The sequence below is a fragment of the Mus musculus genome, chromosome 7 (genome assembly GCF_000001635.26).
Source record: "Mus musculus strain C57BL/6J chromosome 7, GRCm38.p6 C57BL/6J".
NCBI classification, from domain to species: domain Eukaryota; kingdom Metazoa; phylum Chordata; class Mammalia; order Rodentia; family Muridae; genus Mus; species Mus musculus.
In genome coordinates, this window is record NC_000073.6 from 19,629,660 (window position 1) to 19,846,554 (window position 216,895).

Genomic DNA, 216,895 nt, shown 5'->3' on the forward strand with positions numbered 1-216,895 from the left:
TTGCGCCCTACCCACAGAACAAGCTGAGAAATGGGCATTCCATTTCCCCTACGAGGGCTTGAACCTGCTATCTTTCAGGCTGGCAAATGAAGCCAGGAGTGGGAAGTTAGCAGCCATTGATAATTTGTTTGAAGTAAAATTTACATAGGGTCTCATCTTGCCCAGACCGATGACCTTGAACTGCAGATCCTTTTGCCCCCATGGATCCTTCAGATTCGTCCCTCCACAGTGCTGGGACGACAGGCATGAACCACCACCTAGTCTATGCAGCACTGAGTGTTGAACCCAGGGCTTCATGAATACTGAGCTACAGTCCCAGCCCGTTGGTGATATATGGCACCTATAACCTATAGAAACCTATAGAAACTTGTATGTTCCATTCCCCTTCTATCATAGCATGTGTGATCAATGATTCAAGCAACCTACGCATAATTAAGCACTTGCCATATGCTGCAGCCTGTAATGAAAACTAGGGTACAGCATTACTAAAACCAGGCCCACTTCTTGCTCCAGAGGCAGAAAACTGCAGCAGTGAATGATGTGGCACCGGTATCTACTGTTGCACACCAAAGCAAAGAGCATTGTTTTGGTTTTGCTATGTAGCTCTGGTTGACATTGAATTCATGATAATCCATCTGCTTCAGCCTGAGTCCTGGGGATCCCAGGCACCTACCATCACGTCCAGCTTAGAGCAAACCTTTTCTTGCAATGAAAGACATTAGGCTCAGGCTTTGAGAACCAAATGGTCTTAATTTTCAAATGTGCCATCTTACATAAACAGCCAAGGACCAGAAACAGGGATGTGGCTATGTTCTATTAGAACATAATTTGATAAATATAGAAATGGGAATATCATGTAACTTTCACACTGAATCATATTCTTTTTCACTTTGTACCAGAGGGAAATGTTCCAGTGTCATAAGCAAGCCCAGGAGTGGACATCTCCCATAGAATAAGCTTGCCAGTCACACACACACACACACCAATCACTGCTTTCCTTGAGGTTTTCCAACTGTAGTGCTGAGGATGTGGCTTGTGATAGAATGCTTGTCTAGCATGTATGAGATTCTAGGCTGTGTTCTCAGCAGCACACAGAAAGATATTGTAGCCACAATATGCCCATTCTGGACAGACAGAGGCAGGAGATCCACTGACAAGTAGTGAGTTCCACTGCATAGCAGGCCCTTGTCTCAACGCAAACCAACAAAATAAAACAAAAAAGAAGGGGGAGAAGAGGGGGAAAATTGGGCTGGTGGTGTGGCTTAGTGGTAGAGCACCTGCCTAGCATGTTGGAGGACCTGTGTTGATTGCCTGGATCTGAGACACGACTGTGAATTCAAAAGCAAAACTGAGAGCCAGGTATGACAGCTCACACGAGTAACTTAAAACACTTGAAAGTCTGAGGCAGGAAATCACCACGAGTTCTAGGCCAGTCTGGACTACTTATAGCAAGACCCTGAATGAAAAGACAAGCAATCTCTCTCAAGAGAGTTGTAATTGGAAGGTCCTGAATCAAATATCCTGTGTTCAAATACTAGGTTTCCTGGACAATTATGCAATTCCAGGCAACTGATTTCACCACTCTGGACTTGAGTTTCTTAACAGGATGGCTTTAAAGACTTAAGGAGGTAGTCTAGTTGACTCTTGACACAGGTCTTCCATGCACCTGCACTATTCAAACTACTAAATACTTGTTAGGGTACATACACCAGGCTGGCCTCTGACTCCTGAGTACCATGATTAAATGTGTGTGATCCCATGGCCAGCTGGGAAAAAAAAAAACAACTGAGTTTCTCATCTGGAGGTACAGAATATCACAAACTTCAAAGAGCTGTTGTGAACACACACACACACACACACACACACACACAGCAACAATGCTGGACACTGTTCTCAAAGTTGGGGACAGTACATGGTGCATCCATGGTGTTTTCCATTTTTTATTCTTTCAAACAAGGTGTTAAATAGCCCAGGCTGGCCTCAGACCCAGCTTCTATTTCTGGTTGTGAGCCTAGCCTGTAACAGAGGAGCCATCTCTCCAGCCCCTCAGACCCAACTCAAAGCAGTGAGGATGACTTTGATGTCCTGACCCTTCTGCCTCCACCTCCCAAGTGCCAGGATTACAAGTGTGTGCCACTATGCCAAGTCTTGTTTTGTAGCCCAGGCTAGCTGAAAGTTTTTAAATCTGGATTGACCTCTCAAAATCAAGGATGGGGAATAACCACTGTGCCCAACACTACCTAGAATTCTGCTAAGTTGTGAGCTCCTCAGAACTGCCATGGAATGCTGGTCCTACTGTGTACACAGAACTGTTTTGTGCTGTTTGCCCAGACAGACTTGCGAAGGGTTAATAGAGACCCATCCACCAGTACCCCAATAAGGGCACTGGATATGTCCAGATGTCCGTGAAAGCAAATGGCACCAGAGTGGCTAGGATACAGTCATGTTTTCACAGGTCTTGGTCCAGTGAAGGAAGTCTCCTTGCCATGATGTACCAGTGGGCAGAGCCTCAGGACTAGGCGGTAAGGGGTGCCTGGGAACACCACCAATTGTATCCTGAAGGTACTTGTGTCCCAGAAAGGACTTGAGAGACTGGGGCTAGAGGTGAGGCTGTGGCAGAGCATGAGACAAAGGCTGGGGACATGCAGCAGCCCCCTGGGGATCACATTAGCTGTCTTCTGAGAGCACTGGGTCAGCAGGTGGAAGGGGAGCCCAGCAAGGAGAGTGGGTATGATACCTACCTGTGAGGCACCATCCCTGCTTGACTCAGCAGGGAGAAGTAGGTGGAGCCTGAAGCAACCTGGGGTTGGGCCAGTGCCTCCTTGCAGCACTGCTGATCCTACAGTCTGGGAAGGTGTAGTGAGTACCCCCAATGGCTGTCATTCTCCTAGAGAGGGTAAGCAGGCCCTGCTCCTGGTATGGACAGTTAGGCTCTTGAGGGACACTGCAATGACACCCAAGGACTCACTCTGCTGTGGCCCAGATAAGTGCATACAGGCCCCATTCTGTTTTCTCCATTGAGGAGTGTTAAATAGGGCTTGTCCTTCTTGGGGGTAGCCTCTTGATTCACAGGCAGACTTGGTGGTGTTTAGTGTTTCAGGTCCTGCCTGGTGGCACACAGCTAGCCACAAATACCAGATGCTTTTAGCCAGCAGCCTTGTAGGAGTCTAAGATGGAACTGTTTTGGGAGACCTCTTGCAGGGCAGTTATCCTGTTTGGGTATGTGTGCTACAGTGTGTGTGTGGAGGTCAGATAACACTATAGTTGCTTCCCTCCTGCCTCTGTGTGGTTTGGTGATCAACTTAGGTTGTGTGGCCTTGTAGCACAATGGAAGTGCAAAGCCAGGTTATCAGGGTTGCATGGCAAGTACCTTCACCCACTGAGCCACCTTGCAAGCCTCTGCCATCTAAGTTAGCTCTGACTTACAGGCATACAACACCACTGTTTTATGCAGCACAGGGTTAACCCAGGGTGTTAAATGCTGAACAACCCCAGATTCCACTCCGTCATCACCTCCAGGTCTCTTGAAGACCTGAGCCAGCTGCATGGTCCGGACAAGGAAGGCAGAGGAGGTGCGGTGGTTGAGCTTAAGTTAAACACCCATATGAATTTATTAAATCCAGACTGTGTTAAAGGGTGGCGGTCTGGGAGCAGGGTGGTCGGGGGATGAGGGACAAGATGATGGAGGACCACAGGCGTCCCACAGAGGAGCCCTGGCCCCTTCCCCGCCTGGCCCACCCTCGGCGCCATATTGGCTTCACCATGATTCCCGATGGTGTTGGGCTGGCAGGGCGAGATGTCTGCAAACACATAGGAACAGACGGATAGACAAGACGATGGACGGTGCCTCCACATACACACAGCCAGCCCCAACCTGCCCGGCCCCATCTCACACACCGGGCCCTGGCCCTGGGGGCCTCCTGCCGCCCCGGCCTGATCTGTCCAGGAAGAGGGCGACAGAGAGGGTAAGGGAGGGGCCCGGGAGGTGGTGGTGGTCAGTCACCAGGAGCAGATAAGGAGGACTGCAGTGGCTAATCCTTTTTCTTGTCCTCTGCTGGCTTTGGAGGGGCTTCCTGGGGCTGGCTGGCAGTGCAGGCCCCAGAAGTGGCCTTTGGGACTGTGGAGGCATCCTCTCCGCTGACAGCTGTGCTGGGTGCAGGTGTGAGAGCCCCTGCTGCAGTGGATGCCTGGGCCCTGGATGCCGCTGCTGAGACATCCTCTCCACTCATACCGAACTCGTTCACACGGGTGGGGTCGACGCGGTAGATCCACCGTTGGTAGAGGTAGATGAAGAAAACCACATCTGGGGGAAGGGACTGTGTGAGGGAGATGGCCCACCGCAGTGGAGATGAGGCTCCTCCCCGCCCACTGTATCCCTGTGTCCGCTGGGCCTTACCATCCCGCAGGCAGCCGATCCGGTACATGACAGGCATCTTGATGACAAAGGCAAATAAGTCATCAATGAAAGTGTTGAGGGCCTTGTAGGTGAGCATCCGCCAGGGCAAATGGGCCACAGACTTGAGCTTATAGTTGATGAAGAGCTGTGGTGTCATAGTGATGAAGCCTTCAGGAAGACAAAGGAACCATGACCAGCTACCCAGGCTCACTTTGCTCCTCTAGCACAGCCTACCCCAGATCGTTGCATTCTCTTTCCAACATTTTTTTTTCCTTTGGAGACAGGGTGTTGGGCTATAGCTTGGGATGGCCTTGACCTCAGATATCCAACCCCAGCTTCCCAATTTCAAGCATTTCCTGATCTTTATATTATCTCTCCTGGTCAGTTCTGGGGACTGTTAAGCATCTTTCCTCAGTGGGGTTCCTAAACTCCACCTACGTACACATTTACTGCTCTGCCCTCGTCTGTACTCAGTACTCATTGTGAGTGCCTGCCTTCTCTCTGCACTTTGGGATTCCCCCAGCACATGGATTCCTCTCTGTAGACCTGGCCAGAGGAATCCTTATAGCTCCCTATTCCCAAGGCTGCCCACACTGGGTGGGCACTGTCTGGAGGCCAGTGAGTGCCAGGACAGGGCTTGGCTGCTGTGCTTACAGAAAGAAGCATGAGAACATGAGCCTCAGATGGTCTGCAGGCACAGGTCCTAGATGTGGGGTCAAGGCCAGGCCTGGCAGCCAGCCCCAAGGCTGTGGCCTACAAGAATGATGGGCCTGGAACTGTGTGGACATGCCTTCCAGGCAGGGTAGAGCTGGGCCTGCTCACCAAAGGTCAGCAGGAAACCGTAGAGCATGCTGAGCACCCAGGAGTACCAGCCCTTGTGCTCCAGGTACAGAAGGCTGTAGACGGCATAGCAGCCCAGCAAGGGAAAGAGGATCCATGACAGGTACCGGAACGCCATCTGTGGGGTGATGGTGGGGTGGGGGTCACAGAACAGGCCAGCTCTGCGGGCCCTGCTCAGTGCTTCCACTCCTTGTCCTCATCCACCCACACCTGGTCCAGCAGGCTAGGCCAGGGGAATTTCCAGGTGGCTCTGGGAACTCTGGACTTGGCCAGGAAGTAGCTGTGGCAGGCGGGGAACACAGGGTGTGATATGGGCCTGGCAGTGATACTGGCAGGCAAGACCAAGGGCCCAGCCTGCCCCTGATGAGTGTAGGTGCTTGGAGACCACCCCAGGGCCATGGGAGTCACTCACATCATCATATACTTTGGTTGAAGATTCAATATAGGTGGACTTGTCTTTGAAGGTTGGGCAAGGGAAGATTCCTGCCACTCTATGCTCCCGGTCCAGCTGTAAAGGGAAAGTCAAGGTCAGCTGGGACCTGGCTCCTGCCACTCCCCAGCCAGAACCGCCCCCTGCCCTTCCTCACTCTTCCCAGTTCCCCTGCCCTAATGTGACCCCAAAAAATCCCCTACTGTGAAAATCCCCTAGGTCCTGAGAGCTAGGCAGGCATTGGGAAACCCCCCAGAGACCAAGGCAGGTCCTGGCTAAGCAGGCGACCCCCTTCCCACCCTGCAAGCCCCACAGCAACATAGAGCCTGACTCACCCGGACGTCCATGACTTTGGTAATCTTCCAGAGGTCGATGAGGACCCCAATGAAGACGCTGACCTGTACCACAAAGTTGGTCTCATTGTCCAGGATGTAAAGGAGAACCACAAAGGACTGGAAAACGCCAAAGAAGACGGAGCGCACTGACAGCCCCTCCAAGGACTGACGACTGTTCCAGAACTGAATGTCTGCAGAGGATGTGGGCACAGGTGGTCAGCAGCTTCTCCTGGGCTGCACTTTCTCCCACAAAAGCAGAGGGCACACAGGACCTTTCCCAAGGTCATATGGGATAGGAACACATGTTCCCTTAGCTGGTCACCTGAGGGTCATCAGGTGTTAAAGGAAGCAGGTTAGCTGGGACCATACATGGGGCTGTACACCCTTGCATGGCAGAACCTGGGCAGACACCAGATCCAAATCACACAATGCCATCCTACCTTCCCTGCACAGGAAGATCCAGGGTGTGTGCCTAGGGACCTTCTCTTCTGGCCTCCCACTCAAACTGTGAGCTATCCTTGGGGCACAGACAAACCCTGGATTTTGGTCTCCATGTAGACACCTGGAGGACCTAAGCTGACAACACCCTGCTATTTCTGGTCTCATCAAGCTGGATCACAAGCATTCAGGGATCCTGGCATCCATGACTCAGGAGCATGGACCCTGGCCCACATGTCCAAACCTGGGGCTTAGCACATCCCACTCATAAGGTCATCCATCCCTCAAAACAGTGGGGACCTGGCACAGGGGGGCAAAGTCTAGCTCACACTTGCTGCTTCCCAAGTGTGGCCAAACTTGCTCCTCACTAATCTCTGGCTGGGAACAGAGCCAGCACCTCAGAGCATGGTGGAGCTCCCTGTGTAAGGCCTTCCAGGAGAGGTCACACTGAATACCCCTCAAGTTTGCCCACTATATTCTTCTGGGATGCCAGCTTCCGCTGCAATGTCAGTGTGACAGAAGTGTCCATCACTCCTGTCAATTCCAGAAGCTTCAGGGGACCCCCCCCACCCCACACCCCCACTATGGTCCACCCGCCTAGAGCAGCTGGAATGAGTGCTGTAGCAGAGCTGCGCAGTTGCAGGCCTGCCTCTGCCTCAGCACCTGGAGCTGGACATAACAATGGGTTGTTCCAGAACTGGGTAGCTGCATGTTGGGGCCTCCCTGTCAGGCAGAGTGCTGGGAGCAGCCCCAGGGCTTCCCTTTCTTTTGGCTTTGGAGTTCCCCACCCTGCTTCCTGGTGATACCACCCTGGCCTTGGCCCAGGCAGCAGGCCCAGCGTAGTTCTGTGCCTCGTGGGGTCACTGTCCCTCTTCAGGGCTCCAGCCCTCTAGAGTACAGAGACCCCAGGCACAGAAGAAGCAGGGAGCAGATTACTTCATCTGCCCGTTGCCTCAATGTCCCGGGCCCCCATGCCTACCATTTTTGAAAGCCAGGAACTCAAAGACACTGTGGACAATGGAGACGATGATGGTGAGTGCCAGAAGATACGGGCTGGTTTCCAGCAGAGCAACCTGGGGAGAGAGCCTGTGAGCACTGCTCTGTCCCTGCTGTGGCACCTCATTTCCAAGAGCCATTCCCTACATGTTCCTTGGAATCCCAAGTAGGACCTCTCTAGAGCTGCTCCAGTGACCATTAGAGAGAGTGTCACGGGCAAGAAGAAAACAGGAGAAAGTAAATGAGTCGAGTCGGGAGCCGGGGCCCCAGGGTGAGCTAGGGTTGGGGGGTAGGGCCGCTAGGCAGTCGTGAAACAGTCTGGGCAGCCTTGGGTAAGATTCCCCACTTCCCCTGGCCTGTGGCGCCCCACACACCTTCACTGAATCCTGCTCCTCATCCGATTGCTCATACAGCTCGTCACCTAAGAAGTTCCAGGGTGACTTGGTACTCTGTGCAGCATAGAGTTGCCAGCGCCATAGTGACAGCGGGCAGAAAGAGACACGCAGTGGTAGGCTGGCCAGACTCTCATTAATGGGGTAGTAATCCTTCTGCAGGTTCCAGTAGTCATTGAAATAGATGATGGGGTAGTAGTCACCACTCACGGCATCAAACTTCACATCTGTGGGCACATGGAGCGGGCACTGCTCAGCCTGGCCAAGACACCACACAGCATTTCTTGACTGTACCATGAGGAGCAGAAGGATCCCAGGACCTCAAGGAAAGGATGCAGTGGCAAAGGGAGTGGCCCTGAATGAAGGCCAATGAAGCTTGTTTCCAGTACAGCTTATACTGGTGGTCATATACCCCCAACTCTATAGAAAACAGTGAGAAACCAGGTGTGACCTGACACCCAGAAACAGCAGCCATTCCCACCCACACTGGCCAGGACTTGGCTAAAGAAGAGTGTGGGAAGAGAGAGGACAGGCATAGAGTGGTTAGGAGAGTGTGGAACTAAAAGGGTCTCTCACAGATGGGGCTGGGGGAAGACAAGGTCACAGGCCTGAGCTTCTGGCTCAGCTTACATTGGTCCAGTGGGGGTGGCACACTGCCCTTCACCCATGGTGTGTGGTCATCCACGATGTTGATGGTGATGTTGGGGTGCCAGTGCGAGATTACTTCTACAGGGCCATAGTCCTCAGCCCTCTGTGGGGAGATGGGAAAGGAGCAGTAGGCCTCGGACAGGCAGAGGCCCCCTAAATACTACTGCTTATGCCCTCCCATGACAACTGGGGCAGAAGAACGGCCACTGCAGCTATGGCTGGTAGGTGCAGGCTGATACCCATCACCTACATGAGACTCAGATTCAACCATCCTCCACCTCCTCATCTGAAACAAGGAGAGGCTTGTGGAGGCAGAGGCAGGCTACTCATGCACAGGACCAAAAGCCCAGCCCAGAGAAAGCACCTTGGCATCCCCTCTCAGAGTGGCCCTACTTCACTCTGAGACCATGCCTCCTGCCCAAAGCCAGAGAGAAAGGTAAGCTTCTATGCCTTTAGAGAAGTGCCCTGGTTTGCTCAGCCCACCAGGAGCCACAGAGCTGATCAAGTCTACAACTGCTCCAAGCTACGGCTCCTGCTCTGCGCCATCCAGCTACATGGTGTCAAGCCAGCCTCTCTACTTGTATAACTTGGAGCAAGGGTCCCAGGTGAAAAGGGCTCAGAGCCAGATCTACCCCAAGGGCTGCCTGGGCTGACCTGTCTGCAGACTTCCTGCTGCAGGATTCTGATCTCTGAACTCCTCCCAGGGAAGTGCTCAGAAGTGGCAGTCACTTGGCCTGACCAAAACTTGTGCGCAACTAGGTAACACCATGATCCCCAATAACTCCACTTCTATTTACCTTGATCATTTCTGGGTCAGCTTCTGTCTCTCCTGTCAGTAGGTTCTTGGTTTTCTGAAATCGCCTACGCTTGTATTTGTTGATCACTGTGGGCAGAGGGAGGTGGGTGAGGCCCGTGATCCCATGGCTGCTGTGCCCCGGCTTCCCACTAATGATTATATCACTTGGGAAGCCTCAACCACCCCCCAAATTTCAAGGAACCACCATTCCACCTTTATAGAGAAGCACCACTTATAGATTTACCCAGGCAGAAAGCAGAGCCTCCCATCTCTAAAACCTGCTTGGCCACTCCCTAAACCAGCAAAGGACACACATCTGCCTGGAGCCCACACCACGCCATTGCTCCCTTCCTCAAGACCTCCTTCTTACATGGCTGTGGCCACTGTTTTTCTGCAACTGCACCTCACTGTATATCTTAGGCTGGCCCTCAGCTTGAGGACTACAGGCATGAGCCACTTCACTGGCGTTCACCTCCCCAAGGAGGTGATACGGTCCCTCTCCTGGACAGGTCATTTCCATCACAACACATACCCACCTGCCTCCTAGTTCACCCATATGGTCTGTACCCTGGGCTCAGGGACAGCCCACTGAATACATGGCCATACATGGGGGAGTTAGAGAACGGTTCTAGAGAAGGTCTGGCACCAGCAACGTGAGAAGCCAACATGAGAACTCCAACACTGTGAATCCCCAGCCACAAGTGGACTTACTTCCCCTTGCTAAGGTCAGGCTAGCCAGGGTTCTCACCACCTTGCCTGAGACAAGAGCAAAGGGTTGACCACACCCTCCCAACTTAGAAGTCACTAGCTCTTATTCATGTTGAGAAGGAAAACTGCCTCCCTTGCTGAACCTAGTGGTGCAAGCCAGTAATCCCAAGTAGTTAATGGCTGAGGCAAGAGGATCAAGGCCAGCCTAAGCAACCTAGTGAAAGCCTCTCAAAATAAAACCAGAAGCCACTGGAGAGATGGCTTTTGGACAACAGCATTAGGGTGCAAGTACTTATATACAGGCAAACACTCAAATACATAAAATCAAATACTCTTAACAAAATGGATGTGGCTGGGCAACATGGCACAAGCCTTTAATCCTAGTACTCAAGAGGTGAGTTCAAGGCCAGCGTGGTGAGTTACAGGCCAGCCAGGAAAGTACAGAGACCCTGTCTCAAAAAAACAAAAAAAAATTTAAATAATGATAAAATGGACTTAGGATTGTCAGTGAGAGAGCTCCTGCATAGAATTCTCCCACCAAGGAGCTTGGAGGTATGGCCTATAATCATCTCCCCAGGTGCTAGGGATGTGGCTCAGTGGTAGAACCCCTGCCTAGAATCCCCCAGTGAGGGGCTGGGGGCGTGGCTCAGTGGTAGAGCCCATGCCTAGAATCCCCCAGTGAGGGGCTGGGGGCGTGGCTCAGTGGTGTAGCCCCTGCCTAGAATCCCCCAGTGAGGGGCTAGGGGCGTGGCTCAGTGGTAGAGCCCCTGCCTAGAATCCCTCAGTGAGGAGCTGAGGGTGTGGCTCAGTGGTAGAACCCCTGCCTAGAATCCCCCAGTGAGGGGCTGGGGGTGTGGCTCAGTGGTAGGACACCTGTCTGGAATGTCCCTGTAAGAGGCTTGAGGGCATAGATGACAGCACAGTCTACAGTGTGAAAAGCCCTAGGTTCCACCAAGAGGCAAACAAAAACCAGAAGGCCTGTGCTGCTGAGCTGCCCCATTCCATCCCCACAAGGGAGCAGGGAGCATAGAGCTCTGGGCTAGGATCACATAGCTCTTGTCTCCCACAAGCTAAGGGATGTTGGTGTATTAATGCCACTTCCTGGCACCTCAGTAACTATCATGGAGAATGAGGCTAAAGCCTACACTTCTTCATGGGTCAAAGCCTACAGTTCCTACAACATTAACATCATTCCATTTTTTCTTGATGAACTATTTGGAAACTAGTCCCGCTTGTCCAGCTGGAGTAACAAGCACCTGAAGTTGGGTATCTCAGAGAATAAACTCCTGGGACATCCTCCAAGAAGGGAAGAGGCTGTCAACAAGCAACAGACAGGGCTGATGAAAACGGGATACAGACATGGACACACATATTCACACCACCCACACAGTAGCTTACAACCATTCATAGCTCCAGTTTCAGAGAATCTGATGACCCCTGCCATCACCAGAAATGTACATAGTACACATACATATATGCAGGTATAATATCACACACATAAAATTTAGTAGATAGATTGACTGATTCATTCTAATACGAAACTGCTCTAGTCCTATGGGAGCAGAGAAGCCCTGTTCTGGAAGACCAAGCTTCTAAAGCTGCTGCACCCGTCTAACGGAGTTGCAGATGCTGGTACCACTGGGCATAAGCTATGGGTGTGATACAGAATCCACTGACACTTGTCTCCCCACACAATGTAAAACACCATACTTGTCCACCAACTCCATGCTGAGATAATGAATTCAGCACTATTCCTTTGCTTTGCCTGTCTCTTGCTGTGAAGTTCGTGCTGCCTGTGTGGGAGCATTTGAGTGTGGGCATGTGGAGGCCTGAGAAAGACATCAGTTGCGTTTTTGTATATACCAAGGAACTAGGGCTCACTGGGCTACCTTGGCACTTGACAAGGATGCTGGGGACAGAGACTCTGGTCCTCAGGTTAACCACTGAACCATCTACCTACCTAGCTACTGTTTTGTCTGAGATGTGGTCTGGCTATATGACCTGGAATTTACTGTGTGTGTCCTAGGGTGGCCTTGAGCTCACCATCCTCTCACCTCAGCCTTACAAGTGCTGGGTCAGGGTTACTACCAGACGCTGCTCAGTACACTTCTCACCATTACCGTAATTAACCAAGTGGTTTGTTTACTTCCGCACTAAGACTCTGTGCAGCAGGAAACTAGAGGCACCACCCCCATGGACAATGCTGCCCCCGCCCTTAATCACTGGCTTTTAGAAAAAAGAAGGTGCCGGGCGTGGTGGCACAGGCAGGTGGATCTCTGAGTTCAAGGCCAGCCTGGTCTACAAAGTGAGTTCCAGGACGGCCAGGGCTAAACAGAGAAACCCTGTCTCGAAAAAACAAAAAACAACAAAACAAAACCCCACAAAAAAACGAAAAAGGAAGGCTCCTTTTCTTTTCTTTATTTCTCTCTCTTCTTTTTTTTTTTTTCTTTTTTGGTGATGGTATCACACAGTCCAGCTGGCCCTGAATTCCCTAATCAGGGATGAAGAATGACCTTGAACATCAGGTCCTCCCCTACCCCGCCAATGTTGGAATCACAGGTTTATACCACCACAGCTGGTTTGCTGCTTAAGGGACCCAACCCAGGGCTTCCTGCAGGACAAGCAAGCACTCTGCCAACTGAGTTTTGTTTTGTTTTTGTTTTTTTTAAAGATTTATTTATTGATTATATATAAGTACACGGTAGCTGTCTTCAGACACTCCAGAAGACGGAGTCAGATCTCGTTATGGATGGTTGTGAGCCACCATGTGGTTGCTGGGATTTGAACTCCTGACCTTGGGAAGAGCAGTCGAGTGCTCTTACCCACTGAGCCATCTCACCAGCCCTGTTTTTGTTTTTTTTTGAGACAGGGTTTCTCTGTGTAGCCCTGGCTGTCCTGGAACTCACTCTGTAGACCAGGCTGACCTCGAGCTCAGAAATCCGACTGCCTCTGCCGAGGTCTGGGATTAAAGGCGTGCACCACGCCCGGCTCCAGCTGCTCTTTCAACCTCAGTGTTCAGTGCTCCATATCAAACTCTGATGAGCTGCTTCTCTCCATTGCAGCCAATCTTTGTGATTACCACCCTCCTTCCGCTCAGCAGTTCTCTAAGCTCCACCTGCTCTTTCTTAACTGTTTGCTTTTTCTAAGCCTAGGCTGGCTTCAAACTCATGACTCTGCCTCAGCTTTAACCCCTCAGCTCCACAGCTAGGATCCCGGCTTGCATGACACCCAGATTCTCCTGCTCTCGTTAGCAGGTTCCTGGGTGTCCCAGAGCTAGTAACATGAGTGGGGCCAGTGCCTGTCTCATCAATCCTGAGTCCAGAGCACAGAGCTCCTGCCTGCTCCACAAGACCTGAAATGGCATACAACACTCTAGTCAGGGTTCACCAGGACCAGAAGGGAAGTTAACTTACTCCGGGACATGTGGACAGTGGCAAGCCGGCGGTACAGGGCCTTCTGCCGGGGGTCTGGATGGAAGCCACTCTTAGTGAAGTAGACATGGATATAGATGGAGCCATTCTGCTGTACACTCTGCAAGAGAAGGTGCCTGGTGAGTGAGGTTTAGAAAAGGCCAAGGCCACATGTCACCTGCCTACAGTAGCTTGCACTTACTTCCAACTCTCCAACAGCTTACTGAGGACTCAAGGCACAGAGGTCAGCTGACTGGTTCTGTCCCAAATGCTGGAGTAAAACAGACTGAAGAGTGGGTGCCAGATGAACCGGACACTCAGTAAACCAACTGTAGGATGTAGGCCATCCAACACTGCAGCAAGGACTGGCCAGCCCTGTTCTAACAGGCCACGAAGCACATGTTTACACTAATGAGCCCACAGGAACAGAGCACTTCAGCCCTGCATTGCCACAGGTCAAAATACGACCCTGTTGGGCCGATGAGGCTCAAAGCTAATTCACACCCAGGGCTAGAGACAGGCTGCAAGGGAGTCAGAACTCAGGTTTCTGAAAGCCAGTTGTGGCAATGCATGCCTCTAACTCCAGCTGAAGCAGGAGGATTGAGAGTCTGAGGCAAGCTTAGGCACAAGGAAGACCAGATTAGGATAAAACAAAAGAAAACAGAGAATCATCAGTGTGTGGACTTGTCCACCTCCACACCCTGTGACATCCCACTGCCTCTCCAAAGCCTTCCTTATTCCCAACTGCCTAGGACGGGGAAGGAAAGGAGCATCTGAGCTGAGCCTGATGTGTGACTGTCACGCAGAGCCTGGCCCACACAGGGCCCTCCAAGCCCACCAGCTGCTTTTTGGGGGTGAAACCTGAGTCCCCAAGACCAGCTCACCGGTCCCCCATCTTTTCCTGAACTTCCAGAAAGGGCCTGAGTTTGACAGTATGGCCATAGCATGACTGGAATCACAGACTGTGTCTGTCCATGTAGATCCAACCACTCAGAGATGGGGCATCCTCCCCCCTTCCCAAAGCCTACTGGGTACAAAGACAAGAGTTCCACGTCACTCAGGAGACTAAGGTTTACAGGGCTTGGACGCTCAGTGTCCCTGTCTAAAAACGGGGGGCTGAGGTCAGATGTGACAGCACATTCTTATAATCCCAGCAGCCAGTTCTAAACCAGTTCCTGCTGCACAGCAAGACTAGCCTGCGCTACATGAGACTATGAGACTGTCTCAAAAAATAAAATCCTTGGGCTGCAGAGACGGCTCAGCAGTTAAGAGCACCAACTGCTCTTCCAGAGGTCCTGAGTTCAATTCCCAGTAACCACATGGTAGCTCACAACCACCTGTAATGGGATTTGATGCCCTCTTCTGATGTGTCTAAAGACAGGGACAGTGTACTCATATACATAAAATAAAAATAAATCTTTAAAAAAAATAAGGGCTGGACAGATGGCTCAGTGGCTAAGAGCACTGACTGGGGCTGGTGAGATGGCTCAGTGGGTAAGAGCACTCGAATGCTCTTCCCAAGGTCCAGAGTTCAACTCCCAGCAACCACATGGTGGCTCACAACCATCTGTAACGAGATCTGACGCCCTCTTCTGGTGTGTCTGAAGACAGCTACAGTGTATTTACATGTAATAAATAAATAAATCTTTAAAAAAAAAAAAAGAGCACTGACTGTTCTTCCAGAGATTCTGAGTTCAATTCCCAGCAACGATATTGTGGCCTACAACCGTCTGTAATGGGATCAGATACCCTCTATACTCATATATACACTAAATAAATAAATCTTTAAATAAATAAATAAATAAATAATCCACCAGGAGGTGGTGGCACACGCCATTAGTCTCAGCACTTGAGAGGCAGAAGCACATGAATATCTGAGTTTGAGGCCATGCTGGTCTACAGCGTGAGTTCCAGGACAACAAGAGCTACACAGAGACTCTATCTAGAAACAAACAAAACAAAAAGATTCAAAAAATAAAATCCAAGGACAGGGGCTACAGTTCGTACAGTATTTATGTAGCACACAAAATAGATGCTTTATATTCAATTGCCAACAATGGAAGAAAAAAAAGAAAAACAAACAAAAAACAACAAAACCTGCTGAGTGCTTGTATGTGTCCAGTCTGCTGCAGAGTGATGGGGATAGACTGCAAAGCCCAGTCTTACCCTCCTAAGCTCAAGGATTGTGAGGAAGAGCTGAGCTTATGCAGAGCACCCAGCATGCCTCAGAACTCACAGACTACAGAAGCCCAAGTGGCTGTGAGCATGGAAAACATACTTAAACAAGCTGAGGAGGCCTTCCTGGGAGGCAGAGCCCGAGAGCAAAAGCTCTCTCACTTGCTGTTGACCTGGAGAACGTCCCCACGCTGCTGCTAACCCCAGTTTCATCTCTCACACACACAGCACAAGCAGCAGTTACGTGAGACAGTAACAGTTACACGGGGCAGTAAAGCTTTTTGTTTTAAGACACATCCTCCTATAATTCACAGCTTGCCTTTGAACGCATGGTAATCCTGCCTCAGCTGTCTGAGTGCTACCACACTCAGCTGTAACACTTCTCAAGTTTATGGGGTATAGACGTTTCCACATACCAACCTGGCTTGGGCTCTGAACAGAAAATGCACTGTCACTGTTTATTCAAATAACCTGGAAACTATGCCTTTGGCATCACTGTGCTGAGTGGACCCCTCTTGGACAGCTACTGATGGCTGACCGGCTAAAGTTGGGAACCACACCACACTAGATGGTTTGGAGGACACAGGCCGAGATGGGCGAATTGTGGGCAGGACCTACCTGTGGGATGTCAAGCTCTGCAAAGTGCTCGTAGCAGCCATCAGAGTTCTCTCCACTGGTCCAGTCACCATACACCAGGTCATGCTGCTCCCAGAAGAGCGCCGAGGTGGCGTTGAAGTCTGTGAAGTGCTCGTGCTCTGAGATGTACACGTGCAGGTTCTGTGGAATGCAGAGGGTGTTGGGACCATGGTCAGATGCTGGCATAGAAACTGCTCAACTCAACTTTGGCTTTTGCTGTACGCCGGCTCTGCCCTGAACTGTGACACCAAGGAGCCCAGACTACCAGTGATGAACTTAAGGACAAGGGGAAGCAGGACCACCACGGATGACCTCCCAGTTGGAACTGGACAGATCTGGGGCAAAGAAGTCAAGCATCTGTGCCTCAGAAGGGGAGGCAAGCTTGGGGAGCCTCCTCCTATTGGCCAAGGCTCCTGCCAACCATCCCTATCCCTAGGATCCGTTACTTGACAGTGGCCTGCTGACAGGCACCAGAGCTAAGCAGAGAACAGAAAGGACTTGGAAGAGCTTGGGGGGGGGGGGGGGGAGTCTGGTGGCTGTGCTGTTAGCTCAGGAACCTGAACTGATCCCAGTCACCCTGTCACCCACATCCACGAGAGCCAAACATGTTTCTGAAAGAAAGCACCCGGGGACCCTGTTGCAATAGGTGCACAACAACCGGGAAGTCTACTGTACAAGCTCCCCAGAGACCTGTTTCCTCAGTGTCTCTCGGGTAGCACAAGTCACCTGCCCTGATCGGCTAGAGCATCTGGGACCATGCGTCTACAGAGCTGATGCAGCCGGGAACTGTCCCATCCTGCCTGTCCTCACCATATCACTGCCCCCAGCCCTCTACTTGCCTTCCACCCAGCATTACCATTAGAGTGTCTTTGGGGAATAGGTTTCGGCTGGCGACACGTGGGGCCCCTCCAGGGCCTGACTGGTCCTGAGGGGACGGCCCTCGGCGGAACCAGCTGCTGATGGCCCAGATGATGAAGATCCTGAGGAAGGAAGCAGGGGCAAGTAAGTCCTCCGCCCTGTGCTGGAGCCCTTGTGTCAGCCTCCATCCCGGACACCCTTACGCTCTGAGGTCTGAGGTGTCTGAGAAGGCGGTGGGGAGCCAGTGAAGACACAGTGCCCTTGCAGGACAGAGGCTCAAGGAGCCCCGTACAAGCACAGGGTCACCTTGTTCCCTCCAGGATCTCATGTCATGCATGGGCCACAGGGCTTAGCCACTCAAACTCAAGAGTTGGGAGATCTAAGGCAGTCAAGGTGCCCCAGGCTTTGGTAGCCTAATGATTATCCAAAGGATCTAGAATCTTCCTACTGTACTGTAAGAAACCTTAGTATAATTACTTTCCCGTTTCAATCGAAGACTAAAGAAGCTGGAGGTAGTGGGTTAGCCTTTCAGCCACAGAAAAGCCAGGTTTTGGTGGTGGTGACTACGGTTTTTCATGTTAGCCAACTGTTCTATCTACCACAGACCCATACCCACAGCCCATCACTGGGGGTGGGGGTGGGGGTGGGGGTTCTAGACTTTAGCACTTAAAAGTATCCCCAGATATTTTATTTTTTTCCTTTGCAGCAAGGGTCCCCCCCCACCTTTTTTTTTCCCGAGAAAGGGTTTCTCTGTGTAGCCCTGACTGTCCTGGAACTCACTCTAGACCAGGCTGACCTCGAACTCAGAAATCTGCCTGCCTCTGCCTCCCGAGTGCTGGGATTAAAGGCGTGCACCACCACGCCCAGCTTGTTTTGTTTTTTAAGACAGGGTTTTTCCAGGGCTGGCGAGATGGCTTAGTGGGTAAGAGCACTGATTGCTCTTCCAAAGGTCCTGAGTTCAAATCCCAGCAACCACATGGTGGTTCACAACCATCCGTAATGAGATCTGATGCCCTCTTCTGGTGCATCTGAAGACAGCTACAGTGTACTCACATATAAATAAATCTTAAAAAAAAAATAAAGACAGGGTTTTTCTGTGTAACTGCCCTGGAACTTGCTTTGTAGACCAGACTGGCCTCAAACTCACAGAGATCTGCCTGTCTTTGCCTCCCAAGTGCTGGGAATCACTGGCCAATTTTAATTTTTCCAATTAAGATGAAACAAAGAAAAAACTACAGTCAATAAAGCTTTTTTTTTTTTTTTTTTTTTAACAAAATCCATTACTACAGTAAAAGAGCCATGGGAACAGCATGCAGTTCAGTCGTCACAAGCTTCCCTAGCACATGCAAGGCTCAAGGTTCTACTCTAGTAACAAACACACACTATATCAATATATTCTGTATTTGCAATACTGTCATAGCAAGACTACTGTCTCTATCTCCATTAGAAGAGACAACCAACAAGAAGAAAATCTGTAACTGGACTTGGTAACATGCCTGTAATTCAGGAGACTAGAACAGAAGGCTCCTTAAGCCCAGAGAGGCAAGACCAGCTTGGGTAATACTATCACACCATCTTCTGAAAAAGAACGGCTTGGACATTAGGTTGGGCAGCAAGCCCCAGCAATCCTCCTGACTCTGCCTCCTACCACCAGGGTGGAGGTTTCAGACTCCTTCAGGCACACATGGGTGCTAGAGACTGCACTAAGGGTCTTATGCTGCGCACTGGGCCATCTACCAAGCCCTGGGTTGGCTTTTTGAGGCAGTCTCAGTTTGTAGCAGGGCTTAGCCTGGAATGTAAAATCCTTTTGCTTCAGGCTCCCTACTGTGGGGCCTGTGCGTATACTGCCAACATTCACCCCCAGGTAAGACTGTTTCCTTTCCAGACAGGGCTTCTCCGTGTAGTCCTGGCTGTAGAACTCCCTCTGTAGACCAGGCTGGCCTGAAACTCAAGATCACCTTGCTCTGCCTCCCTGTGCTGAGACTAAAGGCGTGCACCACCACCACCCAGCTTCAGGCAAGACTGCTAAGGTTTTGTGGCCTCTGAAGTGGGGTGTGAAGAACATACAGCTGGCTGCACTGAGTTGTGATGGCATTACCAGCACAGGAGCAGGGCGCCCACCCCATGCCTGCTTTCCCTGCTCCTGCTATTTCATTGGGGGAAATAGGCATGTGCAGCTCTCAGCTCAGCGTGGAGCTCAAATGCAGCACTGTCCTGGCATGCACAAGGCCCTGGGTTTCAAACCTGGCACTGCAAAAAAAAAAGAAAAAACAAAAACAAAAACACTTAAGTGGAAAAGTACTGAGAGTGATAGCTCAGTGGGTTGGTACCTCCCGGCTGAGCCCTATTAGGGCAGGACTGGGCACAAGGACTTGCCTCTGCCTGTTGAAACCAAGGAGCCCTGGGGTCTGGGGTCTCAGGGGCTGCAACCCAGCTGAGCCATCTGCTCCCCAATGCACATAGCTGACAAAGGTCTGGAACCAGTGCTCCCTGGGGACCCCTGCTGCTTTCATGGGAAGCTCCCACTTTGGTAAATACTCCAAGGAGAGTGTGGGAGCAGCATCACCCCGCTCAGAGGGGGCCCATTGGATCCTCAGCCCTCTAGCCTTCTGTCCCCATGCGTGAAACAAGGCAAGCTAGAACATATACTTTCTAGGGTTTGGGTCCTAGACATCTGGAGTGCATGTGAGGACAGGTGTACATCATCTCAGAAGCCCTCTCAGAGGGCTGGTGGGACGAAGAAAGTCCTTCTTCTGGGCACCCACGCCTACAGGGAAGAGACTGTCAAATGATGAGAGTAAAGGTAGCATGTCAGCTCATGCCGGTGATTCCAACACTCGATAGATAAGAGGGCTACTCAAGTTTCAGGCCAGACACAACAAAAGAAAAACTTAAGAATTAAATTCTCTACCCCATTCCAAATAGCCTTTGTTGCAGGAATGGGGGGTTGAGTTGGAGACAGGTTTTTCTCTATGTAGCCCTGGTTGTCCTGGAACTAGCTCTAGTACACCAGCTCAAACTGAGAAATCTGTCTGCCTCTGTCTCCTCCTGAGTGCTGGGATTAAAGGTGTGCACCACCACCACCCAGACAGTCCAAATAAATGTTTTTACAGATAGAACAAAGTTCAAAAAGCTTATAAACAAATGTAGATAATGATAGCTCAGAATTGTTAATTCCAGTACCAGGAGGCAGAGACAGGAGGATCCCTGAAAGCTTAAAACTAGCTTAGATGACAGTGAGTTTAATGCAGTCAGGGATATAAATTGGTATCTCAAAAAACACACATCGGGCCGTGGTAGCGCACGCCTTTTTAATCCCAGCACTTGGGAGGCAGAGGCAGGCGGATTTCTGAGTTCGAGGCCAGCCTGGTCTACAGAGTTCCAGGACAGCCACAGCTACCTTGGCTGGGTATAGTGGCACACACCTTTAAACCCAGCACTAGGGAGGCAAAGGCGGGCAGATCTCTATGAGTTTGAGGCCAGCCTGGTCTACAGAACAATTTGCAGGACAGCCAGGGCTACACTGAGACTCTATTTGGCACTACTGTGTTATTTCTAGCTATCCTAGAACTTACTATATTATAGAGCAGGCTGGCTTCCAACTCAGAGATTGGTTTGCCCCTGCTTCCCAAATGCTGGAACTAAAGGCGTGCACTACCATACCCAACCTTGGGGCTGAAGAGATGGATCAGTGGTTAGCAGCACTTGTTCTCCTCCTTAACTACTGCGGCTCAGTTCCTGATACCCACACAAGGACTCACAGCCATCAGTTACTCCAGCTCTAGGGGATCTGACGCCCTTTCTGACTTCTGAAGTCCCCAGGTACTTAGGAACAAAGATACACACACACACAGGCAAAATAAATACTTATACACATAAAGCCATGTTAGAATGAAATAAAGGAAGGGAGGGAGGGAGGGAGGGACGCAAACAAACAAGCAAGCAAGCAAGCAAGCAAGCAAGCAAGCAAGCAAGCAAGCTCGCTCCAACCAACCAGACATACACTCTGACAATCACAGCCCTGGAGAGACAAGGTAGGAGGATCACAGCAAATTCATGGTCAGCCTGAACTACAGACTGCGGACATTGCCTCAGAAAAGCAAAAAGGTGCCTTGAATTCCAGCACCCAGCAGAGGCAAGGGGATTTCTGTGAGTTCCAGACCAGGGAGTTACATGATGAGGCCCTGTCTCAATACGTAAATAAATAAAAAAATTTCAAAGCTAGCACTTGTGCTATGGATGGCTCGTCATAAAGTGTCTCACTATGCGGGCCTGGTGACCATGTGTCTTAGAGTTTTATTTCTGTAACAGACACCATGACCAAGACAAAGCTTATAAGGACAACATTTAATTGGGGCTGGCTTACAGGTTCAGAGGTTCAGTCCATTATCATCAAGGTGGGAGCATGGCAGCATGCAGGTAGGCATGGTGCTGGAGGAGCTGAGAGTTCTATATCTATATCTTCATCTGAAGGTTGCTAGAAGACTGGCTTCCAGGCAGCTAGGATGCGGGTCTTATAGTCCACACCCAGTGACACACCTACTCCAACAGGACCACACCTTCGAATGCCACTCCCTGGGCTGAGCACATACAAACCATCATACCAGGTATAATGTAGGAGAAAACAAATGCCACAAAGCTGTCCTCTGGCAGTTGTCCATAGCAGCATGTGCCCGACCCCCAATCTCACATACAAACAATAAATATAATAACTAGAAAAGAAGCTCTGTGCCTAGTATATTTGGGGCCTTTTGTTCCACTCATTGTAGCACACACGCAGAGGACTTCAGAAGAGATAGTCTGTGAGCAGGCACCCACACCCACCTGATGTCTGCTGCCACTAGTGCTAAGGAAGGAAGTGAGCCTGCAGAGGCTGGATCAGAGCCCCTGGGAAGGAAGCAGCCCTCAGCACCAACATGCAGATGTCCAGATATGCAGTTAATGAAAAGCACTGGGAGGTGCTGCTGGCTGTGAGGAAATGAAGGCGAGGACCTGAGAGCTGACTGCCCTGTCCTGTCGCTTGGAGCATGAAAACAAAAAGTGAGCCAGACATGATGGTACAAGTCTGTGATCTAGCATTCAGGGAGTGTAGGCAGTCCCAAGTTACAGGACAACCTAAGCTACAAACGGAGACACTATCTCAGCTAAAAGGGGTCAGGGATGATGGACAAGACCACCTAAGGAACTAGGCATGAGGCACACACAAACCTCTGGATTTGCTCCACAGCAAAACTGTATAACCAAGAGAGTAGTAGGGCCTAAATAGGATCAAAATACATTATACCCGTGTATGCAAATGTTACAGAGAAACTACTATTGTATATAAATAATATATGCTAATAAAAACTTTAACCCCAATACCTAGGAAGCAGAGGCAGGGAGAATCTCTTGGAGTTGAGGTCTGGAACTCACTCTGTAGACCAGGCTGGCCTCAAACTCAAGAGATCTGCCTGCCTCTGCCTCCCAAGTGCTGGGATTAAAGGCGTGCGCCACCATGCCTGGCAACATTTTTAAAACCTAAAGAATAGGCCCATGGATGGCTCTGCCAACTGGGCCCTTACCACCAAGGCTAAGGACCTGAGCTCCATACCCAGACGCTACATGGCAGAGAGCGGAACACACTCACACAGTTGTTCTCCTACCTCTACACGCGTGCCGTGCCATTTACATGTGCATCAACAACACGCACCCCCCACCCTTCCACCCCCGAAATAAAAGAAAACTTGAAAGCACAGGTCAGGGCAGGCAGACAGGGTAAGGAACAGGGCTCCATGGCTGAGAGGCCTGGGCACAAACGGCAGGACACCTAGGTCTGGGGCTGAACAGTACCTGGGAGCCACAGGCAGGGAGTTCTGTCCCCCACCAGAATGTGCCTAGAGACAGAAATGGAGATCATGAAATCTTTTTTCTTTTCTTTTCAGTGCTGGGAAGATACCCCAAAGTTCAAACATGCTGGAGGAGTGCTTTAGTGCTGAGCCATACCCACTGCAGACTAGACTCTTCTAAAACAGCAGTCATGACTGTATGACTCTTTTTGTCACACACACCTCCTTCTGCTGACAGGTTTTCATGGAATCCCTAGGATAAGCTCAGCATAGGACTTCCACTTGAAGTGGGAGCTGAAGCACGAGAACTAGAACGAGAGGCTGGGAATGGAGTGTGGTTGGCAGGGCACCTGCTTTGGCACACCTGATGCTCTGAAGGGCATTCCCAGTACAACACATGACATACTGAATGGTAGCACATGCCTATAATTGCCATGTAAGAAAACTGTAAGAAGTGGAGGCAGGGGGATAGAAAATGGGGGCCATCCTCTGCTATAAATCTGAGGCTAGCTTGAATTACCTGAGACTATACATTTAAAAAAAGAAAAGGGGCGTGGTGGCGCACGCCTTTAGTCCCAGGACTCAGGAGGCAGAGGCAGGTGGATTTCTGAGTTCGAGGCCAGCCTGGTCTACAAAGTGAGTTCCAGGACAGCCTGGGCTACACAGAGAAACCCTGTCTCGAAAAACAAACAAACAAACAAACAAACGAAGGAAGGAAGGAAGGAAGCAAGCAAGCAAGCTAGCTAGCTAGCTAGCTAATAAAGGTGGATGTAGTAGCAAAGGTCTGGAACACCAGCATTCAAGATGCTCAGGCAGGAAAACTGTCCCAAGTTCAAGACCAGCCTGGGTAACGCCTGTCAAAAACAAAACAAACAAAATAAAACAACAACAACAAAAAGGGCCAGCAAGATGGCTCAATGAGTAAAGACACTTGCTGCCAAGCCTGACCCTGAGTCTGATCTCTAGGTCTTAGATGGAGAAAACTGAGTTCTGAAAACTGTCCTCTGACCTCTGAATGCACATACTTACACACGCTAACACCCCCACCTGCACCACCACCACCCACCTGCCCATATATATACACACTCACTCACTCACACACACACACACACACTCACATACACAAAATACGTTTTAAAATACAATCAAGTGGTGGTGGCGCACACGTTTAATCCTAGCACTTGAGAGGCAGAGGTAGAAGGATCTCTTGAATTGGAAGCCAGCCTCGTCTACAGAGTGAGTTTCAGGACAGCCAAGGTTAAACAAAAAAACCCTGTCTCAAACCTTCCTACAAAAAAAAAAAAAAAAAAAAAAAGACAAAACCAAACACAGCCAGGAGCGGTGGTGTGTGCTTTAATGAGATGCTAGTGAATAATGTTTCTACGTCTTAGCTGCACTCCCTGACTCCCTCAACATTGTCAGTCAAGCCTTTATTTTAGACAAAATGTTGGTTGTTCCTAATGTCTGTAAATATTAATACATCTGCTAGACCTGGTAGCTCACACCTGTAAACCCGGCACCCAAGAAGTTGGAACATGAGGGCTGTCATGTTTAAAAACTGCACTAGAGAGTGAGACCTTTTTTCAAACCAACAATAAATTCCTGCATCTCCACTGAATAAATATAAACTTTTATTATGATTAGTCTCGTATGAGCCAAGAGGACCACTGCAAGAGTCACAGGCCAGCAGGGGCTACACACTGAGTCTGTTTCTAATCAACAGGACACTAAACTTACTTTTATCGTTAGCCTAAGGCCACCGCTAACAGAGCACACAAATGTGTCCCACATACTTAGGATGTCATTTTATCAGTGACTTGAGCATTTGCTCAGCAGCTACTTAGTACACACTAAAGGGCACAGATGTAAGATTCCTAAATTTAAGGGGAAAATCTACTAAGGCAGATTCTCTCTCTCTCTCTCTCTCTCTCTCTCTCTCTCTCTTTTTTTTTTTTTTTTTTTTTTTGGTTTTCCGAGACAGGGTTTCTCTGTGTAGCCCAGGCTGTCCTGGAACTCACTCTGTAGACCAGGCTGGCCTCGAACTCAGAAATCCGCCTGCCTCTGCCTCCCGAGGTCTGGGATTAAAGGCGTGCGCCACCATGCCCGGCAAGGCAGACTCTCTTAATTGCCTGTATAAAAATCTTCTCCCCTTCCAGTGCCTGGTGAGACTCCATTTCTCACCATACAAACTGAGTTTTCAGCCAGACTCCTTGGGCCTCTGTCCTTTCAGTATTTGAGAAGCCGAAGCAGGAGGATCAAGGTTTGAGGACTTGGGCCAGTGAACTGGCTCAGAGAGTAAAGGTGTGTGCTATGAAGCCTGACCCTCGAGCAAAGTTTCACTCCCACGACCACATGGTCGAAGAAGAACTGACTCCTCAAGGTATCCTCTGATGTCCGTCCACACGTGCACCTTGTCATGTACATACTTTCTCACGCCCATAAAGTTAACAACTCAATGTAATGTAAGAGCTCAAAGCCTGGGCTGGAGAGATGACTCAGCAGTTAGGAGCACTGGCTGTTCTTCCGAAGGTCCTGAGTTCAAATCCCAGCAACTACATAGTGGCTCACAACCATCTGTAATGGGATCTGATGCCCTCTTCTGGTGTGTCTGAAGACAGCTACAGTATACTTACATATAATAAATAAACAAATCTTTAAAAAGAAAAAATGCTCAAGGCCTCCGTGGACTACACAGTGAGTTCAATCCAGCCTGGCAGCGGAGTGAGACCCTGTCTTGAAGTTAGGGCTTGATGTATGGCTCAGAAAGGATGTCTTTCATCCCAGCACTTAGGAGACAGAGGCAAACAGAGCTCTGAGTTCAAGGCCAGCCTGATCTACAGAGTAAGTTCCAGAAGAGCCAGGGCTACATAATAGAAAAACACTGCCTCAGACAAAGCAAAACAAAAATAGATAAGTAAAACAAAACCATTTTAGTCTGAATGTTGTCCAGGAGGGCTCTTAGGGGTTCAGCAACCCCCATTAAAGAAGGTGGCTGCTGGGGTGAGATGATGAGAGGCTATGGCTTATCCACAAGGTCCTTCTCTGGCACACAGGTCCTGAGGCCCCTGTGTACGCAGCCCCCCGCCCCAATGTAGAGATGTGCTATCCCTGGCCACTGTCCCCTCTCCCCAGCATTGCTTTGTGCAGAGTGGGAACCCTAAGCCTTCATGCTCACCTGAACAGAACGCCTTTGATGACCTGCCAGGCGTTGGGGGCTGGCTGGGGTGGAGGGTTCTGAGGCTGGGTCTCGGCTGGCGTGTCCCTCCCAATGCTGCCATTGCTGGTCACCTGTGGGGGGAATAGAGTAGGGTAAGGGGGGCTGATTAGGGTACCCTGAGTTCAGAGGCCAAGACTTTGTCAATCTTCAGAGAAGGCACAACAGTAGTTTCCAGCTAGAAAGGGCTCCAAAGGAAACTGCTCCCCAAGGATACCGATGCTGGGGACAGTCCTGAGCTATGGGGACCTGTCTATGAGCACCAACCCAAAGGGGGCAGCATTGGAAAGCAGGTGCTAATAGGGAGCTGTGGCCAGGCCTGAAACTCAGGTACTAAGAATTAAATCACAGTTGTGAACTGGAGCAGGGAGCAAGCACAGATGCAGCCAGCAGCTGAGGGACAGTCTGACACTGTGAGCTGAGCACTGTTCATGGAGGGCTGTCCTAGGGCCCTGCAGCTGGCTACCACGGAAAGCTAGGACTGATCCACAAGATCCTTCCCTAGGCATGAGGGCTCTGAGCCCCTGCTCTCCAGCTCTCCAGCAGCGGCCGTCTAACAGTGAGACAGACAGACTGGCGCAGAACCTCAGCACCGTGAGCTGGTATACAAGCATCCATCCTGTACACCCTGCCGAGCACCAAGCTCTGAATATAGCTGCACTCTCCAACTGAGCAAACAAAGGCTCAGAGAGATTAAGATACTTGTCTGGGTTACTCAGGAGCAAGACACCAAAGAGAAAGAATCAGGTGGGGATAAAATGGAAAGAAATTATCTCTCGCCAGGCAGAGTGACACATGCCTAGAATCTCAGCACTTCAGTCTTTGTAAAACCAGGAGGTGCAAGAGTTCAAAGTATGTCTCAAAACACAAGACAGCATAGGCAGTCTCAAAATACAACAAGAATTCTCTCAGAAGCAGAGACTCACTCTGACAGCCAGGAAGGAGAGAGTCCAGAGCAGGGCCATTTGGAAGCCTCTCTCTGGACACTGCTGGCTCCAGTCCTGTGTTAGTCTCTCCCAATGGCTGTCCAATCCTGTCAGTCTTCAAAAGGTAGGACCTGAGGACTACAGAGATGGCTCAGTAGCTCACAGCACAGGCCGCTCTTTCTGAACACTAAGGTCTGGTTCCCAGCACACACATAGTGGCTCACAGACATCTGTAACTCCAGCTCCAGGGGATTTAATATCCTTTTCTGACCTCCATAGGCACTGGGCGCACACATATACACATATATACATGCATATGATCTTTTTAAAAAGGGGTCGAGGGGAGGCAGGTTTCACACCACCATGGGCATAGCAAAGACTCAGCACCTGATCCACACTTGTAAAGTCAGCACATACAGTGCCACCCATACCCACTGTCCCCAGGCTCCACTGCCCAGCCATCTCGCCCAGGACCCTGACCCCAATCCTGCCCATCTTTCCTTATTGTCCCACAGCAGGAAACAGAACAGCCATGGAGCAGGGCAGGTGTTGATTGCTAACTCTCATCCCCATTCAACAAGAGCTCCTCCTTGTTATGTGCAAGACAGCACTGTCGAGGTGACAGGGAGGGGATGACGCTTGGGTCCAGTAGATCTCAGCTGTAGTTCTCCCCACTGTTCTTGCCTGAGACACCTTAGCATGACATTAGGTCGGTCACCCCTTCTGCCTGAGAACAGACTTGTGAAAACCATGGTACAGAATAAAGAGAAATGCTCTCCTCATGGGTTCCCAGGCCTGTTCTGCATACCTACTGTGTGCCAAGCATACCTACTGTACACATACCCTGAGTTAGGTGGTAACTATTAAGCTCAGGAGCTTGGTGGCCCAGGCTACCTGCAGAACAGCAGATAGTAAATCATGGGCTGGAGAGATGGCTCAGTGGTGAAGAGCACTGACTGCTCTTCCAAACGTCCGGAGTTCAAATCCCAGCAGCCACATGGTGGCTCACAACCATCTGTAATAAGATCTGACGCCCTCTTCTGGTGTGTCTGAAGACAGCCACAGTGTATTTACATATAATAATAAATATATCTTTTTTAAAAAAGCCGCCATGTACAGGGCAGACGCCTAAAACCCCAGCCCTTGGTAGGCAGAGGTGAGAGAATAAAAAGACAAAACAAAACTACTGTCTGTTTACCTACCTACCAATCAACTATTTACCTATCTAGTCCTCTATCATCTACCTATTTACGCACCAACCATCAACCTATCTTCTATCTGCCTGATTTTGCTTACTTTTTGTTTTTACAAGACAGGGTCTCTCTGTGTAGCCTTGGCTATTCTAGAACTCACTCCAGACTGGCCTCAAACTCAGAGATCCACCTGCCTCTGCCTCCCAAGTGCTGGTATTAAAGGTGTGTGCCACCACTGGCCGGCTCTATTTGTTTTATTGTTGTTGGTGGTGGTGGCGGTGGTGGTTTGGGGAGCGGTTGTTTTTGTTTTTTCAGGACAGGTTATTTCTCTGTGTAATAGCCAGTAAAAGTCTAGGTGTCCTGGACTTGCTCTGTAAACCAAGCTGGCCTCAAACTCACAGAGATCTACCTGCCTCTAGCTGGGATGTGCCACCACGCCTGGCCTTATCTATCTGTCTGCCTGTGTGTCTATCTGTTTTAAGGTTAATATACAGGCAGTATTCCAGTGACTGCTCAGCCATTCATATGGTATACTCAATGTTCTTCCTGAAATATGTTCTGGAGAAATAAGCAGAAGGTGACAGCCACCAGGACAAAAGTAGGAACCCACAAAGACTGGAATGACATCTCAATGAGTCTCTCAGGCTGAAACAGTCACATGGGGAAGCCAGGAAAAGGTGTTTTAACAATGGGAAAAGTATGAGGGCCAGCAGACATGTCCAGCTATAAGGTCCTTACCCTGAGGATGCTGAGTTTGGTCAGGTTTCTAGCAAGTCTGGATAGATTCAGAGTCAGGAAGAGAAGTGGGGACCAGGCCAGGATTTGAAGTCACACCTGACTGCTTCCAGGTCTCGTCCCCTACAGTGATGGACAATCTAGCTGGGAAGACTCCCACAGGCAAGCAGACCAAATCCATGAGGTACACTCCTAGTACCCAGGAGCACGGCCACAGTCAGAAAGCCCCTCAAAGTGCTGCTGGCATGTGAGGAGACAGGGGTGGCTCTCAGCTATTGCCCACCTAGACTTATGGCTCAGTACTCCCCGAATTCCGGATACACCAGACCCTGGGCCCCATCCCCAGTACTGAGAAGGCAAGGAAGACCCCTGAGTCAAGAGACGGGAAACTCACACAGTAGCTCGTGACTATCTGTAATCCCAGTTCCAGGGATCTGATACCCTCTTTCTTTCGGCCTCCGTGTGTACCAGGTATGCATGTGATACATGTGGGCAAATACTCATATACGAGAAGTGAAGTAAATACAAGCATTTCTCTTTTTCTTCTTAATGTTTCTTTTATTTTATGGGGAGGTGGGGACACATGCCACAGTACATGTGTGGAGGTCAGAGGACAGTTTGTGAGAGCTGGCTCTGTACTTTTGCCATGTGGGTTCCAGGAATCAAATCCAGGCTGACAGGCTTGGCAATGCGCACCTTTGCCCACTGCTCCATCTCATCGGTCCCTAAACCACTTTAGAGTGTGAATGGACAAGAACACGTGCCCTTTAAAAAATATTTATGGGGGCTGGAGAGATAGCTGAACGGTTAAGAGCACTAACTGCTCTTCCGAAGGTCGTGAGTTCAAATCCCAGCAACCACATGGTGGCTCACAACCATCCATAAAGAAATCTGATGCCCTCTTCTGGTGTGTCTGAAGACAGCTACAGTGTACTTAGATATAATAATCAATAAATCTTTTTAAAAAATATTTTTGGATATGAGTGTTGTGCCTACACGTATGTCTGTGCATCATGTACATACCCAGTGCCTGAAGAGGCCAGATGAGGTCATGGGATTCCATGGAACGGAGTTACAGAGGGTTATGAACCACCATGTGGGTGTTGGGAATCAAATCTTGGTCCTCTGGAAGAACAGTCAATGCTCCTAACTGTTGAGCCACCCAAAGATTTTATCTGTCTATCTATCTATGTATCTATCTATGGCTAAATGCTTTGTTTTTTGAGTTAGGGTCTATATAGCCCTGGCTGTCCTGGAACTCTCTATGCAGACCAGGCTAGTCTCCAACTCAAAGATCTTCCTGCCTCTGCCTACCAAGTGCTAGAACTAAAGGCGTACATCACCATTGTCCAGAATTTCTTTTGAATTGTGTGCAGGCACATGGTGTATACATTTGAATGCAGGTGCCCCGGATGGCAGAAGAGGTGGCTGAGCCCGAGCTGGAGTTACAGGCCGTGACTGTGAACTGTCCAATGTGGGCAGTGGGATTGAACTGCAAGAGCAGTCCGCCCTCTTTTAATGTCTGAGCCAGCTCTCCAGGCTCTGAAAAAAATGTTTAGCTGGTATGATGGCCTACTCCTGCAATCCAAGCATCCGGGAGACAAACTCCAAAGATCTCTGTGGGTCTGAAGCCAACCTGGACTGCATATGGAGTTCTGGGTCAGTTAAGGCTCCATACTGAAACTCTGTCTCAAATAAGTAAATACATAAATACTTACTATTATTGTACATGTATGGTGCATATGTGTGAACGTGTGTGCTCCTTCATGTGTGCGAAGTTCAGAGACATAAAGTTCTCCCTCAACCTTTAAGTAGACTCCAGGGATCAAACACGGGCTACCAGGCTCATCTGGTCTCCGTTTTATTCTACTCATCTATCTCAACAGCCTTCGCAACCCCAGTGTTTTCAACTGCGCACACCTGTAATGCCAACTTGGAAAGGAATGGCTGAAGGACTGACTGCCTTAAGTCTAAGGCCATCCTAGCTTACATATGTGATCCTCTCTCTACGACACAGTAAAACTGGTTGGTGTGCACGCCTTTAATCCCAGCACTCGGGAGGCAGAGGCAGAAGGTAACAGAGCTCAAGGCCAACCTGGTCTACATAGTCCAGAACACTGAGAGCTATAAGAGAGACTGTCTCAAACAAACAAACACACACCAGTAAACAGGCTGGAGAGATGGCTCAGTGGTTATAAGCACTTGCTGCTCTTACAGAGGACCAGTCTGGTTTATTAACATCTATAATCTATTCCAAGAGATCTGACCTTTTGCACGCACCAGGTAAACATGTAGTGCACATACATACATACATGTAGGCAAAACACTTAAACACATAAATCAATCTTAAAACAAACAAACAAAAGGACAAAACCAAACTGCTTCTGTCCTGCATTTACAGACTTTTTACTGTCACATCCTCCTAACCAACACAACCTAGCAGTGACTTCCACAGCATTTCCACCCCTCTGGGCATGGGAAAGGGGGCATGCAGGTTACATGTAAACATATTCTACAAGAGGGACTTGGGCATCTGAGATTTTGATACTGACAGAAGGGAACCCTGGAACCAGCCCCCAGAGACGACTTTACCCATACCAAACCGATGCAGTCACTGCAGAGTGTATCAAAAGCCACCACACTGTACACTGTCATCCGACAAATGTAAAGGTATCTAAGTTAAACCTGGACAGAGAGGTGACCCTTCTAGGGCTCCCCTTGCCTTCAACGTCAAAGCCCACTCCTCACAGAGCCTGGCATACAGTTGCCTCCCTGCTCCTCTGGCCACATGCTTAGCCCATCTAGTGCCCTTCCTAACACCAGGCACCTTCTACCTCAGGGCCTCTGCACAGTCGACTTCCATGACATCAATGACCTTTCCTTTACAGGGTTGTGATTCCCCCTGTCCCTTCTTCAGATCTTTATAGAGTACCACCTTCTCTGGGATGTCTTTCCCCAAGACCTTTTTGAGACGGGCAGTGGTGGCACACGTCTTTAATCCCAGCACTTGGGAGGCAGAGGCAGGCAGATTTCTAAGTTTGAGGCCAGCCTGGTCTACAGAGTGAGTTCCAGGACAGCCAGGGCTACACAGAGAAACCCTGTCTTGAACCCCCCCACCCCCTAAAAAAAGATCCTATTTGAATGGCAGCTTTCCCACATACCCACTGCTCACTCCCTACACACTCCAGCTATATATCTAAGTTTCTACCATCTGTGGCCAGGTATGTTTTTGTTATTGTGTCTCTATCTATGCTTCCCCACCTCTTACTGGAGACATGCGGTCCAAGAAAGCAGAGCCTGTTCTATCCACTGCCTGTATCAGCTGAGGGAATGAGTGCGGGGCTAGCCTGAAGAGAAGCAGGCTGCTGGGACACAGGCTCCATGCTAAGCCAGCAGGCTGGAGAGGGTGGCAGAGAATGCGAAGGCAGTAGGGAGGAAAGCACAGCTCCTGCTTGCTCTTGCCTCTGTATCTTGAACTCAAAGACCCTCCTCCAGGAACACCCACCAGTCTGGTAAATAATTACGACCACTTACAGGACCATGTCCTCAAGGACTGCTCAGATTCACCATGACCACCTCAGACTCTATCTCAGCACGGCCTCTGGTTCAGCAACCATTCACTGCTGCAGAGATGCGTCAGGGTAGAGCACCTGTCAGTGATGGGCTAGGGCTGTAGCTCAGTGCGGGACTTGATAGGCATGCAGGAATCCTGGGAATTCACTGCCTAGACCACTAATAAAACAGAACAAAACAAAACTTCTTCCAACTTACCATCTCTGCCCAGCCTAAGCTGGGGGGGGGGGGGGGGGCGCTAGAGATACAGTACTGACCAAAAGTCCAGTGGAGGAGACAGACACAACACACAGTGGGCAGGCTGGCAGGCTGGGCCATCAGATAGGATGTGAGGATGACCCAGTCTGGGAGGATTTCTTTCTTAAGGAAACTTGAGGCCTGAGACCTAAGAATCATGTCAGGAAGCTGAGGCAGGAGGATTCTCAGTCTGAGGCTGGATTCACTCCATGGTGAGACTCTTGTCTTCAAACAAAACCAAAACCTGCCCATCCTCACGTGATCCTGCACGTGCAGTGTGTTTACAGCTGCCCCGGGGTGAGGACTGTGTGAACGAGCAGAAAAGAAGACCCGAGAGAGAGGGAAGAAGAGGGAAGACAGGCCAAGACTCCAAGGAAGAAGACTGGAAGCACTCACTCTAGTGGGTGAGGTTCACAGTCGAGGCCATTCTTCCAGTCAGCTGGCTCTCCAGCGCAGGTGATTCTGTCTCCATCACCCCTGCCCCCACCCCGAGAACATTTAGAAACTTCTAGAGACATTCTTGATTGTCAGGCCAGGAAAGGGTACACATGCTACTGACATAAGTATGCAAATACCATACTTATCACTGCACAGGGCAGCCCCACAGTGAGGAATTTGCCAACTCAAAGTGTCAATACCAAGGTGTTTTTAAGCTGGACAGTGGTGGCTCACAGCGGTATTCCCAGCACTTGGGAGGCAAAAGCAGGTGGATCTCAGAGTTCCAGGCCAGTCTGGGCTACAGAGTGAGTTCCAGAACTATAAAAACAAACAAGCCAGGGTATAATGGGCACACCTTTAATTCCAGCACTTGGGAGACAGAGGCAGGCAGAACTCTCTGAGTTCTAGACCAGCCAGGGCTACAAAAACGTGAGATGGCTACAAAGACAGTCTCAAAAAATTAATAAAAACGAAAAGGGGGGAGAGAAAAAGAAAAAGAACAAAGAAAGCCTAGTCTAGTCTAAAGAAAATAGTTCATGCCAGATCTTGATCTGCTTTAAAAAAAGAGAAAAAAGAAAAAGAAAAAAAAAATGTGTACTTTATCCTGAAGGCCAAAGTATGAGCATTAAAACTTTTCAAGCATAAGCTAGGATTAGAAGTAGACTGTCATCCCAGCACTTGGGAGGCTGAAGCAGAAGGGCCACCATCGGCCCTAGCTTCATAGGAAGACCCTGACCAAAGTCACAAAGCAAAGATTTAGAGCAGAGATGGGAACCAGAGAGGCTCCACATGTGACTGGAAGCTCAACAGTCTCTCACGCCACTGCCACCCAATAATCAACAGAAACTTACAGGAGCCAGTCCCAAGGACCAGAGGCTAGGACGTCCCTGCAGACCCCGCTGGTGTATTCACCACAGCAGGGATAAACCAGCAATTTCCTGAGCTGTGTGCACCCAAGGTCTGGTTGGAAATGCCAGAAAGACTCAGTCAGAAAAGGTGGGTTCTACCTCATCACTTGAGTGTATCTGTCCCCCTCCTTTGAGACCCTACAGCCCCTCATCCCGACTTCTGTCACTTCCCGAGTCTGTTTACGCTACCATCTCCTCTCCCACTCCCCTCACTGCAGGGACATGACTGGAGACATCTTTATAGCCATAAGGCTGGCCCTCTCGCCCAAGTCCTCCATTAACCACTGGGGAAATAAAGACCCAAAGGAAGAAAACTTGTCCAAGGTCACATCCAGTCAGCTACATGCACCCCTCCCAGTCGGTACTCCTCACCCCTGAGCTGCCTCCTACACGGCAGTGACATCCCAGTGGGTGGGTCGACAGCACCTTGCTTCCACTCCATCAATTCCAGCAGAAGCCTGCACGGTGCCTGAGTGAACTGCTATGCTCTGAGGTCTCAGTTTATTTGAGGTGGTAATGGGTTGGGAGGCAAACGCGCCTGGATCAATTATTTCTCTATTTATTTGATCAGCTTGGGCTAAAACAGCGCCCATCTCAGCCCAGACCACCCACAGTCAGCTTTTTCCTAGAACGGACACCAAAACTAACCTGGGTGACCTTCTACAAGCGCCTTCGTCTTGTCGTCCCTCGGATCCTTGTCTGTGAAATGGGTCGGTCGGCCTCCGCAGCCCATGCCCTCTACCCACCACAATTACCGTATTTGCCCTGAGCTTGAAAACTCTCAATTAACCAACCACTGCCCCCGATCTCGGGCACTGCGGAGCGGACCAGGAACACCAGCCCTCTCTAGAAACAGTGCTGGAGGCTGGAACCACACAGTCGAGGACCGAGTCTGCGCCCCTCCGCGCCACCCTCTCCTCCGCTCGAGCAAGGAGTCCGCTGGACGCCCGGCGCGAGCCTGCAGGAGACCCGGCGCGCAACAGGGCCGGGTTCCCGCCACCGTCCGGCCTCCTGGGCGGCCGGGCGCCGCCAGGGCCCAATATTCAAGGTCCCTCTGGGGCATGGAGCCCCCGGTGCACCGGGTTCCTCCAAAAAGGACAAGACACTCCCTGCAGGGGTGCCCCCCGCTGGGGAAGAGCCCCCTCAGGCACCTCTCGGCCTCCGTACCTGACCAGAGCTGCCTCCCCCGGCCGCCACCACGGCGCTGCCGGCCCCGTCCGCCTCCTGCGCCGCCGCCATCTTCCTGCTCCGGGTCCCCGCCCCCGCCGCCAGCCCCGCCCCGTCCCCGACGGCGCCAGCGCGATCGCGCGAGATTTTACGCTTAACCCGTCCCCACCAGGCTTCCGTATCAGAATGGAGCGCCTCAAGCCACGCCCTCTTGAAGGACCAACTAGGCCACCGTACTCGACGTCCGCCCCTTTCACCGCAATTTGGTTGTTTTGGTCTAGCAGGGAGTGACTTCTCCGAGTGCTTGAACTTTCTATAGCAGGAAATGCTCTTTTCATGGGTTCTACTTGTTACACTCGGCCAAGGTGGATGGTTATTTTTTTGATTGTATGGTCTTCCCAAGCAATTCCACCGCAGTTCGGATGGCCGTTTCTTCTCGGGTTTTACAAAGTCGATGGTTTCGGAGCTTTTCCGGCCACCGTAGCGATTCGCTAGAGCCACGCCCCTCTTGAAGAGAAAACCCCTCTCTGGCTGCGGATTTTCGACCTAAGGGGTGGTCATTACTTTGTTCTTTTCGCTTCTGATGCGATTTCCTTGTCTTAAGCTTTCGTCATCAACCCTCGGAGACTGTAGTTCATCCTTAGGCCGTATCTGCTTTCTTACGGACACCACACCTGGAAATGGGACCCTAGTCACTTTTTTCAAATAAAGACTCGTTTATTTGTTTTATGTACACGAGCACTGTATCTTTATGTCAGCAGAGGGCATCAGATCACCTTATAGATGGTTGTGAGCCACCGTGTGGTTGCTCGGAAGTAAACTCGGGACCTCTGGAAGAGCAGATATGCTCTTAGCCGCTGAGCCACCTTCATCCCGGACCTTAGCCGCTTTTAGGCCGCTTAGTTTAGCACTCGTCTTCCATTAGGGGTCTGTGCTTTCTTGCAAACCTCGAATCTTTAAACACAAAGACAGGATCTCATTCTGTAGCCCAGGCCGGCCTCAACTCCTGATCCTCCTGCCTCAGCCTCCAGAATACTGGGATTAAAACATAACATACATGAGAGTAATAATCCTATTTTCTCCTTTTGTTTGTTCGTTTTGATGGGTAAAGGGAAAGGTCTTGAAATGAAGCCCTGGCTGTGGCAAGCATAGAACTTGCGGCATCTTCTAGCCTCATCCTCAGGAGTGCTAGGAGTGCTATCGGGGATTACAGGTTATGTCTCAGCACATTAAACAAGTGAGAGACCAATTCCTTTGGGTTCAGACTCCATCTCAGAGAATCTGACTTAAGATTGAACTCAAGTAAACTAACAGGCCGGTACCTAGCACTAGTTCTAGGCTACACCGCAACAAGAGCTTGAATAAAAAGATCCTAATGCAATTGCTTTGGATTTGGCTCCTTGGTGGTCTTTTTGGGGTTCACGAACGTTTGTTTCATGGCACAGCACAAGAACACCATGATTTTACATTAGATACAAAATCTCTCAAATTGTTAGCTACAAAGTTAGTGAATTATATCAGTTACAAAAAGTTCTCAAATTTTATAGTAACTAAAAAGTCAAAGATTGTTAGACCACAATCAAGGACTGGGAGTGTTGGTGCTCGACTTTAGTCTCAGCACTGAGAAGGCAGAAGCCAGTGAATCTCTAACTTCACCTGTTTCAATAAGCAATTATAAGATACCCAACAGGAAGACTGAGAACTGAACACTGATCCTCTGGAAACAAGCCCCCTTAATTGGTGAGAGTGTCTATATCCCTACTAAAACACTCTTTAAAAAAAAATAGCCGGGTGTGCTGGCTCACACCTTTAATCCCAGCACTTGAGAGGCAGAGGCAGGCAGATTTCTGAGTTCGAGGCCAGCCTGGTCTACAAAGTGAGTTCCAGGACAGCCAGGGCTATACAGAGAAACCCTGACTCAAAAAAAAAAAAAAATTCATTATTTTATGTCTTCATGTATGGATGTGCACCATATATGTGCCTAGTGTCCTTGAAAGCCAGAAGAGGGCGCCAGGTCCCTGGAGCTGGAGTTACAGACTATTGTGAGTGGCCATGTAGTCCTGGAAATGGAACTCGGGTGCTCCAGAACAGCTAAGCCATCTCAGCTCCAACTAAAAATCTCCTTAACATAAGGGCCTGGAAAGATGTCTCAGCAGTTAAAAGCACTGGCTACTCTTTCAGAAGACACAGGTCCCTGACACCCTCACACATGCAGGCAAAACACCAATGCTCATAAAATAAGGATAAATAAGTTAGCAGGGTGGTGGTGCACACCTTTAATCCCAGCACTTATGAGGCAGAGCCAGGCAGATCTCTGAGTTCGAGGCCAGCCTGATTTACATAGTTCCCAATGAAGTCTGTATTAGTTACTTTCCTGTTGCTGTGATGACCAACAGCAAGTTTTGGAAGAGTTTATTTTAGCCTATAGCTCCCAAGAGTACAGTGTGGTGGGGGTGGAGGGACATAGGAGCAAGCAGCAGGCATGCTGGTTGGAACAAGAAACAGAGAACGTGTCCCCAAATGAATGTATTAAGCACAGAGAGGGAGAGGGAGGGAGACTGGCATATTTCCTCCAGTAAGGCCTCAGCTTCTAAGTGGCCCCAAACAGTACCACCAACTGAAGACCAGGAGTCCACACCTCTGATCGTATGGGGTACAGCCACATTCAAACCATCACACTGTAGGAGAAATGAACCCTCTCTGTAGGCAGTTTTCACTTCCTCATTGAGTTCTCACATTTCCTGGACCTGAACAGGAAGAGCAAAACAGGCCCCCAGACAGAGGCCTTTTCTTCTTCCCATTTTCCTTCATGCACCCTCTTCATTTTTCATTGTTCTATTCTGCCTCAGTTTCCCCCCAGGGAATACCAGCAGAGTTTCTACCTGTGTAGAAGGGCCTGGGCTTCCAAGCCAGACAGGTGTGATAGGGGACACCTGTAAAGATCACAAGTTCAAGGCCACCGACAAGTTCTAGGTCAGCCTGAGTTACATGCTGCTGAGTCTAGAAGAAGAAAAGAAATATATGAAGATATGTCTGAGCTGGTTGGTGGCACACACCTTAAATCCCAGCACTCGGGAAGCAGAGGCAGGCGGATCTCTGTGAGTCTGATGCCAGCCTAGTCTACACAGTGAGTTCCAGGAAAGCCAGGACTAGAGAAACCCTGTTTTTTTTTTTTTTTTTTGTTTTTTTTTTTTTTTTTTTAAAGATTTATTTATTGATTATATGTAAGTACACTGTAGCTGTCTTCAGATACACCAGAAGAGGGAGTCAGATCTTGTTACGGATGGTTGTGAGCCACCATGTGGTTGCTGGGATTTGAACTCAGGACCTTTGGAAGAGCAGTCGGGTGCTCTTACTCTGCTGAGCCATCTCACCAGCCCAGAGAAACCCTGTTTTAAAAGAATGAGGAGGAAGAAGAAAAGGAGGAAGAGGAGGAGGAGGAGGAGGAGGAGAAGAAGAAGAAGAAGAAGAAGAAGAAGAAGAAGAAGAAGAAGAAGAAGAAAGGTAGAAGGTGGAGCATTGGCTCAGTGGTGTGGTTTGGAGCCTGGATGCTCTTCCAGAGATCCCCACAGGGTTCAGGTTCAATTCTGAGCACCCAAATGTCAGTCCACAAACATCTGTAACTCCAGTTCTAAGAGACTGAGACTGGATTCCCTCTTTTGACCTCCTTGCTGCCAGGCACTCTCATATATGCAGGCAAAACACTCATACACATAAAATTAAGCTAAAACTTTGGATTATACAGATGGGGACTAGAAATGTAGAGACTAGAGTACTTGTCTAGTATGCATGGTGCCTGGGGTATTTGGACACCGTTCATCCCAGTACTTGAGAGGCAGAAGGAGGCAGATCTGAAGGTGTTCAAGGCCAGCCTGGACTACAGAGTGAGTTCCAGGACAGCCAGTGTTGTTACACAGAGAACCCCTGTCTCAAAAAACCCAAAACAAACAAAACAAAACATCGAAAAAAGACAAAACAAGAACAACCAGGTGATTGTTGCTCAAACAAGTTCTCGCTACGTACTGGAAGCTGGCCAGTCATCCTCACACTCGAGACTACAAGTCTGCCTGTGCCTTCACTCAGTGCCAGCTCGTAATATTAAGTGGGTCACAGAACAGACTCACTCTGCTCACCACTAGGGGGCACCCAACACCATCAAGAGCTGTGTTCTCAGCCTCTATAGGAGAAGTGGGCTGGCACAGTCATCTTCTAAGTCTTCGAGAGACTCAAGGTACAGAGTCCTCAGTCTGAGAGAGGAGAAATCCAGGGTTCAGATCACTCGGTCTTAGGCAGAATCGGGGCACCTGGACTGTGGGGTCCTACACAGAGGTGATGAGGAGCTGAGGGGGCAAAAAGTATTTGGGGGTGGCCCTGGGATTGGCTGGGAGCAGAACTTGCCTGGGCAGTAGTTCCCTTTGGCTTGAGTCTGTGGGAAACACTGGACAGAGGGGGAATTGTTCCCCATGTGTCTCCCCCCTCCCAGGCACCCCTAGAGCTTGGCAGCCTCAGTTCTTCCCAGGCCCTGGGGACTTGGGAGCCTTCCCGCCGCCCCTCCTTCCCAGTCCCTGTTTTCTACTGGACTCACAGCTGCCCAGCCTCAGGACCTGGGAAAATTGCCCCAGGAGTATTGAAAGACTGGCTGGCTGTAGGTTATTGCCAAACAGATTAGAAAAAAATCCAGGCCATGGGTCCTCTGCGGGACCAATAGTGCCACCTATGGGACACAGGAGTGAGGAGCAGTCTTGTCCTCAATCCTTATGATGAGACAGGAGAGCCTGGGTGAGCTGCACTTAAGACCCCATCTTGGATAAGCAAAAAAGAACAGCCAAATGAAACATACCGCAAAGCTATAATCATCAAAAGGATGCTATTGTCTTTCTTTGGCTCGGGGGTCTTTCTTTTCTGCCCCACCTATCCTGGAATTTGCTCTGTAGACCAATCAGACTTCCAACTCACTGAGATCTGCTTATCTTTCCCTCCCAGGTAATGGGATTATAAACGCATGCCACCATGCCCAACTCTGTTGGTTAGCTCTTTGTCAGAGGCTACGTGGAAGCATGGCTGTCTTTTTCTCTGCTGTGTTCTGTCCCCCTATCTAGCAAGATTTTTGGTAAAATACATATGAAATTAATATGTTGGAATTGTCCAAGAGCCCAGGTTTCAGTGTGTGTCCTCCTGGGCCCCTAGCAACCTTAGCATCAACATCTTAACTTTAGCAGTGCCTTGTGAGCTCCAACAAGCCTTTCCTCTGTGCCAGGCATCTGTCTGGACAACTCATTCCCCTGCTTTGTCTGGTTTGAACTGAGGACACACACATGGGCTAAGCAAGATTCCCCAGTCCTGAGTTTTTTGCTTTTTGTTTTTTCGAGACAGGGTTTCTCTGTATAGCCCTGGCTGTCCTGGAACTCACTTTGTAGACCAGGCTGGCCTCAAACTCAGAAATCCACCTGCCTCTGCCTCCCAAGTGCTGGGATTAAAGGTGTGAGCCACTACTGCCTGGTCAGCCCTGAGTTATTATTGTGTGTATATGCTGGTGAGTGTATGTGCCTGTGCCACACACAGCATAAATGTAGAGGCTGAGGACCTATGTGGAGTGGGTCTCCCCTACCATCTTTATGTGGGTTCTGGGGACAAATGACCTGTACTCACTGAGCCACCTCTCCACCCTGGTTTGTTTGTTTGTTTGGTTGGTTGGTTGGTTTTGAGAGAGGGTCTCATGTAGCCCAGGCTGGTTTTTAACTCGCTACACAATTGAGAATGATCTTGAACTCCTGATTTTTCTGCCTCTATCCGTCCCAGGACTTTGGAAGTGTTGTAACTACAGGTACCGCTTGCCACATCCGGGTATTTTGGAAAGGTTAAAAATTGTTTATCACCAGGTGTGGTGGTGCCCGCCTTTAATCCCAGCACTTGGGAGGCAGAGGCAGGCAGATTTCTAAGTTCGAGGCCAGCCTGGTCTACAAAAGTGAGTTCCAGGACAGCCAGGGCTACACAGAGAAACCCTGTCTTGAAAAAACAAAACAAAACAAAACAAAACAAAACAAAACAAAACAAAACAAAGAATTATAGGGCTGGAGAGATGGCTCAGCGGTTAAGAGCACTGGCTGCTCTTCTGAAGGTCCTGAGTTCAAATCCCAGCAACCACATGGTGGCTCACAACCATCTGTAATGAGATCTGATGCCCTCTTCTGGTATGTCTGAAGACAGATACAGTGTACTTAGATATAATAATAAATAAATCTGTAAAAAAAAAAAAAAACAACCCTGTTGTGTAAAAGAAAAAGAGAAAGAAAGAAAGAAAGAAAGAAAGAAAGAAAGAAAGAAAGAAAGAAAGAAAGAGAGAAAGAGCAGGGTGGTGGTGCATGCCTTTAATTCCAGCAATCATGAGATAGAGGCAGGTGAATCTCTGAGTTCGAGGCCAGTCTAATCTATGAATGAGTTCCAGAACAGCCAAGGCTACATAGAGATAGCCTGTCTCAAATAAATAAATAATTAAATAGTAATTTTAAAACTGGGGTTTTAAGTGAAAGCTACAGAATGCAGGGTGCTACCACCTTGTCACAAAACCACACTGATCAAATGGGGACGAGATTCCAAAGACCCTCCATCTTGGCCCTGGGAACCTCTGAAAAGAAGCCACACGACGCCAGTGAACCTGGACTCATTTATTCTTTCACTGAAAGACTCTGGGCTCTAGTTGGGAGCAGGAAGGCGGGAGCAGCTGGGACAGGGTGGTGTAGGACCATCCTGGTCTGGTGATGCGAGCAAAGAGGCGCGGTGTCTGTCATCAGGTTTTCCTTTCCCCTAACTTGGGGCTTGCCTGGCAGCTACTCTCCCCTCAGGAGAGTAAGGAGCTGGTCTGTAAAAATGCCTGCGTAAGTGCTCATGGCCGCCGAGCTTTTGCTGTACATGTCCCTGGAGAGAAGAAAGCACAGGGAGGGGTTGGAAGGAAGCACCTAGAGGTTGGAGCCCTGAGTCTGAGGGAGGAGGGCTGGGGTCTGGAGCCCTGAGTCTGAGGGAGGAGGGCTGGGGTCTGGAGCCCTGAGTCTGAGGGAGGAGGGCTGGGGTCTGGACCCCTGGGTCTGAGGGAGGAGGGCTGGGGTCTGGACCCCTGTGTCTGAGGGAGGAGGGCTGGGGTCTGGACCCCTGGGTCTGAGGGAGGAGGGCTGGGGTCTGGACCCCTGGGTCTGAGGGAGGAGGGCTGGGGTCTGGACCCCTGGGTCTGAGGGAGGAGGGCTGGGGTCTGGACCCCTGGGTCTGAGGGAGGAGGGCTGGGGTCTGGACCCCTGTGTCTGAGGGAGGAGGGCTGGGGTCTGGACCCCTGTGTCTGAGGGAGGAGGGCTGGGGTCTGGACCCCTGTGTCTGAGGGAGGAGGGCTGGGGTCTGGAGCCCTGGGTCTGAGGGAGGAGGGCTGGGGCCTGGAGCCCTGGGTCTGAGGGAGGAGGGCTGGGGTCTGGACCCCTGTGTCTGAGGGAGGAGGGCTGGGGTCTGGACCCCTGTGTCTGAGGGAGGAGGGCTGGGGTCTGGACCCCTGTGTCTGAGGGAGGAGGGCTGGGGTCTGGACCCCTGTGTCTGAGGGAGGAGGGCTGGGGTCTGGACCCCTGTGTCTGAGGGAGGAGGGCTGGGGTCTGGAGCCCTGAGTCTGAGAGTGGAGGAGGGCTGGGGTCTGGAGCCCTGAGTCTGAGGGAGGAGGGCTGGGGTCTGGACCCCTGTGTCTGAGGGAGGAGGGCTGGGGTCTGGACCCCTGTGTCTGAGGGAGGAGGGCTGGGGTCTGGAGCCCTGAGTCTGAGAGTGGAGGAGGGCTGGGGTCTGGACCCCTGTGTCTGAGGGAGGAGGGCTGGGGTCTGGACCCCTGGGTCTGAGGGAGGAGGGCTGGGGTCTGGACCCCTGTGTCTGAGGGAGGAGGGCTGGGGTCTGGACCCCTGTGTCTGAGGGAGGAGGGCTGGGGTCTGGACCCCTGGGTCTGAGGGAGGAGGGCTGGGGTCTGGAGCCCTGGGTCTGAGGGAGGAGGGCTGGGGTCTGGACCCCTGGGTCTGAGGGAGGAGGGCTGGGGTCTGGACCCCTGGGTCTGAGGGAGGAGGGGAGAGCTGGGTCTGGACCCCTGTGTCTGAGGGAGGAGGGCTGGGGTCTGGACCCCTGGGTCTGAGGGAGGAGGGCTGGGGTCTGGACCCCTGGGTCTGAGGGAGGAGGGCTGGGGTCTGGACCCCTGGGTCTGAGGGAGGAGGGATAGGGCCTGGACCCCTGGGTCCGAGGGTGTGCATATGCCGGGATCTGTCCCCACTGGGAGGGACACACCTGAGTTTCTCATCCATGCTGATCGGGTATGTCTTCTGGTACAGGTCTTTGGCAACCTCCTTGGCAGAGGTCCAGTAACTTAAGAGGGAGCCCTGCACCGTGCCCAGCAGAGCCAGGCTGCCCGAGTCATCTTCCTGGTTCCCCTGGACCTCTGAGGGAAGCGAGATAATTAGATTAGAGGTGCTAAGGGGACTTTGGGTGAGTCGAGGCAGGTGAGGAAGACGAAGGAATGGTTGAAGAATGTAGGGAGGTGCTTGAGGGTCACCCCACCCCTTCCTTACTCACTCCTCCCGCCATCTTGCCACCCGACCCACTTACCATTTCCCAACATCAGGATGACCAGGAATAGAGCCAGGAAGAACCGAGACCCCATGCTGTCTGGGACCTGGAGCATTAAGGACAGGGTTGTGTTAGACAGAGGGATCACTGGGAACTGCGTTCCTGTTCGCCAGGCGTGGGTGGGACCCTATTCTGTCCCTATTCCTGCCCAACCAAGATTTGAAACCTGTTAATTCAGATGAGGTCTCTCCTGGAATTCTACTCTAGAGGGTTGCTTTTTTAGGAGGGAGGGGTGGCAAAGGGGGGCAGGATAACACAAGGTCTCACTGTGTAGCACTGATTGGCCTGGAGCTCACTCTGTAAAACAGACTGGCTTCAAACTCAGAGAGTCACCTATCTTGAGCTCTCAAGCAGTAGTGTTGATTGTGTGTGCCATTACACCTGGGCGCGCACGCGTGCGTGCGTGCGTGCGTGCGTGCGTGCGTGCGTGCGTGTGTGTGTAGCCAGGCATAGTAGTACATGCATTTAATCCTAGAACTTAGGAGGCAGAGGCAGATGGCTCTCTATGTGTTCAAGTTGAAGTTCAGTCCAGTCTACAATGTGAATTCTAGGACAGCCTGAGCTATACAGAGTGATACCCTGTCTGGAAAAAAAAACATAACAAAATGATAATAATAAAATCAATGTATGTGGCTATTTTGCCTTCGTGTATATAGATGCACGTAGTGCAGGTCTAGTCCCTGTAGAGGCCAGAAAACAGCTTGGATTCCAAGAAACTGGAATTAGAGATGTAGTGAAGCGTTTGTTTGTTTGTTTGTTGTTGTTTTGTTTTTGACAGGGTTTCTCTGTAGCCTTGGCTGTTCTGGAACTCGCTCTGTAGACCAGACTGTCCTCGAACAGTGCTAGGATTAAAAGTGAGTGCCGGGCTGGTGTGATGGCTCAGCGGCTAAGAGCACTGATGGCTCTTCTGAAGGTCCTGAGTTCAAATCCCAGCAACCACATGGTGGCTCACAACCACCCGTAATGAGATCTGACGCCCTCTTCTGGCGCGTCTGAAGACAGCTACAGTGTACTTATGTATAATAATAAATAAATCTTAAAAAAAAAAAAAAAAAGTGAGCGCCACCAAAGCTCAGCCAAACCCCAAGTCTTCTGTAAGAGACTCTTAACCCCTGAGCCATGTCTCAAGGCCCCACTTAAAAACAAAGGAGGCAAAAACCAAAGTCCACAATGTCTCATATAGCCTCAACTTGACTGAGTAGACTCGGCTGATCTTGAACTCCTGATCGTCCTGCCTCCACCCCTGGAATGCTGGGATCACGTGTGTGTGCCACCATATCTAGCTTCATGTGGTACTGAGACTCAAACCTAGAACCCTGAGCACCCCAGGCAAGCACTCTACCCTCTGAGCTACAACTCCAGTTCTGCTCTTCAGATTTTGACACTCCCTGCCTTTCTTTTCTAATAAATAAGTGAGCAAGCAAACCATCAAAAAACAAAAAACTAGTAAATCAGGCTGGAGTTAAACTCACAGCAGTCCCCTGCCTTTGTCTAGGGTGCCCAGATGTCAGTCATGTGACACAATGGCCGGGGACATTTTTTTTAAGTGGTAGAGATGCCACTCAGGTCTCCTACATGCTAGTGAAAGGCAGACAGGAAACTGAGACTCATCTTTTCATTCATTCATTCATTCATTCATTCATTCATTCTTCCATTCATGAAAGCTGTCATGAGGCCTAAAAGCCCTGGACTAGTAGGAAATATAATCAAACCTTTTTGAAAGAAATAAATAAATTCTTTGTTAAAACCCTTCAGGGTGATGCTGGGCACACTGTGTGAGATGGTTCAGCCGGTAAGTGTATCTGCCACCAAGCCAGGGGACTTGAGTTCAAATCCTGGGAACCAAGTGCTGGAAGGAGAGACCCTACTCCTGCAAGCTACCCTCTGACTTCTACATGTGTGCATGGCACATGCAAACACATACATACATACATACATACATACATAAAATGTCAGAGGTGGAGGCAGGAGGATCAGAAGTCCAAGGTCATCAGGCAGGGTGGGGCATGCCTTAAACCCAGCATTCCGGCCGGGCATGGTGGCGCACGTCTTTAATCCCAGCACTTGGGAGGCAGAGGCAGGTGGATTTCTGAGTTCGAGGCCAGCCTGGTCTACAGAGTGAGTTCCAGGACAGCCAGGGCTACACAGAGAAACCCTGTCTCGAAAAAAAACAAAACAAAAAAACAAAACAAAACAAAAAAACAAACAAAACAGCATTCCGGAGGTAGAGGCAGGCAGATTTCTGTGAATTCAAGGCCAGCCTGGTCTATAAATTGAGTCCAGACAGGCAGGGCTCTGTTACACAGAGAAACCCTGTCTGTCTCAGGTAGAGAGAGAGACAGAGACAGAGAGAGACAGAGCAAGAGAGAGACAGACAGACAGCCGGAGAGGCACCCTGGGACACCCGTCACAACACGTGCTTCTGAGTGTCTTCAGAGTCCTCAGCTTGTTCTGCTTTGCTCGCCTGACCTCTCCCGTACCCAGAGGTTGGGTAATCAGAGATCAGAACATTCATGTTTGGGGATGAGAAACTGAGGGACTGAGATCGAGGCCGGAAAGCGACGTGGGGAGGGGGGTTTCAGTAGCAGAGACAACACTAACTGTCCTTCCAGAGGACCTGGGTTCGATTCCCACTGCCTACAAGGCAGTTCACAACCAGCTGTTAAGTGTAGTCCCAGGGCGTCCAGTGTCCTCTAAAGACTTCTCTAGGGAGTCAGGCACACATGTGCAAAACATCCATTCACACAAAATGAATGAATGAATGAATGAATGAATGAATAAAAGATGTCTTAGAAAGAGGTAGAGTTGAAACGTGGGAGAAGGGCCAAGTAAAACAAATAGAGCGACTCTAAAGTCCACGGTTTTAGTCAGGCACACTAAGGCTGGGCAGGCTGAGACAGGAAGAATGGAAGTTCAAGACTAACCTGGGCTGGGCTACAGGTGAGACCCTGTCCCCAAAAAGAAAGGAAGGAAGGAAGGGGGTGGAAGGGGGACAGGAAGGAAGGAAGGAAGGGAGGGAGGGAGAGAGAGAGAGAGAGCTTTCAATCCCATCATTGTTAAGACAGACATCTAAGGCGATTATTCCTGTAATTTTCTGCCTTAGGAATCCTTGCCCCCCTTATATTCTGCCCCAACCCCCTGGTCCACCTCTTACCTGAATGTAGTGGCAGGAAGGGACTATCCTGGCTCACTCCAGTACTCCAGTGGGTTGGCAGGCTTTATAGCTCTGGAGGGCCCCCTCCTTCCATATCAGGCAGCTGCTCTGTCCTAGGCCAAAGTCCTGGCCAACAAAGCCACAGGGGGGTGGGGTGGCAGGCCTGGAAGGGTAATGGCCAGTGACATTTCCTGTCAGGTCAAACCACAGGGGAGCCCCACTTTGAGAAATCACCCATAAACTGGGCAGAGCTGTAACCTCAAGCTCTTTCAGAAGGCTGAGGCAGGAGGATCAAGAATTCAGAGTGAGATGGGCAGTGGTGGCACACGCCTTTAATCCCAGCATTTGGGAGGCAGAGGCAGGCAGATTTCTGAGTTTGAGGCCAGCCTGGTCTACAGAGTGAGTTCCAGGACAGCCAGGGCTACACAGAGAAACCCTGTCTTGAAAAAAAAAAAAATCAGAGTGAGTCCAGGAACCAGGAACCACTGGGCAACTTAGCAAACTTTTATCTGAAAATGAAAAGGCTTTTTATGGTTTTATTCAAAGACAGGGTTTCATGTAGTTCAGGCTACCCCCAGAATGCTCTGTGTAGCTGAGGGTGTCCTGATTTTCCAAGGGCTGGGATTGCAGGTTTATACCACCATGGCCAGCCTAGTCTACAGAGCAGGTTCCAGGACAGGTGGCCCATCCTGTAACAGAGCTTGCTACCAAGACTGATGACCTGCGTTCAGTCCCCCCTGTAAAGGGAGAGAACAAATGCTTGAAGGTTGTCTTCTAATGCCCTACGCATGGCTGGTGGCTGGGGCGCGCACACACACACAGAGGTGTAATAATTGGCAGTCTGTCACATTAACCACTCAGCTTCCTTGTCATCCCCTCAATAAATGTAGTTTTAAAGAGAAGGCTGGGGCTCGGTGATGGGGAGTTACCTGGCATGTGTTGGGCCCTGGGTTCAATCCCTAGAGTCTCCCCCTACTGTCTCCCACAAAAGAGAGACAATCCCCCAATTCCTGAGAGAGATAGGTGAGGTTGGGTATTGTGGAGGGCTTTCTGGATTTGGGGAACCCTCTTGGAATACTGTATAAGGTCTGCATGCCCTTGGAAGAGAGGGACATTGTGAGGATGTGGGTCATCTGACTCGTACCGGCCTCTAAGACTTTGCCTCCTGCATCTGACCTGGTGCCTGGAAGTCTCCTGTTCTCATCAAGCCGGAACCTGTGGGCAGGGGGAGGTTTATCACTTTGGTCCCTTCCTTTAAAGCTTTCCTTGTGTCCTCCCCAGCCAGGCGACAACTTTTCCACTTATTAACTCCTAGATATGACGGAAGGTTGACCTCTGGCCTCAAGAGAAGCTATGCGTCCGGTGACACAGATCAAGAACAAACACCTTTATTGTGGGTGCCAGGGGAGGGAGGTACGTGGCACTTTAACCCTGAGTCCGGTCTTTGCAGAGCAGTCTGGGACACAGGCTGTGGGTCTTGTTTAGGAGGTGGTCTCTGGAGCTCTGCAGCCAGGCCTGAGTTCGGGGACCCAGGTCTTTCAGGTGATCTTCATAGTAGGTCTGCATAAAGCCCTGGACAGCTCCAGGGCCCCTGTATAAAGGGGACATCTCAGGTGACAAACCAGATACTACAGGGGTTCAATCCCGTTCACTTATGACCTTCTTCAGACTCAAGATTCCAGAGTCTTTGTACTCCTCCTTTAGGCCCAGGGGTCCAGGCCCCAGCTCTCCTCCCTCAGACCCAAGAGTTCAGGCCCCAGCCATCCTCCTTCAGACTCAGGGCTCCAGGCCCCAGCCCTCCTCCCTCAGACCCAGGATCTAGCCACAGGCTCTCTTTCCCCCTCTAACTCTGGTGTTCCCTCCCAGCCAAGCACTAGGATTGTCTCACCAGAACCACTGCCATCTGTCCCTGGTTCTGGTCACCAGTGGCTCCACCATCTCCAACACCCTGGCCCTTACCAGGCTCCAGCGGCTGCTCTCAGGGCCAGGCGTGGGGCTCAGGCTTTCTGTAGACATGGATGCTGGGGAAACCACAGAGGGGCTTGAGATCTCAGGACCCCATTCCTCTCTTGGGGACAGGTGGGCTCATCCTTGTACCTAGACACCCACATCACCCCTTATTCCAGGCCACACCTGATTTCACCTGGCCTAGATTCAGTTTCCCATCCTGTAGAGAGGGCACCATGATGTCCTTTTTGAAGGGTATTATACAACACAGGGGCATAGTTAAGAAGAAAGTACCCAGTCTCTTGCACTACTTTGCTCATCCTGGCCTATTAGGCCCTCTGACACCACAACCGTCTCTCCACCATTTGATCTCGTCTCTTCCTCACTGCTGGTCCCTCCCTTGTTTCTCTGTCTACTGGGATTTTCTTGCTCAGTGTGCAACTCCACTTCCCACCTGGTGCCTCTCTCCTCTAACCACCTAACCCTCTTGCCCTCTGGGACACACACACACACACACACACACACACACACACACACACACACACATTCCTCCTGCTCCAGCACCCACACAACTAGGTAGAGACTCACGCCCAGATACTACCTGGCACACAAGTATACATGAGCATGCTTGTGTTGTTTGTTTTTTTTTTTTAAACATTTTTTTGAATTTATTTACTTATTTACTTATTTCATGTATGTGAGTACACTGTAGCTATCTTCAGACACACCAGAAGAGGGCATCAGATCCCATTACAGATGGTTGTGAGGCACCATGTGGTTGCTGGGAATTGAACTCAGGACCTCTGGAAGAGCAGCCAGTGCTCTTAACCACTGAGCCATCTCTCCAGCACTATTTTATTTTTTATCCTGTGTGTATGGTCCTGTCTGCGGGCACATAAACAAGTGTACTGCCTGTGCCTGTGAAGAGCAAAGGTGTCAGAGTCCCTGCAGCTGGAGTTACAGGCAGCTGTGAGGCTGGGAACTGAACTCTGGTCCTCTGTAAGAGCAGTGCATGCCCTTAACTATGGGGCTACCACTGAGTCATCCCTCTAGCCTATTGTTATTGTTATTATTGTTGTTGTTGTTATTTTGAGACATGGCCTCTTATAGTTCCAGATGGCCTCGAGTGTCCAAGGATGACCTCTGCCATTAAACTGCTGATCCTCTAGACTCCACCTCCAAAATGTCAGGCTGATGGGTGTCTAACCCCATGTCTGTTTTATGACAGGATAGGGCTAGAACCCGGGTTTGGGCATGCCACCTAAGCTCCACCGAGCCACATTCTCTGCTTGTCTAGAAACTTCCTACATAGCTGAGATTAGCCTTGAACTCCTGATCCTCCTGCCTCCACCTCCCAAGCACTGGGGTTCCAGGAAACACACCCAGACCACACATGAACTCTAGTTCCAAGACCCTTCTGAAGTCCCATCAGTGACTTCACTATTTCCTGTTCTGTGAAAGGGGCACTGAGCTAAGCCAATGAGGAGTACACGGGAGTTGCCGGCTGGGCATCCCCTCAGCACTGTCTTGGGAGATACATGGGGAATTTTTTTGGGGGGGGGGGTTCCGAGACAGAGTTTCTCTGTGTAGTACTGGCTGTCCTGGAACTCACTCTGTAGACCAGGCTGGCCTCGAACTCAGAAATCCACCTGCCTCTGCCTCCCAAGTGCTGGGATTAAAGGCGTGCACCACCACTGCCCGGCAATTGTATTTTAATTAATTTATTTATTTTAATGGTACTGGATGTTGAACCAAAGGCCTCATGCATGCTAAGCTATAACTCCAGGCCATTCTGTCTGAAAATTAAAAGAAAAAAGGGCTAGAGAGATAGCTCAGCTGTTAAGGGCACTGGCTGCTCATTAAGAGGACTCAGTGCTCTTCCAGAGGACCCAGTTCTTCAGTTCTCAGCACCCACATGGCAGCTCACAACTGTCTGTAACCCTAGTTCTAGGGGGTCTGACACACTCAAACAGTCTAACGTGTAGGCAAGACACCAACACACATAAAATAAAGTAGAATAAAATAAAATAAGAAGAAAAAGTTTTAACTCATTTATGTGTGTATATGTGTATGTGTAATATGTGTTTCTGTGTGTGAGGTCCTCTGTGTCTCATGATCCTCCTGTGGAGGTCAGAGGACAACCTTTTGAAGCCTGTTTTCCCTTCCACCACATGAGTTCCAGGGACTAACCTCCGGTCCCAGGCTTTTGTGGCATGCACCTTGACCCACTGAGTCATCTCATGGGTCCCAGTTTTCTGTACTTTTAAAAACTGAGTGTCGGGGTGGGGCTAGAGAGATGGCTCAGAGGTTAAGAGCATTGAGATACAATGAGTTCAATTCTTAGCAACCACATGTAGGCTCACAACCATCTATCTGTAATGGCATCCTTCTGGTGTGTGTGAAGATAGCTACAGTGTACTCATGTACACTCTAAAAAAAACCCACACAGCCGGGCGGTGGTGGCGCACGCCTTTAAGCCCAGCACTTGGGAGGCAGAGGCAGGCATGACTGTGTGTGCATGTGTGTGTACGCATGTGTGTGTCACGTTCCTCTTACATGGCTACTGACCCACTGATGAAGCCACAGTCGTGCCCCACTCAGAGAACCCCACCTCCAGCAGCCCCCCAACTCCTTACCTACAAAGCTGACCAAGAACAGCACAGAAAGGGAGACTGATGGCAGGTCCCGTGGCCTGCACCTCAGCAGGGACATTTCTGGGGACTTGGTCCCTCTCTATCTCTGTCCCTCCTGCTGTACTCCACTCTTTCACCGGGGAAGGGACAGGCAGCACTGGAAAGAGCCCTCCCCTTGTGACCTCCCCACACTCCTTGGCAGGACTTCAAAGCGATGGGGCCAGTGACAGTGACAGTCAGAGGCCATGTCTGCCCTTGCCTGCCTCCTTTCCTAAACAGTGTGCCGCCCTGGCCTTGTACAAGACACGAAGCCCCAACACTGACTCCACACACCCCCCCAGAGTTTTCCTGGATACAGTTTCTTCCTTTGAGAATTGAGTCCGTAATCTATACTTGAGAGATTGGTGGTGTATGTGAGGGGTTCCTTCTATTATATTTTGAGACAGGGTCTCAAGTAGCCCAGGCTGGCCTGGAATTCACTATGTAGCCATGAGTTCTTTTAGCTAACATGTAAAAACTGTATTTGTACTTATGTGTATGTGTGACTGTCTGTGTCAGAGAGGTGCACATGAGTGCAGGGGCTCACGGTGGCTAGAGTGCATGTATCAGATCCCGTGGAGCTGGGTGTGACCCTCCTGATGTGGGAACTAGGAGTCTAACTCAGGTCCCCTGGAAGAGTAGGAAGGACTCCTAACCACTGAGCCCTTCCTTTAATGCTTTTTTTTCCCCTTCGAGACAGGGTTTCTCTATGTAGCCCTAGCTATCTTGGAACTCAGTCTGTAGACCAGGTGGGCCTCGAACTCAGAAATCCACCTGCCTCTGCCTCCCAAGTGCTGGGATTAAGGAGTGGGTCACCACTGCCTGGCTCCTTTAATGTTTTTTAAACTATGTTTATTTATTTTTTGTATCTGTACTTATCTCTTCTGTCTCTCTGTGTGTGGTTATCTCTATGTGTGTGTCTGTGCGTCTTTTTGTCTGTGTGTGTCACTGTGTGTATGTGTGTCTTTTTGTCTGTGTGTCTGTGTGCATCACTATGTGTCTGTGTGTGTGTTGTGTCTGTGTGCCTTTTTGTCTGTGTGTCTGTGTGCGTCACTGTGTGCCACGCACTCCGGTCAAGTCTGCTTGACAGGCTGAGAGGCCTGAAAGCACTCACTCACGAGGAAAAGAGTTTCACGGAAACTCACCTCCTGGAGCTAGGTATAGGAAGCTTCACATTAGAAGCAAGTTGGTATATTCTTCTGTAGACCCAGGAAATAGGGTGTTGGGGTATTGCAGTATTCATGATAAGGTCTGCTAGTGCAGAAGCCCTGGTGGTGGGTTTAACAATAGACTAGTTTACACCTGGCTCCCTTCTTTGGGGCAGCAGCCTGGTCCCCGCCTTCTTTTGATGTATTCATTCCTTTTGTATTGCGTCACTGTAGTTTGGTGGATTGTATTTTGCCTGGTTTCTTGTTATTTCTTTGATATAAAAAGTTTGATGCTCGACCTGACAAAATACATTCAGATTCTACACAATCTCGCGTGTTGGTCTGTCTGTCACCCGCTGACACCTTGCCCACCTGCCCCAGAGACACAGTCCACGCAGACAAAGGGACCCAGGGGGTCTGCGGCAACTGTGTGTATGTGTGTGTGTTGTCTGTGTGCCTTTTTGTCTGTGTATATGTGTCTGTGTTTGTATGTGTATGTATGTGTGTGTCTCTGGGTGTGTCCATACCATGGAACATGTTAGAGGACAACTTCAACTTTCAGGAGTTGGTTCTCTTCTACTGTGGATCCCAGGGGTCAAACTCTGGCAGTCAGGCATCCCCCCAGGAAGGTCTTTTTATGGCTCAGGAGAGCTGTGAGCTCCTTTTGCCTCAGGCTCTTGAGATCTGGAATTTCAAGTGTAACCACATCAATGGCAAACATTATTTTAAATACGTCCCACGCAAGATTTAGGGGTTTTGCCAAATAAATATTAAACAGTACCTGCTCCTCTGAAGTTGAAATGTAACTGGGTACCCCGTGGCTTCCTGTTGGTTTGCTTGTCATCTACTGAGACATAAACTCAGGGCAACCTTGACTGGCCTTGAATTTCTGATGTTCCTGCCTCTGCCTTCCCAGTGCTGGGATGACCCCCGTGCCCACATGGCTGGCTGACTTTGCTTCCATGCAGCAAATCCCTGATGGGGGCATTGGAGAGATGGCTCAGGGGTCAAGAACACCGGCTCCTTCTCCAGAGGACCTGGGTTCAATTCCCAGTACCTTGTGGCAGCTTAAAACTACCTGTAGCTCCAGTTTCAGAGGATCTGACACCTTCACACAAACATACATGCAGGTAAAAACCAATGCACATGAAATACAAATGCATTGTGTGTGTGTATATATATATATATATATATATATATACATATATATATATATATATATATATATATTTCCTGATGGTCTTTTAGCTGCAGCTGAAGCAACTGTACAGAGTGACCCTGCCCCCAGCTCCTGAGGCGGGCTGAGCCTCACACTGATATGGTATGGCTCCTCACATGTCAGACTCTTGCTGACAGACAAAAAAAAAAAAAATCACACAGAGTTGCTGCTTGCCATGATGCAAACATTTTAGGAATAGATTTTGGGTTCTGTTGCACAACCATGTAAATGTCTCAACACTGCTGACCTAGACACCCGAAACTGGCTGAAATGGTAAATGTTATGTTCTGTGGTTTTGTTGTTTTGTTTTTCCACATCAGAAAAAGGAAAACAGAAGCACAAACCAATGAACCATAGATCCCCATGTCTGGTTATGATAAAAGACCTCTTGCTGGACACGGTCACGGTGGCGGGGGCGCATGTCTGGGACTGCAGAACTTGAGAAGCTGAAGCAGGGGGATTATTGAGTTTAAGCTTGGGTGACTTAGGAAGACCCTACTCCCCAGAAACTCAGGAGGGAGTGAAGTTTATAGCCAATCACCATCTCTTTTCAGCATTGAGGCTATGTGCAGGTTGCTGGTTGCTGAGTCTCTGCGGGCTGATTAGCTCACACTAAAATGTGACTTGCTGTCTTACCATTACCTGGCTTGTAGGCTGGCCTGAGACAGGACAGAGCATCAGAAGAGGTGCAGCCATACTATAACGCTCAGGTGCTATTTATCTATTTATTCTTTTTTTGAAAAAAAAAAAAAGATTTTATACCAAGTGTGGTGGCACATGCCTTTAATCCCAGCGCTCTGGAGGGATCACTGTAAGGTCGAGACTAGCCTGCTCTACAGAGCTCCAGGCCTCTGAGGCCATGGAGAAGCCCTGTCTCAAAGACACTCCATATATATATATATATTCCCACTCTCTCTTTCTCCCTCTCTCTCTCTACACACACACACACACACACACACACACACATTAAATTAGGGTTCTCGTTTCCTGATGAAGCCCTGCAAGCCTGGAACTCTGAAGGCCTTTGTGTTTGCCTTCCCAGTGCTGGGATCATCAGCATTCCCTACTACACCGAATTTAATGCACAGTTGGGGATTGAATGCAGGGCCAAGTGCAAGTTAGCAAGTACTCCATCAACTGAGTCCCAGTATGATGTTTTTAATTTGGTGTACTGTGCTCGAGGCCCAGAGGGGGTTGCTTTGGTGTTTTCCACAGCTTAGGAATGTTTTCCCACTGATGGGAATTGAACAGAGGGCTTTGTGTCTAGGCAGGGGCTCTACCACTGAGCCACGCCCCCCAGCCCCTCATTGCCCTGGCTGTCCTGGAACTCACTCTATAGACCAGGCTGGCCTCGAACTCAGAAATCCACCTGCCTCTGCCTCCCAAGTGCTGGGATTAAAAGCGTGTCCTACCACTGCCCAGCCCTACCTAGCATTCTTTTTTCACATAAGAGACAATTGAGGGATGGAAGATAGCTCAGTGGTTAAGAGCACTGACTGCTCTTCCAAAGGTACTGAGTTCAATTCCCAGCAACCACATGGTGGTTCTCAACCATCCATAGGGGATCCAATGCCCTCACCTGGTGTGTCTGAAGACAGCTACAGTGTACTTACATACATACATAAAAAAAATCTTTACAAAAGGAGGAAACCAAGACAGTAGTTGGTGATGGGGTCGGGGTCTGAATCTAGTTGTCTTTCATCATTTCACCATGCTGATGCAAAGCCTACAGCCCAAGAGGTAGGCTAAGGTAGGGAGCTGGGGCTGGGGGTAGGGCTGAGGAAGGTCTCTGTCCTTTGCCCTTCAGCCAAAGTCAGCATACAAGGTGGCTGTGGGCTGTTTGCTATTTGCTGCCTGCAATGTTTGCTCATCCTGGGGGCAGGGGCAGGCTGAAGGTCGGTCAGGGTGGACACCAGGGGCAACTGAAAAACAAGTGTGCCAGTGAGGGAGCTGGGGAGAAAGAAGAGGGATCTGCAAGGAGAATGGGACGGGCTGGTGATCCTGCCACCCTAGTGTGGCAGCAGAGAGAGTCACATCCCCGAGACCTGAACTGTCTTCAAGTTGGAGAGTGCCAGCAAAATTAGCACTAACTCTCCTTTGACCTCCCTTTGTTTTTGAGACCATTACACTGTAGCCAGGATGGTCTCCAGCTCCTGGTGATCCTCTGACCTCAATCTCCCAGGTGTCTACTCTCCTCCCTCCTCTTGGTCCCCATCTTGTCATGGTTGAGAATCCCTACTCACGCTGAGCCCTCACGCCTCCCCGCCCCCGCGCCCCCGCTCCTCTTGTCTTCCACGGGTCTCTAACTGCTCACTTCTTCAGATGGATGCTTGAGGTCTCTGGCAAGGGAATTTGGAGTGAAAGAGAGGCTGAGGATGCGGCTCCATTGGTGGAACCTTTTACCATGCACACACGAAGTCCCGTTCTGTCTCTAGCGTTGCATAAAACTAGGCACGGAGGCAGAAGTCTGTAACCCAGGATTTGGGAGGTGGAGGCAGTAAGATGCATGGTTTATCATCATCCAAGTTTGAGGCTGGCCTAGACTGCATGAAATTGTATCAAATAAAAAAATATTTTTAAAAGTCTTTCATAAATTAATTATGCAGCAAGTGGTGGTGGCACACACCTTTAATCCCGGCACTCAGGAGGCAAAGGCAAGCAAATCTCTAAGTCTGAGGCCAGCCTTGTTTCAGGACAGTTTCAGGACAGCCAGGGCTACACAGAGAAACCCTATCTCAAAAAACTAATCCTCAAAATAAAAAATAAATGGAATTAATTATGTATATGTTGTGAGGGTGTTGTACACAGGTGTTCCCGTGGAAACTGGAGTTATAGAGAGTTGGGAACTGCCCGTTATGGACGCTTGGAACTGAAGTCAGTATGTGCTCTTAACCATTGAGCAATCTCCCCAGCCCATCTCATAAAGGTGTTTGTCACCAACACCCATGGCCTGAGTTCAAGCCCCAGGACCTAGAGAAGCAACTCAGGCAAGTTGTCCTTGGACCTACACACTCACCGGGGACACGTACAGGCACACACATAATACAATAAGTTACCTGGGTCGCCCCACCCCCTGTGAATTGTGATGCAATGCACAAGGGCAAAGGAAGTAGAGATGTGAGTGGGCTGGGGGTGGGGTGGGGTTCAAAACCCCTGTGAGTTGTAAGGTGAAAGACCACACCAGACCTGCTGTCAGTGGGCAGAATAACTTTCCTTAGGGTGACTGAAGGCTTAAAAGTTTTGGGGGACTGAGGGCAGGGACATCCAGGATGGGCAGAGATCACTGGCTTGGGGCTTAGGATTCTAAAATGCCTCATTAGCATGGGGAAGCATTTCAGGAATCTCAGTGCAGTCTGAACAGGTTTGGTCCGGAAAAAGGAAATTGATCCTGTAATCTAATTGGGGCCATGTGACATTCTTCAGGTGGAGGAGACTATGGGGGCTTAGAATTCCCCAGGCAAGGGGCAGGCCCATTGTTACATGTCCTGACTGGCCTAGTGCCTCCCTATCTCCAGCCCTTCTGACAGTCTGTTGATGTTTAAATGGACCAATCATGTGAAACCGCGCCAATTCCTCCCCCAGCCCCACCCCTTTTCTATAAAAACCCTTAGCTTCCAAGCCTCGTGGTCGAAACCACTGTCTCCTGTGTGAGATAAGATTTGAACGGGAGCTCCGCCATTATGGCTCCACCATGTGGTCAACACCTCTGTCTCCTGCGGGAGATATGTGTAGGCCTGGAGCTCTTCATTAAACTACCTCATGCTTTTACATAAAAAAAAAAAAAAAAAAAAAAATTCCCCAGGCAAGGTCAGAGAAGGAGATTGGCTAAGGAAGAGGGTCTCCCATACTGTGTCCAAGCCCACAGGCTAGGCTATCCTGTTATGGTGGACTTCAGCCTTAATTAGCAGTTTCCCTACAATTTTTTTGTTGTTGTTTTGTTTTTTGAGACAGGGTTTCTCTATCCTGGCTGTCCTGGAACTCACTCTGTAGACCAGGCTGGTCTGGAATTCAGAAATCCACCTGCCTCTGCCTCCCAAGTGGTGGGATTAAAGGCGTGTGCCACCACTGCCCAGCTCCCACAAAGTTTTTTATAAAAAGCAATGAAAAAAAAAAAAGGTTTTTTTGAAAGTATTTCCAAAGAGTTAGAGGTGGTGGCACACACCTTTAATCCCAGCACTTGGAATGGAAGAGTCGGGGATCTTTGTGAGTTCCAGGCCAGCCCGGTTTATGTAGAAAAGTACAGAGTAAGACCCAGCCTTGAAAATGAGAAAAGAAATGAGATAGGAAAGAATCGCCCAGTGAGGGGCTGGGGGCGTGGCTCAGTGGTAGAGCCCCTGCCTAGAATCCCCCAGTGAGGGGCTGGGGGCGTGGCTCAGTGGTAGAGCCCCTGCCTAGAATCCCCCAGTGAGGGGCTGGGGGCGTGGCTCAGTGGTAGAGTATTTGCCTAGCATGTGCCAGGCCCTGGTTTCTATGCGAACACAGTGCGTTAAGGCAGGCCTAGCGTTAGGTGGTGGCGGGGGCATACTCCTTTAATCCTAGTACTCCGGAGGCGGCAGAGGCATATGGTGTAGGCCAGCCTGGCTTATTGGGGAGTTCTGGGACATCCAGGGCTACCCTGAGAAACCCTGTCTTAATAACTAAACAATAACGAAGAGAAAAGACGACTAGGCCCAGCATGGTGGCACATACCTAGTCACAACCCTTTGGAAACTGAGAAGGCCGCAGCAGGAAGCTCTGGTGTGAGACTTGCCTGGCCTACAAAGCTATTCAGAGCCAATTATTGAAACCCCTTCTCAAAAAAAAAAACAAAAAAACAAAAAAACAAAAAAACCAAAACCAACCAAACAAACAAACAAAAAAACCAAAAAAAAAAAAAAAAACCAAAGCAAACAAATTAAGCAGTTATTGGTTTGAGCAAATATTATTCAACACTGGCACTGTGGTCAGCTGAAACTGGGCAATGGGTATAGACCCACTGGTGACACCAATCTTGGCCCCGTCATCTGGGGGCTCATGGTAACAGCTTCAAGAAGTTAAGTAGTGAGAGCTGGCAAAGCTGCAATGGAGAAGCCAGACTGGAAGGGCATTCTGGAGAAGGGGACATGGTGATCTGTAGGTGACTGGAAGGGCATTCTGGAGAAGGGGACATGGTGATCTGTAGATGAGTACCTCCTTTCTGGTTCCCTCCTATGCCCGTCCTGTCCACCCTGCTTCCTAGTCCTCTGCATCATCCACTTGCAGTTTAATGAGTGTCTACTCTCTGCACTGGAAAGTCCAATCCAGCCTCATCTGGATCACACTAAACAGGAGAGTGCAAGCTATGCATCACTGCAGGCTATGCATTCAACCCTACTCCCTGCCGGCTGACTGGGTGCCTTGCACCAAGAGCTTTCCTGCTTTGAGCCTCAATGTTTGACGTGAATAGGGTTCTCAAGGTTCTTTGGGGAACCGTAACGTGAAAAGTATGCAGACAGGGGTGGGGGGGCCGGAGAGATGTCAAAGCGCTTAAGAGCCCTGGCTGTTGTTCTTCCAGTGGACCCAGGTTCCATTCCCAACACCCACATGGCAGCTCAGGACCTTCTCCAGTTTCAGGAGAAGTAAGGCCTTCTTCTGGCTTCTGTGGGTACTGTACACACGAGGTGCACATAAATGCACATGCAGGCAAAACACCCTCACACATAAAAATACATAAACCAACAACAAGCGAAGGGACACACCCAGTCTCTGCATCATCCCTCAGCCCCCACCCCAGTCCAAAGCACTTCAGGGAGCGTTTGCCTTCTACACGTTTTTTATTGGTCTGTGATGAAGAGGGACCTGGCACATTACGTGGATGTCCTTGATGCTTCGAGGTGGCCCGCCAGGTGCTCAGGAGAACGTGGTCTTCAACTTCTCCTTCACTTTGCCAAATGCCTCTGAGAACCAGGCCCTTTGGAGAGAGACGGGGCCGAGTCAGTGCTTACTGGACCCTCCGAGGGACCTAGAGCTCTGCATCCCATTCCCCTCCGGTTCCTTTCCTTATCTCTCCTCATCCTGTCTGTGGGATGAAAACCCTGGGGTGGGGGTGGGGGTGTCATTGTTTCTGCCTCAGTTCCCTCACACAGACCAGAGAATTTGTGTGGGTGTTTTGGGACAGGGTCTCATGTAGCCCAGGCTAGCCTCAATCTTGATATGTAGCTAAGAATGAAGACCTTGAACTTCCAATCTTACTGCCTGCACCTCCCAAATCAATGGGGTACCGTGGGCTTTGTGCACACAAGGCAAGTACTGAGCCACATCCCCAGCCCAGATCAGAGCATCGTGAAACCAAAACTCAAAGAACTTCATCTTGACCTGGCTTTCAAAGCCAGCCACTGTGTGAGAGGTGGCTAGCAGGTAACTACAGAGAACAAAGGGCAACCTCCTAGCCTAGCCAACTGGCTGCCAGGGTTCCATATGTCTCTCTTTCCCATCACCTGACCCAGGGTCCCATCTGTCTGTCCTTCCCATGGTAGGGTGAAATGTCTGCACTCTAACTAGCTCTGTATCCTGGAACTCAGAGACCTGCCTGCCTCTGCCTCTGGAGTGCTGGGGTTAAAGGCGAGTGCCACCACTGTCTGGCATTTATACATTCCCTTAAAGCTTTATTTTGTTCATGTATTTGTGCTCCAGTGCCTGCAGTTCCAGTAGAGGGGATTGGATCCCTTGGAGCTGGAGTTACAGGGCTGCTGTGAGCTGTGCTGACATAGGTGTGTGTGTGTGTGTGTGTGTGTGTGTGTGTGTGTGTGGTGGGGTAGGGGCACAGGCTGCTGGTCCTCTGCAGGAGCAGCAAGTGCTCTTAACTGAACCCTATGACTGATTTTTAAAAATGTGAGTTCTGCTGGGCAGTGGTGGCGCACGCCTTTGATCCCAGCACTTGGGAGGCAGAGGCGGGTGGATTTCTGAGTTCGAGGCCAGCCTGGTCTACAGAGTGAGTTCCAGGACAGCCAGGGCTATACAGAGAAACCCTGTCTCGAAACAAACAAACAAAAAGATGTGGATTCTGGGATCAACCAGATCCGCACTGGCATTTCCCCTGGTCTTCCCCTGGTTTCCTTCCATCTTCTTATCTTTTTTTTTTTTTTTTTAATCTTGTTTGTTTTTATTTTTCGCTGGGATTAAAAACATGTGCAGCTACACCCCACAAGGCTTGCCATCTCTTGCTTCCCGCCCACCCCTTCTTTAGCCTGTGCTTGCCCAAGCTGTTGCCGCTCACTCTGGCCTGTGTCCTTGGCCCAAGTTCTCCCCCGAGTCTAGAAGGCCATTCTCTCTTATCTACAGATCTTCCCACCCCAGGGCCTTTGCACTTTCCCTCCAAAGGAAACTTCCTTTGCCAAGTTTAGGCCTGGCTGGATATTTGTAATCAAACTCAGACCTCACTTTAAATGAACGATTTGTCTACTTGCCAAACTGGCTAGCCAACCTGTTTACAGCATACCAGGTGTCTCTCAGGTGTCTTCACCTCCTGCTTTTTGTTGTTGTTTTCAATTTGAGGCAGAACCTTGCCTATAGCCCAGGCTGGTCTCAAACTCCTATTTCTGTTCTTTGCTGGGCCCTTTTTTTTGGGGGGTGGTGGTGGTGTTGAGACAGGGTTTCTCTGTGTAGCCCTGGCTTTCCTAGAACTAGCTCCAATCAGGCTGGCCTCAAAGAGATCTGCCTGCCTCTGCCTCATGAATACTGGGATCAAAGGTGTGCGCCACCACTGCCTGGCTAGTTCTTAACCCAGCATGCCCTAATCTCTCTTTGGCCAGTGTAAACTGCAGAGCCCAGGCCTGTACAGCTTCTGCTGTGCCCCTGCCCCAACTCTCCTACATTCTTTCTCTGTCTCGGAGACTCAAGTCATGACCTGTCTCAAGAGTACACAGGGAGGGGTCAGGGTCTGTCCTAACCAGTCAGCCGCCTAGCTTGGCCCTTCACTAGGACTTGGAAACATCTCTAACAGTTGGCTGGGAGTTACACCGCCTGTCTCCACACTACGAGCACTTTGACATCCAGTTCAATGACTTCAGATACAGTTCTATGACTTCAGGGAAAGTGTCAAACACTCTGGTGCAGTTTCCCCATTGTGTCAGTGTGGAACTGTCTGCTAGGGCTTTTACACACGGGCGCGCGCGCACGCACACACACACACACCACCCGCCCGTGCCCTGAAAGGTCCTAACCGGGTCTTGGTCAAAATTTCCTTCTGTTTGATATGTTCAATGGCTGCCCGGGCCTTGTCTTCCAAAGTGTTCCCAAACTCCTTCAGTTTATCCGGTATGCTCTCCAATGTTCCGGACAAATCCGGGGCCGCCTGGGCGGGGGCTGGGCCTGCCGCGAGAGGGTTGCGAGCAAACTCATTAGCATGGGGGAGGGTATTGGACACTTGATTTTACTGCACCTCTCACCTCCTTGTTTTTACGCTCCGCCCCTTCTAGGAAGATTAGCCAATTCCAAAGGGTGGTATCCTAGGTCATTGGTTACTGCGTCTTTTCTGGACAGAGTTGCCTCCTTCAGCACCCACTTTGACACAAAAATAAGGCACCTGGCAGGTGGGATGGGGGACGATGGGAGGGCGGTAGTGGAATGATGACACAGAAAGGGACCTCAGAGCCCTCCTCGAGGGTCTTCTAAGCCTGGGCCGCAGGCACAAGGCCAACTTCACACTTCCAAGCCTCTTTCTTACCTTCCAAGGCTCTTTCTTACCTTCCAAGGTCATGGCTACGACCACAATCAGGACAGGAAGAGCGATGAAGAGCCTCATCCTGGTTGGAGGGGCACCCTGGAGGCAGACGCACGGGTAGCGGGGGACATCGCTAGTATTCACCACCGCCCTCCACCATGATCCCACCACCCCAATCCCTTAGCTGTAGGTAGTGGGGGGACACTTTCCTATGCACTAACCTGGATCTAAGGATCTCTCAGGAGGCCCATGGCGGTGGGAGGATCCTGCACAGAGGTTTAACCGGTTGGGGAGGGGGCGGAGCAAGCTGGTCGCCCTCCCCCTGAGCCTCCCCCTTGTCTCTGTGTCCACCTACTTTTTCTTTTTTCTTTTTTCTCTTTTTTTTTTTTTTACATAGGCTTTTTGGCTGGCCTGGAATTTGTGATGCTCCTGCCTCTGCCTCTCTAGTGAGTTGCTGGGATTACAGGCATGCACCAACACCAACACAACCAGCCCACTCTCTTCTGTCATTCTGGTCGATACTGGGAGGCAGATCCCACATCCAGGCTTTTTATTTAGGCCCAAGGCTCGTCACTGGTCAGCATCCTCACTTCCAAATCTCATTGATCTCCACCCAGCCTTGGCTGCTCTGCCTACTCACTCTCTCTCTGAGGCTGTCCCACCTTAAGGGGGGGGGTCTTACAAACAACTCCCCTCACCCCCATCTCACCCCTAGCTCACACTGCATCCTCAGGTTAGCTCTTCTCTACCTTCTCCTTGACCAGGAGCCTCAGCTCACATTCTGTCCCGGATGCTGCACCCTGGCTCCCTTCACCTCCAATGCCTTTGCATCTGCACACCCTCAGACCTCCTCGGATGCTCTCTGGGATCTTGGCATCCCCTCATCTCCCTTCCTTAGAAGTTGCCTCTTCAGCTAGTCAAAACTGCAAAGAAGCTAAGAGCCTCTTAGCTTGCAGAGCTCCATAGTGTCCCCTAACTGGCACAACCCCCCTTCCCCCGTTTTTAGGTCTTGTGGGGCCTCCTAGGCCCCTGCAGGCCCTAAACTTGCCTCCCTGCCCCCTCCTTCCACAACATCCTTTCTCTCAGGCTAGAGTCCAAGGCCCTTCTCCCCCCCTCCCCCAGAGCTGTCATTGACCGACAGTGACCCCCTGGCAGCTGGTGGCTAAGGGGCCCAGACTCTAGGTTGGCTGGCCTGGTGCCCCTGCAACCCACGTGTCAGTTGGGGCGGGGGTGGGGGTGGGGACGACGACAACAGGGGGATGGTTGTGAAAGGGGTGGAACAGATTCTCGACCCTGGCTGGGTTGCGACATCTCTGGGGCCAACTCGGCGCTAGCTAGCTTCCAGTCCCTGTGGGCACCAGGCCTGACCCTTTTGCTTCTTGAAAGGAGTCCTGCTCAGTCCTCAAGCGCCCATCTGAATAATGTAACAGATTTCCCCCTTACTCTGCCCAGTGCTTGGTGCTTCCAGTGTCATCCTACTCTTAGCAACAAGGGCTTCCTGTGCCACAGGTAGGGTACGGGAAGCACACAGCTAAGGTTCTAAAACTGCTAGTCATTCAGTTCTTTTTTTTTTTTTTTTTTTCCTTCTTGTTTTCCTCTGTGTAGCCCTGGCTGTCCTGGAACTCACTCTGTACAACAGGCTGGCCTCCATGACTTCCTTCACGATCCTAGTTCTGTAATGTCTTTCTGTGGTCCTTGCCCCACCTCCAGGTCTGCCCACAGGGAGGTGGGGTTCCTTCTTCGTTTAGAAGTAAGGCTCTGCTCCTGGTTGTACATCCCTGCATCCCACCATCATTTGTTAGGTAGAGACAGGAAGACCAGGCACAGTCTTGGTTATATAGATTGAGGCCAGCTTGGGCTCCATGAGCTCTGGATTGAAAACCAACAACAAAGTGATGATGATGAGGAGGATGTGGCTCGGTTGGTTGATGACCTGTCCAGCATGCAGGAAACCCTGGATGCCATCTGTATAGCACCACATAAAACTGGGGGTTAGGATCACACATTGTCTACCCAGTACCGAGGACTCGGAGCCAGGAAGACCAGAGTTCAAGGTCATCCTTGGCTCTACAGTGAGTTGGCAAAAGAGTAGCTCTGGGTACACGAGGCCTCGTTTCAAACCAGTGAAAACAAACTCTCTTCTGTAGAATTAACTAAGTTCTCAGATAGGCCTAGTGGCGCGAACCTGTAATTCCAGCCTTTGAAGATGAGGCAGGAGGGTTCAGAGTTCAAGGCCAGCGTGGCTCAAATAACATCACAATAATTCAGGTCTTCAGAGGGAGACATTCCCTCTATACTCTCCCCTCATCTTGATATTTGAGAGTAGTGAGGCTCTGGGGGTGTGCTCCTAGCCCCTGGGCATGAAGTGTGGCTGTCTAGGGCCCTGTCACTAGCCCACCGACCCATCTTCTCATTGGGCCTAATGAGTCATGTGTGGGAGTGGTGCCTGCCTCCAGATAATGCTGAGTTTGATGCCAGGAAAAGCTGCAGGCTCGGGGTGTGCCAGAGGCAGTTGAGTTCTGAAGCCTTGGCCCGACCCAAGACACAGCTCAAGCCCTAGCCTGCCCCTGTTAGTGGGAGCCCTGCTGAGTCCCTGAGAACTGAGGGGGTGGGAGGAGAAGCCAGCCAGGGGCTCTCCAGCTTCCACCATGACCCCTTTGAGTACCAGGACATGGGGAGAATGGTTTTGTGTCCCCAGCCTGAACTCACTCTCCATACACTTGCTGGGAAAGTCAAAAGGCATGCAGCACAGGCAGGGGAGAAAGAATGGGGCTAAGGCCCCATGACCCAGAGGGAGCAAAGATCCAGCTAACTTCAGAGCAAGGGAGAAAGGCTGAGGTTCCAAAAGCCACGTAGAAACCGTAGAAACCGCCAACCAAAGGCCCAGAGCAAAAGAAACCGCGGGAGGGTGAGATAACAGAGGATCAGGAAAACAGGAAGCCAGAAAAGGAAGCCTAGAAGGGAAAAAGAGGAGAGACAAGGCAAGGAGAGGGTGTCAGATAAGACTAGAGCGGAGGAGGAGAGATAAGACAACCAGAAAAGTAAACACCGCCTGGCGACCCTGGTCTCTTACATGTTGATTGATTCAAGGCATAGCTGTGCAGTGGGTGCTTGGGAAGTTGGGAAAAGTAGCCCAACTGACCCACATGAAGTGGTACATGCCTTTCTCAGTTCCTGTAGAGATTGATTTGAAAACAAAGATTCAAATATTCAAGACCAAACTAGGCTAGAGGGAGTGCAAGGAAAATCAGTTGAGATCCTATTTCAGACTAAAAAGAAGGGTGGATATAGCTAAATAGAAGAGCCTGTACTGGGTGCTGGAGAGATGGCTCAGCAGTTAAGAGCACTGACTACTCTTCTATAAGTCCTGAGTTCAATTCCCAGCAACCACATGGTGGCTCACAACCATCTGTAATGGGACCTGACGCCTGAAGACAGCTGCAGTGTACCTTATACATAAGATAAACAAATCTTAAATAAATAAATAAATAAAATGAGCCCATGCCTAGAATCCAGGGGTAGGGGGCGGTGAAGAGCCCCAGAGGCTGTGGGTGTGGCTCAGTGGTAGAGCTACTGACTAGAATTCCCGTAGTGAGGGGCTGGAGGGGCGTGACTCAGTGGTAGATATGATTCCCCAGTGAGGGGCTGCGGGTGGCTCAGTGGTAGAGCCCCTGCCTAGAATCCCCCAGTGAGGGGCTGTGGGCGTGGCTCAGTGGTAGATCACTTGTTCTTTTATGTTGCTAGGTCCTAGGCTTCATTTCTATTGCTGCAAAACCACCTCCCTCTACAGATAGTGACAGGGCCATGGAATGTGTGCTAGGTAAGGCAAAAAACAATAAACTGAGGCTGAAGCTGATTGGAATCACTCACAGAGACTCAGAATGTGCTCGGAGAATCTTTATTAAGCAAGGGCCACCAGAGGGCCAGAGAGGTGCTTGAGACAGGGCCACCTGGCTGGATATGGATGTTGTTGCAGGACAGGAGAAGGATACTCATTGATTCTCCTGGGCCACTGGGGTGATGATGGGGTTGGTAGCCACAGAGGCCTGTATCTTCTCCATCAGGTTTGCCCACTGGCGATGCATGTCTTCCACTATTGGCTCGAACCAGCCCTTGAGGCGGGCCTGGAAGATCTCCGCCTGCAGGCGTATTTGCTGGGTCTGTTCCTCCATCTTGGAGCGCACCTCCTCCATGTGCTCACGCACCTCCTCTAGGCGGTCACGGGCCTGGTTGCCCACTTCCTCCAGCCGCCCTCGGATGCGGTCACCAAAAGCCTGGGCGCGATCGCGCAGAGGCTGGGCGGCCCCAGCGCCTAGGTTGGCAGTGCGCTGGCGACCTTGCTCCACCAGAGGCCCCAGGCGCTCACGGATGGCACTCACACCGCGCTCGGCGCCCTCGCGTGCCCCTGCCTTGTACACAGCTAGGCGCTTCTGCAGATCCTCGGCATCCCGCATCAAGCGCTTGCGCATCTTGCGCAGGTGTGTGGAGAGCCGCGCCCGTATCTCCTCTGTGCTCTGGCCCAGCATGGTGTGCACCTCGTTGCGGTACTGCCCGAGTCGGTTGCGTAGATCCTCCATGTCGGCTCCGAGTCGGGCCTGTGCCGCCTGCACCTCTTTGCCCAGCCTGGCCCGTGTCTCCTCCGCCACTGGACCCAGCTGTTCCTCCAGCTCCTTTTTGTAAGCCTTTACTTCCGTCATAGTGTCCTCCATCAGTGCCCTGCAGGCCCAGAGGAAACACAGGAAGGAGATGAAGGCAGGACAGAAGGGCCAGAAACCACAGAGCAAGAGGTGATGGTACTCGCTTGTGTTCCCAGAAGTTGAGAAGCTGCGGCATAAGAATTGCAGAGCCTTCGAAGCCAGCTTGAGTTACAGAATGGGATCCTGTCTCAAGAAGCCAAAAGCCAATCGACCAAGCAAGTAATAAATGTCTGTTCCTCCCAGCATCCAGAAGGCTAAAGAAGGCAGGAGGATTCAAGGCCAACCTGGGCTACACACTAATTGAGAAAGGAAACAAGAAGGGGCTGGGGACCCAGATAGGAGGCAACCCTGGATCAGCTGGTGCCTGCCGAGGGTGAAAGAGCTGGACACTCACGTCAGTTCTTGTGTGACTTGGGAGCTCTGCAGCTCTTCCTGGACCTGGTCAGACAGCGTCTGCACCCAGCGCAGGTAATCCCAGAAGCGGTTCAGGGCCTGCTCCCAGGGTTGGTTGCTTTGCCACTCGAGCTGATCTGTCACCTCCGGCTCTCCCTCGGCTAGGCATCCTGTGTAGAGTAAGTTTAAGGCTGGGTCAGGACCTACAGTCTTTTTGGGTCTCTTTGAAGTGGGTCTGGAGGCTGTGGAGTCTGTTTAGATACTACAAGCATGCACTGTCTTGTATCCTATGTAGTTCAGAGCCGAGACTAGGCAGGTGTGGAATTAGAAAATGTATACCCCACTTTTAAGAGCAACTAAGAAATCAACTTTTTATTGTGTGTGTGTGTGTGTGTGTGTGTGTGTGTGTGTGTACCCTTGGAGGTCAGAGTTCTAGAGGGAATTGGCTCTCTCCTTCCACTATGTTGGTCTCAGAGTTAAGTCTTCAAGCTTTATGATAAGCACCTTTACCCACTAAGCCATCAATCCTCTTATAGTTAGGGGAAATCAAGGCCTAAAGAGTATATAAAACAGCTGCTCAGGGCTATTGAATCTCAGAGAGGTCTCAGAACCGCCTCAGCCTCAACCCACCAGCAGAAGAGATCTAGGGCTAGAATAGAGTCCACAGAGGAGCAGAAAAAGCGGCACCACAGCAAGTCCTTGCTCCATACCTGTCAGCAATGTGACCAACAGCACGGCCCACAGAGCCTTCATCTTCGCAATTGTGATTGGCCAGTCTGCGGAGGGAAAAATTGTCTTTGAACACCAGGGGGCGGGGGTGGAGGGACTCCGGCCACCCAGAGAACCCCATCTTCCCTTCTCAGATCTGTGAGCCATCACAAACATCTCCAAAACAGAGCACCCGCTCTTCCCAAAGGTCTGTTTACCTCCCCTTGCCGAGTTCGCTATCTCGGCACCCCGGGGTGGATCCGCTGCCAAAAATTCCAGCTCCCTCTCCTAGGGTTCAAATTCCACTTCACAGAGGGCCAGCGGGTGGTCCAGCTTACATTCCTCTTTCTTCCCGGCTAAGTCCTGCTTTCCATTTTGTGTTAATTTAACACGATTTTTAATCGTCCTCCATCCCTGCGAAGTGGTACCCTCCCACAACTACAGAACTTAGGGAGCTCAGCCATGAGGAGCCACAGTTTGAAACCAGTCCGGGTTACTTGGGGACTGTGATGGAAATCAGTAGGTATTTATATAAAAGCAGCCTAAGGCTCATCCCGAGTTTTTTCGCCATAGGATGGTTCCTAGTTGAGCCGGTACGCCGTGCACCGACAGTCCCGTACTCCTTCCTGGAGGTAACCCCTCCACCTGCTCTGACTCTGGCAAAGGCTAGTTACCTCGAGTCCTTAGTTTGTCCCCCAAGACTTCTATCGTGCTGCCTGCTTTTCCAATTCTTGTGCCTGTTTCCTGGACTCCGGGGGATCTCAAGGTTCCCAGCCCACATCCTACCAAGGTCCCTGGGTGAATCCCCAGCCCAGCTTGTCTTACCAGCTCCTTCCGAAACAAGTCCTTAGCCTCCAGGGTCTGAGCAGGGGATCGGATCCCAGACCGGTCCAATTATAGGACTCCCCCTGTCCCGCCCCCTCCTCAGGGCTAGGGCGGGCTGTGCCAGCCCCCTGTCACGAGGCGGGTTGTTCTCTCCCCCTTCACAGCAGGGCAGAGGAAAGAGGTGGAGTTTGGATGCCTTGTGACCCCCCGCTCCCCTCCCCCGCCAACAAAGGGAGCGGACACCTCATTGAATAATCCAGGCCTTGGTACTGGGGCACTGAGAACCGCTCCTTCCCTTTCCCCGCGGGGTCTGGTGCATTGTAAAGAAAAGAGCTGGCAGCCTAAATGGAAATGGGTGGGTGGGGGCTAAGAGGCTCAGCTTCTGGGGTGAAGATCGTTGTTCTGGGATCCCTCGTTGTTGATTCCTCCACCACAGGTGAACTCTTTCCATTCCAAGGCTGGGACGTGCTCCAGTTCCTTCAGGAGCTGTTCAGTGGTGGCTCCCGATGGGTTTGAAGCCATACATTAAGCCAAGCCCTGGGAAACCAAGCGTTGATGCTCCTGATCTGTTTCTGGCGATTGCCAGATGTGTCACCTTGGGAGGGAAGAGCTACCCCTACAGAGCACATTTTAAAAAGTTGTTTTGAGATAAGATTCTCAGGCTGCCCTCTAACCCACAAAGGTCCTTCTGCCTCTGCTGTAGCATGCTGGGACTGCAGGTGTGCACCCCTGCATGTGCATTTTCCACTCTCAAGCCACTTCTCTTTTCTTTTTCCTCATAAAAGCAGAAGAGCAGGAGCTGGAGAGATGACTCAGAGGTTAGGAGCACTGACTGCATTTCACAGGACCTAGGTTCAAAATCGCAGCACCCACACAGCAGCTCACAACTGTAACACCAAGATCTGCTACCCTCACGAAGGCATACATGCAGGCAAAACACTAATGCACATAAAAAAAAAAAAAAAAAAAAAAAAAGACAAGCCATAAGTCATTCACTGGAACATGGGTCTATAGTGCTAGCCATATGCAAAGCTGAGGCAGGAAGATCCCGAGCTCAGGTAATAGAATGAAGTCCTGGCTAAAAAGTGGAAAAGCCAGCTGGGCGTGGTGGCACATGCCTTTAATCCCATAATCCCAGCACTTGGAGGCAGAGGCAGGTGAATTTCTGAGTTGGAGGCCAGCCTGGTCTACAAAGTGAGTTCCAGGACCGACAGGACTACACAGAGAAACCCTGTCTTGAAAAACAAAAAAAAACCCAACAACAACAAAACCCCCAAAAAGTGGGAAAGCCATTGTACCTGGGAAGTCAGGTAGGACAAGGGGCTCAGAGACCACAGCAAGCTTGCTAGAAGCACTGCCTGCACAAGGTTCCCTGTTCCCAGCTGTTGATGGCAGGAGAGAAGCCACATAGCAGTGTTTGGCACCAGACACGGCAAAACATGATTCTGCAGGATGGGCAGAGGCGGAACACCTGGCTCCAAGGGTACGTACAGGGTGCCTGGCCAGGCCCAGGCCTGTTAGCTTTGGCTTCAGAAAACACTGGCAAGGACTGGGTGTGGTGAGATGATTTTCATGGGTTGCTAAGGGCCAGCTCCCATCTCCAGCCCAGGCAGTAGAGAGGGTCTTAGTGCTGCGGTCTAGGACACTGACCAGTTCATCGTGAGTCTTTGCTTCCCTTGGGATGCCATGAGGTGCAGCAGTGAGATGCAGAGCCCAATCTGAGGCCCTTATCGCACACCCCAGAGCAGGCCTCACGGAAAAGCACTATAGGGAACCCAGCAGCACCTGCCTGACACGTGAGGCCCAGAGCTACATCTTCAACAAAATTTAAAAAACAAAACAACTTGACATTTCCTGTTTCAGCCTGGGAAGGTGCTAGGGCCCGTTCCTCCCAGAGTAACTTTCCTTATTGTGCTGAACTTCCAGGAACTCCGTTTCTTCCTGAAGTTTCTGAGACCTCTGACCTTCCCACTGGGAGAAAGTCAGCACAAGCTACCACCTCAGCCCGTTTTGGGACAGGGAGGCTCCTGAGCCCCGTCTCCCTGCCCCCACCCTGTTTACAGAGACAAAGTCCTCTGCCAGCTCTCGGGGCCAGACTGCACAGAGGCGAGTGACCTGGAGCCACCCTCCTGGTGAGGCCAGGCCTCTGATGTTCCGGCAGTGTAAGTCCCCAAGAGCAGAGGGTGTGACCATGCCTGGCCAAGCTTTCTCTAAACTGCTTGGTGCTGCTGTGCTTTCTGAACCCTCGGCGCCGCCTGCTGGCAACCATGTCAACAACTGGAGAAAACCGAGGCCTCCCAGATCCTATTTTTTTTTCCACGTATATTTTTTGTTTTTTAAGTTTTTTTTTTTCTGTAAAATGTCCCGGTTTTCCATAACTTATAAACATGATTTCTATGGAGGGGTGGAGGGGGAAGTGACAGGCGGCTCGGCGCTCCTCTGCTGCCCTCAGGAGGACATCAAGTCTTTCCTTTCTGAGCCTGTGTACAGCCGCCTCTGCGCCTCTGCCTGGGCGCTCACAATCGAATGCCCTTCAGATCCCAGGACTCCCTCCGGGACCCCAGGCCCCCTGGGCACTGTCCCCTGGCGCTGGGGATCCTTGGGCATGGGAGGTCCCCTCCTTCCCACTGCCCCAACCCCAAGAGAGAGGGAGAGGAGGGGAGGGCAGCCGGCCCAGCGATGGTCTGCAGAGGAAGGACAGGAGGGCTCAGCCGATGGTGAGGCCGAAGCCACACAGGAACTTATTCTTGCGGTGGTTCAGGAAGGCGCAGAGGGACAGTGTCAGGGGCAAGGGCGGAAGCTTCTTCTCCAGCGTGGCGCCCACGATCCAGTTACTGTTCACAGAGCCTGTGGGCCGAGAGCGGGGCAGAGACTGGGTGGCTTGATGTGCCTGGCCACCCATCTCTATGGTAGCCACAACGGACCCGTATGTCCTAAGTCACAACCAAGGCCACTCCAGACCATCACAGCAACCCTTTAAGTGGCTCAACACCGCCCAGGCTTGACAAACCCATGTCACTGCGCAGAATGAGGTTCTGAACCTGGCTGTCACTATTCACACAGCTTCCCTGCTGTGCTGGCTAGTTTTATACAAGCTAGTCACCCCACCCCCACCTTTTTCTTTTTTTTCTTTTCTGAGACAGGGTTTCTCTGGGTAGCCCTGGCTGTCCCAGAACTTGCTCTGTAGACCAGGCTGGTCTTGAACTCAAGAGATCCAGCTGAGGGAACCTCAATACATATGTCTCCATTAGCTAGGGCAGCAGGCAAGCCTGTAGGGCACTTTCTAAGTGATTGATGTGGGAGTACCCAGATTATTTTCAGTGGGGCACCCTGGGCTAATGGTCCGGAGGCTATAAGAGCAGGCTGAGGAAGCCATAAGGAGCAAGCCAACAAGCAGCACTCCCACAAGGCCTTCTGCATCAGCTTGCCTTCAGCTTTCTGCTGAGTCCTGCCCCATCTTCTCCTCAGTGGTAGGCATGCCACCTGAGAGTTGTAACCCAACATAACCTCTTTGCTCCCTAAGCTGTTTACCATCATAGTGTTTCATCACACAATAGAAGAACTCCAAGTAAGGTAAGAGTGAGTGGGGAGGGCCAGAGAGCTTGCTAGATGGGAATGGGAAGAGAGGGCTTAAAGCGAGGCCCCCAACATGTACTAAACATGCCAGGGTAGGAGCCCCACTGTTTGACAAGCCACCCAGAGTAATTTGGAGCTGCACAGAGTCCCCGCCCACTCCACCAGCACATGTTCAACCTCCCTATTTCCCATGGACTCTACCACAGACAGCTGAGTCTTATCTGGCCTGTTCCCCAGGAGGGAAGCTGAGGCCTTCCTTACCTTTAAAAAGGAAGTTGGCCTTGGGCAGGTCCAGCTGATACCCAAAGGAGGCACTGGTGTCCTGCATCCTGGTGCTGGCCTCAAACTCCACACCCACCTGCAGCTGGGGGAGAGAGGGCCCGGCACACATGTGAGTGGCCCATTAGGACTCCTGGGCATACCAACTGCACCAGCAAACCCAGCCTGGGACCCACAGCTAGGCGCTCCCTCCGGCTCACCTGGTCACTGGCTTTGTGGTAATACGTCGCATGCATGCCTGCCTGGCCCAGCGTTACTGTAGCCAACCAGTTGTTCACTAGGAGAGCAGAGTTGGGTGAGGACTAGGTATCAAGGGATGTGGGCATCTGGAAACCCCACTCTCTTCCCTCTCAACCCTGAGATACAGGCCACAGCCTCCTCCCTAAGTGCGCCCCAGGCTCACGTGTGTATTTCCCAGCTAGAGACATGACAGTGCCCTCCTCTCCTGGCCGCCGGTGGTAGACGAGCTCTCCACCCAGGGCCAGACACGGTGTGATGCTCTGGAGGTAGTGGGCCACGAGGATTCCTGCAGGAGGAGAGGGTGGTCAGACTCACCAGTTCCGACCAGGCCTGGCCTCACCTCCCCAGCGGCTCTTGTCTGCTAAACCTCACAACAGTTTATGCAGTTCTCCCTTGCCCTGCGACTCCTGGGCTATGGCCCCCAAAGCAGTAGCACATACTTGCCACCACTTAGGGAGAAGAGAAGCAAGTCACCCTTCAACAGAACATGGAGAAGCAGGCCCCTCTACATCACCAGCCCAAAGCTCTGAGGCACTCTGGCTTAAAGGCAGGGCAGGGAGCTGGGAGGCAGGGACTGGAGGCATGGGTCGACAGCAGAGCTGCCTGGCCTGTAGAAGCCTCTGAATTCTACCCCTAGAATGGGGAGAGGGGAGAAGAAAGAAATGTAAAAACCAAAAGACTGGAACAGATGGGAAGCAAAGAGCAGAGTGTTCAGGGAAGCCAAGGCTGGGTGGGCAGACAGGCTTGCCAAGGTGGCAGAGAGGGTGATCTCCCACAGAGCGAGGATGAGTAAAGCACACCAGTGACCCCATGACTTGGGAGAGAGTGCCGGGCCAGCCTGGGATACAGTGAAACCATGTCTGGAAACTTTCCTAAGGCCCATTTGGCAGAACAGTGAGCAGGACTCTATGTGGACGAGCTTGTGCAAGGAACTAAGTCAGTCCTCCATGCCCCTACAATGCGTGAACACGGCAGGGCCTGGGTGGGTGTATTCCCAGAAGTCTATGGCTGGACAGGAAGGTGCCATGGGTTCATAGGCCAGTGTGAATGGTCCCTCAGTGAGAAGGGGACCATTAGCTTCAGAAGAGGATCAAGCCAACCCCAGGTGGGCTGTGGTGGTTCTTGTAACCTGGCTATATGTTGGGCTAGGGCAGGGCCATGTACCAAGGCAGGCCTGGGCCACATAGTAGGATGCTGACTCAGAAAAGCCCCCACAAACTACTAAGAAGAACCATTGTGATTCAGAGCCTTCAAATTCAACCCACTTAGGAGAGGGCTAGATGGGGCATGTTGGCCAGGTGTCTCAAGGTGGCTGGCTCTGTTTTTATGCTGGGGCCAACCCTTAGGGTACCACAATCTATTGTGAGGAGCCTGGATGTTCATTAAGCACTGGCAAACTATGGGAGTCCTCGGCTTACTCTTCTGTGAGATACCCTATACGGCTGTGAGGTCTGTGGGAGAGGTTTCACCTGTGTGGCAGGTGTGGAGGCTGTAGGTAAAGATGGCTTTCTCAGATTAGTGGTGGCCCCTACAGCTGTGAGTGGGGGAAGGGACTCCTGCCTTGCAGTTGCTATCTGTAGGTGGCCACTCAAAGGATTGTGCCTCTCAGCTTCCTCTTAATTAGATGAGTTGATACTGGTGATCAGAGGTTTGCTGGGGTTGGTTTGATCCTGGTCTACGGAGTGACCAGGCTGGCCTCTGCCTCCCAAGTGCTGGGATTAAAGGCGCCCCACCACTGCCTGGTGGCCTAAAGATTTCTTTCTCTGGAATTATGTGTAATGGGTGCTTTGCCTGCACCTATGTTTCTGTGACACCTGGTGTCCACAGCGTCCAGAGGAGGGTATCAAATTGTCTGAACTGGACTTACAGGCAGTTCTGAGCGGACATACAGGCACTTGAAATTAAACAAGAGTCCTCTGGAAAACCAGCTAGTGCTTCCAGCCACCTCTCTAGGGCCCCTGACCTATTTATAGTCTTCAAAATTAAATTCTTGCTGGGCATGGTGGCGTATGCCTTTAATCCCAGCACTTGGGAGGCAGAGGCAGGCAGATTTCTGAGTTCGAGGCCAGTCTTGTCTACAGAGTGAGTTCCAAGACAGCCAAGGCTACAAAGAGAAACCCTGCCTCGTAAAACCAAGAGAACCCCTTTCAATAAACAACAAAGGGTCTTGCTCTGAAGCTCAGGCTAGCCTTAAATCGGGTGATCCTTCTTCCTTGGCCTCCCACGCGGTTCTGATTATTAAAGTGTGCCACACTGTCTTCTATTCAAGACGGCATACCCACTCCCATCAGTAATTGTGCAAGCATACAGGTGTGTATAGGTCAGAGGACAACTTGAGTTGGTTCCCTTCAGGCTTGGCAGCAAGTGCCCAACCTGCTCAGCCCTGTTGTCCGCCCACCCTGTTCTGTTGCTCTTATTGCTGTTTTTCACTCTGCGCAATCGGGGACAGCTCAGAACTTGTGAGGATTCTTCTGCCCATGTGAGCCACCAAGCTCTCTAATCAAAGCTGATGTGGAATTTGCTCACTCATTAGTCCAGGATGACCCTGGAGGTGAGTGCTGGGCTCACCTTGAGTGCTGGGCTACTTTAGTTAGTTAGTTGCTAGGGTCTTTTTTTTTTTTTAAAAAGATTTATTTATTGTATATGAGTACACTGTAGCTGTCTTCAGACACACCAGAAGAGGGCATCAGATCGCATTACAGATGCTATGAGCCACCATGTGGTTGCTGGCATTTGAACTCAGAACCTTTGGAAGAACAATCAGTGCTCTTAACCACTGAGCCATCTCCCCAGCCCTGGTTGCTAGGGTCTTTTTTTTTTTTCTTCCCCGAGACAGGGTTTCTCTGTGTAGCCCTGGCTGTCCTGGAACTCACTGTATAGACCAGGCTGGCCTTGAACTCAGAAATCCGCCTGCCTCTGCCTCACGAGTGCTGGGATTAAAGGCGTGCACCACCATTGCTAGGGTCTTTTTTTTTTTTTTTTTAAAGATTTATTTATTATTATATCTAATTACACTGTAGCTGTCTTCAGACACACCAGAAGAGGGCATCAGATCTCATTACGGGTGGTTGTGAGCCACCATGTGGTTGCTGGGATTTGAACTCAAGACCTTCGGAAGAACAGTCAGTGCTCTTAACCGCTGAGCCATCTCGCCTTCCCCGTTGCTAAGGTCTTAATGGAGGGCTCTGTACTTGCTAGCCAAGTACTCAGGTCAGCAGGTAGGGCTTTATCACTGAGCCTCACCACAGCCCTCCATGTGCACTGCTTACAGGGTGATTCTGCTCTGCATGCCCAGCCTTTTCTCCCATGCTTTTATCTCCACGGGTCTCCACTGGAGTTGACTATAGCACCAGTTCCCAAATGAAGTCTTCTTGCAATGTATGAAAATGTTTCAGTTGGGTAAAACTTGGAAGGCCTTGTCTACATATGGCTACACACCACCTATCCAAGAACAGTCTCGACAAAGTCATGTCCTAAGGCTGGAAGCCCAGAAACATTTGAATTAATTTGTAGTGGAGAGGCAGCCCATCACTAGAAGAAACCCTGTCGAAAATCCCCCAGCAACAGGCTGTGGATGGGGGCTCAGTGATAGGACCCGTGCCTAGAATCCCCCAGTGAGAGGCTGGGGCACAGTGGAGAGATTGCATACTAAGGCCTTGGTTGCCATCTTTAACACTGCCAATAGATAAACAAATAACATGAAGCCTGGCACTTCAGAAGTGATCAACAAAATCATGTTCTTCAAGCAAATGGACAAACCTAAGAGGCTCAAAGGGACTAGAAATCACTGAAACTGAAAATGGAAGATTAGTAACAGCCAAGGTATAGCAGGCCTCAGACAGGCTGGGTCACGGTGGAAGAAGGCGGGCTGTAAGGTCCCAGCAAACCCCAGACTGTTCAAGGCTGATAGTCCCCCTCCCCACTCCCCCCCCTCCCCCAGGGTTTCTCTGTGTAGCCCTGGTTGTCCTGGAACTCACTCTATAAACCAGGCTGGCCTCAAACTCAGAAATCCACCCACCTCTGCCTCCCAAGTGCTGGGACTAAAGGCGTGCAACACCACTGCCCAGTTTTTTGTTTTTTGTTTTTTTTTGTTTTTTTGAGACAGGGTTTCTCTGTGTAGCCCTGTCGATCCTGGAACTCACTTTGTAGACCAGGCTGGCCTCGAACTCAGAAATCCACCTGCCTCTGCCTCCCAAGTGCTGGGATTAAAGGCGTGCGCCACCAACACGTGGCTCAAAGATTTATTTATTTTATATATGTGAATACACTGTTTCTGTCTTCAGACACCAGAAGAGGGCATCAGAATCCATTACAGATGGTTGTGATCCACCATGTGGTTGCTGGGAATTGAACTCAGGACGTCTGGAAGAACAGTCAGTGCTCTTAACCATTGAGCCATCTCTCCAGGCCCTTCTGCCCAGCTTTATTAAGGCTGACAGTTTTAATTCTTTTTTCTGAGACAGGGTTTCTCTGTGTAGCCATGGCTGTCCTAAAGGGGTGTGCAAGTACACCTGTTTAGCTGATAGCATCTTGAATGATTACCAGTCACTATGCAGATGTGCAGTTCAGCCCCTTGGAGGACAGGCAGTTGTGTTCCCATCCCAGACATGCCAGGAATACCTTTTTGTTATTGTTTTGATTTTTTTTGTTTTTTTTTCAAGACAGGGTTTCTGTGTAGCCCTGGCTGGCCTTGAACTCAGAAATCCGCCTGCCTTTGCCTCCCAAGTGCTGGGATTAAAGGTGTGCGCCACCACTGTCCAGCAGGAATACCTTTTTAAAAAACAAACAACCAAAACCAAGGCCACCCTTCTTCTCGCTTCTTGGGTGAGGCACTGGCATTTTGGAGAAACTATCTGGCTTATTCCAGTAAAGATGTGGCTCCTTGTTAGAGACCATCATAGAGATTAATTAGAGCCTGCTGGGTAAGCTGCAGAGCTGATTTCCATCCCTGGTACCCACAGTGCAATGAGCATCAGCTCCTAAAAGTTGTCCTCTGACCTCCACATACAGTGACACACTGTGATAAACAAAAGAATACAGTAGCAATCAGCTGCTGGGCAGTGGTGGTGCACACCTTTAATTCTGGCATTTGGGACGCAGGGGGAGGGGGCATCACTGAATTTGAGGCCAGCCTGGTCTACAGAGTGAGTTCCAGGACAGCCAGGGCTACACAGAGAAACTCTGGATGAAAAATCCTCCACCTAGAAAGTATTTGATCATTTGAACTTGCTTCATGTATGACTTATCCTAACAGTAACACATGCATTGTACGAATATTTGTTTTGGGGGTTAAAATACATATTTGCCAGGTAGATTTGCATATTCTTTTTTTTTTTGGAAAGATTTATTTACTTATTATATGTAACTACACTGTACTGTCTTCAGACACTCCAGAAGAGGGAGTCAGATCTCATTACGAATGGTTGTGAGCCACCATGTGGTTGCTGGGATTTGAACTCAGGACCTTCGGAAGAGCAGTCGGTGCTCTTAACCGCTGAGCCATCTCACCAACTCCAGGGATTTGTATTCTCTTGATCTTACCACTCAGGAGAAAGGTAGGCAAGAGCTTAGTTGAGTTCTGGGCCAGCCCTCAAGAACAAAAACAATTGCCAGGTATGGTGGCACACACCTTTAATCCTAGCACTCTGGTGGTAGAGGTTGGCAGATATTTTTGGGTTTGAGGCCAGTCTGGTCTACTGAGCAAGCTCCAGGATAGCCAGGGCTACACAGTGAAATTCTGTCTTGCAACACAGAACAAAACAATATTTTTAAAGGGACTATAACCCAACCACTCCATGAGCACCTCACTGGTGGATCTAGGCAGGTGGCAAGCCTCACCCCAGTATACCGCTAAAATCTGTATGTGCTTTTTATGTGGAGGTCCATCCTGGGACGGACACTCCCCAGAGGTGACTCAGGTTTCTTATCCACTAATCCATTATCAACGCTTAAGTACACCCTACGGGGTAGGCTCGGTACACTTCCACTCAGTGGACAGACAGGCGATCAGGAACTCCTGCACACCATGAAGAAGGAAGAGAGAAGTGCAGGGGGGCAGACGTCGGTACCCATCTTGGCCCGTCCTACCTGTCTGTCTGCACGTGGGAACACTGTGCCCTGTTCATGACCAAAAGCCAAGTCTAAGTACTACAGGCAGGTAGACTAAGGACAGTTCCATCACCTGGGACTTAGGCCACGCCTGACCCCACAGGGCGCGCGCTCACCAAGCTTCACCAGTGTCACTAGGGTGCACATGGCTGGGCAGACAGCAGCAGCCCAGGGCTGAACCACGCCCCGCAATCATGGTTCCTGCCTGATGGATGGCACTGCAGGGTTTTGCTCCACGAGGATGGAACCTAGGAAGTTAACCATGGTGCCTGCCACACGCCTTCTCTATTTAACCTCCATTTTATCCCTTTCCTTTCCCTACCTACCCTACCTAGGTAGACCAGGTGGTGGTCTGAATGAGAAATGAATGCCCTGTAGTCTCAGGCATCAGAACACTTGCACCCCAGTTGGAGAGGCCCGGGCATGGCCTGCTTGAGGAAATACGTTACTGGGGGCAGACTGAAGTGTCAAAGCTAATGTCATTTTTAATGGTCTCTCTTGCTTTGCTTCTGCCACTTGCTGTCATGTCCCATTGTCAGGACAGGGTCTTATCTTTCTGGATCTATACACCTAAACAAATCCAACCCTTTCCAGTGTGGCACTGGGCATGGTGTTTGACCACACCAACTGAACACTCACAGGGCAGGCTGGCTCTCCTTGCACAAGTCTTCCTGAGCGTTGAAATGAGAGGTTTGCATCATCACGCTCAGATTTCTTTGTTTTAGAGACAGTCTCACTATGCAGACCAGGCTGGCCTTCAACTCAGGCAATCTAGTGTCTCTGCCTCCCTAGGGCTGGGGCTAAAGGCTTGTTTCACCAGGCCAGAACAGTGGTCCAGCGGTTAGGAGCACTGTCATCTCTTTCAGAAGATCTAGATATCACCAGCACCCAGAAGGTGACTGGCAGTAGTCTCTAATTCCAGTCTCTAAGGACTGGACACACTCTGCTGGTGCTTGAGGGCAATAAGCAGGCTCCATGCATGTGCACACTCACACACATGCTGCACACAAACACACCAAATAATGTGAAGAAAAAAAAAAAAAAGCCGAGCAGTGGTGGTGCACACCTTTAATCCCAGCACTTGGGAGGCAGAGGCAGGCGGATTTCTGAGTTCAAGGCCAGCCTGGTCTACAGAGTGAGTTCCAGGACAGCCAGGGCTACATAGAGAAACCCTGTCTCGAAAAACCAAAACCAAACCAAAACAAACAAAAAAAAAGGTACCCAACCTGGAAAGGGATCCAACATCTCTCTTTGACCCTCCCCAGTCCTGAGATTACAGGTGTGGCCATACCTGGCTTTGTGGTTTGCCTTTCATTTGCTCCTGTGAATCAGCTCATGCTGCCAGAACTCACAACTGCCCTGACTTTTTGAGTGTTGGGACCACAAGCTTGTGGCAGCACCCAAGATCTCAAGTCACTCCTCCCCTGCCGCCTCTCAGAGGCAAGGCCATGTCAGGTGCCTTGTGGGAAAGGGGATCTGGATCACGGCTTCGTGAGCACCACTGAGCCCCACCTCTTACCTGAACCCACCAAGACATCTGGGTTGCCCAGGGTGACAGCAGCTGTGAAGTCAGAACCACGGTACTCGCCATCCACCTGCCAGTTCACGAACTTGGACTGCTGGGTCTGTGGGGGAGGGGCAGTGTGAGGACCACGGGGGAGGGAGCACCTGTGGGGGTGACAGGCCACGTCCATCCAGACTCACCTGGATGGCCATTTTGGACCTGAGGCCTGGGCTCAGCTGGTGGATGACCTGTGCATTGAGGCTGCCACTATTGTCCATGTCACCCACCAGCACGGGGAACGCCTGCGGGACAGAGGGAAGGTTAGAGGTTAAGCATCAGTCCCATTGGCATGGTCTCCACCATGAAGCCCCCTCGGTGCTCACACCGCACCCACTTGGGTCGTCATTTCAGTGACACACCTGCCCCTGGAGCAAGTGTGAACCCTGCAGCTAGGCAGACAGTCCAGGTACATTAAGTGATTTTTTTTAAAGATTTATTTATTTATTATATGTAAGTACACTGTAGCTATCTTCAGACACTCCAGAAGAGGGCGTCAGACCTTGTTACGGATGGTTGTGAGCCATCATGTGGTTGCTGGGATTTGAACTCCGGACCTTCAGAAGAGCAGTCGGGTGCTCTTACCCACTGAGCCATCTCACCAGCCCAAGTGATTTTTTTATTTTTATTTTTATTTTTGGAGACAGCATTTCCTGTTGCTCTGGGTAGCCTCAAAGTATCTTAACTAAGGTTTCTATTGCTGGGATAAACACCAGGACCAAAGCTAACTGGGGAAGCATAGACTTCCTCCAGTTTGTAATTCCTCACTATAGTCCATTACTGAGGGAAGTCAGGGCAGGAACTCAATGCAAGGATGTGGAGGCAGGTGCTGAGGCCATGAAAGGGTGCAACTCACCGGCTTGCTCAGCCTTTCTCATTGCACTCGTGATCAGCCCAGGGGCAGCACTGCCCAGTGAGCCTGGCCTTCCCACATCTGTCGTCATTCTAGAAAGTGACCCTAAGCTGGAGGTGGCTCCTTTCCCCAAGTGACTGCACTCTGTATCACCCGACTAGCTGCACCAGCTAGTCCCCACAGCAGCTCTGTCATGGCAGGTGCCCGTGACTCCTGAGTCTGGGTTACAGGTCTGCACCACCAGCCTGCACTTTGGTTTGCATGTTTATTTATTCATGGAAGTCGGTCTTGCTATGTGGGTTGAATGCCTCATCCTCTGGCACAGCTTTCCCCAGGGCTAGGATGATAGGCATGTGTGAGGACAGTCAGCTGGGTTTGGGCAGGCTCTGCTTCCTGGTTGACAACATAACCTCCATGGTGCCTGTTCCTGCCGCTGTCTTCCCTGCCACAACAGCATCCTTTCTGTGGCCGTTTGCTTCCCACACTTCATCTCCACGCTGTGTAACAGCCTAGCTTCGACTCTTAGATACCAACCTGCTCCACTCTTCAGAACACGCCTCAAGGGGCCAACGAGATGGCGCAGTAGGAAGGGTAAAGGCACTTGTCTCCAAGCCTGAACAGCAGTTCAAGCCCCAGTGCACACAAGGTGGAAGGAAAGTTGTCCTTTGTCCTCCACAGGCCTCCTCACCACACAAACAAATGCAATTCCAAGTGCAGCTCAGGCCTTCCCTACCTCGAAACACTAGAGCCCTAAGACACACAGACGGGCAATGCCAAGTAGGCCCCCTGCCACTCTAGTGCAGTGCCCGGGGAGGCTTTCATTCCTTGATCTGCTTGCTAGTGGAGGTGGAAGACTGTAGAGAGGGGGCTGGAGAGATGGCTCAGTGGCTAAGAGCACTGACTGCTCTTCCGAAGGTCCTGAGTTTAAATCCCAAGCAACCACATGGTGGCTCACAACCATCCGTAATGAGATCTGATGCCCCCTTCTGGTGAGTCTGAAGACAGCTACAGTGTACTTACTATAAGACTGTAGAGAGATTTAAAAACAAAAAAGTAGTAGGCATGGTGGCACACATTTTAATCCCTATACTTGGGAGACAGACGGGAGGGCAAGACCTGAGTTGGATTCCAGCCTGGTTTACACAGAGTCCAGGAAGGGCTTGAGTTGGTATAAACTAGGTAAGAGCACTCCTACATGCAAGCATGAGAACCCATGTTCAAACCCCTGCCACATGTATTGCATGGTCTAAGTATCATGCCTGTCACTCTACCCCTGTAGAGATGGTGGGTCCTGTAAGCTTGCTTGGCAGCCTGTCTAAGCCTAAACAGTGAGCTTTTGGATCAGATGTCCCACTCTGGCTTTTGCAAGACACCCGCACACATGCTACTACACAGGAATGCACACATGCTTACTCCACACAAAAAAACCTGCTAAGGACGTATCAGTCAGTGAGAATGCTTGTCTAGTATGTCCAGGTTTGAGTTCCAGCACCAGATAAAACCAAGAATGAGGACTTAGGCCTGCAATGGCAGCACTTAGGGGAGGCAAAGGCAGGAGAACTGACAGGTTAAGATCATCCTCTGCCACAGGTCAGTATCTCCAAACACAAACAAAACCCCACAGGGAGCACGAGGAGAGCTGTAGCTCAGACCTCTACCTCCCGCTCCCACCAGCTCCACACCCCTTCTCTCCATCCCGAGGAACATACCTGAAGCACCCATCTGACCCATCTCCCTCGCCAAATTTCTGTGGCTCTCTAGCACCCCCTAGAGAACACCCAAGAAAAAATCTTGACATTCCAGGTGCTCTATCTGGTTCAAGCATCCAGGTCATCACTAAGTTGTCCCCAAACCCAGCCCCTCACCCCCAGGATGAGATAAAGAACAGTATGTTAGGGATATTACTGCAGGAAGGAATCACCCATGTCCCAACACCTTGGCTGCTCACTTGCTCACCTCCTTCCCTTCATAGCCCCCTTGAGTCTGTCACCTGGCCACTGGATTTCCTTAACAGATGTTAGAATGACTGAAGAAATCTTACCTCTGTGGGACTCAGCTGCTTCGTCCCCACGTATGTGACCCCAAAGTGGTAGTTGGACTCCCCAATTGTGCCGAGGGCTACTGTGTGGGTCACCTGGGAGAAAAGAGTAGGTGGTGGGGGTCTTGGCGATAGCTGGGGGATGCAAACTAGAGATGTGGAGATGGGGAGTGAACACCGGGTGTCAGGCCACGACTAGCAGCATCAATGCCCAGGGATCCAACAAAACACCAGGCCTGACCTGACGAGATTAAAGGTTTCTAGTGAGAAAGTGGTGCTGGGGTGGGCGCCACACTCACCGTTTCCACTCCTACTTGACTTTGTAGGGTAAGAATTATGGATTCCTAAACCCTAACTCCCCCAGGCCCCAAGTAGTCACCCTGGAATTCTTGAGTCTTCCTGTTAGTTTGTCTTTTATGTTTTGATATAGGGTCTTTTGATGCATGCTGGTCTGGTCTTGGGAGTACGATCTTCCCACCTCTGCCCTGGCCAGTGGTGCCATTGGAGTGCTATCTGAATCTTGCTACCTACCAAAAACCCCAAGCCTTTAAGAGTGAGGGGATCTGTATGCATGGAGGAGTATCGCTGTTGTGACCTCTGGAGGGTCAAGGCACCAGAAAGGCTCACCTGGAAACGGTTGCTCAACCCTTTGTTGACTGTAAGTTTGACACCTTCCATCTGAACTGGAAACAGCTCTGCAGAAGAGAGATGCTGTCATACCCCAGATTCTTCTCCCATCCCAAGCTCTCTTCACAAACTCTTATCTCACTAATTCCACCACTAGAGGAACCTTGGCCCTTTGCACATTTTAAACCCAGTGCAGTCACCTCAACTTAGGAAATTCACTCTCCTGCCTAACTTCTCATGCTTACAGTTCTCACCACACAGAACTGTCCTCAGTATTTAGTAAGTTAACACACTTAACTATCGAGAGTAAGAATGTCCTCCCTCTTATGATCAAATTGTCAAAAGATCCTAGGCTAGGATCCTTGGGTCGAACCCCTCACAGGAACATTGGGGAAAACCTCTTGACACCGTGACCTTGGACTATAATTCCCTTCCTGATCACACTCCTGAATCTTGGTGGGGTTGGTCCCCTGGCTCTCAGTACCCTAAGACTTCTCCCTCCTGCTGTGGCATTCTTCCCCAACGAGTTCATCATCTGATCGCAGTTTCGAGCCCCAAGTTCAAGGTCCCACCCTTCCAATCCATCATCAGCTTCCAACGTTCTGTTTAATGATTGCAACGATGTGCGCCAATCCTCCGGGGGGTCCCTTCCCTTTCCCTGGGGCTACTCGGGCCTGGCGCCCCTCACCCTTGCACTTCCGGTGGCACTCCTCGAACGTCCCCGGGTTGGGCAGGCATCCGCAGCTCCCATCTTCCGAGGCCGCCGCAGCGCCGCTGGCCGCAGCCCCGGGAGTCCGTTCCGAACCACGGCCAGTGCTTGACCCAGTGCCCAGGCCGCCGCCGAGCGGCGGCAGAGTGAAGCCTGGCGGCGAAGGAGGCGGCGGCGGGAGCCCCACGAGGGACGGCGTAGGAGGCGGCGGTGGCCCTGCGGGCGGAGAGCTGGCAGCCAACACGTTCCCCATGGTATCTGCGAGGGGAAAGGTCAGAGGGCAGGGATCGGGGCGACACGCACACCCCCGGATGCAACCCCAGGCCCTTCCCACCCAAAGCGGACTCGGCTCTCACTGGCGGCCGCGGCGGCTCCTCTTCCCGGCCTGGGCTCCGCTCCTACCCCGTGCGCTAAGCGCAACCGAACCCGCTGCCGCCGCCGCCACCGCTGTTTTCCCGCCCCATGGATTCTATTGGTTCGGTGTCCTCCGAGATCCGCCCACCGCCCTAGAAGAAAGACATTCTATTGGAGAATTAGCAGGAAGTTCCACCCTTCTGTTGAAGCCCTACTCCTATTGGTTCCTAGTCGAAATCAGTCAGTGCAGCTTCCTCTACCTTCCTATTGGCTCGTGTATCCCAAGTTCATTGGTTCGCGACGCCGCGGGGCTGGAGCTAGTTCGCTATTTGTCGATAGCACACGCATTGACACGCCTACCTGCTCATTGCCCCGCCCTCCTTTTGGAGGCGCGGAGACCCGCCCCAGAAAATGCCTTGACTATTGGTGGACCTTGGCTCAACTCACATTCTAATTGGCTACAGTATGTCTAATGGGCCGGCCATGGTGACGTGCGTGCTAGGTCTCTCATTGGCCAATGCGCCAGGGTCAGGGGACATCAGTAGAGGTGCGTTGCGCTGCAGACGCTGCTAGGCAGCAAGGTCAGGTCTCGCGTCCCGACAGGCACCGCGGTGGAGAGGCAGGGTCCCCGACGGTAAAGCCGGAAGTGCTGCCCCTTCCCACAGTGCCTCGGGAAGGTTTCAAACCAGTTCTGGGATAACCTGCCGGCCTCTGCCTACCCACAATGCCGCTTTCTCCCTTAACGCCGCAGCTGCCTTGACCCCCCCACCCCCTTTTATTTTTTTACCCATCATGCCGTCTGCTCCTTGCGTCACTGTAGCTTCTATCTTTGGCCCATTCATTCCTTTCCCATTACCCAGCATTCATTCCCCCATTCATTGAGCTTCAATCCCTTGGCTCGGTTTAGCTCGTGTCTGCCTGTTCACGTTTCCCATCCTTCCGGCCTTTCTCTAATGAACTATCTTGGAATCTTTTACCTTCTGGCGACTACCCACTACGCCTACAGCCCTCGTTTCTTACTTTGCTTCTGGCTCATTCGTTTAGCTCCATTACCCATCACGCCTTGGGGGCTTCATTGAAAATAGTATTTGCCTCATGATCTTAGACACTTCTTGCATGCCTACCGTTTTTTCTTTTGGTTGATGCGGTTTTGCTTATGACTCATTAATTTCTGGGGCATTTTTTTTTGACTTTTTGGGGAGGGAGGGGAGTCCATTCTCTGTTGACTTACAGATCACGGATGCCTTTCAAGCTTCAGGCCTCATTGTACCCCACTCACTTCACATCTCACAGAAAACACAAGACTTTATCAAAGTAGAAACTCATATTATGTAGGAAATGCTTACAAAATAAAATTCCCAACCCAGATGCCCAGATTCTCCATCACACACACATACACACACCATCCCCTAAAGAGGGATATGTAGTTCTCATCTCACTGGGTAGGGGTTAAAAGAATTCAGTAGTCCTCAGGATAAGAGCAGAGTCTCCCAAACTTGGGGTGGCAAGGCACACTTGCATTAGGTTCTCCCCTCTAGCATTGGACCTGGAATTCATGCTCTGGAGACAGGAACCTGGGTGCTGAGGAGAGGGTGTGAGAAACCTGAGATTCCTGCCTGCAGGAGTAGGTGGAGATGGGGAGGTCCTACCTTACATTGGGGAATCCTCTCCTTTTCACCTTTGGGGAGCAGGGTGGGGAGGGATCAGGTGAGCTTCTGCTGCCTGGAGGGCTCAGGTCTGAGCAACAGGGAGCCCCTGATCCCGTTCTTGCATATCTGTTGGACTCTATTGCCTGAGGACAAGTGCAAGGTCCGATTCCTTTGGGACTTTAAGGGTTCTTGAGATACTGAGTGGCATGGTCAAAGGGTCGTAGTCTTAGGAGTCCTTGGGGGGGGGGGGGGGGTCACAGGTGGTGCAGAAGGATATGGTGAGCTCCCTGCCAAGGGAGATAAAAATCTCCAGGTTTCCAGTTGTGCAGGTTTGCCTGCCTCAGACATCATAGATTGGACGTCATGGTGGAGTCACTAAGAAGTCACAGGTGGATTGCAATGGGTGATAGTTGTCCCTGGTCTGCCTGGAAGTCAGAGTGTCCTAGATTACTGGTGGAAAGCTCATGGGTCAAGGGTGAAAGGTGAGACGTCAGAGCCCCTGTGCCTCCCTCACACATACATGGCCCGTGACACAAAAAAGTCTTTGCTCTGGTAGGAGTCAGAGGGGCTGGGGTAGGACAGGGCATCATAAATAGGGTTGATTTTATCCAGGAAGTCTTCCTCCTCATCATCTTCCTCCTCATCTTCGAGACTCAGGGAAACCCCCTCCACAACATTGGGTCCTGGAGGCACCAGAAGAGAAGGTCCCAGGCCTGTAGCCCCCAACAGCAGGGGCCCTGACCGCTCTTCCAGAGTGGGCAGCTCGTGATACCGAGGCATCTCCTAGAAGTGGGGAGGGAGCAAAAGCAAGATGTCAAAGTCACCTCAGTCTCAGGATGGCATCCTAGATCTGCCCCCTGCCAATCAGATCCAACTACACCACTGCCATCCTTTCTCCCTCGACCAAACTTCTCTGTACAGTCACTTCTAACCCAAGCCCAGCACGGACCTCCTTACCCTGTCTCAGTCTTCCTCTTTGATCTCTGAAACCCAATCCTTACCCAAGAAAATTTGACCTCTGGGTTCTCTGTCTGTCTGTCTCTCTCTCTCTCTCTCTCTCTCTCTCTCTCTCTCTCTCTCTCTCTGTCTCTCTCCTCTCTCTTTTCTTTTCTTTTCTTTTTATGTAGCTCTGGCTGTTCTGGTGGGCCAGATCTGCCCGTCTCAGTCTCCGAGTTTTCTGCCTCAACCACCTGAGTGTTAGAATCAGGTCTGGGCTGCTGTAGTTACAAAATGCTGAGCACTGAATCCAGGGCTTTGTGCATGTTGGGCAAGCAACCGGAACCAACTGCCTTATAACCCCAGCCTAACATAAATCTTTTTGTGTGTTTGGAGAAGAGGTCTTATGTAACTCAAGGTGTTCTCTGTAGCCAAGGATGACCTTGAACTCCTGACCCTCCTGCCTCCATCTCTGTGTTGGGATGAGAAGCATGCACTGTTACGATCTGACTGACTTTTTTGTTTTCTTTTACACAAGGTCTCATTAGGTAGCATAGGTTGGATCCAAACATAGCAATCCTGCCTCAGTTCCCAAATACTGAGATTACAGGTGTGTACCCCATACCAGGCTTGGCTTTGGTTTTGTTTTTCTAGATATTTGGAAATGTATGCGTGTGTGTACTAATATTTGTGCAGAAGCCAGAGGAGGGTATCTGATCCCTTAAAGCTGGAGTCACAGGCACTGGGGGGTGCCTGGTATGTGAATCAGACACAACTCTGGTCCGCATGACACAGCACGCTCTAAACTGCTGAGTCAACGATCTTGTTGCTTTTCTTGGTTATTTTGAAACAAAATCTCACTCTTGAGCTCATGCTAGCCTTGTAGCTCTGATTGGTTGAATCTCCTGTAATTCTCTTCTCTCAAGTGCTGGGATCACAAGGTAGAGTTATGGTGCACAGCTCTGACCTCAATATTTATTTTATTTAACCTTGAGTGCTAATCAGATCTCTCAGTCTGCTTCGGTCTCCTTATCTGACTCTTGACCACCAAGAAGATGGTCTCTGATGTGTCTCTGATGTGGGGGCCCCCTGGGGAATGGCTCCATGGTGGTGTCTCCGCTGTAGGCACAGCCCTGAGCAACTCATATGAGTGCTCTCTCTACCCAACTCATAAGTCACTCCACTCTACCCAACCTTGACCTTCAACCCTTAAGCCACCCCCTAAGCCCACCCTGGTTTCCCCGGAAGCTCCCACCTGATCAGCACAAGAGACACCAGCATCAAAGTATGGCGTCTTCACTGGGCTGTGCTCTGAGGCCCCCAAGGTGAAGAGTTGAGAGGGCTGTGGAAGGACACAAGAGTAAACCAGGACCCTCATGTCTGCTGCTCCCAGCCAGCCCCGTCCCAGGCCAACAGCCCCCTCCCAGCTTGACCCCAGGGAGGAAGGCAGGGTATGGAGGCAGGGGAGCTCGGGTTCTAGGGGACAGCTCACCATCTCTGGTTCCTCCAGCTTGGCCTTCGGGGTGGGTGGTTTATAGGAGGGAGGTCCTTCCAGTCTGCAGGGGTCAGGGGTAGGAGGCAGATCAGTGGGAGGTTAGCCCCCTTCCCAGTTCCTCCTCTTACAGGAGGTGCCTCTGGTTCTCTCTACCAGAGGAACAAAGGACTGGTCACACTGGCCCTGCCTGCCAGCCTGGCCACTTGATGGTAGGTAGGAGATGCTGGTTTTTACAGGGTTTTCAGCACCATCCCTGCCCCTGCCCCAGTGCCATGTGGGAGTCAGACTGAGCAAGTCACAGTCCCAGAACCCTCCAGAAAGAATTCAGAAAATCCTCTTTCAAGCAAGTGAGCCAGGTGTGTGGCCCACACCTGCATTCCTAATACTAAGGAAGGTTTCTGACTTCAGTGCCAGCCCCGGCTATGTGAGGAGCTCTAGGCCATCCAGGGCTGCATGGTGGGGTCCTGTTTCAAAAACAAATCAAGGCACAGGGAACTTGGGCTAAATGTTTAAAAGGGGGCTGGAGAGATGGCTCAGAGGTTCAGAGCACTGACTGACCTTCCGAAGGGCCCAGGTTCAGTTCCCAGCACTCACATTAGGGGGTTTACAATAGCCTATAACTCAAACTCCCAGATTCAAGATCTTCTGCTCTCAGAAGGCACACATACAGAGACAGTCATACACACAGTTGTATGTGGGACGCACACACACACTCACACACAAAGAGAAACAAACACAAATACCAATAATATATTTTCCTGAGACAGGGTTTCTCTGTGTAGCCTTGGCTGTCCTGGGACTTCCTCTGTAGACCAGGCTGGCCTCAGACTCACAGAAATCCACCTGCCTCTGCCTCCCGAGTGCTTGGATTAAAGGTGTGCACCACCACTGCCAGGAAACATAAATCTTTTAAAAAGAAAAACAGCAACAAAAACCAACCAACCAACCAACAAACCAGGCAAGCAAGTTGGCTCAGCAGGTAAAAGTCTTGAAAACTTGGGGGTAGGCTTTATCCCCAGAATACACGCAAAAAAAAAAAAAAAAAAGAAAGAGGAAAAGGAGGTACCCTGTGACTTCACGAGTCCCCTGGCCTCCACATCCATGCCAAGGCCTGTGTGCACACATGCACAAACACATAATAATTCTAATTTTACAAAACGTAAGCAACAAGCCAGGTGGGGGCGGTGCACACCTTTAGTCCCAGCACTTGGGAGGCAGAGGCAGGCGGATCTCTGAATTCTAGGACAGCCTGGTTTAGAGTGGAGTCCTATCACAAAGATTAATAAAGGGCAGGAGAGATGCCTTTAAGCACACTTGTTGCTCTTTCAAAGCACCCTAGTTCAATTCCTACAATCTACACGGCAACTCATGAGCTCCCTGGGTACCATGCATGCATGTAATATACAGACATATATGCATGTAGTATACAGACATACATGTAAGCAAACACACCAGAAAATACAGAGATGAATCCCCCCTCCCCCTGCCCCCAAGGACTCTAGGGATGCAAGTCGGGTTCTTACAAACTGACTAATCTCCCTGGCTACTGTACAACTTTTTATTTATTTATTTTTTCATTGCTGTTTTTTTTGAGCCTCATGTAACAGAGGTAGCATGACCTTGAACTTCTAATTCTCCTAATTCTACCTCCCACATTTATCGGTCCTTAAGATCTGAAGCTCTAGGGAACAAGCCCTAGGGAGCAACAAGATGGTGGGAACCTGGGCTCTGACAGTGTCTCAGAGATAGACTCTAACACCCACGCTTCATGCAGAAGAGAAAAATCTTTCCTCAGCACCCATTTGACATCTCAGTTACTTATGGCAGCATCTTTGTCTTAAACTGCCTTAATGATCTCCTTTGGTTCCCACTCCATGCTCCCAGCTCTGCTGTCCCTCCTCCCAGCCCATCACTCACTCTTCTTCCTCATCCGCAGCTTGAAGCCTCTGCTCCTTCCGCTGTTGTCGGCAGATGAGGATGCCTGTGCCAGCCACTGCGGTGGCGATGATGGCAGCGATAATACCTCCAATGATGCCACCAGTGGCCCCTGCTCCTGCTGTGCTGGGTGACTCTGTCAGGACAAAGACAGCATGGGGTCACTATGGAAAACTCACAGCCGCTTCTGCCAGCCCTGTCCTTCAGATACTACCTATGCCAGACTTTTCAAAATGATTGTTTTATGTATTTGTTGAGACAGGGTCTCACATTGTAGGCCAGGCTGGCTGGGACTCTCTGTAAACCAGAATAAACCCATGCCTCTGCCTTCCAAGTGTAGGCATTATGGGCATGTGCCATCATACCAGCAGTGCTGTGTGTTTCCTTTTGGCTGCATTGGGAACTCAACCCAGGGCCTCAAGCATGCTAGGCAAGTGCTCTATGTATGTCTAACGACATCCCCTGCCTGTCAACCCTGTCATGGCCAGGAGCTTGGCTTTATCAAATCACCCTGTGCACCTGATTTCAGGAACATTGATCTGCATAGAGGTGTACTCAAAACAGGAACTTTCCACCCTCATGGAGCTGAAGTTTCCTGTAGCTCAGGCTTGCCTTGGCCAACAGCAAACAAGCAGATTTGATGCTATCCAATGTCAAGATGGAACTGGCCACATGTACAGAGTAGGAGGGGGACAAGAAGTCATAGAATGCTGCACCCACTAAGCCAGCCAGCCAGGGTGAATCTGTGAAGGGGCATTTGAGTCCTCTGGGTATTGCAGACAGGGACACACGGTACTTTTAAGGAAGAAGAGCTAGTTGTGAGTTTAGAGGCACCTACAATTCCAGTACTCAAGAGGCTGGAGCAGGAGAATCACAGAGTATAAAACCAGCCTGGGCTACATAGTGAGTTCCAGGCCAGTTACAGCTACATAGCCAAGACTGTCTCAAAGACCAAAACAAACAAAACGACCTCCCCCAGCCCCCATATTAGGCGGAAGCAGCAGGAAGAGGTTCAAGTTCAACCTCGGCTGCAGCATTTGAGGACCGTTGTAAAAAAAAAAAAGTTAAAAGAACAAAACAGGAGCAGCAGTGGTTCTGGGTTGGACTGAAGAGAAGAGAGAGGGATGGGGGGGCCGAGGGAGGAGGACCACCCCTTATGATCAGAATGCGATGTTTTCGGGCCCATCAGGTGACCGGGCAGAGAGCTCCAGACATCCTAATCCCAACTGTTCTGTGCCTCCCCTAATGGCAGAGTTCCTGCAGCAAGTACCTCATTCCTCACCAGACCCATTGCCCTGGGTCAGACACACCGCAGGCGTGGAAGCGGGGATCTGTGTGCAAATCAAGTCAACTGCTCGCCCTGCCCTCCATGGCTGAGAACATGGCGGGTTCACAAGGAACCCTCAGAGGAGACAAGGATTCAAAACCTTACAGGTGTCATCTGTGAAGTTAATGTGCTTCCCACACACGGAGCGGAAGCTGCCCAAGGGGGACTGTCAGCATCCGCTCTCCAGCTGGCTGTCCCCTAGAAGGTTCCAGTGTGCGTATGTTGGTTAACTGGTGTGCATTACCCATGGCCATATCAAACACTCAGCATTTCCTGCCATTGTTGCTGGCTGGCTACATTCCCACAGGTCAAGGCTCTGTGACCCGGGCCACTTTTTTGTCCCCAGCATGGCAGACACAGGCTTGGTAATCTGAGATCTATGACTACTGGTTGAGGAAGTGCCTGTGACCTGGCCTCCTGGCAGCTCCACCCACCCAGAAGGTGGCATCAGATCCTAGCTAGTGTCCCAAGAGGCCACAGGTATGTGGGGAAGATAAGAGTTCAACTTCTCTCAGGAGCAAATGCTCTGGGGGCCCAAGTCAAAAGGCTGCTAGCTTGAGGAGAAACATGTATGTGCATGTTGTACCTGTGGTATCTATGCATGTTGCGTTTGAGTATATGTGTGTCAGTGTGCATAGGTGAGAGATGTGTGTGTGTGGTGTATGCCTGTGTAAGTATATGATGTGTGTATGTGTGCATGTTGTATATGTAGTGTTGTCTCTGTGTGTGTTGTGAGTATATGTGTCTACATCTGTGTGGTGTGTCTGCATATGCTGTACATGTGGTGTATCTGTGTATGTACACTGTGTTTGAGTACATATGTGTCTGTGTATGTATGTATAGATACACATACACAGACACATATGTATATGTTTGTGTGTGTGGTGTGGGGGCTCAGAGACGCATCAGAATTGCCGATAATTTCCACAGAACCAAGCCCTGCTAGGAGGGTGGAAGACAGGTATCCAAAGACAGGCTGCTTTGAGGACATCAAGGTGGGGCCATCTGGGTATTGCCACACCTGACGCCAACCTCTATAGCCTTGCGGTTCTCAAATAGAGAAGCCACCCTCCATTCTTAGGACCCTCTACACCAGTGAAAGGAGATCTGTGTGGCACCCCCCCCCCGCACCCCCCAACCCCCTACCATTAGGACCCAGGACCAAGGCAGCTAGCTTTGCTCTTCCTAAGGAAGCGCAGCTCTGAAGCCAGTCTGGTCACCCACCCGGCCTCTTATCTAAGAGTTCAAGCCCCTTTCCCCACACTCATGGCTCAGAGCCTCAAGGTCAGAGACCACATTCTAAGTCCCTGCAGCTTCAGGAAGGGGTGAGTACAAGTGGCCTAAGAGCTCCCAACCTGGGCCCCAGCTGTTTTTTTTCCTTCATACTGAGTGGTCCCTGTCCCACCCAGTCGTTCCCCAGGATATAAAGAGAGGGGTCTGATGGATTACAAAACACCCCGAGGTTTTCCGACAAGGCATTTATTAGCTCCTGAGTGTTTCGGGGCCAGGGCTAGGCTGGGGCCGAAAGCAAGCTCTGAGGAGTCCTGAGTGTGCACCATGGCGCTCCTGGGGTCCCCTACTCCATGAGGCCCTAAAGATAGGAGTCTGTGTGGTTCCACTTGTCCTCTATCCTGAAAGCAGGGGCGGTGCCCTTCCAACTCCAGTGTGCCCCAGAAGAACCAGTCCAACCGGTCCCTAGCCATCGTTGCTGGCTGGCATTGGTGTGGTTGGCAGTGAGGGTGGAACTTGGTGTTTCCATGTGTCCAGTGTCTATATCGTAGGGTCACACGTAAACTGCCCGCCGAGAGATGAGGGAGCCATCCAGATGGGACTCCATGTCGTCCTTAGGTGACTCGTGTGGAGGTAGCATGAGACCTTCCTCTGCCTTCATTTCTTCCTCCTCCTCCTCATCTTCCTCCCTGCCATCTGGCCTCATGGGCTCAGGGGATGCTGACCTCCAGAAGACAGGACCCCCGTTCCCAAACACCTGAGTCTTTGGATCGTAGGATCCTCTGTCGCCATCATTTCCTCCTCCTCCAGGGCTCTTCCGCCTCCTCCTCCCCCTCAGCAGGATCAAGGCCAGGAACCCCCCAGCCAGGAGTAGCACCAGCAATGTTCCCCCCACGGCCCCCCACACCAGCGGACCCACATCTCGGGAGGCCTGGGGGGTGTCTGAGGAGAAAGGAAGGAGAGAGAAAAAGAGGAGAGGGAGTCAAGAGGACACATCTGGGCGTGAGGGCATGGGGGAGACCCAGGACATGGGTTAGTGACCAGACCAGAACTTAGGAGGTGACTAGCTGGGAGAAGGGAGGAGGAAGGCGAGGAGGAAGAGAAAAGGGGTATCTGTGACCCTTCAGGATGGGCACTGTACAAGGAGAGGCTGCCAGCTGATGCTGCCCAGATAGCTATCTATACCCATAATGTCCCCCCAAAATGAAGATTATAGCAAGGTGTGGTAGCACAAGACTGCCTTCCTAGCATCGGGAGAATGAGGAAAAGGGATCATGCTATCAAGATTAGCCTGGGCCACGTAGTCAGACTCCAGACTCTCAAAATCTCAACAAAGGGTGTTGGTGGGCTGCAGATGATCTGCAATAGAACTCCTGCCTAGAATCCCCCAGTGAGGGGCTGGGGGCGTGGCTCAGTGGTAGAGCCCCTGCCCAGGATCCCCCAGTGAGGGGCTGGGGCGTGGCTCAGTGGTAGAGCATTTGCTTGCTTAGAGGCCCTGTATTCCATCTCCAGCATTAACTAACACTAAGAATTAAAGCCATTTTTGTGACCTGTAGTCACACCTATTGAGGAAGTTAAGAAAGATTCCATGTCTGAGGTCAGGTGGTCTCCATCTCTCCCTCAACACAACAAAAGACAATAGAGACAGTGATAGATGCTGTAGGGCACGGGGTGCTGGCCCCTTGTGTGTTCAGAAGTGCAGGATGGGAGGCCACTGTAAGTAGAGGCCCTCTGTTCTCTCCCACTAGGATCCAGAATGTGAATATGGGAGGAAGTAGTGGGAGGCACTAGTCCTATCAGTGTATCTCCTTGGTTTGGGAGGTCTTGAATCATCTCCCCTACCTCACGCTGCTGTTCCTACTGTTCCCTGCTTCCTGCAGGCCTCATGTTCACCTCACCCCCACAGCTCGCTCCCCACCTACTCCACCATGGCATGGGAATATAAAGGAAATCAACAGTACAGGGATTTGAAGCCTTGCCCATTATGGTGACTTTTTTGTAACACGAGAGTCTCGTTGGGCTGTGATGATGTCCTCAGCCCATAAGGGGAACAGGAATAGATGCCTGAAAGGTCCTGACCAGTGAGCCTGTTGGTGGCCGGGAGTACAGGTTGTTCAGCCCCATGCAACCTACTTCTCAAGTGCTGAAATTGCAGGGCTGGGCTATCACACCCAGGTTTTGAGTAGTGTTTTCAAGTAGAGTACTGTGCTGGGCTCAGATATTGCTCAGTTTTAATCCCAACACATAGGAGGAGGCGGAGGCAGGCAGATCTCTGACTTTAAGGCCAGCCTGGTCTACAGCATGAGTTCCCCACCAACTGGAGCTACACAGTGAGATCCTGCCTCAAAACAACACATAAAAACCAAAATCCAAGGGACAAAATAATAAAAACATACAAATAAAGTCATAGTTTGGGGGAGTTGTGTGCAAGTTCTATGCAAACAGCATATTCTATATATATGGACCTACATCTAGCATGTGGGGGTGGGCTCTGAAAGGACACTTTGACAGTATGTCTGTTTCTAAGTACTGCACAGAGGCAGGAATGAGGTCTGAGTGCTGGTCAGTGAGTCCCTGCTGGCTGCTTCATTGGAAATGTGGGTGCACCCATGAAGTGAGGGAGGGGCTGGGGATCTTGAGCTGCCTATTCCTGGGTCAGTGAGTTGAGTCAAGGATTGTGAGTTGGCTGCAGAGAGGCCTACCATGTAGCACAGCGTGTCCTCTCATGTTTTTCATTGTTGAAAATTTAAAGCCATGCTCATGCAAGATGGTGAATGCGTGGGAACTAAGGCTGTGTGTCTGAGAGTGGGTGTGGGGTCAGTACCTTGGAGAGCGGCAGGACCCATGTTTCCCTGGTGTGAGACTCCAACTTCTGCCAATTGGATTTATATCCTCTCTCTCTCTCTCTCTCTCTCTCTCTCTCTCTCTCTCTCTCTCTCTCTCTCTCTCTCTCTCTGGAGGCAGAGGCAGGTGGATTTCTGAGTTCGAGGCCAGCCTGGTCTACAGAGTGAGTTCCAGGACAGCCAGCAGCCAGGGCTACACAGGGAAACCCTGTCTCGAAAAACCAAAAAAAAAAAAAACACCCCAAACACCAAACCAAAACAAAAGCTGGTTTGGCACCTGCTATATAGACAAGATTGCCCTCCAACTCAAGGAAACTCCCCTGCCTCTGTCTCACGGGTGTTATGATTACAGGGCGGCACCACCATGCCCAGCTTGTTTGGTTTTCTGAGACAGGTCCTCAGGCTGCACAGACCACCTCCAGACTCACTAAGTAGCCAGTGCTGGCCTCCTGCCTCCGTCCGCCTTCCTGAATGCTGGTCTTAGGTGTGTGCCGCAGGCCTGGCCCAGCCGCTGGTTTCTGGGGTGCTCAGCGTGCCCTTTTCTGCTGGTGTGAAATGTTGGGCTTGTCTTTGCAATGATGTCCTCAAGTACGCTGGTGTTAGCTGGCACTAATTTCCCCTGAAATTAAAACCTCCATCTTGGTCTTAGAGGAAACCTTAAGGGAAAGGATGCCAAAAGGGAGATAAAACATTCCATCCCCAGGGAATCACCTTAAGCTTAGAAAATAAAAGGCTTAAAAGGTTACAGGAAGTCCCAGGTGTGAGGCTGGCTCCTCCCCCTCTAAGCATATATGAGAGGCAATGAAAGCTGAGCCTTGTAGACGAGACAGAGAGAGACACCAAGCTGCTTGGGAAGCGCAGTCTCTACCCCGGGAGCTGCCCACTGGCTGTGCAGGGAGCACCCGCACTGGGGCAGGCGTTGGTGATGCAGCTGTCCCTGTGTCATTTCTGCTTCTGTAAGGAACCTCAGCACAACTTACTGGTGCTATCTACACATTGATCTGTCCTTGATTCCCTGTTTGGGACAAGTAACCGTTTGTCCTTGTCTCCCCAGGAATAGTGTCCCACGACAGGTGGTCTGTGGCTTCCTTTCTGGGAGTCCAGTGCCCGCTCCCCCATGTGTGTGTGTGCCTGTAGATGAAGTGCTTCTGTAGTTGGGGTTAATAGGCAGTTGTTAACTGTCCAACATGGGGGCCATGAAACAAACAGGGGGGAGGGAGGAGTCTCTGGAAGAGCAAGCCACACACTTAACCACTGAGCCATCTCTCCAGCCCACCAAGTTTTCTCTCTGCATGTAGCACACAGGAGCACCCGACTGTAGAGTGGACTATCACTAAGTAAAGCTGAGACCAAGTAAGCTTGGTATAGCAGTACATACCATCACCTCAGCCCTTGGAGGTGGAGGCTGAGCCAGAGATAGCCTGGGCTACATACCCAAACACCCCGTCTGAGAAGATGAGCGGAACAAATGTATCTACTCGTTCCCTGTCTCTGCCTTGTATGTCCTGTGCTGTCTCTGGAGGCACCAGCGAGGAGGCTGTGACTAGGTGAGGCCTGCACCCGCCGGGTCCCTGAGCTGAGAGTGACCTCTCTTCCTTCATAGAGGAAACCTCAATACGTATCGCTTAGCAGTTGACCTAGTGACCCAAGCATCTCCCTAATGGAGTTTCTGGATGCAGAGGTATCTTCTGGAACGCTCCTCAGATGTGTGAGGAAGCACGTTTCTGTATGTGAACTATGGCCCCGTTTGAAATTGCTTTGCTATGAATACATGTCCCAAGGGTTCAGAGCTGACCAGCAACGTGAGTTTGTGTTCCTACAGGCATGTCAGCTGGCTTGGTGTCTGAACAAGACTTGTTGTGTTTCAGCAAGGGTGTGTTTTCAAGAAAGGCTGTGTCCAGCACATCACAGGGCCAGGCTCTATCTTACACCTTCCTTCTAAGCCATTTGTTGTGTTTCTGAGGGGCTCAGGTCCTGCCTGGTAGGGCCACTACTTCAGATTCATGTATTTGCATAGGCAAACTGTGTGGTACCTACACCAGTGCTGCTAAGTCTTCTGTTTTGTATAGAAACTGAGGATTGAACTTAAGGTTTCCAACATGCTAGGCAGGGGCTCTACCACTGAGCCACGCCCCCAGCCCCCCACTGGGGGATTCTAGGCAGGGGCTCTACCACTGAGCCACACCCCCAGCCCCCCACTGGGGGATTCTAGGCAGGGGCTTTACCACTGAGCCACGCCCCCAGCCCCTCCCTGGGGGATTCTAGGCAGGGCTCTACCACTGAGCCACACCCCCAGCCCCCCACTGGGGGATTCTAGGCAGGGACTTTACCACTGAGCCATGCCCTCAGCCCCTCACTGGGGGATTCTAGGCAGGGGCTCCACCACTGCCATTTCTCTAGGCCTCTTCTTATATTTTATTTTGTGAGATTATAGTTTTGTTCAGTAGCCCAGTCTAGATCAGAACGAATTCTGTACACCCTGTATGCTCTGAACTTGTTATTCTTCTGCCATACCTTCTACTTAAATCTGGCTAAGTGTATTTCTAAGAATCATTCTTTCCTGGCTCCTATGGCATGACATAGGTCCTGGCCAGGGTCACTCTTTCTTAGGGTGTGTCTCGGTGACAATTGTTCCAACTATATAGGGTTACATCTGGGTGACTGGATACCCTGGGTCTCCAGCTGAGGATCTTGGCGATAGTTCTCATGGCTGAGCAAGCTGCTTCTCGCTTTGTGTGGGTCTGTTCATTAGTAGTTATAAGAATAAAGAGCATCAAGAGAGTCCCATCTCCTCCCAGGGACAAAGCTCCACAGCTGCCATTAGTCCTTGCCTCCACCATAGACCCAAGCCAACTTCTTGATTTTCTTCTCAATGAACTTGGGGCATTTTTTTTTTTAAAAAACAGGAGTCTTACTATGTAGCACAGGCTAGCCTCACATTAATCTTCCTGTCTCAGATTCTTGAACAAGTACTGGGTCTATAGACCTACATCATTCCCAGCTTAAGCCCTGACTTAAGTATAGGCCCCCAGTTTGAAAGTCCCCCACCAATGCTCCTCTCTGGTCACCCCCAGTTACAGCCTATGGTCACAGACTACACCTGCAAGCCAAAATGGACAAGCTGAACTATATGCTCACCTGTGCAGAGGTAGGTCAGACTCTTTCTCTCTCATCCTAGGGCAGCATCAGTGACACCCCAAAGTGGACCCAAGCCCCAAAGGGAGAAACCACTGGGCTTTAAACTCAAACACCACAAGGCTTCCTTACCTCGCACCAGGATGACCTGCTCAGCACGGCCTGTCCCCACAGCGTTGGTGGCTGTACAGATGAAGGTAGTGTTGACCATTCGATCCACAGAGTGGACAAGCAGCTGAGAGCCCTGGGCCACTGCAGAGGCTGGGAAGACGCCCGAGGTCCTAAGGGTGTGGGGTGAGGTGAGCAACAGAGCAGGCGTCTGGGAGAGCAGTCTCCCCTGAAGACTCCAACAGTCAGCCCTCCCTCTGCAGACCTGGGAGGTCAGGTGCTCTCCTCCCTCAGTCCCAGGGGTACACACCCCAGCCCTCCATCCTCAGACCCAGAGATGCACACCCTAGCTCTCCTCCCTCAGTCCCAGGGGTACACACCCCAGCCCTCCATCCTCAGACCCAGAGATGCACACCCCAGCTCTCCTCCCTCAGACCCAGAGATGACACCCCAGCTCTCCTCCCTCAGACCCAGAGATGACACCTAATCCCTTTTCCTTTAGATCTAGAGATGCAGACCCCAACCCTCCTCCCTCAGAGCTAGGTGTCCAGGCCCCAGTCTCCTTCCTCAGACCCAATTCTAGGTTCACATCACTCACGTGCTCCAGTCATAGTCTGTGGGCTCTGGGTTGCTTCGTACATCACAGGTCAGTATGGCCTCACTGCGGCCAAGGTACCAGTTGTCATCATAGCCGGAGATGGATACTTCTGGAGGGTCTGGGAGAAAAAGATGACTGACTCAGAGACAGGTGGAATCCAGAACTGGGAACAAGTTAGCAGCATTGGTGGTGAGAGATCCATCAGTCAAAACAAACTGGGGTTAGCAGGCCACACTGTGTATGCTCTGACCAGTGTAGACCCAACCCAGGAAGTCACTTGGATATTAGCTCAGGCAAGGCCAAGAAAGCAACTACCCTGTTTATGGTGTGTGTATGGTGTGTGTGTGTGTGCGCGCACACACACACACACACACAAAACGCAACATGTATAGAGTATATCCAGATAGTTTGGGGTGGCCAGTGTAGACAGGCAGGAAGTCAGGGTAGCCAGGCTCACATTGATGGTCTCAGGATGAACATGGCTGGAAAGAGCTACTGCAGATGAGGTGGGGGGACTCTATTACACAGCCAAGGGCACACTGAGCATCCTGAGGCACTGGCATCCTGAGGCAGCTACCACAGTGAGTTGACAGGATGGTACTGCAAATACCAGGTCTGAGTGGCGTGGTTCATGCTTGTAACCCTAGCCCTGAAGACGAAGAAGCAGGAAGATGAATTCAGATCATCTTTAGCTACAGAGAGCTCAAGGAGAGCTCAGGTACACCAGAGACCCTTCCTCAGAAAACCAAGGCTGGAGAGATGGCTCACTGCTTAAGAGCATGTACTTACGAGAGTTTGGCCTCCAGCACCCACATCAGGAGACTCACATCTTGCCTCTGCCCTACACTCTCGTGCATAGAAAGTTCAAGGCCAGCCAGGGCTACATAGTGAGACCCTGACTCAAAACAAAACACAAAATTGAAGCTGGGAGTGTGTGCACGCGGGCGAGCGCGCAGGAGTTGGGGTAAGGAGGAATTCCAGCCTGTGTGCAGAGAGTACTGGGAGATGTCCCTAGACAAAACTGAGGGCTGTCACTGTAGGCAGTTTCTGCAGAAGCCTAGGACACTTTGGGAAGGCTTGGGGAACCCCAAGGCCTCCAAGGGCCAAAGTCAACAACATGGGAGAGTAGGGCTCAGATAAAGGCAGTTTAAACAGCACCAGGAGGGACGGCTGGGCTAGAGAGCTTGCTTAGCATGCACGAGATGCTCAGTTCCACTATCAGCTCCTCATAAAACCTGGTGTAGTGGTCCATGCCTGTAATCCCTGCATATAGATATGTTATATATGTATATATATATAATTTATTATTAATTATATGAATACATTGTAGCTGTCTTCAGACACACCAGAAGAGGGCATTGGATAGTATTACAGATGGTTGTGAGCCACCATGTGGTTGCTGGGATTTGAACTCAGGACCTTCCGAAGTGCTCTTAACCTCTGAGCCATCTCTCCAGCTGTATTCCTGGACTCTTAAAGTGGCATCTGGTGGATCAACAGCTTCAGAGCAGTGGCTATCCTTAGCTATATGAGGGCAACCCGGACTACCTTGTTCGGAAACAAAAGAATTGGAACCCCTTGGAAGGCTGCCCAGGGATGAAATCCAGGGGATTCAGGCAGCAGAGAGCCCTGTGCAGAGACTACAGGTTACAGGACAGGTTACGGGTCTGCGTATGAATGGATCTTCCTCAGCTGTCTGGGGTGTTTGAGGCTAGACCAGGCTACATGACCCTGCCTCCAACAGTGAATCAGACTAAATAGTGTAGCAACAGAGCCGGGGACCAGCGTGGACCATGGCCTAGGATAGTTGAGGATTTTCAGGAAACCTGTTGTCCCTGGAAGCCAGAGAAGACGATACAGAGGACAGCTGTTTGCAGGTAAACCCAGAGTTTTCTCTTCTTCAAGACAGGGTTTCTCTGTCTATCAACTCTGGCTGTCCTGGACTTGCTTTGCTGAGCACTCTGGCCTCGAATTTACAGAGATCTCCTACCTCTGCCTTCCGAGTGCTGGGCTTAAAGGCCTGAGCCGCTACCACTGCCCGGCATATTTTTCTGTTTTCTAGAAACCCGGAAGTAGGTGAACCTTTGGGCTCTCACCCCCCTCTCAGCTTATCTCTGATTCCGGGAGGCGGGAACCCACAGAAGCCAGCGTACCTCTCAGTACCTGGGAGACTCAGGCTAGGGTGGATCTCTAGTACAGACAGACCATAGGCAAGGCAAGGTTTGGCTGGTGGAGCCTGAGGCAGACAGAACTGAGCCAGCACGGACAGCATGTGAGGGAAAGCCACCTCCCGGCACACTCACAGCGCACAGAGAGGGTCACTGGCAGCAGGATCGGCTCTTCGAAGCTCTCGTGTTCCACTCTACACGTGACCTTGACGCCATCCGCTCGGCCCACGGGCACCAAGGAGTATCGGCTGATGATAGTGACGGTGCCAGCCTGTATCCCTGGCTCCTGAGTATCTTTGGCCTCTCCACCCAGAGATGAGATCCAGGTGATTCGGGCAGGGGGGCGGCCCCCAGTGGAGACACAGCGGGCTACAGCCACCGACTGGGGGCCAATTGTGACCTCCTGGGCTTCAGCGTGGTTCTCAGGCTGGGCTAGGGAGATGACCAAAGAAAGCTTGTGATTCACAACTTGCAGTCACTTTACAAACGTCTCAACAGGGGCGGGGGCGGGGGGTGGGGTGAGGAGAGGTGGGAGAGACACGGAAACCGGACCATTCGGAACCAGGCAGGATGGACTACGGACAGACAACATGGAACCACACAGTCACGGATCTGCTCCCTGGGTTCAGAACCCAGCTCACTAGCCTAGCATACGCATAGCTCTGGGCAGCCAGTTAAACTATTTTCTCTGATGTCACATGGGACTGATGCATGGATCAAAGAAATTGACATACCCAGTGCTTAGGATCTGTTTGGCATACATTATCCTAGTCTGAGTAATTACTATATGCATATATGTATATTATATAATATATAATTTATGTATTATATATTTTGCATTTATAATATATTGTGTTATATAGCAATATATTATATTGCTATATTGTTATTTATATGTAATTTAAAATATATAACATATAATATAAATTATATACCTATGTATATATAACTTTTTTGAGACTAGGTCTCACAATGTGGTCTTGGCTGACCTTGAACTCACAGAGATCCAACTGCCTTTGCCTGAGTGCTGAGATTAAAGGTGTGCAACACCAAGCCAGGCCTGGGTAGGACATTTTACAATAGCCACTGTGCCCTGTTAGAAAGATGTACAGGCCAAGGCTGGTAGCACAAACCTGTGATCTGACCACTGGGAGAGGCTGAGGCAGGAGGATGTTGAGTTTGAGGTTGGCTTGCTCTATATACTCAGACTTTTGTCTCAGTAATCAAAAGAATAAATGGGGTGTGGTGGGTGGTGCATGCCAGCACTGGGGAGGTGCTGGGGAGGGAGGAAAATCAGAAGTTCAAGGTCAGCCTCAGCCACACACATTCCAGTCCAGCCTGAAACACTTGAGGTTTTTATCAAAATAAAAAACAAAACAAAACAAAACAAAAAGCAAACCTAAGGGTCTGTGTGTGGGCTCAGTGGAAGAGCTCCTGTCTGTGATGCTGAGGCACTGGTTCCGTCCCTCAGCACAAGAAGGGAAAAAACAAAGTGTCCGGTGTGCTTTCCTGTGACAGCCATTGTACTGTGCTTCCAGAAGGGAATAAAAGCAGCAGGAATTCCCCAGGTGGTCATTTTTACCCTTTCACCTCATCCTTCCGGAAAACATGGAAAAACCTCCAACGGAGATAGCAAGGCCCACTCCCTCCTGTCTCTTATCCAGTATTGTCTCTGGAGCCAGGACTCACGGCTCTCCAGTGTCCTGCTGGATCCGCCCACCGGGGCAGGTATCCCCTGGGCTGTCAGTCTGCTGTCCCCTTCTGCTATCCGCACCAGTTCCTCCTGACCACCATTCGTCAGGTGGGTCTGCCCATCAGCGCCCCTGGGATATTCCAGATCCTTCCCTTGGGAAGCCCCTCTTGCCTGTGGAGCCTGGCTAGGGTGTTGGGGGCTCTCCACTCTTCAGATCCCATCCCCAGTTCAAGGCTGGATTCCTCAAGGAATCTCTGACATCACCATGCTCTCCTGAGGCAGATGTTGCTGTATCCACCGTACCGATGGCCTAATCGATATTCTAAAAGTAGGCCTGCCCCTCTTCCATACTTCTCTCTTTCAATACTACAGATACAACTGAGGACTTTGTAAATGATAGGCAAGGCTCTGCCCCTGAGCCACCCCCAAGGCTTCCTGTTGCTCTCCCGTTTTCTCCCTTTCACAGCACAGCTTAGGCGTGTACACCGAGGACCGTGTGCTCACCGGCCGGGGAAACACTTGCTACTGAGCAGCAACCCCAGCTCTCCTTTGATTTATTTATTTTTCCCTATCAAAGTAGGATTCTTTTTTGAGGCAGAGATTCTGTGTAGCTCTGTCTGGCCTCGAACTCATAAAGATCTATCTGCCTCTGCCTCCCAAGTGCTGGGCTTAAAGGCGTGTGCCACCATTCCCAGCTTGAAGTATGTCTTGACTGTACTCTTGTTCAAGCTATTACATAAGGGTAGAGAGTTTTATGAGGCTTGGGAGAAGGGCTTTGCAGTGTGTGTGTGTTGATTTTGAGACAGTATCTCATATAGTCCAGGCTGGTCTCAACTCACTTTATATACCTGAAGATGACCTTCAACCTCTGATTATCCTAATTCTATCTTTCAAGTGTTGGGATTGCAGGCACGTGTCATCATCCCTAGTTTCATGTGGTGCAAGGGATCAAAAGCAGGGCTTTGTGCATTACAGGAAAGCATCCTAACAACTAAGCCACACTTCCAGCCCTGCTTCTGTTTGCAAGGGAGATTGAATGTAGAATACATTCAGGGCATGTGTTCTATTGCTGAGCTACATCCCAAGCCTGTCAGTAGGGGATTCTAGGCAGGGGCTCTACCACTGAGCCACACCCCCAGCCCCTCACTGGGGGATTCTAGGCAGGGGCTCTACCACTGAGCCACGCCCCCAGCCCCCTCCCTGGGGGATTCTAGGCGGGGCTCTACCACTGAGCCACACCCCCAGCCCCTCCCTGGGGGATTCTAGGCAGGGGGCTCTACCACTGAGCCACACCCCCAGCCCCTCACTGGGGGATTCTAGGCAGGGGCTCTACCACTGAGCCACACCCCCAGCCCCTCCCTGGGGGATTCTAGGCGGGGCTCTACCACTGAGCCACACCCCCAGCCCCTCACTGGGGGATTCTAGGCAGGGGCTCTACCACTGAGCCACACCCCCAGCCCCTCCCTGGGGGATTCTAGGCAAGGGCTCTACCACTGAGCCACACCCCCAGCCCCTCCCTGGGGGATTCTAGGCAAGGGCTCTACCACTGAGCCACACCCCCAGCCCCTCACTGGGGGATTCTAGGCAAACACTTGGAAGAATTTCATCCCTAGCCAGTCCTTTTTAAAATTTGACTTTGAAGTCAGGCAGTTAGTGGTGGTGCACGCCTTTGATCCCAAGATTTGGGAGGCAGAGGCAGGTTGGATCTCTGAGTTTGAGGCCAGCCTGGTCTACAGAGTGAGTTCCAGGACAGCCAGGGATACACAGAGAAACCCTGTCTCGAAAAACCAAAAAGACATAAAAAATGAAGAGATGGAAAAATTTGATTTTGACACAGAGTCCAAGTTGCCCAGGCTGGCCTTCAACTCACTCTGAAGCTTGCCTCCTGAGTTGCTGGCATGACAGACCTGCTCCGAAGGAACTGGCAAGAGCTGTGCTCTGGGCTCTGGGCACAGCCCTCTTGGCATCCCTCAGAAAGGAAGCTCCAGCTCTGAAGCCAGAAAGAGGGAAAGACTCTGGGTGTTGCGGTGTCTGGAGGGCTGGATTGCTGTGTCCTGCAGGGCATTTTTCAGCATTAGTGAGAAGTCTCTGCCCTTGGGCCACGCCTGTTGAAGCAAGCTGGGAGTCCTTTATTGCTGTCTGTGTATGGGTGTTGTGCCTGCATGGGTCTGTGCACACGCACGCACGTATGTGTGTGTGTGTGTGTGTGTGTGTGTGCATGCGTATGTGTGTGTGTGTGTGTGTGTGTGCATGCGTGCGTGCGTAGATGCCTGTGTGTGTGCATGCGTGTGTGCGTAGATGCCTCTCTCTCTCTCTCTCTCTCTCTCTGTGTGTGTGTGTGTGTGTGTAGTGAAAACTGGAGTTGTAGATGGCTGGCCGGGTCTCTTCCACTGAGTTATCTCTTGGCCCCATGGGTGGGTGTGTCCCTTGTGGTTCTTGGTTTCCTTCAATCCAGGGACAGCGGTTGTAAAACTGCTTAAAACTTCTATTGTACTGCCTCATCCTGCGGTCAGCCACGGCGACCCTATGCCTACAGCTCACCCCCTGCTTCCTTGAGCCTTTCCTGCCTCTCCAATCCTCCACCCAGCTACATTATTATTTTTTATTTATTTATTTTTTTTAAAACAAGTTTGCCTGGCCTCTCTGTGACACCCAGGAGGACACCTCACCAAGTCACAGTCCTGCTTGCCTAGAACCCCCACGGCTCTTGTTCTCAGGATGAAACCAGAGTAGAGTGTAATGGCCCATGTCTACAGACCCAGCTCTGGGGCAGCTGCGTTGTTTTGAATTTGAGGCCAGTGTCTTAGCTAGCTATATATTGAGCCCCTGACTCAAAGAAAAAAAAAATACCTTGTTGTCTGTCATATCCTTGGCAGACAGAGTGAGCAACTAGACTCGGTAGGCACTCAGTGTAAGCATTTGTCAAAGCTAGGTGCACTGGCACACTCCTCGAATCCTAGCACTTGAGATGGAGGCAGGAGGATGCAGTATTCAAGGTCAGCCCTCTGTACAGAGTAAGTTCAAGGCCAGCCTGGGCTCCAGGAGAGCCTATTTAAAAGAAAGGGAGGAAGCGAGGGAGCGAGGGAAGTTCAGAAAACTGGGGCTGAAGATGAAGCTCAATTGGCGCAGAGTGCTTGCGCTACTACACACCCAAGTGCTGTTTCTGTCCCCAGGACCCAAGAAACTGGGTGTGATGGCTCATGCTCTTAATCCCAGCACTCTGAGGTAGAGGCAGAGGCTGGAAATGACAAAGTGGCTCTGCAGGTAAAGGCAATTGCTGCCAAGCCTGACACTTGACAACCTGAGTTTGATCTTCAGGACTCCGTGATATAAGGAGAGAACTGATTCCCAAGAGTTGTCTTCTGATCTCTAAACATTGCAGGGGATGGACACGCGCACACAGACACGGGGACCCCCCTCCCATCTCAATAAAACAAACATACAAACTTCTACAAAACAAAAGACATTTGCCAACACATTAAAGATGGTCAACCTGAAAGCTAGGACACGGAGAAATAGCCAGGGTTCCCTCCACTCACCTATGACTCTGAGCCAGGTCACCCCCCTGCGGGTACCGTTGGGAAACGTGGCAAACTCGCAGGTGTAATTGCCCTCGTCCTCTACCCTCAGTCCCCGGAAGGCCAGTGTGGCATCCCGCAGGTCTGCGTTTGTTTCTGGTCTCGCTCTGACAAAGGACAGACGGTCCTTGCTGAACTGAGAGTTGGGGAAATCCACTCCGAAGGATGGGTGGAAAGCAGCCACAACTGTGCCATCCAGGCGCTGCCAGGTCACCTGAGAGACGCGCTCCGTCGTGGGTGGGAGCAGGTGGCACGGTAACTCCACGGTGCCTCCCAAGCGGCCCCGGACCTCGGGAAGCACTCGTACCCGCACATCTTGGGCTCCTGGGGAGAGAGAAAAGAGGTCAGTCCTGTCGGGGAGGGAACAAGCCAGAGATCTCCAGGTCAGGCATCTCTACCAAGGAAGAGATGATATTCCTACTCACTCGACTGACCTACGTTATACAGGGTCTCACTATGTAGCCCAGAGTGGCCTTGTACTCACAAGGTCTGTCTCCCAGTGGTGTGATTAAAACCGTGAGTCGGGCTGGTGAGATGGCTCAGCAGGTAAGAGCACCCGACTGCTCTTCCGAAGGTCCTGAGTTCAAATCCCAGCAACCACATGATGGCTTACAACCATCCCTAATGAGATCTGACTCCCTCTTCTGGTGTGTCTGAGACAGCTACAGTGACTTACACATAATAAATAAATAAATCTTAAAAAAACAAAAACAAAAAAACCGTGAGTCACCACACCTGACCCACCTTGTCATTTTTTTTTAAATTAGGTATTTTCTTATTTTATATTTCAAATGCTATCCCAAAAGTCTCACCTTGTCATTTTAGTCTTTTTTTTTTTTAGATTTATTTTTAGTTTATGAGATGGGTGTTTTGCTTGTAAGTCTGTGTGCCGTGTGCATGCAGTACCAGAGGAGGCCAGAAAGGGGTGTCAGAGTCCCAGACACAGGAGTTACAGGTGGATCCTATGGAAGAATAGGCAGTGTGCTCTTTTTGCGGGGAGTGAGGGGGCAGGGTTTCTCTGTATAACAGACCCCTGGCTATCCTGGACTTGCTTTGTAGACCAGGCTGGCCCCAAACTCCACTTTTCTCTGTCTCCCTAGTGCTGGGATTAAAGGTGTGTGCCACCACACCAGGAGGGAGGCAGAGTGCCCTTAACTGCTGAGCCATCTCTCAGCACCCCACATTATTTGAGAAAGGTTGCTTGTGGCCGGAAGCTCAGTTTCAGCTAGGCTGGCCAGCAAATCCCAGGGATTCCTCTGTTTCAGCCTCCTCAGTGTTGGGGATCGAACTCGGTCCTCATACTGACATAGAAAGTTTTTGGTCCATCGTTCCGTCTCCCCATCTCTGTCCCCTGCCGATTCTTACACTGATGGTGATTTGATTCACAAATTACACAAGCTAGGTGAGTTTTTCCCTCGTTTTTCCCTGAGGGTTCTTACATGTATATGATATAGTCTGGTCACTGTCACTGCCCCCACCCCGTCACCCCCACATGGCTCTTGTTGAGCCCCTTTCTTCCCAAGAAGTCTGTCTCTGACTTTGACGTCTTCTGTCCTGGTGCTTTGTATTGGCATGGCCGTGGGGTTATCTACTGGAACATGGGCAACAAGCCTGACGCTACCCCACTCTTCGCCACTCCCCCTCCTTCAGCGACCTTCCTGACAACCAACTGCCAATGTCCCCTCCAGGAGGGTGGGGTCTCACGAGCCCCTTCTATTTTCCCACTTTATTTATTTTGTTCTTTTGGAGACAGGCTCTCTCCACATAGCCCTAGCTGTTTTAGAACTCACTATGTAGACCAGGTTGGCCTTGAACTCAGAGATCCTCCTGCTTCTGCCTCCAGAAATGCTGAGATAAATGGTGTGCACCCTTGTGCCTGGCTGAATTTTTACTTAAAAAAAATTATTTGATGTATATGGATGTTTTGTCTATGTATGTCTCTGTACCACATGTGTGCCTGGTGCCTATGGAGGCCAGAAGAGGGCACAGGGTTCTCTGGAGCTGGAGTTACAGATGGTTGTATGTTGCCATGTGGATGCTGAGAATTGAACTCAGAACCTCTGCAAGAGCATCTGTGCTTTTAACCACCAAGCCAACTCTCCAGCCCCCAATTCCTCACTTTAAAAAAATAGTATGGGCTGGAGAGATGGCTCAGTGGTTAAGAGTACTGACTGCTCTTCCGAAGGTCCTGAGTTCAAATCCCAGCAACCACATGGTGGCTCACAACCATCTGTAATGAGATCTAATGCCTTCTTCTGGTGTGTCTGAAGACAGCTACAGTGTACATACATATGATAAATAAATCTTTAAAAATATAGTAATTTTTTTTTTATTTAATGTGTATGTGCGCGCGCGCACATCTATGTACGGCGAACAGGTACCTGTACAGGCCAGAAGGGGGCGCCAAAAGCCCTTGGAATCAGAACTTCAGGCAGCTGTGCAGGACGCTGAGCAAGTCCTCTGCCTGAGCTATCTCTTCAACCCCACCGTCTCCCCACTGTGAACAAATATAGAAACGAGGAAGCCTGTGTCTCAGCTTTGGAGGAAGTACTCCACGATGACCCAGGGGACAATAATGTGTGGGTTTAAATCCAGGGCTCAACATCTCTGTGCCTCAGTTTCCCAGCTGCATAATGAGGACATAATGACAGTGTCGCACACCCCAGGGGTGTTATGAGGACCAAGGAATGCTTGAAGAGCACTCAGCCTAGGTCCACAGGAAACTTGAACTTTGTAAACAAACAGAGGCCAGATAATTACAAGTGGCCATTGACAGTGAGCCCTGAGGTGAGGGACACATGACTTGTCTCTATGAGGAACTGCTTACAACCATCTAGAGAACGAGAGAGAATAAGGGAGTGAGAGAGCGAGAGAGAATAAGAGAGAGAGAGAGAGAGAGAGAGTGAGAGCAAGCACCCTAGGCAGAGCTGCCCACTCAGCGAACAGTGGTGAGTGTACCGTCCTGGCCTCCTCACACACAAGAACCCAGGGAAGCTGGGGTGTGGTAGCAAAAGCTTTTAATCCCACCACACAGGAGGTGGAGGCACGCAGATCTCTTGTGTGTCTGAAGAAAGCCTGGGCTACATAGTGAGTTCCAGGCCAGTCAAGAAGACGTAGCTAAACTCTGCCTAAATAAATAAATAGATAAATAAATAAACAAATGCAAGCAGGCCAGTGGCTGGAGAGATGACTCAGAAGTTAAGAGCACCCATTGTTCTTGCAGAGGGCCTGGGTTGGGTTCCCTGAGATGGTGGCTCACAAACATCCCAAACTCAGCTCTTTCTTGGACACAGCACACATATGGTGTGCAGACATGTATGTAGGCAAAACACCAATTCACTTAAAGCAATCTTTAAAAAAGAAGAACCTGGGTGGTCCTGGTGAGGGAATCTGACAGAACACAATACTGGGGTCAGACAGTGCTAGGGAGGATGGGACAAGTGGCCACCAGTTAAGAGAGTCGTACCATATGCCTCACCACTCAAACCCACCACACACCTAGACAAAAAGGGCTTCATCTCTGCCGCAGAGCGGATCCATATGGACTAGGAAAAGGACAGCTCAGCAGTAGAGCCTCTTCCTAGAATCCCCCAGGGAGGGGCTGGGGGCGTGGCTCAGTGGCAGAGCCCCTGCCTAGAATCCCCCAGGGAGGGGCTGGGGGCGTGGCTCAGTGGCAGAGCGCTTGTGTACCACGTGGAGAGCTTTGGGTCCCAGCCCTACCACAGAGGAGCAGGAGAACTTTTTCAAATTGAAACACAGAGAGATGAGAGCTTCCTGCTGCTTGCTGCTTCTGGGCTGGGTGACCTTTTCAAGCCCAAGTTCTTTCATGTGTAAAATGGAGACATTTAAGTCACCCTGCAGGTTCCCCTGGAACAATTCAAGTAAAAGATCTGACACTCTTTGCAGGCCAGGTCACAGGGTCAGTGCCTGTCCCCACAGGCCACATCTGGCAGGGCTTGCCTTTGCTTCCGCCTGGGTTTTATTTTGTTTATTTAGACAGGGTCTCAATGTTTGGCTTCAGTTGGCCTTGAATTCACATCAATCCTCCTGTCTCACCATCCAGAAGAGCTGGGATTACACAGCTTTGCAAATGTGAATTAGAACAGGTCTTGGAGCTAGGCAAAAGGACATCAAGGACAGAAAAATGGGCTTGAAAAGGTGTCGGGGAGGGGTTGGTGAGATGGCGCAGCGGGTAAAGGTGATTGCAGCCAAGAATGATAACCGGATTTTAATCTCTGAGATCCGAGTAGTGGATAGGGAGAACAGACTCCTGAACATTGTCCTCTTGTATTAACACACACACACACACACACACACACACACACACACACACACACAGGAGGTATCAGTGAACCAGGCTCAGCAGCCTTCAGTCATAATTCCAAAACTAAGGAGACAGAGGCATAAGGATGTTTGGGGCCAGAGAATTCCAGGTTAACCTTCGTTATCCAGGGACGCCCTTCATAAATGAAAACATACAAATGACAAGAATCTCACAGCCCCAAGACCTCCAGACTAAGTCTCTAATTCTGAATACAAGAATGGATGTTCAGAGTGAGATGAACTGTGGCTTATGTTTGTTTGTTTTATTTAATTACTGCATTTACATATGTGTGGGGCAGGGGTGGGGGTGCCAATGCACAGGTGTGGGGTTGGCTCTTTTCTTTCCACTGTGTGGGTCTTGGAGACAGAACTCAGGCTGTCAAGTTTGGCAGCAAGCACCTTCACCCGCTGGGCCGTCTCCCTGGCTGCTGTTTTATTTGTTTTTCTAAGATGGGGTCTGACTACATAGTCTCAGCTAACCGTGGAACCCAAGATACTCAAGATACTGGGGTCACATAGTTGTACCAACACCCCCTCCCCGCCAACACCAAGAGTAGTGCTTTTTTTTTTTTTTTTTTATTGGTTTTTTGAGACAGGGTTTCTCTGTGTAGCTCTGGCTGTCCTGGAACTCACTTCGTAGACCAGGCTGGCCTCGAACTCAGAAATCCACCTGCCTCTGCCTCCCGAGTGCTGGGATTAAAGGAGTGCGCCACCATGCCCGGCTGAGTAGTGCTTTTTTTTGTTTGTTTTGGTTTTTCAAGACAAGAGTTTTTCTGTGTAGCCCTGACTGTCCTGGAACTCACTCTGTAAACCAGGCTGGCCTCGAACTCACAGGCTGCCTCTGCCTCCTGAGTACTAGTCCATTTTAAAGGCCCTTCTAAACCCTTAGTAGCAGGTCAGCACGGAAGTCTGATGTGTTCTCTCCCACCTCCTGGAGTAGAAGCCTCAGGAAGCCCATCCTTTAGGCTCTATCGCTAAGATTTATCTCCAGTCAGACTATGTGTGCTCCCTCAGGGTCCCGACTCTGGCTTAAGTCACCAGCCTTTCCTGCTTGGGTCACCTCCTAGGTACCTACTTCTCCGGCTTTGTCTCCACACACAGCCAGAAACTTTGGTAGCTGGTAGCCCTCTTCTCTGCTTGGGGCCTTCAGTAGCTCTCTTCTCACTCAGACCCTTCATGTCCATGCCCAGCTGCTCAGTATCCTAACCTCTCTTCTCTGATCTTCTGGCCTCCGGGGCCTTTGCATGGGTTGTAGCAGGTCAGCCTGGCTTCCTCCTTATCTAGTGATGGCAGGATCTGGTCACCATAATGATAACAAGGATTCTTAACTTGCTCCCTCCAGCACAGAACCAACCAACCATCCACCTATCTCCCCAGCAGAGCCACAGGGAAAGAGAGCTCTGATTCATTCATTGCTGTATTCCGGAGCCTAGAACAGTGTCTGGTATTCTGAAGGTGCTCTGTAAATGTACTGAATGAATGAGTGAGTGAATGAATGAATGAATGAATGATGGGCAACCAAAAAGTGCTGCGCTTCCAAGTATGGGGTGGGGGGGGTACATACCTTTGTAACCCCAGCATGGGGAGGCTGGTGCAGGAAGAGTCTGGCCTATGCCAGCCTATGAATACCGTCTTCCCACAGCACAAGCAGCAGCTGAAGTGGAGTGTGTAGGCTTTTCTGTGAGGGTACTGGGAGCCACGGGGAGTTGTAAACAAGGGGAAGGAACAGGTTAAAGTTTGGAAAGGTCAGTGAGAGCCAAGAAAAGTCCTCTGGTGCCAGGTCTTTAATCTCAGCACTTGGGAGGTAGAGGCGGGCGAAACTGAGTTCAAGGCCAGCCTGGTCTACACAGAGAAACATTATCTTGAAAAACCAAAACGATAAGTAAGTAAGTAAGTAAGTAAATAAATAAATAAAGCCTCTAAACCAGGGTAAGGGCTATACTGATGGAGAGATATCTGGTCAGATGTTCCAGCCCTGTGCGTCATGACAATGAAAAACACGTATTTCTAATGGCCTTACGATCATGAAGTAGCAATGAAATAAACTTGCGGTTGGGGCTTCCTAAGATCACCGGAAAGCGGTTGAGAACCTGCTGATCTAGTTGGAAGTTTTCTCCCAAGTGGGAATGGGAGCAGGACATTGGGCTTGGGGAGGAAGACAGATGCATAATGACTTGTGGCGTTTGAAGTCTATGTGGTGAGGGGAGCCAGGGGTTCTGGGTGTCGGATGGGGAAGCAGGGGAGATGGAGTCGTGAAGCCGGGGAAGATGCGTGGCCTTGTGCAAGAAACACATTTCCTGCAGGCTTCTCAGCAAGTGGCGGTGGTGACCTTGCAGGGACAGACACGGACAGCCAACACCACGCCCAGAGACAGTGGCCAGTGGGAACACTTGCTTCTCTGCCTCTGACTGGTGACAGCTCTATAGAGATGTCAGCTGGGTCTTCAAACACACTTCCTCCTCCCCTGGGGAATGGACTAGCAGGCTTCCTGCAGGCCAGAGTAGAGACTGCCTCTGGCGTAGGTAAAGCCCAGACTGAGGAAAGACACGGGAGGGTTAGACCTGGGGGGATAATAGTCTGAGGGAGGAGGCTGGAGGAGGGTCTGGAAGCCTAGTTTCTTAGATTTCCGGCCTGGCTGGCTCCTCCAGTCCCAGCTGGCCCCTGCACACCTATAAAACAAGCTGTGTCCTAGCCCCCACCATATCAGGGTGGGGCAGGGCTGGAGCAAACCCTTCAAGGCCAGAGGGCTTTGAGGACCAGCATCAGCTGCTGCCTCAGCCACCTGGGTAATTAATTAATTACATTAATCATAGTTTCCACCCCCACAGTGGACATCCGGAGCCTGTCTGAGGGGTGAGAACTCAGCCAGAGCTGCCAGGGTACGTGGCTTGGGCTGTGTCTGGATTTCTATGTGAGCCTCCCGAGGCCCCTCTGGACCCTTGGATGCGCAGCCTCCTGCTGCTGCTGGGGCTCAGCTCCCAGAGGACCTCTCCTATGGAAGGACAGGCTCATGGGGTGAAGCTCTCAAAGGCTCTCCTGGCTGGGGCCTGGGATAGACCACTCTTGGTCTGCCGAGAGAGCGGACACCTCAGTGTGAATCCCCATTCCAGGAGATTCTGGCCTCTGCTGGTGTACAGATCCTACTTCTAGGGTCTGTTTCTCTCCCCCTGACCCCTTGCCTCTCATTCCCTAGAGTGCGAGAGAGAGAGAGAGAGAGAGAGAGAGAGAGAGAGAGAGAGAGAGAGAGAGAGGGACAGACGGACAGACAGACACTGACTTACTATCCTGAACTCTCTAATTAGCCCAGACTGGCTTTGAACTCAGAGATCTGCCTGCCTCTGCCTTCTGAGTGCTGGGATTAAAGGCTAACTCCCCACAATAACATACATTTTGTGTGAATCAGGGTCTTAAGTAGTCCAGGCTGTCCTGATCTTAATTATGGAGCCAAATATGATTTTGAACTTCTGAAGCTCTGGTCTCTATCTTCCATTTGCAGGATTACAGGTGCACACTACCACTGGTGATTTTTGGGTGCGAGGGATTGAACCCTAGGCCTCATGCATGCTAGGCAAGCACTCTGCCGACTGCTTTGCTCCTCTTGTTTTCTTCCGAGAGAAGGACTCAGATAACCCTGCCTGGCCTCAATCTCACTACATAGCCATGCAATCCGGAATTCTCGCTTGGATTCCAGTCCTGTGCCACCATGCCTGCCGTTGGAGGTGCTGAGTTTGGAACCCAGGGTGTCGTGCATGCTAGGTGAACACTCTATCCACTGGCCCAGCCCATTTCTTTTTTCCCCCCAGTCTTTCCGCTCTCCAGCCAAGGCGGCCCTGGGGGTGGACAGTGTGCTGCCTCAGCCTCCCCCACGCTGGCACTGAGATTACAGGCCTGACTCCACCATTCTGTCTTGAGACAAGGTCTTCCTATGTAACTCAGCCTGGCCTTGAACTCCCTGCAATCCCCCCGCCCCCCCCCCCCCCCCCCCGCCCTCCTCAGCTTTCTTTGAGTGCTGGAGTCACAGGTGTTCATCCCTGTCTTAGGTTTCTGTTTCTGTGACCCTGGGGTCTCCATGTCTCTAGGCATCCAGCACTCACACCTCTCCAAGGCTCCTGACATACTTTCTTACTGCCGGGCCATCTCTCCTGGTCCATCTCCTCCTCCCTTCCTGCTCTGTTTCTCAGCATTGCTGGGGCATTAAAAATGTATCAGCATCCCAGCGGGGGCAGGGGAGCTGGCCCTTGTGCAAGACTCCCTGTGCCTCCCGTGTCTTTAACTCCCTGTGGCCCCTACATGCTGGCTGGCCTTGAGACTGGCCTGTGCTCTGACCTCTCCAAGTCACAGGATCTCCACAGCCCTCTGGCTGGGGTCTTCTGATCTCCTTTCCTGTCACCAAACCTCTCTGCCCTTCCAGTGTCCCTGCCTATACCCCTCCCAGCACCCCAGCACCCCTGCCCCTTTCTGGTATCTTTCTGCCCTCCCTTGCAATCTTCCTTCATTCTTTGTGCATGACTCCATCCTTGCATTACTCCATCCTTGCATAGGTCTGATCCCCGTCCCCTCCCTCTCTTGGCTCCTCTTCCTATATCCCTGCTCTCCATCCTGTCTCTTGCCCCCCCCTCCCCCTCCCCCATTTCTTCTCTGCTCAGTTCCCCTTCCCTAACGAGAAGAGACAGCCAGGCCTGCCATCCCCTCTTCTCCCCTCCCCCGCCACTGTGTGGGGCTGCCTGGATGACATAGATGAGCAGAGAGAGATAGGGAAGAGTGGGGAGGGAGGCTCAGGCTCCAGCAGGAGGTCCAGGTGGTGTAAGCCCCATTCCCAGAGGAGGCCAGGAAGCAGGGAGGCTGAGCAGCTAGAGCCAGGGGAAAGAGATGTAGGGAAAGCAAGGGAGAGATGGAGAGAGCAAAGGAAGGACAAACAGAACAGAAAGGAGAAAGAGCCCGGAAAGAGAGAGAAGGGAGAGATGGAAAGGGAAATGAAAAAAGAAAAAGGAGAGGGAGAGAGAAGGAATGAGGAAGTGGAGATAGGAGTAGGATGGGTTAGGAAAGGCCAAGGTCCTCTCCCCAACGTTCGAAGGGAAGGCCCAGCCCCAGGAAATCCCCCCAGGGATTCAACAGAGAAGGGACAGTCACCACAGGTCTAGGAAATAGGAAGCACTTTGGGGAGCTTGCCCAGCCTGGCTATTGGGTTGCTGGCTTTCAAAGGCTTTCAAGGGACGGGAGTGGAACCTTGGGAGAGTGTCCTTTTCGGTTTCCCCGTTCGCAGGCTGGGAAGGGGAACAAGGTTTGCTCTGGGGTTCTGTGGAATCTGCTATGAGGTACCACACGGGTGGATTCTAAGAATTCACTCAGAGGGACAGGTACAGATCTCATCTATCTGGGAGGTCAAGGCCAATGACCTCAAAGGAGGTGACGAAAGAAAAAACGAGGCCAAAAGTGACAGGCATTCTCCCTACGATCCTTCTGATCCCCGTTCTGAGCAAACTCTCCAGAAACTCCCCGCTCCCCATCCCAGAGTGTGTAGTTAGGAAGAAACAGCCAGGTCACCTGCTAGGGGCGGGGCGAGGTCAGCACACCTGTTTACACCTCACCCCATCCCCCACCCCCACCCCCTGGCCTCGCAGAGCCCCAAGTCCCCTCCAGGGCTGGGGGGTGGGGAAAGGGGAGCGAGTCTTAGAGAGGAGGCTCCTCCCATTTACCTCTCCAAGTGCTTCGAGGACAAAGGCGTGACCAAAGGAGAGATAAGGTCCCGAAACCAGGAGTTGGGACTCTTAGCGCTCCAGCCCCGCCCCGCCCCTCCCAAACTAGGTGAAAGCGATACCGGAAAACTTCCCCAGGGACGTTGCCACTCACAAGGAAAGGGGGAAGGGGAGGAAAACTGCAAACCTCCCGGGCTCTGACTCTACCTGGGACACAGCCGACTAAGTTCCCAATTTCAGGCTACGTCTTTAAGCCTTTGATTATATTTGGGGGCAGAGGGGTAAAGGTCAGAGTCCCTTGATCATTAAATTCCATTGCCTACAGCTAAATCCGAACCTGCCAAGATAGTGCCTCTGGACCCTAACTGCACCTGGACCCCAGCGAGCAGAGCTCTTTGCCCACAGTTAAACCCAAGACCCACAAGTTTGAACCCCTTTTCTCCAATTCTATCTAGACCCGGGTTAGGCTCGCCTTCTGAGATCCTGGAGGCAGAACCTCTTAATTTTCCCAGAACCCAGGGGTCAGTGTCTGTAAACTCCCTGAGGCTTGCACTCCAGACTCACACCCTTCCTGCCCCTGAGTGCCCCCAACTCTCATCATTGGTTTGCCAAGGGCTCCCAAAGACCGAACTCATCCCCCCCCCAACACACACTCGTCTTGGGAACCTCGACTGTGGGTCCCCTCGCGCCCAATTCTCCCCGGGCCTCGGATGCCCAACCCAACAAGAAGGAAAAGAAAAAAAAGGGGGGGGGGTGTCGTCCCTCCTCACCATCACGACCCTCCAGCTAGTGTGAGTGGGGGGAACATTCTCCACATTCCTGAGGGGGGAGAGCAGAGACGGAAATCCAGATTCCGGATAAGTGATCAGCACAGGATGGGGAGGATTTAACCCTTTCCACGCCGAGGGAGGTGGAGGGGGTCAGAAACCCGGGTTAGAATGGACACTTGTGATTACGCGAGGTGCAGAGAGGGAGGTTAGGAGACTCGGAGAGAGAGCCCGGTGTGTTGCGAGAATCTCGATCAGTAGGGCCAACCTAGAAGGGGGCACGAGGGAAAGGGGCCTCGGGGAGCTGGGAGTGAGGTGGGGGACGATGCCCCGTTCCCTCCCTTCTGAGGACTGACGAAGGCATCCGCGCGTTTTCACCTGTTTCCTGAAGCAGGAGCAGTAGCAGCGGCAACAACGGCAGCGTCGGTGACAATCTGGACGGCGGGAGGACTGCGGCCCGGGCCATGGGGGGCCCGGGGAGGGACTGGGCCCGGGCAGGGGGTGCCTAGGGACCACTCTTCGTGTACCGATCGGCTGGGAGGGCAGTCAGGGGTCTGAAGTGTCCGGCTCCAGGCCGGCTTCCGCCGCTCACGGCTCCCCGGATCAGTTCGTTCGGCCCAGCTTTCCCTCGCCTGGCTCTCAGGATCCGCGCCCCCCGGCCCCTCGCTTAGCTCCAGCGGGCCGGACTCATGACGTCACAGGCCCCGCCCCTCTTCGCCAAGCCGATCCTAGGGCTCAGGCTCCGCCCCTCTCAGGGCTAAGACCCCGCCCATCCCGCGTCCCACACCTGTCTGGCCCCACGATTCTATCTCCGCCTTCTCCTGGAATTAACTATTTGACCACGCCCACTCGACATGGAGCCACGCCCACACACAACCCGGGAAGACCCACTGCGCCCCCTACTGGTCACTCTAATGAGACGCGGTCACACCCCCTTCTAAACTTCCGGTCGCCTCCCACCAGGAGAAGCCATGCCTTCTCGCCCAGACCACGCCCCACTGCCCTCTGGTTAGCCTGAGTATGTGGGCTCTCATAGGGCCTCCCTTCCTGAGGCACCGCCCCTTGGTGAGGCCACACCCCTGTCCCAGCCTTTCTCCTAGTCCTGCTGCTGTGGTAGGTCGGGGTCACTTCTTAGTGGACCCCATTTCTTTCTGATCTCTGCCCTGGGTTCTCGTGTCGCCGCATCATTTCTTTCCAGATTTCTCCTCTTTCTCTACCTCTGAGTCTCCCTCCGCATCCCCATGTTTCTCTGTGGCTCTGCTCTGGTGTTTCTTTGTCTGTCCATGTGCCTATGTCACTTAGTCCCCGTGTCTCGTTGCATTCCTTTGACTGTGTGCGTCTCTCTTTGCGTCCCTGTCACTTTCTGTTTCTTGTCTCATAGTTTTTTTCTGTGTCACTCTTAATATTCCTGTCCCTGCATCTGGCCTCTGCGTCCCTCCCACCCAGTATCCTTTTTTTATATCGCAGCCTTCCGCGAGGGGGCAGCATAAACCAACCCAGCAGGCCGAACCCCGCTGGGTGGGGCTGGACCAGTCAGTCTGTCCTCTGGCCCTACCAGTCCCTTCCGGTTGTCCTTGTCCCACTTTCTCTATCTCACCAGAATCCTGTGGTCTTTGTGGCTGGTTTTGAGGCGGCCCTTTTGTCTCTTCGTAGACGCTCCACCCTCCCCACCCCCACCCGCCTTTTCACATTCCCAGGGCCGCCGAGTGGAGCTAATGAGAAGGTCCACTTGTTGGGGATGGGGGAGGGGAACAGGTACTCCGCTGCTGAAGTACCTGACAGCCAAATCCTCCCCAAGGGCCAGGCATTTGGGGGTTTCTTGTGAGAGAGCCACCTGGGCTGGGGTAGGGCCCCTTCTCCACCGGCCACATACATGAAGCCCCTCTCCCATGTGGCAAGGCCCAAGGAGTGGACCCTGGCTCTGACCAACTTGCTTTCCACTCTTGTTAATGCTCCTATTTGTTTGCTTGCTGATTATTTTGTGTGTGTGCAGGCCGTGCTGACTTCTGAAGGGCAAATAACAACTTGCTTTGAGTTGGAAGCAGCAAGTGGGTGCCGGGGCCCCAACTCACGTAGCCAAGTTTGGTGGCACAACCTTTGAAGCCATTCCACCCACCTTGGTTTTGTTTTATGAGATGGCATCTCCTGTCGTCCTGGCTAACCAGCCAGGGATTGTAGGCATGCACTGACTCCAAGTTGAGCTAGCTCTCTCCTTTCTGAGCTGTTGCCACACCCCTTTAACAACATTGTTGATAAAGGGTTTTAGCTTTGTCTGCCCACCAGGCCCTCGTGTAAGTCTTCTCCCAAGCAGTCCCCGATCAAGCCGTGGAGAAGGAAGGGGAACTGAGTCATGGGAAGGGAAAGTGGCTTGGTGCCAAAGGTCAGGGTTATGAAAAGAGGCAGGTCCACAATGGACACTATTCAAAATTCTTTTGTTGCTCACAAGAATCTTAGGAAGGGGGTCGGGTTGGTGCTGCACAACTGTAATCCCAGTACTTAGGTGGCAGAAACAGAAAGATCTCACAGAATTCCAAGCCACTGTGGTCTACAGACCCAGTTCTAATCAGCGACGATCACCACGTGAGGGTCACCGTGTGTGAAAAGTAAACTAAGGCACAGGTTCTTTCCAAACCACCGCCAGAGAAGGAGCAGTGTGAGGTTTGTTGGTGTTTATAGTAGCTATGCAACATGACATCCAGATAATATCTCAGGTTTGCAAGGAACGTGGCATGAGGCTAGTGGTATAAATGACAGACACTGAGTAAATGCTCTGTAGCTTCCAACTTTTTTTTTTTTTTTCCCAAGACAGAGTGTCTTACTCAGGCTTTCCATAACTGCAATGAAACACTGTGACAAGAAAAGCAACTTGGGGAGGAAAGGATTATTGTAGCGACAAGTTTGAGATTTTGGTTCCTTTAAAAAGCACAGAAGTATTATGACAATGTTTCATTTTAATCCTTCAGATTGTCTGCAGCAGCTGGTTATGATTTGCCTCGTGCTCCAGCAGAGGTGTGATTTTTGTCAGCCACGTATAGTTTCTGCGACTGTGTGGCGTTTGGAATTCTGGAAACTGTACAGAGGGTAAATAAGTGCTAGAGGACCAATAGGTACGCTGCGTGGTCGTTGGTCATGGTTTGTCATAGTTGTCCTCAAAGAAGACACTAAAGGAAAGAAATTAGATTCAGGGATCTGGATCTCTCTCCCCCTCTCTCCCTGTCTCTCTCCTGTCTAGTGATAGTAGGTGAAACGGGGCATAGTGTGGAACAAAGGGTGGGAAAAAGAGAAACCCACAAAGTAGCAAAGACCAACTACAGGGTTATTTGCCTTACACATCCACATTCCTGTCCATCACTGGACGAAGTCAGGACATGAATTCAGCAGGGCAAAAACCTGGAGGCAGGAGCAGAGGCCATGGAGGAGTGCTGCTTACTGACTTCCTCCTGGTGGCTTGCCCAGATTGCTTTCTTATAGAACCCAGGACCAGCAGCCCAGGAATGGTACCACTCACAATGGGCTGGACCCTCTCTCATTGATCACGAATTGAAATACGTTTTATAGCCAGATTTTATGGAAGCATTTTCTCAGGCTCCTTCCTCTCTGATGATTCTAACTTGTGTCAAGTTGACACATAAAATCAGCCAGTATACAGAGTCTTACTATGTAGCTCTGTAGCCCTGGCTGGCCTGGAATTTCCTATGTAGATCAGGATGGCCTTGAACTCATAGAGATCTGCCTACCTCTGCCTCTCTGTAGTGCTAAGATTACCACCATGCTGAGAGCCTTGATGACTTTTTGTTTGTTTTGGTTTTGGTTTTTCGAGACAGGGTTTCTCTGTGTAGCCCTGGCTGTCCTAGAACTCACTCTGTAGACCAGGCTGGCCTCGAACTTAGAAATCCGCCTGCCTCTGCCTCCCAAGAGCTGGGATCAAAGGCGTGCGCCACCACACCCGGTGACTTTTTTGTTTTTGAGGTTTACTTTTATATATATGAGCATTTTGCCTGGATGGATGTGCACCGTATGAATTCCTGGTGCCCGTGGAGGCCAGAAGAGGGCAGCAGATTCCCTGGAGTTATGGATTGTTGTGAACTGCAATATGGGTGTTGGGAAACAAGCCTGGGTCCTCTACAGGAAAGAACAATGAATGCTTACCACCTCTTGAATCTGTATATGTATATACTTATTTTTTTAATTTGTGGTTGGGAGGGGCCTATGTGAATAGGTTGTGGGGGTCAGTTCTCTCCTTCAATTTTGTGGGTCTCCAGAGATTGATCTCAGGTTTCAGCTTGGTAGCGAGCAACATTTACCTGCTGAGCCATCTTAAGTCCTGGATTATAACCTCCCCTTCCTCTTCCTTCTCCCCATTTTCTTCTGGGGGGGGGGCAGAGCATGCATAGAGGTCAGAGGTCAAATTTAGGGAGTTGATTCTCTCCTTCTATCATGGTTCCAGAAAACAAACGAAGTTGCTCAGACTGGTATAGCTTTTATCCGAACAGCTGCCTGGCAGACCCATCACTGTCTTTCCAAAGCTCTTTTATTCTGACCCAGCTAAAGATGGAGGAGGTCTGGGGACTGGAGAGATGGCTTAGTGGTTAAGAGCATTGACTGTTCTTATAGAGGTCCTGAGTTCAATTCCCAGCAACTGCATGTTGTCTCACAACCATCTGTAATGGGATCCTATGCCCTCTTCTGGTGTGTCTGAAGACAGCTACAGTGTATTCATATAAATAAAATAATCTTTAAAACAAAAAACAAAAAAAAGCCCAGAAGAGTCGGCATGTCCGGCCGTCTTTTTCCCCTGTGCACCTGCTCTTCTGGACTGCCACCAAGTGGGCTAGGCTCCCTCTAGGCGGGTCTTTGTGGGTAGGGCAGGCTCAGGAAGGAAGCCAGGGGAGTGTGGCGCTACCAGATTTCATGCCTATGAGGCATGCTTCAGCCCAAGAGCAGCTTGCTTTGTTGACAGAGAACTGGGTGGGTCTCATACTTGTGAAGTCAACCTCCAGGGTCAAGGAGCCCCAGAGGTAGCGCTTCACTCAGGAGGGAGCCAGAGCTTGCTAGGCACAGAGCCAACGGCTTCCTGTTCTGAGTAACTTACTTGCTCTGCAACCCTGCTCTTGTGGGCAGCAGGACTTGAGGCCCCTTCCCCTAATCAGTGATATTGTCTCAGAGATAGACGTGGATTCCAGCTCCTAAGTCCACTGGAGCCTGAAGGTAGTTTACCTTTGAACGTTCCAGTTATACATCTAACTTTTACATTTTGTTTAGTATGTGTGTGTAAGGATAGGATTTACACACACACACACACACACACACACACCCCTCAGATAGTATTTCTCTATTTCTAGAGTAGGCTGCCCTTGAACTCACAGAGCTTCCTCTGCCACTGTCTCCCCAGTGCTGGGGGGTGGGGCTTACTACTTGTGCCTCTCAAATGCTTGAATTCCCAGTATGCATCACTGTACTTTGTCTCTCCCTGCAACCCCAGGGTCTCCTTCCACCATACCCTTGGCTGGATTTGATCTTGCAGCAATCCTGCTTTGCCTCAGTGCTCTACTAAGAATACAGATGTGAACAACCGTGCCTAGCTGGACTTAAATCAAAATTTCACTCCCCCATCCCCCACATTTATTTAGTCTTGTGTGTGCCAGCTTGTGTGAGGTGGCTCTCATTCCATTAGGTGGACTTGGGGGATGACTCAGGTCATCTGGCTTGGGGACTTGAACCCTCACCTCCTGAGCCATCTCATCTTCTTTTGTTTGTCCCAGCATTCTAGGGTATGGGGCAGGAGGATGGAGACTTTGAGGCCAGCTTGGGCTCCATGAAACCCTGTCACAAACAAGCGAGCTAATTCACAAGCCCACCATCTTCAACTCTGCCACGAGTACAAGGACAAGAGAGCTCTGCTGACAGGGACAGAGAGGTAGGAGGATTTGAACAAAGCCTGGGGTCTGGCCACTGGAAGTGGCCTCCCTAATCCAATTTGCCTTCCCCTCTTCTCGTGGTTTCTGTAACCCACAGTCAGCCTCCGTCCAAAAATGTTCAATGGAACATTCCAGATATAAATAATTCACAAGTTTAAAATAACTTTCGTTTTAAACAACAATTTTTAACAATGGCATACTTTGTGTCCTTGTAATTATTCAATTTAATTTGTGTGAATGTGCATGTGTGTGTGATTATGTATATGTGTGTATGTGCATGTCGAGGCCAGAAGATAGCCTTGGATGTTCCTTAGGCACTATGAACCTTAGAAAAATTATTTTAACTTTTAATTATGTCTGTGCATGGGTATGTGCAAGTGACTGCTGGTGGCTGCAGAGGCCAGAAGAGGGAGCCAGACAGCCTGGAGCTGAAGTTACAGGGGTTGTGAGCTGCCTGACACCCGTGCAGAATAGGACTCCAGTTCTTTGCAAGGGCAGCAAGCACCCTTAACCACTGAGCCACCTCTTCAGCCCCAGCCATTTGGGTGCTTGGAAACAGGGTCTCTTACTGGTCTGGAAACTTGCCAACCAGGCTGGACTAGCAAGCCCCAGGGGACCTGCCTGTCTTGCATCCCAAGCAAGGGGATTATTTCCAGCTTTATATGTGGGGCTCTAGGTGGGTGAGCTCACATTTCCATGCTTGCAAAGTGTAATTTGTTGACTGAGCCATCCCCCCCAGCCCTCTATTTTACTAATGTCTGTTTGCTTTTCTTCCTGTTCCTTCTTTCCTTATTTCACTTATTGAGATGGGCTCTCACACTGTAGCCCAGGCTGGCCTCGAACTTACTATCCAATTGCATCTGCATCTCAATTGCTCAGATGACAGGCATGTCACCATGCAGGCCTTCATCCTTCTCTCCAGTCCTTGTTTGGACCTCAGAAAGTCCGTCGATTTCTTCGTTCTGCCCCAAGTTCCTTTTGTATTGCCTTTATCACCCCTACTTCCCCAGGGAGTCCCTGGCTTCTCCAAGAAGGGAAGAAAATTTTTCTAGACTTAGCTTCAGCCCCTAGGGACTCTGGGAATTTTTCCTTAAGGGGACAGGACCTGGCTCCTAAGCAGACACTGGGCCCTGGTTCACAGTGAGCAAGCTGCTGCTCGGACCCGGGCGTCTCTTTTCCAGGATCAGCCAGCTGAGTCTTGTTCCATGCTAGCTCTCTAACCCCCTCCAGCCTGTCTCCTACTGTTCTGTTTGACATCAGACTGTTCCTGAGGGTGTGTGAGGAGGCAGCCAGCCAGCAGTAGTAGAACGGGGAAAATGGCCTGCACCCTCCCTTCCCCCTTTATCTTCCTCCCTGAGAAGAGAACCTGGCGGTAGGAAAGTGTCCACGTGACAGGCAGCATTTATTTCAGAGTCCAGTGTTCACAAATGATGGGCTGAGGATGAGGGCAGGAATGGGGTGGGTTGGGGACTCCAGTGTCAGACTACACAGCAGGGTATCAGGTGGGGGGGTAGTGCCCAGCAAGGGAGTCAGGAGGTAAAAATAGCCCCAGCCTGCCGACCCTCAGCGCCGTGTCCCAGGCCGGGCCCCGGGCTTGGATCCAGGAGCTATTCTGGGGCCTGGGAGAGTTACATTCCCTGGAGGAAGGCCCCCTCCCAGCCCCCACCTCCCTCTTTCCCTCCCCAAGGCCGCTGGCCACTGTGGGTCCCTGCCCAGCAGGCAGAGGAAGGAAGGGAGGGCCGAGGCTGGAGAAGGAAGGAGGCAGAGGCGTGCGCTGAGGCGGAGGCGTGCTCAGAGCCGGTCCTCCGATGATGCCCAAAGTTCCAGATCCAGAGATTGCCTCTGGGAGGTCGTCAGCCTCAACACTGGGGACAGAACGGACAGCTAAGCCTGAGCCCCCAAGGCTGGCCATGCACTTAGCTGGTTCCATTGGACACCCAGACCATCACTCACCTCATCTCCAAAGCCTCCACTGCCACCTCTGCCTCCTCCGGAGGGCCCACCCATGAGAAGGCCCGTGTGTTCTGGCCGCTCTGACCCAGAGTGGCTCAACTCCGGTTCCCTGGCTGGCCTGTGGGAGGAGAGTGACGTGGTGAAATGGTCACTGCTAGAGAAGGAGGTGGGAGGGAGTGGGGGTGCTGATGGCATTGGATTTGGTGTAGGAGGTGAGGCTGTTTGCTGACATTGAGGTTGGGTTTGAAGCATCCGAGACTAGTCCGGGACACTTATGGACAGACATCGTTGATGCTATGGGAGGTTGGAGATGAGATGAGAGGCAGATAGATTTGGTTGGTCTCAGGTGACAACTGTAGAAAGACTGGGTATAGGCAGTTTGGGGCTAGCCACAGACTGGGATTTTTGGGCTGTGGCTATGATGATTGCTACTGGAAGTGTAGCTTTAAGGAGCAGGTCAGGGTATGGCTAGCATTTGGATGCAATCAGTACTTCGGATAAGACAAAGTCTAGTCTGAAGATGAAGTTGGGCTTCATGACTAATCCTAGCCCTTGGGAGGGTAAAGAGAACTGAAAGTTCAAGAGCAACCTGGACGAACCTGGACAACACAATGAGACCTTGTCTCAAAATACTCAAAAAGGGGCTTAGGATGCATGGAAAGCCCCTGCCTAGAATCCCCCAGTGAGGGGCTGGGGGCGTGGCTCAGTGGTAGAGCCCCTGCCTAGAATCCCCCAGTGAGGGGCTGGGGGCGTGGCTCAGTGGTGTAGCCCCTGCCTAGAATCCCCCAGTGAGGGGCTGGGGGCGTGGCTCAGTGGTAGAGCCCCTGACTAGAATCCCCCCAGTGAGGGGCTGGGGGCGTGGCTCAGTGGTAGAGCCCCTGCCTAGAATCCCCCAGTGAGGGGCTGGGGGCGTGGCTCAGTGGTAGAGCCCCTGCCTAGAATCCCCCAGTGAGGGGCTGGGGGCGTGGCTCAGTGGTAGAGCCCCTGCCTAGAATCCCCCAGTGAGGGGCTGGGGGCGTGGCTCAGTGGTAGAGCCCCTGCCTAGAATCTCCCAGTGAGGGGCTGGGGGCGTGGCTCAGTGGTAGAGCCCCTGCCTAGAATCCCCCAGGGTTCTGGCTGGTTTGATATCAATTTAACATAGGCTAGAGTTATTTTGGAGGAGAGATGGTAAACTGAGAAGTTGACTCCATAAAATCGGGCCTGTAGGACATTTCTTTTTCTTCTTTTTTCCTTTCTTTCCTTCTTCTCCGTCTCCCCCACCCCCTTTTCAGTTTTGTTTTGTTTTGTTTTGGAGACAAGAGTTTTTCTGTGTAGCCCTGGCTGTCCTGGAACTCACTTTATAGGCAAGGCTAGCCTCGAACTCAGAGAACCATCTGCCCCTGCCTCACGAGCGCTGGGAGCCACAATCCTATAGGGGCGTGGCTCAGGAGTAAGGACTTTGTCTAGTACTAAAGTCTGTGTTCCAGCCACAATACTTCAGACAAAACTAGAGACTAGAGCTAAAGTTAGGTAGAGCCCTGCAATGGAGAATGGTAGGAAGGAGATGGAGTTAGGTCTTGCTGGAGGAGATTAAAGGTGGCTTGGGTGAGATTCTGGCTTAGAGATGGGTGAAGATAGCCAGAAGAAGCCAGGTAGCTGATGGCTTTGGGGCTCCTTTAACCACAGAGTTGTTTTTGGTTGAGGTTGCAAAAGGACTTGAAGCTTGCAAGCACTTACGGCGCCCCTTTCTCTGCTCGCCGGCAGCAGCCAGGGCGCCCTTTGCGTCTCATGCAATAGAAAGCAGCGACCACGAGTAGCAAAAGACCGACGCTGACAGCTACAGCCATGACAGCCACTCCAGCCTGGGCAGTCTGAGGGGCCACTGTAATGAGAAAAAAAAATGACGATGTACTCAGAACTAGATCAGGGCCGCCTGCGTGTCTACTCCGCTGCTCCCTTCTTGGGTACCCACCAGAGCCAAAGTGGAAGACATGGCCTTTCTTGCCATGGATGTTAGACGCTTCACAGGACACGCCCTCTCGGCTCAGGGCGCTGGTCACTTTCACCATCAGCGAGCTGCTCTTCCAGCCTCTACCCTCAAAGGGCGGCTCTGCTGGCTGTGGAGGCTTGGATCAGGCCCAGCCCCTTGGGATCAAGGGCTGGGGGGTGAAGGCTGAGGTGGAGTGTTGGGGGACATGAAGCTTGGATCGTTGAGGGTCAGGGTTCCCTGTGGAACTTGGGGTGGGCTCAGGGTGGCAAGGAAAGCCCCTTACAGTATCGCCTCGCTGACTCCAGGTGAGTTTGGGCTCTGGGAAGCCCCGGGCGGAGCAGGTCAGCATGACTTCATCGCCTTCTGTCCAGCTATTCCCTGATTTGGGCATTATCTCATTCGGTTTTAACTCTGGTGCTCCTGTGGGTGACAGGGAAGCGCAGCACAGTGAGTGGGAGACACGGGAGGAGGGCAAAGAGGAGAAAACAGAGAGGAGGGACCGGGGAGAGGTTCGGCGGATAAAGTGTTTGCTATACAAGAGTGAGGACCTGAGTTCGATCCTCAGCACCCACATGGCAGATGGCTGTAGGAGTGAGCATTTCTAACCCCGGCACTGGGGTGGTGGAGGGGGAGACAGGAGGATTCCTGGACTTCTCTGAACAGCCATAAACCTAATCACTGAGCTCCGGGTCTCAAACAAGGTGGAGGGGCCTGGCAAGATGGCTCAGCAGGTAAAAGAGCACACCGCCACGCCAGACAGCCTGAGTTCCGTCCTTGTAACTGATGTATTGGAGGAAGAGAACTGACTCCCGCAGGTTGTTCTCTGACCACCAAACTGCCCCCCAAAATGAATAAACATTAAAAAAAAATACAGCTGTGCACAGCAGCATACACCTTGAATCCCAGCCCTCGTGAAGCAGAGGCAACTGCATCTCTGTGGGCTTAAGTCCAGTCTGATCTACATAGTGAATTCCAGACCAGATGGGGCTACACAGTGAAATCCCTGTCTCAGAACACCTATTCCTCCCCAGTAAAAAAAAATGGAGAGGAATAGAGAAAGACACCCAGAGTCAACTTCTGGCCTCAGGCATGTATACACAATGCATATACACTTATACCGCACATGCACACACAAACAAGAAAAATATTTAGAGCTGGGCAGTGGTGGCACATGCCTTTAATCCCAGCACTTGGGAGGCAGAGGCAGAGGCAGAGGCAGAGCCAGGTAGATTTCTGATTTTGAGGCCAGCATGGTCTACAGAGTGAATTCCAGGACAGCCAGGGCTACACAGAAAAAACCCTGTCTCGAAAAACCAAACCAACCAACCAAACAAGAAAAATATTCACATAAACTACTCAACCATCCAAACCTTGGACGATGAGCTGGAAACTCTGTGTGCGGCTCAGGAGGGGGACTGTGGGTGTGGACGCCTCACAGGTATAGGTGCCAGCTGAGTCAAAGGTCACAGACTGGAGAGAGAGCATGGGGCCGTCTGCAAGGGTCACAGAATCCTAGGGAAGGAAGAGGTAGAAAGGCAGGCGGGGCCATGAGAGGATGGGAGACAGAGGCGGGGACCGGGCAGTGCTCAAGGTCGGACAACTCTTTCCTCCAGTCACCTTGGTCCATCGCACAGTAGGAGTAGGCAGGCCTCTAGCGGAGCAGTTCACCACCGTGCTGCTGCTGTTCAGGAATACGAAGAGCTCCTCAGGCACGCTCAGCTCCAATGGATCCAGGTCTGCAGTGGGGAAAACGTGGTCACTCCAAGGCTTACCAGGGACAGATGATGCCATGTTGTTCTATTTGAGTACAATGATATCTGTACTTTCCACTCAGGCCCATCAGCAGATACCAGAAGAGCCGCTCTAAAGAATGCATTACCTGACCTTCAGAGGCTTTACAGTGCTCAGGGTAGGACCCAGGGCCTCCCACCTGCCAGGCAAGTAAATGCACTAGCCCCGAGCCACACCCTCAGCCCTTCACTGAGGGATCCTGGGCAGGGGCTCTACCACTGAGCCACGCCCCCAGCCCCTCACTGGGGGATTCTAGGCAGGGGCTCTACCACTGAGCCACACCCCCAGCCCCTCACTGGGGGATTCTAGGCAGGGGCTCTACCACTGAGCCACACCCCCAGCCCCTCACTGGGGGATTCTAGGCAGTTCTGCTTCAGCGCTGTGCCTCTATCTCTCCACCTCAAGTTTTGTTTGAGCTCAATTTTTTTCTCTTTCTGTGCCAACACATCCCATCTCCATAAAAGCTTGACGGGCTTGGACCAGCAAGATGGCGTAGACATTTATCAAGATGAATAGACACTTATCACTAAGCCAGACAACCTGACTTCACGCCTCTAGACCCACAGGGTGGGAGGAGATAACACTTCTGCCAATTACATGCATACATGTATTGTGCACAATGGATTAAAATGTAATGATAATTTTTAACTCATCAGACAACCTTGGTGGGCTCATGGCTAGGTATAAACACAAGGGATAGAGCATTTGTCTAGCATGGAAAAGACCCTGTGTTCAATTGTTAGCGTCTCACAAGACAACTAAATTCTGGCTGGTTGGGCTGGAGAGATGGCTCGGCGATTAAGAGCACTGACTGCTTTTCCAGAGGTCCTGAGTTTAAATCCCAGCAACCACATAATGGCTCACAACCATCTGTAACAAGATCTGACTCCTTCCTCAGAAGTGTCTGAAGACAGCTACAATGTACTTATATATAATAATAAATAAATACTAAAAAAAAAAAATTCTGGCTGATTAGGCAAAGTGTGCCTATGACTCCAGCACCTGTGAAGCTGAGGCTAGAAGATTTGAGTTTCAGGCTAGCCCAGGTTACACAGTAAGACACTGTTAACAGAAAAAAAGATTTTCTTTACGGGACCCCACCCTCCCCTGTCCTCATCTTCTCTGCACGATTCCTCACTTGTTTTATTTATTTATTCAATTTTTTATTAGATATTTTCTTCATTTACATTTCAAATGCTATCCCGAAAGTCCCCTATACCCTCCCTTGGATGTCCTGGAACTCGCTCTATAGACCAGGGTGGCCTCGAAGTCATAAAGATCCACCTGCCTCTTCCTCCCCAGTGCTGGGGCTAAAGGTGTGTGGCACCTCCACCTACTTATCCTTCGCTTTTTAAAAGTTGTATTTTTATTGTTTATTGTGTGTGCATGCACGAGTGCCACGAATCACATATGAAGGTCAGTGTGTGCATGCATGAGTGCCACGGATCACGTATGAAGGTCAGAGGGTACTTGCTGGAGACGCTTCTCTCCGTCCTTCATGTGAGACCCAAGAATCAAACTCCAGGTCATTCATTGGGCTTGCCTGCCCATGTCCTCACTTGTCTTGATCTGTCATCCTCCACTGAGCAGCCCAAGGGATCTTTTTAAAGGACATGCTGGTCCATCTTCACCTTTCCTTAAAATCCTGCCATGGCTCCCCAGTACCCTTGGCATCATGGCCAAAGTGCCGCAGCCTACGAGAGCCTGCCTAGTCTATGAACACTGCGGTTCTTCCTACCTGCTTACTCAGAGACCCCGTGTGTAGGTTTTCTCGAGAACGCCAAGTTTATCGCAAGGGCCTCTGCACTGGCTCTGTCTGCATGCCCAGAAGCTTCCCGCGCTGTGGGTTTCGTGTGCCATCTCTCATCTTTGTGTCCCCTTCTCTCAGAGGCTCCCCTGCCCCGTTGCTGTGGACACCCTGATCTCGGGATCTCTTTTCCAACACTGACAACTGAGTGCTCCAGCTGCTGCGAGGGCCAGCAGCTGTCAACCGTCAGCTGTCAGCCCGCTGTGGGAATGCCCTCAACTGTAAGGAACCCCTCACCCAAGGTCATGCCCCTTCCCTGCACAACACACAGTCAGGCCCAGCTCCTTCATCCTCAGGGAGGATCACTGTGGATTCTGCCCCCACCCTCGCCCCAAGACCTTTGGTAAAGTACGGTCAAACTTCGGCTCTGCTCATCCTTGCTGATTCTGAGACCTAGAGACTTTCCATAAACGCTCTACCCGGGGGTGGGGGTGGGGTGGGGGTGGGGTGGGGGTGGGGTGAGAACACTTCTGTGAACTCAGACTGTGACAATTTTGTGTCACCTGACACCTCTGTCTTATCAAGGCTATTGCTATAACACACACTAATGTGACTAAAAGGGTTTGGACTAGCACTTGCCTCTGTCTCTGCTACTGTAGTAGAGCTACATAGTAAGTTCAAGGCCGGCCTAGTTTCAGGAGACTCTGTCTCGACTAAAACAACCAAACATAGGCTTGGAGTGCTGGGGGCGTGGCTCAGTGGTGGAGCCCCTGCCTAGAATCTCCCAGTGAGGGGCTGGGGGCGTGGCTCAGGGGTAGAGCCCCTGCCTAGAATCCCCCAGGGAGGGGCTGGGGGCGTGGCTCAGTGGTAGAGCCCCGCCTAGAATCCCCCAGTGAGGGGCTGGGGGCGTGGCTCAGTGGTAGAGCCCCTGCCTAGAATCCCCCAGTGAGGGGCTGGGGGCGTGGCTCAGTGGTAGAGCCCCTGCCTAGAATCCCCCAGTGAGGGGCTGGGGGCGTGGCTCAGTGGTAGAGCCCCTGTCTAGAATCTCCCAGTGAGGGGCTGGGGTTGTGGTTCAGTGGTAGAGCCCCTGCCTAGAATCCCCCAGTGAGGGATGTGGCTTAACAGTCATCCACCTGCCTAGAAGCCCCGAATTCTACATAAAAGAAGGTTAGATATAGCTGTGCAAGTTTAACCTTTGTGCTAAGGAGGCAGAGAGGTAAAAAGATCTCTGGGACATGTTGGCTGGCCAGCTAGTTTAGGCTAGTTAGAGAGCACTAGGTCAATGAAGAGATCCTTCTCAAAAAACTGTGTCAATCCTGAGGAAAGACAGCTAAGGTTGACCTCTATCCTTGGCACACACATGCACAGGATGTGTGCACATGTGTACACACACACACACACACACACACACACACACACACACACACACACAGAGCAGAGCTTTCTTTCTAGCGAAGTGAACTGCAAAAACTTTTTTAAAACCCAGGATCTAGTCAAGTCAGAAATCAATGGATTTAAAATTGAGGAGTTAGCAAGGAAGAGAGGCGCTTGCTGGAGTAGCCGCCTCTAAGGAGACGGGGTCCAGATGGGAGAGTCAGTTGATGGTAAAGCTGCCTGGGTGAATACAGATGGTTCTAGACCTAATCTCTGTCTAGAAAACACTGGGGAGCACGTTCTAAGCAGAGGAGAGAGCCAAGGGTGTGCTCTGGGTATGGCACTCTGGAAAATCTGTGAGGCAGTTGGAGGGGGCAGGGTTGGGACCCAGAGGGAGAGGAGCGGATGGAACCTGACCCCACCCTATCCTCCCTCCTCCCAAAGCTCTCACAGGCCACGTGCAGCTTTAGCTTCTTGACAAGTTGCACTTCCTCGTCGGCATCGTAATCCTCCACTCTGCAGCCGTAGATCCCGCTCTGGTTCCGATGCACCCGTTCTAGGGTCAAGTTTCCCTTGAGGTTGACATTCAGCTGTTCCTCCTGGGTACCCTGAGCGGGAGGATGGGACACCAGATTCAGTAGCTGTTCTTAGGAATTGGGGGTGGAGTCAGGGGTCATACTTGGTTAGAGTCTGCTCAAGCCAAGGGTCAGGAGGTCACACAAATTGAGTGTATCCTCCAAACCATCTCAAGTCAGGGTCAAAAGTCCTCACCAAGCCAAACACCCCCTACTCTGTCAAAATTAGCCTCTGGGGCTGGGGGCGTGGCTCAGTGGTAGAGCCCCTGCCTAGAATCCCCCAGTGAGGAGTTAGGGGCGTGGCTGAGTGGGAGAGCCCCTGCCTAGAATTCCCCAATAAGGAGTTAGGGGCGTGGCTGAGTGGGAGAGCACTTGGGTAGCATGCAACAGGCCCTGGGTTCTATCCTCCTCACCACTGAAGATACACAAGAGGCTAAGGTCAGTATTGACAGTTTAGGTGGTATCCAAAGGGAACACAGAGTGAGTTACCTGCTGGCGGAAAAAAGAATACTCTGGGCTGGGGCTGCCATCGCCCTGGCAGAGCAGCTGGACAGCATCACCCTCACGGACCCAGCCCTCCGTGGTGGACGGGCTCCCCACCCAGAATTCTACATGTTCCGTGGGATCTGTAGGAGGAGAGGAAGTAAGGTCATGGCGTGTGTCCAGGCTGCGCTGAGGAGGAAAGGTCAGTTCTACTTTTAAAGGAAGAGATGAAGCAGCTAAAGCTTAGAAGCCTCTCTTTTTTTTTTTTTTTTGGTTTTTCGAGACAGGGTTTCTCTGTGTAGCCCTGGCTGTCCTGGACCTCACTTTGTAGACCAGGCTGGCCTCGAACTCAGAAATCCACCTGCCTCTGCCTCCCCAGTGCTGGGATTAAAGGTGTGCGCCACCACGCCCGGCACAATTTGAGATTTAAGACCAGATGATATATGGTGACCCAATTCAGTCTGAGAGAGTGGAGCGTCCTGTGGGTACAGGGCCCTATGCTGGAGTCAGGGTCACTATGATTGTTTGGGGGTACTGTTTGAGGCCAAAGGTCAGCCACCCAACCCGGCATCATCTCAGTATGAGGTGAGTAGGTAGAGTAAGGACCCCGATTGGAATCGTGGTCTGGGAGTTCGGCTTTCATGGGATGAGATCTTAGCTTAGGAGCTGAGGGTCATGGGGACTCACAGTGCAGGGTGAGGCGAAAGGTATGGCTGTCCAGGCGGCCATGTTGGCCTGAGGGCAAGTCGTAGTGAGCAGCACAGTGGAAGTTGGCATCCCGATCATCCTTGTGCAGCCTCAGGTAGAGGGTGCTGGTCAGGGAGTACAGGCCTGAGGCTTCCCGGACAGTACGGATGGTTATGTAGCCCTCTGTAAGGGAGGCATGAAGCAGGCCCAGGTGAGTTAACCCGTCCCCTAGGATAGCTTACTCCACCCCGCCCCGCCACCTGGCTCCCGATGGCTCACTTTGGTTCACCTCCATGGGTACTTCCAGACGCTGCCCGTTTCGGTACCATGTGATCCGAGGCACGGGGTTTCCGTTGTTGCTGCTGCAGGTGGCAATCTGGGGAAGACAGGGGCATGGCCTGGGCTGGGTGCAAGTCCGGGTTCCCCCTTTCCCAGACCTGCCCTTTAGATGTGTCCACTGGGCTCTTTGTCCCCAGCAGAGGAAACAGAAGCCCCTGACTTCCATTCTTTCCATTATAAAGGCCAACACTCCAGCCTGTGAGACAGCTCAGCCAATAAGTCTTTGATTGTGGGGGAGATGGAAGACCTGAGTTAGATCCCGGGAGCCTTGTAGAGGAATAGGTAGGGAAGTGGCTCTCAGAAGCGGTCCTCTGCCTTACACACTCACAATGTGGTATGTCCCCACCCCCACCCCCCAATTAAAAACCTGGACCAAGTGTGGCGGCACACAACTGTAATTCCAGGTCTCAAAAGGCTGAGATAGAAACGTCAGTTTGACACTAGCCTGGGCTACATAGTGAGTTCCAGGTCAGCCTGAGCTTCATAAGACCCTATTTCATGCAACCCCAAACCGAAGTGAGCTCCCGCATGTAATCCTAGCACATGAATCAGTCACAGAGGCAGGTGGGTCAGGAGTTCAAAGTCATCCTTAGCTATAAACATCCATAACACGTTTGAGGTCATTCTGGGCTGGCTATGAGACACTGTTGCAAACAAAACCAAACCAAGGAGACAGATAGGCAGAGATGGCACACACCCGGGATCTCAGTACTTGCAAGGTTACATGGAAAGTTTCAGGATAGCCTGTGCTACATGGGGTCACCCCCGCCCCCCCCAAAAAAACCACAAACAAAACAAAAACAAGTAAAAACTCCAATAAGGAGGCTGAGGTTTATAGTTCATTGGTATGCCTGGCATGCTCAAAGCCCTGAGTTCACTCTCCAATACCACACACACACACACACACATATGCACGCACGCACACACACACACACACACAGACACGCATACGCGCGTGCACACGCGCCCTGGTCTTGGATTCTTCACCTAATGATTGCAACTCCAGTCCATATTACCTCCTGGGCAAACTGGTCCATCACAGACAGCGTCCCTTTGTTGGGAGACACCTCCGTATCCTCTGGTGTTGCTGTTGGAAAGATGTTCACGTCAGGAACCCCTCCTCTGGTCCCCTGGCTCCTCAGGATGGTTTTGGGGACACTTACCAAACACACGGACACTTGAGGTGGCCTCTGAGGTACCCGCTGCCCCAGCCTTCACTACGCACACGTAGTCCCGTCCATCGCCCACCTGGACCTTTGCTATCACCAGGCGCCCACGAGAGTCTACCTCGTATGGGGGTACGCGGCCCAGAGAGTGGACTGTGCCCAGGAACTCTGAGCCCTGTGGTTCCACAGAAGCCAGACGGTGTCGAGCCCCAGTACCATCAACCTGTAGGTGTGTTGGGAACAGTCTTAGCTTGGGCAGTGAGACCTCCTTTAATTTTTTCTCCAAGATTTTTTTTTCCTCTGGGTCTAGGGAAGGAATCTAGTGGCTACACGCTAAGCAATCACTCTACCACTGAGCCACGCCCCCAGCCCCTCACTGGGGGATTCTAGGCAGGGGCTCTACCACTGAACCACGCCCCCAGCCCCTCACTGGGGGATTCTAGGCTAGCATTCTACTAGCTACCAGTGAATTACACTCTCATCTCTCTTTCTATTTTTACTTAACTTTTTTGAGACAGGGTTTCTTTGTGTATCCTTGTTTTTTCCGGAACTTGTAGACTAGGTTTGACTCAAACTCAGAGATATAATTGCCTCTGCCTCTTGAGAGCTAGAATTAAAGGTGTATGACACTATGCATGGTCATCGTTCTCTCTCTCTCCCTCTCTCTCCCTCTCTCTCTCTCTCTCTTAAGATTTTTATTTTATGTATGTGAGTACACTGTCGCTCTCTTCCGACACAACAGAAGAGAGCACCGGGTTTCATTACAGATGGTTGTGAGCCACAATGTGGTTGCTGGGAATTGAACTCAGGACCTTTGGAAGAGCAGTCAGTGCTCTTAACCACTGAGTCATCTCTCCAGCATCATCCTTCTTTAAAACTGTTTTTTTTTAAATATATTGATTTTTTGTGGTTTTTATATGTATACATTTGTTTCTGTGTGTACATACACATGAGTGTGGATATCCCTAGGGGCTGGAAGAGGGCATCAAATCCCCTAGAGCTAGAGTTACAAGCAACAGTGAGCCTAGGAGTGTTGAGGATTGAGCTCAGGTCCTCAGGAAAAGAACCAAGTGCTATAGTCGGGCGTGGTGGCACACACTTTTAATCCCAGCACTTGGGATGCAGGCGGATTTCTGAGTTTGAGGCCAGTCTGGTTGACAGAGTGAGTTCCAGGACAGCCAGGGCTACACAGAGAAATCCTGTCTCAAAAAAACAAACAAACAAACAAACAAACAAGAACCAAGTGCTATTATGTTGACTCCTAGCTCCTTCCTCTGTGTCCCTCATTGTCCCATGTCTCCTGTGTCTCACTCTCCTTGCCCCATCATCTCTCACTTCCTCTCCTTCCCTCTCGTCTCTGGAGGCCCTCACTCCAGCACTGTTCCACAGGGGAACCGCTTCCCCACGCCCGTCCTGCACAGACATGAGGCCAAAGCCTTCCTCCTCACCAACCTCCTCATCTGTGAAGTGGAAAGGCAGCTTCTGATAGCTCTGTGTAAGGGTCTTCTGAGCAGACGACCAGTGTAGGCAGAGCTAATGGCTGCCAAGGTGACCAGGCCACCGGGTCCTCCCTCCTCCCTCCTCCTCCCTAGCTCCCAGCGCAGAGCACTCACGAGGAACCATTCCAGCACGTAATGCTCAGGGTGCTCCCGTGGAGTGCAGTCCAGGGCGACTTGCTCGCCTCGCATCACCTCCACCCGTGGGGGCACGGACACGTGCAGCTCAGCCTGGGCACCTGCAGAGCAGTGCAGCATCGAATTCCACCCAATGCTATCAACAAGGAGAGCCCTCCAGGCCCCCGCCTCCTCCCTCGGACACAGATCCTCTCTCTCTCCTTGGTCATCTCTGAGCCTGGGTCCTGTCAGTATTTCTCTAACTCTTCTTTTTAGAAATAGGGTTTTACCGTGTAGCCTTTACTGCCTGGAATCCTGCTAGCTATGTGAACCAGGTTAGCCTTGAACTCACAGAGATCTACAGCTGCTTCTGCCTCCTTCCTGATTAAAGTCCCATGCCACTGGCTCGGCCTCTCAGACTTGTAAGGCTTAAAGTAAAGCCTTCTCCAGCACTTGAAGCTAAAGTCTGGCTTCTTCACCAGTTATAGCAAATGTCCCCTCAAGGAAAGGCCAGGCCTGGCTCTCCTCTTGGCCTCCAGCAAACAGGACAAGACTTAGCCTGGGGCTAAATAACAGGTCTTTCTCCATCTTAGTCCCATCCTATCTCATGGCTCCATCCTATCTTCTCCAGTAGCTCCCGGGGGCCCTCTGCTCTCTCATGTGTGGGGGGCCAGGGTGTGGGCTGCAGCTGGGCCAGAAGCTGGATGGGTGTGTGGGAGTGGCAAGGGGGGACAGGGCTGGGCAGGTTTCAGGAATGTGGGAGGGTCAGGCTGGCTGAGACCTGCCCAGCTTGGCGCCAGAGCCCCCTACCCGCCCCTTGACAACACCCCCCCCCCATCTCTTTACCAGAGAAGCTTGAAAAGGGTGAGGTGAGTCACCTGGGCAGAGGTGAGGCTGGGTCCTGAGGGAGAAAGGACTGGAAGTTTAGACAACTAGCTGCCCGAGGTATAGCAGGCTGCATGTGGGAAACACGGATCTCTGAGTCCTAGGGACCTGAGAACTTGGGTCTTGGATTCCTGTCAGGGTCTGGCAGGTAGCACGGTTCTTGCTGAGAATCTACCCTCTGGGCTGGCATCATTCCTTTCCCGCCTAACCTGGCACAGACTACTCCTGGGTTCCCACTCTATATCACGTTTGTGCCAGGAGCCTTGGTTCTCAGGCACCCACCTCTGGGCCCAGCCTGTCCCAGGGGAGCTGGTTGGGGGCCAAGCTGGTGCTCTGGACTGGTTGTGAGCAGCCAAGCAGCCAGATATCCTGTCTTCCCTGATCTCTCTTCACCCTGTCCCCAGTGTCCCCCCGCCCCTGTTTCTCCTCCCCACTTCACCACATGCAGGTGTGTGGATTTATCGGGGCCCTCAGGAAAGGGGCCCTGTCAGTCGGAAAACACTGTTCCACCTTCTCTGTCAGGCTCGGTTCTTCCGGCCCTTTCAGAGAGAGGCGGGTCCTTTAGAGGCAGCCTAAACTCTGAATTTTGGGGAAACCCTAACATTCTAGAAAGTGCTTTAACCGCAGGGTCCCCCGTTTCTCTGAGGAAACTCTGAGCTTAATCACTTAGAGAACAGCTCCGGGATGCTAATCTTCAGTATCTTAGCAGAACCTATTTTGACTATGGGGGAGGGGAGGGGCTGGACTCCAGTCTAAGGGACTAGGGGCTACAGATCCCAGATTCCAGGTACTCAAGGTTATTAGGGGTCGCAGGGCTTAGACTCCAGGATTCCCAAAGAGCTGGGGAGGGACAGCTGTCTCAGATGTGTTTGCTCCAGAGCTAGGGTATCCTTAGCTCTCAGATCGGGTGCACCCCAAGGCCTCCCGCCTTCCTCCCTACTGGGGAATCCCTAGATTGTGATCCCTGGGGAAATGGAAGCTTGTTCCCCTTGTCTTCTCGGGGACTCCAGGGGCCTGCCCCACAAGCCCCAACCTCAAGTTTCAGCTCTGCCCTCAGCCCCAAGTCATACCTGAGTAGCCCGACAGCAGGAAGGTGAGCCACAGCAGCCCTGCGCGGGCGTCAGGGGGTTCCATGTTCCCTGCAGTGGCGGCAGTGACTGAGCCCGGGCGAGGCTCTCCGCCGCCCTGAAGCTGGCAGCGGAGGCCAGGCCCCTGACCACGCCCCTGACCACGCCCACCCCATCCCCAAGCTGGGCGCAGGGCCAAGACCTCCCACTGCCCTGAGAGGACCTCCCACCCTCGCGCGCGCGGGGACCCGCTAGCACCGCCGCGCGCTGCTCCATCCAACCCACGCCTGCGGCTCTCCTCCTCAGCCGTGGGGACCGACCCTCCAGTCAAGCCTCGAGCTGGAATCTAAGGGAAAGCGCGCAGATACTCGTTCCCTTCCTTCCTGGCCACCTGCGGGGTCTTGACACGCATGCCCAAGGTGGCATGTGGCCCTCGACTGCAGGTGAATCTTTTTCCTAGTTTATTTTCTTTTTGGAGTCGGTGGCCCACTGTAGCTCAGGCTGGCCTTCTGCCTCAGTTTCCCAAGTACTGGGATTACAAGGGTGAGCCATCGCCCTGGTTTGTGAACTGTCGGTTTTGACCAGCGGTCCCTGATGTGATTAGTTGCCTGTGCTGGTCTCTCTTTGTAGTCTCTCCTGCATGACCGGCTCTTCCCTGAGTGCCCTAGGATGCCCTCCCCTTAGAGGCAGCCACCTTGCTGGGAAGCGCCCCTCCTCTGACTGAGCAGTGGCCTGGAACTGGTCAGGTCAATCTTTTCTCTAATGGGTTTTCAATTCCCAGTCCTGGTCGGCCTCTTTGGTGATGAGGTGGGGATGGGGTGCCCCTCCCTCTGCTCTGCTCTGCTCTCCTTGACTCCTTCACTTCCCCCCATCCAGGGAATCCAAGGAATGTCACCCCCCTTCCGCCTTCCTTCTCTGCCCGCCATTCCTTCCCCACCTTGGGGGGAGGGGAGGAGAAGTGGGCTGGCGCGTCGGCAGGTGAGTGGCTGAGGGAAAGAGCAGGCTGCTAGGACCGCGGGATGGAAGAGAGGGTCACAGGTCAAAGTAAGGGGTCACAGATCAGTCTACTCCAGGATCCTCACACGCCGAGGCAGTGTGGAACAAAATCCCAAGAATGCTGGATGGGGGCTGGAGAAGGAGGGTTCTGCCTCTGTTCAGAGGGTAGAAACTAGCCTGGGATACTGCTATGGATGGGGGGTGGTATAATTGTGGGTCATGCTGAGAGAGGGTCCTCCCCCTCCAGTCTCTGGCCAGTCTGAGGGTGACCAGCGTTGAGCTGCCCTGTGAGCCAAGGTTTTACCCATCAGTCCTAGTGGAAAGGCTTATGTTGTAGGTTTTGGCAGGGCTCTCAAAGCTGTTTTAGCATTCCCTGTCACAGGAAGCAATTGTGAAACCAGGAAAAGTGACCTTTGCGTGGGGCTCCTTCATCCCCTCTCCAGGAAGTCTTTCTTCAACCTTCTCCTGTCACATAAGTCCCTGCAAATCTCTGGACCCCCTTGTCAGCTCTACACGCCCAGAGATACATCTATCTCCTCTGTGTGACTCCCAGCCACCGTAAAAGTCCAGGCTGTCCCACATCTCAATCCCACCCCACAGCAGGCAAGAAAGGGTTGCCAGATGTATACTCAAAGGCTCAGAGGCTCACACGAAAATGCCACCCATAGCTACCCAGGTACAGTGGTCCACTCCAGAGTAGACAAATGTATCCCAGGGTGAGCAAACTGACACGGGGGTCCAGAGATTTGCAGGGAGGTGTTCAACAGACAGAAGAGGGTTGAAGGAGGACTTCATGAAGAGGAGATGAAGGGGCACCTGACACTCAAGAGGAGTTTGGGAGATCAGAACCCAGCCTCTCTCTAAGCAGCCATCACAGTACATACTGGCTATCCCAGCTCTGGCGAGGTGGAGGCAGGAGGATCATTAGTTCAATCAATCATCTTTGGCTGTTGTTGAGTTTTAGGACACCTGGGTGTGGTCGTGGGCTCCTTTAATCCTATCTCTCAGGAGGCAGAGGCAGGTGGATCTCAGTGCTTAAGACCAGCCTGGTCTACAGAGCAAGTTCCAGGACAGCCAAGTCTACACAGTGAGGTACTACCTCTAAAAAATCAAAACAAATGAACCAAAAACTCAACCAAATAGAAAGAGTTAGAGAATAACCTGTGCTCCATGAGGTCCTCTCTCAAAAACAAAAACAAAACAAAACAAAACAAAAATGGCTGGAGAGACGGCTCAGCTGTTCAGAGCACTTAAGGCTCTTGCAGAGTACCCAAGTTCAGATCCCAGTACCCATGTCCCATCGGGTGACTCATAACAGCCTATAACTCCATTTCCAGGGGATTTGATTCCTTCTCAAAATTGATGGCTTCTGTGAGCACCAGGCAAACACATGGTGAATGCACATACGTATAAGCAAAGACTCGTGCATATAAAACAAATAGACCTTTAAAAAATAAATAAGTATTAAAAACAAAATAAAAGCAAAACTTTTAAAACAACCCAAACCAGAGTAGCCATCACCGGGTGCCATCTCCACTCCCCAGAGGGCTTTCTTACACAGTGCCCAAGTGTTCTCTGGGACTCTCCTGCTCTTCTGTCTCTGGCCTGTGCATCTGATTACTGGGTCTGGAGACTGGCATCAGCTACTTCCTTTGTGCCTTCATAAAGTCAGCAGGTAGCTGGAGTTTAGTTAGCTGGAGCTTAGTGGTGCCTTTAATCCCAGCACCCAGGAGGCAGAGGCAGGCAGAACTCTGAGTTCTAGGCCAGCCTGGTCTTCAGAGTGAGTTCAAGGACAGCCAGGGCTGCACAGAGAAACCCTGTCTTGAAATACACCACACACACACACACACACACACACACACACACACACAGAGTCAGCAGGCCGTGGCGCTGGAGGAGGTGAAGGAGGAGGGCCCCGTGGCAAGTGCACAGACAAAACACACCATCCCTGGACTTGTAGAAACTAGTATCACAATGGCATCTCCCTTTGTCCCCTACAGTTAGGCCTTACAAAACAGCCAGAAGAATCCTGTGAAGATGTGAGTCAGTCCAGGCCACTGTTCTGGTCAGAATACGCCCACGGCTCCATCTCCCTGAACATAAAAACCAATGTTCTCTCTGTGGTTTGAAAGGTCCTAGATATAAGTCCTTTCCTTCCCTGACCCTGCCTTCCCTGACCCCACTTTCCTTCTCATCTCCCTCTTAAGCAACATTTTTATCACCCTGGTCGCTCTGATGACGTGCTGTGCTAGTCCATCAACCCCAGAACCTTTGCACTTCCTATCCACTCTGCCAGGGCATCTTTCCACTGACTGGCTTCCTCCTCCTTCAATTCTAATCTCTCCTGAGGCTTGCCTCATTAGAGAGCTTCAGACACCAGATCCTGCTCCCCCACCCTGTCCCCTTTATCATAGGGGATAAATTCTGTTTGCCTTGTATTGTCTGGTACAGAATCTGTACCCCAAGAGGACAGGAACTCCACAAGGGTCACACTGGCCCACCAGTGCTAGGACAGTGACTGACTTGGGAGATATTTGTGTACTGAATTAAGTCATATTCTGACTCTGTCCTGCTGTCTCACTTGTATAGATCAGCAGTCACATGTCACTTAACAATGGGCATCCGTTCAGATAAGGGCGTTGCTAGGCAATTGATCCTCACGAGCATCACGAAAGTAGATCCACAAGCAAAATCAGCTCGGACATTATCATCAGGCCATATGATTTTATGAGCCAGCATCACACATGGGGTCTGTGTTGTGTGACACACTACTCTATCTCACTGTCCCTTCAATAAAAGGTAGAGAAACTGCTTCGTAACTATGTGCATAGACTTCATACTGATTATTTATTTATGTGTACATATGCCGTGAGCCCCTCCATGCAGGTTCTGGGAATTGAACTCTGGTCCTTTGGAGGAGCAACAAGTGTCTTAACCGCTGAGCCATGGTCATCGGCACTGTTGTATTGCTGTGAAGAGACACCATGACCAAGGCAAACTTTAAGTGGAAGTTCACATGGTGAGGCCCCTTCATGTGGTGCTCTGCTGAGGCAAGACCCGGGGGAGGATGTGTGATGTTTGGAAAGCATACAACTAGGACTCCACGGTCAGTGATGGTGCACTTACATAGCTAGGCTTGGAACGCTTCGTTTGTCTCAAGTCTTCATCTTTGCTGCCTTCACTTCATTGAGAGAGGCACAACAGAGAACGTCTCCTGTTGTCCCGAATGGCCCTGGTTGATGCTGCTGTCTTGTGCCGATTTGGTGGAGGCCTGGCGGTTTCTTGCTGCAGATTCCTGTTTGCTATCCTGACACTACTCTGCTGGACTGCGGGAATCCTGACAACAGAGATTGGAATCACCTGAAAGAGCTACTTCTAATCAGGTCCACATCCCCTTGTGCTATTTACCATCTTTTCTCTCCTACCTTTATTTGTTTTTCTTTCTTCTTCTTCTTCCATTTTTTGTTTGTTGACTTGTTTTTTTGAAGACAGGGTTTCTCTATATAGCTTTGGCTGTCCTGGAACTCACTCTCTAGACCAGGCTGGCCTCGAACTCAGAAATCCACCTGCCTCTGCCTCCCAAGTGGTGGGAAGTGGTGGGATTAAAGGAGTGGGCCACCATTGCCGGGCTTAATTAATTCATCATCATCATCACCATTATCATCATCATTTTTTTAAAAGATTTATTTATTTATTATATGTAAGTACACTGTAGCTGTCTTCAGACACTCCAGAAGAGGTCATCAGATTTCGTTACGGTGGTTGTGAGCCACCATGTGGTTGCTGGGATTTGAACTCGGGACCTTCGGAAGAGCAGTTGGCGCTCTTAACCACTGAGCCATCTCGCCAGCCCTATCATCATCATTATTTTGAAATGGTCTTACTACTATACTACTATGTGACCTTGGCTGGCCAGAAACTCACTCCATAGACCAGGCTGGGTTGAGTTTGCAGAGATTCGCCTGCCTCTCTGAATGGTGTGATTAAAGGTATGGGTTATTATTATTATTGCTATTGCTTTTGTGTGTGTGTGTGTGTGTGTGTGTGTGTGCAACAGCACTTTACATGTAGAGGCAGAGACTGGAGAATCACCAAAAGTTCAAAGCCGGCTTTGTCTAAATAGTTCTAGGCCAGCAACGGGGACTACATAGCAGGACTCTGTCTCAAACAGTAACAAACAAAGTCATAAAAAACCACAATAAGTTCCAGGCTGGTCTGAGTTACAGAGTTAAACAAGTTAGACCAAATGGAAAATTTCCAGTCGGTTACGTTCTTGCTGAACAAGATTAAGGATCCGAGTTTGGATCCCCAGTGCCCATCCACATGAAAGCTGGGGCATGCAGCATGCATCTGGAACTCCAGCACTGCGGAACATGTCTGACTCTATTCCTGGGGAGGCATGTAAAAATGTCCACACATCCCAGACAGAGAACTCATGACAGGGCAAAGTGAACAAACGAGTTTATTGGGAGTCACTTACAGGCGCAAGGATGGCTCAAAGACTGTTTCATCACCAAAGCCCGCGCCGATCTGAGTGAAACCTGGGAGTCACTGCACAGCTTGCAGGCAACTTGAAGGGTCGGAGAGCCATCTCCTCTCCTCAGTGGTCCTTACTGATCATATAAGGATCAGTGGGGGAGGAGGGACATGTACAACTTGTCAGTTTCAGGGACTTCCTGAGATTTGTGAAGTCCTCCAAGATGAAATGCTCTAACTTGGGGAAAACTGCTACACAACAGGCAGAGGCAGAAGGATGGCCAGGGCGTGCTGGGCAGCAGAACTGGAGCAGACTAAGGAAGATACTCAAGCTGAGCTTTTGGCCTCCACACATGTGTGTACACACCCCAATACATCGCACACAACCCAATACATTACACACACAGCAATACATCCCACACATACATGCCAATAAATCACATACAGAGACAATACACACCCACACCTCCACACAGCACAGGACACCACACACACTCACACGTACATACACACACCAATCTCATACACATATCCAATACATCAAACATACACCCGCAATATGTCACACACTGCAATATATTACACACCCCCAATATATCACACACATGCACACACACATGCACACATGCACACACACACACACACACACCAAAAGACGATGTGCATGGTGGCACACACCTGTAACCCTAGCACTTGGGTGGTGGAGACAGAAGGATCAGGACTTCAGCCACCTTTGGCTACATGGTAGATTCAAGGCCAGGCTGAGCTATACAAGAACTTATTTTTAAAATAAGGTGTTCAAATGGGTAGTCAATAGTGCTTTTTTGTGGTTGATGCTTTAAGACAAGATTTCTCTGTGTGACCTAGCTGTCCTGGAACTAGCCCTGTAGACCAGGTTGGCTGGCCTCGAACTCAGAGATCCACCTGTCTCTGCCTCCCGAGTGCTGACATTTAAGGCATGTGACACCACACATGGCCTTTAATAGTGACTTTTTTTTTTTTTTTTTCGAGACAGGGTTTCTCTGTATAGCCCTGACTGTCCTGGAACTCACTTTGTAGACCAGACTGGCCTCGAACTCAGAAATTGGCCTGCCTCTGCCTCTAATAATGACTTTTAAAAATACATTATTAGTATTAATATGGATGGGAGCATTGTGCACTGAGTCAGAGATAACCTCTGGAGTCTATGCTGTCCTTCCCCTGTGTCTGCCAGGGAGCCAGTCCAACTGGTTAGCCTTGGTGCCAAGTCCCCGTACTACCCGAGACATCTCAACTGTGCTGTGCTGGGTACTGTTAGGCATTGGATACTTGCCATCTGCCCCATTCCTGTCTTCGCGCAGTCCCTCATGGCTGGAAGCTCCACGCCCTCTATGGAAACGGACAGTGGCAGGTGTTTGTTGTTCTGCCACTGGGAGCCAAGGTGATCTAAGCTGGGAAAGCCATGCCAGACATGTGAATTAGGAATGAGCGCTGCAGAGGAAGCCAGCCCTGGCTAGGCTTTCCACTCATGGCAGCTGGAGCAGATCCTGTTTTCTAAAGATGGCAGAAACAATTTCTCACCCCACAAGACCGTCTATAATCAGATCTTGACATTCCCTGCATGAGGAAGTGGGTAGTGAAGCCTTGGCTCAGTAGAGCATTTGTCTAGAATCCTCTGGTGAGGGGTGAGGCCATGGCTCAGTGGTAGAGTCCCTGCCTAGAATCCTCCAGTGAGGGGCTGGGGGCGTGGCTCAGTGGTAGAGTATCTGCCTAAAATTTCTCCGCCACGCCCTCCCCCCAGTGAGGGGCTGGGGGGCATGCCTCAATGACAGAGTGCTTGATTGGCAGCCAGACACCTTAGGTTCTATCCAAGCCCACAAGAAAACAAGAAAGGAAGAATGGAAAGATGAAAGCAGGGATCTTTGTTTCTTCCCCTTGGATCTGTGAGATTTGAGGTACATAACCAACAGAAGTTACTAGAAGTAAAACCACACACCGCCATGATGGAAAACAGGCCACACAACTTCTGTAAAAATCATTGGAGTAGTCATCTTCCCACAGCTGAGAGCTTGTTTCGTCGTATTTTTGTTGTTGATAGTCTTGCTATGTAGCCTAGGCTAGCCTTGAATTTGGGACTGGCCTGTCTGGGATCCTTGAGTGCTGGAATTAGAGTTGTGAACCACCATGTCTGTCTCTTCAGGAACTTGTTTCTTTGTTTTTTGGATGGGGCTGGGATAGAGCTTAGGGCCTCCTGCATGCTGAAATTTAAATGCTCTAAAGTTTAGCCACGCCCCCAGTCCCTCACTGGGGGATTCTAGGCAGGGGCTCTACACTGAGCCACGCCCCCAGCCCCTCACTGGGGGAGTCTAGGCAGGGGCTCTACCCCTGAGCCACGCCCCCAGCCCCTCACTGAGGGATTCTAGGCAGGGGCTCTACCCCTGAGCCACGCCCCCAGCCCCTCACTGAGGGATTCTAGGCAGGGGCTCTACCACTGAGCCACGCCCCCAGCCCTTCACTGGGGGATTCTAGACAGGGACTCTCCCACTGAGCCACGCCCCCAGCCCCTCACTGGGGGATTCTAGGCAGGGGCTCTACACTGAGCCACGCCCCCAGCCCCTCACTGGGGGAGTCTAGGCAGGGGCTCTACCCCTGAGCCACGCCCCCAGCCCCTGGGGAAGTCTAGACAATGGTGGTTCTGCTAATACCTCCAGGTCCCAGGACCTATTGATTGCATCTTCAGATGCAATCCTGAGCCAGAACCATCAAGTGAGACCTCTGTCTCTGCCCTCCCCGCCCCCGTCACCTGCTTCGGCAACCCCAATCGGTTAAATGATCACTACCATCATCTGCTACTCTGACGGACTTTTGATGAGCCACTGATGAGCAAAAGGGCAGCGGCACCCTGCCTTAGTGACAGTGCAAGCAGCAGGTGACTATAGCATGCTCAAGTCACTGGGGAACCTGTGCTGTCCTCATCAAACCGGTTCTGTAGAGTGGTTTCCGTTGCTGGCTAGCTGCCACTCATCTCTCTGCCTTCCAAACCCAGCTCTCCAAGCTGCTGCTGGGATTCTGTGACTGACCCAAAAAGATCCTCTCAATAAATTCCCTTGTGTTCCTGAAGTGGTTTTTGTTACTTGTTATTATTTGTTACTTATCTGTGAGTCAAGCTTTCCAGCCCCCTTCCCATGGGACACGGACTCCTCATCTCTATAATCTCAGATGTCCCCTCTTCCTGGAAGCCTTCCCTGATTACCTGGGTCAGGCTAAGTACCTCCCTCTGGCTTCCTAGAGTCTCCTGGTGTCCCTTTCCAAGTAACTTTGCCCATCTTAGACCAGCTGAGGCCTGTCTTCATTGGACTCTAGGTGCATGGTACAAGTGGCCTGGTGGACAATGGGTAAGAGAGAGAGGGTGTGAAAGCCATGGGCTGGTTGAATCTAAAATAAATGGAGCCTGGGTCCCTCCAGAGTCAATGAGAGTGCTGGAGAAGATTCAGCAGCTTGCTTGAAACCAGTGGTTACATTATTTGTTGAGAAAGGGTGAGAGGAAAGGGCGAGGTAGGCAAGTGAGGTCCCTAACTGCTGAAAACATCCAGAGGGATTTCTAGGTTTAGGTCTCAGACCCTCAGGGCTGGTGACCAGATGGTGGGCAGGGCTGGGTGCGTGCGTGCGTGCGTGCTGACCTGAGAACTGTGACGTAGGATTCCATTTCTAATGGAGGAGGGGCTCCTGGGTGGGAATATCTGAGGGGGGGGTGCTCACCCTGAGTTAATCGGGCAGGGTCAGGGGTCAGGTCTAGAACCATCTTTCCCCAGAACTACGACAACCCCTGGTGGCATTGTTGGTCTCTGTCACACACGGGAGGATTGAAAGATCAGGATTCAATTTATTTCTGCTTTGTCACTCCTTCCAGCCCCAAGGCTCCCTTCATCCAGTCCAGGTGCCCTGCCGTGTGGAAGAAAAGGGTGTTAAGAGTTTTTAGTCACTCACTTACTCACTCACTCACTCACTCTTTATCTGCTTTTTGATACAGGGTTTCCCTGTGTAGCCCTGGCTCTCTTGGAACTCACTCTGTAGAGCAGACGGGCCTTGACCTCTGTGTTTGCCTCCTGAGTGCTGCAATTAAGGGTGTGTGCCACCATCACCCTGCTTATATATGTTTAATAATACAAGTAGTTTATTTTTAATTTGTGTGTGTGGGTATGTGCACATGGGTGTAATGCCTGAGGATGCCAGAAGGGGGCGATGGATTTCCCGGCAGCTGGAGATGCAGGCAATCATGAGCCACCTAACAGAGGTGCTGGGAACTGAAACTCAGTCCTGGGCAAGAGCAGGGCCCACTCTTAACTGTTGGGTTCTCTCTCCCAAACCTCATTTGTTGTTTAGAAACAGAAGGTCAGCAAGGCAGCTTAGCAGGAAAGGCCTGCAGACCTGACGACTTGAGATCCAGTCTCATGGTGGCAGGGGAGAGTGGACTCCCGGAAGTTGTCCTCTAACCCCCTACATACACCGCAGCACGTGCCATACCCCCACCACAAAGGAAATACATAAGTGCAATTGGACTTTCTTTCTTTCTTTCTTTCTTTCTTTCTTTCTTTCTTTCTTTCTTTCTTTCTTTCTTTCTTTCTTTCAAGAAAAAGGTAAACCTCATGTAGCCCAGGCTGACCTGGAACTCATTATGTAGCACCTACCTCCATCTCCTAAGTGCTGTAATTACAGACCCTTGTCACTACTCAGTTTACAAAATGCCAAGGACCAACCCCGGAACTTTGAGGCAGACAAACACTCAGCCAAAACCCACATCACTAGACTCCCTCTCCGTTGTTTTTAGACAGGGTCTTGAATGCTCTGACGATAACTGTGCCAGGTCCAGTCACATCTGGGATGGAGAGTAATCGGGAGGGAAGCAAGAAAGACTCACCTAGCCTCTAGGTTTTGGGCACAACTCGGGGTCCTGTGGGGTCTGCGGGAGGGGTGTTTTCCCTCTCAGGAGCTTCTGCCATGGAGAGAGTCACCAGGTGGTGTTGGTTTCATGCAACTCAGACTCAGTCTTTTCCCTCTGGCCCCTCTCCCCCAAGACCCTGAGGCCTCAAAGCAACATGAAAGGCCTCTACTTACTCTGTGGCCTCCTCCCTGGCCCGGGGCCTGGAGGTGACTTCCCACAGAACCGAGGCCATTTTGGGGAGAGGAAGTGGAGGTCGGAGCCTGGGCAGGGCGAGTGGTGCCTGAAAGGAAGGGAGTAGGGAATGTTTCTTGGGCCAGTGAGACAGCTCAGTGTATAAAGGTGCGTGCTGCCAAACCTCATGTCCTGGGTTCCATCACCAGGGCCCACGAGGTGGAAGGAGAAAACTTAACTCCTACAAGTTGTCTTCTGACCCCTACAAATGTACCGAGACAGAAGCAAACCCATGTGCATGCACGTGCATATGTGTGTATGTGTGTATACACACACACACACACACACACACACAGATAATTAAGCATAAAAATAAAATGTAAACAAAAGAAAACAAAACCAAGCCAGGTAGTGGTGGCTCACATGTTTAATCCCAGCACTCGGGAGGCAGAGGCAGGCGGATTTCTGAGTTCGAGGCCAGCCTGGTCTACAAAGTGAGTTCCAGGACAGCCAGGGCTAAACAGAGAAGCCAAATCTCAAAAAACAAACAAACAAACAAAAAACGAAACAAAACAAAAATTTGGGAGGTAATCCTTGGCTATGTAGCCAGTTTGAGGCAAGCCCAACCTTCAGTGAGGCCCTGTCTCAAAAATACTTATATATTTATGCCACAAACATTTCTAGATCACTGTTCTAGACTTTGAGGACACAGTCATGAATGAGAAAAACATCTTTGCTCTTGCAGAACTGACAAACATGGAGAAATAAAGAGAATTGTTCTTGAAGTGCTTGGGCCGGGGGTTGGGAGGCGTGGTGGGGTGGGGGGCCGGGCGGTGAGGTGGGAGGAGGTGGGACTGACCGGCAGCTCTCAAGTAAGGAAGTTGCTCAGGTGTTCCTAGTCCTTTCAAGTAGAGGAGAGTAGTTGGCTAGAGAGGCAGACAGCTGCAAAGACCTCTGGGTAACTGGAGTGACAAACCAGAAAGGGGGGAGGGGGAGCGCCAAGCTAGAAGGGGTGGGGCTTGTTGCATGTTGGAAGGGCAAGGCTTGGTAGGTAGCCTACATCCATAAATAACAGGACTGGGGCCCAGTGGTGTGGCGCACACTTTTAATCCCAGCATTTGGGAGGCAGAAGCAGGTGGATCTCTGAGTTCAAGGCCAGCCTGGTCTACAAAGTGATTTCTAGGACAGCCTGGTTTACAAAGTGATTTCTAGGACAGTCAGGGCTACAAAGAGAAACTCTGTCTTGAAAAAAAACAAAAACCACACACACACAAAATGTAACCAAACAACTAAAAAAAAAGAAAGAAAAAAAGAAAAAAAAAATCAGGACTGGGAAAGCTGAAGCAAGAAAATCCGGAGTTCAGGCACAGCTCTGGCTTTGTGTAACCCGGTCCTGCCAGGAAAGCGCACACGCAGGACTGTACACGAGTCTCCATTACAATCGTTATGACCGTGAATGCACACCATCTCATCCAGACTGCAGCCTGGTATCTGGTTCCCAGGTCTAAATCCCCTATGCTCGTGGTCTCTCAGTGTCTCCTCTGGATGCTGGATCATAGCAGTACCCACCTTACTAGGCTGTCACAATAATGGCGCATGTGAGGAAGCCATGAGACTCCTTTAAAAAGGAGGGAGAGGCTTTGGGCTTGTTTCAGTGGCCCGGAGGCCACCAGAGAAGGGCTAGGGTGAGGCTCAGTGGGGGTACTTGTCTAAAATAAATGAGCCCCTGAGTTCAATCCTTAGAACCTCAAAATCAAGATGGGAGGGGTGCTGGAGAGATGGCCCAGTGATTTAGAGCAAGATTAAGACCCCCATACCACCTGGTGGCTCACAAGCATCTGTAACTCCAGTTCCAGGGGATCTACTGCCCTCTTCTGGCCTTTGTAGACACTGCACTCACCTTTATGCACATAGTACCTACCCAACATGCATCGGGCCTACACACATCATACACGTAAATGTAAAATGTCAGACATGATGGCACAGGCCTTTGATCCCAGCACTTGGGAGGTTGAAGGATCTCTGTGAGTTCTAAACCATCCTGGTCTACAGAGCGAGTTCCAGGCGGGGCTACATAAAATTAAATAATGGGGCTGGAGAGATGGCACAGTGGTTAGAGTCACTGGCCGATCATGCAGAGAACTGGGGTTCAGTTTCCAGCACCCACACTGCGCCTTAAACTGTCTATCACTCCAGTTTTAGGGGATCCAACACCCTCTTCTGATCTTCCTGGACACCAGACATGCACACATACACAGGCAGAACACAAACACTAAAATAAATAAATCTTTGTTTGTTTGCTTGTTTGAAACAGGGTCTCTCCGTGTAGCCCTCGGTGTACTGGAACTTACTAAGTAGACCAGGCTGGCCTCGAACTCACAGAGATCTGCCTGCATCTGCTTTACAAGTGCTGAGATTAGAGACCTATGCCACCACATCCTGCCTAAAACTAACTAACTAAATATGATGATGATGATGACGACGACAATGACAGTGGTGGCAGTGGTGATGAGAAGGAGGAGGAGGAAGAGGTGGGGTGGGCGAAGGACCTAACAATGCCAAGAACATTTGAACTGCTCTCAAAAGTACAGTCACCTTTCTGGTAAGGGGTGTGCCCAAGGCTTTCTCTTCCCTGATGTGTTTGGGAGAAGGAAGGAGTAGGAGGCTCACAGGAATGTGTAGAGGGCAGGGAAAGTCTCATGCCAGGCAGAGGGCACGGCCTAGGCCAAGGTGCACCCATATAGCTGGAAGTGACCGGCAGGCTGCCGTCCTGGCTGTGGCCCCTCCTTGTCCTCGGGGAGCCAGCTGAGTGCCTCCTAATGTTTCCATTTGCCTTTGGCCATGGGTCCAGATCTGTTTTTAGCTTCCCTCCCTGGGTGCTCCGGCCCCCCCTTTCTGCTGGCTCTCTCTCCTTGCTGTGGTAGAATAATGTTCCCGGATTTCCTGAGCTGTTTGAAGTCAGCTGGGTATTGATCGCAGCCAGTGTGTACTTAGCTAGATGACAGGGACAGCTGCCTTCCCCGTTGGGGAGGGTCTCAGAAGGCCCAGGGGTGGGAAGACAATGCAAAACAGAGCTCATTTAAGGAATAAACATGTGGGAGCTGGGCTGAAGAATGCATTGTTCACCCCAAAACTTAGGAGGCTGAGGCAGGAAGATGGAAAGTTTAAGCCAGTCTGGAAGTCATACTAAGAACCTGCCTTCAAAAGGATAGGAAAGGGGAGGAGGAAGGAAAAGGAGGGGAGGGGGAGGGGAAGAAGGAAGGGGAGGAGGGAGAGGAGAGAGAAGTGAGAGGAGCATAAGGGGGAGGAAGAAGTAGAGGTGGAAGAAAAGAAAAGAAAGGCGGGCGGGAGCGATGGTTCAGTAATTAAGAGCACTGGCTGCTTTTGCAAAGGACCCAGGTTCGATTCCCAGCTCCCACATGGCAGCTCACAACCGTCTGTAACTGTAACTCCAGCTCTAGATCCAACCTTCTCTCTTCCGGCCTCCATGGGTGCTACACGTTCACGGCGCACAGAAATACATGCAGGCCAAACACTAATCTACACAAAATATTTCTAAAAATTAAAAATAGGCCAGGTGTGGTGTGGTGGCGCACGCCTTTAATCCCAGCACTCGGAGGCAGAGGCAGGCAGATCTCTGAGTTCAAGGCCAGCCTGGTCTGCAGAGTGGGTTCCAGGACAGCCAGGGCTACAAAGAGACCCCTCCCCCCCAAAAACAAGGGAAGGGGATGGCATCTTAATATTGGTGCTGAGTATGTGACCATTCCTGTGACCCCCAGTGTGGCCATGCCAGGGTGAAGTGAGACCCCAGCCACCCACCTCAGACCTCACTCACCAGTGTCAGCCAGCCTTTGTCTTGGGGTCCCTGAGGGAACTGATCTTCAGGGAGTAGTGAGGGAGCAGAGGGAATCACCTAGAGGAGACAGAGGAGGCAGATTCTGGGCTATGTTCCCCACACCTACACGTGTTTTTACTAGTGGCCAGCAGGGGGCGCTGGGCAGCCTCTACATACAACAGGTTCAGGGTCTCCCCTCAGGTCGGACTGCCAGGCAAAGCCGGGGCAGCCAGGCACAAAGTCAGGAACATTAACATCTAAGCATCTTGTTCTAGACCCTCCTCCCTCACACCCAGAGTCCAGGTCCCAGGCCCCCTCCCTCAGACCCAGATGTATTGAGTCTAGCCTCCTCCCTCAGATCCAGGACTTCAGTATCAGCCCTCCTCCCTCAGATCCTCAGAACAGTGGTTCCAGGTCCCGCCTGTCTCTGCTCACCGGCCCCAGTTTCTGCTCAGCAGCCTCCTGGTGACAGTTGTCTCTTGAGCCATCTGCAGCAGTCCTGACCTCCGTTGGCCTCTCCTGTGCCTGACAGATACTCACGGCCTCTCGACCTTTGATCTCACAACGGCAGAAGGGACAGGTCTGGCTGTCTGAGTCCTAGGGACAAAGAGGAAACATGTCACTCACCTTGTTGTCTCCTGTGTCCCTTCTGACTTCAAAAGACCTCCAATAAGAGGAGTGAGGGGGTTGGGGGGATGGCAGAAGAGAGCCCAGCTCTGGGATGGGAGGCGAGGAAAGGAAGGCTGGTATCAGGTTGGGATGTGGCTGGTATACTCTGAATCCAGGAGGGACCCGCAGGCTAGGGTCTTGCCCAGCAGAGCTCCTGAGGCTCTGTGGGACTGACCCACTCTGCACTACGGATGATGGTATCTTATGTTCTATTCTTTGAAGTCAAGGTCCAGTAAGGGAAACTACTGACTCCACAAGGCCTGTTGCGAGGGAGAAAAGGAGCCCCCTTTTTTATATTTTTTAAAGATTTATTTATTTATTATATGTAAGTACACTGTAGCTGTCTTCAGACACTCCAGAAGAGGGCATCAGATCTCATTACGGGTGGTTGTGAGCCACCATGTGGTTGCTGGGATTTGAACTTCGGACCTTCGGAAGAGCAGTCGGGTGCTCTTACCCACTGAGCAATCTCACCAGCCCAAGGAGCCCTTTTAAAAGCATATTAAGTAGCAGCTCAGGGAGAAGTGGAGGGTGGACTCGGACTGAGACGGCTAAACGGCAGCAGGGTGGAAAGCCCCACCCACCAGACCTCTGTTCTCTCTGGAGCCCTGCTTCCTCAATGCTCAATGAGGTCCCTGAGAGATCCAGATGGGGCTTTTAGGGGAGGGATGGGGAGGTGGGGGCGGGGCAGAGGGCAAATGGCAGCCCCACCTGCCAGGCAGCCAGGCAGCAGCTGCAGAGAAGATGCCCACAGGGCTCGATCCTCACGTCCTTGTCCCTCTCTGCGCAGATCTTGCACAGCTGGAACGTGGAGTTCATGGCTTGGTAGAGCAGCAGTTGTTCCTGGGAGAAAGATGGACAGGGGGTGGGGTGAGGTGGGGGTGGGGCTGGTTAGGAGGATGGTTCTCAAAATCTGTGCCAGCCTGCATACTCTCCCAAGTTCACGGCTGGGGCTGGGGATTAGCACAGTTGGCAGGTTTGCCTGATTCTCGGGAAGCCTTGGGTTCTACCGCCAGCCCCACATAAACTGGATGTGCCTGCACAGGTCTGTAATGGTAGCACTGGTGGGGGGTGGGGGAACAAGGACATGCAGGAGGGTCCCCTTCAGTTACACAGGGACTTTGAGGCCAGCCTGGGGTTCATGAAACCTTGTCTCTCAACCAAACCAAACCAACAACAATAAAACACAAACCCCTCACAGAAAACTGACAACCGGGCTGGAGAGATGGCTCAGCGGTTAAGAGCACTGACTGTTCTTCCAAAGGTCCTGAGTTCAAATCCCAGCAACCACATGGCGGTTTACAACCATCCGTAACGACATCTGACGCCCTCTACTGGTGTGTCTGAAGACACCTACAGTGTACTTACATATAAATAATAAATAAATATTAAAAAAAAAAAAAAAAGGGCTGGTGAGATGGCTCAGTGGGTAAGAGCACCCGACTGCTCTTCCGAAGGTCCAAAGTTCAAATCCCAGCAACCACATGGTGGCTCACAACCACCCGTAATGAGATCTGATGCCCGCTTCTGGAGTGTCTGAAGACAGCTACAGTGTACTTACATATAATAAATAAATAAATCTTTAAAAAAAAAAAAAAAAAGAAAACTGACAACCAGGTTGAAGGCCAGTGCACCCAAGACTCTCATCGGTATCTGTGTTTCTTCCTCTTTCCTGGCCACAGGATCTTACTATGCATCCCAGAGGCGGGACTTAGCCCAAGCAGCAGTGGAATTACAGACAAGTGTCACATCAGACCAAGCATGTCTTCAACCCTCGACAAGAGACGTGCTTTCTGGATTCCTCGTGATTTGGGAATGCTGGTGCGTTTTAGCTATTTAGTTTTAAATAAGTCTCTAATTCCAGGGGAATCTGACACCCTCTTCTGGCTTCTGTGGACACTATATACAGATGGGGGCACATACATACAGGCAAATACTCATACACACAAAATAATTTTTTAAATAATAATAAATATTTAGCCGGGCGTGGTGGCGCACGCCTTTGATCCCAGCACTTGGGAGGCAGAGGCAGGCAGATTTCTGAGTTCGAGGCCAGCCTGGTCTACAAAGTGAGTTCCAGGACAGCCAGGGCTACACAGAGAAACCCTGTCTCGAAAAAGAAAAAAAAAAAAAACCCAAAAGATAAAAATTTAAAATATATTTTAAAAGTTATATAAAGTTGGGCACATGCCTTTAATCCCAGCACTCTGGAGGCTGAGGGAGGCGGATCTCAGTGAGTTCAAGGCCAGCCTGGTTTGCGCACAGAGAGAAAATCTTAAATATAGAATAGAATGTACTTAGGCTAAAAAAATTTCATATTGTCAAAGGCCTGTAATTCCTCCAGAGGCCAAGGCAGGAGGATGAAGAGCTCCAGGCTTAGCTACATAGAAAATCCTTGCACCACAACCTCAAGGGCCAGGCACTGAGGTGCATACCTTTGGTACCAGAAGTTAGGAGGCAGCGGCAGATGGAGTTTATGAGTTCAAGGCCAGCCAGGTAGACCACTACCTAAACAAATTCCAGAACAGCCAGGGCTATTAAGAGAGATCTTGAAATAATAACCACCACCACCACCACCATGGCGGGGGTGGGGGAGACCCCACAAAAACCAAGGCTAGATGTCGGTAGCACTCTCTGTACATATGTAGCATGGTGCCATATGGAGGTCAGAGGATGGCTCAGTTCTCTCCTTCCACCCCGGGGATGCTGGGAACTGAAGTGATGTCATGAGGCTTGGCTGCACTGCCTAAAGTCAGTACTCCTGTTACTGCCCAGTCCTTTACAGTATAGTCAATAAAGCCATTTCCTTATTAAAAACATGGGAGTGTGGCTCAGTGGTATAGCCCCTGCCTAGAATCCCCCAGTGAGGTGCTGGGGGCGTGGCTCAGTATTAGAGCCCCTGCCTAGAATCCCCCAGTGAGGGGCTGGGGGCGTGGCTCAGTGGGAGAGCCCCTGCCTAGAATCTCCCAGTGAGGAGCTGGGGGCGTGGCTCAGTGGTAGAGCCCCTGCCTAGAATCCCCCAGTGAGGTGCTGGGGGCGTGGCTCAGTATTAGAGCCCCTGCCTAGAATCCCCCAGTGAGGGGCTGGGGGCGTGGCTCAGTGGGAGAGCCCCTGCCTAGAATCCCCCAGTGAGGGGCTGGGGGCGTGGCTCAGTGGTTGAACTCTGTTGTAGCAAGCACAAGTTTCTGGGTTCCATCCTAAGAACAAAAAGAAAAACATCTTGGCTCTTCTGGCGCTGGGTGTCTGCTCAGACTCAGAGCTGATAAACACTCAGATGCATCAGCTATTTTGATGATCTCAGAAGCTCTTTTCTTCATTCGATATCCAAGAAAAAAACCTTGGCGAGGAGGCTGTAGAGGCGACAGTTCCCAGTGGAGGAACTCAGAGAGCCTCAGAGAAGCAAGGGTTGGCTCGTATGTACACGGCTCCAAGCCAGCACCACATCCCCATATCTCCGAGATGAGTAGCTGGGTAGTGGACATGAGTGTGGAACTCACCTCTGACACTTGGATGCGTTGGTAGGGTTCTACCCGGCAGAGCTCAGTCAGGTCTGGGTTGTGTTTCTTTCCATCAGGGAAGAGGAAGCTGAGGGGAGAACATAGTTGGGCTCTGAGGGGCTTTACTCACAGGGACCCACTTACCTCATCTACCTGGTGTGCGCGCATTTGTGCATGCATGCATTGGTGTATGCATACATGAATATGTGCATGTGTGAGTGTGTGCACACATGTGTATTAGGACCTGACTCGCGCCCACACTGGAACTTCCCAGAGCAAGTGTATTCTCCAATCCCTGGGACAGAACTGTCCACTTGGTCATTTTAGAGAAGCTGCACTGAACTGTTGGCCTCCAGCCTGAGAATCAAGAAAGAAATCTAAACCTCTGTCCTTTCAGGATCCGTGTTCTATTTTGTAGTATTGACCTAGCCTGGAGCATTTTAGGCAGGGGCTCCACCACTGATTTAAATTCCCAGCCCCTCACTGGGGGATTCTAGGCAGGGGCTCTACCACTGAGCCACGCCCTCAGCTCCTCACTGGGGAATTCTAGGCAAAGGGCTCTACCACTGTGCCACGTCCCCACTATGATCAGTTTATACTTTTTTCTTTTTCTTGCTGAACAAGAATCTCACAGTGTAGCTTACAATGCAGATCTCAGGATACTCCTGTACCTTGAATACTTACACACACACACCCCACATATCTCCCTCCTGCTCAAGACCAGTACATTTTCAAAACAAAGAACAGAAGACCAAATACATTCAAAAAAAAAAAAAAAGGTATAAAATGGGATCATGAAGGCGACATAAGCTTGCCTGCTCCTTGAGAGTAACACTGTTGTTTGTAATGACTCAAGGCTCTTGCTATTTTGTCGAACAGGAGCTTTGTGAACAATGAGAAGCAACAGGTCTGTGCACCTGTCCCTCTCTTCTCTGTCTCTAGCTCACACCAGCCCTGCAGCTCATTGGTAGCATCTGGCCTAGCTAGGAAGCATCCCCAGCGGGGCAAACCACGAAAGATCTGGGTGAGAGAGAACCCTGGAGAGCCGCCGGCCCCTCCCCTCACCACCGCGGGCAACTTCCCTCAGGAAACCGCCGGAGGCAGCTGAGGTTACAGGTGGAAAACCACTAGTTTGGCTGTTTCCCCGCCCCTGACCTGACAATCTAGACCCTAGAGCAGGATACAGTTTCTAGAAGCACAGGCTTTGAAGCCCAGTCTGCCGGAGGGATTTTGCACTTTGCAGCCGCTGCCTGACTGCAGACATTCCCCCGCCTTGAGAACCCGGCCGCCCCCTGCTGGCAGCTCGTGGCGTTGCAACTTGGTGTGCTGGCTGTGTCCACGCCCGTACCTTCAAGCCAAACGCATGACTTGTGCTAAATCTCTCCAAGTAGATTTTGCTAACACCCTTTTCCTATTAGGCTGGGGACTCACATGCCGTCCTTTTGTCCCTTCAGGAGCACCTGCAGCAGAGGTTTGTTGAGAGGAATGGTTTGCAGGATGCTTCCATCGGAGCTCACGTATCCAATGGCCCACTGCCCCAGGCGGGTACAGCTTGGCCGGAAGATATAGCTGTGGAAAGATGACATGGGATGGAGAGTGGTCGCTGCTGTCTCTTCTTGGGACACTCAGCTGTCTGCCCTGTCTGGGATCCAGGTATCTCCTTCCTCATCCTTTATGGAAGAGGGGCCTTGCTCCCCATCCACAGTTACAGACTGAGAAGGTATATGTCTGTGGCTTTAGCTACCATTGCCCACCATAGCAATGGGTCACATCTGAGAATGAGCCTAATACAGGAAAAAACGGAAGCAAGTTACACTCCGGCATGACCTCCGATGAAAGTGCTTGAAAGCTTGGATCTGTCTGTGTGTTCTTTCTTTCCATTTTATAATTTTCCCTCCCTTCACCCATACAGCTGATTGAAGGCTAGCTTGGGCTACGAGATACCTTATCTACCTATAGCAACCCATCTAGACAAGGACATTGTCACCGAGCAGCGTCTGGTATGAGATAGAGACAGACAGACTGAGAGTGGCCCTCCCCTTTCTCTTCCTTCCCCTCCCTTCCCCTCCCTCCCCCAGCCTGAAGAGAGTAGGGGTCTCTAGAGAGCAGCTGCTATACTGTCCTTGCCTTCCAGAGGCTGCCACACTTCAGCCCTGCAGAGACTGATTTCTTCCTTCAACCTGTGGGTGCTCGGTGTATCCTCAGCCTGTTAAGGAGAGCCAACTAGCTGGACCGTAAGAGGTGCACACTTTTAATCCTAGCACTCAGGAGGCAGGCAGATCTCTGAGTTCGAGGCCAGCCTGGTGTACAGAGCAAGTTCCAGGACATCCAGGGCTACACAGAGAAACTCAAAATGAAACAAAAGCAAACCCGAGTGGAGTGGTGATATCCATAACCCCAGCACTCAGGACATGTAAAGGGAGGATTATCAGAATCTCATGGGTCATCCTTAGCTACATGGCAAGTTTGAGGCTAGCCTGGGCTAAATGAAGCAAGCCCTGTCTCAAAGCAAAACCATTTTTTTTAAAGATTTATTTATTTATTTATTATATGGAAGTACATTGTAGCTGTCTTCAGACACTCCAGAAGAGGGAGTCAGATCTCATTTACGGATGGTTGTGAGCCACCATGTGGTTGCTGGGATTTGAACTCTGGACCTTCGGAAGAGCAGTCAGGTGCTCTTACCCACTGAGCCATCTCACCAGTCCAAAGCAAAACCATTTAACAGGTTTATAGCATAGCCTCTAACTTGTCAAGATGGGGCCTTAGCTTCAGAACTCCTTGGTAGAGCTGCTTTATTTGCTGGGCTGTGGGATGACCCAGGAGGCTCCAGAAGAGGAGGCAGGGGTTCTGGGCATCTTAACTCAGAGGTTTTTTTTTTGTTTGTTTTTTTTTGAGACAGTGTCTCAGGTGGCCCAGGCTGGCTTTGAACTTTTCATCCTCCAGCCTCCACCTCCCAAGTGCTGAAATTACGGGAAAACCACCGGCCCCCAGCTGCAGAGCTCCCACTTCTGGGTTCCCAGGAACCTCAATTCTTAGCCTCTCAGAAGTTGAGGGATTCCGCCCCCGCCCCCGTTCCTGCCCCCTACACACTTGCCAGGACTAGACTACTTGTCCCAGGGAACCCTGCTTTGCTCACCTGCCTGGTTTGTCCCTGTAGGCCTGCAGGCGTGTTTGGACCTCATCGTAGGTGAGGAAGGCCATGTAGCCAGGATGGTTGACAGCCAGGAGTTGCCAATTCCTCAGTAAAGTGGGCCACGGCTGGGAGGGACAGAGATAATCACTAAGGGACCAAGGAAGTAGCCTATGCCCTAGGACCTTCAGAGTTCAAGAATCCACCACCCTACCCACATCCGTGATGATCCTGAACACGGTTTATACACACAGGAAACCATATACCCTTTCTTCCCCAAGACTCAGTGGTCCAGACCCAGCCTTCCTCCCTTAGATCCAGTGTGCCCAGTCCCTATCTCCTTCCTCAGACCCAGGGGTCCAGGCCCTAGCACCTTCCTCAGACCCCCTGCCGTGACCTTCCCTGACCTGAAAGAGCCTGGTGAAGACGTCAAACTCAAAGACAGACACGTGGCCGTTACAGGTGAGGTCCAAGGTGGACCGCAAGGCCTGCATGGTGGGGCCTGGTTCCACAGGGTGGCAGGCACACAGGAGGGACTGGAACTCAGCCCAGGGAAGCACGCACCTGGATGGGAAGGTGGTATGGTTACAGCTACGGATGGAGAGAGGGTCTATGATAGGAAGAGGCTGTTCTCCCCACTTCCGGTCCTTGGGCAGGGCAGTTAAGGGATTTTGGAGCCCACTGTCCCGTGGTGAAGGTCCACTCACCGAACTCCACAATTCTGCCTCCAGAAGATGTGGGCAGAGCCCTTGGTGAGCTGGTACAGGTGCCCACAGTACTTCCCAGCAGGGAAGAGTGCGCTCAACTCCGCGTGCATGTGACTGAAGATGAGGGCCAGCTTGGCCAGTTGTCGCCTGCGGGGGGGCGGGGGGGGGGAAGCTATGAGCATCACACATGATGTAGGGAGAGTCCCTACAGGTGCAAAGCCTCCAGATTTCCTCTTATGAATCAATGTACCAAGAGCCAGTCTCAGTTCTGAGGCCTCTGTTTTCTGCACCTCTGTTTCCTCATCGATGAAGGAAGTGTGGAAGCTAAAGTCCAAACTGGCCTCCAGCCAGCATAGCACAGGCCCAGAGCCTGTTGCGGCTGGAGAAGTCTCGCCTACTGAGATGGGGTATAACCATCTGCCATCGGTGTTTAGCGAATGCCCAAAACTGCCTTCCACACCAGTGGGTGTGGGTGTGTTGGCTGCCCTGAGTTTGAGATCAGGATGTAGAAGGCAATAACGGGTTTTTGGACAACTAACAGCTATGAAAGTTCTGGAAAATCATTAACAAATGTTTTCCCAAGTTGCCTCCGTTCCTCACCCGTGAAGTGCAAATAAACATGTGAGTTCAGCTCCTGAACCTTATGAGCACAGAGAGGACACAGCTCGGGGCAAGGTTCAGCAGTAGAGCCTCTGCCTAGAATCCCCCAGTGAGGGGCAGGGGGAGTGGCTCAGTGGTAGAGCCCCTGCCTAGAATCCCCCAGTGAGGGGCTGGGGGCGTGGCTCAGTGGTAGAGCCCCTGCCTAGAATTCCCCCAGTGAGGGTTTGGGGGCGTGGCTCAGTGGAAAAGCCCCTGCCTACCATGCTTAGGGTTCTGGGTTCCATCCCCAGCATTTTCAAAATCAAAAAAACCCTGCATATTATATTGGGTTAGCACTCAGTGCATGCTGATTTTATTATATTTCTCATTTATACTAATAGCTTCCGTGGCCAGGTCTGTAGGGCTCCTGACAGTTTCTTAGCAACCTCGCTTCCCAGAATGCAGAGCTGTGTAGCCCAATGAGTTTGCCATCAGCAACTCTGGCTGGCTCAGACAGGAAGCTACCTTCCCCATCCCCCACCCTTTTTTTTGAGACGATATCTCATTATATAGTTTGAGTTGGCCTTTAAACTCACTCTGTAGACCAGGCTGGCCTCAAACTATCAGAAATCTGCCTGCCTCTGCCTCCTGAGTGCTGAGATCTGAGTGCTCAGAGGGCTCTGGCACCACATTCAGCCTAGAGTGACAAGCTGGTTCTTTGGTTTGCTTGGTTTTTTGAAACAGCTACAATATTCCACAATTAAAGGACCTGCTGCTGTTTCTCTTGTAGCCCAGGCTGTCCTAGAATTCAGTCTGTAGGCCAGGCTGTCCTTGAACTCAGAGATCCACCTGTGCTGGGACTAAAGGTATGCACCACCATTTGGCCTGCCTCCTCCTCCTCCTCCTCCTCCTCCTCCTCCTCCTCCTCCTCCTCCTCCTCCTCCTCCTCTTCTTTTTAAGATTTACTTTTGGAGCTCAGGGGTTACATAAAATAAAAATAAGTCTTTTAAAAAATATTAACCAAAAAAAAAAAAGAAAAAAATTACTTTTATTTTTAATTCTGTGTACGTGTGCATGCATGTGTGTGTATCTCTGTGTGTGTGTGTAAATCGATATGTGCACATGAGTGTGGATTCCTGAGGAGGTCCGAAGAGGTGTCCGATCCCTTGGAGCTGGAGTTACAGGTGATTATGAGCCATCCATCCTGGGCGCTGGAATCTGGGTCCTCTGCTAGAGCAGAAAGCCCTCTGCCTCTAAGCCAGTGCTCCTCCGCCTTCCTAAGGCTGAGACCCTTCAATACAGTTCTGTATGTTCTGGTGACCCCAGCCATAAAACTATTTTCCTTGCTACTTCCTTTTTGCTACTGTTATGAGTCATAATGTAAACGCCCGTGCTTTCCCATGGTCTTAGGAGACCCTGTGAAAGGGTGGTTGGATGGCCAGGTTGAGAACCACTTCCCAAAGCCATCTCTCTAGCAGGTGCTTTAGCTGTGGCATATACACCAGACTGCAACAAGGCAGGCTGAAAGAAGTAACAAAAATTGTAACAATTGGGGCTAGAGTTGGTTCAGCTGTTAAAAACACTGGCAACCTGTCTTCTGACTCTGACCAGTGTATGCACACTAACAGTGAAAGCTAATTCCAAGTGATAAAAAAGAAATCTAGCCGGGCGTGGTGCCGCGCGCCTTTAATCCCAGCACTCCGGAGGTAGAGGCAGGTGGATTTCTGAGTTCGAGGCCAGCCTGGTCTGCAAAGCGAGTTCCAGGACAGCCAGGGATATACAGAGAAACCCTGTCTCGAAAAAACAAAACAAAAACAAAACAAAAAACAACAACAACAAAAGAAATCTGTAACTGAGCAGTGGTGGTACGGCCTTTACTCTCAGAGGCAGAGGCAGGTGGATCTATGTGGGTTCTGGGCTAGCCTGGTCTACAGAGGGAATTCCAGGATAGCTAGAGCTACACAGAGAAATGGGATCCAAAAACAACCAACCAATCTACCAACCAAACAAGAGAACCAGTTTATTACTCTGGGCTGATTGTGGTGCCAGAGCCCTTTGACCCCAGTACTCAGGAGGCAGAGGGAGGTGGATCTCTGTGAGTTTGAGGCCAGCCTGGTCTACAGATCGAGTTTAAAGGCCAGCTGGAACTACATAAGAAAGAAAAAAAGAAAGGAAGAAAGAAAGGAAGAAAGAAAGAAAAAAGAGATATGTATTTTCATTATATATACACACACACATACATACATATATATACACATATATATGCACATGTGTGTCTCTATATATTATACTATATATATATATGTGATATATATATTTATTTATTCAGGCAAGTCACAACAAGGCTAGGGAGCCAGACCCAAATCACCAGTTTAGACCTTGCTCTGGGTTCCAGCTCCAGTTCTATGCAGTTGTCCCACAAGCCAGAGGGCAGGCACGTCTAAGATCCTTGGAACAGACATCTTTGCTGGAACCCAGACAGGTGGAAGTGGAGGTGGGAGTGGGGGCTGGCCTGTTTCTCAGGCTGGACAGGTGGGTCCAACTCATCCTGCCTCCCCAACAGGAAGTTTGCTCTTTTATTTTTTGTTGTTGTTCCGAGACAGGGTTTCTCTGTGTAGCCCTGGCTGTCCTGGAACTCTTTGTAGACCAGGCTGGCCTCGAACTCAGAAATTCGTCTGCCTCTGTCTCCCAGTGGGATTGAAGGCGTGCGCCACCACTGCCCAGCTGAAGTTTGCTCTTCTAGGAGAGACACACGCCTGCACCCCAGGTTCAAGCTGATCTACAAAAGGAAGAAAGGGGGCCTGGAGGCAAGGGTGCTTAAAGGGGGGAATAATGGGGAGGAAGGCTGGACCTGTACTCCTGGGTCTGATGGAATAAAGGGTCTTGACTTTTGGGTCTGATTGAGGAGAGTTGAAGCTTGTACTTCTGGGTCTGAAGGAGGAGGGTGGAACCTGGACCCCTGGGTCTGAGGGAACAGGCGGCTGGTGGCACACAATCCGGAAATCACTAGTTTGTGACTTGTCTCTGAGGTAGGTTAGCGCTCACCTGAATCTGGAGCCCTCCCGGAAAACATCCTGGTTCACGTCCTTTTTGCCTCGGGGTGGCAGGAGCTCCGCCACCTGCCTGCCTTTGACCTCCAGATTGGCCAGGTAGATGGCCAGAAAGTCATCGGCGCCACCGGGACCCTCGGGGTCTTCCCTGGCCTCGCGCCGGGCCTTTGCCACCTCTCCAAGTAGCTGCGCGGTGCGGGGCAGCAGGTCCCGCAGGGACGGGGGCCCCGTGACCATCCTGGGATCCCTGCATTGCTCTTCTAGGCGCTGGAGCAACTTCACCGCCCGGCTAAGCGCGCGTGGCTCGCCCCGCTGCCACCCTCGCGGGGCTGCCGCCGCAGCCATGGGTCCCTCGGGTGGCTTGGGACTGGGACGGAGGGGTGTGGCGGGGAAAGGCTCCAGGTAGGGGCGGGACCAAGAGGGAGCAGGGGGCAGGTCCTGGAGGACCAGGAGGGGACTGTAGGTAAAAGGGGCCGGCCTGGAGAGTCTGAGGGAGGACGGCTGAAGCTGGACGCCTGTAGAGTCTGAGGGAGGAGAGCTGGGACTAGACCCCTGGGTCTGAGAGAGGAGGGCTAGAGTCTGGATTTATTGGTGTTGAGAAAAGAGGTGGTTCCGCAAGTAGGGCTCTGGGACAAGGCACCCTTTCATGAATTGTGGCTGAAGCTGTCAGTCTTTCTTCATAGGGGAGTCAGAGAGCTGAGTCTTCTAAGAACAGAAAGTCAAGTAGTTACTCTATGTCCCCGAGGTAAGGTACTAGAACCACCGGAGTTCGGGCTCCCGTGGCAGGTAAGGGAAATTTAGTTACAGTTTAAGTACCCAGATTTTCAAAAGAGGTGAAAGGGGTGTGGCGGAAAGTGGCGTTCAGGAATGCACAGGGCTGCAGGAAGTGGCTGCCGGGCAGGTTTGCACCCCAACCTGCCAGACCTGTAGGTCCGCCCTGATTATGCTTCAGACAGCCACCAGAGGGCGCCGTGGACACGGTTCTCTCTGCCCCAGGGCACCCAGGGCATCCAGCAAGCCAGCCACCACCCCAGCTAGGCCCGGTACTGACTCCTCAGCCTGCCTGCTCTCTCACTCTCTCCTTCTCCCTTCCTCTCCCTTCCTCTCCCTCCCTGTTTGGCAAAAACTCCAGATCCAGGAGATCTGAAGCCTCTGTCCTCTGAAGACACCCTGGGTAAGCACACACACACACACACACACACACACACACACACACACACACACTTTGTTGTTCTAGCTTTGTTTTTTTAGACAGTATCTCACCATACAACCCTGGGCGTCCTGGAACTCTCTCTGTAGACCAGGCTGGCATCAAGCTCACAGAGATCTGTCTGCCTCTGCCTCCCAAATGCTTGGACTAAAGGCACGGGGCATGCCTGGTACAATATCTTTTATTATTAAAAAAAAAAAATCCCAGCACGATGGAGTCAGAGGGAGACTAATTTCTGATTTAGAGCCAGCCTGGTCTACACATTGAGAGTTCCAGGTAAGCCAGAGTTACACAGAGAAATCCTGTCTCCAAAACAAACAAACAAACAAACATAAAAAATTGAAGTTGAATGTGTTTTCAGATAATTTTAAACCTAATTATTCAGGAAGAAGAGAACAAAGATGTTGAATTATGGTCCAGCCTGGGCTACAAAGCAAGGTTCTGTTTCTAACAACCGAACGGGGTTGGGAATTTGGCTCATTGGGTGAAAGTGCTCCTCACCAATCCTGACAGCCTGAATTTGGTTCTCAGAACCCACAGAGTGGCAGGAGAGAAGGGAGTAATATGAGCTGTCCTCTGACCTCCACATGTGTCCACAGTCATGCACGCACGTAAATAAACAGACATAAACCCAAAGAAAAACAAACTTCTCCCAAACCACCCAATCCATCCCCAACACACACACACACACACACACACACACACACACACACACACACACAAACAAAACCTAACAGAAGGCCCATCTTTGGGATCTTTGGGGCTGGGTTGGGATGTAGCTCAGTTGGTGAATGTTTGTCCAGAACATAAAAAGCCCTGGGTTCCACCCCCAGAATCACAGACATGAATTATAGTGACCTGTGCCTGTTAACTTGGGAAGAGGAGGCAGGGAAATTACCAGTTCAAAGTCTACTTCATCTACATATCAAGTTCGTAGATTTGGTTTGGGCTATGTGATCACCTGCCTCATTCCTTCCCCAATAAAATGACCAAAATTAAAATACTATGTATGGTATGATTCTATTCCTATGAAATATACAGAATAGGTGACTTTAAAAATTAAAATATAGTCAGGCAGTGGTGGCGCACGCCTTTAATCCCAGCACTTGGGAGGCAGAGATAAGCAGATTTCTGAGTTCGAGGCGAGTCTGGTCTACAGAGTGAGTTCCAGGACAGCCAGGGCTACGCAGAGAAACCCTGTCTCAAACAACAAAAACAAAAACAAAAACAAAAACAAAAACAAAAACAAAAAAACCCAACAACAAAAAACACCAACCAACCAAAAAAATATAATATGTATTATGTTTTAATTTGTAATTTAACTTGTAATTAATAATATGTAATACCACTGATGATATATTTAGGGTCATTAGTATATGGGAAAAGACAGGAACTAACAATGGGTTTCTTTTCACTTTTCTTTCTTTTATTAGTATAGCCCATGTAGAACAGGCTAGCCTCAAGCTTCCAGAGGTATAGAAATCCACCAGCCTCTGCAAGTGCCAGAAGCACTCTTAACTGTTGGGCCATCATTCCAGCTCTCGCCTTCTTTCTTTCTTTTTACTTATATTTTTTTAAATTTATATTTCAAATGTTATCCCCTTTCCTAGTTTCCTCTCCGAAAATCCCCTATCCCGTCCCCCCTCGCCCTGCTCCCCAACCCACCCACTCCCACTTCCTGGTCCTGGCATTCCCCTGTACTGGGGCACAGAACCTTCACAGGACCAAGGGCCTCTCCTCCCATTGATGACAGACTAGGCCACTGCTACATATGCAGCTAGAGACATGAGTCCCACCATGTGCTTTCTTTGATTGGTGGTTTAGTCCCAGTGAGCTCTGGGGATACTGGTTAGTTCATATTGTTGTTCCTCCTATGGGGCTGCAAACCTCTTCAGCTCCTTGGGTACTTTCTCTGGCTCCTTCATTGGGGACCCTGTGCTCCATCCAATGGATGGCTGTGAGCATCCACTTCTGTATTTGCCAGGCACTGGCAGAGCTCCTCAGGAGACAGCTGTACCATCATTCTTTATTTTTATTTTTATTTATTATTTATTTATTTATTTTTTTAAAGACTTATTTATTATTATATGTAAGTACACTGTAGCTGTCTTCAGACACACCAGAAGAGGGAGTCAGATCTTGTTACGGATGGTTGTGAGCCACCATGTGGTTGCTGGGATTTGAACTCTGGACCTTCGGAAGAGCAGTCGGGTGCTCTTACCCACTGAGCCATCTCACCAGCCCCCCCTTTTTTTTAATTTTTAAATAATTTGTTTTGTGTGTACATGAATTTTGCATGTACCACCTGCATGCAGTACCCGTGGATCTCCTGGAACTGGAAATGGTTGTGGATCACCATGTGGGTGCTGAGAATTGAACCCTGGTCCTCTTCTAGAGCAGCCAATGCTCTTAAGCACTGAGATCTCTCTCCAGCCTTTTATTTGTAAGCATGTGGTCCAGGACGGTCAGGACTACATATGTCACTGTACATATTTCAGGCTGGCCTCACACTGTCAGTGATATCTTTTAGCCTTGGAAGTGCTGAGATGACTGGTGTCATCAGTGCCCAGGTGACTGACAGGTGTGTGCCTCCTCAGTGCCCAGGTGACTGACAGGTGTGTGTATCCTCAGTGCCCAGGTGACTGACAGGTGTGTGCCTCTGCAGTGCCCAGATGACTGACAGGTTTGTGCCACTGCAGTGCCCAGGTGACTGACAGGTGTGTGCCTCCTCAGTGCCCAGGTGACTGACAGGTTTGTGCCTCTGCAGTGCCCAGGTGACTGACAGGTGTGTGTATCCTCAATGCCCAGGTGACTAACAGGTGTGTGCCTCCTCAGTGCCCAGATGACTGACAGGTGTGTGCCTCCTCAGTGCCCAGGTGACTGACAGGTGTGTGCCTCCACAGTGCCCAGGTGACTGACAGGTTTGTGCCTCTGCAGTGCCCAGGTGACTGACAGGTGTGTGCCTCCTCAGTGCCCAGGTGACTGACAGGTGTGTGTATCCTCAGTGCCCAGGTGACTGACAGGTGTGTGCCTCTGCAGTGCCCAGATGACTGACAGGTTTGTGCCTCTGCAGTGCCCAGGTGACTGACAGGTGTGTGCCTCCTCAATGCCCAGGTGACTGACAGGTGTGTGTCTCCTCAGTGCCCAGGTGACTAACAGGTGTGTGCCTCCTCAGTGTCCAGGTGACTGACAGGTGTGTGCCTTGGCGGAGCTGAGAAAGTCTGAGAGGATAATGACACAGCACACTTGGATTGATTTAGACCTCATAGGAGCTTAAATGAGGGCCTGAATTGATCCTGACCACTAGAGGGCACACTGAGAACAACCTTCCTGCCTCCCTTGATTGGGATCTGAGGCCACACTCCCATGCCTCTGGATGCTGTTGACTCAAACTCCAACCCTAAACAGAGTCATAACCCAAACCCTTGCTCACACCTTCAATTCAGTTTTTCTTCCTATGCTAGTCCCTCCACCCCCGCACACTATTTTTTTTTAATGTTTTTTCCTCTGCAGTCCTGGTTGTCTTGGAATCACATTGTATACCAGGCTGGCCTTGAACTCTCAGACATCCACTTGCCTATCTGCCTTCAGAGTGCTGGGATTAAAAGTGTGTGCCACCACCACCTGGTCTCCTCCCCACCCTGTTATGTAGCTCAGGCTACCCTTACACTTTCTTCATAGCCAAGGTTGGCCTTGATTTCTTTCTCTTTTTCTTTTAAAAAAGATATATTTATTTTATTTATAAGAGTATACACTGCAGCTGTCTTCCGACACACTAGAAGAGGGCATTGGGTCCCATTGGAGATGGTTAAGAGCTACCATATGGTTGCTGGCAATTGAACTCAGGACCTCTGGAAGAACAGTCAGTGTTCTTAACCACTGAGCCATCTCTCCAGCTCCTGGCTTTGATTTCTTCCTTCCTTCCTTCCTTCCTTCCTTTTCTTTTTTCTTTTTCTTTTCTTCTTCTTCTTTTTTTTTTTTTTTTTTTTTTGAGGCAGGGTTTCTCTGTGTAGCCCTGGCTGTCCTGGAACTCACTCTGTAGACCAGGCTGGCCTCGGACTCAGAAATCTGCCTGCCTCTGTCTCCCGAGTGCTGGGATTAAAAGCATGTGCCACCACCGCCCCGCCTGGCTTTGATTTCTTAATCCTCCTGCCTCCATCTTCAAAGTGCTGTCATGACATGTGTACACCACTGTACTGGCTGGTCTTGTGTGTCAACTTGACACAATCTGGAGTTATCACAGAGAAAGGAGCTTCAGGTGAGGAAATGCCTCCATGAGATCCAGTGTAAGATATTTTCTCAATTAGTGATCAAGTGGGGAGGATCCATTGTGGGTGGTACCATCTCTGGGCTGGTAGTCTTGGTTCTATAAGAGAGCAGGCTGAGTAAGCCAGGGGAAGCAAGCCAGTAAGGAACATCCCTTTATGGCCTCTGCATCAGCTCCTACTTCCCAAACCTGCTTGAGTTTCAGTCCAGACATCCTTTGGTGATGAACAGCAATGTGCAAAGTGTAAGCTGAATAAAGCCTTTCCTCCCCAACTTGCTTCCTGGTTGTGATGTTTTTGCAGGAATAGAAACCCTGACTAAGACAACCACCATGCCTAGCCTGGTGCTCTTGCCCTCTCTCATTCCAAAGCAGTAAATCACACACTTACACCAGCTCTCCAGACTGGACTCAGATGAGTGCAGACTTAGCAATCTTTTTATCCTTGTGTAAAATACGAAGTCGTGTCCGTGTTTTGGATGGGGATATGTGGATGACATGGTACAGGTGACAGGTGAGTGCTGCCACATCTGCCTTCCCCATGGGTTCTGGGGATCTGAACTCAGATGACCTTCACGACAAGTGTCTTTTCCCCCTGAGCCACCGCCCTGGCCCTGATTTAGAAATCCTATAAACAGAACTTTCTTCTTTATTTTATTGCAAAGAAAAAACTACACCAGGCAGTGGTGGTGCTCACTTTTAATTCCAGCACTTGGGAGGCAGACGCAGGTGGATCTCTGTGAGCTTGAGGCTAGCCTGGTCTACAGAGAGAGCTTCAGGACAGCCAGGGCTGCACAGAGAAACTTTGTCTCAGAAACAAACAAACAAACAAACAAACAGACAAACACCAACCAAAAACAACCAAACAAAAACCTGGACTTTCTGCTGAGCCCCACCTTAACGAAGTAAAAGAGAACACACAAAAACAATGAAGACTCAGCAAGCCAGTGTCTACCCATTTTGTGCCTCAGAGTCCTCTTTTCACCTTTTCTCTCCTTTTCCTTTCATGTTTGTCTATCTATCTATCTATCTATCTATCTATCTATCTATCTATCTAGTGTGTGTGTGTGTGTGTGTGTGTGTGTGTGTGTGTGTGTGTGTGTGTGTGTGTGTTGGGTTGTATTGTTAGTGTGCGCACACCCAGTGTGGAAGTCAGAGGACTTTTTCAGGAGTGATTCTCACCTTTCACTGGCTCTGCTGCTGTGCTGTGTGCTGCCACTAGGTGGTGATCTCGAGCTTCCAGGAGATTCTTCTGATTTGGCCTCCCACTTTGCATTAGTAATGTTGGGATTACAGATACACACTTTAGCATCCAGTTTGATACTCACCGCTCCCCCCCCCCCCCCGTCTCCATCCATCTGTGTCGCAGTGTACGTGTGAGGGTCAGAGGACAACTTGCAAAAGTTGGTTCTCTCTTCCTACTCAATTCCCTCAGGCTTAGCGGCACACATCTTTACTTATGAGCTACCTTGCTGGCCCAGGATTTGGCTCTTTTTGTGTGACTTCTAGGATTGGAGCTCAGCTGTCAAGCTTGCAAAGCAAGTACTTCAACCCCCGGAGCCTTCCTGCCTGTCCCTTCTGTTCTCTGCTTTTCATCGTAGTCTCACCCTGTAGCCCAGGTTAAGCTTGAGCACAAAATCCTCCTGCCTCATCCTTCTGAGTGCTGGGGTTAGAGGTGTGTGCTGACACACATCTGGCTCAATCTGTGGAATGCAGGTTGGGTTTATGAGACTGCATGTAAACACACCTAAGCTCAAGGCTCCTTGTGTACATGCACACATATGACACACAGACACCCACATGTTTGCATAAGTCAAGGTGCTGAATCTATAACTTTGGATGCAGTCACAGTCTGCTGAGACTATCACCAATATTCAATGCTGGAGACTCCCACATAGGGCCCTACCCTCTTTCTCCCTCTGGCTTTGCCTATCTCCAGGGGACATGAAAGGACACATGTCCAGTGTCAAGGTCAGGGAGGCCAGAGAGGGGATTTCCATGCATGGAGAAGCCAGATCCTTTGTTTTAGGGAACTAGTTTGCTAAGGTCAGCCATTGAACCCCAGTTTCTCATCACCCACAGTCTGTAGAAGTTTCCAGTTTGCAGGGCCATGGCTGTGCTGAGCTCTGACTCTCATGGCAGAGAGTAGTAAAGTAAGGCCTGGGTGTTGAAGTTACCTTGGCCATGTTGGAGGAGTGGTTTGGACAGAGCTCTGGTCAGGTGTGACAGGCTTGGTATCTTCACTTTGGTGGAACTGGGAGGGGGGTTCTCGTGTGGCCCAGCCTGGCCTTGAGCTCAAAGTGTAGGCAACAAATCCCCTTGATCCTCCTGCCTTCGTCTCCAGAGTGCTGGGATTCAGTGTGTGATACCATGATAGTCTTTTGTGGTGTTGGGGACCAAACTCAAGTCATGAGCCTCTGCCCTTGCTGCAGCATCTCCCCGTCCACTTTCTTCTTTTCCTTTAGAAGCAGAACTTGTGAGTTTTACTTGGGTGTGTCCTCCCAAGATAAAACCAAGCTTCTTTTGTAAAGAAAAAGGCACTTGTCCCCAAGCCTGGGGCCCTAAATTTGATCCTGGGACCCACACAGTAGAAGTAGACAACCATTGGCCGTGTGCTGTGCACTCTGACCCCATCTCCACAAGTAAATAAGCGTAAAATTTTTTCCCCAAAACTACATTTACCTGCATGCTTAGGTGTTTGTTAGGTGTGGCTGTGTGACTAAATTCATTCTAAGGTATTTGATGTATGGGTTTGAAGAACAAGGGCATAGACTTTTGGGGGTCCTGTTTTTTATCTATCTATCTATCTATCTATCTATCTATCTATCTACATTTCTTTTTAAGTTTTTGTTGTGTCTATTGGTTCATTTTGTGTGTATGCACACGTGTGTGAACAATGCCATAGTTGGCCCTGGTGGACAAGTTATAGGTCTGGGTTCTTTCTTCCATCTGGGTCCTGAAGAGTGAACTTCAGGCTTCAGGCTTGGAAGCAAATGCCTTTACCCTCCAAGCCATCTGGGCAGCACTGCTTTAGTTTTGATTTCTGGCCTTTGAACTGGCATTGATTTTCCTGCCTCTGCCTCTGCTTCCTAGGAACTGGGCTTATAAGGAGGGATACACCGCCACACTGGCTTTCCTTCCCTTTCTCTTCCATTTCCTTCCTTCCATCTTTCTTTTTTTCATGTGTGTATGTGTGTGTGTGTGTGTGTGTGTGTGTGTGTGTGTATGTATGTATGTATGTTCAGGGGGAGGGGTTGGAGTTCTGTCACAGGGTTTTCTCTGTGTAGCTCTGGCTAACCTGCAACTTGCTCTGTAGACCAGGCTGGCCTCAAACTTAGATATTTGCCTGCCTCTGCCTCCCGAGTACCGGGATTAAAGGCATGTGCCACCACATCAGGCCTTCCGTCTGTCTTTTTTGTTTGTTTGGTTTTGTTGTTGTTGTTTTCGAGACAAGGTTTCTCTGTGTAGGTTTGGCTGTCCTGGAACTCACTTTGTAGACCAGGCTGGCCTCGAACTCAGAAATCCGCCTGCCTCTGCCTCACAAGTGCTGGGATTAAAGGTGTGTACCACCACGCTCGGCTCTGTCTGTCTTCTGAAATTTTACTTTATGTTTATCCGTGTCTTGTCTGCATGAATTTCTGTGCAGCCCATGCAGTGCCCGTGGAGGCCAGAAGAGAGCATCAGATCTACAGGACCTGGAGTTACAGTGTTGAGCGCCACTATGTGGGTGCTGGGAACAGAACCTGGACCTGAGCCTTCTTGAAGAGCTGCAGGGGCTCTTAACCTCTTGAATCATGTCTCCAGCTCCTCCTGTCTCTCATAACAGGGTCTCACCACTGTAATTCAGGTTGGCTTCCACTCACCATTCTCCTCCCTCAGCTTTCAGAGCAATGAGATTGTAGGCTTGAGTCAGCAAGCCCCGCTAAACTACTGTTTGGGGCTCAGCTGTTGTTGTCGTTGTTGTGTCAGAACTCGGGAATTAAAGCTACAGTGGCCATAGCAGCACACTCTTGTGATCTTAGGGCTTGCCAGATGGAAAAGAGAGCCCCATCTCAACTACCTGCCCCCCAGCCCCATAAAACTCAGCTATGTTCTCATCTCAGACTCTCAGACTCTACCTTCTTATTTCCACTCAGCACAAGACTAGATGGTACCACTGAGAGACTGCCTCAAAGTCAGCTCTCAGCCTCAGCCCATAATCCTGAAACTCAGGATGGGGAGGCAGCAGGATTGAGAGTCTCAAGATAAGGGGGGAGGAGGAGGAAGAAGAAGAGGGAGGGAGGGAGGGAGGGAGGGAGGGAGGGAGGGAGGGAAGAAGGGAGAGAGAGAGAGAGAGAGAGAGAGAGAGGTTTACATGATCCTAGGGTGGATGGGCACACAGTGGTACACAGCCTTACAAAGACACAGGTTGGAGGACCACCCCCCTCTTCTTTTCAGGATGAATCCTCCCTAGAGCTTTGGAGGGAGCACTACCCTGTGACAGACTTCAGAACTTTTTGCCCTCCAGGGCAGAGAACACATTTTTGTTTCTTGTCTTTTCATTTCTCTCTCTCTCTTCCCCTTTTTTAAATATTTTGATTGTTTTGTTTTTTTGACAAGGTCTTATTATGCAGGCCTAGGGTGGCTTGGAATTCCCCATGTAGCTAAGGTTGGCCTCCAACTTGTGATCCTCCTGCTTCAGCATCTGGAGCACTGAGAGAGTGGGCTCATCTTTCTTCTCATTTTAGGGCACCTTGTCTGTGTCTTATTTGTTATAACTGCAGCACGTGCTCCAAGTCAGATGGCTACTGGAACATTGCAGGGCCAGAGACACTGCCATGGGGCTAAGTACATGCAAGCACACCTGTCACCTGGAGCACACCATCATGTCGCCAAGTCATCTACAAGTCCACGTGTCTTTCAGATTATGGTAGGCGGAATGGAGAACTCTCAGATAGTCAAAGCTTCGGTCAAGCGTGGAGCCTCATTCTGTAATATCAGCGTTCAGGAGGCAGAGGCAGAGGCAGAGGGATGGGCAGTTCAAGGCAGCCTGGGCTACCTAGTGAGACTCCTTCCCGTTCCACAACAACACCAAGAACTGCAGAATGCTGGCTTGTGCCTTTAGTTTCAGCACTTGTGAGGCAGACAGGAAGATCTTTGTGAATTCAAGGCCAGCCTGGTCTACATGTGAGTTCCAGCCTGGGCTACAGTTAGGCCTTGTCTCATCCACCCAGAACAACAGAGCTGGAGGCAGTGGCTGAGAACTCTTAGAGCTTTTGTTAGGATCCACCCAGGTTTGGTTCCCAGCAGCTACAGTGAGCATCCCACAGCCAGCTGTAACCCCAGTTTTAGAAGATCTCACACCCTCTGGCCTCACGTGGCTCATATAAACTCGCACACACATAAAAATAAACTGTGTGTTGCCATATGTCTGCAAGTCTGTAATCCTGAGGCTTTGGAGTTGGAGGGTCAAAAGTTTATTCTCTTCCTTGGTCACAGAGTGAGTTAGAGACTGGCCAGTGCTACATGAGACTCTGTCTCAAAATCACCAAAACTTAACAAAATTAAAACAAAAAACAAAACTGGGGCTGACTGGAGATGGTTCTGTAGGTGATGACATGTGCTGCCAAGCCTAAGGCCCAGAGTTCAGTTCCCAGAGCCCACAGGATGGAAGGAGACCTGATTGCTAAAAGTTGTCCTCTGACCTCCATATGTATATGTGTATACACATTATATATTAATATATGTATATATTATATATTTATTATGTTTTTATAATTTGTATATAATATTGTATGTTAGACTTTATATAGCTATATAATATACTTATATGGTATATATATAGTTGTAAGTAATTATAATTTAAATATTATACTTATATATTAGGTAATATTTAAAAATATCATAAACATATAATATTAACATATATGATACTATATATTATATAATATATTAATAAGATATATAATTATCTATAAAAACAATTATAATTATAAGTATATTAGATATACTTATATATAAGTATACTAGATATACTTATATATAAGTATATTATAACTGTATAATATATTATATTACATAATACATTTAATATACAATATATACTAATATTGCATATTATATATATAAGTATCTATTATGCTTGTAATATGTGATGTAAATATATATTATATCAAACTATCCATTATATATGTCATATAACATAAGTATATATTGTAATCATATATATAGTCATATATCACATATATGAATGATATAAATACACACACACACACACACACACACACACACACACACACACACAAATGCTTCTTTAAATCCAAATACCGTGGTGACACACAAATTGCAGAGTCCCTCAGAAATATCCACAGCCAGAACATTCTGGAACCATATAGCATCTCTGAGGAAGCTGTCACAATGTCCTACTAGTTCACATCACCACCAAAGCCGTTACCAGCCCTAGACCCTTTGCCCCAGCAGAATGTGATTCAGAGTCACTCAGTGGGCAGGCAGGTCGGCACCCACAAGCACCTGGTGCCACACTTGGTTACAACAGATGGAAAGCAAGGGATATGATACAAAAATAGTTTATTACAAAAGAAATCTGACCCAAACCTAATAATTTACACTGTGATCAATGCCCTCCCAGACCCCTCTGTTTCTCTGGGTCCCTCAGGGTGGAGGGTGGCAGAGGAGAGGCTGGCTGTCCTTTGGTTCCTCCACTCAAAGAATTGAGTATCTGGTGGATTCCAGACAGGGAACCTGGGTGCCTGAGATTAAGTGGGGGCTGAGAGTCCTGGGCAAGGGGCGCGATTGGGAGGATCTGTGCTCAGTAGTATGTGCATGTGCCTTGGTGCAAAACCTGGTCCCGAGGATTGGGCGGGGGGAAGCAGAACAAGGTCCTCACAGTTTCCAGAAGAGTGGTCCCCACAGGGCAGGGAGGCCCCTCCTCATGAGTCCGGGTCTGCCCCCCCATCCGTCTCAGCTGCTTCCTGGAGCTGGGGAAGGGGGTACGGGCCGGCCAGGGCCTCGGAGGACTCCTGGGAAGGGCAGGAAGGCAGGTGTAGATGTTGTGGGAAGGAAAAAGTTTTGGGGAGTCGCGGGGAAGCCAGGAGCATCTTTCGGGGGAGACAGCGAGGGTGAGGAGCTTGGCGAGGACTGGAGGCCTGTGGAGGGAGACCAGGGTTAGGGCAGGGAGAAGCCTGCTGAGCTGCTCTAGGGTCCCCAAGGCTCCCAGTTGCAGACTCTCACCATTGGAGCTGAGACGACTGCTGCTCTCGGGGGAGTTGGTGGCACTTTGGTCTGGGGATGGCTCAGGCTGTGACCCTGAAGCAGCCCGAGAGGCCTTCCCCCTTAAGATATCAATGACCTGTGGGAAAATGAAGGTCACCCCAAGGCCATTGCGACCTTTATTCATTCTTTCTTCCCCTTTCTTCCCTCCCTCGACCAAAGTGTCCCGGTGAGGATGTGTAGACACTTCCTTTGCTTTGTGACTCAGTTTCTCCTCACAGCCTCCCTTCCGGGCACTTTTGTTACCTTGCCGGCCTAAGCTCACTGACCCTCCCCAGGCCTGCGTACATCCGGGGCCGGGCCCAGTGCTCTCACCCTGCGGCTGCGCGCCACCATGAGAGGTGTGTCATTGTGACAGTTCTTGAGGCCGCTGTCAGCCCCGCTGCGCACCAGCGTGCGCACCAGAGGCAGAAGCCCGCGGCCAGACGCAGAATGCAGAGCCGAGCTGCCAGAATACATCTGAGCGTTCACGTTGGCGCCGTGCTGTGGGACGGAGAAATTCGAGTCAAGAGTCACGTGGGCCAATGGCCTCGCTTGGCCTGGCGTCAGCTAGGTGAAGGGGACGGACAGGTGATCACAACTAGGGCTCATTCCGACAGCTAGAACCTGAAATGATTCTGGACATGGGGCTGTGTCAAAAATGACGTAGGTCTGTAATCCTAGCACTTGGAGAGTGAATGCATGAAGATCAGGAGGTCAAGGTTAACCTGAGCTAAAAAGTGTGTTGAAATGCCTTGGCTACATGGGACTCCAAGGAGGGAAGCTAGGAGAAATCGGCCCTCTCCTAGTCTCTAGGAGAGACTGTGGTCCAGTTATGCAAGGGAGGAAAAGGTCTGTGACTCCAGATGGTATAGATGGAATTAGGGCAGAAGGACAGAGGACATGGTGAAAGACAGAGGCAGGGTTAGTATGGCATCCCAAAGCGAAGCCTAGGCTGGCAGGGCAACAGGAATGGACAAATTGGCATCCCAGGAAGTGAAATAAAAGACTTGAAAACCAGCCATGCGTGCTGATAGATGGCTCATCAGGTAAAGGGGCCTGCTGTCAGGACTGACCTGAGCTCCATCCCCAGGGCTCACATGATGGAAGGAGAGGACTTCTGATGCCCACACACTGCCCTCTGACCTCCACAATATAGCCAACCAAATCTGATTTTTAAAACAGTCCAGGTATGGTGGCATACCCCTTCAATCCCAAACACTTGGGAAGCAGAGGCAGGAAGATCTCTGAGTTAAAGGCTAGCCTGGTCTACATAATGAGTTATGGGACAGCCAGGGCTCTGTAGTGGGACTCTATCTCAAAAACAAAACGAAACATCCCCCAAAGCCCCCCAAATTAAAAAAAAAAGTCTTGAGGGATAAAGAGATGGCTCATTGGTTAAGAGCACTGGTTGGTCTTCCAGAAAAACGGCGTTTGAATTCCAGCATTCACATGGCAGCTTACAAACGTTTGTGATTCCAGTTCTAGGGACTCTGATGCTCTCTTTTGGCCTCAGAGGACACTGGAGGTACCGGGTGCACAGACTTATATGCAGGCAAAACACCCACGTATAATCAAAAAAGAAAGCTGGGTGGTGGTGGTGCACACTGTTAAGCCCAGTACTTGGGAGGCAGAGGCAGAGGCAGGTGGATCTCTGAGTTAGAGGCCAGCCTGGGCTATGAAGCGAGTTGGATTGCACGCTAGTCAACTCTATAGAGTAAGACCCTTTCACAAACAAACAAACTTGGAGTTGCAAATGAGATACTGAAGAGAAGAATCCGAGTCAGAGGCAGAACAGCAACCAGGGTTTGAATTGGAAAATGGGGTCCATGCCAGGAGTAGAAGTGACAAGATGGATTGGCGCCAGACATGGAAGAAGCCAAAGATGGGTACTAACCAGCAGCAGGAGTTGCACCATGTTCAGGCTGTTGTTCTCCACGGCGTGGATGAGTGGGGAGCGGCCGCTCTTGATATCCTGCGAGAGGACAGGTGTTTCAGTCTCTCTCTGAAGGCTCTGAGCATCCCTCCCTCTGGTCCAGCCTCCAGCGCCTTAACTACGTGAACATTTCTGCCACCCTGGCGCCCTTCGCTAGCTCCGCCTCCTGAGCCACACCTCCACGCGCCAGACCACGCCCCTCGCCGGCTGCCTGGTTGGCTCACCACTGCATCGATGTCCGCGCCACGCTCCAGGAGCAGCAGAACAGCCTCCTGGCACCCGGTGTTCACGGCCACGTGCAGGGCAGTGAGCCCTTGAAGAAGGGGAAGCCACAGTCAGTCAAACCCCGGCTTGGGCTTGAATGGTGTCAACCTCACCTTGTCCCCTCTGGGGACTCACCTTCATAATTGCGAACCTCCAGGTCCACGGAGCCTGAGGTTGCGCTGTCCAGCAGGGCCTGCAGGCAGCTGGGGCTGCGGTGCTCGCATGCCAGGTGAATTGCAGTCTGGCCGTGACGATCCAGGGCCATGGGGCTGGCACCAGCTGTCACCAAGAGCCGGACCATGTCTGGTAATGTGGTGATGACAGCCAGGTGGAGCGGGGTCTGGGGAATAGTGACAGTGAGGGATCAGAGTAAAGCTGTGCTCTCACCTCAGGCTTTTTGAATCTAGGGATAGAAGCCTACGCGACACCTCTCCCGATTCAAGAGAGTCAGAGACTCTTTCGTCTTCCTCAGAACCCAAAAGTCTAACTTCAATAAAGCTTCTTTTTCTTTTCTGTTTTTGGATGGGGGGAAATGTTGGGAGATAGGATGTCAAGTAGCCCATGATGACTTCAGACTTGCTATGTAGATAGGATGGATGACTTCAAATTCCTGAGACCAAAGGAGTGAGCTGCCACGCTGGTTTTGGTTTTGTTTGCTTCGATTTTAAACATTTATTTACTTTATATGGGTGTGTGAGCACGTGTGTGCCATAGTACACTTGTGGAGGTTGAGGGATAAGTTGTAGTGAGTTTCGAACTCAGGTCACCAAGCTTGGCGGCAAGCACCTTTACCGGTTGAGTCATCTCACTGCCCCCACAGGTTGTTTTTGTTTGTTTTTAGACACCATTTTGCTGTAGTATAGCTCAGGCAAGCTCTCCATTGCTCACGTTCAGTTCATGTTTAGTCTCCCAAATGCTGAATGACAGCTGTATGCCACCATGCCCAGCTCCACTGCCCTCTTGTCCCAGGATGTGGATGCTGGCTCCCCTGCATCCTTCCTCTGGGGACCCCTCCTTCGCGGTGCCCAACTCCCGGCCACCTCACCTGCCGCAGGTTGTTATGGACGTCTACTTCGCGGCTCCCAAGCTTGAAAAGGCTGAGTATTCGGTAGACAGCGGCTATGTTATTCTGGACCACAGCGATGTGGAGAGGCCTGAGGGGACGATGGGACAGTCGCTGGGATTAGGGGCTGGTCACTGGATTGTTGAAAGTCATGGTGGGGTGCTTTTGGTCATTTTTAACCACCTGGGAACAGCCCAAATTCGCTTTCTTGGACATTAATTACAGCCCCCCAACTCCTGCCTCCCAGCCCCTGAGCTCTCTGGCTTCTATTTGCCCTGTCAGACTGTCACATCAAAGCCAGAGGAACATTTTCAGATACATCTTCCTCCAACTGCTAACTTGATCACAGGTCCCATGTGAGTTAGTAAAAAACTGGATAGTGTTTGGTTTCAGTGGTGCTAGGAACAAAACCCTTCTACTGGCTAAGCAGGGGCTCTAGCACTGAGCCACGCCCCCAGCCCCTCACTGGGGGATTCTAGGCAGGAGCTCTAGCACTGAGCCACACCCCCCAGCCCTTCCCTGGGGGATTCTAGGCAGGGGCTGTACCACTGAGCCACGCCCCCAGCCCTTCATTGGGGGATTCTAGGCAAAAGCTCTACCACTGAGCCACGCCCTAGTTTTCACAGGATTTTTTTTTCCTGACAGGATTTTAGTATATAACACAGGCTGTCCCTGATCTCACTCAATGTCCCAGGCTGTCCTCAACTCTGTGATAATCCTCCTGTCTCCTGATTACAGGCTTGACATCACAAGTGTGAGTGAGTGTGGGTCTACGTATGTAGCTCAGAGTGGCTTCAAATTGTCAATTCTCCTGCCTCCGCCTTGCAAGGCTAAGTCATCTTGTCTTCCTCTTCCATTTCCTTTGACAGCATCTCTCCACACTCTCTCTTCCTTCTGCTCTGAACACATTGGCCTCCTTGCACCTAAGACATACCAGCCACACTTACTTCCTGGGACCTTTTTGTAGGTTCTTCAGTGTGCCCGGAACAGGTTCCTTAGATATCTATAGGGCTTACCACCCTCATCCCTGCCTCTGCTGAGGTACTATGGCAGACCCACATGCCTTCTCCTTTCGTCTACCATAGTTGCTTCCAGGTTGCTCTGTGGTTCATTGTCAAGTTTGTCACCATTTTCTTCCTGAATCTCCCCATCAAAATAATGTCGGCCCCACTGGGCAGATGCCGTTCCCTGTCCAGAGCTTAGGAGGCTCTGACAGAGAACAAGTGTGCTGTGACTATGTGCTGATGACAGGTATCTATCCCATATGTCACCCTGAGTGCTTCGTGACTACTTCCCCAGCCTCCCCGGGGCCATAGCTTCCTTATCTGTGAAGTGAGGCATGCAAACTCGTGGTCAGGTCTCTGCCTCATATCAGGTTCAGCCTTCCAGGGCTGTCTGTGGAAGGGCCAGGTATGGTGGGTCCCATGCTGTTTGTTTTTCCAGACAGGGTTTCTCAGTGAGGCCTGGCTAGCCTTGAACTCACAGACAGCCACCTGCCTCTGCCTGGGATTAAAGTCATGTGACACCACTGCCCACCTGGTGACTCACACTTTTAAACCTAGCTGTCCTGAGGCAGAGGAAGGAGGTTCTCTGTGTTTGACACTGCCCTGGCCTACCTAGTGAGCTCCAACCAGACAGGGCTGCGGAGTGAGAGCTATCTCAGAAGAATAAAATAAGGAGGAAGGAACCATGTGGGAAGTGGGTCATGGCTCTGGAGCTGGGTTTGGCAGTTTAGAATGTCCTTATAGCGTGAAGGATCCACACCCCAGCTCCTTGAGGCCTTCCTTTACATACAGCATGGCAGTTATCTTTACTGGAGAGAGCTACTCACCCAATGATGCCTAGAGGTGATCACTGTTCCAATTTCCCAATCCCTCATCTAGGGAGGCCACATTGCTCCACCATTTCCTGTGGGGCACCTGAAGCCCTCTTCAGATCCCTCAGCGACATCCCCACTAAAGCACCTGCTCTCTTTCCAGGGATCCCAGACTAGAATAACCATTCCCAGCTGAGGGCAAACAGAAGGATCACATATGTACGTGGGGACAGGGGGAGACAGGCTGGCCGCATGCTCTCATGCCTCCTGGCCTTTGTTTTTCATATTTGTGAGTGTGGTGCACACGTGAGCATGTGTCCTGTGTGTGTCACTGTCTTCCCTCAAGCTCTCCACTCTACTTTTAAACTTTTATTTATTTCTGCTAAAACCAGATCTTGGTTTGACCGATAGCATGGAACTCGCTCCAGAGACCAGGCTGGCCTTGAACTCAGATCCACCTGCCTCTGCCACACGGGGACTGGGATTAAATGTGTCCACCACTGATACCTAGCTTTGTTTCTTTGCTATCCGTTCAAGCATGTGTGTATGCAATTACTGTGTGTGCATTTTTTTCGACAGAACATGTGTGGAGGTCAGAGGTCAGTTCTGTCTTCCCCCACCATGTTGGTATTGGGGATCAAACTCAAGTTGTCAGGCTTGCATACAGATAGATCCTCTGCTCTCTAAACCATCTCACCAACCCCTCCACCATAGTGTTTTCATGATTTCCCTGTTTCCCCCCTGTGTGTGTCTTTGCACATCTGTGTGCACACATGTCTTTACACTTGTGCGAGCGCACACTTGAGCTCACAGATGTGTGTTGACATCAGAAACGATCCCCCATCACTCTTCCACCCTATTTTTTGAGGCAGGATCTCTCATTGGACGGAGCTCCCTGACTAGTGAGTCTCCAGGCTCTTCCTGCCTTTCCCTTCCAGAGGTGAGATTCATCCCCAGCTTTTCACTGCAGGTGCTGTGGTTCCAGCTCTATCTATACACTTGAGCAGCAATGCAATTCAGGCTTCTGTGTTTACTCTCTTAGTTAGCTTCTAACTACATAGACACGCATAACGACCCACCGAACACCCACCCATTGAACTGTCAATCAGCCCTGAATGACCTTCATTTAGTCTCTTTACTACCCAATCACAGTGGCTGTACATCTGAAAGGAGGATGTGGAGCTTGAAGCTAGCTTGGGGTACGTAGAGAGATTCTATTAACAAAACAATGCTTCTGGAGCAGGGCCGTGATAGCATCTTTAATCCCAGAATTTGGGAGGCAGAGACAGGTGGATCTCTGAGTCCAAGGCCAACCTGGTCTACAGAAGGAGTTCCAGGACAGCAGAGAAACCTTGTCTCAAAAAACAATACAGTCTTTAGATTCAGTACAATGACAGCACCTGCCTAGAATCCCTCAGTGAGGGGCTGGGGGTGTGGCTCAGTGGTACAGCCCCTGCCTAGAATCCCCCAGTGAGGGTCTGGGGGTGTGGCTTACTGGTAGAGCCCCTCCTAGAATCCCCCCCAAGAGGGTCTGGGGGTGTGGCTTAGTGGCAGAGCCCCTGCCTAGAATCCCCCAGTGAGGGGCTGGGGGCGTGGCTCAGTGGTAGATTCCCTGCGCAGAATCTAGGCTAGGAAATACAAAGCTCTAGGCTTCATTCTAATCTATACGCACGCACGCACACACATACACACTGCAAGTTCATTAATGGAGCATCTACTTTCTCACCTGCCAGCTGCCTCTTACTAACCGGATTCTTGCCAAGGCAGACAGGTACAGTGAGCATTCAGAATCTACAGATCACCTCCCCACATTATTCTGAGGAAGTGCTGAAATGTCGCGGTCCAATAGGCTTGGGTGAGGGGGTGGGTGGATCATACTGCCAGAAATGCAAACGGTCCCTAGGAGGGCCCGGGACAAAGTACCTCCTGCTTGAGTTTGGTTTTCCTTCCTACAATAGCGCCTATGGCCGGAACAGATTACAGTGGGCGAATTCCTGAGTCTAAATCCCGATGGTTGAAAGCAGATGGAAATAGAAAATGCTGGGGGGAGGGGCGGGCCCTGAGTCCCTCCGCGTTTGGCTTCTCTGAAGAGGGATGCAGCATCTCCTTAGAAGCGTCACCCGCTTGGCTCCCTCCCGGCGCGGGCGGGGTTAAGCGAGGGCAGAGGGAGCGAATGATTTCAGAGAAACCGTCCAGGCTTCAGTTCCCATAAACGCGCGGGCCGCAGGGGGTGGGGCGGGGCTGGAGGAAGTGGGGACGGGAGGGGCGGCCCAGCCCTCGGACTTCCAGTAACAGGTCTGTGGGGCGGGGCTGGGCTTCCTGCTCCCGGGGGAGGGAAGCCTGGCCAGTCGGGGATCTACCCGGTCAACCCCTGGCATCCAAACTTCCACTCTTCCAATGGGGGAGAAGGGAGGCAGAACCCCAAGTCCTCAAGCCTGGGGCAGCTTCATTGGGTCCAGCCTTCAGCTGGTTTCTGGTCCCCCTATCCTGGCATCCGTACCGAGGGCTTTCTTGGAATCTCAGAAAAACATTGTCGTAAGTCAACTAGGACCCCAAGTGGTCCCTCTCCTATGTTCCTTGGAGGGCCCAGGAATACAACGCCCCAATCTTTATTTCAGGTCCTCAGGCACAGGCGGCTTCACATTATTACAGCGCGTCCGGGCTGTTTGTAAAGTTTGCTTGCTTTCGGGAGCATAGAGGCTATTAAGTGAGGGCCAAGACCCCTGAGCCACCACCCCACCCCTGGTTTAGCCTGCTATTCTGTTTTGAAATTCTGTACTTTTCTTTAAAATGCATGGAACCACTCCCGTTTTGTTTTAAGACTGGGTCGCCACCCTCCAGCCTCAGTTTCCCTAGTGCTGCAATTACAGGTACACACACCCCATTTCTTTCCCTATATCCCTTGAAGATGGAGGGATCCCATACTCCAGTTCCGGCCCCGAGACCTTAAGGCACACACCCCGCTCGCTCCCTTTGCAGAGATTTGCAGTTTCCTATTCCTGACCTCTGGGGGTTCTGGATGGCCTTGCTCTGGAGCCCAGGCTAGCCTTCCTCCTGAGCTTGCTGGCAGTATTATAAGCTGGAGCCACACAATGCTGGCTCTTTCTGAGTCTTGCTGCCCTCCACGCAGTCAAGGCTCGACCAGAATCTCTGGGATCTAGACTTGAGGTCCCCTGCCCAGCCTCGCTGCCTTCCCCTCCCCTCCTCCAGCCTGTGTGAAGTGGGGCTCGTGGCTCAGGCAAGCTGGGGCCAGGCCCGCTGCCCATTCCGGTAAGCCCCAGCGGAAGGGGTTAAGGTTGGAGGGAGCACCGGGAGGGGCAGGCTGTGAGGAGTGGAGGATGCTGACGTGGGGGAGGCTGAGCAGCTGGGCTGCGGTCAAGTTGTGCGGGAAGGGATTTCCCCGAGGCGGCAGCTGAGGCAGAAGTGTTTGCGTTGGGGGAGAGGGAGGAGGGGCTGGGACTGGAGACAGCACTCTGCTTACCAGACCACAGACAGCTCAGCCCTGAGGACAGATACAAATTAAACCCTCTCAGCTTTTAGCCCCTGGGGTGGGAGGCAGATAGAGTTGATTGAGCCCTTTAAGGACACTTTCTCCTTCTTGAGCCTACAGCCTCCCCAGGGCGGCTCTGTTCAAACAGTACCTACTCAAGTATTGAGCGCTTACTGTTTGCCCAGCCCTGTTCTGTGTACCTTGTGTATACAGGGTTGTGAAAGGTCTATGACCAGGCCTGGTTTCCAAACAGAAACTGAGGCTCCACAACAATCAAGCCAGCTATTGAGCCTTTCTCTACACAAAGGGCCTACTGATTTCTGGCTAGGGCTTCCAGACCCCTCAAACCAATTCTCACACGAGGGTTCTTTAGAAGTCATTTCAGCCAAATGCTAATCCCAGCATCCAGGACACTGAGGCAGAAGGATTGCTATGAGTTATAAGTTGGCCTGGGCTACATGGTGAGTTCCAGGCCAATCTGGGCTACAGAGTGAGATCCTGTCTCAATTTAAATGAAGAAGCTGGACATGGTGGTACAGGTTTGTGATCTCAGCATTGGGAGATATAGAAGCTGGATCAAAGTTGTCCTAGGCTAGGTAGTGCGTTTCAGGCCAGCCTGGGCTACATGTGACCTTTACACAACAAAACAAAGCATTTTTTTTTTTTTAAAAATCTCTTCCCAGAAGGTGCATACTTATGATTCCTGTTTTTAACAGAGAGGGAAACTGAGGCACAGAGGAGGAAGAAACAGCCAGCTGAGGTTCACGCCCACCTTGACTGAGCAGCAGCAGTCAACTGCATGGAATGTTCATTCTATGCTCCGCCCAGGCCTAAACCCTCCCCTGGCTCAGCAGATACCCAAGCAATAAATCAGAGAATTGGGAAATCCACCATGAGCATGAAGGAATGACGTGGACTAGAGGAGAAATTATCCAAGTGTGTGTGTGTGTGAGTGTGTGTGAGAGAGTGTATGAGTGTGTGTGACTGTGTGCATGTGTGTGTGTGAGAGTATGTGTGTGTGCATGTGTGTGTGAGAGTGTGTGAGTGTATGTGTGAGTGTGTGTGTATGTGTGTGTAAGTCGTGGAGAGTGGAGCGTCCTGTTGTGTGAGTCCTACCTCAAGTTTGTGAATGCGAGTGTGCACGGACCCTGTGAGCTCACCCACTACACAGGAACAACAATGATGCTAAACAACACTCAGGTGGCTTCTGCGGGGCTGGGCTGGAACCTGGGCCTCCTCTGCCTGCTACTCAAGCAAGCACTCTCAACTATGCTGCATCCCCAGCCCCTCCTTTTGTTTTTCTAGTCCAGGCTGGCTGTGAACTCATGAATTCTTCAGTCTCTACCCTTAGCCTCCCCAGAACGAGGCTTACGGGTATGCACAGGGCGCTCTAGCTGAAGTTTACTGGACACATGATGTACGACACACCAGACTCCCTTCTCACATGTGTGTGTGTGACACCTCCACAAAATCAGCAGATAAAACAGTTCCCAGAGCTGGGTGTGGCAGCGCGCACCTTTGATCCTAGCACTCAGGAGGCAGATGAAGGCATATCTACGTGAGTTTGAGGCTAGCCTGACCTACAGAATGAGTTTCAGACAAGTTAGGGCCACATAGTGAGATCTTGACTCAAAAATGGGATAGGGGCTAGAAAGCTGGCTCAGTGGTTAGGAGCAATGAGTGCTCTTCCAGAGGACCCATAGAAGCTTACAGCATCTATAACTCCATTTCTGGGGGCAGGGGGACCCAATGGCTTCTTCTGGCCTCCTCAGGCACCAGGGATACACACACAGTGCACAGAAGCTCACAGGGACAAGCACCCATATAAATAACAGTAAAAGAAGTGAAAATAAAGATATATAGTTTTTGTTTGTTTGTTTTTCGAGACAGGTTTCTCTGTTTAGCCCTGGCTGTCCTGGAACTCACTCTGTAGACCAGACTGGACTCGAAACTCAGAAATCTGCCTGCCTTTGCCTCCCAAGTGCTGGGATTAAAGGCGTGCACCACCACTGCCCATCTTATAGTTTTCATATTTGGATTATGATACAAATTCTGAGAGGGTGGGGGTGTGGCTTCCTGTTAGAACAAGCACGGAGCATGCACAAGGTTCAGTTTCCCACCCCCACAACCAAAAAGAAAACAAGTCACTGTCCCCCCAAAGCAGTTTTAGCCAGTGAGTGCTCTTAAGTGCCCATTGTATGTAAAAGGAAACCAAGTGTCAGAGACAGAGAGTGTTGCTCAGTGGCAGTGGCAGTGGTGGCAGAGCCTGATATCCCCTGTCCTGGAGGTCTGAGCTCCTCCCAGACCCTGTCACTTACGTGTCTCCATCCTCATCCACCCGAGTGGCCATGGCAATATCAGCTGAAAGGGGGTGTTCCATGGGGCATATCATGGAGTAGGGGTGAGTAGGCAGGTTCAGCAGCGGAAAGTGGGGGGCCATCGTCGGGGTAGAGTAAATGGGCATCAAAGGTCCTGGTAGAGCAAGACAAGAGGAGACCTGGGTGAAGCCAAACCCACAGGCCTTCGTCCAGGGGGGTCTCTCTCTTCAGGTCTTAGCATCCTCCCAGATTCCCCATTCTCAATCTTATGTAGCCCAGGCTGACCTTGAACATCAAATACAGCTGAGGATAACCTAGAACCCTTGATTCCTCCTGCCTGAATCTCCTCAGTGCTGTCCTGTATCACTTCACCTACTATTAGATTTTTTTTCTTTAAAAAATAGAGATTTATTTTCAAAGTTTCTATGTATGTGTGTGTGTGTCTGTGTATGTTTTGTGTACCACATTTGTGCGTGTGCCCACAGAGGCCATTAGAGGGCGCCAGATCCTCTTAAACTGGAGTTAACAAGCAGTGGTAAGTCCTCACAACATGGGTTCTGGGATCTGAACTCAAGCCCACTGTAAAAACAGTGAATACTTTTAATGGCTGAGCCATATTCCCTGTCCCAACCCCCCCCCCCCCCACTTTTTAAAGATCTATTTTTAGTCACTACTTTTTAAGGCTGTATTCACTTTTTTAATGCATATGAATGTTTTGCCTGAGTGTGTACCACATGCCTGCCTGACCCTCTCAGAGGCCAGAAGAGGGCATTGCATTCTCAGAACTGTGAGCTGAAAGATGTGGATGCTGGAAACAAGCTCTAGTCCTCTGCAAGAGCTCCAGAGGCTTTTAACCACTAAACCACCTCTTTGGCCCCCATCCCTTCTTTGAAACGTTGTGTCACTATGGAGCCCAGACTGGCCTCAAACTCAAAAAGATCCTCCTGCCTCAGCTTCCCAAATGCTAGGATTACAGGCATGCAGCACCATGTTGACTACCCCAGGTTCTGTTAGCTTCTCAGACTTGGCCCTCAACACCCAAGATAATGTTCTTGTTCGTGCCCCTCCTCCCTGCTCCTGCACCCTCCATCCCTCACCTCTAACCTCCATCCCTCACCTCTAGCCCCCACCCCTCACCTCTAACCCCCACCCCTCACCTCTAGTCCCCACCCCTCACCTCTAACCCCCACCCCTCACCTCTAGCCCCCATCCCTCACCTCTAGCCCCCATCCCTTACCCTAACCTTCATTCCTTATTCCTATTCCTTCCTACATCACATCTCTTCTCTCACAAATGTCTGACCTCCATCTACAGAAAGGACCCTTAAGGGCAGAGAGAGCCCTGTCACCACCCAGCAGGGGACTTCAGTTATAAGATTACACTGTGAGTAATTAGCTGAAGGAATAAATGACAAGCTAATATCTGGGTGTAGGGGATCTGGGGAGTTGGGGCTGTCAGAAAACTTGTCCTTTAGAACCCTTTTGGATGACAACGTTGGGAAGGGTCATTGCACAGATGGGGAAATGGAGGGCAGGGTTCTCATCAGATGGAGAAGGTCTCTTGTTACATAGTGTCCTCCTGCTGGAGCATGATAGGTAGTAGCTGAAGAACCTGGAGGGCCCAGAGACCTCAGCAGCGCTGGGGTATTTAGCAGATAGTAATGTGCCTACTGCAGGTGGATGTCCCTTCCTGGATATAAAAGTTGAAGAGAAAGGTATCCGGTTTCTTGCTGTCTGACCAGCTCTGGGGTTCCCTTTCTAAAGTCCCCCCTTCCCAGGTCCCCGAATCCCTCTCCTTGGACCGAAGCCCTTCAGTTTCTAAATTCCTTGTGTTCCCTCTCTTAGAACCCTCAGTCCCCAAGCCTGCCCCTAGGGCCACCTGACCCAGGGACACTTGTGAGTGCTCACAACTAGCCTGCAGAATGCAGTCACTATCGCCCTAAGACCTCGGTTCCCAGGATTTTAACCTACCGTATCAGCCTCCTTGGATCCTGGGTCCATTTCTATTCATCTCCCCATATCTGCTTACCAGAACCCCAGTTTCCAAGGTCCGAGTGACGATTATTCATAGTTCTGAACATCTGGTCTCTCCCAACCAGATATTCTGCGTCTCTGGAGTGTCTTGGGATCCCATATCTGCGACACTGGACGCTGTCTTCTGACCCCCATTCCCCAAGGCCATTTGACCCTTGGGCACCTGCCTGGGTGAACTTCTTGGCACGCCCATGGCTGAGCTCCAGGGCCTCTCAACCTCTTTCCTAGCTGTCTTTGGGTCATCAACTTGCACCCTGGAGTCCCAGCTACCAGGAACCCCAACTATTTGTGTCCTGTGTTCTGCTGACCTTAGGTGGCCCCCACCCGGCCCTGACTTTCATGGGGGAGGCCACTCACCCTGGTAGTAAAGGGCCTCCGGCCTGGCCACACAGTGGGGGGGCCCAGGGACAACCGGGACGTCGCAGCCGCTGCGCAGGGCGTCCAGGGGTCCAGCGGGGCTGCGCGTGGTTGCGGGCTCTGGGGACGCGGGGCGCAGCGGGCGTTTGCGGAGTGGCAGCGCGGCGCCCGGGGTGCCCTTGGGCCGGGTGCGCAGGTCCACGGGCCCCTCGTCCATGGCCCCCGCGGGGCATCGGGGCATCGGGCCGCCCGGAGACGCCGGGGCGTGCGGCGAGCTCGGCACGGGAAGGCGGTCTCGCCGGGCAGCGGGACTTCCCCTGCCGCCGACTGAACTGAAGGGACTTTTGTCAGTCGGGGCGGCGCCCGCCTCCCGCCTCCCCGCCCCCGGGCCCCCGGGGCCACCCGTCCGCCCCAGGGGTTTCCTGGACCCGCGTCTCGGAGGCGGAGCTCCTGGTCCCCACCCGCCACTCTGCTCATTGTGCCTCTGGCCGGGAGCTCTGTCTGGGTCTGAGTCCTTGAGATTCTCACATCTTCTGTCTGTCTCTCGCTTTGTTAGACTGGAGCTCCTGTAGCCCAGGCTAGTCTCGAACTCACTATGTAGTAGAGGGTGGTCTTGAACTTCTGTTCCTCCTGTTTCAACCTCCTGAGTGCTGAAATGACACTTGCACTACTGTGCCTTGATCTATTTGTCTGTCTGTCTATCTATCTATCTATCTATCTATCTATCTATCTATCTATCTATCTATCTATCTATCTTTCCAGCCAGCCAGCCTGCCTTCCTTCCTTCCTTCCTTTCTTTTTTTCTTGGACCATGGATCGAAGGCTAGCCTTAAATTTGCTGTGTAGCGGAAGATGACCTTGAACTCCTGATCCTCCCTCCTCTACCTCCCATCTCGCCTGGGACACCATAACCGGCAAACGTTTCTGTTGGCTGGTGGGGGGGGGGGGAGGCTCCTGCGTGCTAGGGATCCATACTTCTAAGCCCCTCCCCCAAATCCCCCATCTCTGAATCTCTTGGCTGTGTCTGGCGATCGCTTCTACTTTTGTGAGCACCTTCCCCTCCCACTGGTCCCATCTTTCCTTTAGTATTTCTGACTCTTTCAGCCATCTCCCTTAGTGCCAACTCTGAAGTCCTTAGAGGCCACAGGGTTGCTAGGGCATGGGTCTGAATCCTGAGTCCTACTTCCTCTTGGGTGACCTTGGCCATGCACTTCTCCCTCTGAGCCGTTTCCTTTTTGCAATGCTGGAGCCTAGGAGCTTGTGCACTTGAGCGATCTCCCAGCCCTCTTTGCGTTCCGTTTTAAGACTAAGCTGTTCGGACTGGCTTTGCCTTTGTTCTGTAGCCCAGGATGGCTTAGAACCTGAATCTTCCTGTCTGAGGTGGGATGCAGGTCTGCACCATCAGGGTGAGCCCAGACTCACTCTTTGTGCGAGAGAAAAGCCCAGCCCAAGGCAGAGACTGGTTCTTGGCAGAAAGTAGCCACCCTCTGCCTTCCTCATGCCTCCTAACTCGCAGGGCACAGGATAGCTAGGGGTGCAGGAGAGCTCTGAATGTGTCTCCTTGCCAGGTCCCTGCACCCAGCCAGAGGCCTCAAAGAACGAAACGCCAATGAATCCCAGATGCAGAGAGAGAGAGGAGATTTGGAGACAGATCCTGAGAGATGCAAGTGTAGATAGGGAGAGTTAAGAGTTTGGACCAGCAGGCCTCACTTAGGGCTCAAGGCCAGACAACTGTGGGGGTTGGGGGGTGTAGGTTGACTCCCTCAGCTTTCCCCACTTCCCTTCCCACCCCAAGGAGGGGCTGGCTGGTGGGGAACAGGCCGGGCTGGTTGGGGCCCTGACTCAAACCCGCTGGAGCCGGGGAGGCGGGGCAGAGGCTCCGCCTCCTCCGGGTCCGCCCCGGGGCGGGGCAGCAGCTCGGGGCTTTCCCGGACATCCCGGGAGGTGGAGCACACACTGGGGTTGAGTCCAGGTCACTGAGTCACAGGGAGGCGGAGGGGGGCGGGGCGGCTTTGTAGACTTAGAGAGGCAGGGGAATAGCACCGCATGGCAAACCTGCTCAGAGGATTCTCAGGGTTCTCTGGTTCTTTCTCTGGATGTTCATGTGTCTCTACAAACCTGGCCCTGCATTCTGTTCCCTGACTCCTTTTTTTTTTCCAGGCAAGGAGACTCTCTTTAGCCCAGGCTGGCCACGAACTAGGGGCGATCTTCTTGCCTCTGCCTCTGTGCTGAAATTACAGGTGAGAGTCACCACCTCCATTTTTCTGTCCCTTTTTGTCCCTGTGCCCTCCGTGGTGCTTCTCTGGGACCGTGTAAGTGGGTGTGGAGTTGTGAAGGGACTTTGGCCGGCTGAGGCCGCACCCAGGTGGATGGTTAACCTGGTTTGTGGGATTCGAAGTGCCAGGCGACCTTACCACTTCCCATTGCCTTTTGTCTCTCCGGCTGCCTCACCCCCCACCCCACCCCATAGTGTTCCATTAAGGTGAATCAGGGGAGCGGCTACTGATTTGAAGAGATCTGTGTTCAAATCTCACCTCCAAGCCACCTGGGGAGTTGCATATTTGAGGTACTCAGGAGCTAAGGAAAGAGTATAGAAAGGTTGCAACTAGCCTGGGCTACAGAGTGAGCTGAAGGCTAACTGGGCAACTTGTGGAGACTCTATTTCAATAATAAGAGTAAAAAATAAAACAAAAACAAAAATGCAGCCTGGATAGTGCAGGCTCAGTATTCCAACACCATGGAGGTGAAGGCTAGGACAAAGCCTAGCCTTAGCTACTTACAGAAAAAGTTTGAAGCTAGCCTGGGCTACATGGCCCCCAAAATGAAGAAGTGGCCAGTGAGGTGGCTTATCAGATAAAGGTGCTAGTCACCAAGCAAAATGACTTGGGTTCAGTCTTGGGTTGGAGGAGACAAACGACTCCCACTGGTGTCCTCTGTTCTCCATATGTCCTGCCCCGTGTGCACACACAAACACACACTGAGTGAATAAAAGTCTTCTATGCCTAACATGATAGCGCTGGGGTACAGCTCAATGACAGTGCTCTTTCCTGTCACACCAGACCCCTGGGCTCCTGTCCCCAGCGACCTCAGTGACCTTCTCTGTGAACTCAGTCATCCACTTCTCTCTCTCTCTCTCTCTCTTTTTTTTAAGATTTATTTATTTATTATATGTAAGTACACTGTAGTTGTCTTCAGACACTCCAGAAGAGGGCGTCAGATCTTGTTACAGATGGTTGTGAGCCACCATGTGGTTGCTGGGATTTGAACTCCGGACCTTTGGAAGAGCAGTCGGGTGCTCTTACCCACTGAGCCATCTCATCAGCCCCCATCTTCTCTCTTGAGACTCTGTTCTGGACAGTAGGCAATGTCACCTCTGCCCGCCAGCATGAGAGGGATGCAGTCAGGGCAGGGTAAGGAGTCAACATCTGATAGCCCACTCCTCTGGGTCCTTCGAATCCAAAGGAAAGGTGGAGAGCTCTGAGCACAGTTCAGACAGGAAAGCTGAGGCAGGGGGCAGGCAGGGTGTAGGGGTGACTCTCACACTGCCTGCCACCTTGGGACAGGCAGGGCAGTGGCTTGGCCCTTACGTGACTAGAGCAGGTGGTATAAAATGTTATGTGCGCCGGGCGTGGTGGCCCACGCCTTTAATCCCAGCACTCGGGAGGCAGAGACAGGCGGATTTCTGAGTTCCAGGCCAGCCTGGTCTACAGAGTGAGTTCCAGGACAGCCAGGGCTACACAGAGAAACCCTGTCTCAAAAAAACCAAAAAAAAAAAAAAATGTTATGTGCTAGACTCGGCAGTGTTGAAAGGTGCTGAGAGAGATGGTGTTGAGGGTCTCCTGTGTGAGAATGGAGGGGGAACGGAAGGGCCTGGGGAGAAGGGTCTATGGGGAACAGACAGTGTCTAAAGGAAGAGATTAGGGCCTAAGGAAGGAGGTAAAATTTAAGGGAGGAGGTGAGGGTCTAAGGGAGGAGGTGAGGGCCTAAGGGAGGAGGTGAGGGTCTAAGGTAGGAGGTGAGGGTCTAAGGGAGGAGGTGAGGGCCTAAGGGAGGAGGTGAGGGCCTAAGGGAGGAGGTGAGGGTCTAAGGGAGGAGGTGAGGGTCTAAGGGAGGAGGTGAGGGAGGAGGTCTATTTGGAAGGGATCTTCAGCCAAAGTCAGTTGAGGGAGGAGATCAGAGGAAGCAAGGCCTAAGTGTCCTTGTGTTTACTAATCTCCTATTCACATTCGCTTACTACCTCACTGTGTGTGTGCCCACGGGTGCACGAGTACAGAGGGTCGCTTGCAGGCGTGAGTTCTCTCCTTCCAGCATTGGGTCTCAGAGATCTAACTCATGCAGCCGGGCTTGGCAGCAAGCACCTCTACTCACTGAGCCATCTCACTGGCCTAAAGAAACAGCTTTTGAGGATCCCCTTAGGGAAGGTGGAAGGCCCTGTGCCTGGGGACCCAGCAGGGATGGAGGGGAGGGGAAGGGAGGCAGGCCTGGAATGAGCCCCGCCCTGCAGCTGTCTCTGGTTTCCCAGAAAGTTTAGCTGCCTAGGAAAGTCCCAGATCCCACAGCAGCCTCCCCTCCAGTGTCGGGAACGGAGGATGTGGAACCAGGATGGCCTCTCCCCTGTTTCCCCCCTGGCTTTTTGAACCCCAGGCGGGGAGGACTAGGGTCTCCCCTCTAGGGTGCTTTAGCTTTCGAGGCCCCCACCCACTGGCAGGGGCAGCCCCTGGATGAGTCCCAAAAACTTCCCAGGGAGGGCTGGGAAGTCCTGCTTGCTGTCTAACCACTTTCCCTCATATAAACACCTACCTCTTTGTTCCTGTTCCAATCCTTCCTTCCTGTCTCCTGCATTGCTCCTAAGTTCTCCTGGGGAGGAGGGGAGGAGAAAGAAACCTGGCCCACTCAGTCAAAGTACCCAGGAGAACCAAGGTGGCTGGTATGAAGAGGGAGGCTGGGTGGAGGCCCTTGTCCTCTCTCACCCACATCAATTTGTTCATCCCTCTTTGCTTTGGAGACCTGGGTGCAGATCCTACCAACTGCGCTTTAGTTGTGTGACTTCCAGAGAATTAAGTGACATTATCCAGCCTTGATCCTTCCACCTGCAAAGTGGACCAACTCTAGAAAACACATTTTTCTTTTGTCTTTCCCCCTTTAAAAAGATATGTGTGCTGGCTGGGTAGTGGTGGCACGTACTTCTAATCCCAGGCCTTGGGAGGCAGAGGCAGGTGGATCTCTGTGAATTGAAGGCCAGCCTGATCTACAGAGTGAGATGAAGGACAGCCAGGGCTACACAGAGCCCTTGTCTTTAAAAAAAAAAAAAAAAAAAAGCAAGCCAGGCGTGGTGGCGCATGCCTTTAATCCCAGCACTTGGGAGGCAGAGGCAGGCAGAATTCTGAGTTCGAGGCCCGCCTGGTCTACAAAGTGAGTTCCAGGACAGCCAAGGCTATACAGAGAAACCCTGTCTTGAAAAACAAAACAAAACAAAACAGGTGTGTGTATGTGTGTGTTTATGTATGTATATATGTGTATGAATGCATGTGTATGTGTGTGTCTCTGTGTGTATTATGTATTATGTGTGTGTCTGTGTGTGTATGCATGTGTGTGTCTCTGTGTGTATTATGTATGTGTCTGGGTGTGCGTGTCTCTGTGTGTCTGTGTGTGTTTGTGTCTAGAGGACTACCTTGGGTGCTATTCCTCTGTGTCAATGTCATCAACCAACCTTCCTTTCTTTCTTTCTTTCTTTCTTTCTTTCTTTTTCTTTTTTTCCCCGGAGACAGGGTTTCTTTGGAGTTTCATTAGGTCCCATTTGTCAATTCTCGATCTTACAGCACAAGCCATTGCTGTTCTGTTCAGGAAATTTTCCCCTGTGCCCATATCTTCAAGGCTTTTCCCCACTTTCTCCTCTATAAGTTTCAGTGTCTCTGGTTTTATGTGAAGTTCCTTGATCCACTTAGATTTGACCTTAGTACAAGGAGATAGGAATGGATCGATTCGCATTCTTCTACACGATAACAACCAGTTGTGCCAGCACCAATTCTCTGTATAGCCCTGGCTGTCCTGGAACTCACTGTGTAGACCAGGCTGGCCTCAAACTCAGAAATCTGCCTGCCTCTGTCTCCCAAGTGCTGGGATTAAAGGCGTGCGCCACCACTGCCCAGCCTTTTTTCCTTTTTGATACAGTCTCTTATGATGCCCTGATTTCTAGGTTAGCAGACCAGAAGCCAGCAAACACCAAGGATGTGCTTGTAAATATATTCTCAGTGTGTGAGTTACAGACGAGGCCACACTGTGCCTGCTGGTTTTTTTTTCCTTCAATTTTTATTAGATATTTTCTTCATTTACATTTCTTTTTTTTTTTTTTTTTGTTAAAAGATTTATTTATTTATTATATGTAAGTACACTGTAGCTGTATTTCACACACTCCAAAAAAGGGCACCAGTTCTTGTTACGGATGGTTGTGAGCCACCATGTGGTTGCTGGGAATTGAACTCGGGACCTTCAGAAGAGCAGTCAGTGCTCTTAACCGCTGAGCCATCTCTCCAGCCCCCCATTTACATTTCAAATGCTATTCCGAAAGTCCCCTATACCGTCACCCAACCCTGCTCCCCTACCTACCCACTCCTGGACCTGCTGTTTTAACGTGGGCTTTCACAATTGAACTCAAGTCCTGGGCAATCATTTTACTCTGAGTAGCCCCAACTATCCTGGAACTCACTCTGGCCTTGAACTCAGAGATCTGCCTGCCCCTGCCTCTTGAGTGCTGACATTAAAGGCATGAGTCACTGAAGTTTGGCTTACGCCTAGAGTTTTAAATGTGTTGTTTTCACAATTGAGTTCAGGTCCTGTGCTTGGTGTGGCAAGCAGTTTACTAACCTCAATTTCTCCCTCTGTCTGTCTATTTGTTGGATGCAGGGTCTTGCTGTGTAGTTCGAGGTGTCCTTCCCCCTAAGCCTCCTGAGTGGACTTTTAATGTTTTTTGTTTGTTTCTTTTTAGATTTATTCATTTTATGTATATGTATATGAGTGCTTTGCCTACATATGTGTCTGTGCACCTTGCACATGCCTGGTGCCCGTGGAAGCCAGAAGAGGGCACCAGATCCCCTGGAGCTGGAGTTACAGATGGTTGTGAGCACCCTGTGGGTGCCTGGAATCAAACCCTGGTCCTCTGAAAGAGCAGCCGGTGCTTTTAACTGCTGAGCCAGCTCTCCAGCTCCACTGTTGCTCTGATGTAAGCTGCTATGTAGTTGAAGTTGGAACTCACTATGTAGTCCAGGCTGGCCTCAGTTTCCTAAATGCTGGGATTACTGGTGTCTATTGTTCTGTCTAACCACACTGCTTGCCTTAATTCTCACCCAAGCAGCCAGGCCTCCTTTTATGCACACAAACGAGACAGAAGGCCTAGCTCATTCTAGTCAAGTTCCTACAGGGGTCAACCTACTTAATCGCTGCCACACCCTGTGAAGAAATTCATCAAATATTTCTGGGCTAATGCGATTTGGACTGTAGGTCTGTTGGTAGAGTGCTTTCCCAGCATGCACTGGGTTCTATCCCAGCACCACACAAACCCATCAAGGTGACACAGGCCTGTAATCCCAACACCTGAGAGGTAGAGTCAGCAGGGTCAGAAGTTCAAGGCTATCCTCAGCTACTTTGTGAAGTTCCAGGCTAGCCTGGGCTACATGAGTGCCTATCCAGAGATGGAATGAAATACAGTAGATTTTCAGTTGCAGTTGCTTCCGTAGCTCATACCACAAGGAACAGAGCAGACTCAGGTTTTAAGCAGGACTCCAGTAATGTCTCCAACCTCCTGAGCTGATCAAGTAGCCATCGGGTTACTTGAAGCCAGAAAGTTCAAACTAGCCATAATTGTCTGCCCCTACTCCTTGGGAAGGAATGGTTCAGATGGGGAAACTGAGGCATGGAAGGGTGTGGGTTTGGGGGCATCTACAGAGATCTGAGCAGCATAGCTCACACCTGTAGCTTGGGGCAGGGAGGGGTTAGCAGAGGAACAGAGATGCCCATTGCAGCAAGAGGGAATGACATTGGATTTCAGTCACATAACAAGCAAGACCCTATAGCAAGAGGTTCTCAGCCTTCTAACACTGCAACCCTGTGATACAGTGCCTCATGTTGTAGTGACCCCTAACCATAAAATTATCTCGTTGCTGCTTCATAACTATAATTTTGCCATTGACATGGATTGTAATGTAAATATCCGATATCTGGTATGCGACCCCTGTAAAGGGGGCATTCAGCCTCCAGCCCCAGCCCTGGGATTGCAACGGACAGGTTGGGAAACGCCGAGCTAGAGGAAGAAGTCACAAGGAGCCTCTTCTCCATGCTCCTGGCTGGACATCCACCCTGAGTCCAGTGCTCGCTCTCTTCCCCCTAGGATGCCCCGCCCCAGGGGTGAAAGCAGGCCAGCTTCCTGGAGCGAGATCTGGACCTCTTGGCTCCGCCCCGGGACCTTGGCGGCTGCCTGAGTCCCTGGCACTGGGCAGAGTCAACCCATCTGGGGCTCAGCCAAGGCTTAATCTTCCTTCTCTCTCCTCTGGCTGGGTCTGCACGCAGGAGCTGAGTCAGGGCATTGCAACATCTGGTTTGTTCTCTCTTAGTCCTGGGAGAGTGACACCCCACATGCCCCTCCCCCAACCGCGTTGATCAGGGCAGAGGGACAGGGTCAGAATATGGGAAGGTTGGCACCTGCCCCTTGGCGGGTGACTGGGTGTCTTGGAAGGTTGGGTATAGGTCAGAAGGATTCAGGAGTTGGCAGTCAGGCGATGTGATGATTGTGCCGACCAGGTCCTCATCTGTGAATGAGACACTGTCAGATTGGGTTGAGCCAGGCATGCCCCGGACACCTGCTGTCTCAGCTTTTGAAGGCTGAGAGGCTCATGAGTTTGAGGTCAGCTTTGGACACAGAGTAAGAGAAGCACATCTGGCAAAAAGACAAAGCAAAACAAAACAAAAGAACCAGACCTGCTAGCTGCCTGCCTGGTAAATGGCTTGCCCTCTCTGAGCAAGCTTCCTCACTTATAAAGTGGGGCTAAATGTACGCCTTATCAGATGGCTATGAGGGTCAAGATGGCTCAGCCCCTCTCAGGACAGTCCTGGCACAGTATAAATTCCAGTAAGAAGTGACAGGTTGTGCTGGAACACTCCCTTTATCCCAGTGCTTAGAAGACAAGGTGTTGGGACTAAAGGTGTGCACCACCACCACCACCACCTGGCTAGTTACACATATTTATTTTGTGTGTGTGTGTGTGTGTGTGTGTGTGTGTGTGTGTGTGTATCCACATGTCAGAGTACTCATGTGGAATCGAGAAGACGGCTTTTGGGAATCAGTTCTTTCCATGTCGGTCCTGGGGATCGAACTCAGGTCTTGGGCTTTGAAGGCAACAGCTTTCCTTGCTGTGCCAGACCGCCGGGCCAAGCTCTGGTGCTGTACCTCATCAGTCTTGTTTGCCTGGCTCCCCACAAGTACCAGACACCAGGAAAGCACAGCTGCCACGTGATCTTTGGAAACAGGGCTCAGCCTTCCAGGCATCCGATCTAGCTGGCCTCAGTCCCCACCCCCAGTGATCTCATACTGTTATGACGACATTGAGAATGACATGTGACATTTGGGAGACTCAGTGACTCTGCAGTTAAGCCTCTGGCATTGCTGTGCCTGGCACAGTGGCGCCTCCGGAGAACATCTCCATCCTGCTGTGGGAGGATCCAGGGCTCTGGGCAGTGTGGCCTCCGCAGCACCCTGCCTCGCCACTCCCTCCCAGTTTGTCTGGAAGGTGGGGTTGCTCCTTCTTCCTGGGTAGGGCATGATGAGATTGGCTGTGGAAACCCCCTGGGAGTCTGGCACGCTCCACTTTCAGGGACAGTCATTAGCCAGCTGGTGTCATGGCACCTGTGGGTGACAGGTAAGCAGGACTATGCCCCCAGGGAGACAGGAGTTGGGCTGAGCAAGGGAAGCCCCAGTCTGGGAACCATGGTATGCTCCCAGAGAGGTTCCTGCTTCTAGGATTCACCTCAAAGGTGGGAGGGGAAGCCCAGATTCTGGTTCATTCTGTCAGAGAAGAGGGAGACAGGGCAAGAAAGAAGGTCCTGAGGGCTGGGGCTGGGTTGGTGGAGTGCTGGGCTACTCTGCGCGAATCCCTGGGTTCCGGCTTAAGAACCACATAAACCAGGCGTGGTGGCGTGTGCCTTAACTCCAGCACCTAGCTTGTGCAGGCAGCAGAATCAGGAGTTCAACGCCATCATCCTTGGCCACATAGCCAGTTCAAGGCCAGCAAGAGAGCCAGTAAGATGTCACAGTGGACCTGAGTTTAACCCCCAAAACCCACATGGTAGAAGGAGAGAAAAGACTCCCTCAAATGGTCCTCTGACTTCCACACTCATGAGGCATGTGTTACACACACTCACACCACACACACACACACACACACACACACACCATTCCACTCACACTACACATACACCACACACACTCCCACGCTCACATTCACATGCACAAACACTGAAACACACACTCACATCATACCACAAGCACATACACTCATACCACATACACCACACCACACTCACACACTCACATTCACGCACACACACACACTCACACTATACACACTCATACCACACACATACACACTCACACAATGCATGTGCAGGCATGTACACACATACACAAAGTTTAAAAAAAAAAGTGGTTGTTTTGTTTTTGTTTTTGTTTTTGTTTCAAGACAGGGTTTCTCTGTGTAGTCCTGGCTGTCCTGGAACTCGTTCTATAGACCAGGCTGGTCTCGAACTCAGAGATTCACCTGCTTCAAAATGTGCATCACTATGCCTGCTTCCCCCCCCCGCCCCCCCCCAAATCTTTATGAGAAAGGAAAGTTGGTTCTGGCCCGCTGGGGACGTAGACCTGTCTGTCATTCTGGCTCTCAGGAGGTTGGGAAGGATTGCTAGAAGTCTGAGGCCAGCCCAGGCCACAGAGCAAGATCGTACCTCAGTTCCCTACACTCCCCTAAAAAGAACTAGAGCCAAGCATGGTGGTAGCACTTGCAGTCCCAGGACTGGGGAGGTGAGGTAGGGATAGACATGGTAAGTCTGATACTAGCCTGGGCTATAATGAGAGCCTGTGGAAAGGAAAAAAGGAATGGAGGTAGGAAAGGGGGAGGGAGATGAGGAACTGGGTGTTGGGGCTCATACCAGTAACCCTAGCACTTGGGAAACTAAGGCAGAAACATTGTTATCTCTTTAAGGCCAGCCTGGGCTACAAAGTGAGTGAATTTGGAACAGAGTGGGCAGAGCTCCCCACAGGTCAGTCTGGTTCTTGCCTCTGTCATCGGATTAGAATTCACAGGGTTTTGTGCTTCTTGACGCCTCCATCAGCGCCCGTGAGAGCATGTCCAAGTTTATCCCCAGGATAGGGCAAGGATTTGACGATGCCATTGAACCTCTGATCCTCCTGCCTCCACATCCCTGGGGCTAGGATAACGGGTTTGAGGAACGGCAGTCAGCTTACGAATGCTCTGTGGCAGGAACCTTTGGCCCATGACGCTGAGCAAGCTCTACCAACTGTCCCACTGCCCAATGGTTACTTCTTAAGCCTTGATGTGAGGAAACGTGTCTACCATCAGTCTAGCCGTTCATGGAATGAGGCAAGGCTCCACCATTAGACTAAAAGATCTCTTTCCTTCCTTTCTTCTAGATTGATTTGTATTCTGTGAGTTTTTTTGTTTTTTTTTTTTTTTGTTTTTTTTTGTCTTGGATGTGTCTATGGATGTATACCATATGTGTGCAAAACCCTTGGAGGCCTGAAGAGGGCACCAGATCGCTTGGAACTGAAGTTGTGAATGGATGGTCGTGAGTTGCCAAGTGGGTACTGGGAATCAAACCTGGGTCCTTTGCAAGAGTAGCAAGTGCTTTTAACTGTTGACTCATCTCTCCAGTCCTGAGGAGATGCTTCTTTAAATTTGTGTTTTAAATAACTTATTTATTTAGGGTATGTATGTATGTATGTATGTGTATGGCATGGAGGTCAGAGGACAAACTTTGGGAGTCCATTCTCTCTTTCCACTGTGAGATGCCCAAGGTGGGAATTCAGGTCTTTAGGCTTGAAGGCAAGCATCTTTATCTGTTGAGACATCTCACTGATCCCTAAAAGCCCCCTTGGGAGACTTTATGGGAAGAGGGGACAGCTACTAGCGCTCTCTCAGCTTCAGCATCCTTACTTATGAAGTGGGGTAGAACATATACCTTATAAGATAGTTGTGAGGGTTAAGAGGGCCCAGCCCCTCTCAGAACAGGCCTGGAACAGTATGAGTTCCAGAAAAAAGGGTCAGGTTGTAGTGGAAAACTCCTGTTATCCCAGCAATTGGAAGGCAGGGGGAAGAAGATACATGGGAGACATGGCAAAATGGTGAAAACAAACAAGTAAAACCCAGAAAGCCCAAAAGGGAGGTGACTAAGCCGTAGAGCCCCTGCCTAGAATTTCCCCAGTGAGTGGATTGTCACTGGGTATATCAACCGAGTTCCAGGCAGGCTCCACTCCCAGGATCAATTGGCCAACACAAATGGACTCCATGTTTTCTTGCTTTGTTTATATATTTTTTTTACTTACTTGTTTTTGTTTTTGGATTTTTTGTTTTGAGAGGAGGGAGATGAAGTAGGTAGGAAAGGGGCAGGATCTGAGAGAGATAAGGAGGGAGAGAATATGACCAAAATATATTCCGTAAAAAGTAAATTTAGCCAGACGGGTGGCACATGCCTTTAATCCCAGCACTTGGGAGGCAAAGGCAGGCAGATCTCCTAGTTTAAGGCCAGCCTAGTTTACAGAATGAGTTCCAGGACAGCCAGGGCATCACAGAGAAGCCCTCTTTTGAAAAAAAATTGTAATTAAAAAATATTTTAGCCAGGTGTTGTTGGAGTCAGGAAAAAAAAAATCTCTGAGTTTAAGGCCAGCTTGGTCTACAGAGCAAATTCCAAGATGGCCAGGGCTACACAGAGAAACCTTGTCTCAAACAAAAAAACCTTTTTAAAAATAAATAAATAGTTTTAATGCAACATAGCTACTTCACAAAATAAAAATAACCAGTTTAGCATCAGGGTTGCCCACTTTAGTGAGGCCCCCAAGTCCTGTTCTAAACCTCAAACTCCCTCCTCACCAGGTAACCTGTTTTTAAACTTTAGGTAAGGTTTGCTTGACTTTCTTCATATTTTTTGCTACCTGTGAATGCACACTTGACCACTGTAGATCTCAGATACTCATTCACTCATTATCTAGAAAGACACTGCCTTACTACGACCTAGGCCAGGATAGCCTTGAACCTTGGATTGCTCTGATTGCTGGTGTGGACCACTGTATTTGATATAGTTTTTGTCTGTCTGTCTGTCTTTATCCATCCATCCATCCATCCATCCATCCATCCATCCATCCATCCATCCATTCTATCTAGACATGGTCTTACTATGCAGCTCTGGAACTCAGTATGTGAACAGACTGGCCTTGAACTCACAGAGATCTGTCTGCCTCTACCTCTTGAACGCTGTATTTAAAGGTGTGAGCTGCTGGGCCCAGGCAGTTTTAAATTTTTAGCAAGGGGATGTTGTTTCCTCAGAACTGTCTCGTGCAGTCCAGACTGCCTTTAAACTCCCTATTCAGGATCATCCAGAACTATGATCCTCTTGTCTCTGGTACCCAATTGCTGGGATCACAGGTGTGGCTACCATGCTGTGTGAATTCAGATCACCTGTGGCCGCATGACTCTCGGGTTTATTTATGTTACGTGTATAATAAGTGTTTGCCTTCCTGTGTCCATGCACATTACATTCCCACAGCACCCACAGAGGCCAGAAAAGTATGATGGGTCCCTTGGGACTGGAGTTATAGAGGGTTGTGAGTCTCTGTGTGGGGACTGGGAATTGAACCTGGGTCCTTTGCAAGTGCAGCCAGTGCTCTTAACCACTGAGCCATCCTTCCTCCCCTAAGCTCCTTATCTCCTATCATTAGTTTCAGTATAATCCTTTTTCACTGCAGGGTAGTATTTACTTACACAGGCATATTAATATTCATTAATGAATTAATGAATTCACAAGCTGATGGGCTTATGGTTTGTTTGTAGTTCCAGACATATGACCAGGGCAGAGTTTATTTCCTGGAGTCCCCTTTTTTTCTTTTTTCAAGACAGGGTTCCTCTCTTTAGCCCAGGCTGTCCTAGAACTCACTCTGTAGACCAGGCTGGCCCTGAACTCACAGAGATCACCTGTTTCTCCCTCCTGAGTGCTGGAATTAATGGCAAGTGCCACAGTTGCCTGGCCATACATTTTTATAAAGACTTTTTTTTTCATTTGTGTGTACCTGTGTGTCTGTGTGTCCCCCAAAATGTGTGATCTATGGCCTTCATGTGGAGGTCAGAAGACAATATGTGGAGTTGGTCTCTTCTTCCACGTGGGTCCTGGAAGTTGGACCCAGGTCATCACTGTTTCCAACTTGCTGGCTGCTAACAGGTATTCTTCTACATTATCCTCAGTGAACTTGCTGGACAACACGTTGTCAAGCTACTGACTTATCTGCCAGTGTTCTCAGTGGGTGGAGTCAGCCTCGACTTTGATCTTCAGTGTCTGCTGGGACTTCTGGTTGCTTCACATCCTTGCTAGCTCTGGATCCTTCAGATCTGTGAGTCATCTTAGAATTAGTGTATGAGTATGTGTGTCAGAATTTTCCCACAGGTATAAGGTGCATTTCCTAGATCACTGAGAGCACAGAACACCTTTTCCAGTAGGTCCAGTTAAACAAAAGCCAATAGGAAGCTTGGCAATGAGAAGTAAATTTAGAGCCATAGGCAAACTTGGTAAGTGCTCTACCACTGAGCCATATGCCCAGCCACTCACTGGGGGATTCTAGGCAGGGGCTCTACCACTGAGCCACGCCCCCAGCCCCTCACTGGGGGATTCTAGGCAGGGGCTCTACCACTGAGCCACGCCCCCAGCCCCTCACTGAGGGATTCTAGGCAGGGGCTCTACCACTGAGCCACGCCCCCAGCCCCTCATTGGGGGATTCTAGGCAGGGGCTCTACCACTGAGCCACGCCCTCAGCCCCTCACTGGGGGGTTCTAGGCAGGGGCTCTACCACTGAGCCACACCCCCAGCTTCTCACTGGGGGGTTCTAGGTAGGGGCTCTACCACTGAGCCAGGCTTCCCAACTGTACCATGCCTGCCTATGCAAACACAGCTCTTTATGATCCCTGTATTCAGATATTCATGTATTTGTCTTCATCCTGTTTTGTTCTAAGTAGCAAATGCAGTGGAGAGCAAAATCCAGAACTCCTACTCTGAGGCCCTATCTAAGTAAGTATCTGCAGTTAGATTTTAATCCTCCAAAGAAAACAGAGACCCAGAATGTTGGAATTCATGCAACTGAAAGCCTTGTATACTAGAATTCTTTTTCTTAAGATTGTCATGTGTAGGGCTAAAGAAATGGCTCATTGGTTAGAAACGAGGATGGCTTTTGCATGGGGCCAGAGACGGATTCGAAGCACCCACCTCATGCAGTTCACATCAGCTCTAGGGGATCCAATGCTTTCTTCTGGCCTCTGATGATACCCTGCTCACATGCACCAATTTACACACAGATATGCAAGTATGCATACTAACACACTAAATCTTATTTCTAAAAAAGTATTAGGCTTGACCAGGTGTGGAGATATAGACCTGTCATTCTGGAGACCCCAGAGGCTGAGACTGAAGTATTAAAAGATCAAGGCCAGCCCAGACTACAGAACAAGATCCTATTCTAAGTTAGAAACTGTTAATGAGGGCTGGCGAGATAGCTCGGGGGGGGGGGGGTAAGAGCACTGACTGCTCTTCCAAAGGTCCTGAGTTCAAATCCCAGCAACCACATGGTGGCTCACAACCATCCATAATGAGATACGACGCCCTCTTCTGGTGTGTCTAAAGACAGCTACAGTGTACTTATTTATAATAATAAATAAATCTTTGGGCCAGAGTGAGCTGAGCAAGCAGGGCCAACTGGAGCAAGCAGAGGTCATAAGTTCAATACCCAACAACTACATGAAGGCTCACAACCTACAGTGTACTCATATACATAAAATAAATACATAAATCGTAAAAAAAAAAAAGAAAAAGAAACTGTTAATGAAGAGAGCCCCTGCCTAGGATCCCCAGTGAGGGACTGGGGTGTGGCTCAGTGGTAGAGCACCTGCCTAGAATCCCCCAGTGGGGGGCTGGGGTGTGACATCTTGCTTAGTGTATCCTAACATTGAATAAAACAGAAAAAAAATCTTAAAAAGGTAGGAATGATCCAGATTTCTTGTGTGTGAGCATTAGACACATGATCTTGAACTTGGGGAACAAAAATACTTCATAGGTTTGGCCTCCTAGGTGGTGTGGGAACTGAGATGTGAGGGCACAGGCTTGACTTCTGGTCGACCTTCCTCTTGTGCCCTAGCTACTCTTGCTTCCACCCTCCTCCTGGTGTCCTCCCCATTCCTGGCCTCACTTTCTTGGTTCCTGCATGCCTGGGCTTCTCTGCCCACATGGATAGATTCTAAGATAGCTGCCCTGGCCCAGATAGACAGCCAGAGACAGTGAATTCTCCCATCTGAACTGTAGCATCAGACACCTACCTCTGCGTAGACTCTTAGCAGAGGCCTCTCCTCATTGCTAACCCACTCACACCTCTTTACCTCAGCCTCAAAATCAGAGCATAGGGCTCAGTGGTAGAGTGTTTGCCTAGCATGCACAAAGCCCTGGATTTCATCCTTAGCACTCCATCAACTGCTGTGGCAGTGCGAGCCTCTAATCCCATCCGTCACGAAGCAGAAGCAGGAATTCAAGATCACCCTCCACAACATAAGTCGTTTGAGACCAGCTTGAGCTACAAGAGCTCCTCATACAAAGCCAAGAAGTACAGGGTGGTGGTGGCGCACACCTTTGATCAACACACAGTGATCCTCCTGTTCTGTTTATGCTATTTCTTCAGGAGGCAGAGGCAGGTGGATCTCTGAGTTCGAGACCAGGCTGGTCTACAGAGCAAGTTCCAGAATAGCCAGGGATACACAGAGAAACCCTGTCTCAAAATGAATAAAACCAAGAAAGAAAGAAAGAGCCGAACAAAATAACTATTCCCCCACCCCAAAATTAAACAAAAAGAGAAAACAACAGAAAGCAAACAAAAACTCCTGAACAATAGCTGTCTCTTGTGAGACTAGGCTGGGGCCTAGCAAACACATAAGTGGATGCTCACAGTCAGCTATTGGATGGATCACAGGGCCCCCAATGGAGGAACTAGAGAAAGTACCCAAGGAGCTAAAGGGATCTGCAACCCTATAGGTAGAACAACATTATGAACTAACCAGTACCCCGGAGCTCTTGACTCTAGCTGCATATGTATCAAAAGATGGCCTAGTCGGCCATCACTGGAAAGAGAGGCCCATTGGACTTGCAAACTTTATATGCCCCAGTACAGGGGAATGCCAGGGCCAAAAAGTGGGAGTGGGTGGGTAGGGGAGTGGGTGGGAGGGTATGGGGGACTTTTGGGATAGCATTGGAAATGTAAATGAGGAAAATACGTAATTAAAAAAAAAAGAAAAAAAAAACCAGGAAAAACAAAAACAAAAACAAAAAAACAAAAAACTCCTGAACAGAGAAATAAAGTAAAATGGCAGAAATGTAGACTATGACTGCCAGACTATTAAACAAACCTTCTTAAGCCCTTGACTAGGGCAAGGCGAAGCAGGTAAAGATGCCTGCTGCCGAGGCCAAGGACCTGAGTTCGATTCCTGAAACTTCTATGATAGAAGGAGTGAATGGACTCCTGGGAGCTATCTTTTGACATCATATGCACTTTGTGTTCTCTAACCATCTCCACCCATTAGATAAATGTTAAACAAAACCCCCAAGCAGCAACACACAGTGATCCTCCTGTTCTGTTTATGACAGGGTTTCTCTGTGTAACCTTGGCTGTCCTGGGATTCACTAAAAATCAGGCTGACCTTGAACTCAAAGAGATCCACCTGTCAGTGCAAGGATTAAAGGCATGTGCTATCATGCTTGGTTTACAAAATAACGCTCTTAACTGTGGCCTGATGCCACCCGGTGTGACCCAGGATGGCTCTCTGCTTTCCCAGATCACCAAAGGAGTGTAAGGAAGCAGCTGGAGCCAGTGCCAGGCATAGGCACAGGAGCAGGCCCCACCCCTGCCTCACAGGAGTGGGTGGCAGTTGCTCTGGGCTTTGTGGCCAGTTCCTCCCTGAAAACTCACAAGGCTCTTCTGTTTGGTTTGGACATACGTCCTGGATAGATCTGCAGGGACACTTGCGGCATTTGTGCTGCCCTCCTTCCCTCTTCTCCCTAGCCATGGTTCTGAGAAGGTAAAGACATACCAAAAGGCCATAGACCTGTTGGGAGGGGGGTAGTCAGCCTATCAGCTCTGCGGCTGGGACTCAGAGTAGAGTGTTCGTGTGAGGCTCCAGATCCCAGACCCTGTGGTTGGAAATGTGTAAAAAGGACAAGCACAAATAAATAAAAGTGAACTTGAGCTGGGCACAGCGAGGAAGGCACAGCAGTGATCCCAGCACTTGGGAGGTGGAGGCGGAAGGATCAGGAACCCAAAGGTAGCCTGGGTTACATAGTGAGTCTGAGTCCAGCCAGAAAAACAGGCCTGGCCATGTAGTTCCTTGGTAGAGTGCTCACCTAGACATTGTAACCATGGAGTTCAGTCTCTAGCACCCCAAGAAACAGGGTGGTGGTGCTCACAGTAGGGCCACAGGTTCGAGGTTATCCTTGGTGACTTAGTAAGTCCATGAGGCTAGCATGGACTACATGGAACTCTGTCCCTAAAAATGATGATAAAATAAAACTAACCAAACTAAACTAAAAAAACAAACAACACAACAAAGCAGAAATGCAGTGGATTACGCCTTTAATCCCAGCACTTGGGAGGCAGAGACAGGGGGATCTCTATAATTTGGAGACTAGCCTGGTCTACATAGAGAGTTCCAGGACAGCCTGGGCCACACAGAGAAGCCCGATACTGAAAAAGAGGAAGATTAAAAAGGGAAGGCTAAAGGGTAATGGGAAGAGAAAGAAAGAAGCCCCTTTGGGCCTCTTGTGTCCCCTCATGTCCCCTTGTATCTTTGGACTTGGTTCCTATTTCTTCCTGTCTTCAGCTGTCCTCGAACTTGCTCTGTAGATCAGGCTGGCCTTGAACTCACCGAGATCCGCCTACCTCTGCCTCTCAAGTGCTGGGAACAAAGGCTTCAATCAACACACCTGGCTTCTGTGTTATAATTTGAGATTCTTCTACAACCAGAGCTGTCTCTGCTAGGCTGGCAGGCCAGTAAGCCCCAGGGATCCGTTCTCCTGCACCTGCCCCAGCGCTGGTCTAACACGTGTCTACTGCCATGCGCTCTGCTTTCCTGTGGGTGCTCAGGATACGATCTCAGGTCTGTGTGTTTGAACAGAGTGAACTTTACCCACTGAGTCATCCACACAGCGTTCACTGTTTATTTTGTGACAGGCTCACCAGGGCTCGCCTTGATTTGTGCTCTTCCTGCCCCGGTCTCCTAAGTATCTTGAATTGGACTCCGTGTGGTGGTTCTTGCCCTTCTTAACGATAGGACCCTTTAATACAGCTCCTCACATTGTGAAGACTCTCCCAACCGTAACATTATTTTTATTGTTACTTCATAACGGTAATTTTGCTACTGTTATGAATCAGAATGTGTGTTGTCTGGTATACAGGGTATCTGATATTCCGCCCGTGGGAATCGCGACCCACACGTTGAGAACCACCGCTGGGGTGGGGGATGGGAGTGTAATTTGGTGGTGGTAGGCTTTTCTAGAATAGCAAGTGGGAGGCTTTGTACGTAGTCCCCAGGACTGCAACAAGACAAAGAAAAACAGGCCAATATGATACTCGCCTTTACGCTCAGTACTCTGGAGACAGAGTTTGGGGGATCTCTGTGAGTTCCAGGAAAGCCAGGGTTGCATAGTGAGACACTCCGTACAGAACAAAACAGAACAACAAAAATAAATTAAAAAAAAAAAAAAAAGAGGCCGGGCGTGGTGTCGCATGCCTTTAATCCCAGCACTTGGGAGGCAGAGGCAGGCGGATTTCTGAGTTCGAGGCCAGCCTGGTCTACAGAGTGAGTTCCAGGGCAGGGCTATACAGAGAAACCCTGTCTCGAAAAACCAAAAAAAAAAAAAAAAAAAAAAAAGAAAGAAAGGAAGAAAAAAAAGCCAGGCTGTGAGAAAGGGAGAGGCAGGTGGATCTCTGAGGCCAGAGAGTTCCAGGACAGCCAGGACTCGGAGAAACCCTGTCTTGAGAAACAAGGAAAAAAAAAGAAAGAAAGAAAGAAAGAAAGAAAGAAAGAAAGAAAGAAAGAAAGAAAAAAGAAAAAAAGGAAAAAAGAAGAAAAGAAAAGAAAAATCCAGAGACTTAGGAGGTAACATTTTGTGCAGTACAAGCTGTCTCTTCCCCACGTGGAGCCTTAACCATCACCAAACCAGATGCCCTCATTCCATAGCTGAGGAAACCGAGGCAAGGAGCAATGGACTGGCTGGTTCAGGATCTCACACAGAGCTCGGGCACTCAGCATCCGCAGCAAAGTCTTGCTCTCTAGCACCCTGGAGCTCAGTGCTAGAGGAAACTGAGGCTGGAGCAGGGGGAAGGGTGAAGTTCCACGTTCAAGGCCACAGAACCAGCAACAGAAAAGAATTCTGGGAGCTGTTGCTGCCTCCTAAGGATGAGTGTGAGCCCTCTGGTAGCAGGGGAGTCCCCGCAGGATGTGGGGCTCGTCTCCCTTTCTATCTGCCAGGAGTCGCAGGCTCGGCTCTGGACTTTAACCTTCGGCTGGGGTTGGCGCCGGGAAGGGCAGGCAAGTGGCCCAGAGGCCGGCGGGGCAGAAATTCCCCTGGTCCTTGTGCCAGGGGAGTTACCCAGGGTGTGGGGCTGGGAGGCAGGTGCAGACAGGGGGTTCAACTGGGCACAGAAGCGCTTGCGGCTTCATCCGCAGCTCAGTGGGGTGTCAGGGCTTCGCTTTCCCGTGCCTCAGTTTCCCTCTTTATAAAACAGGAGTATTTCCTACTCATGGTATGAGAAAACACCACCCCTACCCTTCTGTCCCCTCCCCCACCATTCCCAGCCCAGGAGTTTCACAGGAGTATGGGCAGGTCGGGTGGTGACACCGTGGGCTTCCAATAAATCTGAGTTGGGAAAAAGGTTTCCCAGGCAATAGGGAACGGATCAGGAATCCCTGTCCTCTAATAGGTCAGGGAGCATGGGCACACGACTGGGGGACCCCAGTGCCCTGCTCAGGCCAGATCCACCTTTGTAGCAGGAGAGGCTCGGCGGGTGGCTCACTGGCGCCACCTGGAGGCTACTACAAGCCAATCTCCTAGTCAGAGGCCGGGACCGACCTAGGTACAAATTCTAATGGCTTCGCTGTATTCATTCCCCTGGGCATTGAGGAGGCTGGCTTCCGAGGTACAACCTACTGTTTTTCTCCTCTGTGTACCCCAAAGGCCACAGGGATGGCCTCTCTGAGCAAGGACACCAAGCTTCAGAGGAACTGCGGGCGGATGGTAAATCGTGTCACTGTAAGAAGCTACTTCCAGCCTTTGCAGAGGCTGCTCCCTCTATCTGGAGTGTCCTTTCTTCTTTTTCCCTTCCTCTGCACGTCTTCCTTCTTCCAGAACCCTCTCTGATTCCCAGGTCAAGGTCACGATCCAGTGGGACCACCGCTCTCCACATGTCTTCACTCCGGGAAGTGTTTATTGAATGAATGAGAGGACACTGAACTGTTTACTCAGACCGGGAGAGCAATGGATGTAATTACAAAGCCTCAGGCTGTTGCATACACTGTTCCATCTCTAGGGGACACTTAGGCTGATTCATCCCATACTTAGAGAGCCTTAGAGAGATGTATGCCTCCTCCAGGAAGGCCTTTCTGACTATTCTCAGCTCCTACCTGTACTTCTCTATCTGGTGGGCCTTGGTTGTCTGGGGCTCAGGTTTGTCTTCCTGGCATAAGCCAGGTTCCATTAATCTGTGGCCTTTGCCTCTAAACTTACAGCAAAACCAATTCTGAGACCTGGGTTTGAATCTAGACTCCCCCTTCTGCAGAACGTCCTTATAAACCCGTTTCTCACATGAGTGTCTTGGGGTGCTGGGAGGGGCGTAGGAAGGTGAAGTCCTGATGTTCCCAGCTGGCCACATGCTGGGTGACTGCGGGTGACCTCCTTCCTCTTTTGGGGACCCGTCTGGCTGGATGAATGGGTAGTAGAGGGTATATCAGTACACTCATCCTTCTGGGACATTCTGGGAGGCCGCACGGGGCTTCCCGAGGTGGGAGGGTAGGGCTAGGCAGAGGGAAGAGGTGTCTGCTGGGTTAGGGGAAATCCAGCCTTTCCCATCATAAACGAAGGATGGGGGAACAAACAAGGCAGCTCTGCGGGACAGGAGGGGAAGTCGGAGAGAAAACGAGGCTTCTTCACAGATGGGTGAAAAACCACAGCCCACTCGTCACCCACTTCCCTCCGGAGCCCCTGTGTCTCAGGGTCCAGAGGATGTGTGACTTACTCTATTCTCTGGTCCCCCTCACCTGCCTGTGTGCTTTGTCTGACAGTTGCTGGGCCCCAAAGCTTGACATGCCCCTACCTCTTTTCTCCCCTTCCGGTGAGGCCCATGTTCACAGGCAGCTGCAGGGGAGCTAGTGGCATCCAAGTTAGAGCTTGTCCATTCTCTGCCCGGAGCTCTCCACAGTGCCCACCTTCCTCAGGCAACTGGCTAACTGTCCTGACTCCCACCCCTGTTCCACTTCCTCTATATTCCTCTTGTTGTCTTTACTGGGTCATACTGGATGTGACACTCCCCACCCCCTACCCCCGTTTGCCTTCTAGCTGTGGCACGTGCGGCGCACAGGTCAGGGAACCACAGGCAGCTTCCAGGAATGGGACGAGAGGCAGAATTTCTTCTCCGGAGCCCCGAGAGGGCAGCTCAGGGAACATCTAGTTTTAGCTTTAGGGATCATAGCTTAAGCCACCAAATTTGTGGTTATATGTTACAGCAGCAGAGGAAACTCACGTACACTTTATTCTGTTTATTTCTGTTGTTGATATTATTATCGTTATTATTGATATTATTAGCGTGGCCACGCACACGTGAATGTGTGCTGCCTTACATAACAAAACACCCATGTGGAGGTCAGAGGAAAACTTCCAGGACTCAGTTCTTTTCTTCTTCAGGTTTGGTTCTAGAGACTGGACTCAGGTCCTTTGGCTTCTGCTATAAATACTTTTGTCAGCTGTGCCATTTTGCCAGCCCAGTTTTTAGTTTTTCCACTGCACTGAAGTGTTGGAGCTAGAACCCAGGGACTCATAATACTAGGCAGGGGCTCTTCCACTGAGCCACGCCCCCCAGCCCCTCACTGGGGGATTCTAGGCAGGGGCTCTACCACTGAGCCACGCCCCCAGTCTCGAATGCATATTTTGAATGTCCTTGCCTGGGAGGCTGCTTCTCATCTGTCTAAATTTCATACCCTTGTATTTCTTTGTTCACAGCTTTCAGGATATCACTTTAATGACTTGTCTACAGACTTTCCCAATTCTCTGCTTCCCATTTGGACTGCTGAGGCTGGAGATCCTGTTGCCCTCTTCAATACACACCCCTAAACTTTACCTGGCTCCTTTACAGACTGCATGGCCAACATGCAGGTTTCAGGTGTTCACTGACTCACGCACTCACTGACCCATTTTTCAAGCATCTGTTGAGCACCAGTTGTTTGCCTGGCACTGTCCTTGAAGGTGGGTGACACAGGTGGGGACAGTGTGTGCTTCTCACTCCCATGTGCTCTAACCCCTTAAAAAGACTGCACTTAGAGACAGAGCCCATAAGAGCATCATTAAGGTTAAGTGGGGTCATAAAAGAGGGTCTCTACTGGGAAGTGGCACACATCTTTAATTTCTGTACTCGGGAAGCAGAGGCAGGTTGATCTCTGAGTTAGAGGCCAGCCTGGATTACAAAGTGAGTTCCAGGACATCCTGGGCTACACAGAGAAACCCTGTCTAAATAAATAAATAAATAAATAAATAAATAAATAAATAAATAAAT

The 216,895-nt window shown here is 50.8% G+C and overlaps 11 protein-coding genes and 5 long non-coding RNA genes across 34 annotated transcripts in view; 5 read left to right on the forward strand and 11 right to left on the reverse strand.

Moving 5' to 3' along the window:
- Positions 1–1,920: 1,920 nt before the first annotated feature.
- Clptm1 (cleft lip and palate associated transmembrane protein 1) lies at positions 1,921–35,371 on the reverse strand. 4 transcript variants are annotated; one of them, XM_030242812.1, is made up of 16 exons: positions 34,756–34,801; positions 34,051–34,159; positions 32,486–32,683; positions 26,059–26,171; positions 17,057–17,180; positions 16,183–16,341; positions 13,393–13,510; positions 9,273–9,358; positions 8,458–8,578; positions 7,810–8,054; positions 7,419–7,512; positions 6,002–6,192; positions 5,649–5,744; positions 5,219–5,354; positions 4,397–4,564; positions 3,582–4,303 (listed from the first exon to the last, which is right to left on the reverse strand). In XM_030242812.1, exons 5-16 carry the CDS (start codon positions 17,057–17,059, stop codon positions 4,032–4,034), a joined length of 1,689 nt encoding a protein of 562 aa, XP_030098672.1. In that variant the 5' UTR covers positions 17,060–17,180; positions 26,059–26,171; positions 32,486–32,683; positions 34,051–34,159; positions 34,756–34,801; the 3' UTR covers positions 3,582–4,031. The 4 variants fall into 4 exon arrangements, with proteins under 4 accessions (NP_062623.2, XP_030098672.1, XP_006540290.1 ...); XM_006540227.1 differs by lacking the exons at positions 34,051–34,159; positions 34,756–34,801 and adding an exon at positions 35,275–35,363; NM_019649.2 differs by lacking the exons at positions 32,486–32,683; positions 34,051–34,159; positions 34,756–34,801 and adding an exon at positions 35,275–35,371 and having other exon boundaries at positions 1,921–4,303.
- A 6,548-nt stretch (positions 35,372–41,919) lies between these two features.
- On the reverse strand, positions 41,920–48,282 carry Apoc2 (apolipoprotein C-II). Of its 2 annotated transcripts, NM_001277944.1 has the most exons (5): positions 48,207–48,282; positions 47,063–47,225; positions 43,888–43,954; positions 43,570–43,720; positions 41,920–42,189 (listed from the first exon to the last, which is right to left on the reverse strand). In NM_001277944.1, exons 3-5 carry the CDS (start codon positions 43,940–43,942, stop codon positions 42,102–42,104), a joined length of 294 nt encoding a protein of 97 aa, NP_001264873.1. In that variant the 5' UTR covers positions 43,943–43,954; positions 47,063–47,225; positions 48,207–48,282; the 3' UTR covers positions 41,920–42,101. The 2 variants fall into 2 exon arrangements, with proteins under 2 accessions (NP_001264873.1, NP_001296724.1); NM_001309795.1 differs by lacking the exons at positions 47,063–47,225; positions 48,207–48,282 and adding an exon at positions 44,176–44,261.
- Gm44805 (predicted gene 44805) lies at positions 41,920–51,801 on the reverse strand. Its single transcript, NM_001309799.1, has 4 exons — positions 51,646–51,801; positions 43,888–43,954; positions 43,570–43,720; positions 41,920–42,189 (listed from the first exon to the last, which is right to left on the reverse strand). The coding sequence occupies exons 2-4, from the start codon at positions 43,940–43,942 to the stop codon at positions 42,102–42,104; spliced, it is 294 nt and encodes a 97-aa protein (NP_001296728.1). The 5' UTR covers positions 43,943–43,954; positions 51,646–51,801; the 3' UTR covers positions 41,920–42,101.
- Positions 48,425–51,801, reverse strand: Apoc4 (apolipoprotein C-IV). Its single transcript, NM_007385.3, has 3 exons — positions 51,646–51,801; positions 48,951–49,083; positions 48,425–48,653 (listed from the first exon to the last, which is right to left on the reverse strand). The coding sequence occupies exons 1-3, from the start codon at positions 51,719–51,721 to the stop codon at positions 48,488–48,490; spliced, it is 375 nt and encodes a 124-aa protein (NP_031411.1). The 5' UTR covers positions 51,722–51,801; the 3' UTR covers positions 48,425–48,487.
- An 8,019-nt stretch (positions 51,802–59,820) lies between these two features.
- Positions 59,821–63,000, reverse strand: Apoc1 (apolipoprotein C-I). Of its 2 annotated transcripts, NM_001110009.2 has the most exons (4): positions 62,950–63,000; positions 62,752–62,827; positions 62,229–62,376; positions 59,821–59,977 (listed from the first exon to the last, which is right to left on the reverse strand). In NM_001110009.2, the coding sequence occupies exons 2-4, from the start codon at positions 62,807–62,809 to the stop codon at positions 59,917–59,919; spliced, it is 267 nt and encodes an 88-aa protein (NP_001103479.1). In that variant the 5' UTR covers positions 62,810–62,827; positions 62,950–63,000; the 3' UTR covers positions 59,821–59,916. The 2 variants fall into 2 exon arrangements, with proteins under 2 accessions (NP_001103479.1, NP_031495.1); NM_007469.5 differs by having other exon boundaries at positions 62,752–63,000.
- Positions 63,001–66,584: 3,584 nt separating this feature from the next.
- Positions 66,585–71,651, reverse strand: Apoe (apolipoprotein E). Of its 5 annotated transcripts, none has more exons than NM_001305843.1 (5): positions 69,352–69,529; positions 68,745–68,814; positions 68,529–68,594; positions 67,820–67,988; positions 66,585–67,444 (listed from the first exon to the last, which is right to left on the reverse strand). In NM_001305843.1, exons 3-5 carry the CDS (start codon positions 68,569–68,571, stop codon positions 66,721–66,723), a joined length of 936 nt encoding a protein of 311 aa, NP_001292772.1. In that variant the 5' UTR covers positions 68,572–68,594; positions 68,745–68,814; positions 69,352–69,529; the 3' UTR covers positions 66,585–66,720. The 5 variants fall into 5 exon arrangements, with proteins under 5 accessions (NP_001292772.1, NP_033826.2, NP_001292773.1 ...); XM_030242015.1 differs by lacking the exon at positions 68,745–68,814 and adding an exon at positions 70,650–71,651 and having other exon boundaries at positions 66,611–67,444; positions 69,352–70,290; NM_009696.4 differs by lacking the exon at positions 68,745–68,814.
- A 2-nt stretch (positions 71,652–71,653) lies between these two features.
- On the reverse strand, positions 71,654–85,783 carry Tomm40 (translocase of outer mitochondrial membrane 40). Of its 3 annotated transcripts, none has more exons than XM_030242769.1 (10): positions 85,699–85,783; positions 85,322–85,600; positions 84,634–84,701; positions 84,010–84,247; positions 81,259–81,360; positions 81,074–81,179; positions 73,610–73,732; positions 73,407–73,483; positions 73,189–73,291; positions 71,654–72,198 (listed from the first exon to the last, which is right to left on the reverse strand). In XM_030242769.1, the coding sequence occupies exons 5-10, from the start codon at positions 81,334–81,336 to the stop codon at positions 72,059–72,061; spliced, it is 627 nt and encodes a 208-aa protein (XP_030098629.1). In that variant the 5' UTR covers positions 81,337–81,360; positions 84,010–84,247; positions 84,634–84,701; positions 85,322–85,600; positions 85,699–85,783; the 3' UTR covers positions 71,654–72,058. The 3 variants fall into 3 exon arrangements, with proteins under 3 accessions (XP_030098629.1, NP_058567.2, NP_001103218.1); NM_016871.2 differs by having other exon boundaries at positions 84,010–84,102; positions 85,699–85,770; NM_001109748.1 differs by having other exon boundaries at positions 84,010–84,102; positions 85,322–85,770.
- Positions 85,784–85,804: 21 nt separating this feature from the next.
- Positions 85,805–90,493, forward strand: Gm38955. The gene is made up of 2 exons (XR_881874.2): positions 85,805–86,330; positions 89,933–90,493. It is a non-coding gene; the product is annotated as a predicted gene, 38955 (long non-coding RNA).
- Positions 86,985–119,914, reverse strand: Nectin2 (nectin cell adhesion molecule 2). Of its 2 annotated transcripts, NM_008990.3 has the most exons (9): positions 119,556–119,914; positions 108,353–108,715; positions 103,256–103,552; positions 100,953–101,070; positions 100,379–100,527; positions 91,694–91,847; positions 89,774–89,837; positions 89,537–89,623; positions 86,985–88,128 (listed from the first exon to the last, which is right to left on the reverse strand). In NM_008990.3, the coding sequence occupies exons 1-9, from the start codon at positions 119,641–119,643 to the stop codon at positions 87,856–87,858; spliced, it is 1,593 nt and encodes a 530-aa protein (NP_033016.3). In that variant the 5' UTR covers positions 119,644–119,914; the 3' UTR covers positions 86,985–87,855. The 2 variants fall into 2 exon arrangements, with proteins under 2 accessions (NP_033016.3, NP_001153196.1); NM_001159724.1 differs by lacking the exons at positions 86,985–88,128; positions 89,537–89,623; positions 89,774–89,837; positions 91,694–91,847 and adding an exon at positions 94,502–95,210.
- Gm34744 lies at positions 119,911–125,294 on the forward strand. 3 transcript variants are annotated; one of them, XR_881878.3, is made up of 3 exons: positions 119,911–120,290; positions 122,141–122,284; positions 124,940–125,294. It is a non-coding gene; the product is annotated as a predicted gene, 34744 (long non-coding RNA). The 3 variants fall into 3 exon arrangements; XR_881880.3 differs by lacking the exon at positions 122,141–122,284 and having other exon boundaries at positions 119,914–120,290; XR_881875.3 differs by having other exon boundaries at positions 120,077–122,284.
- Positions 125,295–126,478: 1,184 nt separating this feature from the next.
- Positions 126,479–140,873, reverse strand: Bcam (basal cell adhesion molecule). The gene is made up of 15 exons (NM_020486.2): positions 140,748–140,873; positions 138,793–138,914; positions 137,177–137,402; positions 137,030–137,100; positions 135,954–136,050; positions 135,675–135,857; positions 134,994–135,130; positions 134,381–134,537; positions 130,635–130,753; positions 130,388–130,529; positions 129,301–129,437; positions 129,000–129,144; positions 128,765–128,909; positions 127,049–127,166; positions 126,479–126,960 (listed from the first exon to the last, which is right to left on the reverse strand). The coding sequence occupies exons 1-15, from the start codon at positions 140,809–140,811 to the stop codon at positions 126,955–126,957; spliced, it is 1,869 nt and encodes a 622-aa protein (NP_065232.1). The 5' UTR covers positions 140,812–140,873; the 3' UTR covers positions 126,479–126,954.
- Positions 140,874–143,586: 2,713 nt separating this feature from the next.
- LOC115486450 lies at positions 143,587–160,474 on the forward strand. Of its 2 annotated transcripts, XR_003946611.1 has the most exons (4): positions 143,587–144,759; positions 144,871–145,123; positions 157,495–157,633; positions 160,252–160,474. It is a non-coding gene; the product is annotated as an uncharacterized LOC115486450 (long non-coding RNA). The 2 variants fall into 2 exon arrangements; XR_003946610.1 differs by having other exon boundaries at positions 143,587–145,123.
- On the reverse strand, positions 150,059–167,150 carry Cblc (Casitas B-lineage lymphoma c). 2 transcript variants are annotated; one of them, NM_023224.5, is made up of 12 exons: positions 166,774–167,150; positions 163,150–163,296; positions 162,850–163,006; positions 162,449–162,570; positions 160,741–160,878; positions 159,310–159,397; positions 156,524–156,655; positions 155,579–155,740; positions 155,144–155,221; positions 151,311–151,417; positions 151,114–151,188; positions 150,059–150,137 (listed from the first exon to the last, which is right to left on the reverse strand). In NM_023224.5, the coding sequence occupies exons 1-11, from the start codon at positions 167,121–167,123 to the stop codon at positions 151,179–151,181; spliced, it is 1,491 nt and encodes a 496-aa protein (NP_075713.3). In that variant the 5' UTR covers positions 167,124–167,150; the 3' UTR covers positions 150,059–150,137; positions 151,114–151,178. The 2 variants fall into 2 exon arrangements, with proteins under 2 accessions (NP_075713.3, NP_001155316.1); NM_001161844.1 differs by lacking the exon at positions 156,524–156,655.
- An 11,652-nt stretch (positions 167,151–178,802) lies between these two features.
- On the reverse strand, positions 178,803–193,165 carry Bcl3 (B cell leukemia/lymphoma 3). Of its 2 annotated transcripts, none has more exons than XM_006539487.4 (9): positions 192,778–193,165; positions 190,388–190,541; positions 182,746–182,854; positions 181,836–182,040; positions 181,661–181,749; positions 181,398–181,475; positions 179,837–180,004; positions 179,483–179,600; positions 178,803–179,271 (listed from the first exon to the last, which is right to left on the reverse strand). In XM_006539487.4, exons 1-9 carry the CDS (start codon positions 193,016–193,018, stop codon positions 179,213–179,215), a joined length of 1,221 nt encoding a protein of 406 aa, XP_006539550.1. In that variant the 5' UTR covers positions 193,019–193,165; the 3' UTR covers positions 178,803–179,212. The 2 variants fall into 2 exon arrangements, with proteins under 2 accessions (XP_006539550.1, NP_291079.2); NM_033601.3 differs by having other exon boundaries at positions 178,803–179,397; positions 192,778–193,096.
- Gm16174 (predicted gene 16174) lies at positions 186,926–188,959 on the forward strand. The gene is made up of 2 exons (NR_166534.1): positions 186,926–187,114; positions 188,786–188,959. It is a non-coding gene; the product is annotated as a predicted gene 16174 (long non-coding RNA).
- Positions 193,166–200,334: 7,169 nt separating the features above from the next.
- Positions 200,335–216,895, forward strand: part of Gm34891 — a 17,612-nt gene continuing 1,051 nt past the window's right edge. The window contains exons 1-3 of one of the 2 annotated variants that reach the window (XR_391200.4): positions 200,335–202,685; positions 207,294–207,439; positions 216,346–216,588. This is a non-coding gene — a long non-coding RNA (predicted gene, 34891). The remainder of the gene's footprint in view (positions 202,686–207,293; positions 207,440–216,345; positions 216,589–216,895) is intronic. The other variant, XR_881881.3, reaches the window with a different exon arrangement.

What these genes read in the sequence shown, in the direction of transcription:
- Clptm1 (NM_019649.2), bottom strand. Translation starts at nt 35,346, where the DNA reads ATGGCGGCGGCGCAGGAGGCGGACGGGGCCGGCAGCGCCGTGGTGGCG. An exon ending in GGGGAGGCAGCTCTGGTCAG is followed by an intron (nt 26,172 to 35,274) that starts GTACGGAGGCCG and finishes TTCCCCCCACAG; the next exon opens with GTGACCAGCAATGGCAGCAT. An exon ending in TCCCCAAAGACACTCTAATG is followed by an intron (nt 16,342 to 17,056) that starts GTAATGCTGGGT and finishes TGCATTCCACAG; the next exon opens with AACCTGCACGTGTACATCTC.
- Apoc2 (NM_001277944.1), bottom strand. Translation starts at nt 43,942, where the DNA reads ATGGGGTCTCGGTTCTTCCTGGCTCTATTCCTGGTCATCCTGATGTTG. An exon ending in CATCCTGATGTTGGGAAATG is followed by an intron (nt 43,721 to 43,887) that starts GTAAGTGGGTCG and finishes CGCTTCCCTCAG; the next exon opens with AGGTCCAGGGGAACCAGGAA. An exon ending in AGCATGGATGAGAAACTCAG is followed by an intron (nt 42,190 to 43,569) that starts GTGTGTCCCTCC and finishes TCTTCTCTCCAG; the next exon opens with GGACATGTACAGCAAAAGCT.
- Gm44805 (NM_001309799.1), bottom strand. Translation starts at nt 43,942, where the DNA reads ATGGGGTCTCGGTTCTTCCTGGCTCTATTCCTGGTCATCCTGATGTTG. An exon ending in CATCCTGATGTTGGGAAATG is followed by an intron (nt 43,721 to 43,887) that starts GTAAGTGGGTCG and finishes CGCTTCCCTCAG; the next exon opens with AGGTCCAGGGGAACCAGGAA. An exon ending in AGCATGGATGAGAAACTCAG is followed by an intron (nt 42,190 to 43,569) that starts GTGTGTCCCTCC and finishes TCTTCTCTCCAG; the next exon opens with GGACATGTACAGCAAAAGCT.
- Apoc4 (NM_007385.3), bottom strand. Translation starts at nt 51,721, where the DNA reads ATGTCCCTGCTGAGGTGCAGGCCACGGGACCTGCCATCAGTCTCCCTT. An exon ending in GTTCTTGGTCAGCTTTGTAG is followed by an intron (nt 49,084 to 51,645) that starts GTAAGGAGTTGG and finishes TGGTTTCCCCAG; the next exon opens with CATCCATGTCTACAGAAAGC. An exon ending in GACAGATGGCAGTGGTTCTG is followed by an intron (nt 48,654 to 48,950) that starts GTGAGACAATCC and finishes CCCTTTATACAG; the next exon opens with GGGCCCTGGAGCTGTCCAGG.
- Apoc1 (NM_001110009.2), bottom strand. Translation starts at nt 62,809, where the DNA reads ATGAGGCTCTTCATCGCTCTTCCTGTCCTGATTGTGGTCGTAGCCATG. An exon ending in CGTAGCCATGACCTTGGAAG is followed by an intron (nt 62,377 to 62,751) that starts GTAAGAAAGAGC and finishes CTCTCGCGGCAG; the next exon opens with GCCCAGCCCCCGCCCAGGCG. An exon ending in GAAATTTTGACCAAGACCCG is followed by an intron (nt 59,978 to 62,228) that starts GTTAGGACCTTT and finishes CTCTCTCCAAAG; the next exon opens with GGCCTGGTTCTCAGAGGCAT.
- Apoe (NM_009696.4), bottom strand. Translation starts at nt 68,571, where the DNA reads ATGAAGGCTCTGTGGGCCGTGCTGTTGGTCACATTGCTGACAG. An exon ending in GTTGGTCACATTGCTGACAG is followed by an intron (nt 67,989 to 68,528) that starts GTATGGAGCAAG and finishes TACTCTACACAG; the next exon opens with GATGCCTAGCCGAGGGAGAG. An exon ending in CAAGTCACACAAGAACTGAC is followed by an intron (nt 67,445 to 67,819) that starts GTGAGTGTCCAG and finishes CTGGGCCTGCAG; the next exon opens with GGCACTGATGGAGGACACTA.
- Tomm40 (NM_016871.2), bottom strand. Translation starts at nt 85,595, where the DNA reads ATGGGGAACGTGTTGGCTGCCAGCTCTCCGCCCGCAGGGCCACCGCCG. An exon ending in AGCAGCTGAGTCCCACAGAG is followed by an intron (nt 81,361 to 84,009) that starts GTAAGATTTCTT and finishes TCTGTCCCGCAG; the next exon opens with GCGTTCCCCGTGCTGGTGGG. An exon ending in TCTAGCTGGGAAATACACAC is followed by an intron (nt 73,484 to 73,609) that starts GTGAGCCTGGGG and finishes CTGCTCTCCTAG; the next exon opens with TGAACAACTGGTTGGCTACA.
- Nectin2 (NM_008990.3), bottom strand. Translation starts at nt 119,643, where the DNA reads ATGGCCCGGGCCGCAGTCCTCCCGCCGTCCAGATTGTCACCGACGCTG. An exon ending in ACAGACTATGACTGGAGCAC is followed by an intron (nt 100,528 to 100,952) that starts GTGAGTGATGTG and finishes CCACACCCTTAG; the next exon opens with GACCTCGGGCGTCTTCCCAG. An exon ending in GTGTCTCTTGTGCTGATCAG is followed by an intron (nt 88,129 to 89,536) that starts GTGGGAGCTTCC and finishes CCCCACTTCTAG; the next exon opens with GAGATGCCTCGGTATCACGA.
- Bcam (NM_020486.2), bottom strand. Translation starts at nt 140,811, where the DNA reads ATGGAACCCCCTGACGCCCGCGCAGGGCTGCTGTGGCTCACCTTCCTG. An exon ending in TGTCTTCCACTTTGGCTCTG is followed by an intron (nt 128,910 to 128,999) that starts GTGGGTACCCAA and finishes TTCTCATTACAG; the next exon opens with TGGCCCCTCAGACTGCCCAG. An exon ending in CGAGCAGAGAAAGGGGCGCC is followed by an intron (nt 127,167 to 128,764) that starts GTAAGTGCTTGC and finishes CTCCTCCCACAG; the next exon opens with GCCAGCCAGGGAACCGGAGT.
- Cblc (NM_023224.5), bottom strand. Translation starts at nt 167,123, where the DNA reads ATGGCTGCGGCGGCAGCCCCGCGAGGGTGGCAGCGGGGCGAGCCACGC. An exon ending in CGGGAGGGCTCCAGATTCAG is followed by an intron (nt 163,297 to 166,773) that starts GTGAGCGCTAAC and finishes GCCCCCCCGCAG; the next exon opens with GCGACAACTGGCCAAGCTGG. An exon ending in ACAAAGGCTGGCTGACACTG is followed by an intron (nt 151,418 to 155,143) that starts GTGAGTGAGGTC and finishes CCTTCCTTTCAG; the next exon opens with GCACCACTCGCCCTGCCCAG.
- Bcl3 (NM_033601.3), bottom strand. Translation starts at nt 193,018, where the DNA reads ATGCCCCGATGCCCCGCGGGGGCCATGGACGAGGGGCCCGTGGACCTG. An exon ending in GTGGATGAGGATGGAGACAC is followed by an intron (nt 182,855 to 190,387) that starts GTAAGTGACAGG and finishes TCGTCCCCTCAG; the next exon opens with GCCTCTCCACATCGCTGTGG. An exon ending in TGGTGCAACTCCTGCTGCTG is followed by an intron (nt 180,005 to 181,397) that starts GTTAGTACCCAT and finishes TCCGTCCCACAG; the next exon opens with CACGGCGCCAACGTGAACGC.